Source organism: Bactrocera tryoni, chromosome 2 (assembly GCF_016617805.1).
Source record: "Bactrocera tryoni isolate S06 chromosome 2, CSIRO_BtryS06_freeze2, whole genome shotgun sequence".
Taxonomy (NCBI): Eukaryota; Metazoa; Arthropoda; class Insecta; order Diptera; family Tephritidae; genus Bactrocera; species Bactrocera tryoni.
Window position 1 is genome coordinate 74530500 of NC_052500.1, and position 257111 is coordinate 74787610.

The 257111-nt window shown below is 35.7% G+C and overlaps 5 protein-coding genes across 6 annotated transcripts; 2 read left to right on the forward strand and 3 right to left on the reverse strand.

Annotated features, from left to right (window-relative positions):
- Positions 1–2448: 2448 nt before the first annotated feature.
- LOC120769335 (transcription elongation factor S-II) lies at positions 2449–3755 on the reverse strand. Its single transcript, XM_040096292.1, has 2 exons — positions 3587–3755; positions 2449–3365 (listed from the first exon to the last, which is right to left on the reverse strand). The coding sequence occupies exons 1-2, from the start codon at positions 3653–3655 to the stop codon at positions 2451–2453; spliced, it is 984 nt and encodes a 327-aa protein (XP_039952226.1). The 5' UTR covers positions 3656–3755; the 3' UTR covers positions 2449–2450.
- A 539-nt stretch (positions 3756–4294) lies between these two features.
- Positions 4295–5560, forward strand: LOC120768184 (ATP synthase mitochondrial F1 complex assembly factor 2). The gene is made up of 4 exons (XM_040094752.1): positions 4295–4468; positions 4540–4847; positions 4907–5087; positions 5144–5560. Exons 1-4 carry the CDS (start codon positions 4387–4389, stop codon positions 5392–5394), a joined length of 822 nt encoding a protein of 273 aa, XP_039950686.1. The 5' UTR covers positions 4295–4386; the 3' UTR covers positions 5395–5560.
- A 9587-nt stretch (positions 5561–15147) lies between these two features.
- Positions 15148–49203, reverse strand: LOC120769424. The gene is made up of 6 exons (XM_040096406.1): positions 46876–49203; positions 30662–30911; positions 27330–27658; positions 26160–27234; positions 22012–22360; positions 15148–16784 (listed from the first exon to the last, which is right to left on the reverse strand). The coding sequence occupies exons 1-6, from the start codon at positions 47922–47924 to the stop codon at positions 16477–16479; spliced, it is 3360 nt and encodes a 1119-aa protein (XP_039952340.1). The 5' UTR covers positions 47925–49203; the 3' UTR covers positions 15148–16476.
- Positions 49204–62027: 12824 nt separating this feature from the next.
- LOC120769034 (zinc transporter 2) lies at positions 62028–215346 on the forward strand. 2 transcript variants are annotated; one of them, XM_040095879.1, is made up of 8 exons: positions 62028–62396; positions 84509–84678; positions 128797–128907; positions 141605–141725; positions 160945–161124; positions 187839–188475; positions 190711–190858; positions 214916–215346. In XM_040095879.1, the coding sequence occupies exons 1-8, from the start codon at positions 62365–62367 to the stop codon at positions 215059–215061; spliced, it is 1545 nt and encodes a 514-aa protein (XP_039951813.1). In that variant the 5' UTR covers positions 62028–62364; the 3' UTR covers positions 215062–215346. The 2 variants fall into 2 exon arrangements, with proteins under 2 accessions (XP_039951813.1, XP_039951814.1); XM_040095880.1 differs by lacking the exons at positions 62028–62396; positions 84509–84678 and adding an exon at positions 111130–111804.
- LOC120769035 lies at positions 197424–197971 on the reverse strand. The gene is made up of 2 exons (XM_040095881.1): positions 197812–197971; positions 197424–197749 (listed from the first exon to the last, which is right to left on the reverse strand). Exons 1-2 carry the CDS (start codon positions 197969–197971, stop codon positions 197424–197426), a joined length of 486 nt encoding a protein of 161 aa, XP_039951815.1.
- Positions 215347–257111: the final 41765 nt, after the last annotated feature.

A 257111-nucleotide genomic window follows, 5' to 3' on the forward strand; every position in this document is an offset into this window, starting at 1 on the left:
TTGTTAATACGTTTTTTTGTTTGAGAATTGTTGAGAACATCCAAAACGGGTAAGGAGAGAAACCGGCAAAAGCCGCTATGATGTTCCCAGCGGAACAATGGAGTAGCAGAGATGAATGAATATGCCAACGATTTGAGATTAGCGGTTTTATAGAAGTAACCGGATTTGATGGAGAAAATAACATTATTTTTTCGAGCTGCTTGTAGTCGCGTACGCTAAATGATGTAAAGTATAAAAGAATCGAAGGGCTTAGAGAAATACATACATATATCCACTTGCAAGTTCTAGCCGTTTCGAGGAAGTTTTCTTCACCGACTCTGAAAACATCGTTTTGAGAAAAACATGTTTAAAGTTATGGAAACCGATTACACTAAATAAAAAATAATTACAAATTCGCTCATATATCCCAAACTCCCACGACGTAATAAGGGAGTTTGGAGTAGGTTAGATTTAGCGGATTGAAGTTCCGCACCCCACCTTTTTATCCAAACTCCAAATTATAGTTTGGAAGGCAATAATGTATTTCTGAAGGAAACCTGCACCTGGAAACCCTTAAAAAACGTTAAAGAGCCTACATAGCCTAAACTAATGTTATTTTTGAAAAGAATGGAATATTTGTTAAGAAACACGCGTTAGAAGATATTGTCCGTATAAAGATCAACGGTCGAAAAAAAACTTTATATTTAAAAAATGGCGGCGTTTAAAAACAATTGAACATTACTCGAAATTTGGTTGATCAGATTAAAAAAAAACTGGAAAATCATTGTATGGAGAACTAAAATTAATAAAATTTTTATTTATCTCCCGGTAATCACTCAATCATATTTGGAAAAAGTAGTTTTGAGAAAAACGCGTTGAAAGATAAACTGATGGAACTGATTGAAATTAACCGTTACATTTAAGATTGCTGGAACTCAAAAACTGTTCGAGATCACGATTTAAAATTTTATTATGTTATTTTTAAAGGTTAGGTTAGCTTTATTGGGTGGTCTAGATATCGGACTTAGACATACAGTCCTTTTTAAAGGTATAACTATCGAAATACGAAAGAGAGAAAAAGAAAATTCTATTCTAATTCTATCAAAAGATTTTTAACTCATGTGTAAATGGTTAGTTGCTGATATACCAGACTTAAGCCGGATAAAATTCGGGTTGATTCACGTAATTTGCCTCGCGAATCTAGAGTGACTTTTCCGTAACCGACATAGCAAATATATGTATGTATGTTCCATCATCTCATCTCACACCCCTCTCCCGTTAGATAATCGTAATTGCAATTAGCTAACGACTTGACACCCAAACGGGGTTTTGATAATCAAGCTTCCAGTAACCGAAACGGTGTGAGAAAACCACCCAAAGGCACCAGTCCGACTTTTGCCTAACGAAGAGCTCAGTAGAAAGGAATATTAAAACTTATTACTTACTGATCCCAAAAGGGTTAGATCCTCGAAATAACTGCCCTTGCCCGGATAAGTTTGGGGTCGATTCCGTTCGCGTAGAACCGGCTGTTGTGGCAACTGCAATTGCTCTAGCGTTCTAGATATTGTAGCAGCTTAAACTCTTATGTACCTATCCATAAATTTCATACAAAATGTATACATACATATAAGTATGTCCTGCATGCAATGTGTCCTCGCATTACATTGTTCACCTCTTAGCATGCTCAATGAAATCAACAGACTTAACAGGCCTCTCCTCATGGTACGAACTCGTCGAAACTCAGTTAACTCATTGCTTTACCAAAGCAGGGTCTGTATAACCGTTACAACAACAACAGGATTTAAACAATATTCGGAAGTGAAACAACACCAACAACAGATAAGGCACATGTTTACCATACACCATTTTATTTTTTCTTCACTATTAAAAATAATAATGTTTATTGTCATGTCACTTTGTACTTACCCGTTTTTAATACAGCCGTAATACGTTTAAAATTTTTTTAAGTGCTTAAAAAATTCATTCGAAATTAGAACATGCCGTTTATATCTAAATTATTTAATCCTTTTGGATAGAAATAATTTTTTTTTTGTTTGCAGAAAAAAAAAAACCATTATAAATTTTAATCATAATTTAATTACTTAAAATTACATTTATTTACTATCTTTTCCTATTTGAAGTAATTGCGTAAAAATTTTTGTTTCGAAAATCATTCCATAAATTTCCTTTTTATCAATACCACAGACAGCTGATATCAACCGCAACACATGTAAAGAGTAAATAAAATGTGCCACCATTTTAAATTAATATTTTTATGCTTTAATTTTAATTGAAGCTTTATAATTAATTATATATATTAATAATAAAAAATAAAACAGTAATTTTCACAAAGTACGTAGATACTGCGTAGCATTTTTGTTGTTTGTAAATAAAATTTTAACTCATATATTAATAAGTAAATCTTTTTAAGAAGAAAATGACTGCCTTTTATTAAAAACCGAGTACTGCCTTCAGCAGAACTTCCAACGATTACCACACTCGTTGCACATGACAAATGTTGTCATAGGTTCATCGGAGGAACGTGTCTGTAATTGATTATATGTGCAGTTACGTTTCTTACATTTACCGCATTTAAGCAGATCGGTCTTTGTGCCCTGTACTGTAGCCAACTGAGCGTCATTAATAGCTTCTTTAACGAATTTCTCGCGTAATTTCTTCATTTCATCACTAGCCATTTCTTCCGGCGTCATACGCGCTAATTGTTGTGCCGTAACGGCACCGCACATATAATTACTACGTAAGGTGGGATTCTTGGCATCTTTCAAGTTTGCTACGCGCGAACGTACACGATTTTTGTATTTCATGTCAGTATTTTTAAATTCCATATAAATTGCCTCCTCCAATTCGGTGGCCATATCTTCCGGTTCTGGACAACCTTCCGGCACTTCACCAACCTTAAGCGCATTACAGAGCATTTCACGGCACTTTAGGCGTACAGCATCGGTTAAACCGCCAGTGCTAGGAAACGTTGATTGCACTGGTCGACGTTCGTCTTTTGCCGATGATGATGAACTCGAATTGGACTTTTTCTCGTCGTCACGCTTTTTATCTTTAGATGAACTTGACGAACTCTTCTCTTTATCCTTACTAGATGATGAAGAATTCGATTTGCTACTTGACGATGATTTAGACACATTATTGCTAGCAGACGACTCTTTGGTGCTACTGCCACTTGAACCACCCGGCGCGGCAAGAAATCTTTTCCAATTTTTAATTAATGTTTTAGCCAATGCAATCACTTCCTCATCTTTGCTACTCTTACGCAGCTCATTTACAGTCATACCAATGCGCGTTTTGGTTAAAATATCCAAATTGATATTGAGTGTTTGCAATGCCTTCAGCAAATCCAATGCTTGCTCTTGTCCCTGAAATATAATTAATCCAATTAGGACATTAATTTCACTTATGCTGAATTTAAAGTTTATATGTTTTTAAGTAAATTAATACAGCTACTGATAGGCATAACTACGTTAGCGCGCGCATTTTAGTAACAGCCCCTCAACACAACAGATATGTTTGTAACACATACTCCCGGGCGGTAAGAACCGCTTAGCCTAAACAGCACCACTGTACTTTATTTACTTACCGTGCCATCATTCGACGTAATCTTCTGCATTTTCTTCTGTATTTTGAATACTTCTTCCTCAACGCTCATTTTTGTAAATTATTTAATATGTTTTACGCAAAATCGTTAACTTTATATTTCTAGCACAAATTTTCGGTATATCCTCCACTAACCAAGCTGTATTTTTTCATTAAAATATCCTAGTAACATTGGTTGCGGTTCTATTGGGCAGAGGAAATTTCGGATGATAAAATAGCGTTGCCGGATCAAAAAGTTTATTAAAAACTTTATGAAACCTGCATACAAAAATATATATATACATATGTATATAGCATATATGCAAGAATGTTAAATACGTATATATTGATATAAAGATACTTATAAATTAAAATTACCTATGTGATAACCTTAACTGCAGATTAGTGACATAATAAAGGTACGTGTGTCCTAATGTGATTACATATATGTAATGATTGATTTCATATGTGAATTAAATTTTTGCTTTATTTTGTGACTTCGAAAATTTACTAAAAATCGTTTTAATGTTTTCTTTATATTATTTGAAATTGAAAATTTAATTTTACATCTAAAATATATTGCAAACTTAGAAGTTAACATAGGCGGTATACAAATATTATCCTTGAAAATTTCCCTACGATTTTCCAAACGCATTAATACAATGCAACCCTGTATGCAAAGTTAATTCAAACAGCTGTTCTTTATCATTTTCGTGTGTTTAGGCTTATTTTGACCGGTGCTTTGATTCTTTCGTAACTTTGTTTTCCTTAAAATATTCATCACATAAAATTGGAAATACCAATATGAATAATTTATACAAATTATTACGAAAGCCGGCCACAACACTTTTCGGTGTGGCACAGTCGATGCCGAAACGGTTTTACGGTAAATAAATTACTTTCAAAATGGCGTTTCCTGCATAGGTTGTTTTAATTTCCTCTATCCTCTAACTGTAGCCGCGCCGCCAAAACGTTTCTATAAGAAAACTTCAGTACTGTATAATGACGGCAAATATGAAGTTACGCTGGATAGTCGAAAGTTGAAGACACCAAATGGCACATTGTTCACAGTGAAAAGTGAGCCGCTAGCAATAGCTGTGGCCACCGAATTTGATGCACAAAAGGAGCATATTGAACGTTCCAAAATGCACTTGTCTGCATTGTGCTTCACCGCACTAGACAATCCCAATCGGCACACAAAAACGGATATGGTGAATTATATACTCAATTATATTGCGACGGACACTGTACTCTTCCAATACGATGTGAGTACTGCTCTGCTATTGTTTAAATCTCTATAATGTGGTGAATATTACAATTTTAGGATGAAAAAGAATTACATGATTTACAACGCGCCGAATGGGATCCCGTAATACAATGGTTCAATGAGCGCTACGGCACAAATTTAGAAAAAACTATGGTTATGTCGCCACCAAATGTGAGCGCTGACGATAAAGCGAAAGTTTCGAAATACTTGCTGTCGCACAGTGAAGACGTGCTATTTGGTGAGTGCAGCTACATACCTTTACTAATTAGTTATGCCTAACATTTTAACTTATAGGCTTCATCTACGCGGTGGACACCTTAAAATCCGTTTTACTAGCATTCGCTGCAATCGATCAGCGCTTAAGTGTTGATAAGGCTGCTGCTTTGTCCCGTCTCGAAGAAGAATATCAGGCGAAATTTTGGGGACGCGTTGAATGGGCGCATGATCTAAGTCAACAAGAGTTACAAGCGCGCCTAGCAGCCTCTGTGCTCTTTGTGCATCTCAATCGTTCTGAACATTTTGTTAAGGAAAAGTTAATTGTTTAAATAATTTGTGTTGAAGTATGAGAAAGTTGTATGTTAGCTTATGTAGCTGAGTGTGCCTGAAAAACTTATATTAATAAAATATAGACTTCGCGCAGCAATATCAAGAGTACATGTCAACAATATAATGAGTACTTCGTCAGTGTGCAGCAGTAAAGTATTCAAGTAATCAAAGATTTTTTGTCAAGAATATTAACAATATATAATTTATTGCAGTGTGGTGAGTTTTTTTTGAAGTTTCATTATTATTATTATTTTTTAATTTCGTGTCTACATAACTGAGTGAATAATTAAGAGTGAAACTGAAGATAAACTGTTTCCGCGGCAGTCGTGACTACGTAGGCAGAACAGAGAGGAATTTTTTCCGGCCAAGCATTGGCGACTCGACAGTATTCCTCCAAATTACTTCCGGGATTTTTTCTGCAACTGCAACAACACAAATAATAAGGGTGCAAAAGAGTTTGTTTATAAATTGAGTGCGACAAAAACAAAAATTAGCAAAAATTCGGGGTAGATTACAGTTTAAGATAGCGCTATAGTCTCAGAACAAATTGTTGAGTTCGGACAACTACTTTCTACCATGAAAACTGTTCGATGGGATATCAAGTTCTTGTATGAACAACTTCTTTATTTGTTATAATATCTTCACGATATTCAGCACAGGGTATTTTCTAAAGCAACGATTCAAACTCCAAACAAATTGTTCTGATCGGACCACTATAGCATATAGCTGCAATAAAAAGTGTACGATTAAACTCACCGTTCCACGGACAGTTGGGTCTAAGTAACCTAAAGGCACCTGGATTTTTATCCAGCGTAGAACTAACAACTCGGCACCATTCCTCGAAATTAATTTAATAATGTTTTCTGTCGCTACAACAACAAGAACAAGCAAACTCAAGGCTTTGCATGGAACTTTTTTTAAGTATTATTGCTTTGCTGCAGCCGAGGCTAACATTTTATTCTTGTTGTTTCCTGATTTTGCTCTAAAATCTAATCTCTTAAATTTTTCTACAAATAAAAAATAGAGTACAACAAACAATAATTTATATTTGCGTATGCTTTCGACTTTATTTAAAAATAATTGTAAACATAATTTTGCCAATTTATTTTATTTGTCTCATTCCGTGCTCCCCCTATATGTATTTCCCCCAAACTTCGCTTGTCATATTATTGTTTTTTAAATTGCTTATTGCAATATAGCTTTAAATTAATATTATTTTTTTATAATTTTTGTTGTTGTATTTGTCTTCAATAATATTTTCATACATTTATTCGGCCTATTGCAGTTGCGATTTGATTTATTTGCAAGAATTTTTTTTGTTTTAATATCTTTTGCTCAATAATTCTTTATTCGCTTAATTTAATTTAAATGTTTTTTGTTTTGATTCTCTTCATTAGTCACTTAAGTATGCTAATTATTGAAATTGTTCTTTTACATAAATAACAATGCGTTCGCTTTGGTCTTTTCTTCAATTTATAACTTTATTTAAACACTAATGTTGCGTATTATAAAAAAATCGTAATTGTTAATGTTTATTGTTTTGGTTATGCCATTTTTTAATTGCTGTTGCCGCATAATTTTGTTTTATTTATTTTATTTGTTGCAATAAATATAATTCACGCACGTGTGTATGTATGTATTTACTGTTTGCTAAACTGCATTTATTGCAAGGCGCTCAAAAAAATTTCAAATAATCATTTCATTTACATAATGTATATATTAAATATACATATATACTTGTAAATATACATATGTATATATATTGCATGTACATATTAAAAACAAGGCGAGGTTCTTAAATGATTTATATTTATATTCAAAAAATTTATTTATTTTGTAATTTCCTTAAGCAATTTGCAACGCGCTTGTTGTTTTTGTTTATTTTTCAATATATTTTTTGCACTTATTTTGCACGCTACTGTAATATAATGCTAATAAATTTTTGTTTAATAAAAAAACGTACGCATACAAGCGAATAACATGCATACCAATGCATTATTGCATTTCTTGTAATCTTGTGTGTTGTTGTTGGGTTTTTTTGTTCTTGCTTTGTTAAATTTTTTTTAACGTTTTGCGTTGCTTATTGCATATACCATTTATTTTTCATGAATCATGCTGTCTTTTTTATTAATGCTAGTTTTGCTTATTTAAATATGTATATATTTATATTTTTTCAATATTTTCCACTTCAATTTAATGTTTATATATTTTTTGTTTTATTAATAAGTAATTCTTTTGGCAGAGTTAAGCAATAAAAGCGAGTAGTAACCGGTTACGCGGTAACGAGTGTTTGTTGTATTGCTCTGTGTGTACTTTGCTTGTGTCTGTGTATGTGTGTGTGTGTTTAAGTGTTTATGTGTACGTGTTGGCAACTCTAAACAGCTTTCACTTCAAGACTTTTGCATTTCACTAATGTTACTAGAATGCTTGCATGTGGTATGTATGGAAATTTGGTAATGTGACTGCGCCTATGGGTTTATGCATGTGTTTATTAAATATTATTAACATTATCTTATGTACATATGTATGTATGTATGTATGTATGTATGCGTGTTTATAGCAGGAATTATAGCGCTTGACTTAGTATCGAATCCGTATTTCGTTAACTTCTTGCATTACATATTTTGCTTTTCACCTTAAGTTTTTATTTTCTATGTACACACATTTGCATGTACATACATACATATGTATCTACATATGTATGTATGTTTTTATATCACGCCGTTTTATTAATAATGAAAAATTATATATGTAAAAAACTGCAGAGCGTTTGGTTAAAGGTGTTATACTAAATACTTAATTATTCTTTTTCTAAAAAAAATTTAGTCCCGAAATTTCGGGATCCCGGAAAATAAATAAAAATTCAGTAAGCCCGTTATAAACATACAAATATTATTTTGGAGATAAATTTTCTAGTATCGAAACTTCGGGATCCCGCAAAAATAAACTAAAAGTTAAGTCAGTTTTGTTACAAGGTTTATAATACTTAATTTTTTTTCTAAAGAAAAGAAATTAGTCCCGAATTTTCGGGATCCCGAAAAATATATAAAAGGTTATTAAACGCGTTGTAGATAAATTTCCTAGTATCGAAATTTCGGGATCTCGGAAAATAAATATAACTTCAGTAAGCCCGTTATAAACATACGAATATTATTTTGGAGATAAATTTCCAAGTTCCGAAACTTCGTGATCCCGAAAAAATAAACTAAAAGTTAAGTCAGTTTTGTTAAAAGGTTTATAATACTTAAGTTTTTTTCTAAAGAAAATAAATTAGTCCCGAATTTTCGGGATCACGAAAAATATATAAAAGTTCAGTAAACGCATTATAAGCATTTAAATAATAGTTTGTAGATAAATTTCCTAGTCCCGAAATTTCGGGATTCCGAAAAAATAAAGTAAGAGTTCAACAAAGCAAGTTGTAGTTATAACTAACATTGAGAAATTGATCAAAATATGAAAAATAAATTCGGCATCCCGAAAAGATAAAAATATAAAATTTAACAAATATCATTCAAAAAAAAAAATGTAAATAAATAAATAAAAAAATGCATGTAATCCCAAAAAATCGTGGCCTCGAGAATATAATAATGTAAAATTTAACAATATCTTTAGTGACTTTAAAAGCAATGGAAATTTGTTTAAAGTGAAAACAAATTTGTCTGTCCTAGTCCCGAAAATTCGGGATCCCGACAATTAAATAAAAGTTTAGTAATTGTACATCAAATTAATTAACAATAAAGTATCGAAACTGTTTTTCGGTATTGTACATTTTTTTCTGGATTATACAATTAATTTCATGATTTCTTTGCGCAAATAATAAAAACTGCAAGAAATGGAATGGCCTACGCCGCCAGATTCCTTAGTTTCCTAGTCTGTCTGTAAATTTCTTTACAGGTAATACTTAAATAAATAAAAATACAATAGGTTTCCGAAATTATTATTCGGAATTGTAAAATTTTTTCGGGATTTCGTTCTAAATAACAAAATTTTAATTTCATGAAATACATACATAAATAAACGAAATTCCGAAATAATTTTTCGGGGTTGTAAAATTTTTTTCGGGATTATGAAGACAATTTCGGGATTTCGTTTCTTAAATAATAAAATTTTAATTTCATGAAATAAATTAACAATAAAGTTCCAAAACTATTTTTGGGGTTGTAAAATTTTTCCGGGATTATTATTTTTCAGAATTGTAAAATATTTTCGGGATTATGAAAATAATTTCGGGATTTCTTTTCTTAAATAATAAAATTTTTAATTTCATAAAATAAATTAACAATAAAGTTCCAAAACTATTTTTGGGGTTGAAATTTTTTTTCAGATTTAGAAAAACATTTCGGGATTTTGTTTCTTAAATAATAAAATTTTGTTTTTGTTTCTTAACTAATAAAATTTTTAATTTCATAAAATGAATTAACAATAAAGTTCCGAAACTATTTTTCGGAGTACTAAAATTTTTTCGGGATTATGAAAACCCTTTCAGGACTTCGTTTCTAAATAAGAAAATTTTATTTTCATGAAATAAATTAATATTAAAGTTCAGAAAATATTTTTCGGAGTTCTAAAATTTTTCGGGATTCCCTTTCGTAAGTTATGTATGTATAAGACATTCATGCAAAAAAAAAAAATTATGTGTTTATATGTACATACATACATACATAAGTGCAGAGTTTAAATAATTGTTGAATATTATTTTATATTATTTTTCGGGATTATGAACATTTTTCGGTATCATTGAAACAGATCCTGTTTGGTAAATGATAGAAATTTCACTTATACGTAAAAATTAAAGTTTATCACTTTGAATCTTAAATTATCACTCTGAATTTTAAAAAGGATTCCTAAAGCTTTACACAAATTTTAACTAAACGCTCTGCAATTCTCTCAAAAAAAGTATTGTACAATTATGACTGACGATCAACACTTCTTTAGGTACGTGGTTAAATATGAATATGAGTACTACATTAGGTAGTATGGTAGTGTAGGTGTATGAAAACTCAGGTTGGGGTTATGCGTAGGCTTCTGTCAAATCAGTCACCTACAAGGTTAGGCCCGCAAGGTACTACAGTTGAGTGGGTTATATAAATTACTAAAAATATTCAACAATTTTAAGTACAGTTATGCATGATTTTCAACAAAAAAATTACATTTAAAAATTCACTATAAAATTTGCTAGCTTAAATACAAATTACAGTAAGAATCTGAAATTCAAATGTCAGGGAATGTACGTGAGTTTAGCTTATTAAATATTTTTTTCTTACACACTTAATAATAAAGTATAATTAAATAATATTTTTGCTGTCATCAGTGCTCTATTAAGCGAACATAGTAGCAATTTTCTTTTATACCAACAAAGTATGATCGCTTAGTCTGAACACACATAAGACGCTTGTGTTTATGTTTGTAGTTATGTAACTAATTTTTGATATGCTATTCAATAAAGTACTAGTGACGAGTTCAACCAGAAATTTCCATTAAACATATGTATGTATGTTTGTGTACAATTTAGATATTCATAATATTAATTAAAATACTTTTAACATTTTTTTTTGTAATTTACAATTAATTTAATTTAATTTAAAATGATGTGCTCATAATATGTTCGCAGGCTTCTCGGAAGCTAAAATAATTTGTTTACTTTTATTCTATGTATATTAGAAGTAATTTATTCTATTCAGACGGGCAGATCCAATGTGTTTGAGGAATGAACAATAAAATTTAAGCAATAATTACTATTTTTAACAAAATTTCTTCAACTATAATGTTTTTAACAAAAATTAAATAAACCAAGCCGTAAAAGTGTAAGCCTTCATTGTAGTATTTTTATTTTATTTTTATGTATTTGAGATAATAGTTGGTCAGAAAAAACAAGCTGTCCCGAAATTTCGGAATTCCGTAAAAATGTAAGCGTTTTTATGAATATCTATAAATTTTATTACTTTTAACTATCTTTAAAGTTAAAAATTAGTTAAGCAGAATATGGAGTCCCGAAGTTTCGGGATCCAGTAAATTTATAAATGTTTATTTGAAAATCTCTACAAATGTTATTTATTTTTCACTGTATTTTAAAACAATAGATGATTAATCGAAATAAGTAGTCCCGAAATTTCGGGATAGAATAAATAAAACAATAAAACCAGCATTTTATAAAGTTCCAAATATTTTTTTTAACCCAGAATACATTTGTTTTGAGTTCATCTAGCAGTCTAATTCTTCACTTTCAGTTACTTTATTGTATTAACGGAATAAAATATTGGAAAAAGCTTGTTACGAATCAAGACTCGAATTATGCTCAAAAATCACGTGCTTTTCTTTAAATTTTATAAATGTTCCAAATTTAGTATCGCAACCCCGCAAATCGTGATGCCGTTTTTTTAACACAAATTTTTTTTTAATTAAATAAAATATTATAGTAAAATTTTCAGAAATCCCGAAATTTCGGAATTAAATCTTTTCGAATTTTTCGGGATTCGTTTTCGAAAATACAATAGAAATTTAAGTTTTTCTGGAACATTCTCAGAAATCCCGAAATTTTGGGTTTAACTCTTTATTAATATTTACTAATATCTTTATCTTTACTAATTTTTCGGGTTTCACTTTCAAAAATATAATAAAAATTTCAGAATCAGTTTTTTAATTTTTCAAAATTTTTAAATCAGTTATCTCAAATTTTCCATTAAAATAAAAAAATAAATACTTTTTTGTTTAGTTATATTTATTTTACAAATTCAATATGTAATACACAGGTTTTAAGTATTGAAAATTTTCTAAAATTCCGAAACTTCAAAAATTACTTTTTTTTTTAATTTTTCTTGATTTATTTTCGAAAATAAAATAAATATATCAATATCTCATTTCGGAATACTACCCGAATTACTTTCAAAGCTTTTGTAACTTTTAACATTTTGATCATTCCTTATTTGGTGCATATTAGATAATTTTTTTCGGGATCCCGTAAAGTATGTTTGTGTTCCTTTGTTTATTTATATTTTTAGCAGTTATCACGTAATAAAAATTTTGTATATTGTCAAATTTTCTGAAATCCAGAAATTTCGAGACTCACTTTTCCCGAATTTTCGGGATTCACTTTCGAAAAACTTCAGTATCTCTAAATAAAGGAGCTATATTCTGTAATTCAATTCGAAAAAAAATTTACTCGAATTCGAATTTCTATTTAAAAACTCGATTTTCGCATTTTCAATCTTATTTTCGAATCAAATAAGAGTTTTGGAATCAAAAATAGAAATGTAGAAATTATTCGGCACAGGGTGGTATAACTTTCGCATAATTATAAGATATATTCAAATTTCGAAAATAATACATTTTCGAAAAGATATACTATGACCTTTTTATGATACAAGGCCTAATGAAGGTAAAATTTTCTGAAATTCCGAAATATCGGGACTCACTTTTTCAGATTTTCGGGGTCTGTTTTCGAAAATATAATTGAAAAAATATCGGTATCTCTGAATCCAGAATTCTACCCTAATTATGTTAAATTTTTTACCTTTTTCCATGAATTTTTTAAATGTTTCATATTAGTTAACGCAAATTTTCGGGATCCCGTGATACTCATTATGACCTTTTAGTTTTTTAGACTTTAAATACATATGTGTTACATAGTCTAATTATGGTAAATTTTTTTGAAATCCCGCAATTTCGGGATTCATTTTTTTCGGCTTTTTCGGGATTTATTTTCGAAAATATAATTGAATTGTAAATTTCACCTGAATTATATTCAAAAGTATGCCATTTTTAACTTTTTCCTTGAAATTTTTAAATATTTCGAATTAGATGTCACAAATTTTCGAGATCCCAATTAAATTTAATAAAAAAATATATTTTAGAAATTTAATATCTAATTCAAAGCTTATTGTAAAAATTTCTGCAATACCGAAATTCGGGTTTTACCTTTTAAATTAGATATCGAAAAATTTCGGGACCCCGTGTAACTAACTATGACTTTTTTGTTTAGTTTTATTTTTTTAGACTTTAATTATGTGATACCAAGGCTAATTATGATATAATTTTGTGAAATCCCGAAATTTCGGTATTAAATTTTCCCGGATTTTTCGGGATTTATTTTCAAAAATATAATTGAAAAAATATATGTAAGTATCGAATTTTGGGATTTACCTTCCTCAAAATTTTCGAAACTTATTTTCGAAAATATAATTTAAAAAATATCAGTACCGAATTTTGGGATTTACTTTCTTCAAAATTGTCGAAATCGATTTTTGAAGATATAATAAAAAAATGTTGCTATCCCAAAATTTCGAGCTTAACTTTTTTGTGTTTTCCAGAATTCAATTTCGAAATTATAGTACAAAAAATTTTAATAACTTTAATTTCAGAATTACCCCTAATACAATTTTTTTGACATTATTTTGTATTATTTACATTATTAACAGCCGATACCTTTTTAGAACACCCCCCAATAATTTACTGCTATTTTACTAAAACTTAACAATCTCACACTTCTGTCCAAACAAATCATTAAAACTATTTTCTTAAATATTTTGCTCACTCCAATGATCCAACCCGCCCTGACGCTAATATTTTTATTTTTATAATTTTAATTAAAATTTTCACAACGCAAATTTCTCTTCGAATTATTTCCACCACATCTATTTTTTGTCTAATTATTTCATTCGATTTTAAATAAGCATACCTTTAGGAGCAATAAGCAGCAGACTTTTAATAGCATTTTTTTCATTTCTTGGGCTAAAATATTTTCGTTTAGTTAACTCCAGCAACGTAAATCGAATTGTGCTCGCGGGCTTGTGTTCGTTGAAATTTTTAGTAGTTTTCAACTTTATATGTATGTGTTTATGCCGAAAATGTCTTTTAGTTTGAGGCTCTTCTACTATATGCTTTCTTAAACAACGTCATTGCGCTAGCCTTTACCGCACAGTTAAGAGAGAATTTTTTGCAGGTCTACTTTTAGGCGCTTTGCATATACATATGTGGGTATATATTTAGAGCACAATACTTTTGCCTCTTTTTCGCGCCTTGAATTTGCTGCTTTTTCTGCTTCTAATATTATTTTCGTAATATTGCACATTTTTTTCAACAGTTTTGATAGTTTTCAGTTTTAGTTTATGTATTTCCTAAAGTTTCTCTTTTGTCTTTAATTATTTATACTATAACTAGTTTATTTCTTTAAATAGTTTATTGTACAACGAGTAAGTGAGAAGTATGTTTACGAGTACGAGTATTTGAAAATTCATTATGAGTATGAATCGAATTGGATCTTGCACCTTGAGTACATAATTTATATGGCGTTCTATTCGTTTAGGTTTTGACTTAACTACATGTATAACGGTTCATATCTTTGTATATATGTGTTTCGTATGTATGTATCTAAATTTGTGTGTTCGAAAAATTCACTGGAGGAATTTTGAAAATCTTTGGATTTAGTCGGCGTTGGCAGAAATATCTAAATTGGCTACAGGCTCAGCACTAAAACTTGTACTAGATAAATCAACAATTTATAAAATCCCGAAAATTAACTACCGAATCTTGCTTTACCAAAAAATTTAAATTAATTAATTAAATCCCGAAATTTAAAATTGTATATTCATTAAGTATTGCTACAAGGCCTAATATTTTTTATTATTTGTTGCAGAAACTGAAAAATTTCTAAAATCCCGAAAATTTATTTCGGGATCCCATTTGGAAAACAAATTTTTATAAATTTATGTTCTAAATTTAGTTATTGCAAAAATTTCTAAAATTATATTTAATTCGGGATCCCGAATAACTCAAACTATGAAAATTTGTCTAGGACCTAAAAATTTGGAGAATCCCGAAAAAATATTTTTAATAAATTTCGGGATCCCGTTTTGAAAACGTTGCTTTATTGCAAAATTAGTGCTTTTGATCAACAAACCGTTATAGAAAAACGTCAAAAAAAATTTATGTTCCCGTTGCAAAAATTTCAAATTTATAGAATCCCGTAAAATAATTTCTGGACCCCGAATAACTTTGAGATCACTCAAACTATGAAAATTTTTTTGTGCCTGAAAATTTATAGAATCCCGAAAAAATATTTTTAATAAATTTCGGGATCCCGTTACGAAAATTACGTTTTATTACAAAATGAATGCGAACAACTTTGAGATCACTCAAGATAAGAAAATTTGTTTGTGGCTGAAAATTTGGAAAATCCCGAAAAAAATTTTGTAATAAATTTCGGGATCTCGTTTTGAAAGCGATGCTTTATTGCAAAATTTATGTTTTTGACCAATATCCGTCATAAAACGATGTCAAAATAGTTTCACCTGCACTATGCGTCGAAATTTTTGCACTTTCATGGTCATACGCCTAAAAGTATGCAACACATAAATGTCAAATCTCACCTAAGCACCAACTAAAACCAATCCCAATATTCCACTTGTGTATTTACAATTTATATTTGCTATTCTATGCACTCCTCTACTGTTTTTTCTCAGCCCTATAGCATTTCAGGTCCATTTTATATATAGTAATCCCTCATTTATGCTCGCAACAATCTACGTCACTCAATAACCTTAGTGTATTTTAGTGTTTTACCTAATTTATTTATTTTTTTTTAATTTTATGAGTAATTTTAGTTAAGCTTATTAGTATTTTATTTTTCTAAAGAGTATTTCCGCGTAGAGACGACTTTATGAGAAAGAAAAAAAAAAATTGAGTATGGAAAGTAAGAGCGAAGAAAAAACATTAACTTGATTTTTATTTTGTTTTAGTTTCTTTCTTCATGATGCTACCTACAAGGTTGTGTCTCACTGTTTTTTCATTGTATTCAAGTATTTTTGTGTGGCCTGTGGGTGTCTGCTCTTGTTTTGCGCTCGAGTACCGGGTAACGAGCTTTGAGTTTAAATTACAACATTGCTCTTAAATTTCTTAAAGATATATAGTTTCTTAGTTTTTGTTTTGAGTTTAGTCCATGAACATGTTTTTGAAAGTGGTTTCTTGCTCTTTTACTTTTGTGTAATTGCTTAATTTTCTTAGTTTTCTTAGTTTGGGTTTCTCTTTTTTTGGGTTTTTTGCTTTCTGAAGTTCTATACTTTTTTTGTTTGCTGTGATGAATTCCACTAGACTTGCGTATCCATGAGGCTGGTATAGGTTTCCTCCGCGAATTTCGGTGTTATGAAGTCATCATAATAGTTGATGAAGATCTCTTTATACTCATCCGGTATGTATTCGAGCGCTTGCAACATCTGCATCAGTTCCTTATCGCCGCATTTGTAATTGCTAAGCGCCATGATGTCCCAAAAATAGGACATATGTTGTATATATTCTATGCTAAAGACACCACATTGTGCAGCTACAATATTGAGAGCGTTGCGCATAATCGAGCCCAGCTTATTGAATTCCCAATCGTCGAGCGGTTTGTGCCCCTCTGTTGCCGAGTATTTCGGTTTGTTTGTTAGTGAGATAGCGTGTCGTGTTGAGTGTAAGTCGTTTTTGGCAGCGCGTTATTAGCGAGAGCAATAGTTCAGGTACGAGTGCGGTAAAAATTACGTTTTCAAGAGAGAGCAGCAAGAGTTGTATAGAATTTAGTTTAAATTAGTTGGTTAAGTTCGTGCCCAGTTATGAATTTTGTAAATGTGAGAAAAAGAGAGAGAAGAAAATATGTGGTTTTCATTAGTAAAGTTCTGAAAATATACATACAACTCGGTTTTAAAAGGAATTTATTTAAATATATGCTTCGTTTATTGTTTTTCTTTTATGTTACTGTGTTTGGGTTGTGTTAAGTGCTTAATTTTACTCCATAAAAGTTTACCTTTTGAGTCTTATTATTAAGTTTTCAGTGTTTCTAGAGCAAGCTGAAAGTTCAATGCATTATTCTAATAATGTGCTTATCACATAATCTACTCTAGCAAAATCTTCCGAATTTCGTGATATTTACTTCAACAATTTACCATTCTGCATCAAGAATATCAAGTTTACCACGAGGTGTGTAACAACCAGACCTTGTAAAATCGCGGGATTTCTAAATAGGAATGCCACAAAAGTAGACCGATAGGGACAGCAAACGACGCCATATTTTTTCCCGCTCTTCGGACATTTCTCTTCAGTAAGGTTTGACATTTTAACAGAGAAGGATATACGATCCAATTACGAGTCGAAATTATTAAAATTTACCACCGAAATTCGGAGTCAGTGGCCTCAACTTTAAGAGCGCTACGTGCAATTTATGGTCAACATAATCGTCCTGTCAGATCAACAGTTGAGCGTCTAGTGGAAAAATTTGAGTCCACAAGCACAGTACAAAATGTTCCCGTGTCAGTGAGATAAAGAAGTGCCCGTAGTGTCGAGAATATTACTGCTGCTAGCGCATCAATTGATGAAGACCCAAATCAGTCTCTCACACGTCGTTCTCAAGTGTTTAACATCACTGTGTTATCGTTTTAGCGAATTTTGCCAAAATATCTTAGCCTCCATCCTTACAAGATCAAATTGACGCAAGAACAGAAGCCGCTTGACCACTAGAATCGTCGTATGTTCGCGAATTGTCCTAAGCAACAACTTGAAAATTATCCGGATTTAAATCGAAAAATCATCTTCAGCGAACTGGCTCATTTCTGGCTGAATGGCTTTGTCAATAAGCAAAATATGTGTTATTAATCAGGCAGCAATCCACACGTACTCCAAGAGCCACCATTGCAACCCGAAAACATTACATTTTGGTGCGATTCATTGGGCCGTACTTCTTCCGTGATGATCAAGACCGGCACGTTGCCATGAATGGGAATCGCTACCGCTCAATGATAACCGAATATTTTGGGCCCGAATTGGACGATATAGACTTAAGCAACAGGACGACGCCACAAGCGAATGTCACAATCGATTTATTGAAAACCAAGTTTGGTGAACGTGTTATCTTACGGCCTAGTCACTGATTTTCGATCTCGAAGAAAAGGAATAATAAATAGTAAATCCTGTTTCGTAGCGAGCCATAGAGATGAATATTGGATCAGCAAGTTGTGGAGATTAGCACGTGTAATCAAAAATCTAAATCTGCTTTCACACACCGAATCTTTTGTTGCACGTTATAGGGAAATTTTTCTTTTGATGGCGCTTATTGCGTTTAGACGAAGTAATTACTAAGTACATCGGTTCATCTCCTTCAATCGGCGTAGAAGACGAGCTTCTAAAATATATTTTTAGTAATTAATCGAAGATTTTTTCTCACTAATAAATATTTATTTAGTGGTCACCGCACTTACGAACACTAAGCCTTAAAATACACTTAAAAGACACCATAATAAATAATCAATTTAAAAGTTTTCGTAGAAAATATTCTGGAAAATTCGCCTTTTAACTGAATATAACCGCTTAAGGACTGAGTTCATGCAAAGGAAAGGTTCCTATTATATTTATTTATAATATCTGTTTTTGTTCTAAAAATTTCAATAATTTATTACAGCAAAAACTAATTTGTTTGTTTTTTTCTATAATTCGAGGCATCGTAATAATTATGGGAAATGTTATCTATAATATAAAACATTCTTACTACATTTTTTAAACTAAAATTATATTTAGTTTATTCTATCTTCTTCAAGAAAATTTTTTTTTGATAATTGCATTCATTTCTTGAGAAAACATATCATAAGAAATTATAAAAATAATATGTTTAGAAAATATTTTTAGTTTAAAATTTGTTGTTTATTGTTTTTTTGTTTTGGTTTGTGAAAGATCCATATCACTAAATAATATTATTAAAAAAAATTATGGAAACACATTATTTGTTCTATTTTAAATATAAAAATATTATAAAAAAATTGAACGAAATGTTTAAAATAATGTTGTTCTTAAAACTTTTTAATGAAAAATAAATTGATATACAATTTTTTGAAAAAAAAACACTATTTTATTCAAATAACATTTTGTTGAAAAAAAGTTGTTATATTATAATAAGTAAGAAAGGGCTAAGTTCGAGTGCATCCGAAAATTTTATACTCTTGAAACTTGCAAGAAGCAAAGACAGAGAAATATTTTATGGCTTAAAACGTCAACCTGAGGATCGAAATCCAAGCAATTTTATATATACATATACAAGATATAACTCCTATATATTCATAATAACTTTTTTTTCATTGAGTTATGAAATTAATAAAAAATAAAAAATTTTCCCAAAAATAATCAAACTTTAACTGTTAATATCTTTTAATCGTTTGGGTTTACGAAAAAATCATAATAGACCTTTTTTGTAGAGCATTCAATTTACTACAAAATCTAAGAAACAAGATATTTTTTCAAGTAGTTGGAAGCGAGATATAAATTTTTCTATCTGATAATAAGAAAAAATAGAAAACTGTATGTAGGAGGACCTTCCCGTTACAATTAAAAACTCATGTTTGGAGAGGCTTTCTTAGAGGTGTCTAGGAACCTGTTTTTCCGAGTACCAAACGAAAAAAAACAAAATTTTTTTTTTGAATCACTCTAATACATACATATGTATTTAGTATGGCAGGTGGAGTAGTATCGACCAGATGTTATCTATTTTTCTCAATACTATATAATATTAACATAAAAGTTATATGGGAGCTAGGTCAAATTTTAGTCCAATTATACCTATTTTAGGCATAAAGATTTACCGTTTTGAGTAAAACTAGTTGTGTAATTTTCACTGAGATAACTCAAATATTGGCCGTTACAAAGTCACCTGAAAGTTCGAAAATCTTTATATTAAGTGTATGGGGGCTCAGGGAAGTATTGCTCCAATTCAACCCATTTTTATACCTAGAAATATTATTGTCAGGAAAGGATTCTGTCTGAATTTCAATTAATATCTCGATATTTTCGATCAAAAGGCAAATGTAGGTATAGAGGTCCACATAGAATTCGGCCATTCCCACTTTTCAAAATTTTTTGACCACGCGGCCCCTGTGCTACTGCGATTCCCTGTGCCAAATTACAGTTTTATATCTCAATTTAGTGCTTTATAGGTTTACGGTTAATGACGTTTTGTGAGCGTGGCACTAGTCCTATTACTTTCATCTACGGACTCGTTTTGTTCCAAGTTTCATCGAGATATCTCAATTTTTACTTAAATTACAGCTTGCACCGACGGACGGACAGACATTCAACTGAATTTGAACTTTTCTCGTCACCCTCATCATTTATATATTACCATATATCTATCGCGATTAGTTTTAGGTGAAGCGTACAACCGTTAGATGAACAAAACTAGTATAATGCTCTGTACCGGCTGATTGCAAGAGTATAAAAATATTTCATTCTATCTCAAATAAAAAAATGTAATAAAAAAAAATTGAAAAAAATGTTTAAAAAATAAAAAAAAAAACTTTTCAATGAACTTATTGATATACAAATGTTGAAAAAAAAATTTTTTTAAAATAATTTTTAAATAATTTTTTTTTAATATTTATTTAATGAAAAGTTAATTTTAATGAAATTTAAGTTAAGCTAAGTTCTCAATTAAAATTGTGATAACAAAGCTTAAAAAGTTTTAATAAAATACTGCTTTCAAAAATCTTGTAATGAAAAATAAAGTGATGTAAAATTAAAAAAAAAATTGTTTTTTTATTTAAATAAAATTGTATTGAATAAAATTAAATAAAGTGATTTGTATAAAAAATTAAAATTTTTTTATGAGAAAATAAATTATATCAAAAACTTTGAATTTTTCTTTTAATTAGAAAAATGTATTAATTTTTTTATATATAAATACAATTTTGTTGAAAAAAATTAAAAAAACAAAAGTTTAATAAAAATAATGCTGGAAAAACTTTTTTAATGAAAAAAATATAACCGAGAATTTCAAAAAAAAAATATTTTATATTTTATTATATAAAAAATAAGACATCCATATATGGTATTTATTTAATGACAAATTAACTTTAATGATATTTAACGTTTTTTAAACTAAAATTTTGATTAAAAAAAACCTAAAAATATTTTCTGGGTAAATTGTATTGAAATTTTGTTATTAGTGTCTTTTATTTGGTTTCATACGTTTCTAATTGTTTTAATTATTAGTTTATGGCAACTTTTATTTTTTTATTTAATTAATAATTTTACAAAATTTTGTATGTTTTTACATATGTGTATTTTATTATATTTTATTTTATAATCTCTCTTTTATTTTATAAGGAAAAAATTGTATACAAAAAAACAAAAATTTTGTTTTATAAGTCTAGCATATTCAACATTTTGCGCAAATCTTTGCCGAAATTTTGGTTTTTACTCTTTTGAAGAATTTGCGCACTTGAAAATTTCTACATACTATGCTATGTACTCAACATCTATGTATTTACATATGTATGTATATAAACTAATTACGTAATGCATAAAACCACTTCCTAAAACTAATTAAAGACATTCGACTAGCTTTTAGACCTACTAAATTGATTGCTACAATGATTACAGTACTTAAAAATAATATTCGTACGAAAGTGTTTGTATGTCTGTATTTATATATATGTATACATATGTATATATGAAGTTGATACATATTTACTAGTAATGAACATATTCATTTAATGATAATGTTAATTTGTTATATTAATGCGCTGTAGGTGTGTGTGTCTGTGTGTTATGTAATATCGATATGACTATTGCTAGTATTTACTGTTAACTGATGTATATGTACAACGTACCTCGATGCATCAACAAGCACTGCTCGACTAGTTGGCGCGCCAAAGCGATTTTGCACTCGTTCATTTCAACGAGTTGCGTGTCGGCTCGCTCAACGGCCGCGTACAACTTACAGCGCATCTCAACCGAATCGCAGTCGCTCAGTGCCGCATTGAAGGTCCAAAACCACTCCAGCTTTTGCGTTTCGTCGCAGGCGCTGCACACCAACAGATCGGCGCCCTCGTTGTTCGGGTGTGTGTAATATGGACTGCGCCACCAGCGCAAGTTGCGCGTGTATTTCAAATCGCTGGCGTTCGGTGTGAATATTTGCATGCATTTGGGATTATCACAGCGATAGCGATGAAATTTATGCTGCAAAATTTTTTGTTGTTGTTTTTTTCGATCTTTCAAAATTTCATAACAATTCTTTCATAATACAGTTGTAGGAATACTTGTGGGCGTTAGTATGTTTGTATGTGTGTTGAGTAGGTGAAGTAAGGAAGAGGCGAAAATATTTTGGTGCAAGTGTTGTTGTTGTTTTTTTAAATTGAAATTTTCACTTTGAAGTATGCAGTGCAAAAGACAAGCAAGTCAGTGTGGCAAACGAAGTGACGTGTGTTAAAGCAAAGGACATGTACGAGTGTTTTGAGTTAAAAAAAATTCTTGAAAACATTTAGCAAAAATATTTTTTCAAGTTGAAAAAATGTTGAAAACAAAAATTTTTTTTTATGTTGAAAAAATGTTTAACTGTAAGTGACATTTCCTTTTGTCTAAAAAAAATTTCTTATGATTTCGTGTAGCAGACAGGCGAGTGACAATGACAGACAAGTGACAGTGACAGTCAATTCGTAATTGAAACGCTAGAAAAAGTCAGAAATGTGACACAGACAAATGACAAAACGCAGCACAGAAACTGAAAAAAAATTCTGCATATTGCATAAAAAGAAAATGCGTGTTTAGAAAGTATCTTGATATGTCTCATGCAGCAGTTAGTTCTTGATACATACGAGTACAGCTTTCTAATTCAGTGAAATTTACATATTCCAGTGTCTTTCTACACCGTTCCCACTATAAAAAGCCTGCCACATAAACTTTAACTTGATTTAACTTCTCTCAATGTGTTATGAAATCTAATTTTTGATCAGTCTTTCGCTTGATATTGCTTAACAGTCGAAAAAATTATTCAGTTTCATCTATCACCAGCAGTTAAACAATTTTTTTTCGGAAAGATCTTCCTTAGCCTACGCATGCAGGACGCTTTATTGATTTTTCTTGTAACATGGCTTTTCAAGAAACCAGTTCTATATACGCTTAGATAACTGAGTCAAAATTTGAGCCGAAATAGCGTCTAGAGAGGTCGAGTGCCAATGATCGTCACACCGATCACGCACTTCACTTTTCCACATTCGAATGTTCATAAGAGTTTTGACGCATAGGATGTCTGAGGTACTAGTCATTCCATAAACTGCATTGCCGCAGTGACAAATTCGTTTCATAGATTAGTGATTTCTGGTAGGATCTTTGAGTTTTACCCTAACTGAAGCAGCCTAAATCTAGACATTACTCGCAAGGCAGCGTTAAATATCTAGGTTTAGGCGAGAATAGAGTCATGTGTAGAAGTTCGCGCAAGTGAGGAAAGTTCTCTGAGCGCCATTCACTTGAAGTGCCCAGAAACGATTGTTTTACATATGGTTCAAGCAACTTAGACCAATTATCTTCTGGGTAGCCAAAACACATCCGGTTGAAAGCGAGCTAAAGTGAAAGAAGCTTCTTTTATGTTCCTATTAGTATCCTAAATTATTATCTTAAACTGAAAGCCAATAAATCTATTAACATAAACAGAAGATTATGGGATTTTGCTGCTTATGTGTCCGTATCGCCTACAGGATTTGTCCGGAAAGTAATAGGACTGAGTCAATTTAAAGAAATTTATTGAACCAATCGTAACAATTCCTCAATAACTTTCAAATTAGGCTTCTTCTGCGTCGATACAGTGCTGCCAGCGCGATTTCTAAGCATTGAAGGCGTCACGAAAGGCATTCTCCGGAATAGCCATGAGAGCCGAGGTGCATGCTGCTTGGATCCTCTTTCATTGGATTTTTCAGGCCAGGAAACAAACAAAAAGACCACTCCGTTACTTAACTTCCAGAGATCATGTTGTTAACTTAACGCGTTTTGTTGTTTATAATCTGAACAGGAAATATCAAGTTTGTCATGGAGTTTGTAACACTCAGTTGTTAACGTCGGAGACCCTATAAAGAGTCCTTGTATGGAAAACTTTTTGGTATGACATTGTTTGGAAATTTGGTGTGGATTATTGTTCAAAGCAATGCTACAATTCCTAAACAAATTTTTCAGATCAGTATTTTACAGCCTCTAAACAAACTAAAGATATTGATAAAGGACTTTTCTGTGGGCAAGTAATAGTATGACCTTTTAATTTAAATTACGTGCCACAACCTATTATTTAAAATATTTTTTTTCTGGGTTGTCAGCGAAGAAAATAAAGGAATTGGAGCTTGAAAATCGACGATTGAGAGTCAGAGATCTTACTTGCATCATATGAATTTTGGAAGGATCAGTGAAAACCATTTTGAAAGATCATTTAGACCTTAGAAAAGTGAAAGCACGATTGGTTCCAAAATCACTCAACCAGGATTTCATGAATCGTATTATTACTGACGATGAGGCTTGAATCTATGCTTACGACTCCCTATACGATCAATCTTCCGAATACCGTTGCAAAGGTAAGCCGAAGCCGAAGAAGGCATGTTGACAATTTTCTTCGATAGGTGTGGTGCACTTCGAATTCCTTCCGATCGGCCAAACTGTCAACAAGGAATACTATTTGATGTTATGCGTCGTTTGCGCAAAGCTATTCGTAAAAAGAAGCCGGAATTATGGGCCGATAACTCTTGGTCATTGCACCATGATAATGTACCGTATAATTTTCAACCAATATCGTGCCGTAACTACCGTATTCGCCTGATTTAGCTCCGTGTGACTTCTGGCTATTCAGGAAACTCAAACGACCGCTGCGAGGAAACAGTTTTGAGTCAATTGAAGACATAAACCTGAATCGCTAAGCGCTATTCCGGATATCGACTTTAACAACTGTTTAGAGAATTAGAAAAAACGTTGGCACAAGTTTTTTTGGGGCCAAGGCAGATTGCTTTGAGGGGACGACATAGATTTCGAAGATTAAATTAAGATTTTTAAAATTATGAACAAAGTCTTACTATTTTTTGCTCGTAGTAGTAGGTTCGGTGCAGATGAAGTTGAAGGTTTTACTTCTTTTACTTTTAATTTAGGGTAGGTGAAGTATTTTCCGCTCTCTTTCTTTTAAAATAAATTTAAAAAAATTTTGTTTTTTAAAAAAATGTTTTTTTGGGTGAAAAAACTATATAAATTTCGAACCTCATTAGACGGTTTAGAACAACCACGAATTAGATAAAAAAAAATGTATAATTTACAAAAACAACTGCGTGTTATGTACAATCAAGGCTTGAATGCCGTTAAGCGCCTAAAACCATGTAAACATTATGAACACTAGCACACATCTCTATAAGTATGGCTATATATAAGTATGTATATATGTAAGGGAAAAATCCGAAAACACGGAAGAAACTAGGCAAACATACACACACATACATATATACATATATAGTATAGTGAAGTAGACTAGGCAAACAAATGCACACAGCCACTGAGTATTAAACACAAACAACAAAACGAATGAAAACACGAAGAACAAAGAATTCAATAACAACATCAAGAGCAAACACACCCACATTGAGGCAATGAGGCAGTGGAAAGTGGAATTAACTATAATCGCTACTATTGCATACGCACATACAAACACAGAAACAAAAAACAACAACAACGCATACATATTTACACATACATGTCTGCTTGTATGTATGTATGTACAGGCTATGCACACTTATGCCACTACTTTGGCTGAAGAACGTAAACATTTAAGAATAACAACAACAACAACAACAATCAAAAAATTAGTATAATACAGTGGTACTACAATGTGGCATATATGGGTGTTTGTGTGTGTGTTCACGTGTGTAAGTTGACATATGAATTATGTGCATTTGTTGTTGTTGTCTCGAGCGAGTGTCATAATGTTGTATAAACAACAACGCTTAAGTTGCACACTTACAAAATCCTCATCCGGATATGGACGAAAGCACTTGTCGCACTTGCAGTCGATGCCGCGCGCCTTGAGGTCCTGCCTCCGTGTCTCGTACAACGATTGTCGATAATCACCAGCGTAAACGAAACAATTGCCAATGCAAGCGCCCAACAGAATGTCACATGTGGCATAAGCGGTCACCTGACGCCCCGAGTGTTTACGATACACTTGACCGGCGCACGACTGCCGACACAGGCTCAACGTTTGCGGATAGACGGCGTAGGCAACGCACGCCACATCGCCGGCCAGCAAATGCAATTGACCCTGTCGTATGTGTTTTACCGCCGACCAGAGGCTGAATTCGTGCAGCGGCGACAATATGTGCGGATCTGCGGGCAACACAAAGGACGGGCAGTGCGTGAGATGTTTGTGCCTCAGTTGGCCGATGTGACGCAACAGCAGCGCGGCCGAGAGCAGAATCCATTCGCTGCGCGTCAGCTTCGTTGTGGCGGGCATCATGAGATCGAGGTGCTCGAAAAAGTCCGTGCACTCAGCCAAATAGATGGCTAGTATGTGTGCGGCAATGGCGAGTGAAACGGTTGTCTCGGCGTCGATTTTATCGAGGTGCGCTTCGAGGCGCAACAGCGCCGAATATGGTATGTCCGTGCGTTCGGTGAGTATGCCATTGAAGGCGTTCCACATTTTGTTTACCGTCGGTCGTTTGCGACAATGCGGCATCACCTGCGGCAAGCCGGTGATGAGCATGCGAAAGGCGAGCTGCAGTAGACGCGGTTTGGCGAACGCATCGCCGAATTCTTCGAACAGCTCAATCTGGTGGGCGAAGCATTCGAGCACGTGTATGGATGAGTGTTGAGCGCGACATTTACGCGAACAATAAACGGATGTGCGATTCGAACAGTAGTCGCATGGAAATGGTATGAACTGTGTGATGGCGCAATTGTCGCAGATGCGCGCCTGACCGCTGGACACAAAGATGGCGGCCTCCTCGCTGAAGATCGGCATGTGGCGCACAATGTCTGTGGTGGCGCGCAAGTAGGCGCGACGTGTCGTTGTAATCGCGTTCGACGTGTCCGACCAGGCGCTGGATAGGCGTCAAGGTAGTAGTTTACAGGGATAAGAAAAGTAATATTAGTTTAAAAGTATTGCAGATACATAAGTAATCAGCTAAACACTTACACTTCGTACACCTTCAGTCGATTGCTGTTGCTCCCGTGTAGTATGTGTTGTGGCGCCATGGCGGCCGCTGCCACATAATGATCGTCGTCCGTTTGCACGCCCATATCGACCTTTTCCGATTTCAGCACCTCGCATTCGTGCCAAAGCTCGTGTGTGCGCGCCTCAAACGCCTCGGAGAGATCCATGTGCAGCAGCTCGTGCACATGCAGTTCGCAGAGCGCAAAGTTACGCAACTTTAAGGCACAAGCGGCTTGGCGTAGTTTGATCAACGCGTTATACTCTTCCGGATAGCCGAGCTCCAGCGCGCACAGGCAATCGTCATAGGCTTCCTGTAAAGATAGTTAAGCGTAGCGTACATAAAAACAGGGTGTTACATATGTTTATATTTTTTAGTTCGTTTTTAACTTCAAATTAAATAAATGGCTTGAAAAGCGCAATTACATGGCGGCAAGAGAGCGCTTGCGTGTGACTCCTGTGTTGTCGAGAAATTAATTAATTTCCAATGAAAAATAAAGCATGAATTTGTGCAAAGTAACCAAAACGAAAGATGAGAATGTGCGATAAAAACAGCAAAGTCACGAAAGCGCCGCGGCGCACGAAGCGCTCTTGGAAAGTGTGCTTAATGGTGGAGTTAGTTGGGCGCGTTGCCTGTGGTGTGGCAGTTTTTTGATATTTTGTAGTTGGGCGTGCGCTCAAGGCCAACGCGCCACCCTAACCACCAACAATGGTAACGCGCGAAATTGTGTGTGAAGAAAAATGCAAAGCGTAAATGATGTTTATCGAACTCTTCATCAAATTTATTACATTTGATGAGCTCGTTAGTTGAGCAGAAGTTATAGAAGACAATCATAAAACACAATCTCGGCATCCCGTAAACTTTTGTGATTTTTTGTTTATATTTGTTTAATGTATTTAAATATATTCTTTATATCAAGATATTTCGAAAGTTTCGATATTCGTCTGTTTAAAAATAACAATCTTGGGATCCCGAAAACTTGAGGGACTTCTTTTGAGCCTTCTAATATTCACTAAACACTTATTTAATTGATATATTTGCATTCTGTAATGCCAAAAATATTCGGGATTTCCTTTCAAATATAATAATAGGACTTATTCGATTTCGTGATCCCGAAATATTTCGGAAAGAACATTGAAAAATATACATTTATTTTTATCTTCGGGTCTAGAAATTTACAAATAGTGAGAAAGCAACTAGAAATTGGATTTATTCAATTTCGGTATCCCGAAATATTTCGGAAAGAATATAAAAAAAAATATATGTGACCTGGTCTACGGAAAGGGGGCTTAGGTGTCAAAAAAAAGGAGAACAATTAATGAGATAACCAGAAACTTAACAGCTTTTCCCAGAAAACTAGTTTTCGCACGTTAGCTCCCTTTTCGTAGACCAGGTCACATATATATACAGTGTTGTGCAAAACAAAAGCAACAAATTTAGTTCAATTATAATTTTTGTTATACTTTTTTCAAAATATATTTTAACAAAAATTTTATAAAAGAAAATAAAATACTTGTAAAAAGTGTAACTAAAATATTTTCCAATTAATTGCTCTTAGTAAATATTGCTGAGATAAATAACAAAATATACTTCACAATCAATTCGTAATTGTGCAAATCTAAAGCAACACATTAATATTTTGTATAACAACCCTTAGCTTTTATAACCTCAGCACATCTTCGGGGCATTGATGCTATCAAATTATCAATTGTGGTTTGTGGGATGTTTATCCACTCCATTTTTAACGTGTCAAAGAGTTCTTCTCGGTTGCCAAAACGCCGACCAGAAACTGCTCGCTTTAAAATGCCAAACAGGTTCTCGATTGGATTCAAGTCCGGGGATTGAGCAGGCCAATCAAGAACCTGAACACCACTGACCCTAAGATAGTCTTTTACCAGCTTAGATGTGTGTTTCGGGTCGTTGTCGTGTTGAAAGACTCAAGAAAGTGGCATATTCCACTCAGCATATGCTAGCATATTGGTTTCCAAAATACTTTTGTACAAAAACCTGTCCATTATTCCATCTATTTTTTTAAAAGGACCAACCCCGCTGCCGGAAAAATACGGCCACACCATAATGCTACCGCCACCATGCTTGAAACTCATCCTATAGTTCCTTGCACTATGGCGTTTACCTTTATGCCGGCGGACTGTACTCATTCCATCCGAATTAATCATATTAAACTTTGATTCGTCGCTAAATAAAACGGTTTTCCATTTAGCAACGGACCAATTACAATGTGCATTGGCGAAATTCAATCTAGTTTAGTTTTTTTTTAAAAAGCCTCAAGTTTTTTTACTTTTTAAAAAGCCTCAAGCGTTAAGTTCATGCTTTCTATTTTTATTAAACGTAATTCGTATTATTATATATTCCTTAGGAATCCATTTTGAATGGCAAATAATTCTTAAAATTCGATTTTCTGTGGACCTCGAGATCCTGAAATATTTCGGGATTTAATTTACAATAATAAAAAATCAATAATTTTGGGGTTCACTATCAAATTGCAAGAAATCCGTAGAAAACGTGTACTTTTTATTTCGGGATCCAGAAAGTTGACTAGTATTTCTTTGACTTCACTTCCATTATTGAATTTCAAATAATCGTTTGAAAATGGGTTCTTTGAATTTCGGGATCCCGAAATATTTCGGGATTTAGATTAGTATTTATTTTTACTTTGGTTTCTGTAACTAAATTTAAATACTCTTTTGAAAACGGGTTCTTTGAATTTCGGGATCAGGAAAAAAATTGGGATTTAATTTAGTATTTTTCTTACTTCATTTCCACTATTAAATTTTAAATAAATATTTTGTGATTTAGTTTAATACTTCTTTTACTTCAGTTCCATTATTGGATTTTAAATAATATCTGGAAATCGGCTGCTTTAAATTTCGGGATCCCGAAATATTACGGGATCTACTTTAGTATTTTTTTACTTCAGTTCCATTATTGTACTTTAAATAATCTTTTAAAATCAGGTTTCAGGAATTTCGAGATCCCGAAATATTTCGAAATATCATTTTTTATTTTTTTTCCTAACAAAAATGTCGAATTTTGTGTCGATGCTTTCAAACGATATGCACATGACAAGTTCTCATTGGGGACTTCCTAGCTATCCATGTGTAATGGATGACCTTCTGTGTTTACCTAAAATGCATATTTTATTTTTACAACAACACATGCACACACGTGTACTACATTATTTGCCAACATTGATTTAAATTGCATATACTTGTATACAATACAATTTGTAGCAAGTACAAATATAGCACATACATACATCCATATATAGTATGTATGTAAATGGGTTCATACATACCTCATACATGCCGTAATCATGCAACACAGTCGAACGATTCGCATGCGCCATTGCCGCCGTCGTATTGTCTGCATCCTCTTCGACGGGCGCTAAAAATATAGCCTCTGTATATAGATCGCATGCCTTGAGTGGATGATGTTCCTTGCGATAGCAATTATTGCCCGCCTCACGGACACGTTGTGACTCCTCGTCCGATCTGAACGATTCCGTTTGGACGTACAACTGTTGAAACCACTCGAGTACTTGGACTCTGCAAGCGAAGAAAGTCGAAAAACAAATGAGTTAACAACAATAAAAAACTACAAAAACAACAGCATAGTAGTGAAAGCAACGTAAGTGTGCTAAATATTATTTGAGCGTCGCTGGAAATTACAAAAACAAAAAATGCGAAAAAGTCTCCGTCAAGTGGGCAGCCTTTGCCTTTGCGCTACACTCATGCTGGGAATTTACATAATTATTAGTTTGGGAATACCACAAGCACATACACACATACGCACATACATTCGTCGGGGCAACGCAGTTGAGCAACAATGGCGACGTTGGCGCACTGGGTTAAACACGTCGCACGGTCGCAAAAGTGCGCGACAATGCGTCTATTTTTAAATGACTTTTCGCCACCTATTTGCTTTTGTTGTTGTCGTTGCTACCGTTGTTGCTGTTACTGCCTTCCAACACTTGATGTGTTATGCTTGTGGCTTATGAGCAATCGAAATGAAACCCTTAGCTGATGAAGTGGCGTTATAAATACATACATATGTATGTATATATAATGCATATATATTTTTTTGTATTCGTGAGTAATGTGTTGATTTTTTCTTGCTTTGTAACGCTGTATGACTTTATGCGCATATATGTATGTAAGTACAAGGGCTATTTAATAGGTCTAGATCTTTAGGAAATTCTTGTAAATAATGTTATATGCATTCTTGTAGAACTTTGAGAAAAGTCAGGCAACTATTTGGGAACCTTACAAAAAAGAAACTACAACGAAAGTAGCATAGGCCTCAAAATTGACATTGCCAAAATGACTATTCACATCATACATTATGATCACGCACAAATCAAATATGGCTTTAAGGTTAAATTCTGTAAAGTAAACTGAGCTAGTTCGAGTATGTTTTCAGATGAGATCCAGATATATGTAATCACAACCCACAAAGCAACCGACGGACCGACGTCTCTAAGCTGGAGAAGCAATTTGGACATCGAAAAATCAAGGGTCTAAAAAAGTTGGAACTAAATCAGGAGACTAACACAAGTTCGAAATCATCGCACTTTGTTTGCCAACGGAGTCATACGATACAATATATATTTTTACATATAAAAATTACGTGTCATGTTGCTTGTCCGCGATGGCCTCCTAAACTACTTAACCGATTTTAGTAAAATTTAGCACACTGTGTCCAGTTCGAACCAACTTAGAAGATAGGATAGTAAAAACTATTCATAAATAAAAAGTACAGTGAAAGCTCTATTAAATTGACGCTCTTTTAAGCGGACAACTCGATTAATTGGACAGAAAGGTTGGTGACCAGACATTGAGAAAGCAGCCTTAAATTCGTTATTTTTTCCAATGAAATTTATTTGTATGAACATATTCAAAATTAAACCTCAACTACAATCTCAAAAACGTTTCCGCCTTTATTCGTAAATAAAATGTTCACTGTCTTGAATAATTTATTATATGAATAATAGTATAAAATGTATTCGCGTAGCCGGATCCACTTTTGTATATGTAAAGCAAAAGTTTCGGAAATTTTTCCACAAATATTTGGTACCAAAAATAAAACAGTAAAGTCTTAAGAAATCTATGTAGCTTCTTCCGATTACCGATTTTGGTGGATAGAAAGTGAATTGGATTGGGAGGGATGAGTATATAATTACATAAATTTCAGATACACAAATCATCTCAGAAGAGAAGCTACATTACATTCCTACTTAAAGAGTATGTTGTGGAGTTGAATATCGGAAAAATAATGGCTTACCCACACTGGATTGTACAAACACCAGCCTGATACCTCAGGAGCCTGGAAATACCACGGGGTATTCGCACGAATTCCACTGAGCTTCGTTTCTGTTTGAAGCCTTGCAAGATTATAATAGTAAATGAGTGATGAACTAAAATCTGTACAGTGGATTTCATCCAATCAGAGAATTGGGGGTTAATATGCTTAATTATCATTTCTAAAGATTTCTCGAGATTATAGACATGGCTTCGGCTGTTTGCAGTCGCTATTAATGAACTCTGATAATTACGTTATATTAGTAACAGTAGATGTTGGACCCAATTTACAAACGCAAATAAAATCAGATCTTGTACCTAATAAGTTCAATGGTCACGGTATGTTGATTTATGCAAAATTGTGGAAAAATAATGGCTTAGTACCGAAGCAATAGATGTCGGATCCAATTTTCAAACAAGACTGACTCTTGTCCCAAGATAGTTCTGTGATTACGTGAATCGCAACCCTAGCAAAATTACGAAAGGAAATGGGTTTGTACCGAACCATTAGAGTAGGATCCAATTTTGCAATAAAAGCGACCCTTTTATCAAGATAGTTCTGTGATTACGGAATGTGAATCCCAATCCCAGCGAAGCTAAATATGGTATACTATATCAAAGTGATTTAAAAATTCTAAGCTTCAAAATATTTTATTTGTTCACACTTAAAGAGTACACTAAAATAAGAAGTAGGACTGAAGTAAACCGCCGTCAAACTCTACAATAAACGGTAACATAGAAAATCCAAGGTCGTTGGTAAGTAATGTGGAGCCAAAACAGAATTTGTCTTGAAAGACTTGCTTCAGAAATCATTAGCAGCATTGAAATCAATCATTGAACCTACTTGGACATTATTTTAAGAAAGCTGAAAGAGTTGACGCAAGAAATAAAATAACCTTACAAATAATGAACTTATCCAGCGGCCCTAGTATATTTCTAGTTATGTATATGTCTCCACGCATACGAGTATACAAATGTCTGTCTGTGCATGTCCTTCTTGCGTGTTTACACTCACAGCAGTCCGTCAGCACCATGTCGTGCATATGACATACCTTTCCTGTAAGGATTATGCGTTTTTTTCACATTTTCTTACTGCAGTAAAATTCAGCTCCTTTCGCTCCCGCCACTCTTCCGTTTTGATTCCATTACTTTGTGTTTTATAAATTACCGCTTTAATGCGTAAATTTGCTTTGGCCATTCAGTGCATTAATTGTGTAGTATGCCTGTAATCTGCATGCGACCTCAATATACTATATATTTAAAGAAACTGTTACAAAAAACCAATTATTCTCTTTAACAACGAAGTAATGCTGTGTGTGTATTTTGAGGAATGGAGTTCACAGAACCTTTCCGTCAAAAACTGATTGAAACTGCTGGAATGAGCTAAATCTACAAAAGTTAATCCTTATAATAGGTGATCCAAGTATAGGTACTTTTTCCAATAGCCTTTTTTGACAGATCATGCGTGAGTCGTGTCCAGCTGCCGTGTTATTTTTGGACAGTGAAGAAAATATAGCAGCCGTAGTTGAGAGTGTATAGGAAGACCGTGGAGAGTTGATTTGGCGCCGTTTGCATCAACTCGGACTGACGTATCGAGAGACTTGGCGCACTTTACGTCGAGATCATAAATTGGAAGCATATAAAATGCAGCTTGTGCCAGAACTGACCGCTTCGCTCTGTGGGTCTTTGAAAAGTTCCAAGAAGATTCGCCGTTTTCGAGACAAACTTTGTTAATCGATGTGGCCATTTCATGCAGAAAAAACAATGGTTTAGTGTGGTTTGTTGGCCATCGGTCCATATTTCTTCAAAAATGATGCCAGTGAGAACGTAACCGTCAATGGAAACCGCTATCGCTCCATTGTAACCGATTATTTGATATCTAAAATTGAAGCTCGTGATCTTGGCGATATTCGGTTTCAAGAAGACGGCGACACTTCCTCCACATCGCAACAATCAATGTATTTATTGAGAGAACACTTCGGTGATCATATAAAATTGAGTCATATCCGTTACAGTAGGGCTTTTTCCTGAGGGGATATGTAAAGTTTAAAGTCTATGCTGAAAATTTCGCTTCGAATCAGGCCTTGTTCGAACCTCAGTTACCAGTCGAAATGCTACAAGGAGTCATCGAAAACTGAACTCAACAGATAACTCATCTTAGAGAAAGCAGCGACCAAAATTTGAAAGATTCAAAAAATTAATGTAAAAAAATGTTCTTTCGAATTATAATAAACCCCATTCCCCATTAAATTTGAAGTTTCTGTGTTTTTTCTTTAAAAAAGTAGGGAACCTTGATTTGCATCACCCGTTTATGATATTTACTTTGGGTTCAGATTTTTATAATTCAAACTTAATTCTCGATCAGTGTTTCTTCAACATGTTTTTTAAGTTTAGTTCAAAAGACTGACTTGTCTAATCACGTTTCGACGGACTTGGCTGCTGGAGAAATCTATTATGGTTTGCTAAAGGACAAGTTCACTGACTTAGTTTTTATAATTTCAATATTTCCACTAATATCGTCCACAAAAGCATTATGCGTCTCATCAATATTTACAACACACTGCCCATAATTATTTCTCCGTATTCAAATTTCCATTTTAGTGCTATTTATGTGCGTCCGTTGTATACTCATTCCTATAGACATACTCGCATAAAAAATTTATGTTAGTGACTACAGGAAATTAGTGGGCGTACCATTAGATTACTCCGCTATTAGGCAACATAAACTTGAAAATAATTGCGGTCACTGTGGGTGGGCTTTGCGATTTCATAAACGTATTACGCTTGTCCTTAAAGGAATTTCGAATTATTAAAAGAAGATAAATAAAAACGAAAAAAAAAAAAAATGTTTTGACAGCAAAGAAATGTGCAATGCGAACATTAAGTCGTTGATTGGCGAGAAGGGAGGGCTAATAACGTTGCATATGTTGTCTTGTTTCCGATTTGAGATCAGGGCTTCTTAGTTCTACGTTTCACCCTATGAAAGGTGAGTCAGTCTGCCTTTTGTTAACAAGAGTGTATTCCTGTTTTAATTGACACAAGACATCTTCAAATAGCTTATTGTCCAAGAGAAAGTTACAATCTCCGAACATATTGTTAAAATTGGACTGTGGGGTGGGGTGTAATGGGATATATTCATGCTTCTGTGTAAGCAGTTACAGTCGTGGGACAATAGCCAACTTCTACTCTTTTGTCTTCGCCGCGCACCTCACGATACCCTTGTGTAAGATGTGGTAGCCTACCCGTGTGGAGCCTGGGGTCCCGGTCAAAGGAGCTGGAAGAGAAGCTTCAGCGGAGCCACTCCCACATATTTGGTTTAAGGGTTCGCTGTTCACCAGAGGTGCGGCTGCGAGCGAGTGTCCATCTTGAAACAAGCGACGCGCTATATAAATGTGTAAAAAACTTTATACTACTTGGCTAGTACGGTTGTGAGCTGAAATGAAAGGCGAATAACAACTTCGGATGAAATGCTCCACTTTTGTTGAGCTGGTTGATGTCCTAAAGTAAAGGCTGGCATAACCACTGCCTAACCAATGCGATGGACGGGACAAAGAAGGAGACGAGTAGGTCCTTGTGATTTTTACTACAGGTGCCATATTGAAATACTCAGTCGTTGAGTCCTGGCATTCAACCCGGTGGTTGCAGATTTGCACCCACGCCCCGACGGAAGAGAAGGACGATGCCCTCTATGATCTCTTGGAGCGCACCTATGTGAGCTGCCACGCCAATATGTAATAATTGTGCTTGGCGATTGTAACGGCATGTATCCAGTGTCCTTGACGAACGTACGCTCCGAGGAACGAACATGGGCTTAGACCACTATCTTATTGTAGCGAATATATCCGCCTGCTTCTGTATAGTAAAGCACGCCGGTCAGCAAACACATTGGTTTTCGCAAAAAGCGCAAGAACGGCTGGTACAATGGCGACTGTCGTGTCGCAATTGAGAGAAAACAGGCTGCTTACCTCGCAACGCAAAAATCGACCACAGCACCTACGGGATGGGATAGGTAGCTAGAGTTGATGACGGAAGCGAGACGCATATACAGACAAAAAAAGAAAAGGAGTATGAAGAGCTTGACAAGCCAGCGGCCAGAATAATGATCAAAAATTCTACGATAAGATGGGACGACTAAAAGACCGCAGCATACTCTTGTAGATCCCAAAGTGGTGATCTAGTGCTTGATTTTCAGAGCAAACCGAACTTCTTGCCTGCCGAACGCCAGTGAAAGTTTAACATCTGGAGATGGCGAACCCGATTTCCAAATCCATAACGATGGAATAAATGTTCCATTGTCCGACTATGAGGAGGTTCGAATAGCAATTACCCACCTGAAGTACAACAAAGCGGAAGGGGCCGATGGATTACTGGCAGAGCTATTCAAATACGTTGGCGAAGAGCTGACAAGATACATCCCTCATTTTCTTTACAAGATATGGTCGAATGAAAGCAGTTCCGATCATTGGAGCCCAAGAGTGCTTTGCCCAAGCCACAAAAAGTAACCTCATAATCTGCTCTAATTACAAACAAATTGATTGGACATTATCAGTGTGGTTTTAGACCTAGAAAATCAACTATCGACCGTATTTTACCATATGCCTACCTTGGAAAAAACCCATGAAAGGGAGATCGATACAGACCATCTCTTCGTCGATTTTAAAGCCGCCATCGAAACGACGAAAAGGAATTGCCCTATCGCCCGACTAACGACGTCGCCCAGGCAGAAAGGTCAATAATTTATCTATGAAAATATATTTGATGTAGAAAAAATGAGTGTGAAAGGGAGAAACGGAGATTTAGGTATATTTAAATGCATTCACCGGTGTCCTTATTTAATAAATAGAAACTGTGGAATGTGTAAGTTTTTTTGTTTGATGATTTTATAACGGACTCTTTGGTTTCAAAATCATTATTTCTGGATCTTTTATAATACAGAAAAGACTATAACATTTTAAAAATAATGAACTGAGTTCCGAATTTAGTTCTATGAGATCCCAAGAAGGGGCTGGGATGTAAAAGGCTTTGCCGAATAAAGAGGTTGTATAAGGATTACTCAAGGTTCTCAAAATAGATCATTATTTGAATGGCGACCGCTGCAATAGATCTAATACTTGTAAACTTTATCCACTTTCCCGGATTTGATTATAGAAAATAATTAGAATACTGAAAGGTTAAGGTTACAGTAAAAGTAAAATTTTTGGGGAGCTCTTTGAAGAACCAAATATAATAATAAAGACATAAGATATCGGTAAAGCAAATACATATGTTAACGCCCTGTATTGATTTTAAGGATGATTTAATACTCCTTAGAGCGATTAAAGTAATATACTCTTTAACAATCACTCATTTTAAAGTACTTTGGTGAGACCAAATATTAGGATTCATAAGAAATCAGTAAAGCAAAAGTTTCTGCGGCCACCCTGTGCTGATTTTGAGAGTTTCTAGAACGAATGCAGTGGTCTTCTCTAAATGCTTAAGGACCTTGACGACAATCAGTATAATGAAGACAAGAGAATTTGGTAAAGATAAAATTTGTGTGGACACCCTGTGCTGACTTCAAATGGCTTTCATATTTTTCGGAAATAATTTTGTGAAATGGTCAATATTCCTGCCGCTAGAAGAAGAGTTGAATTGCTCGACTCAATTTGTTTTTATAAATTTTATCCTTTAGTAGTCGATAATTATAATATTATTCAAATGAAGGCCGAAATTCGGCTTCACGCCAGCTGGTAGACGACCGCAAATTACAGTTATAATTAATGCAATAAACTGAAATTATAACTTTATATATATTGTTTTTGTTGTTGCACCAACAAATACTATGATTCAGCTACATGTTTGTTTTGTAATAAACCATAATCATAATAAATGACAATACTACCGGCTGTTGGCTGACGAAAAATAGGTTCTTATGTGCACATAATAAACCCGGATAAAACCAAGCACACACCTACACACGCACACTGACTTACACACACATATAGAAACAAATATGTAAATGCTTATAAAATAATGGAAATTAAACTTGGCATCAAACCGTGAGCACTCGAAACAAAAGTAAAGGGTGTGCAGAAAAACAACAAAAACAACAACACCTATACAAAAATAAAAAATAATAATAAATAATAGTGCCAACAAGGTAATATTTACATAGCTTGAACTCGCGTTTACGAGGTTGTGATTTCATTTGCCCGCGACCTGCAGCGACGTGGGTCGCCGGCGGAGGCGTGTGGGGTCATTGCGTTTTGCCACTGCTGCACGTGTGTGTGTAACGGTGTAAATGCGCTTGTAAATGTACATATAATGACAGAGAATAAATATTTCGTGCAGTGCCACGATAAAAAGTACAAAAAACAACAACAACATGAAATTAAAACAAAAAAACTGGTAATAATAAGTAAAAAATTCGTGTTCTCCAATTAATCGCGTTGGCAGGCCAACTGTGAAGGCTGAGCGGGTGCTGAGCGCGAGCTGAGTGGATAAAAACCATTTGTAGTGCTGTGGCAGATGGAGCAGGTGCAGCAAAGGTGCACAAACAACATGCCGAAAATGTCAAGCAAAGTCGAGAGGAAGAAAAAAAGGAAAACAAAAAGCACCTAAAAATAAGCACAAGTAAGGGAAGACAAGAATCAAGCACTGAAATAGACCTTATGAAAGCTATTTCCGGTACCTTAAAATAACCTTTGAGACTTAAATCTCTCAAACACACTTTTATTTTGTAGATTTTTCTTATTGATATAAGGTTTACTGTTCTGTTAGATAAATGGCAAAATTTTGAAAACAATTTCATAATGTCACTCACATAGGAACCGTAATTTCTATTGACTAAACTGCCCCAGTTTTTCATCGGTTTTCACAAGATTCGCTAGAGGCGATTTTTTCAAGCACAAAATCATCTACTAAAGACAAGAGCAGATAGTAACCACCTGGCTGTCGACTATAATCTGGCAGCATAAGAATCTTCTAACCAAGATACGGGAGCGTTTAGCAAATCACTCTCGTTGTGTATTGTCTAGCGTTATCCTCATGAAAACAAAAATTTCTCTTCTGTTGGTCGAAACTGAAGCTGGCGTTGTGATACTGATGAAACAAAGTTCTCCTCCAGTTCACCGAAGCTGAAACTGGCCGCTTCTGGTTGATTGCTTTCTTCAAGTGCTCCAACTTTTGACAGTACAGACCCAAATTTTTTGAGTTCGGTCGCAGGCCAGCAGCTAATAGGAAACGATTACCTGGCAACCCAACCAAACACATAGCACATTTTTTTAACCGCGAATCTTGGCTCGGCTTCCGTTTGCGCGAGCTCAACGGGATTCGACCATGGCTGTTTTCGCTTGCCGTTGCCGTAAGTGAGCCACTTTCAACAGCGATTTGCACATGAAAACTAGGACGATGAGGTTTTTTGCTGGTATGAAATCCATACATTGAGCTTCTTTTTCCATTCAGTCTTATTTCAATCGTTCCAAACGGGTATTTATGCAATGTTTAGCTCCTAGGTCACCGAAGCAGTACTCTCAGGAAGGTCCGACTCGATGATTTCCTTTATTTTAGCAATATTTTTTCCCAGCCTGTTGCAGCATTGACAACAAAATGATCGGAACGGCATTGAAGAGTCCAAAGTAGCGCGTTATGGGCTATATTTTTGGCCCCCGACAGGTTAACTAAATTTTGTTATTCGAGCTTTGATTCAAGAAAAAGAGAATCTGTAAGTAACTTCATACCTCTAAGACTACTAAGCTACTGAATGTTATAACACGTTTTTTCTTGTCCTCAGCCTACCATAGTAAAACACATTTATTGGCAAAATTCGTAGTACCTTTCAAGGTGATACACTGATTATAGCGATTCTATTACTTCTCTCTTCTGTCCTATAACGTTAGGTAATAGTCGCTGTTGCTGGTCCTTTCTTTTTACAGAGATTCACACAATATATCTATGCTCATTTCAAAATGTAGACGCCATAACCTTGCCAGTCGACTGCTGTATTTTAACGCTTTGGAACGGGTTCATCGTGTGCGGTCCACTGAAAAGGTTATCGATTGCACTTCTGAGTGAAGTGATGAAGCCACGTTTCATCCAGTTTCTCATATCGATGTAAAAACTTGGCTTAATTATACTTGAATATCTCCAAACACTGTTCCGAGTTAGCATGAACTCGTCGTTGAACAAAAGTGAGCTCGCTCGGCACCCACTTTTCTTAGGGCATTCTACTATCCAAATATTTCCTGTGTTTCCTTTTTATCAATTTTATTACAATAGCAAAAGTTGCTTCACTTAAAATGATATATGATACACGGCCTTTTGAAGGTTATGGCTAACTAAAAATCATATAGATATAATTCAAATAGCGCCATTTATCTGTCATGCCGAGGACTTGTTGTTGGTTTTGTTCTGACGGGTATCTAATCTCCGTTAGGATGGTAAAGATTAGATAAGTTGTCTTCGAAGTCATCCAACGGTAGGACCCGAAAACGTGCTGTTTCAACGGGATCGGACCATAGGAGGAGTAGTGTCAGATGATGGGGTTAGCAGGGTATGCAAAGAGGTGGTTAGTGTTATGTGGGGACACATTGCACACTGGACATTTGATATGCCAAAGTCGATTCTGGATAAGTAGGACTTTAACCTGCTACAGTATTTAGAACGAAACTGCGCGGGAGTCACTCCTGATTCTCGCTGCAACTCGAGCTCTTCGTCTGCAATGGATGGAGGTTTAACTCCAAGTACGCCATTCACTGAGAGGGAGTCGGTGAAGGTGTTAATGGCTCCACTGGGAATTGCGGTCAGTTTTTGTCTGAAGTTTGTTGCATCCGAACTTTGGTCGGTGTATTGTTTTATGTCGCCGACGTAGTTGAGGAAGAACCGCTTGATACTCCTAGAAGGCGGTTCTGCGAAAGCACCCCAGCAAAAACTGATTGGAGTAACTGAATTATTATGTTTTGGTAGGAAACACTAGCTATGTTGCTGATGGGCGGGATCTTCTTCTCTTCTTTATTGGAGGGTGGAGCCATGTGTTCACTCAAGTGAGGATTCACTTGGGAGTGTCCAGAAACCATTCTTTTATATACTATATGGTTCAAGCATCTCACGACTTCTTCTGGTCTTCGACCAAGCATCCTCTGGGTAGCCGAAAAACCGCAGTTTTAAGGCGAGGTAAAGTGATAAGGCGAATTATCCCTACCGAGGCCTGTGCACTGGGTTTGAGATCCGTTATTTTGATTATTTCACGCTTTTTCGAACAACCGTTACTATTGCAAACCTTCAACATATTTTACAAGCATATTCCGCTAGGGTATAAATAGCAAAACCAAAAATCTCAAGAAAGGATCACACCTTACACCGGCACAAGTAAGAGAAATAAACTCAAGCAGCTCGTCCGTGCGGAGTATGAGCGGCAAAACGAAAATCAATTTTAATTAATACGAAAACAATAATAAAAAATTCACGACACGTTATGCATGCCAATTCTGTCATATAGTAGGGCCATACGACAGGAGGTCACCGATATGCCTCGCAACAAACACACATTCTTGTAATTTATAAACACTTTCTTACATATACATATGTATATATAAATATATATATTCACACGCTTAGCTAGCAGCCTTTGGGTTTGAATCTCCATGTATGGCTGTGCGCGTGTCTGTGTCATTGCATGTCTTGTAAACTATGCCTGCGAGGCTCATACGAATGTGCATATGACAAATAAGACTCTTGCATGTCACAGACTATGGTATGCCCGCATGACGCGCACAGTGCAGCTAGAATGAGATAATTATGGATTTTTTCTCTCCATATTCAACAAAAAATTATGAAAAAAATAATATAATAATTAAGTGGCAAGAATTTTGTTGTTAAGTTGACTCGCGTCATTCTGCGAAGAGCAGCGCGTTACCAACTTTCTCATTTTTTTTGTTGTTTTTTTTTTTGATTTCGCTGTTTTTGGCTGAATTTCACAACATTTGCTGTAGTTTTTATTCATTTTCTTCGCTCTCTTTTAAATTGACATTCCAAAAACTTGATATATTCAGTGCAGTCGCTGCATCTTTTTTCACTGCATTGAGTTGTTGTCGTCAGCAAGCTCACATTTCCCTCGTTCATTTTCGCAGTATCTTTTTCTCAAGCAGCTATCTCATATTCTGCCGTCAGTTTATACAACAACTGACAGTCAAGTGTCGCCTCAAAGTCTAATGCTGGTTAGCTATGACTGCAGCCCTATCAAATAAATGGGAGTAACAACTTGACAAGGCCTTCTGGGCTTGAAGTAAAACACTTTCAGTTGCATTTTTTTTTTAGTTCGATAATGCCGCTTAATACAAATTAAATGAAATCGCTCCTTTACGCTCGATTTGTTGTACCCATATGAGCAGGTGATAGATTTTTAAGGCAATCTACCGAACAGCCCTTTGGACGTGAGGGATGGTATTATACGTAAAAGCTCAGACACAATGGCTACATTAAATTTCATTCAATTGACAAGGGTGCTTGTACCCACTAGTTGTAGTATTGGTTCAAGTCTCGGATGAGGTCGAATAAGAGGACGGGTTTTAAAAATTCAAATATTCTAAGAAAATTCTCTCCTATTCCAGTAATACCTCCACTCCGTTGGAAGGACCAAGTGGAGAAGGACCTGGCTTCGCTTGGAATATCCGATTGGCGCCACGTAGCGAAAAGAAGAAACGACTGGCGCGCTGTTGTTAACTCGGCTATAATCGCGTAAGCGGTGTCTACGCCAATTAAGAAGAAGGAGATTCCAGTAATAGTCCTTTCTTTGCGATGTAAGGTCCTCTCTTTGAAAAGTAAAGTTACCTCTCGAGACGAACAAAGACCAATCTACAAATCACTCATCATCCTCGCCCTGCTATATGGTGTATGGTGCTTTGCGCATTGCCAACGGCGAATATCGCATTCGATGGAACGAATTAAGAGACAGCTAGGTCATGTCTGAATGGACGAAAACACTTCTGAGAAGCTATCCGCCAGGGAAAGCAGAGGAAGAGGAAGACCTCCACTCTTTTGGAAAGGCCAAATGGCGAACGACCTGGTTACACTTGGAATCTTCAATTGGTGCCACTCTAGCTCTGAGAGTATTCGACGCAGTACTCGCCGGGGGAAGCAGAGGAAGAGGAAGACATCCACTACGTTGGAGAAGAACTTGGCTACACTTGAAATCTCCAATTGGCTACAAACAGCGGAAAGGAAGAATGAATGTCGCGCTCTTGTAAACTCAGCCATAACCGTGTAAGCGGTGTCTACGCTAATAAAAAAGAAGAAGAAGATCGGTTTTGGATAACCTTCGTCGTAGGTGTCGAGGCTTTTTCAGTTTCTAACAAAAAACTTACATGGAAGCTCAGGGATACTCGGCAGATAAAAGGTTATCATTTTAGTCTTTTTGTCTAGGCTTGAAAGAAATACATGTAATTCCCATACCATACAATACCCTTTACCAAATATTAAAGAACAGAAGTTGCGAATGATACTAGTACGTACTTGATTGCCGTAAACGCTTCCTAATTCAAAAAAAAAAAAAAACGAGTTAAAGCTAAGTCCTTAATTTCATCTATTCGAGATCCAAAAGGAACCAACATTCAGCAGATAGTATTTTATTTAATGCTTGTGAATTGGGCACTATGCAGCTATTCATTTGACAAGTTCGAGCCAGCTGATGCACTTCTTAGAACTTGCGGTATTGACCCTTGTTTGTGGTCTATTAACTTTAAGGAAATACACCAAAACCGTCTGAACTGAGGCTTAAAATAACAGTGTTGTGAACTTAAGATGAACGGAAATTGTTTTAAGCCCATTCCCCTTCATCTAACTGTTGCGCTTCAAAAAATCTATAACTTCTAAAGTCGGATTTTCGTCTAAGTAGCCTCGGTGGCCTTTTTCAGACTAATTTGTTTGTGTGATAAGAAGTCTCGTTTTGTGCCAAAAAGGCTTGTTTTATATTTTTATTATTGTATCTTAAAAGAAACTGCATTTATTTAGCCCAACTGAAGAGTTGAATCGAAGTATTTGTATTGTGGAGGCAATTAAATTCTGAAATGACACAATCAATGGACCTTCGAAGTATCATCAAGCATCGTTAAAAGAAAATATTGAGAGCAGATGGATTATCATGGATACTTTCTCAAGTCTAAACACTAAATTAACTCAACTGATTTTACAGAGAGTTGAAGTCCCTGTCCTCTAGCGTTCTGGCGTTGAACCTCACGTCAGCTCAGCAAGTGTTGGTCAGCAATCTCATATGTGCGGTTGGGCAATCTTTCTGGCCAATATACGTAAGAGTTCTATTGGATACTGGATCTTTCTAGCGAAGGCTGGAACGTAAGAGTTCCATGCCACTTTGAAATGATGGATGTTATCAGTGAACACTTCTTTTGGCACTCACGCGGCGAGGCTAAATATTTTATAGGACGCATCTTGTCAAAGTTACATGTAGAAAGATTAGGTGAAAATTTCTAAACACTGTCTCCTACACTATCCAGCATTCGCCAGTCTAAGATCAAAGCATCTCTGTTGCCATACCTTCACAAAACAGACGATTTGATCGGAATTAATATTATACTTATACTTCTTTATGACTTCTGGGCATAACAACGGACCGGCGTCTCTAGCTGTACAATTCTGATTATTTGAGGCTTCAGGGATATCAGCCTGCTTACCTAACATAATCTAGGGTTTTCAACTTTGGAGCAGTGAACCTACTAAAATTTCTCGAGTTGGAAATTCAAAGCCTTGAAGTCATCACCACTTCTCTTCAACGATTGATATGAAGCCTGTTCCGTATTTTTATATATGTAGAATACTCGTACCAAGCTTTTCAAGTCTATTATCGTTCATTCTTTCGAAAGTCGAAAACAATTTCTTAGGAAGCTTTGGGGCCTCACCTAAAAATTAAGATAGACTTCATACAACTAACAGAAGGTCTATGGATTCAGCAAGATCTTTAACAACTGTTCGTTTCAGAATGTGGCTAGAAACGGGATTTCTTTTATGGAACCATTATACGATTAAGTGCCCGGAAATGACGACAGAAAAAAAGTTCTTGGAAAGTTTTGAGACATGGCCTAAAAATAGAGATAAGGCTTCATACAAGTAGACAAAGGATTTATGGGTTCAGCAAGATCTTTAACAACTGTTTCCGTTATATGATTAAGGGAGCGGAAACGAATGAGCCTGTCGAATAATTTTGCATAATTTAAGGTTCTTTTAGTTCTCATTACATTTATGCCAAATTTCGTCTAAAGTACAACACTGTCTTTCAATGATTGCTACAGGCATGTCATTTTTACCGTAATTTTCCACATACACATCCAACATTTGTGAATGTTTGAGGTTATATGTTAGGGCTCACGTCACTTTTTCGCTCAATGCACTTGCATACAATCAGCTATATGTATGTATGTATGAGGGTTGAACTGTATTATAGCTGTTGTTTAGTGCGGGCCACTGTGCCACATCGGACACACGTGACCTTATTTTCGGCCTGCAATCAGTGGGCGCGTTTAGTGTCATAAGCCAAAACAACGGACGGAAAATGGGCGCCGAACTGAACTGCCGCAACAACAACAATAAAAATAGCAAAAGCAATAAAACCAAAAAGAAATCGAACATTGTGGAAAATTAAAAAATCGGCAAGAAAGTGATAAGCAGGCATAGCGACGCAAAGTATTGTATGTGTTTGTTTGGTTATGTGTATGTGTGTGTTTAGGCGCTCATTCCAATGGCAAAGCAAATTGCAAATTTTGCGCGTTGGAAAAAATGCGATTTTTTTGCTACTTTCACTTGTATATATATGTGTTTGTGGAGCGTTTTTTGTGCTGGGAAACTCCGTGTGATATATCTACATATGTATATATGTATATATATATATGTGTGTGTACTTCTGAAGCGTACTCACGGCACGGCCGTCATACACATGCACACATATATACATACGCTTGTGTGCATTTGCGTGATACTGCGGCAACTTTCGCCGCCACTTCGTTGCTTGCGCTGTATTTGTTGTTGTAACTTTATGTCTTGTCTGCAATGTTATACGTGATTTGGCACTCGAAAGTGTCGACATTTTTTTTGCTCACCCGTAAAATTTTTTTGGAAAACCATTTTTCTTGCGCTTTCTCTACACTAACACACACACACTTACGCATATACTTAAACACTTACAGAGTTGCGCGGAGCTTTTTGAGCAATGCGCGCACAAAGTACTCACTTGAAATCCTTGTGTAGGTCAGCATTGCTGCTGGCACTGGAGCCATCCTCACTGCCGCCAATGCCACCATTTGCCGCGTTGGCGCCGCCACCAACCGCGCCCACCAGCTCCTCATCTGCCAGCTCACCGCTACTGCCAAGCGCGCCAATACCGCCATTGCAGGCGGCGCCTGCATAGACGCCAGCACCACCTGGTGACGGCGTTTGCTGCTGCTGATGATGATTGTTGGCGCCAGCGGCGGCATTGTTGGACTCATCCGCCGTGACTGCGCCATCGCTATCTGACGGCGCGCCAACATGCAATTTGCTGCGATTCTGTGCCTGTTGTTGCTGTTGCTGTTGTTGTAAGTGTTGTTGTGAGCGCTTAGAGTTTTGCTGCTGAAAGCGGCGCTGTTTTTGCCGCTGCTTCTGACTCTGCGTGTAGTTGAGTTGATTTTGTTGCACCGGACTATAGCTGGGTGGATAGAGATTCTGTTGGCTCTGACTGTGACCGTGACTGTTGTGATGATTCGCGTTTTGATGCTGCTGGCTACTATTATTACACGACTGACCGTACGCCGCGCTGCTGAGCTGACATTGACTCTGACTTTGTGTTGGCGGTGGTGGATAGTGATTTTGCGGCAATGACTTTGGCTTGTATTGTGACGCGGGCGACGACGATGATGGTGGCGGCGGCAATGGTCCCAATGCATGTATGTACTGTTGTTGTGGTGGCGGCGCTGGTGGCTGCTGTTGTTGTTGATGTTGGTGATGCTGTGGCGCTTGCAGGCGCAAAGGTGTCTGCGTCTGCGTGTGCGCCGGCAACTGCGTTTGCACTTGCGCTTGTGTGGTCGGTGTGCACGCGGGTGGCGGCACCGCGCCCGCTTGCGGTGGCTGGTTATGCTCTTGACTACTGCCGTTCGAATGTAGCGCGTGCATCGGTTGTGGCATGTCGAGCGCCAACAGCTGGCGCAGCAGATGCAACTCATCCTTGTAGGTGAATTCATCTAGTTTGATGCGCTCCAATTGGAATCGTATTAAATCACTGAGGGCCAACAACGAAGAGGCCATAGCTTCCGCTTATTGGTTTTTAACATTAACACCGCCAGCGACAAGGCAAAATAAGCCGACACAACACCAAAACCGTAACGCGGCGCGTACCGCGCAGTGAGCGCGGCGTGTGTATGAATCGTAAGCGCAAACAGACACACACGTAGACACGCGCGCGCGCATACACATGCACATACACTAAAAAATATTAACTTTTATAACCACAACACGTTGCGCGCTAAGTGAATAAATAAAATTACTATAATTACAATGACTTGTCGTTCAACGGTAAAAGCAGTAGTTGCATGAATAGTCCACGAATCAGGGTGAGAGAGGCGTTGTAAAGGGCGAGTGCACGCGCGCGGTTTAGTGGGTAGCGGGTGTGTGTCGACTATTAACTGCACGGCATAACGCGACAATAACAGCGCGTCGTCCAGCGGCAGTGGAAATCAGGAGGGCAGCGCGCTGAGCGGTTGGGCTACGAGCTGTTTAGCGGAAATTTTGGCGCAGCTATAAGGACGGCCTTTGACTTGTGCGTTTTGTTGTTTTTGTTTTATTATTGTTATTGCTATTATTTTTTGGGTTTTTTTTGATTGCTGAAAGCGCCGAGGGGTTGCGCCGCTCGGCGTCCGAAGCGCTTATGGCTCAGCTCGTAAGTAGTACAAAAATCGAAGGCTCGCTTGCTGTTTACTGCTAAACAAACGAAAGTGAAAATCGAAGTAGCGTATTAATTTGTATATTTTTTTTACCCTTATTAATTGCTGCAGCGAAAAACTTTTTCGTGCCATTTTCGCGCTGTGGCATACATTATTATTCGGTTATGTTTCTTCCTTTTCGCTCGTTTGACTTTCACACTCACGCACTATCGTCACCGTCGCGTAGTACCGTCAATGCACGCGAAGTGATATACGCTCGTCTGTATAGTATAGAAATGTGGAAAAATACCGTTATCCGTGAAGGTAACGCGTTACCGTTTTATTTTTCACAAAGTTAGATTTTAGCTAGATTTTTGCACTTTTCTTGCCACCTCCGCTGCCGCCGTTGTTGCTGCTTTTCTGCTGCTGCTGCTGCGGCTTACGTTTTCAGCTGACTTTGGTGGCACCAACACGGACTGGTGCTTCGCTATTTTGCTTAATCGTTGCCACCATAAATGCATTAGTCACGCTTGCGTTCGTTTATAATTTTATAATCATTTTATATTTTTATTTTGGCGTTCAATTGCACGATTTGATGGCTTTTCTACGAAAACGTTGCGCTCATATTGATTTTTAACATTTCGCCAAATGAAGTACTCGACCACTCTGCGTTTTTTGTATTAGCGACGACGTTTTGCACTCGATGCCTGTGTAACTGTGAATGATATTGGTTGGCTGAGTGCCTGTGTGCGCGCTGTGCGAGCGCACGAGCGAGTAAGCAAACGACGAGTGAAATTGCCGAACATAATGAGGCAAGCACGACGGCACGACAATTGCCGATGCACAGTGGGCGGTGTATGCCACAAGCTTGATTTTTCTATTGTCGTGGGGGAGGTCATGGTATAGCTTTTACAGTTCTCTATGTTGCTACTTCAAGTAGTTTGTGATTACGATCTAGAGCGTCTGTTTTGAGACCTGTCAATGGTTGGTTAGGATTTGAAGTTTAGAGAGATATATTTTGAATCAACTAGGATGGTTAGTGATACCTGTAAACTCAAGACAATTCAGTTCCATTAACGGTTAATTTAAAAACATGATGGATTACACTTTTTGGCTAGGTGGTACTAAGGACATCGCTTTGCCAGAATACTTTGAGTTTAGTTTATGAAAATAATGTACCTACACAGGCTGAAGAGCTTGACTAATGACATGAGGATACTTGTCTAAAGGGAAAACTATGCTACTTTACTTCAAGTGATTCATTGTGTTCAAATCTGAATCTGATTGACTTCCAATGCTTCAAATCTAGAAAACACGGGAACATGTGTATGTTCGAAAATAATCGTGGATAATAATATTTTTTTAATTTTTTTGATACAAATTTCTCACTGATCTTTCCCAAGACTTCGCGCACGTTGAAAATCTGGTCGATAGTAGATTTTTTTTGTCTAAACCCACACTGATAAGGTTCAAGACCTTATAGGTTGTATTAAGGAGGCTTATCAAATGGTAATAGGCGCAGATTTTGGAGTCTCCCTTTTTGTAGATTGGGCGATTGGCAACTATATCGTCGCATGCTTACATTCAGTCATATCTTGCGAAGCAGCTGATGCATGCACCTTGTCAGTTCTTTGCCGCCGTATTTGAACAGCTCAGCCGGTAATCCATCGGCCCCGCCGCTTTGTTGTCCTTCAGGCGACTAATTTCTATTCGAGGCTTATCATAGTCCGTCCGTTCAGAAGGTTGGAGAAGTGTTCCCTCCATAACTTCAGTATGCTCTGAACATTAGCCAGTAGATCATCACTTTTGGTCCTACAAGAGTAAGTGAAGGCTGAGTAGATCCCTGTGACATTTACTATGGCGACGATATAAGAAGCACAAACTCTGTGTGGGATTTGTGGTGGGAGAAAAACTTAGTGGTCGGGTACTGTTGTGATAGATGGACGATAAATCTCCAGTGTCATTGACGTACGTACCCTCCGAGCGCCTAACATCGACTCTGTCTATTATCTTGTTTTAGTGAAAATACGCGCCCGCTAAAGCACTTCCGCCAGCAAATGCAAGGAAGGTACGACGAAGCTACTATCAAAACCAACAGCAAAACCGTTTTCTATTAGACTTGCACTTCTGCTCTCTGAGAGCAATCATCGTATAGATGCAAGCGAAACTATTGGTTTTCGTAAAGGTCAAAAGAAGTGCAGGTACGACGAGGACTGTCGAATCGTAGTGGAGAAAAAAAAAAGACTGCCTACATCGCAACGTTATAATCGACCAGTAAGTCCCTCGAAGTGGGAAATAAGACGCATATGCAGACAAGAAAAGAGAGAGGCCGAAATGCAAGAGTATGAAGAGTTGGACAAGATGGCCGATAGGGGTATTGCTCGAAAATTCTACGAAAACATGCGGTGATTAACAGAGGATTTCGAGACCGGAGCATACTCTTATAGGATCCAAAAGAAAAACTTAACTTTTAGATAATCAGGAGGAAAGGGATAAACATACATAGATACTCGTATATATCGAGAGAACAAGGTATAACCGAAAATTTAAACAAAAGTATTCAAAACGGGTTTTTAAAGACGGAATGAAAGAAAAATGTTGGGGTAAGATAATAAAATATATATAAATGTAAAGAGATGAGAAGTAAAATGAACAATTAAAAAAATAAAGAAACATAAATTAAGTAATGATGAACATAAAAATGTTTTGATTATGGAAGAAATCAGGAAGCACGATAAACCCTGTTGAACTATGGTGAGTCTGAGACTTAATGCCTCTATTTAATTATGTAGTAAGCTACTGAACTTTTGCAATAGTTTCCAACATAAACGTTATCTGGTAGATGGGCCGAGTATCGGCCAGTAGAGCCAATTGACATCCAGAGAGACGAATTCGCTCAAGAAGAGAGGAGAGAATCAAAGCCATCAAAAAAGGCCAGCAACGTGGCAAACTTCATGTAAAGGATAGTGGAACCACAGATTGATTCCGGACTTACATTTGCGGATATATGGACATGGGGACCTGGCTCTCCACTTAATAAAAATAATCAGTCGCCAGGGGTGCTTCAGAAGCTTCCTATACAAATATCGTCATGACTAGAGTCCATATTGTCCGACGTGTGCAGAGTGTATAGAAGACTCTGAACACACGTACTCTATCACTACCCTCAGTTTTCAAGTATAAGGAAAAGGCTGAAAACCACACTTGTAGTTAGCCTCTCTAACTAGTCAGTTAAGATGTTAGTCAGTCCGTATAGTCTTAATTGTATTCTTCTCTCCCATGAGTGGGCGTGGTTATCAACTAATTTCACCTATTCTCACACTATGTGAGAAGAAGCTGTAATGACTTGTTTTTAGCAAATTTGGTCGATAAAGTTTCGGTGGTTAGTAAGATATATATTTTTAGCCTTCTAAAGGTCGGGAAAATACAAAAACTTAAATACTAACTAAAATTAAGAAGTTTTAAGAAAACAAAATTAAAAAAGTAAGGTTGGAAGAACCACGAAGTTCAATCCAAAATTTCTCTCTTTCAACTTCACAAATGTACCACTGTGCGTCTCGTGTGCCGAATAAACGAACCAGCCTAAGTAAGTCAACGAAAATATTTACCAAACCTCAGCGAAAAGCTCAGTTTAACACTTTCCATATATATTTATGTGTGTGTATGTGTATAAGTGTATTGAGCACAAAGGCTACGTAGCCACAACTCGTTGCGCTGCGAGTGAATGAGCTAATGAAACTCGTTACTTTGTTCGACCACAACTCGTCACTTGTCTGCTGCTGCTTTGCTCACTGCTGCGCTGTCCTCATTGCTTTCGCCTTCATTGCCTACTACTTCCGCATGCCAATTCATCACACATTTCCTATGTTCGCACGCGCATTCGCATTTTCCACGTTGTGTTGTTGTGTTCGCTTTGCCACGCTGTTTTGATGAATTCGGCCAGAGGAATGAATGGCAGAGCGTGGCAAATGTCAACGGCGAAAAGAGTATGCAAAGCATGGCAAAAAGCAAAGTGTGCAAAATAAAGTGCATGAGGGAAAGCTACAAACACACACTCATACATATATGTATATAGCGCTCACGCATACACATACATACATGCTCAGCGGCTTTGTAACGCCTCGCTTGGCCGTTTCGGCATTCGCGTGTTTTTTTACACATAAATCAGTAATGTTCACTTGTTTTATGTGTATGTGTTGTTGTTGTTGTTTATACAAATATGTATGTGTGCATGTACAGTGAAAGTAATTCACATATGTATGTGTTTGATGGGCATATTTTCATTCTTGCATGCACTGGCACCTCGCTCCGTTGGCACAGTCGGTTTTGGCGCCGCAAAGTATGCAAACAATAGCCAAGAAAACAAAACGTAATAAAATTTTTTATTGTGCGCTTTGTTTTTGTATTGTGCATGCATGACTAGCGCTTGGCAGCCAGCATGTAGTGCTCACACATACATACTCTCGTCTTTTCTCTCACACAAACACACACACTCATACATAACAACAAGCCGCGAATGCATGTCAGCTGCTGGTGCTGAAGAAAGTGTTTCTATTCCATTGAAATGTATGTATGTGTGTTTTTATACACATATATGTGTTTGTGTCTGTATATGCATGCATGTATGTATGTGTGTCGATATCTACTTACACTTGTATAAAGTGAAATGGGATAATTCGCACGTGTGGTTTATAGCTGCTCATTTCTATGGAAACACTAAGCATTAGGGTGTTGTCATCTCTTACCATCTCGCAGTATGTGTGTGTTGTTGTTTCGTTGTTTTGGCAGTGGCTATTAATTTATGTACTAAATTATTTGCAAACCAGTTGGCACATAAGTGTTTGGTTGACATGCTCGCGTAAATCTATTTTTATTACATATATTATTATCCGCCATTTTGCTTTATGTAACAAACAACCGAGAATTTGTTGCAATAGCAGTTCAATGTGTTTTTTGGTTGTTGCTTATGATTGGCAATTATGCTTAAGGTCATTAAGAAGATGATTAGTCACAAATACTCATTGATTAAGGATTATTGAAATGGCCAGAACTCTATGTAATATTTCTATATACCAGTATATATGTATATGTAGATATTTTTCATTAAATCGAAAATTCTGTTTAATAAAATTAACAAAGACAGTTTTTCTTTCATGAAGTATTATGATTTAAAATATTTTACTAAAAATACATAGTAAAGCAGGATCCATTTCGAGGTTCCCTACTTTTTTACAGAATATAACACTTTCAGTTTATTATCATTCAAAAGAACATTCTTTGGCATTTAGTTTTTGAAGCTTATCTACAAATGTTGACCACGGCTATGTATCAGATGGCCAATTCGTTGAGTCCCATTTTCGAAGACTGGTCCGAGAATTTGGACTGGTAACTGCCGAATGACACGCGTGATGTTTTGCTTCAAGATCTGAATCGTCATAGACTTTAGCCATATCCCCACAGGAAAAATTCTAACGGTGAAATATCACATGATCTTGGTGACCAATCGACCGGCTAAAAATGTGAAACTATCAGCTCACCGAAGTGTTTTCTCAATAAGTCCATTGATTGATACGATGTGTGGGAAGTGGCACCGCCTTATTGAAACCAATTGTCGCCGAGATAACGAGCTTCAATTTCAAGCAACAAATAGTCGGTATATCATGGCGCAATGATGGTTGCTATTGATGGTTACGTTCTCACCGGCATCATTTTGGAATCGCTCTTGAATCGCTTTGGGTTGCTCTTCGTCCCAAATGCAGCAATTATGCTTGTTTACATGCCCACTGAGCCAGAAATGGGCTTCATTGCTGAAAACGTCCGATATTCTTGGAACTTTTAAAGAGCCCATAGAGCGATGCGATGGCGTTTGGGAAGTTCCAGTGGCTTTTGTTCTTGTACAAGCTGTATTTTTTACGCTTCTAATATAATATCTCTTCAATTCCGACAACTCTTAGTTTTTGCACCACGATAATGCACCGTCGCATACTGCAATGATTGTTCTTGATTTCTTCGCCAAATTTTCAATCAATATCGTTTCACCGTTCTCTTCTGATTTGGTTCCGTGTGAATTCTGGCTATTCAGCAAACTCAAACGGCCGCTCCGGGGAAACCGGAGTCAAGTGAAGTGACAAAAATAATATAGACCTTGGTCTCAACTTCATATCCCCATTCCGATTTGGTGTGCTTTTTCCTAATATTTTTTTATATAAAATTACGGTTTATTTATTAATTACTTTATTAAAATTTTAACTTTGAGTTTACATCGCAGATAATAATTTGAAATGTGACAAAAAAGTACCCGGTACTTGTAAATAAAACGCTAAATATTTATTTATTCATCAATATTTGTTTTGTCGCTTTCCCCACTAGATGTAATACACTTCTGCCAACGATTTCTAGTCCTCGAAACACTTTTCATAAGCACTTTTCGGATGGCCTTCAGCTCCTTCAGCGAATTTTGTTTTATCTCTTCGCTCGGCTGAAAATGGGTTCTCTTCCGATGATTGTTGACTTTGTTACATATCAAATTCATAAATTCATGCCTCATCGGCATTTTTAATGCACTCCTTGAAAGTGGGATCGGATTCACACGATCAAGCATGTCTAAAGATACCTGTTTACGGTACTATTTATTCCCTGAATAGGGTATATTAGTTTGCCACGAAGTTTGTAACACCCAGAAGGAAACGTCGGAGACCCTATAAAGTATATGTATATATAAATGATCAGATTGTTGGGCTGAGTCGATTTAGCCATGTCCGTCTGTCTGTCTGTCTGTTCGTCTGTCTGTATATACGAAATAGTTCCTCAGTTTTTAAGATATCGTTTTGAAATTTTGCAAACGTCATTTTCTCTTCAAGAACCTGCTCATTTGTCGGACGATCGGAATCAAGTTCTTGTATGGAAAACTTTCACATTTGACAATCTATCTTCACAAAAGTTGGAACAGGTTATTTTCTAAGGCAACAACGTAATCTCCGAAGAAATTGTTCAGATCAGCTCACTATAGCATATACCTAGCTGTCATACAAACCGAACGATCGGAATGAAGGGCTTGGAAAACTTTCACATTTGACGTGGTATCTTCTTTAGGTAATAATATAGGTAATAATATAATCTCCGAAAAAATTGTTCAGATCGGATTACTATAGTATATAGCTTCCATACAAACTGAACACATAGCTACTAAAAGATATGCACCTATGAAAGGTATAATAGCTTCGGTGCAGCCGAAGTTAACGTTTTTTCTTGTTTTGAACAAACATCAGTTTCATCGGACGAGTCGAGAAAGAGCGCGTTTCATACGCAAAATATCCACCAAATTCATTCAAACGGACTCACGAAAGATGTCGAGCTCTCTTATCATCTTAATACTTTCCTGACGATTTTCAAGTACCATATCCTTCACCGTTTTAAAGAATTCTTTATGCGATATTTGAATATGATGCATTGTAAATCGCAATGCACGGGGAATTTAATTATAATTTCCGGGAGCTTTTTTGTCACAATATATATTTATTAAAATTAAAGTTTATTTAAATATTATATTATTAAAAAGTGTAAATTAATTTTTGTTAAAAAATTATTGAATATTTTATTTTGTTTGAATTATGTTGAATACGTTTTTAGAGATTTCTCCTTTGTTTAAATATACCATATTCTTTTTTGAGTTTTACCAACAATTTCCATAATGACTGGCAACATCTAGATTGCGCAAAGTAATAAAATAAAGCGCAATAAAAATCTATATTTTATAGCAAAATCAGTATCAGAAACAACAGACAGAAACTACAACGTTTCTCCGTTTTGAGAAATTAAATTTTGAAAAAATATGTAAATGTATAACTCTTTAGCAAATAAAAATTTTGAGAAAAGCAACAAAATACTTTTAAATTATAAATATTAAAATATCATAAACTTCAGTTAAAATTCATTTTAAGCTACATACTTTTCTGTGCCAAAACAACAGCGTGGTTCGCTTATGTACTATTATTCAGAGTATAGGATAAAGATAAGGACAGAAATTCAAAACTTTTATTTGTTATTTAAAGCTTGTTAAAAGCTTCTCTGTGCCAATGCAACCACCATTTTTTTCACTGTGCTAAAAGTTATCAGAAAATATCCAACAGAGTTTTTAGTACTCATGCGAAAGCTCTTCGTGCTTTTCAAAGTTCATCACTTGAGTAACAGCCGATTATTAAATAGTGCAAGTGACATACATTTAAGTATGATTTGAAATGGTATTGGAAAACATTTGATTTAATTAAAAATTACGTTAATTATATTTTTAATCCATTTTAATTGATTTTACTTTACTCATTGTAAATTTTGTTTTTATTATATTTTAATACAGATTTATTTTAAATAATTATTGTATTTTATTCCATATTTTACTTTTTATCTTTGTTATTTTCCATCTATATATTAGGGTGTTACATTTTTAACTTTATCCAGTTCTTTTAGGACACATGAAAAACTAATTTTTCCCCGAGAACTTGAGCTTTTAATTTTCATCTTAACTACTTTTTTTTTATTTCTCATATTTTTGAAAAAATATTATGTTTGATGTGATTTTATCGAAAAAATTCCAAAGAATAAGTTTAGGAAATTAAAATTTGAAGTTTATTTTAATTTATTTTGTTCACCTAACGGTTGTATGTATCAGCTAAAACTATGCGAATATTTATAGGGCTATATTGTATATATAAATGATAATGATGATGTGAAAAGTTGAAATCCGGGTGACTGTCTGTCTGTCCGTCCACCCGTGCAAGCTGTAATTTGAGTAAAAATTGAGATATATTGAATTAACTTATTATGCGGCTTTCTTAACACAAAAAAATTACGAGTTCGTATATGACCGTAATCGGACCACAACATCCCACAAATCGCAAATAACCGAACCGAAGCACTAAATTAGAATATAAAACTGTAATTTGGTACAGATGATCGCAGTAGGAAGGGACATTTGTAGGCAAAAAATTTTGAAAAGGTGGGCGTGGCCCCGCCCTTTAATAAGTTTAATGTACATATCTACTAAATTACTAAAGCTGTTTAGTGCAAATATTATTGTAATACTGCTACCGAAAATGGATAAAATCGGAAGATGACCCAGCTCGCTTCCAATATAACGGTAATGTTAAAAACTACTAAAAGCGCAATAAATCAATAAGTAATTACGCATTACAATTAATTTTTACTGTCAAGATGGTGTGAGAAGGCTTTATGGGAGCCGATGGGCATGGCACTGCCCACTTTTTGGCGAAATCACATACCTCGGGATCCGACCAACCGATTTCGACTAAACTTAGTATGGGTAATTTTTTCATACTCCTATGTAACAGTGAGAAAATGAGCGAAATCAGACTACAACCACGCCTACTTCACATATAAAACAGGTTTAAACACCATTTGATTCTTTCACTTTCCAGTACACAAATAAGGAAACCATTGCTATAACAGGCTAAAATTTTGTGCTAATAATTCCTTTAAAATGTGCCACTTTTTCAAATCCAAACAAAACTGTTCAAGCCCCTTGGTACCGAAAATGTGGACCACAGTATCTATAGTTGACTTTTGAGCGAAAATATCAGGGCATGTTTGAAATACAGAAATGAAATTTAGACCGAAACGTTTCCTGACAATAGTATTTCTGTGTATCAAAAATCGAGTCAAAACTTTCCTGAGTCTACATATACCTAATAAAAAGATTTTCGAACTTCCAGGTAACTTTGTACTGGTTATATCGGCCAATATTTATTAATAATTACAGAATATGTTTCGCTCATAACAGTATACCTTTGTGCCTATATAATTAATATCAGTATTTTCGAACATCCCTGACTTTATTCTATATAATTGACTTGACCTGACTTTATCTATATACCTTAAAGTATTTCCCTGGCTTTGGTTTTTGTAAGTTGCAAGAGTATAAAATGTTCGGTTGCACTCGAACTTAGCCCTTCCTTACTTGTTTTTTATTTTATTTTGCCTCGTTGAATTAAATTTTTTTGATTTATCATATTTTACCTAATTTTATATTTTTTATTTTGTGTTTATTCGAGATTTTTAGTTTTTACTAAAAATACTATTTGATTAGTTTTTTAAATTTTATTATTATATAAAATGTATACTTTACATTTTTTACGTTGATTTAATTTATGTGTTTGTTTTATTAAAATTTTTTATTTAATTGTAATTTATTTAATATTATATTCTTCAATCCTCCTATAGTGACTCCTTGTAAAAAGGGTACTATCTATTAGAAAATAAAAAAACATAAAATAAACTTAAACTATTATTATAGCTCATAAACATTGTAAGAATATAAAAAAATACTAATTTATTATAACAGTTAAAATTTATACAGTTATAAAAGATACGTGATAAATTATATTTTAAATATGCATACATACATACATATGAATATATCATACTATATGATTTTATGGAATGCGGAGGCACGTTTTGTGCCTAATGAAAATGCCAAGGCTTTCGAAAGACTCGCTCCAGTACTTTATCTTTACAAATATTTATATACTAGACATATTTACATGCAGTATTTGCCAGCACCACTCATTATTGTCCAACAAGAACATACCTGTTTATCTACAAAAGTTATTTACTTTAATTAGATTTAGAAGTGCGCAAGTAGAAAAAATTGGTTTCGTGTGGAGCAGTGTTGAAGAGCATGTACATGTACTATATATGCATACAACCAGCTAAATAAATAATCATATCAAATTTTAGAGCTTTGTGTATTTGATAAGAAAATTTTCTCGAGATCTGTCTTTGAGATTAGTGTTATGTGAATAATTCTTCTGAAGATATTGTAGCTGTTTTTCCTCAAAGTATGACTAACGAAAAACATATTTCATTATGCGATAGAATATAAGCTTTGAAAGACATGCTCTAAAAGTAGAAGTTCTACAAGTTTTAATACTTTCTAGTTTTAGAAGAAACATTGAGCAAATGTACAAGTATATTTTTAAAAAAATCGATTAGAGCTTTTCTAAAATTCTTTGAGCTTCTCTGCCATAAGTATGAACCTTGCTCAAAGGGTTGTAACCTTTTGTGAATGAAAAAAAAATATATATTTATTTTGCATATACATATTATAGTAGATGATAAAAATATCTCCAAAACAGGCCGTACCGAAGACCGAACGGAGCTATGGTGGCCATTTGGTTCCTCAGTTTTTGAGATATCAAACTGAAATTTTGTACACGTCCTCTTCTCTCAAAAACGTTGCTTATATCTAGGAACCGTCGATATCGGATCCCTATAACATACAGCTGCCATACAAACTGACCGACCAAAATCAATTGCTTGTTTGGAAAACTTTCTTATTTGGTGAGATATCTTTACCAAATTTGACATAAATTATTTTCTGAAGCAGCTCTACAGTCTTTAAATAAATTTTTGAGATCGGACTAATATAACATATAGCTGCCATACAAACTGACCGGTCAAAATCAAATCCTTGTTTGGAAAACTTTTTTGTTTGATAAGATATCTTCTCAAAATTTCTCATGGATTGTTGCCCAGGTCAATGCTACAATATTTGTTAAAATTGAAATTGTTTGGACCACTGTAATAATAGATTGTCAAAAAAGTCTTGCGGTATTTTCGCTAGTTGGCGCTGAAAGCGCGTAGTTCTAGTTTTATTCGTCGCATCGGGTCATGCTATACCTTTTTGGAAATCTCATTTCACGCGCTAACACGTGTTTGATTGATTGTCGTTTCTTTTTAGTCGTTCGTGAGTTAAAGCGTCGCAAACATGAAGCAAAATAAAGAGAAAATACGGCATATTTTACAGTACTACTACGATAAAGGCACAAATGCATCTGAAGCCGCCAATAAAATTTGTGCAGTTTATGGACCCGATACAGTTTCCATTTCCACCGCGCAACGATCGCTGAATTGGTCGAAAGAGACCGGCATAGTAGCAGCCGTAGCATCGGTCAAGAGATGGGCATGAGTCATCAAAAATTCATTTCAAAATCAATAAAAAAAAAAATTCAATAAAAATACCGCAAGACTTTTTTGACAACCCATTATATAGCTGCCATGCAAATTGACCGATCAAAATCCGCTTGAAGCTCTTTTTTAACCCTTTCATGCTATAAGAAAAGCAGCTGTGAAGGGTATTCATGCTTTTTCTTGATTCAATAATAATTGTTTAATTTTAATAGCAACAACTGCAGTTTTTTCTGTGCCTCTTATTGAGGTTATGCACGAATGTGAGCATCAGCATATTACTCACCTCAAGATCGCAATTGTCTTTATATGTATATAATTACACATATAAATTATATTTACAACAACAACAAATTCTAAAATGAATATACAAATTATGTTTACAACAACTACAAATCACTAAAACTCCATTCATTACTAAACATGCATACATTTACCGCTTTTTGCACTCCACCCTCGCCGCAGCGCTTCTCTGAAATTCCTTATCTGCCATACAATAGTTTTCTTTAAAATCTCTATTTTTCCACTCTTAACTGTTTTACATGCTATAAAACTAAACGTCACTGTTTTTAATTTTTTGTTGTTGCTGCTTTTGTGGTATTTTTTGTGCTTCTTGTTTTGCTGAGTTTGCACATCTCACCACACAATGAAGTGACTGTAGCACGTCCGCATACATGCTTACCTACATTAAATAAATAATAATAAATATGTAGGAATACAAATGTAGTTTTGTATATAAACGCATCTATATATACATATAGTATATGCTTGTGATTTGTCTTATCACTTTAACGCCTTTCACTCAGCACCACAACTTGGCTGCTTTGCACGCCGCTCACAGACCCTTCGCTCGCTTGCTCACCTCCTTCGTCATTTCAACACTGTTTGCTAACAACTTGTTGCTATTGTTGTTGCTTAGACTTTTCATAAAAGTGATCAACATCATTCTTTATAGGTCTTTTAGTTACTGATAATTCTGTATTTGCATATGCATTTGTGCTGTTGCTCTTCCTTCTTGATCACATCTCTTCGGCTTAACACTCGGCTTGCGCCTCTTACCCGTTATTTATCCATTCAAAAGTCATTAACATCAAAATCAAGGCATTCAGTTTCTCAACAACGTTGGAAATAGTCACTTTGCTGTGTCCATTCCAAAGAAGCTTCAATAGAAAAACACGTGTAAATCGAATTGTGGTTCAAAAAGAAAAATTTTAGTTGTGAAATATTTGTGAAAAATGTGTGTGAGTGTTGGAATTGCAGTTTGTACTTAATTTATGACAAATTTGAAATCCCAAAAAAAACCAAAAACTTTCAAAATATATATTAAAAAAAGTCAAAAGTCATTAAAAAACTTTCAAAAAAATAAAAAAAAATTGTAAAAAATTGAAAAGTCATTAAAAATTTTCAAAAAAAAAGTAAAAAAATTCAAAATATACATAAACTTTCAAAAAAGTTTTCAAAACTTCTTTTTCATTTAATTTCGTAACAAATTCGTATGTCAAGTGCTAAGTTGAAAGTGTGTTTGTTGTAAAAAAATATAATATATACATATATAAATACAGTTACATCTCTAAAGTGTATTAATGCCAAGATTATTGACCTCTGCTGCATAAAAAATAAGTGTTCTAAGTGCTTTCGGTATTCTCTCAAAAATTACGTATTAAAATAGAAATTAATTAAAAACAAAAATTAAATAACCCAAAACGTTTATTGCTTGCTGCTTTAAAAATTTGCGATTTTCACATCGTCTTATTTGTCTAATTGCAAATAAAAACTAAAAACGAATTTAAAAAAGTTACTTTTTGCTCATTTTCAAAAGAAAATTCCATAATAAGTGCTAAAGCAGAATGTCGAAGAAGGAAGATACACCGTTTGTCATGTAAGTGAATGGGAAAGAGAATTTATAAGTATTGTACGTTAAGGTTGCCATTAAATTAAAAAAATACGTAATTAAGGTTTTATACCCACTTGTACAATTTTTTATATACATACATACATATGTATAACAAAAGTCCACATATTAAAAAATATTTCCCGAAAATTTAAAAATGATGCAGAAAATAGTCTCGAAGATATATGTATATGTAGATGTATTTGTTAGAATTTTCGAACTTCGTCTAAACGGCTAAACAATTTTAATTGCACTTTTCTCGAGTCACTGCTTTTAGAGCCGGTGCAGAAAATTTCTCCGAAACGACTTGACCGATCGGCTTGTCATTTTAAAACTTCTTAACAAGTATTTGTCAAGTAAATAAGATATTCGACAATAACTTCGAGTTTTTTAGCCAATCTGAAATGTACATTTTTTTCACGAAAACCCAGTTTTTTTCGGAAGCCGTCATTTTGTCTAAAATCCAATTATTAACTAGTCTTTTGCTCATTACTGGTATTTTTATTTGGAATTAATTTGCGATAATTCTAAGTAAGCAAACTGTCCAGACCGGAGGTCTTCTTAGAAATCGGTTATGTGATTAAGCAATCGAAAATTGTTCGAAATGAATCAATGCTTAGTAAAATACATTAAATTCTGGACATGAATCTATTTATTAAATATATTGTCTCTTCAAGAAAAGTCATCCTTTCTGACATGTAAGTCGATATTTTATATTAATATTTTAGAATTTTATTATAAAAATAATTGCAAAACACTCCAATATTAAATTTTGAGCGCTATTTTAAAATCAAATTTATTTTCTTACATTTTTTTAATAACAGTCAAAATTCCTGTAATATATTTAATATATTTTTAGTTCAAATGGACTTAAAGTTGCTTTAATGCAATTATTTTTTCCAACCAGATTCCAATGAATAAAATAAGTAAACAAAATACTTTAGATAGTAGAATATTTTAGATAAAAAGAATAAATAACAAAAATGATCGATAAAGTCGCCAAAACATAAGTCTAATTAGAATTTTAAGTTTTAACACATTTTTTTCAAGAAAATCCTTCGAACTATATATTCAGCTCTCAATTATCACAAAAGTCAAAGAGAAAGCATTGATATCGTTAAAAATTGAAGACTTATAACAATATAAAAATTATATTAGTAAAATTATGAATCAAAAATATGATTAATTTAAAAAAATTATTAATCGATAAAATTGAATTAAAACATTAATAAAGACTAGGCAGAAATATTAGAAAATTAAATGGAAAAAGCAGTTTAAATACAAACTAGAAAAAATTGATTAAAATACCGATAAATAATAGGTAAGATACTTTTAGAGTATTAAACGTAGAATACAGTAAATATTAAAGTATTTAAAAAACCGATAAATATCGGTAAAAGTGAATAAAAACATCAAAAAATATTGGGTTAGAAACATTAGAATATCGAATGAAAGTAATGATTAATATACAAACATGAAAAAACTAGTAATAACTTCGATAAAAATCGATAAAAAAGCATTAAAATATCTATAAATATTGAATAAAATGCTTTCAGAATAATTAATGAACATATTAACATTAAAAAATACAAATATTTATAAAATCGATAAAAGTGGTATGAAATAATTTTGATAAAAATAGCTAAAATAGGACTAAAATGTCAGAAAATATTGAATATAAATATTTTAAATATACATATATATATATATATATATATATTTTATATATAAAATATCTGATAAAATCGATAAAAATCTATAATCTATGATTAAAAGATAGGTAAATATCAGGTAAAATATTTTTAAAATGTTGAGTGTGGAATACAATAAGTATAAAAATATTTATAAAATCGATTAAAGTGAATAAAAACATTACTAAATACTGATAAAAAATATTGAAATATTGAATTTAAATTATGTTTGATATATAAAAGCAAGGAAAAATTAGTGATAATTTCGACAAATATTACATAAAATACTTTTTTAATATTGCTCAAAATCTATCTTATAAAAAGATAAAAAAAAAAATTATAAAATCGTTAAAAATCGAACAAATTAATTTGCATATCAATAAAAATTTGGTAAAAAAAATGTAGAATACTGAATAAGAAAGAAGACTGATATAAGATTGACATAAAAAAATCTTTATTAAATTGAAGTACTTGATATAACTGTTAGAACGTTGAATAAAAAATGTGATTAATATAAAAAAAATAGTTTTAAAATCAATATATCGATAAATATTTCTTTCAAAAAAAAAATCTGGAAATATTACTTCCAATGAAACGCAATACTCGTGTTAATAAATTTTAACTCAATATTTCTTCTTAATTGGCGTAGAAACCGCTTAAGCGATTATAGCCGATAACTCAATATTTACCATTGGAAAATATTATTCAATATAATATTGCAAAGCATACTTTAATATTAAAAAAAAAAGTAATGCTTGCAGAAATAAGGCCAGATAAGCTTTATGTAATATAAAAAGTAATAAATTAAATGTTGCCGCTATTTTTCAAAGAGTTTAGATTTCACAAATATAAAATAAGTAAATAATCGTATTTTCTCGCTGGAAATAGATCATAAACCGAGCACAGAGCTTTGCAACTGTTGTCATTCTTTTTCTTTTGCTTCATTCTGCTTTTCAAAACGCGTATATAAGATTAAGAAGGTCTAGTGTAAAATCATTTACTCATCTTTTGATAAATCCAACTTAGTATTTACCGACAAACGTATTAAAAGTTATAGGGTGTACCCTTAAAGCACCTCAACCCAATAATAAAATATTAAAGGTTAGGTTTTCGTCGGAAAATTGTTAAAGTTAGAACATTTCAACTAGAAGTTTAGAGAAAAGAACTCTAAAAACACTGGTTAAGTCTAAAAATTAATCTCAGCATTTCCTCTCAACTTACAACACACTTAGTGAGCTTTCCAGCCCTGCTACAGTGACACACCCGATTTAATTCCACCATTCTATGTTTATTATACATTATCGTCATTTCATCATCTATCTTAATATGCGATAAGGCAATGTAATTAATGTTGACCGTCGCTAACGTTTTATTTGATAAGAAATAATCTGATGATAGTTTATAATAATTACTGTTTAATTAGCTTATTTTAAGGTAATAAGTTGCATTTGTAAGGCGTATAAATTTGAGCTAGCAAATGCTAAGCTTTACATTTTTTCTTACGAAAATTTATTGTGGAAGAATGCTAAACGATTTTTTGAAAGATTTTTTTAACTTTTCACTTGTGCAATGCAAAAATTTGTACTGCCTTTAACTCACCCTGAAGGTTTGCTTTCTGTAAGTAGTTTTGAGCTTCATGAATCAACTGCTATCGGAATAGTTGAAACTGAATACGTTTTTTTTCACTGTTCCTACGAAAGTTGGAGCTACGTAACGTCCGTTCCGGAACGGATCCAGATGTTTTATCCGGTCAAGGACTGTCAACTCGGCAGAATTCTGCTGCTACAACAACAACAAAGGTTTTTTTTTAAATTATTTATCTTTCGATTCATTGAAACCCCTCGAAAATCCATATACAGGGTTTGTCCGGAAAGTAGTAGCACTGGTATCCAATTAAATTCTGTGTTAAACTCGGTAAATCTGCGACGGAGACGTTTGATATGATCAAGCAGGCTTATCCAGCAGTGGTGTGCTTTGTTGGCACCGCGCCTTTTTGGAGGGTCAGGAAGAGATCGCTGAAGAATGCGCAAATCCAAACTGAAAACTATGCTCATTGTCTTTTTTGACGTCAAAGACATCGTCCACCAAGAATTTGTTCCTCCTGTTCCTCCAATTTTACGTGGAAGGGGTCAATCGGTCTGACAAGACATAGCAATTGGAAGGTGCACCACGGCAACGCCCCAGCTCACACCGTTTTTCTTGTGAACAGCTACCTAACCAAAGCCGGCATCCCAATGCTTCCGCAGCCGCCCTACAGCCCATATGGTGCCCCTCGGACTTTTCTGTTTCCTTGCCTGAAAAGGCCGATAAAAGGCAAGCATTTTGAGACGACAGAGGGAATCCAATCAGCATGCACCTCGGCTCTCAAGGTTATTCCGGAGAATGGCTTCCGTGATGCCTTGAATGATTTGAAATCGCGCTGGCAGGTTTTTAAAGAATTGTAACGATTGGTTCAATAAATTTTTTTAAAACGACTAAGTCGTATTACTTTCCGGACGTTTATATTAAAGACCAAGGGCTTCCTACTATTTAAAACAAGGAAAAACGATATATAGGGTATATAACCTTATTCGTGCGTTTTTTATTTTCAAAATCGCATCAGCCTACAACATTATCATTTACAGTATTGCCGACCTGAAAACATAATATTTTCCCAGCTTTCTGACAATTTCTTGATTTCGTCCCAAAAGAACTGCGTCGATTTGCTCTTTGCTCTTAAGAATCAACCCAATTTTTGATATTCTAATTTGACGTGCTCCATATTCCAGTGAGGGCATTCTGCAAACCGCAAGGTAATGTCATCCACATTCTCCAATTTAGGCACGGAAATAGGGTAATCTTTTTTCAATTTTTGTTTTGTTTTTGTTCATCAAGCCTGGCTTCAATTTTGAAGAAATATGAAAAAATGTTTCACTGTGCTCATAAAGCCAAGTGACTTTTTGAGAACAACGTCTCAATAATGGGTTCTAGATTATTATCACTCCACGTGGTACAGTTTTGCTTATTAACGTGCCGATTCAAACAAAAGCGAGTTTCATCATCGCTGAACAAAATATTTTTGTGAAAAAGTGGCCATGTCGTTTTGGGCCCATTCTCTGAACGAGCGATGCCCTTGATGATCGTTCGGCTTCATTTCTTGCATGAGTTGGATTTTGTAAGCCCGCAAACCAAAATCCTTTCACAAACTCTTCCATGAAGAGGATGAGCACAGCTTAAATTATAGTGCGCGATCATTCGGACCTTCTTCGATACTCTGGGGATTATTTCCTAAAGTAAACGTGGTGCGAAACCATTCCGTGGTTGCTCGAATCACAGACTCGCATTGCAAACAACTAGTCTAATAAGCACCCGTTATGCTTCGGCAGTAACCTCAGATATTATAAGCTTAGGCCGGGTAGCATTATATCGTAAGGTACGGAAATCTCATTAAAGACTTGAATATGCTGGGTTGTAGAGTAATATTGCTCGATGATCGAATTTGTGAGCCTCTACTCTAGCAAAAATCATACAAGTCGTCCATGATAGAGTTGTGCAAGAAACCGCAGTTTCTTTTAGACCAACCAGACTTCGGCTGGGCTCCGATAGAAGTGTTAACGTTTGCGGTCAAGTAGGGAACACTACCTTTCCTACGTTCCTTTTTGTACCCTTTCCCTATGGCTGTTGACTATCAAAGTGCTGTGCGTAAGGTTACTCAAACCTAACACCATCCGCCTCAAGCAGTCATAATCGAACACGCAATCAAAGAGAGCAGCCACAATCAAAAGGATAAGAAATCCGAAGCAAAAACAACAACAAAAATTAACATAGGAGGCTAAACAGCGGTTGATTTTAAATGCAGGGAACCACTCATAACGCAGATCGGTTACAATATTAGCCATACTCAAGAGCAAGGGGCGAGCAAATAGTAGCTGTTGCAGTCATCGTTGATTGCATTAAGTGGCAGGCATGGACGATTTGATTACGTAAACGATTTGTATGATGCATTGGGTGTGTGTGTGGCACGACTGTTTAGCCAACTTGCCACACGATGACCCGCCGGCATTACCGCACCGCAAAACTGTCAGCGCTGAATTACCGGCAATAATTCACTGATTATCGAGAGGGAACACACTTATAAGCAAGCAAGCTGAGGCTGTGCTTTGCAAAACGATTGCAGTATAAAAAAACGGTGTTGAAGTTGCGGCATAATAGCGAGTAACGGGAAATGCTGAGTAGAAAAATACTGCCACATCATGCATGCCAGCTCAATAAGGCGACGCTCAAGGGAAGTGAGTGAGTGAGTGGACACGGTGGTGGTGTATGATTGTTGATTATTGCCTGATGACTTTATCGCGGTGAACCAGTGACGTGGGAAAGTCGCGCTCACTGCGCCTTCCGCAGCTTGTGGGCTGCCTGTACTGTGAGCTGTCGCCAACAAACTGCTTAGGACGCTGGCAGCAATGTTTGCAAACATCGCTGTTGTTGCTGTTGTTTGCAAATTGTTGCAACAAACTTGAGTGCGCGAAATTGGTACGGGTGACGTTGATGCCGTGACGGTCCAGCTCTTTAGCGCGCTAATGCTGACGTGGCTGAAGGTGTTAATGCAGTTGTTACTTTGTTGACGTGGCTGGCTGACAAGGCTTTTCCGCCAACAGTTGCTGGTCTCACTTGCTATGTGGTGTGAATAATAGGCTGTGCTGCACAAACTGTTGTGATGGCCTTCAGCTGCAGCAGTCGCGGTGTAAAAAATGGAGGGCTCCATTAGTCTTAAAAATCTTATAAAAAGGACGAGCTTCAGCTGCAGAGAATTTTAGATAACCTACGTCAAATTCATCGGCGTCAGTGAAATGCGGTAGGGTTGATTATTTCTCACTTTTGATTCTCTCCCCTGATTACAGTCAGAGACCTGTGCATACTCCGGGCGCATAAGATCGTAAAAGAACAGGAAGGACAGTAAAGCAGTGGACGAAGGTAGATTATTTTTCAGATTGGCAGAACCGGAAGAGGATATCCGTTCTGATCAAACTACCGTTTAATGTAAATGTCGGATTGGCTGCTCATATCTGGTTTCTGAGCTGAAAGTTGATATACCGTCCATATAAAACTGCCGTTTCCTGTAAATATCGAGTGGGTCTCCCATGTCTCCTATCTGAACTGGAAGTGGAAATACCGTTCTGGTAAAACTAGTGTCTTCTGTAAATATCGGATGATCCAAATCTTCTGTCTGAGCCTGAAGAGGATATACCGCAACAGACAGGGGTAGTTGATATGTCGTGAATCCTGGAATGAGATACAACTAAACTCTGAATCACTACGAATAAGCTCGAGTTTATGTGTCGTGGAGAGATTGGCTTATAAGAAAACTAAATCTGAACTTTGTTGCATTATATAATACACTAGAGTTCTCGAGAACCAGGTATGTAGAAATTTTGGAGTAAACATTGGACAAGGAACTTTGTACCCGGCAAACCACGTAGGTTTTCGAGCTTTTTTGCAATATAAAATATACTCGAGCACTCGAGAATAGGGATGCTATAATTTTAAAATATAAACTTGACAAAGACCTTGTGTTCCATCAAAGGACTGTGGTTTTTGCGGAAGCATTCATATAAAAACTGGACAAGAACATTGTAATCTGAGTCTCGGAAACGCAGATTTGAGTCCTGTCAGTTGGATGAGACATACTGAAAGTATTCGACGCAGTACCCGCCAGCGAAGCAGATGAATAGGAAGACCTTTACTCCGTTGGAAAGACCAAGTGGAGAAGGACCTGGCTTCGCTTGGCGCCAAACATCGAAAAAAAGAACGACTAGCGCGCTGTTCTAAACTTGGCTATAACCATGTGAGCGGTGCCAATAAAAAAGAAGATTAATGAAAAAACTGGACAAGGACCCTGTAATCCATCGAACCACGGATGGTTTTACAGAATTCAGAAGCTTGAGTCCTGTCAGTTGGATGAGATATAACCACAATAAGCAGTTTTTAAATATAGAGATATGGAAGTACTCAAAATTGAAGGAATAACATTTAATAAGTATGTTAATATGTATGTGAAGATACGTTAGGAAAGATACAATTTGCATTCTTTTCTTCAACGCAAAGTTTTCCGATTTCACTATTAATCTGTGAAATTTGTGGAGTGTTGTATACACCCTTAATCTGCCTCTTCTTTTTCGACTCTTCAGATATGAACAGCTTACAGCTGTTAATAATGTCCATATTAGCTGCTTGTCCATTCACACACGCTTTTCACAGTTTCTTCCGACACTTTTATTGCTTCCTGGCCGCAGAAGTAACCACAGTTGCTTTACCTTCTGTAATTACCTGGATCTCAGCATTACCATGAGAGTCTTTATCTACCTACACAAACCTCGACGTGTGAAAATTATAAATATATTATATTAAAATTAAATTGCAAACAAAAAACCTCTACTTATGGCCCTTAAATGCCATATGGTTCCCGCGCCACCCGCATTCGGTTGAATATTGTAATCGCTGTGGGTTGTGAACTTGCGGGACAGCAGCTGTTGCATGCACGGGGCAATTGACAGGCGTCGCCACACGCTGATTTAATACCGTTCGGCTGCGCGTTGCAAATCCGTTTGTGGTCGGATTATGCCAATCAGTGTGGCTTAAAAAGTCGCTCGCTTGCCCTGTCTGTCGGCTCATGGGCCATAAGTGAGTTCGTAGTGAAAGCGTTGAAGAAACGGAAACGAGTACAGGAGCTTGAGTATGTGCATACAAAGCGAGATATTTGCGAAAAGCACAAGAGATAATAGAGAATAGTTTGAGAAAATATATATTTTGCTAATAATATACTTGTAAAAGATGAGTGGAACCGAAAGAATAGAATCTTCTTATTATTGTCTCCTCAATGAAGTTGTTTTCTTGAAGGATTGAATTCAAGTTAATAAAGGCAGACTTGTACTTTCTTACACTGATACCCTATGACAAAGGAAAACGTCTGGTATTTTTTGAAAGCTTTGATTGAAGATATATATATCGATATATATTATATAGCTGAGATTGTACCTGTACGGCTATTAAAATTTAAGCAGGAAATGCTGTGCTCCGAAGAGCTTTCGAGCTAATCACATTACCAGTTTGGACACAACCTACTTAATCTAGGGAAAATTCTTCTAAACGAACAACATACTATTCCATTTGTTGCAATAATGACATAAATACCTAAAGACAAGTTTATGAGGTCGAAACCTTATTTGTAAACTACTGATGACCTACGGATATATGTATGTAGGTTGGGTTTTGTTAAGATGTTGATCTTAACAGGACAGCTTAGAACCTAAACCTTCTGTATAACAGCTCATATGACGTTTAGAAATTGATAAATCTCTTTGAGGTTATCAACAATTTGTTGAGGGGGCCAATGCCAGTTTCGGCAATGTTTTAGGGTTCGCCTAAGGTAAGACTTCTGAGATGTTTCATTCTCAGTTTTGAAAATGGTTGAAAATGAATACGAAAGTGCCTAGATGTTTCCAACAACCCAGCCTCATAATCGGCAGGAATGCCGATTTGAAAATGTCCAGTAAGAATTCGTTCTAAGGAGGAAATTTACTAAGGATAAGTAGTTCAGAATATCTCCTGCATTCTACTCTAGGCCAAAATGATTTCGCACAATATCAAGTCGTTGATCAGCGTTTGCTAAGCGCATGCGAGGTCCGTTGTCTAGTGCTAGAACCCAAAATGCCAATGGAGATCCAACTCGCTTCCGTCCCAATTTGAATAGGGCAACGGTGCCCACTCTGGCTAGTTTCGGCTGTCGACGTCCGATATAGATGTGTGGAGGGAAAAGTTTAAGGGAAGGGGTAATGGAACTCGATTATGATACAATAGAAGGCTTGCGGTTTAGTGGATTTCCTCATTAACGTTGTCTCCCAAATTTTGGAGTTTTGAAACTTCTTTGTATTTTTGGAACGCTAAATTATTCGTAAAATCTTAATAAGTAAAAGACGATCAGTTTCGAAGTTCCCTACTTTCTTAAAGATCATTCGAAAGAACATGGTTTGGCATTTATTGTTTGAAGATTATCTCTTTCAAATGTTGTCCGCGGCCACGTCTCAGATGGTTCAATAATTGAGTTCAATTTTCGATAACTCATACGAGCACTTAGACTGGTAACTGGCGAAAGCTACGCGTGATGTTTTGCTTCAAGGCCTGAATCGAAGCGGTATTGTCCGCATAGACTTTAGACTTTACATGTCCGAGGCGAAAAAAAGGCTAACGGAGTGATATCACACGGACTTGGTGGCCAATCGATCGGCCTAAAATGTCTGTTATCTGTCCAAAGTGTTCTCCCAATAAATTCATGATGCGATGTGTGTAAAGTGGCGCCATCTTGTTGAAACCAAATGTCGCCGAGATCCCGAACTTCAATTCTAGGCATCAAGTAGTTGGTTATCGTGGCACGAGACGTGACGGTTACGTTCTCACCAACATCATTTATGAGGAAACATGGACCGATGATTCCACGCGCCCCCAGTAACCATCCCAAATCGTTGTTTTTTGGTTGAAATAACAGTTCTTGAATCTCTTCATGTTGCTTTTCGCCCTCAGTTTTTGCAATAGCTGTAGATTGTATGCTTTCATTTTAAGATTTCGTCAGTCCGAGGTCCTGTGAACGGCGCCCATTAGACTCTCCTCGGTCTGCGTACTGGGCGCGGTCTATTTGGTCCAATATTGTCCAATAATGAAAGGGCTGTAAGATGGGTGACGGTGTTGCCAATAGTACACTCAGCAGGCCGATTAGTTGACCATAAGTTGAACGAACCACATTCTTTACAGACCGTGATTTTTTGTAATAAAATGGAACGATTTGTAAACGTTATTCAGGCGAAAGGCTTTGCATGATGAAATGTCAAACAATACTGAAAAAAATAACATGACAATTTGACACGATTCATGCGTGATCTTTCCAAAGAAGCCATTGAAAAAAGTACCTCTACTTAAATGAGCCGTTAATAGAAGGCTTGGAGTCTAGTGGCTTTCCACAGTGGTGTTTTATATCAAATTTGGGAGTTTCCAAACTCCTTTGTATGTTGGAAACGCCGAATTATTCGTTAAAGCTTAATAAGTACATAATAGTCGCGACGATTTTTAGAAAATATGTATAAATCGAATACATTCATAAAGCTAACAACAATCAACACTCCCTTCTCGATAATTTTAATGGTCCGTATGATTACTTAAACACTTACACAGCTGTCCTCACACAAACTGTCACAATTACAAAAATAAACCTTTATTAAAGATTTTTCAAAATAATTTAATCCGCTTTAAACAGCAACAAAAAGCGAAATAACTGATAAAAGCGAAGTGATGAAAAATGAATAATTAAACAATAATAACAAAAGTACTTGCGAAAAGTTCTGAGGGATTGCGCAAATCATTGACCGGAAAGTGGCGAAAATTCTAAAATAAAAACAACAAATAAGCTAACTTTGGGGGGAGAAAAAAGCTACTCGGAGCGGACGTGAGAGAGTGGAAGGGAGAGGCTGGGAGAAAAGATTTTAGCAGCAGCTCGTTGAGCAGCTTAGCGAGCATACTGTTCCGTTGTTGTTGCTCTGCACTGTTCCTTCGCATTCATTGACTGTTGATATTTTTGAATTTTAAGTTTTTATTATTTTATTATTGTTGTTTTAAGAGCTTATCACAAAATGCTAAAGGGAGGGTCATTGCATTTTAATTATTATTTTAGCGTGAATTTTTGCTATTTTTAGTTGGTGAGCAACGTTGGATGATTGTATTGTTGTTGCAGTTATTGTTAATGGTTTCTGTTGTTATTCTAGTATGGCTTTGGTGAAGAGTGACCTTATATGTTCGTGTGTTTTTTATACCCTGAACAGGGCTAATTAAGTTTGTTATGAAGTTTGTAATAGCCATATCTTTTTGTATGTTTGTATTTTGGCGAATAAGTTTTTAAGATATCTGCCTGAAACTGTGCACATGTCCTTTTCTCGTCAGTAAGTTACACTTTTGTCGAAAAAAATGTTATCGAACCACTATAGCATATAGCTGCTATGCAAACTGGCCGATCAAAATTGAACTCTTGTATGCAAAGCTATTTTATTTGAAGAGATATCTTCACGGAATTTGGCAGAAATTATTTTTTCTAGTAACGGTACAATTTCTGAAAAAAATATTCAGATCGGTTCACTCTAGCATACAGCTGCCGTACAAACTGATCGATAAAAATCAAGTTCTTGTATGAAAAACTTTTTTATTTTACGAGATACCTCCACGAAAATTGGCAAAAATTATCGCATAAAACAACGGTGAAAATTATAAAGAAATTGTTAAGATCGGTTTACTATAGCATATAGCTGCCATACAAACTCACCGAACAAAATCAAGTTCTTGTAGTAAAAACTTTTTATTTGACGAGGTATCTTCACGAAAGTCGGCACAAGCTATTGTCCAATACAACGATACTATCTTCGAAAGTTTTCTTCAGATCGAACCATTACAGCATATAGCTGTCATACAAAGTACGGTAAAAATGTAGATAAAGATAGTTTTATACCGGTTCATGTTATAAAAAACACACCTGTGAAGGGTATTATAACTTCGGTGCAGCTGAAGTTAACGTTTTTTGTTGTTCTGCTCTCATTTTTGTTGCTTACAGTCTACGCTGTTGAACTTGTTATCGCTTCAAAAGCCCTCACTGGTCCGCGCGCTGCCATCTTCGCGTCGCAAACTTCGAGTTGTTGTTAGTTGTTGTTGATTAATGCAAAGTTTAAATTAGTTTTTCGCCTTTTCGAGTGCGAAAATGCAAAAAGTTTTAGCGATTTTGAGTTTTAGCTGGCATTTTTTGTATCACTGCCACTTAAGCGCGCGCACATGTGTATGTGCCGCGTTGATGTGCATCGGTGTATATACGCACACCACTACAAAAACTTAAATAAGAACAACAAGTGCGCTGCTGACTTCGAAATTTTCACTCACCCTAATAAGCGCTATCGCATAACCAGCAAATTGTGGCAAACTGTTGCGCTTGCAGCGCTGGCAATCGCATTAAAGCGCACTGGCTGAGCGCTGAGTTGCAACAAAACTCAGGCAACTACGTTGCGCGACATTGTAAGATCGGCGCGAAAAGCTGGCAGCTGACAGCAGACGACAGCCGGCAGTGCGCGTTGCCACAAAGCAGCAGCTGCGAGCGCGCTGAAGCTGTAACGATACAGCGGCGAACAAAAAAATAGCAACAACCACAGTAACGTAATAAATGCACTGAGTGGCAGCGCGGTATTGTATGCGACCGCGCCAGTGTCACAAGCGCTGCCACTTACCACTCACATTTCCTCTGTCATGTCTTTCACGCCGTGAAGTATGCTAATTTAAAATGTAGCATGCAACTGTGGCGGCATTGCAATTTTCTTGACAGGATTAAGCGGCGTTCATGCGCTTGGCGGATATACAAGTCTGGAGAGATATATTCTTTATGTGGAGCGTAGGCATTGCGCGATGATAAAGGAGTTGCGCTGTGTCTAAATCAATTTTGAAACTTTCTTAATTCATTCCTTGAGGAATGAGAAGAGTACGAGCAATAATTTTACTTTATATAATTAGAATTTTTGGAAATTTTGTAATTATTTTTAGTTATTCATGTATCACTTTTTCTAAGATACATTTTCTTTTTCTTCTTTATTGGCTTAGCCACCGCTTACGCGATTATAGCCGAACCTTTTCTTTTTACATTTCCTAAAGCATGACCTGAGATTTCTTAACTCATCAGCTCAAAATTGAGTTATATACTTCAAAAGCGTCCTAGATTTGGTTTACTGGCACAAAATCCTGTAGAGATTGAGGATCTTAAGCAAAGAACCCCACAAGATACTTACTGAGTGAAAGTATTGTGTTTAGCTTCGGTCCGCTTTCACAAAATATGCTTGGTTCTCTCTTTAAAAACCACAACTTTGGAATTACAATTCGTTGTAGAGTGCCTCAACCACCCAACGGTAGATGTGTGTCCACTTAGGATACTCTTTGTGCCTTCATGGTTACTTCGGTCTAATCGGTTTACGTATATAATTATCAAAAATTTTACTTATTATTAAGGGCTTTACCTTCCGAAATCTCAATGCCGATACATATTGCGCTTAGAAGATGCAGTTCCTCCATGCTAACTAGTCCAGTGATGGTTTTGGAAGTCATAAAATTATAGGTAGGTAGGTAGGACTGCAGTCCTGTTGTATTTCGGGCTCAATTAGCCCTAGCTGTGCCTTTTAGACCTTTTTATTATTTTTGTCACGTTTCACTTCCTCGTTCAAATCATTTTGTGGTTTCAATGAAGCTACCAATGTCCGATATGTTTTTTGTAGACATCCATTCAAGGTTTGCTGCTTGATGAATTCCAAGTGTTCTGTGTCGGATCTGCGATAGGGCTGGGCATTTACAGAGAAAGTGGAAAATTGTTACCTTATTTCCTATTAGTTCACAGCTTCGGCTTGAACGCATATTCTTCATATGACCTATTTAATAAGTCGTTAGTTATTTTCTTTTCATATCTTGGCCATATCTGTTTAGTTGTTTTTTATATTTTTCCATCTGTTATTTGCTAATTGTTGAAATTGTATATTGTGCTATCTCCTGATCGATCCTAGCGGGCTTGGTATTAACTCTGCCTCGGACTCGTTTAGGAAAGCTCCGGCCTTTGCCAACAAGCCTGCTTTTTTGTTGCCAAAAATGTTTTTGTGGCCGGGAACTCAGATCAAGTCTAGGTGTAGCTTGTCTTCTAGTGAGCTCAGTGCCTTCTAGCAGTTAAGGACTATGCTGGAATTAGTCATGGGCGACGACAAGGCTAGGAGAGCCGCCTGTCTATCCGTGTATATTGTTGGTTTATATATCCTCTCATAGTTATTCAATAGAGCTTCGCAGACCTTCTCTATGACCAGTACTTCCGCTTGGTGGAGTTTGGTAGACGAATAGAGAGATAAATGTCCAGATCATCGGAATATACTCAATCGCTTACTCCAGTCCATTTTGGACCCGTCAGTATAGACTGAGATGCTATTTTCCTCCCTTATTATGCCCCTTCTCCATTCTCGTCCAGAGTTTATACCTGAAAGTATATATTGAAATCCAGCATTGGGATAATGTAGTCTGACTTATTGACGTTTTCACTGAGTTTGTTTTGGATATCCCTATGTCCATAGTTCTTCTGTTTCCAAGCACCCAATTTTTTTATTCTTATTGCAGAACATGCTGCTATTTTGTGAACATTAAGCTCGTCAGTCTGACATTACTTGTATTCCATTTAATTTTCTGGCCACCATACCAGTGCTCCATATGTACATAAGTAGAGGTCTAATGACAGACATTACAGTATACATCCACATGATTATACTAGGTTTGAGGCCATAGTTCCTGCCGACGATAGTAGGCCATATAGGCTTTTTTGTTATTCTTTTTTCTATATTTAAATATTTTCCAGTTAAGTTTTGTCTCAATCTCCACCCACAAGTATTTAGCTGTGGGGGACAGAGAGAATGTTGTACCGTTTAGTACGGGAAGTTGAAATTGGGGAATTTCGGTTTTGCTTGTGAATAGCATAAAATGGGCTTGATAATAAATGAAGATTGTCTACAGGGAATAACTCTACATTCTCAGCTTCAGAGAACTCATCTCTTGAATCCCGTATTAGTGACACTCAGAACCCTAAATTATATAGAGATATATGTATTGAAAATGTTGGGAAAATACAGGTACTTAGAAGAGCTTATTCTACACACTCCCTTTTGAAAACACATTACCTCAATGAACGTACTGGGTTGAACTTATCGCTGCTAGACATACTTTAGACTCTTTCTTTTAATTCTTTATTATTAAGGTAAGGTTGGCTTAAAAAGTCGATCAAAAAACGCATACCACTTAGTCAGCAGAGATTGTCGTCCAATGGGATACCAAAATGCTCCCATGTATTGATCGAAAAGTATCTTAAAAATCGGAAAAGAACTTTCAGCCTGCTACAAATTGTTAGGGCATTCGCCGTCTGCTATGACTACCGGGTTGTTTCAATCTGACTCTTGCAAAAGCTGGAAAATAGATAGAGAAGAAAGTTCCTGGATGTCTTAAAAGTTAGCGTCGTTTACCTCATCCATGTCTATTGTGCACTGACCAGTAAGAACTCCTAGGGCTGCAGCAAGATGAATCCTTCTGAGAACAAATACAGGGTTTTTCCGGAAAGAATTAAGACTGATTTTTTTCCGCATAGAGGGCATTTCTAGCTAACGAACGAGCGGCTGATCAGTTGTCTCCGAGCACCTCTAGAGTTAGGACCAATATTTCCAAGCAGCATGCACCTCGGCTCTCAAGGCTATTCCGGAGAATGCCTTTCGCGTAGTTTTCAATGCTTGGAAATCACGCTGGTAACGCTGAATCGACGCAGAAAGAGCCTATTTTGAAAGTTTTAGTTTTTAAAGAATTGTAACGATTGGTTAATTAAATTTTTTTAAATCGACTCAGTCCTATTACTCTTCGGAAAAACCCTGCAGATATATTTATACTTTTTGGAAAGTAGTTAGAAGAACGCACTCTTCACACTCTCGTTTGAAAACACATTACCTCAATGAACGATCCACGTTGAACTTTATAACTACTATATATGTATATTAGGGTGATTCAAAATTTTTTTTTTTTTTTCAATTGGTACTCGCAAAAATAGGTTACTAGACACCTCTAAGAAAGCCTCTCCAAATATGAGTTTTTAATTGTAACGGGAAGGTCCTCCGCCTAACGGTTTTCTATTTTTTCTTATTATCAGATAGAAAAATTTATATCTCGCTTCCAACTACTTGAAAAAATATCTTGTTAATTAGGTTTTGTAGGCAATTGAATGTGTTATGTGCATTCATAATTACTTCGGACCTTCAATATTCATCTAACTTTAAACGTATACATATTGGTTGCATTCTTTTACCTGATTTTTACTTATTTTTCAGCCAAATTACTTTTAAAAGTATGAAATAAGATTTGCCATTGTTTCGAAAAGAAGAGAAACTTTGATGAGAACTCAAAAAATATTTTCTTTCAAATACTTAAGACTTAACTAATTTAAAAAGTCTTTTGCAAGGCGAAAAAATAAATATAAAGTATTGCATATTTACAGGTGCTGTTGAGCACAGCGTTGTATTTCAACTTGCAACACATTGTGTGTATTGCATACTTTTAGGTGCTTGCCGCGCTTGCTGCAAGCAAATATGTATCACACAAGCTATAAATAACTGTACAATTGCGCCTCCGGTAAAAGGCGACCTCCGCACTTACCATTCATATTTGTTTTTGTTGCTTTTTTGTCGCACAAGGCTTATAACTGCTTGGCATTGTCTAACCGGCATTCATCATCAGACGCTTATTTGATATGCAAATCATTTATTTCTATTTGTTTTTCGTTTCGCTTTTTGTGCACATTCCATATCTTAAAGAAGCTATGAAATTATTGCTAGCAAACAGCCGGCAGCGACAATTCCCTGCCTGAGCTACACACAATAGCCCTGCAATTGGCGTCGAGCGTTCGGCGGCGTTGCGCCTCTGGTGATGCAACAATTTTATGTTTTATTGTTGTTTACTGGTATTTGCTGTTGCCGTTATTTTCCGTTTCCCGACATTTCGATTGTAGCCGCTAGGGGCTGCCCGGTGCAGCGTTGCCTTCCCAATCGCCTTTACTACCGTTCGTACCGTACAGTCCATGCTATGCGCCACTGCACTTCACTTTCCCTTACTGTGCTTTGTTGTTGTTGTTGTTTTTGTTGTTGCTTAAGACATTTGTTGCCTTTGGTTGTTTTCCTGTTTGACTTCTTTCCTTCCTCGCTTCCGTCGGCCGCTTGCTGCACGGTCTGCTTTGGCATTCATTCATGCAAATACATAATTCTTCATCTGCCACTGTTGTATTTACGTGCGTTCACACATACATTGATACATTTGGTGGTGGTTCCAACATTCGCTTTGTTTTGTATTTTTTCGCATTACTTCTTTTCTTGTGTTGGTTTTTTCCATCGGCATATCGCTCTGTGTAAACCAGTTGCAACAATCACAGTAAATCACAGCATACTTCAAGGCGCTCTTACTTGCTTCACATTGTTTTCCTTGTTATCATGCTTTTTAACTTCACATTTTTCTTCGTAAGATGGTTGGCGGTGCCTATTCTTCGAGTGTTGTGGTTTCTAACTGCAGTAGAGTTTTTTGTGGTCGCTTTACTTAGTTAGTCGAATTGAGAATTGTCATAATTAGTCCTAGCTGTTGGACTGAACTCACTGTCATTAGAATTTTATTCAGAAAAGCTAACTTCTGGGAGAAACTTTCTGTATCAGAAATCCTTTTTTGTAACCAAGATCTATCTTTCCATTTTTCAATGATTAATTTTTGTTGCCAGACTGAAATTTTTACTGCTGCATTCGGTTAATTGTATCCTGAATAGGATATATTAAGTTTACCACAGAGTTTGTAACACGACCGAAGAAAACGAAGGAGATTTTTGACAAAATATCTTCACGAAAAATACTAGTAATTATTGTTCAAGACACATAGACTTCATCCTTCAAAATTTGAATATATCTATCAAGGTCTCAATAAGATTTTTAATTTCTTTGGTTTTCAAAGCTTATGTATACTTTTCTGGAAGCAGCAAACTCAGTTGAAATACATCCAATACTTCTCTAGAAAAGCGCGTTTTCAAATCTTCGCCGATTTTATCCAACAGAGGAATCTATATTGAGACCCTGTAAAATTATTTGCAAGTTTTCACTCAGAAATTTTTGCGTTTTGTTTCTCGGCCGCAGATTCTTGGTTTTTTTCGTCAACTTTCAGTTCTGCCGCTATTTTCTTCGTGTCTGAATAAATGTATCGAAAATGTTTCTGAGCATTTTGTCTTCGATTCCGGAACGTTACAAACAGCGTAACTATTAAATTTGATATATTTGCTAGATCGATCGATTCTTTCTGAAGAATCACGCTGAGTGAATGAGTTAGAGGTAGAATATCATATAGGCGAAAAGTTCCAATTATAAATTGCAATTTGCACACGGCTGCGATTGCTTTTCCCGCTGTTTCCTTATTTTTCCAGTTACTAATTTTTGTCATAGCTTTGACGATCAACGACAATTTCGCGGCAAAATGGAGAACAGCATCTTGCGGTGAACCCATCTTGTTTCACATAACTGGATAAGTTCTTCGCAATTCAGGATTCAATTTTCCGTTTATTCAAGAACGATTTGTCCAAGGACAACTCCAGTGAGAGATAACTCTTCGTCAGTTTGGGTGCGTTCGCTGGGAGTCATAGGATACATAGTTACATCTTCTACTTCGGAGTCATCACAGCCATTATCTTCTACAGCATATTTTTTTGACAGCTCAGCAAGGCATCCAAAAATGTCATAAAATCTTCCCTTATGCAAGTTCAGCAGAAGTGAAATCGTTGTAACGAAGTATGAGGCTAACCTGCATTAGTCAAAACTTGTAAATGTCCCCCATTTACCCATGAGAAATCTGAATCTGCCACTGATCAGTAATGATTTTTGAAATAGCAAAAATTATTACATAAATTACTTAACCTATACCAACTGAAATTTTGTTTTTAAACAACTTATTGCGTATGATTTAGTTTTGATTTTTGAAAGTTTTTGAAAGTCGGAGTTATTTATTTTAAAAAGATATTTTTATCCAATTAAATTATATTCAATAACAAGTTTTAATTACTTTATATCCAATACGAAGTTATCATTACTATACGTAACATTAGTTAAGCATTTAATGGAATTACATACAATTCCTTAAGCGTTTAATTACAAAATCCTTAATTACATTAAAATACCATTACTATTACTTTGCAAGTACATAACATTACCATTACCTAGCAAATACATTACATTACTATGCTTTAGTTAGCGGTATAATTATGGTTTAGTATTAAACAGCATTAAATGCCACAAATTTTAAATTAATTTGTACTTAATTACATTACATTACCATTACTATTCATTACACTGGTGATAGAAATATTTAATTAAATTAAATTAAAATGCATGCATTAAATTAAAATACGTAATATCGTAATACGTAAATATATCAAGTACAATACCCTAAATTACATTACAATACCATTATTTTATATTATTCTACCAGTACCAACGCAATTTTGATTTAAATAGCTTATTATGAATGATTCAGTTTGAATTTTTGAAAAGTCGAAAGCAAAATTACTTACTATTACAATAATTATTTTTCTGGATTATTTTTTATATAGTATAAATAGTTTTTTAAAATTACATTTTATGCAATACAAATTTTAATTACTTTATATTCAAATGCATCATATTAACAATACTGTTCGTAATGTTGATGATTTAAGTATTTAATTGACATACCTACCATTCATTAAAGTATTAATTACAATACAGTTAATTACATTAAATTACCATTACCATTACTTTGAAGGTACACAACATTACTATGCATTACATTGGTGGTATACAAATTTAATAAAATTAAATTGAAATACATAACATTATTTTAAAATATCAATTACAGTACCCTAAATTAAATTACAAAACCATTATTTTATGTTACTTTAAAAGCACCAACGCATTTTCGATTTAAACAGCTTATTTTATATGATTCAGTTTGAATTTTTGTAAAGCCAAATTCAAAACAACTTAATACTACAAGCATTATTTTTTGGATTACAAAAGATTATTTCTAATTCATAAACTCACATATTCTTACGTTACAGTATTTGAGAGTATTGTAGAGATTTATTTTTATTAATAGATATTTTTATACTCTCGCAACAATGTTGCTAACGAGAGTATTATAGTTTTGTTCACATAACGGTTGTTTGTAAGTCCTAAAACTAAAAGAGTCAGATATAGGGTTAAATATACCAAAGTGATCAGGGTGACGAGTAGAGTTGAAATCCGGATGTCTGTCTGTCCGTCCATCCGCCTGTCCGTCCGTCTGTCCATCCGTCTGCCCGTCCGTCTGTCCGTCCGTGCAAGCTGTAACTTGAATAAAAATTGAGATGTCATGATGAAACTTGGTGGACGTATTTCCTGGCTCCATAAGAAGGTTAAGTTCGAAGATGGGCAAAATCGGCCCACTGGCACGCCCACAAAATGGCGGAAACCGAAAACCTATAAAGTGTCATAACTAAGCCATAAATAAAGATATAAAAGTGAAATTTGGCACAAAGGATCGCATTAGGGAGGGGCATATGTGGACGTAATTTTTTTGGAAAAGTGGGCGTGGCCCCGCCCCCTACTAAGTTTTTTGTACATATCTCGGAAACTACTATAGCTATGTCAACCAAAGTCTACAAAGTCGTTTTCTTCAGGCATTTCCATATACAGTTCAAAAATGGAAGAAATCGGATAATAACCACGCCCACCTCCCATACAAAGGTTATGTTCAAAATCACTAAAAGTGCGTTAACCGACTAACAAAAAACGTCAGAAACACTAAATTTTAAGGAAGAAGTGGCAGAAGGAAGCTGCACCCAGGCTTTTTTTAAAAATTGAAAATGGGCGTGGCGCCGCCCACTTCTGGACCAAGAACCATATCTCAGGAGCTACTAGACCGATTTCAATGAAATTCGGTATATAATATTTTCTTAACACCCAGATGACATGTACGAAATATGGGTGAAATCGGTTCACAACCACGCCTTCTTCCAATATAAAGCTATTTTGAATTCCATCTGATGCCTTCTCTGTATAATACGAGTATAAACATTAGGAACCAATGATGATAGCGGAATAAAACTTTACAAAAATACGGTATTTGAAAAATATGTAAATGACGTATTATGAAATCTCGATTATCACTTTACCATGCGAGAGTATAAAATGTTCGGTGACACCCGAACTTAGCCCTTCCTTACTTGTTTTCAATTACATTTTATGCAATTAAATTTTAATTACATTGTATTTAAATACATTTAATTACCAGTACAATGCATTACACTCTTGAAAATATTTAGTTAGCGTATATAACATTAATTAAAATATTTTTAATTACATTACGTTACCATTATTTCGCCAGTACGAATGCAATTTCCTTTCTAAACGGCTTATTGTGTATAGCTTCTGTTTTCATTTTTGAAATACCAAAAATAACTACTCCCATTACATTGCTTATAATCTTACGTTACGGTATTCGAGAGTATTGCAAAGATTTATTTATATTAATAGATATCTTTTTCAATTACATTTTATTTAATTACTAAGCATTACACTGTTGTTAGTACTCTTAATTACATTACCATTACTTAGCCAATACAAATATAATTTCTTTTCTAAACAGCTTTTTGCTTATGGTTTAGTTTTAATTTTTGAATTACCAAAAATAATTACTGCCATTACATAATTTAAATACCCGCCAATAATTACTAATTTATTGCTTACAATCTCATTCATAAACTTTCAGCGACTTCAAACCGAAAACCTCATCAAGGTATGGCGCCGCCGATACAGCTGCCAACACACCGACTGGTAGCGTCAACACGCCCACCACAGCCAGAGCTAGCAATATCAATAATAATGCAGAGCGTACACCGTCCACCATGTATGTGTTGCATGGACGTGAACACATTGAATGTGAGTAGAAAACACTTTTTAAAAATTGTTTTTTTGGTTTGAAAATGGAAAGCTTAACCTCCAAAAGAGATTTTTTTTTGCAAAATGGTAATCATAAACTCTAAAAAAGATCACAGGTTAAAAAATAAAATTGTTGTTGCTTTTTTAAGTCTCCACGGCACAACTAGAATTGCGAGTCAGGCGTTTTGCAAAACAAATTTCCGTTTGTAGTCGCAAATAAATCTTTCTGAATGGCATTTCAGGCAACAGCAACAAAAGCAAAAACAAGCAGCGGTCAAATGCGGCAGTGAGTTGTTCGAAGCGATTGCGCATTTTACTAACCTATTACTTTCTTAATCCGTTTGACTTAATATTTCTGATGCCCGTGTTTGCCGTAGTGCGCAGCGTTGTTGCAAAGCAACAATAACAACAATTAGTACGAATGCGATGCCAACTGTCAGTGGACTAAACTCGTTGATAGGATGAAACAACGTTTTAGTTGTTGTTGTTGTTGTTCATGATTTTTTTGATTTCTTTTGCAAGCATTCATACACTGGTTGCTTCAACGGCAGCAAAAATATGGTCCGGCGCAGCAGTGACACGGCTGCCGATCCGTAAATCCTAGCAATTTCGGTTGACGCGTGCAATATTTTCACAAGCTTTTATTTTATTTGAAAGTTTAGTACTTTTTTTTTATTTAATTTTTCTTTTTTGAATTTTTATTTTATTTTTGTTTTTAACTTTAGTTAACTTTTCTTTGGATTTTTTGTTTTGAAATTTGATTTTTATGTTTTTTTGCAAATTTTTTATTTATTGTTTTTTTTTTGTTTTTGAAATTTGATTTGCTGCCATTGTTTTTGCTTTGAAAAAGTTTAACCGCTCTCCATTTACGGACCGGACAGTGTCTGCTCATATGCATGGGTATGTGCATGTATGTGTTTGTGCGCGTGATATATTTAAATGGAAAATATGATGGCGTTGCTCAACTAATTTACCATTCGACTGCCGCGACTCGCTCTACATTGTTGTTGTTGCTCTTGCCTCTTCTATTTGTAGTTTCGTGGCACAGTCTGCACAGTCACTGCTGTTGTTGTGGATTAAAAACGTTTGCAAAAAACGGCGCGTTCTGAATGAAATAAAGCCAAATAGAGCCGTAAATCCACTAGTCGTTTTTAATTAAAATGAAAGCTTATAACATAAAACCGGCTACTTCATATTGCGCGCTATTTTTGTTGTGTTTTCTATTTGTAGTTTTTCCATTTAGTACAAACGAGTGGTAACATTGCGCTCGCCATTTTAAGCGAAATTTTGGAATGGCTGAATCAACTACGGAGCCATAGAGGCCATTAAGCGCCTAAAAGTGCGCTAACGAAGTGTGTTCTTGTCTGTGTGTGTGTTTGTGAGGTTGGAGGTGAAACTCACCTCAGTTTGTATTCGGGTAGTTAGTCACGTAAGAAATTAAGTTTTTCACTGACTTCAGGATCTTTTTTGTTTGTGGATATGTATGCGTGTTTGCTTTTTTGCTTGTAGGCGCGTCTAACTATATCTCATTTGTATTCGTACAGTCTCTTCTAGACTGCAGTTAGGATCCGAGTAATACAAAATAAAAAGCCAAAACAAATATAATTTTGTGATGTTATCCTTATTAGATTATTACAAGAGGCATTGCAGCGCGCCTTTAGGCCTATTGTGCCCTTACTCGGTCTCATCAGCATTAAACTAGTTTGGGTAATTCAGTTGAGGTTATTTCAGAACAATATTTGAAGTTATAAAATATTTATTTTCAATTGTTAGGCAGCCACATTGAAGTTTGAGGAATGCACTGCGGCCTGCGGTCTTTTGTGCGCTCTCCTGGTAGTACAACGTTTCGTTTATCGAATCAAAAAAGATCTTATTGGACTAAATACCATACCTTTTTTTGGCCAGGAGCTTGGCTAGCTCATTTCCATTGATGCTTCGATGACCCGAGTTCCAAGCTGGTAAGATGTTATTTTTAGTCGCAACCCTATTAAGCATTCTTAGGCAATCCGTCGCAATTGTTGATTTGATTTCAACGGACGAGGTTGCGTGAAGTGACCTTTGGCTATCTCTGGGAATGGCAAAACGTTCCCTGTTTTCTCTAAAATAATGAATGATGAGTCCCAAAATGGGTGATGATGTTGTGCATAGTATGAACAGTGATTGATTACTTGATTAGGTTGACCATATGTTGAGCGAAGTGCGCGAAACACAATTTGTTGCTTTTGTCCCAAAAGAACTGTGCCGGCTTGTCAACCAAGAATGAATTAAACGAATTTTTGTTACTCCGTTCTGAAGTGAATCATATTGCTTTTTCTGAGGGCGTTCTGCATCGACCGAAACAAATAGTAGTCACAAGGGCCAAGCTCTAGGCTATAAGCTCAGCCACTGTTTTCCAAATAAACCCTACTGCAACATGTGGCCCAGTGTTGTCAAGTTAAAAATATTGCTTTGTGTCTTTGAGTGACTTATACAGTAGGGTCTTTATTCGTCGAGAGAGGACGACGAAGCAGCCTGAAGGAGCACCTGTTGGCAAGAGTTATTTTGCGTGGTTCCTTGTTTGTATTAGTTCCCACACAGTGCCACATGATTAATGATAATTGATACATAAATATTATCGATAAATAAGCCAATGTCTAGTAGGAACGAGTTCATTTTTGTGTAACGCCGTATGCCGACTTTGAGCTCAATCTTCTTTCTGATCTTTGTGATTCCGTTTGGGGAGTGAAATATAACCACAAAACGAAACACTTAATTGTTGTACTTTTATCTTCTGAAGGCTTCCTCTTCGCCTTAACCATTTGCAATTAGCTCCTGAAAGAGAAAAGTGATACGCAAAGGGGAAACAACTTTTCTGCTTAATTAGAAGAAGAGTTTGGCGCAGAAAGAACTTATCTCTTCATCCTATCCATTTGACAGTTTTGCTTAAAGATACAGCGTACATTAGCAACTAGCGAAAATTTTAAAGCCCGCAAAAGTTCAAAATCTTTGCCATTCTATCATTTTCTGTTTCGAAGGTAAAGTGGTCAGTCAAAAACGGTTTTTGCTTTGACCAAATGTTTCCACTCACACGTTATCTAAAGTGTAACTGGTCATCATCATCATTATTGGCCATTAGTTGGACACCGAATTCGGTAGTGGCACGATGGTGGCAGTGAAGATTGAATGCGTTTCCTGGAATGTGAAAGGATATGTAGGTGGTTACATGAGCTCGGTAGAAAGTAGTAGCAACTTAAAATCAGGTAGGAGAATCAGTTTTATTTTAAACTAGTTGTGCAGATGAGAACTAGTTCGACTTTGAGTGATACAGTTTTTTTTCACAGACAATTATTCAAATGTAGCTAGCGTAATTGTTGTTTAGTTGTTGTTCATATTTTATTTTTATAATTCGCTTCATGAATTCATATAATTCATAAAATTAATTCTCTAAATACTTCATTTCTAAAATTAAAACTACTTAAGGTATGTGTCTTGGCTAACATAAGCCTAAATGTGGGCAGCGATTTTTCGTTTTACTATGAGGAAGCTATAGTATCCTTTATAGGAGCACTTCTTATAGCTTAGAAGGGTACGAAAAGATCTCTAGCTTGATTTTGATAGGTCTGTTTATATTGCAGTTATATGCCATATTGGTCCGATCTGAGCAATTTGCATAGATACCTTGAGCAATAGTCTATGCTACATTACATGAAGATAATTTGTCAAATGAAAAGTTTTCCATAAACGAGCTTGATTTTCATTGGTCTGTTTGTATGGAATCTATCACTTATAGAGTTTTGACTAAGCTGCTTCGAGAAATGAGCAATTTCTCGGGTAGGCAAGGACTTGTTTAAGAGTTCAGATCGAAATTGGAGTTCTAGTACGCGGTCAAACCTCAATTATATTTTTTACCTTTTATCTCACACTTACATTTTCTCATCTCACTTTGGCTCCAGTCGTTTTCGAATATCCGATACCAGTGATTTTAATTATTCTATATTTCGTATTCGCTGTACTCAGAGGGCACGAGAGAAGAAGTTAAAAACGCATGTTAAGAACAGCTTGAACTATTTTTGATTTTAAGCTTGTTTTCCTACATTTTGCAGATTAATTCTGAAAAACTACTCATTTTATTCTAAAGCTATTGCAAATCTGTAATAATATAACTTTAATTTGTTGCAGTTATTAAATTACCATAAACTTTTTTCGAAGGTTATTGTCTAAGCTATCGAAAACATGCCATACGTAAATGACAAAATATAGCAGATTTTCGAACCAACTTAGATTTGGGTTCTCTTCTTTTGGGTTGCTTTGCTCTAAAAAGCGACTAAGATATATAAAATGGATGCTTGAGAAAAATGTTGCTGCAGATATTCCACATCCAGTGCCTTAGTTTGGCATATCACTGACAATGTCGCCATCGACATCGAATCACTCTGCTTGTTCAGTGAACGCCTGTGTTCCCATTGGCTTAAATCGGCATAAGTCGTGTTGTTGCGGCCAATTTCCTGCCCTCAGATATACGTTTGATTTCCTTCTGCTGCTGCATGAAAACCTGGTGTTCTTCAGGTGGTGTATCTGTTTGTTTCACGCCTGGTTTTTTGCCACCGTTAGAGGACTGTTTCAAATTTGTTTTCGATGCTGTAGTTTTGCCTTTTCCCTTACTTTTGGCTTTATCCTTTGTAGAGTTATTGGATTTGAATGGATGTTTGCCCGAATCCATGCCACTAGCAATATCAACATCATCATCGTTTTCGTATTCACTTTCGCTAATATCATAACTGGTTGCTTTTCCAGCTTCAGTGAAGTACATGCAACGTTTGAGCCGCTACTTTTACAATGTTTCTTACTTTTCGACGAATGCCAGGCTTAATCGCTTGTCGTATCAGCGCTATCAACGCCTTCGAGATTTTCAGAAGCCTCTGAGTTCACCTCCGACTCAGAGTAGTCTCCATTGTCACTTTTTTTCTTTTTCGACTTCGAACGATCTTCCTCCTCTTTCTCTAAGTCACTGTCTTTTACAATGAAGCGACGATTTTTGCAACGCTAAGGAATCGCACGACGAGCGGCCTTACGTTGTTTTTTATTTTCTTGCTTTGTCGTCAAAATACCTCAAATCACGAATCTCTATTATTAGAAACGAAAATGGATGTTCTCTTACTTCTGCTTCATCATCGTCGAATGAAGAGGTTTTAGAATCATCGTTGGACGCTTTTTACTTCTTGGAGATAATATCGAATGTGGTCAATTTGCGTGACTTCGTTTTGATAGAACTCAATAGCTCCATTTGTTGCTATGAGTCTCAGAGAATCTGGGTTCTTAAGAGAACACGTATCTGAAAACTCGGATATGCTCACATATTTTGACTTCATACTGGAGTACTTGGATCGCCAAACCGAACTCAGGCGGCTCCTTCTCTATCCATATACCGGCGTTCAGTTGTGGGTGGGAAGAAGTCGTTGGAGGAGAGAGGCAATGAACTTTTTTACGGATGGGTCAATGCTTGGGGGGAAGGTTGATGGAGAGGTTCACTGCCAGGAGCGATAGAGAGCTTCAGACTTCCTGTCTATTGCAGAGTCTTCCAATTCGAGCTGGCAGTTTGGGAGTGCAGCATACTTCAGAGCAGTGACCATCCACTCAGATAGCAAAGCGGCGATACCTGCCTTGAACTCATTAACAGTGCATTTAGAATTGTTTGGGCACGCTAGCACTGCTATCGATAGAAAGGGAGGGGGTTGGGGCTCCCGTATCCTCTTGTGTTCTACTACTAGATAGCTGGGCTTCGTGGAAACTTGGCCAGAGCTGGGTCACCATCTGTACATGCGCTGTCGCAAAAGTCTTTTGGCCAAAGATCGATCGCTAGCCTAGCCTATCCTTAGTTGTGGGGCTTTTAACAGGCCATTGGCTTATTGGCGTCCAAACTGTAAGGTTGGGTATCTTACCATACGCCATCTGCAGAAGCTGTATGGGACACGCTTTACATTACATCGAAAAATTTTCCTTCTAGATTTGAGATCACCAAACTGGACTTCAAAAATGTGGCTGTGTTGGCTTTCGAGCTCCATATTGCGCCTTAAATGTTCACAGATAGCATTATCGTTCACTTCATCTGAAACCTTGTCGACTTTGGCATTGCTTCCCTACACGTTAGAAGCTAACTAGTCTATGACTTTATGGGTTTTTCATGCGGGGTTGCCACTATTATAGAACCTTGCTACTTATATTGCACTACATGCACACTTGCAAATAATCCCCACTTCTGAAGCGACATTCACCGACACCGAGTATCAGACAGTGATATAAATTTCAATTTTGAATGCCATCAATCTGTGATTTTTGCACTTTGCAGCAATTTGTGGCCATCCATTTATCTTTTCGGACTTGCTTGCTTGCAAGTAGCCACGTTGCTGTTGGGGAGCAATGCGTGCGAGAGCGTTTAATAGCAAGCACAGACACATTTTCGCACATACAACATACTCTCAAACACATTTTCTCTCACACACACAGTATCTCACACATTACTCCGGTGAATTGGCTGGCTAGCTGTCACATGTTGGCCTGACCACTGGTCCATTGGCAGAATTCTCCATTACATATAGTCATTTAATTTGGTGTGTACGATGATTATGCTTTTGTCATTGTTGTTGTTGTTGTTATTGTTGTTGTTGCTGGTATTGTTGCAGCATGTGTCTTCTACTCGCATGGAAACTAATCTGAATTTATGCGACAGCATAAATATGAAGTATCAGACGATGCGTTGCAATTTCTCATATTTAAAAATTGATGTGACGGCCCGCTGGTGGTGCGGGGCACTCCCTCATTTCCGACGTTTGGGGACCTGGTCAACTGCTCTGCATAAAAAAATCTAAAAAAAAGAAATGTTTGTGCTTGCAGCAAAAACTTCGCAGACAGACCAACTGACGACGTTCGAAGCTCGAACAGCCGGCTGTGTAGCTTTAAAAATATACACACTCACATATACAGTTACACATACAGACACATAGCGTTCTACATATTCGTGTGTCTGGCGTTTTAGCCTAACTTATGGCAAATACTTGTAGATATTGAACGATTTCGTTTCGCTTTAGACACGATTTTTTTTTGCTGTTCCTGCTTCCTATTGTTGTTGTTGTTGGTTTATGCTGCTTCTTTGGTTATAAATCGCAATGGAATGCTCATAATTTATGGTTAAATGGAATTTCGGGCGGAGTTGTTTGCGTGCGATATTGCGAAATGCGGTAGTTGTGCGCCAGAAATGGGTGTGGCAAGCACAAAATGTACCTACATACATTCGTACATATGTATGTCGATTGATGCTGTGGCATGCAACGTCTGATAAGATATTATAGCAGGCATGTAATGTGGATTTTTTACTTTTACTTGGCTAAAATTGCCACAAATATTTTTTATGTGCAATTCTTTGGTTCAATGTCTTCATGTACAAACATACATACATATATATCTAATATGTATATTCACAAATCCCCAACCAACAAATTCAACTGTCTGCACTTGTGGCCAGCGTCAATGCTGCTTTGGCTATAAATAATATGGCACAAATGATTTTTATCGTTTTCTACAATTTAATAATACTTTGGAGGTTAGCATGAAATGGCCAAATTTGCGGAAGTGTTTTAAGGCGCTTAATGGCTATATAATATTGTGAGCGATTTTCGTGGCGGATTGTAGACATTTTGTGGCAAAGTTCAAAGAGAAAATATTAATAAACTTTAAAAAGGGTATTCTGCTCTAGAAATTAAAAAAAAAATTTAGTTTTCTATTTTTCTATATGGATAGTTAGACTCTTCAAGAATTTCTCTCTAAAATAATTTTTGAAAACTCCAAAATATTTTAAAATTTTTAAATGAGCTTTTCTCCAAAGTAGCACGGTGCGGTCCTCCTCATACCTCCGATTCTAATGAGTTTCTGCTTTCTTACCGAATTGTAACGAAAGCTTCAAAGAATCCTAACTTTGAAATAAAGTGCGATCCATTTTGAGGTTTCCTACTTTTTTAAAGAAAAACACAGAAACTTCAATTTTAATGGGGAATGTTTATTATCATTCGAAAGAATATTCCTTGGCATTTACTTTTTGGAACTTATCTCTTTGAAATTTTGGCCGCGGCTCACAGTGGGCGATTGGGCCTCGTTAGCGGCATTTAATTAATAACTTCTAAACGAAAAAAGATATCTTCAGACGGTTTTTTTTCACAGCTCAGAAAAAAGTCATAGAATTTTTTAAGAAAAAAAAATTTTGTTTAAATTTATTTTTTTATTTTTAAATTTTTTAAAATTTTTTTTTATTTTTTTTTAATTTCAAAAATTTTTTTTTACCTTCAATAAACAAATTTTATAAATCACAATTATCTTCGGAATCTTCAGAATCAGAATCAGGCATATCTAGATGCTTCATTAAAAGCAAGCTCTTAACATCATCATCCATAATAATATTTTTTGCAGTCGAAATTGAAGACTCATTTGACAATGAAGATATCAAAGGGTCAGACGAGACTAATAAAGAATTTATGATATCTTTCACTGTATTTTTTCTGGAATTTTTTCTTGTATTGCTCTCGCGTATGTTTCGATAGTCCTTGTTCCTGGCTTCAAGAGCTTTTTCGGACATCATACCAATCGGAAGGGAAAAATGGTTTATTATATCTACTCCATGAATTATTTTATATTTTGGCCGTGGCTACGTCTCAGATAGTGTATCTGCTGAGTCCAATTTTCGATAACTCGTTCGAGCATTTCTGCAATGACACGCGTCAGGCCTGAATCGAAGCGGAATTGTCCACATAGACTTTAGGCTTTATACAAGTATATTCTCATAGGAAAAAGTCTAACAGCGTTATTAAACCATTTTGGTGACCAATCTTAAAGCCTTCAATGCTTGGAAATCGCGCTGGCAGCGCTGCATCGACGTAGAAGGAGCCTGTTTTGAAAGTTTTTAAAGAATTGTAACGTTAGGTTCAATAAATTTTTTTTTAAAACTATTTAGTCCTATTACTTTCCGAACAAGCTCTGTATTTCAATCTTCCAAATTTGAAGTATTGAAAGTGAGTAGGTACGAGGGATGATAATCTGGCAGATGTGATTTTGTTAAATATTTCTGCTATTAAGTTTCTTAACGTGGTCGAACTCGATTATTTCGTCTTATAAACTTGTATGCGGTGCATTTCAAACCACCTAGAAGAGCACGTTGCCTATAACGTACCTCAATAAATTGTTTAATGACATAATTTGTTCAAATGAACACATTAACCTCGTCTAGACGTGAGTAAATACAAATTTCGAAATCAAATCAATTTTACAAAATTCATATTAGAAATTAAATCGTGTGAAAAATACAATTGCACCTACAATTTCTTACTCCCCACAACTACCAAGAGGCGAGACAACAACAAAGCACACTTCGTTCTTCGAATATTTCATGTAATACATGCCGCTCATCAGTGTGCGCTGAGCGCGCGCCTCCATAAAAGGGCGGTTGGAGGTGGCATTTTCAATTGCCAATTAGGCGCTGGGTTCAATATTGGCAGCGGCAATGATAAAATAACAACAACAACGACAACAACTGGAGCGAAAATGTCCTTTCGGTTGAGGTTGAGGCATAAAGTTGTTTGAAGCGGCAGGAAATACAGAAAATGCCGAAAAAGACGAAAAAGGAAAAATGTTAAAAATTTCAATTAAATCTGACAGTGAAGAGTGAGAGAGGCGGACAAGCACACCGAGCGCGCTGAGCAATTGAAATTTGGTGCGGTAGTGGTGGTAGTAAAGGTGGACAAGATAAGAGTTTGTTGGATGGAAAAGGTTGAGATTATCCGTCACTTGAGTGCTGCTTTTATTCGATTAAAGCCCGCTTGCTTTTGTTGTTGTTCTTTTCAGGCACGCCTAAGTGATAATCAGGTTTTTCTTAGCAATTTAGTATTTATCGGCGTTGTTGTTGTTATTATTGGCGTTTTCAATTAGGCAGACGAAGCTTCTATTGATTGCCTGAAATTTTGTCGCATCGGCACGGCGTCGGTGTCTTTGAAGCTTTTGTGTTGTTTGTGTTCTTCGTTTGAATAATTGAAAGTGTAGAGTGAGCGATAGAGCATTAAAATATTATTGAACAATGCTTGTTAGGTTGGTTTGTTTTAAGTTAGGTTAGTTTACTTTAGTGCGGTTATAATTGTTTCGTAACAATCACAGAGGCGACGTTAAATCTTTGCTGGATGATTGTCAACTCTGAGCTGAGGTCTTCCTCTTGACTGCTTAGAGAACCGGTACAGTTTTAGAAACTTTAAATATATTTTTCACTAAAAATATTTGTCACTTCAACCGGATGACGGTCTTGGCCGCATCGGTGAGCTTTCGCCAGTCGTTTCTGCATTGCGTACCATAGTGCTAGGTACTTTAGTTTCGCCAAGTCGGGTCATTTGGGCCGTCCCTTTCTTCGTCAGCCACCGGAGAACACCGATTCGTATATTTTGAGAGTTGGAGAGTTTTATTCTTTTTCGCCCTTCGGTCATGCTTAGCGGACTAAAAATCTTTTGGAGAACCTTTCCCTAACTCTTCGAAAGAATGCTCAACTCTGTTCATAATGGTCCATAATTTCGCACCATATAAAAGGGCAAATGTTATGAGTCACTTATAGAGCATTACTTTGGTATTGCGAGAGAGGGTTTTACTTTTTAACTGCCAGCTGAGTCCATGTCAGGCTAGCAAAAGTATATCTTTGATTTATTTCGTTGTGCTGGATCTCTGATAGATGAAGTCTTTCACCTCCAGTCTCAAGTTTTTCTGAAGCCCAAATGAAGGAGATTTTACACCGTCCTCCTTCGACATCATATCTGAAAACTTGGACCACTGCATCTCAGAGTCTATTCCTCGTGGATTTTCCTCTGCTTCCATACCAAAAAGAAATAAGTGTCTGCGACGAAGTCACAGAGGCATAGTGAGCTTTTTCCAGGTAGGGTCGAACTTCCGTACTTCCATACCGAAATAGGAAGGAGGGTGAAGTCGCTCCGTATTGCTCCAAAAGGCTGATGAGCTCGCAAAAGTCCGCACTATCACTTTGCTTATATCGGAGTGAGAACGAGTTTGATCTCCATTGTTCTAAGCGTGAGCTTAACAAGTTTTCATCCATAACCATTTCCTGTGTGACTGAAAAATGCTTATGGCCTAGAAAATCATCTTGGCGCCGTCGTAAGTATTCTTACTGGACACTGAGGTTCAAACATTTCATTACTTTCGGCGAACCAGGAGAGATATCCGATATTAAGCATCTCAAGAAATTTGTGATATTCTCAAAGCGTTTTGTTGACTTATGGCGATCGTTATTTTCATTATATAGGAGTTTTAGCTATTACAATGGTCCGACGTTCTAAACTGTCCAAGTGAGAGCCATGATACCATATAAAATAACCTAAATCTAATCTTATATTCTAAATCTGCTGGAAACTATCTAGTCAGCTCTAATGCTGATGAGATTTGTAGAGAAAGGTCCAGAAATTGCGGACGTCGTAAAACTTCATGGAAAAGTATGGTAGAAGTCGACTTGAAAGACTATCATACTAATTGGAATATCGTAAAAAGACGGAACTACTTTAACGGTTCAATTTCGATGTTACGCTTCAACCGGAATCAAAGGAAATACTATATATCGGTATATGTCGGTCCTTGAAAGCCATCTTATCTACACAAGACCTAACATAATACTTCCTTCCTAAGTATTTTTATGATCAAATGCCTTTCCTTATTGGTTCTACTCTTTCTTCCTTCCATGTTCTACTCTTGAAAAGTGACATTTTATGGCTGAGTGACAATCCAATGTCTTTTAAAAATAACTGTCACTCACTTTGAAACCCAACTAAATATACAGTTATAACTAATAAAAAAATACATACATGCAAAAGTAAAAGCAATTAAGTGTTTGATGACAGTTCAGGGAAATTCGATTAAGGCAGCCATTGCCAATCCATTGCACGCTGCACAAAACTTTTCAAAGGCGAATTGCTTACCAACTTGCATTTTCCTTTACTTGATACCATTCTTTATTCACTCCTCTTTGGTCTACAAACTGCATGTGATTGTCATTTAAATAAGTATCACTGTCATTGAATGAAGTAATTGAATGACAAATAAATAAACGAAAAATCGAAACTTAATAAATAATAACAAAGGAAATTATTAAATGAAAAGCGACAGCCAAGCAAGAAAACCCACCAAAACGGAGATGGCGAAAGAATTTCGAGGAAAAAGTTGCTCTACGAGAGTATAAGCGAAAGCGGAAGAGAGTGCGATATGGAGGAGATAAGCGAAATATTAAATTTTTCAATTTTATTATTCAAGCGAACTTTAGAGGGGTACTTTTGTTAGTATGAATAAATGAAAAACACTATATTAATCTCTAGATATTATTTTCTTAAAATATAAATTTTTATATTTGTTTTTAATAAATTGTTAATTTTGAGAGATTTTAAGACCGATATTTTAAATAGAATTCCTTTAAAAAGTCATTTTGTACAAAATATTCCAATAAACCTGCTCTGGGGGCTTGTAATATCAATATTTCGTTCGAGCGGTACAAACATCGCTTGGAATTCTTAACTGATTTATGGGAAAAATTTTATAATATGATGAACACTAAATAAAAAACTCGTCTTTGGAAATAAAAAAAACTTTTCTATAAAAGAATTTGATTTTGATCGGTCAATAAGTACCGAATCAATATGCTTTTGTTGTCTGATCTGAATTTTTTTTCAGAAACTGTAGGTTTTCCTTGGTCCATTATTGATGCCTCATTTCGTAAAGTTATTTTGTCAAATAAAAAAGTTTTACATTCCAACACTTGATTTTGACCGATCAGTTTGTATAACAGCTATATCCAGGTCATCTTAAAAATATATACACTCCAGATTCTTTGGAAATCTGTGCTCATATCTTATACAAATTGAAAAAATTTGCTTCATTTTGATCCAATGACATCACACACGAACACACACTACAATCCTCAGCACACTTCTTAGTCTGAGGATAACCGCTAAGGCCGTTATAATAACACTGCAACTTCTTGCAAAACCGCAAAAAATTCATTTCTATTTGAAATGTTGCTAAATAAGTTGTCAACAACAGTGGCATTTTGTAAATAACAATAACCACTCAACAGGCAACAGTAGCCGGTGTAGTGTCAGCACTTTATTATGGCAATCAAATTCAATTCAGTGGCTTGTCAAATAGTCATCAATGACTATTGATGATGTTTGTCTACGAAAATAAAATTCAATTTTCCATACAATTGAATAATCCATTATCCATTTGATCAGAAACAGCAACCGAAAGCATTAAGTGTCGCTCAGAAACTTATGTATACGCGCACTCGGAGAAATATTAGCAAATAAATCAGGATGGAATACTACTTTTGTGTAACACGAAAGAAGAGCAGACTGGCAGCTGGCTAACCTAAAGGTATGCAAAGCGGAGCAGGAAAGGCAAGTAGTAAAGTACATACTCGTAAGTGTAGAAAAGAAACAGGGTTATAAAGCTTGGACATAATCATAAAAGTGGCACATAGGAGTGTTATTATCTTGCTAAGCTTGCCTTCCAAGATATAGACTTAACACGAAGATAATACTAGAAGCTGATCTATGTGATCTCATATGAACTTAAGTTCAATGGTGACTTGTTGGTGTTGTAAACTATTCAAATTGTCAACCAGTATTTCCGAGCTTTCCAGTATATTGCCTAAATTAATGCGGTTGTATAATGGGTCTAAATACTACCCAGAGGTTACAGAAGGTTAAGGGTATTAATAAAATTGTTCAAGAGTGTCTAAGCTTAAAAGTTCTAGAAGAGAAGTACATAGTTCGAATTTGTTAATTTTTTACAACCCCCAAGATAATAGAATGAATATAATGACGAGAAAAGTTAAGCCACCAACATGTTAGGACCCAAACCTTTCATTGCGGTTGGTCCCCATACCTTAAAGGAGCTGCTCCGCAAGCATGAAGGAGTAAGCACGAAGAAGTATTAGCTAGAATTCCAAGGCATGCACCATGCAAAGTTGCTAATGGGTGGTTACAACCTTAAAAGGTTTAAATATGTAATGAACCTTCCAAGGGACAAACTCAGGCTGCTTGTCCCTGTCTTCACTGGCCATTGGAAGCTCAGAAGCACTGAAACTCAGGAACATTTGCCAATTTACTGCACAATAGTCTGTAGGCGCAGGATAAAAGCCCTTGGTTCCATGTTTACATATTAGAATCACATCGCCTTAATAGCACCTAACAGTATATTGCAATTTTTCAATATGCTGGGGCTAGGTGAGTCGTTGTGACTTAGGAGAGGGCACAATATACCTTAGGTAGCGGTGGAATCCTTATTTATTTATCTAATCTAGATCCAAGCTGCCCCTATTGCATCACTAAATTAAAAAAAATTGAAAAATCTGTTCTGGTTGTTAAGCACAAACTTATTCCAAAGCTGACCTAGATTCATCTAAAGATAGCCCTAAATTCAACGACAGTCCAAAGACTTTGTAGTTTGAAAGGCTGTCAGACCTGTTTAAAGATTTGTTTTTGGTTCAAGTATTTCGATTTATCTTAAAGGTAACATGATGAGTAGAACTTCAGTACCTGGATTTCCACATAATTTGGTTCTAAATACTTGACCAGGTTCGGTATTCTGTAAATATAAGCTCCGGTGCTTTGATAATCCATATTATTTCAGACATATACTATTAACCAGGATTCCAGTAACTGACTATTCTAGTTTAGCTAGTTTCTAATATTTACTACTTTTTGTTGCTATTAAAGAAAATACCGGCGAGTCGGTGACTTCAAAATTTTCAAAATTCCCCAAGTATCTGATTATGTTTTAGAACTTCAAACAGACGTTCTAGAAATTCACTTTTCATAAAAGAACAAGAGGCGATGGCTTGCAGTTTGCCTAAGTTCCGGGAAAGGATATAGTTGATAGAATTTATTAGATTATCGTAGGACGTAAGCACTACTTAATAAATAGGGTTTCTTTAGAAGGTTATACAGCTGTTATTAATTCGAGTTGGTACTTCTCGAAAAGTATCGATTGTCCGAACTAGAAAATTGATTTCACATAGAGTCAATAGACTAATGGACTTGATTTTTGCGTTCGAAGATGAGTAGGAGTTATACTCAAGGTTGCTATTAAACATAGCACATTATGTAGATCTAAACTGGTTCCAAATTAACCACAAACTTGTCTTAAAAACGTTTGAAACTAGTACGGAACTAGTTATACAATCGAACTTCTTCCAAAGTGGGCTAGTTCTAGTCACTAGTTCACTAGTTCTAAATTATTCGTAGACTGGTTCCAAACTGGTTTAAAAGTCAAACTAGTCACATACTAGCACATCATCTAGTTCCAAACTGGTTCCAAAATAACCATAGACTAGTTTCAAATAAGTTTTAGACTAGTTCCAACCTAGTTATACAGTCGAACTTGTTTCAAAGTGGGCTCAAACTAATTTTGAATTATTCATAGACTATTTTCTAAATGGTGTCAAAGTCAAACTAGTCATAGACTAGTCCTAAACTAGATCTAAATTTTTTCTAAATTAGGTTCAAACTAGTTTTAAAGTCATAATAGCTCCAAAGCATTCTTAAAATTATTCTAAATCAGTTCTGGACGGGTTCCAGACTAGTTCTAAAGTCTAATACTGCCAAATCAGCCTTAAACTAGTTCTAAATGAGTTCTAGACTAGGTCCAAACTAGTTCCAAAGCCAAACTAGTACCAAATCATACTAAAACTTGTTCTAAATTAGTTGTAGACTAGTTACAAATCATTTATGAAGTTGAACTAGTTTCAAGTTAGTTTTAAACTAATTCTAAACTAAGTAGTTCCAAACTCTTTCTAAATTCAAACTCATTCTGAGATCTGCTCCAGCATGGTATGGAAAATATATATCTAGCTCCAAACAATCCTCAAACTAGTCTTCCAACCTACACTAAAACTAATTCCAGACTAGTTAAAAAAAGTATAGTTAGAAATTAAGTAGGTCAACGAGTTCTAAGAAAAGCGCGCTACCGATCATGAACGTCTGTATTTGTTTTTAAACTCCATACTGAGAGGCTCAAGTGCTCCCATAAATTCATTCATTACGAATACCGCTATTTGTAAAAACTTACGGTTTATCAGCATTAGTGCGTCAGGGGTGAGGGCAAACGACGTAAATAACGGTGTAGAGTGCGATAGCAGAAAACAAACAATAATTGCCGCGCGAACACGCATACCTACGCATGAGCACGGGACTTATACGCACATACCTACATGGAAACACATGTGACGCATAGACAATCGGACTACAACAATACTACTCGTAACAACAACAATGCGAGATAAAAACAGAAAAAGCAGAACAAATGAGCAGCAATTTCACGCGCTGAATTAACCAAGCAAAGCAAAGCTAATGCTAAGCATGCAGTGGGGCCGTGTGGGGGCAATTCATGGCAGTTCAAATGCTATCAAGGAGTTGGATGTGGCGTGGGTGGCGGAGCGCATTTCGATTGAACGCATTTGCGCTTTTTGCTGCCGCCGCTAATACCTCCCCAACAATACTACAAATGTACATTATTGCGCCGTGCTTTTGCTGTTGTTGTTATAGCACTTTTTTGCTTTTGCTGGAAGCAATTTATTGCCATTGAAGGATAGCGGAGCGCTTGTGGCATGCATGACGGTCGTGGACGCTTGCAGGCGACGGAAGTGTTAGCAGCAAGACAATGTCAGCATTTGCTATTGTTGCCTTTTTGTCGTTGCTGTTGTTGTTGTTGTTTTTGTTGTGGCTTTTGCCGTTGTTTACATTCACGTCTTTTAGTGTGCGCGATTTAGCATTCGCATTTGCCGTGGCTGCACTTCAAATCGCTGCATTTAACCGCACGCGATGCGACCCACAATAATGTTGATATTACCGTTGCTATTTGTTGCTTGTTGCTGTTGTTGCCATTTATTATTTGCCAAAGGCTGCAGCGATTAACACTGCTGCACTGTTGATATGGCGGTTGAAGGTTTTGCAAAGCGGAACGTGCGCAAAAGCCAATGCTTACAATGGAATGCAAGGTGGCTGACAAAGGCACATACTGCGGAACTGTTGCCAGTGATGGCAGTCCCGTGAAAAACAATATTGTCATAGAATTAAATAATAAGGCAAAATTTTAATAGTTTTAAGCTTTTTTTGGTATTGGCAAATGAAAATATTATGAATGTTTAAAAACTGAATACCTAATTTCGGGACTGTTTCGGTATTTTCGGGATTATTGAGTTTTCTGAGCTCTTTTCTACTAGCAATTTGTCTGAAAATATTATGAATGTTTAAAAAATGAATATTTAATTTCGGGACTGTTTCGGTATTTTCGGGATTATAGAGTTTTCTGAGCTCTTTTCTACTAGCGATTTGTCTGAAAATATTAAGAATGTTTAAAAACTAAATATATCTAATTTTGAGACTGTTTCGGGATTATCGGGATTATCGATTTTTCGCGATTTTTATAATTTCCTGCTTTGAATTGATTAATATAACTTTTTTGCAGCGTTGAAAAAATAAATTTTTGCTTCGCACTTCTTAAGATATATTTCGGGATCTAAAATATTACTATATTATGTACTATATACATATGTATGTATGTATGTATGTACGCCAATGTCTCAACAGCATATTATGTGATTCTTACAGATAATATTTTTCGTAATATTTTGTGTCGTTGATGTTGCAAAAACTTTCCGAATTTCGAGATTAAGATTTAAAAATTTTTCGGGATGCCTTAAATTTTAAAAATTTAGTACATACATACATATGTTTGTAGGTATTTTTGAAAAGAAATCGTAGAAAATAATTTTTGAGTATTTATAGTAATTGACATATCATTTATTAATTAATAATTACTCCGAAAAGTTTATGAAATATTCGGAATTATCTGTATTTACCCTTTTATATATTTGTTTACATTTCATACTTTTGAGAAAGAATTTTTTATATGCTTTTTTCCGAATTTTCGGAGTTTTTAAAAGTGGTAATTTCGAAATTTAAATATGAAAAATTTGCGGTATTATAAAAGAGTTCTGAATATCTCTGATTGCGCTATAAAAAAATTAACTTTTCCGAAATTTCGGAGTTACTTTCGTAGTTTACCAAATTACCGAAATTGTGATTTTAAAAAAGTTTCGGTATTCCTTAGTATATTCAATTGTTTTATATTATTTTTTTATTTCTTAAGACGGAGTATATGGAATAGTTTCTAACTAATTGTAGTTTTTGGCATGATTGAAATAAAAAATATTCATTGCGAAAATTCGATTAAAAATTCAGCTCATGTATCAGTACTTATACCAGAGAATGACTCATCATATGATTTTCAGAATTACTACTATTATCAGAGAACATATGCTACTCCTACTATCAGAGAACATATGCACATATGTATGTACAGTTGCGAGCATTGAAATAGTAGTGACTATTGACAAAAATAGTTTCGCTTTAAATTTTGTTTCTTTTATGGTATTGAAGTTGATTATTATTCTAGTTATATTCTCTGTAGTGTAACGGTCCTGTTATACACAACAATAAGTGCGAAATACCTACCGTTACTTTTTTACAGCTAATTATATTGTGATACCTGTTTTTATGAGCGAGCATTAAAATAGTAGTGAACGGTGAGCTGATTGGACACAGATTATTTTTACTAAAAAATATTTAATTTTATTAATCAAAAAGTAAGATTTTTTATTATTTTTTTTTTATTATCCAATGAAAAAAGCTAAAAAATATGACTGTGCATATTTTAGTGGGCCGCGGGAAGCACTGCAGTGAAGAGAAACGAAAATGGATTCAATCTCTCATAAACAGTGGTAAAACATACAAAGAAGTAGAAAGTCTGGTAGGGTGTTCAGCCACAATGATTCGCAACGCAATTATTTATAAAAAAAAAGATGAACAAAGGGGCGCAAGGCGGATTCTTTCTGCGAATTCTGTACGTAAAGTTGTAAGATGTGTTAAGACTCGGCCTACAATGTCGGCTGTGGAGGTTCGGAACGAACTGAACTTGCCCTGCGGTGTTCATACAGTCAGAAGACTTTTGCGTGTACATAATTTATATGCCCGCAGTCCTCGAAAAGTACCGCTACTAAAAAAAATCATGTAGCTCGACGTCTGAAATTCGCCAAAGAACACTTACCTTGGCCGATTGAGAAGTGGCGCAACATATTGTGGACTGACGAGTCGAAAGTGGTTTTATACGGCGGTAAAGGGTCCCGTCAGTATGTAAGACGCCCCCCTAATACAGAGTACGACCCCAGGTTTACCACAAAAACTTTGAAGCATGGCGGTTCGAGTATCATGGTTTGGGGCTGTTTTTCTTATAGAGGTGTAGGCCCAATTTACAAAATTACTAACATAATGGACCGATACGCATACGTGAATATATTGCAGAATATTATGATGCCATTTGCGGAAGAGGACATGCCGCTGAAATGGATATTTCAGCAGGATAATGACCCGAAACATACCAGTAGGGTGGCAAAGGAATGGTTTCGGGTCAATGGAATTGAGGTCATGGATTGGCCAGCTCAATCCCCTGACCTCAATCCCATTGAAAACCTTTGGGCAGACCTTAAGAAAGCCGTATGGAATGACAAACCCAAAAACAACAATGAGTTGTGGACCGTAGTGCAGCAAGCATGGCAGAACATACCACTTAAAAGATGCCAGAGTCTCGTAGATTCTATGAAGAGGCGTTGTATTGCAGTTATTAAAAATCATGGCCATGCTACCAAGTACTAATATCTCGTATAGACGGAACTTCCAAAAATCGTTCAGTTAAAAAAAAACCAAAATTTATTACTTTACTACTATTTGACTGCTCCCTTCAAATTTCATATATAAACACAACTTTGTGAATAAATATATCTTACACCCATTCAAATTAAAATATTTTTATTAATAATCGTAGCCAAGGAAATATGATAAACTTTTCCATTTCAATTGATGTTAAAATTGTTTGGAATTTTGCATAACTCACAGTTATGTAAAACTCTAACACCCACTACTATTTCACTGCTCGCAGCTATATGTATATCATATGACTAAGTTCATTCCGAAACGTTTACCGATATTTCGAAATTTGTACCGAATTTTCGGTATGTGATACTCGTATATGTATGTTTTCTGGTAACAGGAGTAATTCCGAAAATTCGTCTCGGAATAAAATTAAGTAATAAATTTTGCCAAATTTCAATGAATATTTCCAAATTAGGTTAACATTTCGGGATCCCGAAATTAAATTGACGCAATAACGAAACTTTTTTAAAGCGAATTGGATATGAAAAAGAGATGAAATTTTATCGAGGTAAATTTGTAGAAATTAAGCGCAACTATATTTCGGGATTCCGAAATAAAATTCTGCTTAATAACTATTTTTGTTTATAATAAATTTAGCATATTCGATTTTAGTAATTAATATCAAAAACTAGTTAAATATTTCTGGATCCCGAAATAAAATTCTACTCAGTAATTATTTTTGTATGTAATAAGTTTAGTATTTTCGATTTTGGTAATTGATATAAAAAATTTGTTCAACATTTCGGGATCCCGAAAAAAATTATACTTAATGATTTTATACTTTTTTTTGTTTATAATAAATTTAACATATTCAATTTTATTAATTATTATAGAAAATTAGGTCAACATTTCGGGGTCCCGAAAAGATAATTACGCAAAGTCGCCACTTAGTCAAAGCGAATTGGCGCGAAGGTTACTCTCCAATAAGAAAGTATTTTCTGACATCACTAATACGCACACTTTACTTACCAGATATGCTATAATATATATGTATATGTACATATGTACATACATACATATGAATGTACATACATCTAATGTGTTTATTTACACGCATACTATAAATGCGTGTGCGTGTGTGTATGCAAGTGCCACTGTTGTTAACTGCACTCAATTGCCACAACGATTTTAATTAATTATTTATTTGTGTTATTACAGAGTGTTACAATTGTGCGGCGCATTGAATTATTGATGAGCTGCAAAAGTGTGCAAAGTGATTGATGAAATGACACACACGCACACAAACAGACACATACAAGCCAATGACATGCCGATAAACCAACAGTGTAACACTTAAGCAGCCCCACATTCGGTTAAATCGGTAGACAGGGTGATTGAGTGCTAGATAGGCATGACGAGCGATAGATAGACAAACGGACGCACAGACAGGCAGCTAGACCTCACAGTGCACTATTGGGTGCAAAAATGTCGATGGCTGGGGTGTGGAACATAAATCCGTAATTTCGACACACATATATGCACATATGTACAACAAACGTGTGCCGCCACCTACACTTATCCCTAACGGGTTGTGCAGTCAATCGGCGTTGCATCAACAAGTGCATATATCTTCATATGTCTGTGTGTACGAGTATGTGTGTTTGTTTGATGATACAATCTGTGCATGTTTATTGTGACAACAAAAGGTAGCTGACGACATCAGTCGCTTTGATTGCTTTTTAATATTTTAATAAGATAATTTTTTCCACGGCATTCCATATTGGTTTTCAGCAAATTTTTTCTCGCAACTTTTTTTTCCGTTTTGAGCGCTGAAATGTATTGAAAAGTAAATTAACTGACAATTGAGGCAGTTTTTCACAAATGAAAATGGGTGTGTATGGCGAGGGTGTGAATACAAATGAAAAGAAATTATAGAAGAGTTGAAAAAGAATTTAAAAATGTAGCAAAAGAAAATAAAAGTAATAAAATAAAAAATGCTAATATCGGCTGCAATGAGGCTTCAATACCCTTCACAAATAAAAAGTTTTTGCACAAAAACATGAATTTTATCGATCAGTTTGTATGGCAGCTATATGCTATAGTCAATCGATCCGAACGTTTTCTTGGCAGATTTCACCCTTGACTTAGGCAATAATTCTTGACAAATTTCGTGATAAAATCTTTTGAAATAAAAGGGTTCTTCATACAAGATCTTGATTTTCATCGTTCAGTTTGTATGACAGCTATATCATATAGCTGTCCGATCTGAACAGTTTTTTCGCAGATTGTACCACTGACTAAAGTAATATCACATGCCGAATTTCTTGAAGATATCTCGTCGAATGAAAAAGTTTTCCATGCAAGCACTTGATGCCGATCGTTCGGTTTGTATGACAGCTATAAGCTATAGTGCAGCGATTTAGAAAATTTTTCTAGAGATAATTTCGTTTTTAGAAGTAATAATATGTGTCAAATTTGATGAAGATATCTTGTCAAATGAAAAAGTTTTCCATACAAGCACTTGATACCGATCGTTCAGTTTGTATGGCAGCTGTATGCTATATTGGTTCAATTTCAATAGTTCGTACAAGTGATCAACTTCTTGAAGAGAAAAGAACATGTTCCAAATTTGTGAGCGATATCTCAAAAACTGAGGGCTTAATTCGTACTTACAAAGTTGGTGGCAACCTTTATATACTTTATCTAGGGTATAAAAATATGAAAAAGTAAAATAAGCAAAAAACTACAATAAATATAAAACAATAAACAAAAGCGATAAAATAAAATACATTTCTGTCAACACATTGCCGCTGATGGGTTGATGGATAACATTTTTACTGATTTATCTCTTTGATTTGCATGTGATTTGCATGAAAGTGGGTTCATTGAAAAAATCAGCAATGTCAGCAAGTCAAACAATAATTTTTTTATGGAAGATGGATGCGAATTGCAATTAATGTTTTATACGTGGCGTTAAACTTGGCATTATTTTGTAATTAAGAATTAATATAAATTCAGCGTAATTAAAATAGTATTTTCTAGAGCTCTCACCAGTTCGTTAGCTGGTTTTGAAGTACACTTAGCTAAGACTCGAACCGATGGGATCCTTAATAGATCAATTAAAAAAATATCGTTTAAAATATTTTGGTTGACAGCATGAGGAGCTGCTTTTTAAAGCTTGCAATTGATCTCTAATAATGACAAGCCGGAGAGGATTGATAAATCACTGTACAGAAGAAAAAGCGCGTCTGAAATCAATAGTTGCATAGCAGGCAGTAGATATTCAGAAGGTTTAAGTTTGAAAATCATTTTAGACACAAATTCTTTTCCATTTGATTTCTTATTATTTAGCTGAGACAAGCACCACATGAAATAATAGAGGGATAAATGCAAATTATTGAAAACAAAGGCACTAAAACAAGATCATATAGTTAGATAGATGGAAAGATAGAAAATAATTCAGGTTTTGCACTGCGACCAATGTTCTATTTTGCCTTCTCCTGTATCATATGTGGTCATAAAGATCTAGCACTCTGAATAATTCAATTGATGTGATTCCTGTCCACGTAGTTGGATCCTAGTACGTGGAGCCTGCTTTTACAAATTGCTGGCTAATCTAGAATCAGGTGTTCTGGAGTTTCCAGTTCCATGCCGCAAACCCGGCAGCTTGCGCAAGATATTATACCCATATTGGACAAGTGTTTCTTGAGCCTGCTGTGCCCAGCATAGGCACGACATGGAGATGGAATTTGTCTTAGGATAGGTTGATCATATCTCTAAATCTTGCTAGTTTGTAAATTCCCAATAGTAACTTGGCGTGGCACATTCCTGTTATATGCTACCAGTGCCGTTCTCTCACCACTCTATCCTCCGTGCGGAGCATCTCCTTTACTCCACCGCAATTCATGGTTCTGATCTCATCAACCTGGAAGCCGCCGCAAAGAGGGCTAGTTCGTCGACCAGCTCATTGCCGGCTACCCAGTTTTGCCCCGATGTGTACACGGTGGCAAACAGATAGGCGGTTGAGCTTTCCTATATCTTCTTCTTCTTAATTGGCGTAGACACCGCTTATGCGATTATAGCCGAGTTAACAACAGCGCGCCAGTCGTTTCTTCTTTTCGCTACGTGGCGCCAATTGGATATTCCAAGCGAAGCCAGGTTCTTCTTCACTTGGTCCTTCCAACGGAGTGGAGGTCTTCCCCTTCCTCTGCTTCCCCCGGCGGGTACTGCGTCGAATACTTTCAGAGCTGGAGTGTTTTCGTCCATCCGGACAACATGACCTAGCCAGCGTAGCCGCTGTCTTTTAATTCGCTGAACTATGTCAATGTCGTCATATATCTCGTACAGCTCATCGTTCCATCGAATGCGATATTCGCCGTGGCCAATGCGCAAAGGACCATAAATCTTTCGCAGAATTTTTCTCTCGAAAACTCGTAACGTCGACTCATCGGTTGCTGTCATCGTCCAAGCCTCTGCACCATATAGCAGGCCGGGAATTATGAGCGACTCATAGAGTTTGGCTTTTGTTCGTCGAGAGAGTACTTTACTTTTCAATTGCTTACTCAGTCCAAAGTAGCACCTATTGGCAAGAGCAATCCTGCGTTGGCTTTCCTGGCTATATATTCCTCCATTAATAGCGATTTTAATTCAAAAGCTGAGATCGCTTTTAGTGCAGCTTGACTATCGCGATACGCTGGTTGCGATAATTGCGTTGGAGATTGATTTCGTCACTCTGACTTATAGCAAGGACTGCTGTTTGAAAGATGCTCGGAAAACATCCCATTAGTAGGGATAGTTTGATATTCCGGTATTTTCGAGCCGTCAGTGTGGATCACCCATTAAAATGAGCTGATTTGTTATGAGATATGAACTCTGATAACAAATTTTGATGGAGAAAAAAGGACTTTTAACATTTCATTAGAAAATATCAGCCCTAAGGAGCATTATCTAATTACTTCAATAGAAGCAAGATTAGTAATTTTTCAATGACTGGGTTTGATGGATGGTGAGAAAATATAGTTAATTCAATCACAACTCCAACAATTGATTTTTAAAAACAAGTATTTCAGAGGTTCCCTTGCGTTCCAGTCTTGAACTTGCCGCCAAAAAAGTTCTAATTGTGCTTGCCAAGCTCACGAAAGGTCCATAGATCTAATGCTAAAGCGAACGAGTAACGCCGAATACCGACTGGATCGCAATCTGATGAAATTGGGTGCCGTATCCAGTAAACTCATTGGCTTTTAAAATTCTAGCGATTCTGCTGGGACCAGGCATATAAACATGAAAAATAACGAAGTAGCTTGATGCTGCTGAAATAAAATCCAAAGCTCCTTGATTATTCAGCGCATTGAGACTCAAGCCACCCTGATGGTTAGGGATATAATCGAATAAAGAAGGAACCATAAGGTGTAGGTTCAGCGATGTAGTAGTCCAGACGGTTAGGGATATAATCGAACAAAAGGAGGATTACAAAATATCCCTGCTTAGAACGTCCCACGTACCCAGTTTCCCTGAGTCTAATAGCAGCCTTCGACGAAATGAAGATGCCAACTACAGCTAGGTACTACAAAAAGTATATATTTTAGGAAGAACTTTTGACGTCTTCTCTAGCTTTGTTCCATAATATAATTATATGCATTAACCAAGCAAATTTAGTACTAAAAAGCATGGACGAACTTTTACTAATTCGTAAATGCCTTTTAGGTATTCCGGTTGCGGTATTTAGCTTTAATTAGAACGGTGACTTTAGTCTGAAGTATGATCAGTTGACATAAATAATGAAGAGAGTGATTAAGAAAACTGAAGCAAGAAAGTAGAGAGAGAGAAAAATATTCTGATCAAGAGAGAGAGAGAGAGAATGAGAGGGATCGATAAAGAGATGGAATTATAAGTAGATACGAGTCTAGAATTGCCCACAACGTAGATTCGTATAAAATTTAGTATAACACCTATTATAAAGAGGGAGAAATAGAGAGCTATATCCCTGTATCTAATAAATATCGCTGTTAGTTGATTTCAATCATGTTGAACCTCATGAGGTCAAAATTATATAGCTTGGAACTATGAAAGGCTGGCCATGCCATCCTTTGATTAAAACATCAACGGACCAAGCGTTTAGTGATTATGAATTTTGCCCATTTTATTATTTGTAACTGGCTCTCACTCTCCAAAACCTTTAACGAAATCAGCTGCTATATATTAATTAGCCTTCAACTTTGGGCCCACTTAAGGACCGAAACTACTGAACTTTTGTAGTTGATAAGATAATGAAATTCCACTCGAAAAGGTTCGCTCAATTCTCTCGAATAAAATATGATGATCTTATGCAACAGGCAAGTCCAAGATCATCCAGCTGAGAAAGTAATTCATTTAATCAACTGGAATCATTCGCTGAACTTTTATATGCGTAAATACTATAAGGATGGGCAAAAAACGCACACAACCCTTGTCCACACGATTAAACACACGCGTAGAAGTTAGCAATGACTTGGTACGTCAACAGATCACAATCAGTCGTTGCTGCCTACAACAGCAACAACACTAACAATTCGATCGCGATCAACACAAATTTGTTAGCACAATACAAACAACAATGACAACAAACAACTTAAAAGCGTATTATTTGCACTCGCTTATACATTTTATTGCCACTTGTGCCTGTGTTCGATGGGCTATTGACCGGCGACAGCGCTTAGCCCATCCTCAGTTGCAGCTCGCGCTTCGTTGTTGGCGCATTCTAAGGCAAATATTCGGCAGTGTTTACAGTATTTACCTTTTTTTGTTGTTGTACTGATTGTTTCGGTTGTTGGAGCGCTTTGTGCGGGCGCGCACGCGCGTTCGTCAAACAAATTAAATTAATTATAGATTTGTATTTCACTGAGAATTACTGATTTATTTACACCAACAAACACGTGTTGAAAATTAAAAAATGAAAACTTGAAGTCAGTTTCAAAGTGCTCACAAAATAAAAACGTATAGCTTGCAATAAAAATGCCAGTGGCCAAATGTTCCGCGTCAGCGCGTTGTGTAGTTGTGGCGGTAGTGCGTGTTGTTGCTGTTGTTACAGCAGTTACAGCAGTTAAGTTCATAAATAATTTAGTTAATAACAAAATTGTCTAACTAATTGCTTCGGTAATATCTTTACTGTTCTTTTTTGTAGTGTGCTACAACAATAGTTATTGCTTTTGTGTAAAAATATTGGAAATAATTAAAAAAAAATATAAAATACTTTCTTTCATAGAAAATTGTGTGCCACCTATTTTTTTGTTAATTTAGTGCTGTTTTACATATATTTAACTAAATTACTGGATATAAACTATGGAAATTCGCATTGATTTGAACGGCCATGTGGCGAAAGCAGGTAAATAGCCGAATAAAATTTTAATACATTTTTTTTATTTAAAATTTCATAAAAAAAATTTTATATCAATACAATTTAAATACAAATATGTCATTTAAAAAAACAAAATTATGGCAACTCTATTAAAAATTTTCTAAGGGTACGGATAGATAATAATTTAAAGTTGGCAACTCTATGTAGAAAATATTCCAACGATATTTATTTTTAGATATTTGCCTCACAAATATTCAAGATCATTCTTATAGGTGGCAACCTTATATACTCAGTTGTCTCCACTATAGTGTTAATCGGCAAACCTATTAAAAAATATTTCAGCGGTAATTATTCTTGGTTATTTTCCTCTTACAAATTGTAAAACAAGGCATTCTAATAAGTGGCAACTTTAATAAAAAATATATCAGCGGTATTTATTTTTGGTTATTTTTCTTTTATAAATTGTAAAAAACTAATTATCAATCTTACAGGCGGTAATCTAAATAAAAAAATAGTCAGTTGAAAGGTTCAAGAATCCACTAAGGTTTCACTTGGCAACTCTATTAAAAATTATTCTAATGTTACAGATTCGAGCAATATGTTTTTCTCGAAGCTTCTGCTATGCAAATTCAAAAATATAAAAAATTTAATTTATAAATAGGTGGCAACCCTATTTAAATCTTTATAGGAAATAAGTTTCTTCGTAACTTTCCTTTTCTAAATTGTAAAATTGCGAAGAATCAAAATCCTTTAAGATGGTAAACTTATTAATAATATCTTCTAACGGTGTATAGCTTGTTTATAGATACAATGTTCTTTAATTTTTAAATTGAACAAGACCAAGAATCCAGCATATTTGTAAATTAAAATACTCAACATTAAAAAAATTCTAACGATATTGATCGCTCAATGTGCTTTTTTCGGAGCTTCCACTTTGTAAATTGAAAAAGTTTAGAACTCACAAATTTGTACAAGTGCAAAAAACCAAGGAATCTCCACAGATGACGTCCTCATTAAACGAAAGTCTTAACTTTGTAAATGAATAATGATCAGAAATTCACCATCTACTTCTAAAAATAGAAATATAAGACCAATGTGTTTTTTCGAATATTTCCCTTTGTAAAGTAATAACGATCAAGAATCCAGCAATACTTGTAAAGAAGGCAACCCTATGAAAAATATTCTTTCAAAAGAAATATTAGAGATTATATTATTCTAAGAATAGAAATATTAGAGCAATCTGTTTATCCAAACTTTCGCTTTGTAAATTAATAATGATCAAGCAACCACCATATTTGTAAAGGTGGCAACTGTTCAAAAAAAAAAATGAAAATACGTGCTATAAAGTGTCTACAAATGTATTTTCTTCGAAGCTTTCACTTTGTAAATTTAAAAGAATCTTCTACATTCTTAAAGATTTTTGTCCAAAAACTATTAGTTTGTTATCCATAGCCTAGTTTCCGTGCTCCCAAGCTTTTTCCTGTTAAAGTTGAAAAGTTATTTTAATTCGTAGTTTGGATTGCACGTTTATGTTAAATGAGTGTATCTAGTATATACTGAGAGTGTACCATATGTACATACATACTCTCAGCTCACTAACTAAAAAACACACATTGATATTTTCGAACAAGCATTCCTTTGTCAGCGGATACTTATGGGATGTGAAGGAGTGTCCTCAGCTCTGAGCATATTCGACACAGTACCCATCGAGGGAAGCAGAAGAAGATCTCCACTCTGTTGGAAAGTTTTGGATATTTCGTGAATATATTGGAGGGGTTTACAACATAAATTTTTACGAATAATAAGAGAACAAAGTGTACTATAAACTTGAATTCGGATATAATTTTTTTCAAAGATTGGAACAATTCCTAAAATACAACTTTTCTGAATATTTTCCATATTAGATGATTGCGTGGTTGGGTCATAGCTTCTATACAAAAGTTTCATCTCATCTCGGTATTGCTTTCATACACCAATTCGTATCTGCATTAGATGCATCTGCCGAAGTGATTGGTTCACCAATAACTGCTGAATAAGATGTAACTTACCCTGATTTGGTGTTTTGAGTTTATTGATTGAAAGTTCTGCCAATAAACCTCTTCGAGCAACTATTGCAAGGAAGAGTAGCTATTGTATATACAAGTGTGTATATATATAAAGGGTGTTCCAAAATTAACGCAACTAACGCAATTTACCGGCATTTCAAAATATAATGACGAAGTAAAAACACTATTTCGACCATATTTTGTATGAAATGTGTGAACAGCGGCTATCGAACGTTGTTTTATCGTGTAACGCTCCATCTTTACTAAGCCTAAATTGTCCTCTGTCGATTCGGATTTTTTTTTATCAACATTTCACTACATAAATGGCGGCAAATTTAAGTCTTGCGATAATTTTGGCACTCTCTGACTTAATTCCGCTCTTGCATTAATTTTGGAGCACCCTTTAGTAGTCCAAAAATAATATTATTCACGGAAATAACTTTTCGCCTCTTTCGCCTTTTTCTAACTTGGATCAAAATTATTTTTAAATCTCGCTTCTGATCATTTTTTGAGAATTGAGAGATGATGAAGAAAAAGCAGGTTGAAAGAGGGAACGAGTGTGATAGAGTAAAATCGAGAGAAAGAAAGAAAGAAAAGGAGAGATATACTATTGAGGGACAGAGAGAAAGAGAGATTTATAGAGGGAGAGAAAAATAAACTAGTCGTATATATTGGGGATGGGTAATAGTTGAAAGATCATGGAGAAAATGCAAGTAAAATCAGAGGTAGAGAGTGTAAAAGAGAGAATAGTAGAGTGAGAGAAGGAAAGAAAACAGGTAGAGATATATTGAGAGCTAGAGTTATAGAGCGGCAGAGAGATAAAATAAGAGTTAAAGCGATAAAGTGGCAGAAGGAAAGAAAGATAAAGATTTATTAGATCAAATTATCGATAACTGAAAGATGAAGAAAATATCACAGACAGAAATGAGGAGAAGATAGAGAATGGTATAGTGAAAAGGAGAAAAAAAGGTATGCAAAGACTTAGTAAAAGAGAGAGGGCGAAAAAAGAGAGAAGCGATAATGTTAAGGGAGTAATGTTAAGGGGTGTATAACTTTAAGATTTTCAAGAAAACAGAGGAACAATAAGAGAAATACAAGATAGAAAGTTATCCAGTGAAATAGAGAGAGAAATAAAGGGTGACGGAGTGATAAAGAGTATTGCAACTGAAAGTGAATAGAGCTGTACAAAGGAAATGAAATGGCTATAGAGAAAAATTTCCGATTAGCACCATACTCCATCATTTGGTACATTAGCTTGCGAACAAAGCAACAGATTATCTCAGCTGCAAAAATGTGATCTAATTAGCTAGAAAAAAAGGAGTTAAGCAATTAAAATAATAACAATGTGATAATATTTAAATTGCTCAAAACAAGGCTGCGCCTATGGGCCACTTTATTAACACTGTTGCATTTATGCAGCACATTTTATTTTTGTTTTTTGGTTTCGGTTGCCACCACTCTTGGCATGCATACTTGCAGCTGTGGAACCTGGTTGTATGCGTCGTACATGAAATTTTACTTTGAACATGCCAAAAAACAAGCGACATTTTCCCTGCCACTGCCGATGTCGCCACGGCGGAACGCTTCCGGTGCTGTCATATATGGGTCTACATATGTATGTGTGAGAGTGTGCTGTTACCTCGCTTGTGGCCGCGTGTTGCATTGTCAAGTGTTAAGCCGTGTTGCTTTTGTTGTTGTTTGTGGATTTAGTGTTGTTTCTACTGGTGGCTCGTGGCTGCTGCCTGGCGGCTGTCGGTTGGCGGCTGTCGGTTGGCGGCTACTGAGTGTCGTTGTTCTTGTTAATGCTGTTGATTCATCTCACCGTTGCATTTTTTCCACACGACCACAGTACATAATTTTTTCTGAGGTGGCCCTAAGTATAGTGTTGCGAAGAATATGGACAATGCTTATCTTGATTTTTACGATTAATTTGTTTGAACGACAAAGCTTTGATAGCGCCAATTCTGCAGTGCTATCAAGCCATAATTGTGATATCCATTATCAGTCATAACTTAGAACTGGAAGCTGTTCCAAAAGTTCATTACACTTCTACATAAAGCAAGAAACCCCTTCTGGTAGGAAGTCCTCAACCTCAATTTGGCTTTGAAATCGATTGCTCCTCTGCAGCCGGATGCGAGGTAGAATACGTTTCGGGATCTGTTTTGCAGGTTCATAAACTGAAGCAATCGGCTTATATCTATATGAAGAAGATCTAAGTTTGTTTCGCGATTCTAGACGGTTACTTACGAAAAAGCCATTTGTTCGAGGTCATGTTTTCAGGAAGATTTGGTGGAACGACGATTCTTTTGTTTCGTCCAGGCAATTTCTATCCCAAAATTTCATAAACCTTACTTCTATGGATTCCCCTCTATACTTTGGAAACCTCTCGGCCTGATTTGGTCTGTTTTTACGGTTTGATTATTAGAGTTAGGTTAAAAGATCACTCCTAACACGAACATTGTGGAAACGACCAATCGCCTGGGTCCATCAAAAATTTATTGAGGCGTCTAATGTTAGTTTTGGCAAGAAGTTACCAAACTTAGTTTTGCAAAAACTGGACAACCGAGAAGAAAGTGATTGGATGCTTACAGCTCACCTTCTTTCATACTATTTTGATACTTCGCATCCGTCTGAATTTTAAGCCATACAGCATGAATGCCTATTGCACAATGTCCAGTAAGAAAAGGTTCCATTGCGGCAATATGAACTTTGCTAGGGACAAATAATTCAGTATATCACCTACGTTTTAACCTATGCTAGAATGATCTCGCAGTTGCACAGAGGCTGGTCGTTAATCAATGCCTACTAAGGGTGTGAGAGGCACATAGGTTTAGTGCTAGAATGCAAAATGATAATGGCGATCCAACTCGTTTTCATTTCTTTAGATACCTCATCGGGCATCCAGTTTCTAGCCATTCCGCTTTGATCACACTCCCAAATGAGTCTGATAATGAAGTAGTTTGATCTAATATCTAATTGGCTGGACACTCCTTGACGAGCCTTGAATGCACAGTTTGAGAGCTTAAGGTTAGTATTGCAGCGCTAATGTTGGAGTGAATGCTGGTTTGCTTGAAAGAAGTTTCAGTAGGTCTACAGCTACTGTAATAGCAACGACTTCATGAAAGACATCACAGTGATGCGGTAGCATAAAACCAAGCTTGACGAAGAGTCCTTTAAAAAACGTCCCCTCCCAACTGCGACCTATCTGTGAAAAAACTCCCTGCGCCTCTTTTCCAGCGACTTCTCCCCATACACATCTGCCGCGTCGTTGTGTAAGCGTAAAACCAGCACCCAGGAAAGCAGTGGTCCAAGTTTTTAGGAATACAATTGAATGTGGAGAGAATCTCAGGCTGACGCTTTTAGACCTCTTCTTTTCTGAGCTTCTCTTCCCGATACTCTGCACCTCAGAGAGACTTTTGCAGCAATGCACCTGCATCAATTAGAGTACAGTTGCTATATTCTCACACACGAGTGTTTGCATGTTATTATAAATATTTTCGGTTGCCGCTGATTCGCTGCACAGTGCTTATTCGCTTTTTTGTTTTGCATTTCGCTGTTTGTATTCATAAATTTTACTTGCAGCATTGAAATTGTTTTCATGTTGCACTGACTCTGCTGCACTATAAATTAATTTCGTTGTAACATTGCTGTTTGTTGTTGCTGTTGCTACTTTTTTGGTGCAACATGGTTTTTTGCAGACGCACATTTTTTGTGAAGTTTTCTCTTAAGCAATAACGGTAAAAAATTAACAACTCGTGTTTAAATGCGCTCGCCACAGAGTAACGCTTGTTAAGCGTGTTAAATGTGACCCCGAAGGCTGGCAACGGGTTAACAGCACAGCTGTGCCCCGCTTAATTAGTTCGGCTCAACAGTGTTGATATGAAAAAAAGTAGTAAAACAGCAACAACAGCGCATGTAATTGTTACTTTGAGCAATTGTTATGATTTTTTTCATTAATTGCCTACACATGTGAAAATTATATTGGCAAATAATGATTTACTTTGAATTCATTCATTTGATTATATGGTACTTCGATTTTTAATTAGATGTTTTTAATGCGTTGAAAACTATGAGTTGCTGACTCCATATACTACATATATATGCATATACTCCATATATGTGATAATTTTTAATCTGATATCCCGTCTCAGTTGACTGAAAGCTTCGCATTGACAGCAGAAATATTCTAGCGTCTCATGAGCCTTCCCGCATGCTCTGCAATCCGCCGACTCTACTTTACCAGTTCTCTCAAGATGGAATTGTACAGGTAGATGCCCTGCGATGATTATGGCGGTCATTGCTGAATTCCATCTTCTCCAAAGCAGAAGCATTTTGGTTCACCATCAAAACTAGTCCAAAATACTTATGGGTATACCCTGTGTTGATTGTGTTCCAAGACATGAGGTCTTCTTCAAGAGTCAACTATTTGATGAAGCATATCATTGATGGCGGAATGTCTCTCGAAATAAAAACATTCCAAGGCCTACACACTCTGCTTGTGTCATTAGAATTATGTTGAGGCATAATTTTATTTATCTAATCAGAAGTTCTATTTTTTGTATTTTTCTTCTGAGCATTTTTCCACAGAAGTCTATCTTAAGCTATTGACTAGGAGAATTGTAGCCATTTTGCTTTCTGCTTCATTGCTACAAGGAAGACTGCTCCTGTTCCTGCTTCACCCTTTGAGTGATCGGAAGAAGTACAGAGAAGAAAAAAGGAACCATTGAGCTGTGATCGATAGTGGAGGAAGAAAAATATTGTTTTTAACTCTCCGTGGATCTCTTTTTTCTTTTAATGTGACCAATCTAGCCCGAGTTCTGTAACAAGAGCAAATTATTAAAGCCCACAGTGTCGCAGAGATTGATTCCAATGGCCTCGAACATAAAACCGGCTGACCGTAAGCACTGCATATATTTGACTTAGAAATGGTTTAGTCGGATATCGAGGATTAGAATTACCTTAAGGACTTTACACAGTTTGGGAGATATTGCGTTTAGGGTTGTCCTTATAAAGAATGAGTGCCGATTAAAATATGTGACCTGGTCTACGGAAGGGGGGCTTAGGTGTCAAAAAAAGGAGTACAATTAATGAGATAACAAGAAACTGACGATTATTTTTAACAGCTTTTCCCAGAAAACTAGTTTTCGCACGTTAGCTTCCTTTTCGTAGACCAGGTCACATATATAAATATTTAACTATAGGTAATTATACTAATTAAATTGTCAAATAAAGTTAACAGATATGAAATAATTTTTTTTTACTCAAAATTGGCGTATATAGTTGCCACATATTCGAAAACGTGAAATTCTGTATCTGAATCACTAACATCTACAAATTAATTCATTAAAAACTATTTCATAAGTCGACGCTTGGTTGACAGTAGTTTGTTATATTCACTTTAAGACTAGAGTTGCTACATGTACATAATTGACTTTGAAAAGTAACTGAACATTAACGTTAAATGTTGTTTTCGGAGTAAAAATAAAATACCTAAATTTTGCTTATATATGTAAAACAATCCTCCTGACACCAGGGTTGCCTCATATTCTTTTAATAATTTAAATTAAAGAAAATGCTTTATCTTAGGTAACAATTGAAGGGGCATAAAAAATTTGAATGTGAACAAAAAAATTTGTTTGTTAAAATTTGTATATTTAAAATAAAAAACGAAATATAAACTTTTGGGCAATACTAAAATTTAATGTAGAATTTTTTTGAGCAGTTTTGCCACCTTCAAAAAAATTTAATTCTTTTTATTTATAAAAATGTGTATACTTTAAATAAGAGATTTTTCAACAATTCTAAAAAATAAGGCGGTAAAATTTTTGAGCAGTGTTGCTACCTATAAAAATTAGTTTTGTTTAAAGTTTTGGAAATTTGTACATTTTAAATAACAAATGAAATATAAATTTGTGAACAGTACTAAAAATTGATGCAGAAGTTCTTTGAACAGAGTTGCCATCTTCAAAAACTTTAGTTTAGTTTTAAGTTGTAGAAATTTGTATATTCTAAATAAAAAGTGGAATATAAATTTTTGAACAATACTAAAAATTGATGTAAAAAATTTTGAACAGTGTTGCCACCTTCAAAATTTTTTTGGTGTTTTAAGTTATAGAAATTTGTATATTACAGATTATACATGAAATATAAATGTATGAAAAGTTCTAAACATTAATTTAGAAGATTTTTTTGAGTAGTGTTGCCACCTTAAAAAGGATTTGCTTTATTGTATGTTGTAGAAATTTGTATATTGTAAAAACCAAATGAAATATAAATGTGTGAAATGTTCTAAACATTAGTTTAGAAAATTTTTTTTGAGTAGTGTTGCCACCTTTAAATTTTTTAATAATACCTAAACTAAATGAAGAAAGTGGCAGTGTTGCCACCTACAAAAAAATTAATTTCTTTTATAAAAATTCAAAAAAGGTAACAGAAGAATACGTAAAATTTTTTTACAATATTACAAATAAATTTAGGTAGGTTTACTCAACAGTTCTCATTACTGTGACATTAAATGTTTACATGTTAACTAGTTTGTAATACATATATGTACATATATGTATGTATGTATGTACATATGTACTATATGTCTAACAAACATACCTCACAGATTTAAGTAGCTGATTATGCATGCCCACTTTGTTTTTGTTGCACTGCGTAGGCGTAAAAAATTACAGGTGTGTAGTTATCGCGCAGTAATTTAAACCAATTTAATTATTATAATTAAATATGTACGTAGATGTCGCCTATAAATATCTACCATATGCATGTACATATGTGTAACGTACTTCGGCACGTGAATCGGCTTATGAACATTTTTGCCGTCACAATTTGTTGTGATCTGCTTTATCACACTTATTTATGTGCTTGAGATAAATTTCCGGGTTTTTCTGGAATTTGTAATTTATTTTAAGTAGCGCAATTACATGTTGTCACACATCATTTACATAAATTAATTATAATGATAAGAGATTATTAATTCCGCTGATAAAATTAACATTATTAATCAAGATAATTGGTTCGATATGCAAAATTAATTAGATCTAAATAAAAAATAATGAAATTGGCGGATGCTTGAAAGCCTGATTAAATTTTTTAGATGCTTTTCTTAGAAAAATATATTTGTAAGTTTGTCATCGGTTGTTGAAGTAGTCTTGATATGTTCCAAGCATTTTTGGATAGGACACCAACTCAAAATTTCTTTTCGGAAACCCAGAAAGAGGCCTTTTCTGCCTTAAGGCAAGTTAAAAATATTCTGGATTTTTAGTTACCATCTGATTGGATGTTTTAACAATGTCCGAAAAGTTTGATCTATACATTTAGAAACTTCTTTGTTTATAGTCCTCCTATGCCTCCTCCGGCTTATAGGCTTTTCGAATAGATATTCGCATAACGATCAGCTGTTATGCTTGTTTGTGTTCTTAATTTTCTATTTTTTGTAATGCTTAAATTCATCAGCTGATTGCTCTTTTATCAATCCGCAGATTTTCCTTTCTATTTGAATTCGATTAAGAATTATTATTTTTTAAATTTGCTTGAGTGATTACTCGTAGAGAATAACTATTAAATTTTTTGGAAGGTCAAGGTCTTCTTTGGCAATTTCGCTTAAAATTCGAGTGCGACCATTCTGGTCTTTAAAATTATATATGTACTTTAGCTTTATTACCTTCGGTAGCAGGTATAAGAAAGCCAAGATCGCGTCATTCAATGTTCCGACCTTTCAACAGTTTTAATGTCGAATGAATTGGACCTATCGTCCAAACGTAATTTGTGCTGAATGTCTTTTTGTTCTTGCTTCTGTTTCTTTGCATATCATGAGATATATGTATTTCCAGTCTTGTGGGGCTACTTCTGAGCTTGGCTGAACTTGAAAGACCATTTAATAGACTGATTATTCGTGACATTCATATTCGACACGCTTGTTACACAAGTGTTGCTGCGCAAAAAAGTCTTTGCTTATTTCTTCTCCTCTGAATATTTTTCGGTCGCAACCCTTTAGTTTTTTCTGTAAAAGTTATTGAATTTAATATTCAATGAGTTTACATAGAAATGCGTTCTGTTTTATTGGCGTAGACACCGCTTACCCGATTATAGCCGAGTTAACAACAGCGCCCCAGTCGTTCCTTCTTTTCGCAATGCGGCGCCAATTCGAAATTCCAAGCGAAGCCAGGTTCTTCTCCACCTGGTCTTTCCAACGGAGTGGAGTTCTTACTCTTCCTGTGCTTCCCCCGGCGGGTATTGCGTCGAATACTTTCAGAGCTGGAGTGTTTTCGTCTATTCGGACAACATGACCTTGCCAGCGTAACCGCTGTCTCTTAATTCGCTGAACTATGTTAATGCCGCCGTATATCTCGTACAGCTCATCGTTCCATCGATTGCTGTATTCGCCGTTGCCAATGCGCGAAGGAACATAAATCTTTCGCAGAACTTTTCTCTCGAAAATACCGTAATGCTGACTCTGCAGATTTTGTGATCGTCTATGCTTCTGCACTACATAGCAAGATAAGGAAGATGAGTGACTTGTAAAATTTGGTCTTTGCTCGTCAGGAAAGGACTTTACTTCTCAATTGCCTACTCAGTCCGAAGTAGTATTTGTTTGTAAGAGTTATTCTGCGTTGAATTTGCTCGGAGAGGTCCTACCCGTTCCTGACGGAACTTTTGGTGTTTCTCAAAGTCAGCTAACGCAGCTGTATTTGCTTTGCGAGGATACCATGGTGAACATCTGGTCGATTGTAGATTTTCCAGGCATGAAGCCACACTGATAAGGTCCAATATGCTCGTTGGAACTATCAGCGTACTATATATGCGATGTTGAGGAGGGTGATCTCACGGTAGTTGCAGCAGATTGTGGGGTCTCCCTTTTTGTGGATTGGACAGATCACTCTTAAGTTCCAATCGTCGGACATGCTTTCGTCCGACTATATTCCTTATCATTTCTTCGCCGCAAGCGGTTAATTGCTATTCGAATTTCTTCTTGATTGGACAACGGATCGTCTAGTCTATCTACATCGATTGGGGAATCGGGCTTACCATCTCCTGGTGTTATGCTTTCGTTACATTTAGAAGGCTGAAGAAGTTTTCCCTCTATAATTTCAGTATGCTGTGGTCATCAGTCACTGGATCACCTCTGGGGATTCTACGAGAGTAGGCTCCGGTCTTGAAACCACTCTATTAGAGCATCTACTTGGTTATCAGTATCTACTTATATAACAAGACTCTGCCAACTTGAGTTATTTCATATATGGATTGATTCTTGAAGTGAGTTAAATTGCTAAAGGCTCTTTCCTCCAAAAAGCTCATGAGTTTATAATTTTTCTATTCACTTAGTTAAACTCTTCTTTTGCGGAAAAATTTCTTTAAACTCAACCTCAGGTAACATTTTATCAACTAACACACATACAAGCCGAATTCAAAAAACGAGTACACGACTCATGCTACATTACAGCCACAACAATTACTCATGCAGCGAGCAGTCTTCGGTGGCGCAGCACAGTACTGATTACCCAAAAATTTAGTAATGAAAAAAATAAGAGAGTTGGAAATGAAATTTAATAAAAGGGATCGAGGAGTTAAACTGATAGCTTCAATTGTTACAGCCCGGTCGCTTACACATGACTGCTCGCTCGCGTGTCCCTCGTCTGCCAAAAAAATACAAAAACGAAAGAATTCTGCGAACTGCGAACGAAATTGATTTAATTTTACCTTTTCATGCGTCACCTTTTACCCCGCGCTCTCCAAAGTCCCTCCACGTTGGGGAGCGCGAGTGTGATACTGTCCTTAAATGCCAGCTTTTGGTAGTTGTTCGTACGTGGTGCACCTGTAGCCGAGCTAGCAACAGTTTTAAACCGTTAATTTCTTATTTATTTTATTTGTTGAATATATTTTTGCTATTGCTGTTGTTGTGTAGATATATCTTTTCAAGTGTAGCAAAGTGGAAGCGAACTAGTTAAAAGGGAGAATCAATTAAAATTTGCGCTGTAACCCAAAAATTGACTGAATGGAAATTCTTCTGGGTGCAACGGACAGGCCGATCAAGCTATGTGCAGAAATGTATGTGTGTAGGCGTGTGCTAAGACAGAATATTTGAGTGTTTGCGGATTTAACTGTGCACGAGTGGGGAGGCTGAGGTTGAGGTAGAATTTAAGCGAATAACGGGCACTTTGGCGACCGCGAGTGCAGAGCAAACAGTGTTGAAGTCGACTAGAAGAACGATTATTAAAGAAAGTTTGGGTGAAGTAAGAAAAATTTTTGAAATAAACAGTTCCGAGAATCTTAAAATTTAAGTACTCCAGCTCAAGACAATAAACTTTTTGAACGTGTATATTAGGGTGAGCTTATTTATATGAGATGCTAAAATGAGTTGATAGCACCAGATTTTTGTTTTCAATATTTTTGATTTTTCTTTACTAGATGACAAAAAAATAAATAACGGGTGATCCAAGGAGAGGTACTTTTTCAATAGCCGATCTTTTGACAGATCAGTTATATGGTAGCTGTTTGCATTTTTTAACCGATCAAAACCATTTCTTGGTATGTTTATTAGTAGACAAAATTACTCGACGGTACCGAGTTTCAGCTTCCAAGCCTAATTTGTAGGTTGCTTTTTCTATTGCGGGATTTGGCAACACTAATGTAGCAATCTGGCAACTCACAACCTTATCTTAAAATTTGATAATTCTGATGTTATTCATACGCAGAAAGTTTTGTAGTACGAGCGTTATATATATTGTTTACAGTAACTTAAAATATTCTTGTTCAAAAAACTGAATTAAATTTCGAACATTTTCGTGCTATTACTTTTTAAACTAATTTTTTTTTAATTTAAAAACTTACCACGTTGATTAACTCATCGAAAGTGCATAGAAAAACTTAATTCAAATTTTTTATCATGAAGCTCTGTCAAGCACCAATGATAATCGATGGTATGGTGGTTCAATCGAGTTCGTAAATCACACCAAGACGAATTTCGTGCAGGTCATTTAAAATCAATTGTTGTTCGGGGAACTATTGATGATGTACGCAAACTGATATTGCAAGATCGTCAGGTGATCTACCGTAAGATTGAGAAAACTCATTAGTGGGAGTAGCATATATTCAATATTGCATGAACATTTGACAGTTGGATCCCACACAATTTATCAATAGCTCGAAAAAAGGTTCGTGTCGATTGGTCGAGAGAAATCTTAACAAAGTACGACAGCGGTGCTTTGAAGCACGTCTTTGTTGCTAAGTTTTTGCTCTCATCAAACCAAACAGAACAAATTTTATCTATATGAGCTGGGTATAACTTTGATCTGAATGCACTGATTTTAGAAGACAACCAAGCCATGACGAAATTAGTCGACAGATATGAATTTCAACTCGATACCTACGAATTTGAATCTACTCGCTCATAAATAATTAATTTTATCTATGACAGCTCGGTCTAATTTTCATCCGAATGCCTTCGTTTTTGAACACGTGAATGTGATAGGCAAATGAGTCGACAGTTATGAAGTTTAACTCAATACTTACGAATTTGTCCGTTGTAGCTCACTAAAAAATAAATTGATCTATGACAGATAGGTCTAATTTTCATGGCAATACGTTCATTTCTGGACACGTGATTATGAAGACAAAAATATTCGACAGTTATGTATTTCAACTCAATCCTTTTATATAAACTCCTACCAGACCACAAACAAATAAATTTTACTACGGTAGCAGTGTGTAATTTTCAACTGAATGGGTTCTTTTTTGTACACAATAAAGTCAAGTACAAATTAGTCGACGAAAATTATTTTCAACTTCCTAGCTGTTTATTTGCTTCATTTTTGGGAAGATGTTTGTAGGTCGATAAATTTAAGCGTTTTCATTAATTCATCACTAAATGAGTCAAGCTAGTTAAATGGATGAATATGCGAACTTATTTTCTCAAATAAAACAAATATACACCACTTTCATGATGCGTGGGGTATAAGAAACGCGAAAAAAGACTTGTGTTGCAAATAAAAAGTCGTCGAATATTTGAAAGAAAGCAACTTGAGAAAGAAAGTAGCGAAATGAAGTTGAAAGGAATTTAATTTTGTTGCCACTTGTGTTGTTGCATGAGCGTTGGTCGCCTCCGAAAGCGCACGGCTTCTCGGCTTCTTGGTTGAGTTACGCGCGACGCACACATATACTAACACAACTTTAGCATGCAAATGTCGCACAAAACTACGAGGACCCGAAAAAACTGTTTGTATTGCGTGGCGAAATTGAAAAAGTATGCGAAAGACGCACGCCCACACACATACATACATGTATATATATTTATATAGGTGATGCTTATGTGTGTGTGTGGTGAAAAATTTTACAAAAAAGTACAATAAGCCAAATGAAGGAAGGAATACAATTTCAAAAGTAAAATTCGAAAAGACAAATAAAAGTTGGCGAATTAATTTTTTTCATTTATTTTATTCTGCCTTTTGATTTTTTTTTTGAAATTTCTTTAAACTATTTTTTGAAAAAATTTTGCTTCACTCAAAAAGCAGTTGGCACATTGTCAGCACTGGAAAATGGGTGTCGCGTGGCAGTCGTGTTGTTGGATCAGTTTGCACCGGCGTACGGGAGAGCGCTTCAGAGGGCCAGAAAGATGGCTGAGGGTGACTGTGTGTGAGGGGAAGCAACTGCAGCAAATGCAATAAAGAATTTAATCGACTTTCAGACAGCAACAAAGTGGCAATCAGTCAGCTGGTACTGGTAGTTCGAGCCATATATCTCTCTATTTATATATATGTATATGTATATTTATAACTATATACATGTATGTATGTATGTATATATGTATATAGGTAAACGTTTATGTACTCTCCAATGCACCTCTGTGCGCCGTTAACGTTCGATTGCGCTTTCCGCTACTTTGTCGGGTTATTATTTGCATATGGTGTACGCGCTGCCGCCATCGCTGCGTTTGCCATTGTAGCCGAGAGTGCAGCTCGCTTCAGGTTGCTTGACTATAATTCATTTTGAATTGAAAAGTCGTTATGGCGAATGGTTTTAAGCGCTGTGCGTTGTTTGAACTTTTTAGCAAAATTTATACGCTTCAGAAGGAAAATTGTTCAATGAATTTGTAGTCTTGAGCTATATTTGCTACATTAAAATTAGATTTTTTCGGTTATGAAATAGAATGTCTGCGGAGAAGCACTTTGGAGAACCAACACTGACAGATTAAATACATAATAGATACATTCAAAAATGCCAGAGGGTGTAGTGACTCTTAAAATTCGTTAAAGATTACCACATAGCTATGAACAGCAAAAACATTTTAGCGAAACGAACTTTAATTTTAATAGTTAGCTCAATAAAACCTTGTGATTATTTCTAAGCATTTCTTTTTCTTCTTTACTGGCTTAGACTCGCTTATAGGCAAGTGAACGAAAGCGCACCAGTCGTTTTTTCTTTACGTCATTTGGCGCCAATTCGAGATACCAAGTGTAGCCGAGCCCTTCTCTGTCTCATCTCTCCAACGAAGTGGAAGTCTTCCTCTTCCTCTGGTTCTACCGGTGATTACTGAATAGAAAACCTTCAAAGCTGCAGTGTTTTCTTCCATAGCCAGAGCAACCTCTGTATCTAGATTCGCGACTTCAAAGTTGTGACTGTTAACAGCGACGAGCGAGGCAAGTCGCGTATACGATAACTGTTTGTTTGATGACAGGAGATATTTCGTCTTGTAATTGTTCACAACAAAACCCTGCAATTAGACTTCTATGAACTCTTAAACTGAATATGTTGGGGTGACTACAGGCTAATTTACTGGCAATCTTAAGTTAAAAATTGTTTATAGTGGTTTTCGGCTTATATCTATCAGACTTATACAAAAAAGTCATGTGGAAATGTTGTAGGTAATGAAATGATGCATAACTTTAGCATACAGGCTTTTTTCACATAACCTCAAAATTTATGTGAAAAACTCACTTATCTCAGTTTTGGGGTCTTTTAGGGAAGGTAATCGCCGCGTTGGATTCAGAAAGATAGCAGAGGATCTTAACATCTCTTACGGATCGACTCAAAATATTATGTTTTGGGTATAAAGCGTGTTATTGATAGATTCGTATCAAAAGACCTGAATATTTTACAGAAAAAACGTCAGGTAGGGATCAAAAATTATACATATGCTTGACAAAGTTGCTGAGATCCCTAGATTCTTTAAGCGCATCATTAGGGATGGCTGTGGGGTTTATGAATACGATGTCGAAACTGTCCAACAATCTAGCGAATGGCGCTTCAAATATCAGTTGAAACTGAAATATCGCAGACGATGCTTTTAACAAGTCTATGTAAAATCGGATTAGTCATGCTCGTATTGGCTCAAAAGTCTCATAAGGCGATGCTATATATTTTTATTATAATACGCGAACCACCTGGTTAAACTTTTGCCTGAACTATGGCCGAACAACTAACTCTCCTATTCATAATGCATTGATTCTTCGCGAATGTTTTGTCAAAAACACGACTCAAGTCTTTGTTTAATATGGCTTCGTGCAACTTCTGCCTATTCAGATCAATGCGACGACGCCATTTTGACTTGATTAAGGAGATAAAAACCGAATAGAAGAAGATCTTAAAGGCTGTACCGGATTTGTTCCAAATGTTTTGAGTAATCTAAAACAGTGTTTGAAAAAGTGCATTCAATTGGATGGATTGAAGAGAATGAAATTGATTTGAAAAATAAAAAAAATAATTTTTATTTTATAAAAACATTAAATTTTTTGCTCTAATTTTGAGTGATTCAACCGCTAATATTTCAAGATCCTTTTAATAGCCTTTACAAAAGGCATCTTTAGCAATGTTATCTTATATTTTGTAACAAAAAAAATTACTCATTAAGGATTATTTAACAGTTCTAAAGTACTTACTTTACCTTCTGTTAATTTTCTTCCTATTATATTTTAATGCAATATATTTTTATTTGTGATTCATTTCCACATTCCTTCTCTTTCTTATTTTCTTTTAGTGCGCGACCATTGCCATCGGCAGCGAACCGAAGGCGTGGATTTGAAGGCTCGTAAAAAACTGATCATCGCTAGTATCTTGTGTTTGGTCTTTATGGTCTGTGAGATTATTGGTGAGTAAAAAGATTTAAATATCTCTTTAGTAGTTTTTTAATATCCTGATTAGGGACTATTAAGTTCGTCAAGTAGTACGCATATATATTTGTGTAATCTGAAAATTTGCTCCGAACAGGACATCCGAGTTTAAGTTTTAATTTTTTTATAATAAATTCAAAGCGGGCTGTATGATTTTTGTAATGGAACTTGCAGATTATTGAATTGTTCGAACTCCAAAAGGTCGTATGGAGAGGCCGAATCTCCAGATTTAAGTCCTGATTATTAAATATCCTCTCTTTTATCTCGCCTTCCAGTACTGTTGCTTTTGTATTAATAGCCTAAAAGAAACCCGAAATTGTTCTGGGAATACTTATATGACAGCCCTCGACAATAAAACCGCTTATTTCTAGAATAACCTCGCTTCTGTTTTTCTCTTAATATACATAGTTCCATATTTTTTCTTTCGTTTCTCTTATTCTTTAATTCTTAATGCCACGAAATTTACTGTTTGCCCTGACAAGGTCACCCGAATTTATTTCTAAATAATTTACTCACAACTTCTTCAGTGTGGTTTTTAAAGTAAACTGTTTAATTGAAAGTTGGTCCTTAATGAAGTTTCAAGATCTTTCGTCTAAAAGAATTATGTTTGTATTTATTTCATCACTTTTATGCACGAAATATTAATATTTTCATCTGAATTTTTAACTTTCCCTTCACTGGCCATTGGCAGGTATGTTTGTTCTTTGTATGTATGAGTATTTATCAACTGAGACTTTTCCAATTATTTGTTCTACGCATAAACTAGTAGATTTGTTCTACATGAAATAAAGGGGTAAAAACTTTAATAAATTTTGCAAAATGCCAATTAGTGCTGACTGTGTACATAGATGTCTTTATATAAAAGTTTTATGGTTGTATATGTAAGAATATTAGAAAAGTTGCAAAATATGATTGTGTGGTAGCACCCATCTAGGAAATTGAGGCAGTATCTGATAGTATAAATTTTTCGTTCAATGAAATTTTGTATTCTTGTCAAAGTACAAGTACATTTGATGCTATTATGTATGGAACTCGAACTTCTTTTGCTTTTGATCGAGGCAATCGACTGTGACATTCGTTATGTGGCTTGTAGAGCCGTCCTATTGGAACCACAAGTCCAAGTCCGAAAAATATTCGGTTATCATTGAGCGGTAACAATTTCCATTCACAGTAACGTGTCAGTCTCGATCATTACGGAAGAGGTGCAGTGCAATGATGCTGCCGATCCATAAATCGCACTAAACCGTAATTTTTACGGAATGCAATGGTGACTCATGGAGTACGTGCAAATGTACTTTCACAGGAATGAAGAAGTTCATTGATATCCCAAACCGTTTTCGTTTTATTTAAAAAATAACTTTAGTGGCGCTCTTATTGAAAACCCGCTATTTAAGTCGAGGCCACTGACTTCAAATTTCGGTAGTAAATCTCTATAATTTCGACTCGTTGTTGGATTTTACTATATACCTCTGCATGATAAAATTCAAACCTTACTGAAGAGAAATGTCAAAAGAGAGAGATAAAATAAGACGTCGCTTGCTGTCCCAATCGGTCTATTTTTGTAGCGTCTTTATTGAATACCCCGTTACAACTAGTATTAAGGCACTAGATTGATCCGATATTTAATTCCTTTCTTCATACCAAAAGTAGTAGCGACAGCTTTTTTTTGTGGGGCTTTTTGAAGTCGCTGGTTTATGTCAACAAGCCTCAGACTCTTGCAGCTCTTTAAGACAATATCCGTCGAGAATGTGAGGACCTATCGCCGCAAGTTCTGGCCAAAGTGATGGAAAATGCTATAAAAAGGGCTCAAATGACAATCAACTGTGGCGGCGGCCATTTACACGATATCATATTCTTGACTTGATGTAAAAAAATTTAAAAGACCAAATAAAAATAGTCCACAAGCAGAATCAAAGTTTTTCGTATTTTTCCAAAAAACATCGGAAGGTAATTCTCGCGCTACCTATTATATCTTTATCTTCATACTGTCAATCATAAATTAATGTTTACTTTCCATCTCGGGGATCCAGTTGATCTTAAAAAACAAATAATCCTTTTAAGTGGATATTTAGAAAAGTAAGATTCAAGTTTTGTTTTTTTTTTTATTACAGAGAGAACAAAATAATTCAAAAATCACTCCATAGGCCGGCTTTTCTGGTTCACAATTGAGTTGACCTTGTATATAATGTGAACACTTTAACTGAAGGCGAATAGAGGGACCTAGAACTTGGCTTTTCATATAATATTTAGCTTGCCCTTAAATGATAAAAATTTAAAGTTTCATATTTGTCAGTCTCAATCAAAAGCTCTTTTTACTGTCAGTGGTGTCATATGACCTTCAGCTACTTCATCGAACTTTGTTTTATCTCTTCGATCGTCTGAAAACCGTTTCCATGGAGCGAAAATTTCAGTTTGGGGAACAAGAAAAAATCACACGGAGCCAAATCTGGTGAATACGTTAATTGATTGATAATGTTCATTGCATTTTTGGCTTCAAAATTTGGTCACAATCGTGGATCGATGCGATGATGCATTATCACGCGTAAAATCGCTGAATCCTCCGGAACAAATTTATGATTCTTCAAACCACGAATATCAACAAAGACAATGAGCATCACCTTGACTTTTGAGAGGCTTTCGTGTGCTTTTTTGGTTTCGCCATTCCGATGATTATTGACTTGTTTGCATGTCCAACTCATAAGCCCATACCTCATTGGGAGTTATAAAGCTCTTCATGAATGTGCGGTGGGAATTCGCACGATCGAGCATGTCCAAAGAGACCTGCTTACGGTACTCTTTTTGAGAAAAATTCAGCTTTATCGGGACGAGTTGAGCAAGAACGCGTTTCATACCCAAAATATCTATCAAAATCATTCGAACGGCCTGCCGCGCTCTCTTCTTCTTTCTAACATATGCCTCACGATTTTCAACCACCATATCTTCCACTTTTTTAATATTTTCATCAGTTGAAGAGGTCGCCCAGAACAAGACATTTCGTGAACGATCTCTTGACCATCTTTGAAAACTTTGTTTCACTCCTAGGCTTGTGTGGTTAATAACACTGAATCACTGTAAGCCCTTTCCAACCTTTGCATCGATTCCACACACGATATTTGATTAGAAATACATAATTTGAGGCAAATTCTTTGTCTGATATATTTTTCTATTGTAAAAATCGCAACGCACTACTGAGCTGTACCGACTTAAGCAGCTGCTGTAAACAAACTGGTTGACAAATCGCGCTCATATTTGCCATAGTAATGAAATGAAAATAATGTTTTTTGAAACATAATTTACCCGGATATTTCCGGGTGTTTTTTGCCACAATTGAAGCTAGGGGAACTGGTCTGGACTCTTTCGCAAACAGTGGAAGAGAAGTCTTTTTATGGTCCTGTAGCTATTTTTTCTCCAAAAATTAAAGAAATATTATAATTTAATAATATTTAATATTTGCACTCTGTTCAAGTTCAGATTTTACGACTTCAATTGAGATTGAATAATTGCCTTTCAAAAGAATACGTAGCTGTTGTCAACTCTTTACGCAAACGGGTACATCGTGCTAACTTTGCAAATTTCTTTATATATTAAGGCGTAGAAATATGGTTTAAATACGGAACTATAGACTTGTATAAAGTTATGAAATATATAAGGGAGCGAAGTCACTTATTTTCAAAAGTTAATGGATAGTAAGTTTGTCCAAGGCAAGTTGTTTTTCGAATCTCCTTAGTGACTCCATTTACGTGAGTTGCTGCAGTCTGAGATCTTGAAAAATTGCGCTCTATAAAGTAAAGCTCTATAAATCGTTCCTAACCTCCGTATATGTCACTTGTAGAAGAGTCTTCGAATCTTCTTCGAATCTCCATTGAATTGAGTTGCGGTAGACTGAGATTTTAGAAACTTGGGCTCTATAAAGTAAGGCACCGGCAATACATCCTATTGTTCTTATATGTCGCTTGTTGCAGACTAGTAAGTCTTTGAATCTTTTTTGTGCCTCCAACGAAATGAGCTTGGGTAGGCTAAGATCTTGAAAAATTGGACTATATTAAGCAATGATTTATAACTGCGTCCTAGTAGCCATATATGTCGCTTGTAAAAGTAGTAAGTCTTCGATCTTTCTTGCGACTCCGTTGGAGTGAGCTGCGTTAATTAATTTCAGATCTTGAAAATTTGTGTTGTATGAGGTATATATACCTAGCAAAAGAAGAAGAGGACTTCGAATCTACTCTGCGACTCCTTCTAATTAAGCTGTGCTCCATATTTTTTATATATAGTACTTCTTAGTCTTGGACTTCATATACTTCGCTTGTAAACACCAAGCAAGCCTCTGCTACTTCATTGAAGTGAACTACAGTAAGTGAGATCTGGCACTCTTGGACTCTTTAGAATAAGCTTATTAAACGACTTAGTTTCACGACTCCAAATAAATTTACCACTTTTTGGGAACTAAGTATTCCTATAGGCCGCATTCCCCACAAATACTATTAAAAAGGTTGACCAAACTTTCAATTTCAACTAAGACTCTACTTTTTCGTAATGAAAAACTTTTACCGCAACAACAGCAATACTACGAACATTTGAATGGTTGAAGAAACTTGCTCAACTCAAAACATCACAGCACAGAACTGGACACATACCGACATACAGCTTTGGTATTGAGACATGCAACCGTGTGGCAATTAAACAAAATTTTTAAGGTTATACAAAATTCCATTAAAAATGCAGCGAAGCATAAATGAAAATAGAAAACAGTTTGGACAAAGTGCACAAGAAGTGACGAGTGGCGAGTTGGCAAGTAACGAGCAACAGGCAGAAGCTGTGCAGCAAGAGAGGGGATTTGAAAAATTTGAAATTTAAATGTCAATAGAAAGAGGAGAAAAAAAAATGGCATGAAAAGCTAACAGAGAAGAGCATAAGTATGCAGTGATGGCTGGCGGAGAGCAAGCGGAGTGACGCCTGCTGATTGACAAACTGACTGATGGGCCGCACTGCTGCTGGACATTTGTGTTTTGGAAAACCAAATAAAAATCTGGCAAAACTTTTCAATAAAATGCAAAGTGGACACATGCCACACGTAGCGGCAGGAAAAAGGTTGCTTGCATGGTGAGTGTATTTGCCACAGCATTGTGTGTGTTGCATGTGAAGCACTTGTGTTGCACACTTGCTTTAGCCATGCAAAATGCCGGCTTAGAATTGTCAATTGTTGCTTGGACGGCTTTGGGCTTACGGGCGGCGACGTTGTGGCAGCTCATAGCTGAGGCGGGGCGCTGTCAGTCGGTCGATTTGGACTATACGGTTAGTTGGTGGGACGGTGCATTGATAGTTTGGTCGTCGAATGGTTGTTGGTGGTTCACTGCGACGTTTAGTTTGAAGTATATTCTCATTGATATGTGCCAAGTATGTTGCAACATGGCGACACATGCATACAAATATATATGTATACATACATACACTCCACAAATGGCACTTGCAACAAAGCAACTAACAATTGTTTGCACTTGCTGTGCTTTTGTGCCTCTACTTCCTAGGCAACTACCTGCGTATGTCTGTATGGCATGTGACAACAAGAGATTTGCCAACAATGTGGCAGCAATGCCACAGCAACCGAAAAAATGCAAATACACATAAATATCGATAGGCGGCACATAGTCTATAAACCTCTCTAGCACCCCACTCCCCCATATACACAACTTTGTTCCTCACATCCATAGCCCTCCTCTCTACATTCTTCCTCAACTCCCCTCTCTGTAATAAGTGCCCACTATTAAATACATGACGCTTGAAACTATAAATATTTTTAAGCGTGTGCGCGTTTGTGTGTGGCAACTGCACAACAATCAATATGACTTGCAACCGGTGGAGAGTTAAACCAATAAACGGGACGTGCAGGCTGGAAAAGCCACTGTGTTGCAGCAGTTGCATCAATATTTGACTTGCAACTAAAAATGTTCGGATTTTTGGATTTTTTGGTTAGTACTACTCCTGTTGTTGCTATAGTGTTTGTAGTTGTTTGTGTTGCCACTGAAGTTGTTTTTGTTATCTCTGTAGTTATTGCTGTTGTTTACCGGCATTTTATACAGTAGTCTAAAATCTAAATTTTATAGTGGTCTCATGGCTTTCTGCAACTTCGAGCTGCCTGTCAAGCGTGCCACAGCCGCAGTTGCATATTTGATATGGCTCTTTAGGTAGTCGAAAGTTGGACCAATAAAGGTAACGGCAGAGCAAAAAAAAAGTAGCTGGCTTGCTGTGTAAATGCTGCAGTTGGCTTAAATGATTGTTGTGTGTGTAGGTAAATATGAGGGTGTGTTGAGAATTACTCGAATGTTTTGCAATATTTAAATATATTTATATGGAAATGTATTTCTCTTTGAAATTTATTGATTGGCTTAAATTGGCTGCAATTTGAGCTTACAATAAAATAAATAAGGCTTAACGTTAAAATTGTAGATTCTTATATCTAGCTTACCTGCTGCTACAGCAGACAAATCTTCGCTCAATGGGAAAAGCTTACTATAACGTTAAGAAAGAAATTTTTACATTAAATTGAAGGCTTTTGACAATGGAAAGGGTTCAGAGGCTCGCTGCGCTGTGCATAACGGGAACTTTTGAACTGGTACTAAACCTGCCACCTATAAACCTCTTTGCCTCTGGCTGCAGGAGAATTTACATATAGAACCTTCGGGCTTAGCTCGGTGGGTAATGGCAGTTTGGTAGATATCGACTTGATCCCAATTTTTAACTGAGAAAGAAAGTTCAAAGTACACATTCTCAAAATTTATACGGAAGGCTCGAAAATGGACGATGGAGTTGTTACAACGATATACTGACCAGAGTTAGGTATAAGGTATCCTTTTAAGTCGCCGGAACACTGCAGTATATTTCAATTTAAGGTCTTTGCTATTGCGAAAGGCGTAGCTGGCCGTTAATACACCTGCAGGCAATTCCGGAGTCAACATCTACGTAGACAATCAGCAATCAAGACAGTAATCTCGTAGCGCATATCGGTCTCAATTGTGTTGGAAGTAGGGCAGCAGTGGAAAGGATTGCTAGAAGAAAGCAACTTAACTTCTACTGGGTGCCAGGTCACAAACGCACCGAGGGCAATGCTATAGAGGGCGAGATTGCCAAGAATGGTTTACGGCTAACACCAGAAAACGTGATCAACATTGGGAAACTCATGCATTGTCTATACTATGATCTTGACAGAAGCATGCTAAAGAAAGCGAAACCCCATGGAACGAGCTACCTGGATGCAAAACTGCAAAAGTCATGTGCAAAACGGTATATCGGAAATACACGAAATTGCTATTGGCACTCGTTAGAAGGGACTATAGAAAAATGATCAAAATACTAACTGGTCACTGTCTGGTGGAGACACACGGCCGCAGGACGGGGCTGACAGGTCGAGAAGACTGCAAGAAATCACTAGAGTAAGGCACCAGAGAAACAATGGAGCTTCGCTTGTGCACTTGTCATGCATTGGCAAGACTAGGCTGTAAGCATCTGGGGTCCTCACTGTATGATACGCTGGAGGAGGTATCGATAGTGAGGCCGCAGAGTCTGTTAAATTTGCATTAATCTCAGGCTTCCTAAAGGATGTCTACCCTCCACGAACCTAATAATGAGACTCCATCTTTTATCGCAAAGGACCAAAACTGGTCTATGCGTGGTTCATTGGCCTACCAGATTAAACTATACTAAGTGTAGCCAGTGCCTTCTCCACCTGGTCTTTCTAACAGAGTGGAACTTTTTCACTTCCTCTGCTTCCTGGAGTGTTTTCATCCATTCGGATGGCATGACCTAGCCAGTTGCAGTTCCTTTTCGGGCAGTCAAAATCAGCTTCGAAGAAGAAGCAGTGGTGTCGATCCTCTTATCATGGGCCGTTTCCAAAGTTTGACGCATGGTACATATCTGGTCAGTTGTTGATTTCCAGGCCTAAAGACGCACTTATAAGGCCCAATCAGTTTGTGACGGTAGACCTTAATCGCTCACCCACTATGCACGATAAGACCTTATATGCGATATTGAGGAGGCCTATCCTACGCTAGTTGGCGAAGATTGTGTGGTCCCCCTTTTTTGTGGATTAGACAGCGCATGCTTAGATTCCAATCGTCGAGCATGCTTTCTTCCGACCATATTCTACAAAGAAACTGATGCATGCCCCTTATCAGTTCTTCGTCGACGTATTTGAATAGCTCGGACGGTAATCCATCGGCCCTATTCCCTTTTTTGTTCCCATCCCGCACGTGTTGTGGTCGATCGTAACGTTGCGAGGTAGGCAGTCTGTCTACTCTCCGCTGCGACACGGCACTCCTCGGCGTACCTGCTGTTCTTTTGCATTTTCCGAAAACCAATGGTTCCGGTTGCAGCTGTACGTAAGGAGCTTTAAATGCCGTCCCATAGTTCCTTTATAGCGAGTTGCTGATGAATGCTCTCAGAGAGCAGGAGTGCAAGCTGAGTAGAAAATCGTTCGGCAACTTCTTGCCATCGAACTTTCCTTGTGTTTTGTTGACATGTGTTTGTTGTTACACACAGGCGTGTGCGTATCTTCCTTGCAACAAGGTAGTGGTCCGAATCAATGCTAGGACGTCGGTGCCTAAAAGTCTGGAAACATGTCTCCAATTAGCTTGATGAATGCTGGAATTTTGTACTACAGATAATCATAATACGAAGCTCGGCGAGGTTGATCACCCTTAACCCATTTGGTGTGTTTCATAATGGATGCTGAATTTGTGCCAAATGGCGTTGAAGTCGCTAAGCGCTAGAGGCAGCGGCAGAGGCAGCTCTCATAGGTGCGCTTATGTATATAAGAAGATTTCACAGAAAACATTGTGTTACTTTTTTTTCTTAGTCCAGATCCAAGATCTTCATTTAAGGAAATGATTTGACATTTTGATACTAAGTTATTATTCTCGTACCTTCTTCTAATACTTCTGCAATATATTTAAGGATGCATTCCAAAAGAATATTATCTGATAATTTGACTACCAACGACTGTTAGGGTGAACTTTTAGAAATATCCTACGGATTTATTAACATAACAGGACGTATATTTCGAACTGCGTAACGGTATTGCTGTACATTTCTCTTTGGGAATGTATGACTATAATAGTTTGGTTAACTCGTAGGTTTTTCAAGGGGATCCCGAATATAATAACGATTATAAGAGGTTTTCTCACTCCCTGTCTCAAGCTTCGGCGTACTTTTTATAGCTTGGTTGCGATAAAGAGTCCCAGCTATCAATGCAGCAGCTTTCTTGTGCTCCTTCTTGCTTAATATTTGTCTGAATATCAATTAGCATCCGACTACTTCTCCTTACTTACTTCCAATTCACTCCTCTCCATAAGCTTCTTACCATTTTAATTTACTCAAACTCAGCACTGCTTAATGGTGATGAGCTCAGCTCGTTTCGCTACTTGTCAATGCTAGAAAAAAGGGCGAGATTATCAATATATTGTACGTACGAGTATTTCCTTAAACCGACGGCCACAACCCTTTGCATGTAGCTTGTCGAATGAAACGTCAAATCTCTCTACACAGCGACCGCTTTTGGCTGCAAGCAATTTGGCATACTTTCGGCAAGCAAGCGAAGCCGCATGTGATGACGTGGACTGTGTGAGAATGTCCGAATAGTAGCAATTTCGGCTGGCGTCATTATCAACAATTTTGCCAACTCCACCTTTTCGTTGTAGCACTAAAAAACCGACTAGTATGTACGACGTGAAATGGTGAAATTCAATAACTTTGAAGAAAATAGAAAACAACAAAAACTATATAATATATGAAAAAAGAACACAAGTAACTGCAGTAACTAAAGATGCAACTAACCAAGCAGATAAGTGACTTGTTAACTAAAAATTGTGGTAAAAAAAGAAAAGTCACTTTGTGAAATGCTCGGTTGGGCTGTGTAAGTCTATAGTCAACAAAATGGCTGATCAACGTAATGACCGCCTGACAATTGACAGGGCAGCTCGTAAGTACCTTTATGGTTATCGATAGCAGTATAGCGAGGTAGCCTCGTCAACCTAGCAGCTGTGCCATCAGCTCGTTCGTTTGTTTTCGGTTAAAAGCTTTGATGTTTTGGTAAATACTTGCAGGGTGTGTCAGGAGGGACTGATTGATAGTTGACATGAAGAGTTTGATGAAATATATTATTAATATAAGGTTATTGAGGAAAAAATATTGGTTAGCGGAAGCTTTGAAAATAATAGAATTTCACGGGTGTTAGGATCAACCGCTTGACCAACTTGAGGATCGTGGATGCCGACTGATTGTATGTGCAGATAATGTACTTATGGTCAAAGGAATGTTCATGAGTACCGTGTACGAGTTCACGCAGGGGTATCTTAGCGTCGTAACGAATTGGGCAGTCGGAAGTGGTCTCGCCATCAACCCAAATAAAACCTAGCTGGTTTTATTTACTAGAAGATTAAAGATCCCGATGGCATCACCGCCGCAAATAGGATAGATCCGTCTGCAATCGTAGGATACCGTGAATTATCTGGGGTTCATTCTGGATAGGAAGCTTTCATGGAAGCCGAATATCAAATAGAGAACAAAAACGGCATAGAATATATATATACTGCTGTAGAGGAGACATTGGCAAAAGGTGGGCTCTCTCACCGAAAGTGGTTTTCTGGCTCTACGACACCATAGTCAAGTTCATTATGTTCGATGGTCTTTATGTGGTGGATCGCTCCAGAAAAGACCACGCTTGCAAAGAAACTCGAGAGTGTTCAACGGGTGGCGCTCATCAGCATTAAAGCAGACCGGTTAGTCCACTACAACCATGGCACTTAACACTATCTTCCACATAGTGCCCGCAGACATCGTCGAAAGGTGGACGGCTGCTTAAGTTGCTATCAGACTAAAAGATCTGGGTTCTTAAAGGAACACATATCTATACACTCGGATGTTCCCACACACTTTAAATTCATACCGGAGCACTTGGATCATGGAGTTGCCAAACCGAATTCTGGTGGCTCCTTCTCTGCCCATACACCGGGGAGAGAGTTGTTGGAGGGTAAATCCCCTTATAGGAGAGGGTCAGTGAGCTTCTTTACGGATAAGTCAAAGCTTGGTGGGAAGGTCGGTGGAAGTGTTTACTGTCAGGAGCTCTCTATCAACTTCAGCTACAGACTTCCTGACTATTTCAGTGCCACCCAAGCCGAGGTTGCAGGTATTAAGGTAGCAATAGACTTAATGCTCCGGAGTGCAGCCTTCTTCAGAGAAGTGACCATCCACTTGGATAGCAGAGCGGCGATACGAGCAACATTAACAGTACGTTTAGGGTTGGTCAAGGAGTGCCTAACCACGATATTAATACTATCGAGTGGCTTAAGACGGGTATGTGTGCCAGGCCACAGCGGAATCGCAGGGAATTGTAAAACTATAAGCTTGTAAGGAAAGGCACTCTAGAACCGCTCTTTGTAGAATGGGATCGTTTCGGTGCTCCCATATCCTCTTGTGCTGAAGCTGCTGTTCGCGAAAACTTGACCAGCGCTGGGCTAAGATCGATATACAGTCCACGTGCGATCCCTCTCGATCAGCCATCTAACCTATGTCCAACGACTTTCTAAAAAGTAATCAACATTCGTATTTCAGTAAAATATAAGGAAGTCATCCTCGATATCGTCCAAGTTAACCTGAGTAAATTGACTAGCACAAGAATTCATATTCTCGAAAGCTTACACCTTAATTTCCGCGCGAACTCTTCATCACGATTCACTGCTACAATAACTTTAATGAGCCCTGATATAGCTAACTGAGACCCCGAGTAAATTTAGAAATGAGTGGAACGCAACTTCAACATAAGCCTCATTAGAAATGAGAAACTCATTTTTGACGCAACTGTTCCGACCGACTAAAAAATAATGTGCTTGTTAAGGTCTTGAGTCTGAGGAAAATCCAAATCCGGACTGCATATAGATTTGTAACCCAAGTGAATTAGGATTTAATTGACTTTTAGATGGCCTTTGGGGTAGATGAAAATGATCTCATTGAGAATCTCTAATAGGTTGTATTGAGATTGGGAGCTGAGAGGTTTTCAGTTCCAGTTGTGTTGGAATTAATTCAGTACAATGGTACGCCTCGCATCCAGTAAATTATGAAAAGCAGTCTGACTGGCTGAGATTATCATAAAAGTATTTTGATGAGACCGTAAGGATTCAATTTGTCAGACCTAGTAAATATCCATAAGTTATGAGGAACAAATGATATATATTAAAAAGACGCCACTTAGGCTTATTCGATGGAGTTCTTAAGACGATTGACTATTAGCCTCGTCGGACTTTGATCAGTGAAACCCTCAAGAAGTCGCGTTGGATTTCTGAAACTGGTTATATTTGTATTTTTTTCATAATGCCATGTGGTCCAAAGCGAGTTCATTTTGATCCTTTGATCCAAAATAGTATCTCGTAAGACCCATACTAAGTAGTTTTAATAGATCGATCGTCCATTTTGCAGCACCCTTTAAATTTTTATATTTATTTTCACTTTTTAGTTTTTCTTTTCTTTCTTTCATGTCTCCCATCGATTGATTTGTCCAACGATGCGTCGCCTTTACGCTGCGGCTGTGTCTTCAACTATGCTGCTGATGTGGCGTGACGCCCCAAATTTAACGTTGTTGTTGTTGTCGTTTCCTGGTTTCACACTGGATTGCCATACAAAAACAACCAGGTGGCATTTTATCGAACAGTTTGGCGATTGCAACAGATGCCGCTCACTTACTAACAGATTTTGCCAGTTTTATGATATCATTGTTTGCCATCTGGATAGCTGGGCGACCATCAACACAGCGGTAAGTTGTAACAAGTACACATAGTATATACTATGTAGGTATTACATTACTTCTATACACATATATGTATGTACATGCGTAAATTTGTTTGTGTTTGTGGTGCACCGGGTTTGTTTTTTTTTGACTATTAATCGTCGGGATTTTAGCTTACTCCATTTTGGAATATATACGAACAATTTATTTTAGCAGACTTTGTTGTTGCTTTTGTTTGAGGTGGCAAACTAATTTAGGGTGAACTGCATATTGCATGTTGAAACCCAGTGAAGTATTGTGGCAGATTACATCTTATTCTTGATCGAAATTTTCTAATGATCTAAAGTATTGAGTAATTCACGCTTCGAAAAATTCATATATAATATTTAGTATTGATTTTTAATTGGGAAACCAGTCAGTGATGCTATAGAATCTTACGGGTTTGGTTGTTCATTAGAAAATATCGGAAGTCCAATTTCATTCACTTTTGATAGTAAGTCGAAGAGAACGTTTTAAAAGCAGTCTCTATCCCAAAAGCAGAGTTATGCCGCTTGAAATCAGGAATTAATTCAGCCCACTGAGTTTCTAAATGGTAACCAATTAAGTTTTATTAAGTTCTGTAGATTTCATAAAATATCTAATTATTTTTCACCACGGCTATTCAATGTCTTTTAAGTTGGAACATTGGGTGCCGTGAAAGATATTCCGTCTCAAGCTGTTGTAGATTGGGAATTCTCAAAAGTTGGGTTCCAACATCTCATCATCCTACGCGCTTACTTTGCATTCTGCCTACTTCACTTAATAAGGTTTGCGAAGGTGATAGGCTAAAGGTATATAGATGTCCTTTGATGACCTCTGCGATATTACTTAGTTTTTTCTTACCCGAAAGCATCAGCTTTCTGGTATGTCTTTCATCAACCCTTGCGCGAAGTAACTTTGTGGTATGCCCTGTGTTTGTAGTGTTCCAAAAATGTACATAGTGTTCCTCTAGCTTTCAATGCTTCAAGCAAACCCTCCTGGAGTTGAATGGCCAGGGTGGATTGATGTGGGATTTGGAAATATCTGAGGCTTACTTTGTTCTGAACGGAAATCGTAGAACTCGTCATCTTGAAAAGAACATCAGATGAAGCCCGAGCGCGTTTATGTGCAGTACCGTGACATGAATAAACAAGTTTAGTGCCTTTGAAAGCAGTTCCAGCTTATATTTTCCGACATCTCGGTGGAATGGTGGTAGTAGAAACAAATGCCTAAGCGGCTTCCTATTGACTTTAAAGCGCTTTATCGAACTACTATATGAGTTGTGATTTCAGAAGTTGTATTTTTTGACTTCAAAAGGGACTGAAAATAGTAGTACAAGCGCAATACCTATCTTGACGATCAGTTACAGAACTTAATCCTTGCTTCTCCTTTTTATACCCATTCAACACACAAATGTTAGACTTTGACTCAAGAGAGAAAAGCTTTTCTTCTAGAATTCAATACTTTAATACTAATAATACCTAAACCCATGTCTCATCCAAGCCTCAAAGTCATGTGTTCCACTCACACGCCCGTAGCGATTGTTTGGCGAAGTAACCATCGAGATTAATTTTAACTTTAACTTAAACATTAACTTATACTTAAACTTTAACTTTAACTTTAACTTTAATTTTAACTTTAACTTCGACTTTGACTTTGGCTTTAACTTTAACTTTAACTTTAACTTTAACTTTAACTTTAACTTTAACTTTAATTTTAACTTTAACTTAAACATTAACTTATACTTAAACTTTAACTTTAACTTTAATTTTAACTTTAACTTTAACTTTAACTTTAACTTTAACTTTAACTTTAACTTTAACTTTAACTTTAACTTTAACTTTAACTTTAACTTTAACTTTAACTTTGACTTTGACTTTAACTTTAACTTTAACTTTCCAACAAAAAGAAAATTGCAATACGAGCTTCTATAGACTTTTGGTAAAATAGGTTAACTCGAAACATTTGTTATGGTACACTTTAGAGGATAAATGTATATTAATATACGAGTATATATATATGTATGTGTAATCATCACTGCCATAGTGAAACCAATAGTAACACAGTCCATAAGTCATTGAACCAGCTCAACTGTCATTTTCACCCTTCAGCGTTGCATTCAAAATTGCCTACTTTGGAGTTACTCTTTTTTATTCGAAATATTCATGTGACTTCTTGTTTTTGGGAAAAAAAAATTTTTATCACCCAAAAACTGCTGTTAGTTTTGGTTTTTGATGAAAACACATTCGCTCGACGCTTTACAAAACGGCAGCTAAGTCTAAGTATTGCGCTAGTTTCGGCTCGTTGGAAAAATCGTTTTCAATTATTTTCATTTTTGTATTTTCTATTTGCTGTTTTCCATTTGCAGTTTTCATTTTGGTTTTTAGACGGCAACTAAACAAATGTTCACTTTAATTGCCATTTAGTTTTGCCGAAATTGCTGCACATTTAGCAACTTGCAACTCGTGTGCACACAAGTGGGTGGACGACAAAACGACAAATGGGAGAGAATTTATAGATGTATATATCTGTATATATATATATACATATATATATGTATATATATGAGTGTGTGCATAATTTTGTGCAAATCTAGTTGTGTGTGTTTGGTAGTCAAAAAACGACGGCAAGTTGAAGAGTAATAATAATAAAATGCAGTTATATGTGTGTGTAGGCGGCTATGAACATGTAAATGTTCGTTATGCTAGGGTGCCAATTGTTTCCTAAGTTATTTTTTTTAGAAAATATGCCTCCTAAAATTTCAGTTTTTGCATTCAAAAAATTATGCAAAGTAAACAAGTTTTTTATTTTCATTTACGACTTCAGAGGAAGTATATTCTAATACAAAATTTAGCTCTCTGCAAAAAAGGTCTTAATGATTTTTTCTCTAGAGCCACTTCTTTAAAAGTTATATGCAGTTAAAATTATATATAAAGTGACCTGAGTCTTCATACAATTGCTTCATACCTTTTGTGTTACTCATACGGCATGGTGTACTATATGAAAATATGTAGTACTACATGTAGCTATAGCTGCATGATTTTGACTGTGTATAACTTTTAAAGATTTGTTTTTATGAAAAAAATATTTTGACGGTTTTTGCAGCGCAGTAAATTTTGTAGTAGAATATAATCTCTTCAAGTAGATTAATTTGCTTTGGGGTTAAAAAACTTATTGCAAAAGATCAAAAAATCCCATATAAAATATATGGGAAAAGTAATAATGTTTAGGCGCGGTATGAGCTGAAAATAAAAAGCATCTCTTTTTAAGTTAAAACCTTAAATTTCAAATCTGTGAAATAACACCCTAATTTATATACACCTAATATACATGGTACATCTATGTACATATAAACACTCATTTGCAGCGCTAAACTATTGAATCCGTCGACATATGTATCAATAAACTAGTCACCACTTGAGCGCATTCATGCATGCGCACATAAACGAGACTGTGTGTGTTGTGTGTGGTGGGTTGTACATGACGTATGAGCAATATTCAATTCAATGCTTGCAATTTGCCGTATTTAATGGCTTTTTTACAGTTAATTAGTGGGTCACTGTGTGCATTTGTGTGTCTGCAAATGATTTGAGTGGGCAAAAATAAAATTGCCTTTAATTTGAATTGCCGTTATTCACTTCAAGTACTGTTACATATGATATAAATAAGAAAGTTACATGGTGCATAGTTAAAGGTACAAGTTTTGTAATGAATTGTAACGGTAAATATGCAAACATAAAAAGATATATATGTATGCAAATACATGAAAATAAATTTATTGAGCTTGAAAGGTTTTGCGAGTGCCTTTATACTGTCACATTAGTTGAAATGGAGGTAATTAACATGAAGTGAGGTTAGTTTATGTAGGGTTGCATTTGAGTAACGGTAAAGTAAATATGTAATATAAAAAATGACAATTGAGAAAGTAGACCATATATCTGTACGAGAAATATTTAATTTTTGTAAGATATTATTTACGGTTTAGCTTCGAGTAACATATAAGAGTGTCTGGGTAAGAGTTTTTCACGGTTGAGTGGGAGGCGTTCGGATGTCTAAGACACCAATATATGCTTACTAAAACTCAAACATTAAAATTAAGCTATTCTGAATCAAACCAAGTAAGGTTAACTTAGGTTAGATGGTTGATCAAAGATCGCACGTGGATAGCTATATCTAGTCTTTTGTGAAGCAATAGAAAAGAAGAACTCCTGTGTTCGAACTTATAAGCTGCAAAACATTTGGTAGCCAATCAAAATTTGTTTGGTGGGATGTCTGTAGGTATGCGCTCCCAAGAGTTTAAGTTTTGCAATCGATGCCAAATAATAAAGAAAGAACTCCTGAGTTGTTTCCACCTCATCTTCTTTCTATTTTACCGATGGCGGTTCTAAGGTGCACTTTTTTGCAAGCTCATCAGATTTACAGTTCCCTGCGATTCCGCTGAGGCCTGGCATCAATACCAGTCTTATCACGAAGACATTCGAATCTATTGAAAGTTACTGGTTAGGTACTCCTTGCATGTAATGTTAATGAGTTCAAGGTTAGTATCGCCGCTCTGCTATCTGAGTGGATGATCGCTTCTCTGTAGGAAGCTGCACTCCGAAGCAGTAATTCTACTGCTACGAAATGGCGGAAACTTGGCCTGGGAAACTCTGCATAGTCAGGAAGTCTAAAGCTGGTGTTGATAGAGAGCTTCTGACAGAAACCTTCCCCAAGCCTTGACTCATCCGTAAAAAAGCTCACTGCCCTTTCCCCCCCAATTCCCACCCACAGCCGGTATATGGTTAGAGAAAGAGTTGTCAGAGTTCGGTTTGACAACTCCATGATCCAAGTCATTCATCCGTTCTTTTAGGAACCCAGATTCTCTGAATCTTAAAGTAACTTTCGCAGCCATAAACCTACCGTCGATGTCTACGGGCAATACTGGATTGGACCTTAGTGCACACACATGCTGATGAGTGCCACATAAGGACTCCATAGAACATAATAGCTTGACTATGGTGTCGTAGAGCCAGAGAACCACTTGCGGTGAGAAACCCCACCTTAAGCCAATGGCTTGTCCACAGCAGTACAATGCAATCGATGCCTACTAGTAAGGTTTTTGAAATTTATCTTGAGAAAATGTATATTGTTTCTCATCAAGGGAAGGTGTGTAGTGATGAGGGTCCATACACATCCATTTTGCAGTCTACAAGAAATATTTCTTTAAAAACAATATTATAATAAGATCGCTAATCACAGGTTTAGGCAGATCAGTAATTAAATTATTTTAAAGAAAGTTCCATTTAGTTTCCTCATTCTTGGGACCAGTTTCGGATATATTCGATTACTTAAAGGCTTCCGAAATAGATACGGAATTCCAAATATACTTAGACCACAATGTGGACTTCTTCGGATTAAAGTGGATTAAAGTTTTAGACCATACGATCTTTTTTGTAAAAAAGAAATTCTAAATCAGCTTTTGCTTCGGTGCTAATATAAAGAGGGTCTCTCGTATCTTACCAATTTGAAACGAATAATCTATATTCTGGTTTCTGGTTTAATATTGGTATTCTAAACGCCCAGGGGATATGTTATGTATCTCCTGCTATTAGAAAATTCATATGTTTTTTTAAAAACTTAACAACAGGTGTAAAATTTCGACTACAGAAAGCTCTTAGCTCCAATCGAATAACAATAATTATAACTTCACGTCTTCTGAAATTTCAATGATATCGTTCATGTAAAACTTTCGGATATGCGAGAGCTTTTGCAGCTTCTGAAGCTTTCGGCCATTTATTTCATTGGGCTTTTGCAGCTTATGAAGCTTTCGGCCGTTTCTTTCATTGAGCTTTTGCAGCTTATGAAGCTTTTGGTCATTTCCCTCTGAAATACATGAGAAAAACTAGATCATATTTGTAGAAATCTCGGAGACCAATACTGTTACTGGTTGGCTTATAGTAGGCTCCATCACTGTGAATTTCGGAGTAAAAATCAGTAATTTTTAAAAGATCGAAGATCGATGCTCCTAACCGGAAAAATGACTATTTCAGATATTTGTAAGCTTACTTAGGTTTAATATTTTTCATAATAAAACTAGAGATAAAATTAGACTTCGAGACCTGATTTGTATGTTATGTATTTCCTACTATACTTGTAAGATACGATCTTTGGATAATACTTCGAAGTCTGCTAAATTTATACTTGGTAAACACTTTTATAACGCAAATTAAGATTTGTAAGTTTTAGTAGTATCCTTGATATTTCCAAAACATTCTACCAAGCATACATTTAGGGTTTATCAAACAGAGTTATTAAACTAAAAACATTATGCTAATATAAGTCAGACTAATTAGACAAGCTCGGAAAAAAAATTGAAATGAAACAGTCAACACAATTTGTGAAGCGTCGCTTTTAACTTCGAAAAAGAAAGACATTTACATTATATTAACTCCTAAAAGTATGCAATAAAAAAGTGTAAAATGAGAACACTGCATTTGCCGACAAAGTATAAAATAAACATAAGCCGGCGCAATAACAATAAAAATCATAATAATAAATGCAAGCATCAACAAAAAAAAAAACAATATGAAAGCCAACAATAACAGTGTCAACATAACTGGCTACAAAGTGAGCTCAACTAGCGACAAAACGTTTGAGACTACCGGAAAAGGTAATTGCGTTGAAAATGGCAATGTTGCTGCCTACATATAGGCAAGGCGGGTTAATGCAGCGTACTTTTAGGGTGGGTGTGTGTGGTATATTCTACAAATTCTTTTGTTGTTTTTGTACGTGCTGTATTATTTTTTGTTCGCTGTGTGCTGCTCGGCCTTATGCACTTATTACTTCCATATGGCGTGAATAACAAAGCAAATGCGAAAGAAGTGAGAAACAGGTAATAAAATCATAATAACATGAAAAAAACAAAAACTAAATAAAAACGGTTGAGTGTAAAGAAAATGTAATAGAAATGCTGGCGGAGTAAGCATGCATGAATTAATAGACGCCTTTGTGCGGGCGAGTTTGCATATGCGGGGGCGGAAATGTGGTTGGGTGGGATTGTAAGTTGGGTGTGTGTGCAAATTATGCAATTTAACTTTTATTGGGGTGCTTAAGTTTTTTCAGCGACTGTATGAGAAGCAGAAGAAAAATAAGAAAAATAAATAAAATACATAATAAAAATTAGATAAAAAAATTAAAAACAAAATTAAAAAAAGGATAAGACGAAAATTTAAAATAAAAAATAAAATCCAAAAACCAGAAAAAGTAAATAAAGAACTAAAAATATTAAAGTAAAGCTAAAACCAGAAACTTGAAAAATCGAAAAATTAAGAAAAACATTAAAGAAAACATTAAAAAATTAACAGAAAAAAGTTATTGTTAAATGCCAAAAAAATTAAAATGTAAAATTATTAAATCCAAAAATTAAAAAAAAAATGTATAAAATGTTAAGAAAAATTAAATTCAAAAAGTAGAAAAAATTTAAATAAAATTAAAACCTAAGACTAGAAAAAAATCTTAATCCAAAACTTTTGAGAAATTAAAAAAAAAAATTAGAGAAAAAATAAAATAAACAAAAAAATAAAAATGGAAACAAAACTTTAATTTAAAAAAAATAAAAAATAGCAGAAAGTTTAAAAAATTATAGTACGATAATTAAATTATTTAAAAAAGGATCAAATTTTAAAGTTATTAAATCCAAATATTAGAAAAAATTAATTAAATTAAACAAATTGAAATAAAATTAAAACCAGAAATTTGAAAAATTAAAAAATAAATTAAATAAATATTTAAAAAAAAAATAAAAAAATATTAATTAAAAAAATTACATTAAACTAAAAAGAAAGAAATTGTAAAATTATTAAATCCAAAAATTAAAACAAATTTATATAAATACTCGTATAAAACCACAAATTTAAAAAAAAAATTAATAAAAAGTTTAAAAAAAGTTAAATTCCGATCTTAAGAAAAATAAATTTTTAAACATATTAAAAAATTGAAAAATTAACAGAAAATTAAAAAAAATTTATTAAAATGACAACAAAATTTAAAAATATGAGCAATTTGAAAAATTATTGAATCTTAAAAAAATTATAAAAAAATTAAATAAAATTAAAATCAGAAACTTCAAACATTAAAAAAAATTAATAAAAATTAAAAATTATTCTGAAAACTAAAAAAAATAAAAGAAAATATACTAAATTAACAAAAAAGTTATATTAAGATTAAAAAAAAGAAATCCGAAAACTTTTCTAAACATCAAAAATGGCACCCTCCCACTCACGCTTTCATTTAGGCTCCCACCACACTTCCTCACATCACAGCCATGCAAATTGCCTGCTCTCTAACTGCAAAAACGTTGCATACTTCGCGGCGCATTGCCTGCATTTCGGCGCAAATTTGTTTGCAAAGTAAAATCGCAATAAAAGAAAGTAGCAAATTGACGCGCGAGTTAAGTCTCAAACAAATGTTGATGGCGTGAATAGTTTTCATTTACATACATATGTGTAAGTGTGTGTATGCCTACGCTTGCTTAAAATTCTGCGAAAATTGTGCCATTTCAATTTTCGTCTCATTTGAAGTCGCGCAATTTCGCGTTTTTTTAACGAAAATATGTTTTGCAGTCATTTGGAGGCGCCAAGGACTGTAAGCCACCCGCGACTGAGGACTGGCGTTTGATAGGGGCGCCTAAGTGAGCGCGCGCCTAAGTGAGCGCGCGCCTAAATGTATGCAAAGCTACATATGCAAATTTCACTTATTTTCTTTCAAACTTATCAACTTTTGCAAGCAGTCATTCCGTTACACATATACACCCACACACTTATACCGCACATCAGCGTTGATTACTTTCGCAAATACTTATTATTTGTGACGGCTGCTGAATGGCCATAAAGCGCTGCGACTGCCACTTTTCGAAATTTTTTTGGTGTTTAGAAAATTTTGTCTCACAAGTAATGTTAGTAAGTGTGTTTGCATGTATGTGTGAGTGTCTATGCAGATTAAAAGTTTTTGCCCGTTAATGCGCTGTGAGCTGATGATACAGTTTTGACAGCGGAAATGTGGTTTTTGTAAGCGTTGTTGCCTAACTCAACTGTCTAACTGTATTTTTAAGTGTGCATATGTGTATGTACATACATATGTATGTGTTTGCATGTCAAATTACGCAATTTGCGGTAAATAAAATGGTTTTGGAATTGCTTTTGGAATATTATAAAATCTTTTGTATTGTCTGACAGAGACAATTACATAATTATTTTGAAGATGAACAGTGAAAAAGTGGTGGAATGGCGGAGTAGCAAATAAGGGCATTGAACTTTTGAAAATTTAACGTTAGCTACACTTATGTCTGTATATACAAAATTAAGCATCCAAATACGGGTACACATACACAAATATATTTGAACAGTTCGAAAATTTGCCTGCGACCTTTTTACTTCTTAGGTATTAAAATCTAAAAAAAAAGTTATAAAAGGTTGCCACCTTTTTTGTTGATAAATTTTTCCATGAATTAGATTAAAGAAATACATTCTATTGACTTAAGTCATATGGAAAGTTTAAAGGTAGAGTTGTTATGTAACAGCGCTGCCACTTATTAAAAACAAGGTTGCCACTTGCTTTGATAATAAATTTTACTCTAAATTAGGTTTACAAAATCCATTCTTTCACTTAGTTCTTTTATAAAGTTTTACCTCAGATTTGTTATCAAACAGCGTTGCCACCTATTTCTTAAATATTTACGTTTTTGAGTTTTGATTATAAATTTTTGTATAAAATATGTTTAAAAAATGCAGTATATCAATGAAATTATATCAGCTCGTTTGGTAAGTTTTATTTTATGCTATCATATAATGGTGCTACCACCTACTTAAAAACATATTTAACTATCAAGTTCTTTTACTTTTAATTTGTTCTATAAAATATTAAAAAAAATTAAATTATATTGATATAATGATGAAAACCAATAGAAACATTTTATGGCGCTGCCACAAATTTGAAAACAATTTACCTATTTAAAACTCTTGATTAATCATTTTGTATAAAAAGATTAAGAAAATTGATGAAACCTCTTTCTGAACGTTTTAAAACGGCACAATTATTATTTGGCGTTGCCACCTATTTGAAAAATATTTACCTATTTACAAGCACACATTTTGATTAAAGATTAAAACAAATTGAAGAAAGCTCTCTTGGAACGTTTTATAACAAAACAATTATTTGATAGCGCTGCCAGCTATTTAAAAAAAAATTACCTTCTAAAAGCATTTGATTACAAAATTTCTATAAACAGATTAAAAAAAAATGTTATTGATGGAAGCGCATTTACAAACATTTTATGGTGCTGCCACCTTTTTAAAAAAATATTTACCTGCTAAAAACTTTTGATCCTTTTTTCTCTATAAAAAGATTATAAATATTGATGAAAGCTCTTTTGGTTGTATAACATTAAAATTAAATTACGGCGTTGCCACCTATTTAAAAAATGTTTTCCTACTAAAAACTTTTGAATAAAAATTTTCTATAAAAAGATTACAAAAAAATCTAGTAATGGGGGCTCATTTTTAATGTTATATAAATGGCTGGCGCTGCCAGCTATTAAAAAAATCATCATTTACCCATTTACAATTTTCGATTCTAAATTTTTCTATTAAATAAAAAATTTCAAAAAACCCATTATACTGACATGAGCATATTTCTAAAGTTATAAAACAGGACCAATTTTTTTTGGTGTTGCCGCCTATTTTAAAAATATTTTTTCTATTTAATAATTTTATTTTATTTTTTAACAGTAAACATATTGTATCGTATTTTTCAAAAATTTAAATGTTTTATTTGAACTTAAAATATTTAAATGGAGTTGCCACATTTACTAATTTTCTAAAAATTATTTTAGTATTTAAGTCTAAAATTTCAAATATATTACATTCAATAGATTAAGTGATTTTTCTTAATTAAAAACAGTTGAAAGAGGTTGCCACATATTTGTTTATAAGTTTTTTTTTATAAAAAAGTTCATTACATTGATCAAAACTCTTTTCGAAAGTGTCTTTAGTAGTGGAATTAGTAATTTTTTTTTAGTCGCCACCTATTTAAAAATAGGTTTTCTGTTTAAAAATTTTATAAACTTCGATACGTTAGTTTGTTTTTAAAAATTTAAATGTTTTCTTTGAACCAAAAATAACTAAATTTGGTTTATTTAGAGTTGCCACAGTTTCTTACTCTGTAAAAAATATTTTACCATTCGAAATTCAAATAAAATACAATTATCAATTATAGTTAGTGATTTTGTTACTAATATTCTGTCTTCCAAAAAACAAAAACCGATGAAATTGACACGTCTTTTTATTATACATTTTTCGACAGTTTTCTTACATTTTTTATACCCTAAATAGGGTATATTAAGTTTTTCACGAAGTTTGTAACACCCAGAAAGAAGCGCCGGAGACCCTATAAAGTATATATATAAATGATCAGTAAGTCGAGTCGATTTAGCGATGTCCGTCTGTCTGTCCGTCTGTCCGTCTCTCTGTCTGTCTGTATATATACGAACTAGTCCCTCAGTTTTTAAGATATCGTTTTGAAATTTTGCAAACGTCATTTGCTCTTCAAGAAGCTGCTCATTTGTCAGATCGGCCGATATCGGACCACTTTAACATATAGCTGCCATACAAACTGAACGATCGGAATCAAATACTTGTATGGAAAACTTTCACATTTGACAAGATATATTCACGAAATTTGGTACATATTATTTTCTAAAGCAATATGTAATCTCCGAAGAAATTGTTCAGATCGGTTGACTATAGCATATAGCTGCCATACAAATTGAACGATCGGAATCAAATGCTTGTATGGACAACTTTCACATTTGACAAAATATATTCACGAAATTTGGTATATATTATTTTTTAAAGCAACAATGTTATCTCCAAAGAAATGGTTCAGAACGTATTACTATAGCATATAGCTTCCATACAAACTGAACACATAGTTACTAACAGAAATGCACCTGTGAAGGGTATTTAGCGTCGGTGCAAACGAAGTTAACGTTTTTTCTTGTTTAAATTATTTTTTTTATTACTGCTTGGCTGTTCACTAGAAAGTTAATGAGCTTACTGGTTAGAACGAACTCTCATTTGACGCCTTCTGTTATTCCAAAAATTTTGGTCTTAAAGACTGTATTGTAGTTATTTGGTTTCTTGTTGCCTTTTGTGTATATTGGTAGAGAAGAACTCTATCTTTGTTTCATCTTTTGATCCATAAGGGAGTGAGCAGACAAAATTGGATTGGAGAGTAAAAATGAGGGCAAATTATTGAAAATTCTATAAAAATTCAAGCTAAATCCCGCTTAAGAGATATCATAGATAAAATAATTTTATAAAAATTTGTTTTTTGTTTTGGCTGAAATAAGCACTTCAGCTACACTTTACATTGTTGAAGCTCACAGTTTACTTAATCTAGTACTAATAAGAAGCCCCAGACTCAACTTAACCTATGGTTATTTTCAAGCCATCAACCTTTATTAATATGTTCCTGTAGTACAATTCATGATACCTTATAATACACCATTTTCTTTCATACAACTGTTGGCTCTGCTGCTCAACCTGCGCTCACTTCAACTCACGCTCGGTCTCCACCGCTTTATTCATGTCTTAATTTGCTAATTTTAATGCAAACATGTCTGCTCATATGTTCTCAGTTTAGAAAAAATTACTTCGCGCCATTCTGCCAGCAAAAGCAACTTATTTGCGCCGAAAAGTGTGCACAAGTTCGTAAGCTACTTGTTTACGAAAAATTGCTGCAACTCCGTGCAATGTGGCAGCGCGAATTCCTCTCAACTCATGGCAATGTGGTTGCGAAATTGTAAAGAAAACACAAAACAACAAAAAAATAAAAATATGCGAGACGTCCAAAAGAAATTTGCATTTGAAGCTAGCACGCCGCAAAGTATGCCATGCCGCTACTTAAATGTACGAAAAAATTGTGGGAAGAACATGCCAAATGGGCTGGGCGAACATTTCAGTGGCATTATTCAAAACGTCAACAGCCAACAAAGCTTTAGCATTTGGATACTCGGAGAACGGGCAGCTGACACCTGAAAGTTGGACAGACAGGGGTGGCAGGTATAAGGACGGCTGAATTTACTGGAATTTTTGGTGGTTTGGATATCAACTTTGAATATTTGACTGGCTGTCATTTGCCTTTTTGCACGTTTAAAAACAATTATTTTTTCTTTTTTGTTGCCATATTTTATGCTTTGCATTTATCAATTTTTATACCCTGAAGACGGTTTACTTTTAAGATTGATTAGAATATATACATACATATGTGCGAATTAGTCCTCCAATTTTTGTGATATCGTTATAAAATTTCTCATACGTTATTTTTTCCTCAGATGGCAGCTCTCTTGTCGGAACCGCCGATATAGGACAACTATAGCGTATAGCTGCCATGTAAACTGATCGATCAAAGTGAGGTTCTTGTTTGAAAAACTTTTTCATTTGTGAAGACATCTTCGTGAAATTTAGCATGAATTATTGCCCAAAACAGCGTTATATTATATGAAGAAATCTCTTAGATTGGACTATTATAGCATATAGCTGTCATGCAAACTGATCGATCCTAATCAAGTGCTTGTATGGAAAAATTGTTTATTTGTCAAGATACGTTCATCAAATTAGGCACAAATTGTTGTCAAAGGCAATACTATAATTACCGAAAAAATTGTACAGATCGGAACACCATAACTATAACTCGCATACAAATTCATCGATCCAAATCTAGGAAAAGATCTTTTCATACCGTTTAATGATATAAGAAATGCACCTGTGAAGCTATTACAACTTTTTCACAGTCGAAGTTACTGTTTTTCTTGTTTTTATATTACTTTGCACCTTAAAAAAAATATTATTGCCTACTTTTAGGCGCTTTGGTAATGAATTATTTCATTGACTGGTAAACAAGTGCATGCCTGTGGGCGTCAAGCATTCTTCACCAAGTTTTTCGCCTGTTTATGCATATACAATTTTTCATTGCACACTTTTAGGCGTTTTAGTAAAAAACTACTTTACAGCAAAGACAGCCAAAACTCAAATATAAAATTGTAGCAATTTAAATAAAATATGCTCAACAAAGCCAATATTTCAAGCGTCCGAGCACCTCAGTGGCATTATCGTCTCCACACCCCCAAACGGCGCTCCTTACCTGCAACAACACAGCATCACTTCATTATTCGGTTTCTCTCTGTTTACTGTGTATTTGCTTATTTGATTGCGTCAAATCACCAGAGAAATTACAGTTGCGAAATGTACAACCGTTTTATGACGATTCGGCTGCTCATTGTAGAGTGAGAGAGAGAGAGATAAGGGTGTGAGTCGGAGAAGGGAAAAGTGGCGAATATTGGTCTGGGGCCTGACTGGCAGACACAGTGAAAGCGTGTAATAAAACAAAGCGCGACCAAAATTACTCAACTCAACTGCAGGCTGTCTGCTGCTCTGACTACTCGGCGGCTGGAAAACCACAGAAAAACAACAAAAAAATAAACCAAAAAATGCTAACTTCAGCAAAATGTAACAACAAACATGCACATTACAACAACAAAGAGCAAAACAGTGTAAGCTGCAAAATCAGCATTGCTACAACATTAATTTCTGTCTATATGTGTGTGCGCGTGTAAGTGTGAGTCGTATTGGTTCTTGTTGCTGTTGTTGTGCGCCTGCAATGCCGGCTGTAGCCTAAAAACCAATCTCATTTTCATAAAATATTCAAAGGCACTTTGCGCTGAATTTCAGCCCGACTGCTGACTTTCCCTCTCACTCTCCAATCGCTGGACCAACCCAAACCAACCCAAAAAAAGTAGAAAAACCAACTTGAGTAGCTGCAGCAGTGTGTGAGCTAAAGAGAATAAGCCAAAAAAGAAATTAAGTCAATATTATGTTTTCTTTAATAGTTTGCTTGTGCGGAGTTTTTGTTGTTACTGTTTCACTTGCAGTGCCTTTTTGCCTTATACATACATATATGTACAGATGTATACTTCCTTGCTTGGCTGTAATTAATCGCTTAAAGTGGAGGAGATGCCTTAAGATTTTCGTTTTTCAAGTAAAAATTAATTTTTATGTGCAGAATATTTTTTCTACGTTCACTTTTTCTTAGTATTGAAACATTCCTAAACTAAAATCAGTTGCCGGTAGTACTCGTACTAAGCAGTACATTTTTAATTAAAAGTCGGTTTAAAATGACCTGAAACGTGAGTGCGATCTGTCAACCAGTTCGTTTACAGTAGCTGCTAAGTGGGTACACCTCAGAAGTGCGTTGCGATTTTTACAATGGATGAACGAACCAAGAATTTGACTAAAATTTGGTTTTTCTAACTAAATATCATGTGCGTAATCATTGCGAATGTTGGAAAAGGTTTATGGTGATTCAGTTTTATCAAACACCACAAGTATACGAGTAGTACAAAGCCTTCGAAGACGGTCGAGAGATCGTTAAAGACATTCCTCGTTCTAGACGGACTTCGAGCTCTGATCAACTGCTGAAAATCTTAAAACGTGAAGGATATGGTACTTGAAAATCGTAAGGCAAGTGTGAGAGATATGACATCTCTCGCGAGTCCGTTGGAATGATTTTGGGGGATATTTTGGGTATGAAACGCGTTGTTGCTCGACTCGTCTCGATAAAGCTGCTTCTTTTTTCAAAAAGATTACGTTTGTGACCGGATTTGAAGCCAAAAACGCAATGAATATCATCTCTCGAATCAGATTTGGCTTCGCGGGATGCTTTCTTATTCTCCAAGCTTAAATTGGGAACCCGTTCTGAGTCGATCGAAAAGATAAAACAAAAATCGCTGAAGGAGCTGAAGGCCATCCCAAAAAGTGCTTATGAAAAGTGTTTCGAGAACTGATGTTTCTGAACTGTTGTATTGATGAATAATTGAATTGCATCTTAGTTAAAATTTCCGGGTATATTTTGTCTCAATGTCGGCTTCTCAATTGCCCACTTAGCTCAAAGTAGCACCTGTTGGCCAAAGTGATTCTGCTTTGGATTTCATTGCTGATATGTTGTTGATGCTTGTTCCAGAAAGATGAAATTATCTACAACTTCGAAGTTATGACTTTCAGCAGTGACGTTAGAGCCTAATCGCGAGTGCGACGACTGTTTGTTTGATGACAGGAGATATTTCGTTTTGTCCTCGTTCATAACAAGACCCAAATGATTTGATTCTTTATCCAGTATGGAGAAAGCGGAACTTACCGCGCGGTTATTGAGGACAATAATATTAACATCATCAACGTACGTCAGCAGCTGTGTACTCTAATAGAAGATTGTACCTACTCTATTCTGCTATGCAGCTCGAATTATTTTCTCCAGGAGTAGATTGAAAAAATCACACGACAGGAAGTCGCCTTCGGAGAGGTCCTTCCTGATCCTGTTGGAGATCTTAATGTTGCTCAACGTCAACTTAGAAATACATATTAGCTTTTCGGATATACCGAACACAGGCATAGGGGCATAGAGACAGTCGCGCTGTCGAGGCTTTAAAATCAAGGAGGAGACTGTGTGCGTCGATTTTGATTTCACAGGCCTTTTCCAAGATATGGGCATGCAAAAATCTGGTCGATAGTAGATTCTTCAGTTCTAAAGCCACACTGATAAGGTTCACACAGTTTGTTGACGGTGGGCTTTAGTTTTCACACACTACGCTCGATAAGATCTTATCTGCGATATTAAGGCAATAGAAACTGGCTTGAATAAACTTTATTATTAGTGAGTACTGTAGATTTGAAATCGTTACAGAAATTATTAAGTTGAAAATATAGAATTTAATGTTTATTTATTATGTGTTGCCAATCTTTATAAAATAAAACAAGCCTAAGAAAGATTTTCAACTCTTAACTTTCCCAAATCTCTCTCTAATAATTTTTAGTTTGATGATTACGTGTTTTCTAAAATTTACTGCATTATTGAATATTTATCAACAGATGGTTGGGTTAGGTTCAAGAGAAGATGACACTTGGACTGATTCTGATCAGTTCATTGAGAAGACATAAAAATACTATAGTCATTAGAATTTACATGTCGGAAAAGAGTTTTGCTTCATTTAAAATCTACTAAGGCGTTTGATTTTTATCCTCCTCAGCTCAGCTGGATGTCACCAATACGACAATTTTTATTATAACCCATACAATTAGGGAATGGTTAACCTTGCTTAGCGTGAAGATTTCACTGAATCTCTTGTGATTGACTGTGATCTTTAAATCGCACAGAAACCGATAGCTTCACAGCGTTCTCGTCTTGACCAGAAAAAGCCAGATGCTGTTAATAGCGAGGTATGTACTCCTTGACCAGCCTCAAACGCACGTTTACTGAATTCAACACTGGTATTTTCGTTCTATTATCGATATGATGAGTCACTCCGCTAAAAGAAGTAGCGCTCTGGAACGGTATACCCTTTGATAGTTGCAACCTTGGCTTGAAAAACACTACAATAATCAGGAAGTCTGCAGGAGATTTTGATCATCAATCATCAAATCCCGTCAATACATACCTCCAACCTTCCTTCCAAGCCTTAAATAATCTGCTGTGAGCGCGTGCTCCACCTAATTGCGCAGCGATATTCTGTCGCAGAGAAGTCTGCTAAATCTGTCTGAAGCTGTTACTTATTCCTTTGGAAAATTGTTATTGAACGCTCTCTCGATATCTTTGATATCTGGGAGGGTTCTCTTGTATTCTTTTCTTGATGGTTTCCTTCAGCCAGGTCTTAACAGAGTCCAGGTCAGTTTCCTACCACCCTTACGATTAGTGTGCTGTACTCATGAGGAACGATTACTCAGTATATAACCCCATATTTGCCAGTCAATTAGCTTCTCGATAAAAAAGGGAAGCAACTTATTGGCCTAAAGACCTTTCAGTGATCGATAGATGACAACCGCCAAAAAATTTAATACCCTTTCTCTTAGTTTTATCATGCATTTTTTTGCAACTCTGGATTCTTAAAACATATCTCACCTTGCAGACATCTTAAATTTAAACTAAATTAAATAAAGTAAAGTAAAATAAAATAAAAATAAAATAAAATAAAATAAAATAAAATAAAATAAAATAAAATAAAATAAAATAAAATAAAATAAAATAAAATAAAATAAAATAAAATAAAATAAAATAAATTAAATTAAATTAAATTAAATTAAATTAAATTAAATTAATTAATAAGGTTTAAACTCAGAAGTGAGCTTATCTAATGAGTTTTGTTGAACTTTCAAAACTTCAACTCGAAGCTTTATAGAATATCTTCAGTGATATAATTTCTGGTATAAAGTTTTAGTCGGGTGGCAACGCTACTCATCAAGTCTCGTTTAACTTTAAGCTTTATTGAGCCTCTATAGATCAGATCTCTCTTTAGTGCGTTATTTATTTATACTAAAAAAATAAACCGGTGGCAACCCTATTTAAAATTTTAGTCGCAACTCTAAGCTATTCTGTACCCATTCAATTTGGGTATTTTTTTAATGCAGATAAATTTATATTTTTTAATAGAAATTTCTCAAACAAGTGGCAACCTTCTTAGTTCATTATTTTGAGCTTTCGCATATATCTCCGTATAATATGACACAAAATTTTTTTAACTTAAAGTTTGTAAACTGGTGGCAACCCTCTATTTTTTCTGTTCGCTTTTCACACAAAATTTTTTTAACTGAAGAGTTCAAACAGGGGGCAACCCCACAATTTCTCTATTTTGAAGCATATTATTCCGAATATTACAAAAGTATGTAACTTCCTTCGAACCTCAGTTTTGTGACATTAATTTTTTTCAACTGAAACTTTTCAAAGAGGTGGCAACCCTCAATTTTCTCTGCTTTGATTACACTGAAGAATTCAAAATGTATAAATTCAAAATGTATAAATTCAAAATTTCAACCTTCATTTTTGTGACACTTGGCATACTACCAGGGTGACGGAATTTCGTTACGTAACGCAATTTCGTTGCGGCCGCCCGATTTAGCGACCGCATTTTCAAAAGTATCATTTGAACATTTTTCTCGAAATATCACAAAAATAAGTAATTTACTCATGCATTATATGCCATTAGGCGCTGCGATCTCGATGTGTGTTAACCACAGCGTAATTACCTTAACGAATCTAATTTCCTCTGCTAATATACTTTTTCGCATTTCTCCATCCGCAACACGTTTCACTTACCTTTTCATATTTATTTGCACTGAATAAATATTTTTTCTTCTTCTCTCTCTTACAGCATGTCCTTCGGCTGGTATCGCGCCGAGGTTATCGGCGCCATGGCCTCGGTCGTGATGATTTGGGTCATTACCGCCATACTCGTTTGGTTGGCCGTGCAGCGTTTGATTAATCGCGATTTTGAAGTGAACGCCAAGATTATGCTGATTACATCTGGTTTAGCGATTTTGGTTAATTTGATGTAAGTACCCAATGCTACTCATGCACAACAACAACAACAACAACATGAATAAATTAATAAGCGCGCGTATAACTAACTAATATGATTATGTGTGCTTGAGTGGTTGTTGTTGTTGTTTTTTGTTGCGATTGTTGTTACGGTGGTTGTCGTTGTTATGGTTGTTATTGTTATTGTACGCATATTGTTGCGGTGGCATTGGCCATGAATTATTTAATTGTATGTTAAGTAGTTAAGTAGTTAAGCATCGTGTATTAAGTGTTAAGTGTAGCCGGAAATTAATTGTACATTTACGCAAGCACTTAATTATGTCGGGGATAAGTCTAATTACAGTTCTATTGGCGAGACGAAGCAACAGTTCTTCTTGCTGCCTTTTATTAAATAATTTATTGCGTTTGTTCGCCTGTAAGTAGATAGCGCATTAGAGTTATAGCCGCTGCGCGCCTAAAACTGCGACGTAGAATTTTTCTGTGGCAACCCTGGCATGTCTATCAATGACGGCCGTTAAATCGCTTGATTTGTGTTTCTACTCTTTGCTGACTTCGGTTTCGCCACTTTCCAGCTTTTCCTTTCCTTCAATTGCTGACATATCGCGCTTCTTGACGGCCTACTTTCTAGCCGCTGTATGTTTGATCTCGCTTGGTCGTTGGTCTTTGTCAACAGCGGTAGTTTCGCGCACATATTTTCTTCACTTTTAAGCCGCGTTGATTCTCAGCTGTGCCATTAACGGAAATTGTTGCCTACATTTTGGCGTGTGTAATCTCAAGGCTGAAAGTTTGAATGAAGGCTGTTGCTGTTTTGTTCAAATAGGAACATAAATATAGTATACAATGGTAGTTTGAAGAAATTATATAGCATTCTTCGTCGAAGAAGTGTTTCTTGGAAAGGTTTGTCATAGAACTTTAAACCATTAGTCATAGTGGCACTAACTATTCTAAGCCTTCAGTTTCTCAAAGTACTACTGACGGAAAAAAATGCGAGATCTTTGAGTCTCTTGGTCTAACAGTGCTTAAATTTAACTGGTTTCTTCGCAGACAAAGTCAATGACATCGCTTTCTTCCAGAGTCTTTTTTACCTTCGCATTAACACAAAGTCATTCCAAATACTTTTATACCTAAACCATCAATACAACTTCAATATATAACAAAAATATGTTTGGCTATGAAGAGCATAAGCGGAAGCTTAGTTTAGATATCTTGGAAGTAAACCATAAACGTTTAAATATTTGGTAGTCGAAGAGTATTTTCGTAATTCGTATTTCGTTTTTTTTTTGTTAAATAGTTCAAACCCTTTTGATGATGAATGTTAAGTTCCTGAGCGATGTCATGGCTGCTCATGTGACAGTCCTGGGCAATCGTTTCCATAATTTTGAAACACTGTTGTAGCGGCTGAAAAAAGTTCTCTAACAACGCTTAGAAACGCTTGTCCCCATTAACAAAAAACTGGGACAGTCGATTTTAACAAGCTTATCTTCAGCTGATTTTTTTCACCAGTGACGAGTGGAAGTCATTTAGTCCGAGATCTGATCTACAAGGAAAATACATAAGAACCTCCTAACTAAGCTCAAAGAGCTTCGGTTAAGTGACTAACGATGTGTATGGTCTGACCTTGCCCTGATGGAACACTGTTCCTTCATTATTGGCCAAAGGTGACCTCTCCTGGCTGATAGCTTACTTCAGAAGGTATAATTGCTGACAGTTCAGGTCCGTATTAAAAACTTGGCCGTAAGGGAGAACATAAAATGTTTAAGATTATAGACTCTTGGATATCGCTTTCTTTGCATAAGAATATCCCACCCAAGTTCCCAGAGCTTCTGGTGGATCACTATCGATGTAAATGGTCTGGCGTTGTCCAGTCGAAAACAATTTTCTCCATTATTGGCCAAAGCTGGCGGCTTTTGAGTGATTTCTTACTTCAGAAGACATAATTACTGACAGTTCAGATCCGTATTAAGAGCTCGGCCGAAGTAGAGCAGCGCTTAGTGGATGAATCCTTGCCAAACCTATTGAGTACATAGAAAACGTTTTCAGATCTTTAGTCTTGGCTCAGTCTTCGTCAGTACTGTTCCGCCGTCATCCTACTATGATCATATTTGCTCGACGTTGTCGTAAGCAAAATGGCTTGATTTGCGATTCAGCACCGATGCGAGGAAGAAAATTCGTAACAGAGGATTTCGCGAGGACTCGTGTGGGATCCTTTTGCATCATACTTACTTCCTGGAGAGTCGAGACAGCGATTACATGTCTGTTGGACTCCACCATTTCTCTTCGCAGATGAAGTCCATAAAACGTTTGTGATTATTGACTCTTGATTTCTATTAGCGATATTTCGCCTTCTAGTGCCGGGTGTATCTCTGACATCAAAATTCTCCGAATTGGACGAAACCAAATTACTCCTGATTGAGTTCTACAGTCTGACCGACAGCCTTATTTTCAGCCACTTAATTCACATTTTCATTTTCCATTTTTGAAGCCTGCTCAAAGAATACTCAGCCAAGGCATCACCAAGTTGTCTGAGACGATTTTATAAGTACAAAATTTTGCCTCTTTAACGAAACGATCGCACTTGTACAGCTCGATGTGCAGACTACTAAAAATCTTTATATCTAAAACTTGCACAGTGTACACTCCTCAAGGTATGCTAAAAGATTTCTAGATTCTGATCTTGCCTGTGAAAAATAGTATGACATGGTGATAATTAAAGCAGATCCCACTTCTTATAATAATTTGAATAAAATCGTTTCAGGTCTTTCTCTAGCTCACATTTGACGCTTACTAAGTCCTAATATATACCAATTCTGACTTCCTCAAATATGAAACTTATAGTTTTAAAGTTATGTATGCAAAGTTTATATTATATATTTATAGTCCACCATTAGATTTAACTTAAAAGCACAAGCAGTTTTGTTGCCAAAACTTTCAAGAACAATTTGCGCCTAAGAGTATGCATCATATAAAATTATGAAATGCCAAGCTGCCGGTGAAAAATATGTTTTGGCATCACAAAAGATTAAAAATATTTTCCTTTTTCTGGAAAAATTAGAATTATTCGCCTAAAAGTATGCAGTAAATGTAACAAAATGACCTCAATTGTGCTGTTACAATTTGCAGCTCACATTAGAAGTGCCAAAAAATCAGTTAAATCACTGTCAGCTTGCGAAAACATTTAGTTTGTCATTAGCATTATTCACTACGCCTAAAAGTAGGCAACGTAACTGTCGAAAGCATGCTGAAAAGTACATAAAACACATCACAATCACTCAGCACCATTTCCACCGCATTATTGTATATGCCAAACAAACAAACAAGAGTTAAAACAACAACAAACACGCTGAATGCTATAAGAGGTGACAATGCGTCTAATGAGCAGCATATCGGCCAAATCTAGCCAAACCAAAGCTGGCAAGGAAATGCGAGGCAAACAAGTGAATCGACAGTGAAAATATTGCCGCCGCAATAACGGTACAGGATGTGCAAAGATGTTGGCAGATCGGCAAGAGCACACACACACATACACAAATATGACTATACATGTCAACACAAACCAACAACCACAAGAGTAAACAATTGCGGTGAGCAAACAAGCAGCAAAAAAGGAAATAACAGCAAACTTACAAGCAATTTGGCAAAAAAAATTGAGTGTGTGTGTTTTCATGTTTGTGTGCGAGTCTGTGAGTTAGATTTGGCATGGCATCAGCGGAGGCAGACAATACACAATTTCCGTTTCCGTTTTTCATTATGTGGCAACAACGTCAGAGTTGACAGCGCCTGCCAAACCGTTTAACTGACCCCTCCACCCCTCGCCACTTGGCAGTGTTTTCGCTTTTGCTCAGCCACCTGCACACCTGTGTATGTGTATGTGTGTATAGCGTTGTCGCTGGAGCTTCGCTAGCCAATTTTTACACTTTTCCAACAACAATAACTGCTGAACCATTTTTCATTTGTTTACCTGCCTTTGTTCCTTTTAAACGTTTATGTGTGAGTGTGTGTATTAAATTCCCCATTGACGCCTCAGTGAGCTGGTTAGTGCCAGGCAGCAATCAGTCGTGCCACTCGCCGGTTGAGATGCTGTCATAGCAATGGTGTTGCCACGAAATTACGCAAACAATCCAATTTGGCTTTCTTCTGGTTCCAAACATATAGAAATTTTGCAGTTACTTTACAGACTTATTATAGATATGAACTGGAGGGCTTCATTTTGGAGCTGTGCATTCTTACATAACTTGAATATGGAATATGATTTTTCTTACCGCAGCTGCATGTATTTTCTTTGGAAAGATTTTAAGTCTTATGTCAATAAATATTGCTGAGGTTGGCACACAGATCTCACTTACCGACCCTGACTTTCCCTGTGGGTCGGTTGAAATATGAAAAAAAAGTTATCTGGCAGATCTAGCTTTCAAAGCCTTGCTGCTCATAGTACCCGTGAACATTTTCGGAAGATATATGACATATATATATATCGCATTCGATGGAACGATGAGACAGCGGCTACGCTGGCTAGGTCATATTGTCCGAATGGACGAAAACACTCCAGTTCTGAAAGTATTCGACGCAGTACCCGCCGGGGGAAGCAGAGGAAGAGGAGAACTTCCACTCCGTTGGAAGGACCGGGTGGAGAAAGGCCTGGATACGCTTGGAATATTCAATTGGCGCCACGTAGCGAAAAGAAGAAACGACTGGCGCGCTGTTGTTAACTCGGCTATAATCGCATAAGCGGTGTCTACGTGTCAATTAAGAAGAAGAAGAAGATATGACCGCGAAAATTGTTTTCACAATCTGAGAAATTGGGCACATAGCTAGCTAAGAGCCCGAATTCCGCACTCTGGAATGGTTTTGATTTCTTTCCAAAATATTTTGATCAACATGGTACCTTCTGTTGAGGTGTGAGTGCTATTCTGCTCTAAGCAGAAGCAAGAACATAAACTTTCTAGTGGATTGCCAGGTGACAATTAAGGCCATCCGTAGTGCCAATACAAAGTCTCATTGCATTAGGTTATGCAAGAGAGCAACTAATAGACTTTGAGCAGGAGACACAGTTAATATTACCAGGGAGCCTGGGCATATAAGAACAGAACGAAATGAAAACGCAGACGAGCTGGCCCGCCCAGGTCAGCTGGATACACAACCTCCACAAGCTTTCCCAGGCCTTTCAACTCCTTCAAGGGTTGTTTGAAGCAGTAGACCCTTGAGGAACACCGCAGGTCTTGGAACACAAGCAAATACAAGGCATAAAAAAGTTACTTTAGAAAAGGGAATCTCAGGGGTTATCACCGGGAACCTACCTTAAGTTTTAAGATTCCAATTAGAGAATCCCAAAAGGGAAGAATCGATTCGGCGGAATGGAGGGTAGACGCATGTGGTCCGGAGTCTGCGTATCCTTTTTTTAATTAACCATCCAACAGGACCCCGAGTCAGTATTTTCTTAGCTGACTTATCTTCGCTGGCTCCAGGCGAGCTCGGTAAGCGCTGGTCAGATAAGTACTAGCAACTGTGCAATTGTAAGGTTCTACTGTCCCAGGTTGAATCTTATGAAGTCTAGGGAGTTTCTCACTGTCAGAAAAGTTTACCGGTCAATAGCACTAGGAGTTTTAACTGGCTACTGTCCGATCGCGATTGATTCTGCTTTAAAAATTTTACCGAATCTCAGTTGCATAAGCCGCTTGGATAAGGAAACAAAGCATCTCAACACTTCCTTTTTGAATCTCCCACTTTTGCCAGGTTTTGCCAGATCAAGTAAGAAAGAACACATACTTTTAGGTGAAATAGCGGAATCAGAAATAAAGTACTTAAACAGATTATAAGACCGTCTTATAATTTTTTACATACAAAACCTGTTATCTTTCAGTTTGCTTGTGGTACATTTTTTGAACTCCGCATTGTTTTCACTAAAAATACCAAGACATTTTCCACATCAACTCTCAGAAGATTTTTTTTTTGCGAAACTTTTGCGCTTCTGACAAACAGTACGGTAAAAAAGTGGTAAAAGAAGCGATTTCATATCTCACTATAAAAGCAGAAATCTCTTACTCTACTTTTATAAATTATACTACCACTTCGGTTCTGCCGATATTGGATGGGAATGACCAGAATATGTGAGGAGACATAAATATTTTTGACTTAAGAATCTAGTCAGAATTTCTAACCAAAATTAAAGTTTGGCGAAATATTTAAAAAAGTTTTGCTTTACCTCCTCTCTTATCACTATGCCGATTGACGAAGCTTACTTGAGCGAATAAATGCGAAGCAAAAACTCACTCTAATTGCTTTTGTCGTTTACTGTATCGCATTGTTTAGCACTTGTTTTATGTACATATGTATAATATATAGCACGGTTCAGAGAAATGAGTTTTCTGAAAAACTTTAAATTGAAGAAGTTTGTTTGTGGCAAATTCAATTTGAGCGAATCTTTTCGAAAGTAAATTATTTTTTTTTTTGGAGAAGAGGGAAATAATATTTCCTGACATAGCATTATTTTCTGATCTCTAGTAAAAACTATGAACTATTTTCTAATCTTGCTAACCATGCTCATATTTACTACTCACGTCGTTTCTTTCTGGTCCATGAATCTCATTTCTCTTACGTTACTTTTGTCAGTTATTTGTGTTTATTTTCATATTATACTGTTCAGCTTTGTTCTATTTTTATCCCTTAGGTGATAAGTTGTATAACATATGTTTTTGTTTGCAATTTTTTTAATAATTTAGCTCGTTCTGTTTCCGATCATTCCGTTTATATTTAGGTTCCTTTAACAGCTAAAGTTTAGCTTGTTTGGTGTGATCGATATAGCTTGCGAGACTTATCCATTCTTAGAGTTAATTTTAATGTTTATGTAGTTCCCTATGTACCATACCGTTCCGTATTATTTCGTTTCATAGATCGCATAGTTGCGTCAGTTTCCTATAACCCATGCGCTATCTAGTGATTTTTGACACCTTGCAGACCATAGTATTCATTTCAAGACTCTCCTTTGTAATTTATTTTCAAGAGCAATTTGTTAGCTACAAAGTTATAGCGCTTTGTTCCCTTAACATATTTTAACAATTTTGAAAAATATCGTTTTTATTCCGTTATTAATGTGCTAATATACACTTATTCTAATATTCAAGGTCTTAACTCGAAAGCAATTTTGTCTTTCTACCAGCCTCTTTTATCGCTTTAATTTTAAATTAGGTTGCTTTAGTATTTTTAGTATGTAAATACTTATTATTTTCATTATTTTTTAGCGTTGTGATTCCAAACGTTATGTTCTATTCCATTTCGTTTCTACAAAATAAATTAATTTCAGTTCAGTAACCATTCCACTGCATTTAATACCAATCTGATTCCAATCGTTCCATTCCATTCCAATTTGTTTCTACAAAATAAATTAATTTCAGTTCAGTAACCATTCCACTGCATTTAATACCAATCTGATTCCAATCGTTCCATTCCATTCCATTTCGTTTCTTATATTAATTTTATATAAGTAACCATGACATTCCATTGTATACCATTCTGATTCCAAACGTTTTGTTCCACTCCATTATGTTTCTACAAAATATATAAGTTTTGCCATTCCGTACCAGTTTTGGGCGTTCTAGTTCGAAACGTTCGGTTCCATTCCATGTCGTTTTAACAAAATATATAATTTCAGTTAAGTAACCATTCCATTATACATCGTTCTTATTCTAATCGTTCCGTTCTATTTCATATCTTTTCTACAAAATATATTAATTTCAGTAAAGTAAGCATTTCATTCCATATTACATCGTTCTGGTTGCAAACGTTCAGTTCAAATCCATTTCGTGATTCCAAACGTTATGTTTCATTCCATTTCATTTCAATAAAAGGTATGAATTTCAGTTAAGTTACCATTCCATACCATTTTATAAAGTTCTGGTTCCAAACATTTCCCTCTATTCCATTCCTTTTTACACAATCCTCAGCTTATGGCGTTCTTATTCCAAACGTTCCGTTCCATTCTATTTCGTTTCTAAGCAAATTTTGACTTTCACGTCTCTAAATATTGTTTGACTCAAACGAATTTTTTGATGATTATTATTTTTCTTCGTTTAATTCCGTTCCGGTTTAGTTAATTGCTCTCATTTTCATAACATTCTCCGTATCTGCGGTGTCTACCTAATCTATGTATCTTTCAATGCGAGCGTGACTCCTTTAAATTTCCCAAAAATTTTGCAAACGCGCGTGTCAAACACGAAACACGTGCCACATCAGTCATTAGTTGGCTGAAAATCGCCGCCAACACGTTCTTAAGCTAACAATTTCTCAAAGTCAGCATTTGCTATTTTTGGTGCTCCTCATATTTCGTTTGTGGCAAAAAGTTGGCGTTTTTTCGCGGCCGTCGACTTTGAGTTGTGTGTGTGAAATAAGTGGACGTGAGGAACACTTGTTTTTTATGCCCTGAACAGGGTGTATTAAGTTCGACAAGTGAAGTTTGTAACACCCAGAAGCAAACGTCGAAGACCATATGTGATATATGTTTATGTATGTGTAAAAATTATCAGCGTCACGAACTGAGTCGACTTAATTAGATCTGTATATATGCAAATTAGTCCCTCAGTTTTTGAGGATACAATCTCCCAAAAAATTGTTCAGATCGGACTACTATAGCATATAGCTGCCATACAAACTGATCGATAAAAATCGTGATAAATTCCTTTTTATACACTTTATGCAATAAGAAATGAAGTGTGAAGGGTATAATAGGGTAAACAAGTTTGGCTTTTTTGGTTTATTTTTTAGTATACCGTTATGCGCTTTTAGTTCTAAGTGTGTATTTCAAAGCCGTCAGCAATTAAGCTGCAAAAGTGAAGCACGAGCGATTTCCGCCATTTCCTTTTCCACCTTCCGTCTGGCTAACGGCAAGTCAGCGCGCTACGTTCGTTTACTCACTTACACAAACGCCGTTAGCCGTTGAAGAGCTGCTGTCACTCGCCGTAGCTGACCGATTGTTTGCTTTTTATATATTAATTTTTTTTTATTTACAATTTGTAGTTCTTTCTACGTTTTTCCGCGCCGTTCATTGCCACATCTCGACTTACGTTTTAATGGCCGCACACATACACACACACACATTAGTGGATGCATTTTCACACATCGTGCGGCAGGCAATGAAGCCTTAAAGTATTTTTCTTCTTGCCAACCATAGCGATCGTTGCTCTTTGACTCACACACAGACACACATACATAGAGACGCGCTTGATTGCGAAAGCTTTTCATCGATTTCCTCTGCATATGTGTGTGTGTGCTGCCGCGCCGCCATATCCTCTTTCGCTGTAAACTATTTACGCTCAATATAAATGACTGTTGACCGCCGCCGCCACGTTCAGACCGTAAGATGACCAATATGCCATTTGTTGTTGTTGTTGTTGTTGTTGTGTGCTTCATTGAGTCCATTGCCGGTTACAAGTTGCAGGTTACTTGGTGGTTACACGCTTCGTTGACGCTATTTGTTGGCGTTTCGTAATGACTATGACTGTCGGCGGCGCGCACACATGCACATACTTATACACAGATACACGCACACACTCAGACCAAACACGTATATAAGCAAACATAAAAAATGTTTCGTAATTTTTAATGCGCGCAACGTGTTGGCCTTCGCTGTCGTCACGAGTTGCAGGCACACCACACTTATTGTTGTTGTAATGTTTATTGTTATTGTTGGCGTATTTTATATGCTCATCAGCGCATATTGGCCGGTGTTGTCGCAGGAAATCGGAGCGCAATGAAGCGGTTATTTACAGTTCCGTCCAACTAGTGTCGGCTCGTTAGTGTTGGCGACTTGTCTCACACATACACCTACATCAAAGAGAAAAAATGTTGACGTCGACTGCACTGAAGCTATAATACCCTTTACAGGTGTATGTATTTAGCCTAAATGGTTATAAAAAAAATTTATATCGCTTTGTATCGATCAGTTTGTATAGCAGCTATATGCTATAGTGATCCGATCTGAACAATTTGCCTGAAAATTGTAGTGCTGCTTCAAGGAATAACTCATGTAAAATTTGGTAAAGATATCTCTCCAAATAAAAACGTTTTCCATACAAGAACTTGAGTTTGATCGGTCAGTTTGTATGGCAGCTATATGCTATAGTTGTCCGATCTGAACAATTTGCTTGGAAAATGTTTTGATGCATTGGAATATAATTTGTATGAGATTTCGTGAAAATATCTGCTCAAATAAAAAAGTTTTCCCTACAAAGACTTAAGCTTGATCGTTCAGTTTGTATGGTAGCTTTATTTTATAGTGGTCCGATACTGGCGATTCCGACAAATGAGTAGCTTATTAGGGAAAAAAGAGCATGTAAAAAATTTGGAATCGATATCTTAGAAACTGTGGGAGTTGTTCGTGTATATACCCGGTGAGAGGGACTTGGTTAAATCGACTCAGCTCGTCATACTGATCATTTATATATGTATAGACCTTATAAAGTATCTGGAGTTTCTTACTGGGCGTAACAAATGTAATTGAAGTCGTAATATAAACTGTTAAGGGTATAAAAAATTACTCTCAGATCTACACATATACATAACACTCTATCTGTATGTACATATAAAAGATATAAATACACACTCACACATATAGTTCTTCCAGTCGTTTTATGTACTCTTATTTCACTATATTTTACACAATTTCTAGCCATTACAATATTCTTGTTGTTTTTGTTATTGCCGCTGTCATTGTCATTTACCGTCCGCCAGAATAAGAAGTTCCGTGCGCATGTCTCTGTGATTTAATTGACAGGAACATAAATATTAGCGCAGGTCAGCGTACAAACGAGTTGAGCAAATGATTTTGTTTGCGCGCATCCCTTTCAGGAGCTTTCTTGCCCCAGAGGAGAGAATCGTTCGACTGTCTGTTGTGATTGCAGCTTCTCGGCCTCTGTCCTTCGTTGTGGTTGTTGATGTTTGCTTTTTGCACAGAGGCAGGCGCGTATTCTGGCTGCAACAAGATAGTGGTCCAATTCAATGTTAGGATTTCGGAGCGTGCGCACGTCTGGAGACGTGACTTTCGTCTATCACAACATAATCGATCCAGAGAGTGCAAAGTAGCTTGATGAATTTTCTTGTGCTGGAATCTAATACTATGGACAACCATATTTCGGGCCCCGTCGAAATCGATCAGCCTCAACCCATTTGGGGAAGTTTCATCATGGAGGCGAATTTACGGACCGTTGTGTCAAAGATATATTTTTTGACCACCCTAACGTTAAAGTCACCAAGCACAATTTTGACATCGTCGTGAGAGCAGCTCTCGTCGGTTCGCTCCAAGAGCTCATAGAAGACATTCTTGGTCACATCGTCCTTCTCTTCCGTCGTGGCGTGGGCGCAAATCAGCGATATGGTAAAAAACTTCGCTTTGATGCGGATTATGGCTAGACATTTATTCGCCGTGGTGAATTCTGGGACTCGACCGTAGAGTCCCTCTTTCAACATGAATCACACTCCGAGTTTGCGCTCTTTAATATGGCCACTGTAGTAAATGTCACAAGGATCCATTTGACTAGGTCCTTGTCCCGTCCATCGTAAATCTTGGACGACGGTGATGTCGGACTTTACTCTCACGAGGACATTAACGGGCTGAGCAGCAGCACCTGTACTTTCCCAATTAAGGGATGCCCTTAAATCAAAAGGGGTCTCTCAAGGAACTCTTTTCATTGCAGGAGTTTTTTACGTGGTGGGTGCCAAACTCAGCACACAACCTTGGAAAGGAGTACATTGCCTTCTCACTTTAGCTTACCTTCAAACGACTGTTTTTTGTATAACCAGAAAAATATTTGGTCTAAGACTGAAAGTCGTGAGCTGCTTAAGCCATATATAAAAGAATCGTTTCTGTCCACTACTAAGTGAAAGGCGCTCAGAGAACTTTCCTCACCTCCGTGAACTTGTACACATGGCTCTATTCTCTTGCATCGGGAATTGCTAGAATTAATTAAACAGACTTATTTTTTTATATTTTTCTAAACGCATTTGGATCAACATTGGCTCGGACTGGACCACTTTCTTGCGCGCGCAAACAGAATCAATAAAAAATATTTTTCTGTTATGGTAAAGTTTTTTCTAATTTCGTCGTGTCTTCCCCTTACAGTTTATTTCAATATTTTGTAGCTCCCGAAAACATCGAATGTAATTTCCATGACCTCATACGCTCATGATTGTGAGGTATTGACGATAGACATTGAAGTTGATGACGTGTGTTCAAAACTAAACAAAATTTTCACCGAACTGTCCTGTTTCTTCTCTGTAAGGAGTCTGACACTCTCCCCTCACTAAAACCATAGCGACCAATTTTAAAAACTGAAAAATACCAACTGGATCTTAATATCAGAGTCGATGGCACAATAATATGAAAGTTGACTGCATTAAAATTTATATTGTCAACGAGCCAAATATTTCAGGCGTTACTTTTGATAGCCTGTGATTATTATCAAAGTCAGTGTCAGGGCATTGTTATCCGTGCGACTATTGGATGCTTTCTATCGAACATCTATGTAGTGAGGTTAAAGTATGAAATGCACTTATCTTCAAGCAGCTTAACTTGTGATGTTGTCGTGGATATTTATGTATGATCAACAAAATATTGAAGTTCATTGATAATTATTTGATTTTCTTGACTCTCACAATAATTGTTGAGATTAGATGCTAACTTCGTCGTCTGTATATGTACATATATATGCAATCTCCTTCTCTATTTTACTCACTCATACTTCTTACCACCCACGATCACTAGTTTGACTATATACCTATGCAAGTCGAACTCCCCCCAATATCGACCCCATACCTCTTTTCTATCGCCTCCTGTACAAGTTTGCTGTTTTAACTATCTCTTTACTCTCTTTAGATTTGCTTAAGTCCTTATCTATTACTCTATTTATAACCTCATTTTACTCAGATTCGATTAGGAAAGGTTCTGAAATTAAATAACGTAGTACTCTTCGAAGGTCGATTCTACATACTTAAGGATTCCCTAGTTAGTTATTGAGTAATTCATTAAAAATGTTCCTGTTTGCAACTCTTATTCTCTCATCATTACTATTAATTTCTCTTTTATAAATAGTAGTGTAAATTGAGTACATATATTTTTAAAACAATTTATTTGTAGAAAATCAGTTTCTGAAACTATCTGCAGAAAGCGATCGGGATCTGTGTTCAGTGCTTAAGGCCAAAAAGCTCATGGATAATTTTTTACTTTTTTCTTCTTCTTCAAAAATAATGAAACTTTCTGCCTCTCTAAAGAGAAACCAAGTTCATACCCCTCTGTCAACTCCTCAATAAGCATGTTGCATATGCTCGTACGTCACCTCGTTGTCCAACTCGTTTACTCTTCGCACAACAAAAAAAAATTTATTGTTCAAGTGCCTCATTTGCCACTGTTCACTCATACGTGTTTTGTGTGAACTATGTGTTGTTGTGTTATTGTTGCAATGGCAATATTTCCTTTGTGGCACGTGAATGAAGTAAGAAGTTTTATTTTTTGTTTTTTGTTTTTCTGTTTCGCCTCAACGACCTGCACTTAAGCGAAAACACAAGCAACGTAGCGTAATGCAATGTAATGAAGTGAAGGAGCGTGCAAGGAGCGAAGACCCGCTAAAAGTGCAAAGGTTGGTGAGTAGAGAGCGTGAGCGAGAGAGAATGAGGCGACGTCCAAGTGAAGGGTAAAGGTTGCAGCGTAATTAACTGACAACTTTGAATTACCCAACTATTTACGAGAGGACATTGAAATGCGCTCGAAAATGCGTTTCTTTCGAAAAATCAAAAGAATGAGGATGAAGAATGGAACGAAGTGCACGGAGGTAGGAAGAAAAAGTACTTTACGTTTTAATAGAACTTGCGACTCCACTGAGCTATTAAGCGTGTAATGAGATGGATGTTTTTTTCCTGACGGACTTAAGTGGGTATTTCTATGAAAAGGAAAAGAGGAGAAAGAATATGCGGTGATCTGAAAGATGCTTAAGCATTATGTGAGATCTTTTTGGCATTTTCAACAGCAAATTCGGCTTTCGACTGTTTGGTAGGCAATTGGAGGGAATATATTTTAAAATTTTGCGGTCAAGAAGCTTTTGTAGGAAGTTATAGAGTAGTTTTTTAGAAAGATATGGAATCGATATTTGTGCTGGTGTAGGTACTGATATGATATTGGTAGTGGTAGTGGTATTGGTATTGGTATTGATATTGATATTGGTATTGGTATTGGTATTGGTATTGGTATTGGTATTGGTGTTGGTATTGTTATTGGTGTTAGTATTGGTATTGCTATTGGTATTGGTGTTAGTGTTGGTATTGATATTGTGATTGGTATTAATATTAATATTGGTAATGGTATTGGTCTTGGAATTCGTTCGGTATTGGTATTAGTATTGGTATTGGTATTGTGATTGGTTTTGATATTAATATTGGTAATGGTATTGGTATTCGAATTGGTATTATTTCTGGTATTGGTATTGGTATTGGTATTGGTATTGGTACTGGTACTGGTAATGGTTTTGATTTTGGCTTTGGTATTGGTATTGTTATTGGTACTTATATTAATATCGCCATTGACCTTGGTATTGTATTGGTATTTGTATAAGTATTGGTATTGGTACTGGTACTGGTAGTGGTATTGATATTGATATCGATACTGTTATTAGTAATGGTATTGGCATTAGATTGAGTTAATAGTAGAAATTCTAACTGATCTGTAAAAAGTGAAATTAAAAACCAAAGTAAATAAAAACGAAGTAGAAAAATATATCGACTTTACTCTAAATTTTTTTGTAATCAAATACTCTGACAACCTTAAAAAGAGACCTACCGGAAATCTTCTAACTCAAGTCAGTAGTCGTGGTGCACACTCAATAATTTATGAACCCAAGTATGCTACTAACTTTGCAACACTTGCCACATCCGCTTGAAACTATGTAAATGCTTGAAAAATATCCGCTCTGAGCAGCCTAAAACCAGCTGAGCTGCACTCAACAAGCAAGTGTGCGGTACAGAGCAATTTTCTAGTTGTTTATTGTATACAGTTATGCGCTTCCGCTTACCAGATTTCAATTCCTGTTGCTGATTAACATTTTGAAGCGATTTTACATTTTTGTTTGATATTTTATTTACAAAAAAAAAAAAAAAATAGCGATAAAAAAATCGAGAGAATTTCCGAAAAATGCTCGATCTTGTAAATAAGGGAAGAAAGCGACGCAAAATGAAAGGTCCAGCATTTTATTTTTTGCTATTTGAGTACTCAAAGCTGCTTGCGGCAAGCAAAGCCGATGAGAAAAATGCTAAGCATGTACGAAATTCACACTTTAGTCGCCTAAATATTTATATGCCAATAAGAAAAGCTGCAAATGTCAAGAGAAGTGCACAACTGCTTGCAACATTGGCAACACAGAGCGGCAGCATGGTTGCCTTATGCCAAAAAAAGCAGTATAAACACACACACACACACATATACACATGATCGTTGCACGCTTGGCCGTCCACAGTTGAGGCCATAAATTGCCAAACCAAACGAGCGTCCAGCGTCAAGTGGCTACAAATGACTGCGAAGGCAAAGGAAAACACAAAAAATACAAATCGAAAATGCTGCTGCCAGCAAGGAAGTGAAATGCCAACGAAAACTCTAAACAAGCAACAACAACAACAGCAAAATCGCATGAAATGCAACGTAAATTGAGAAACTGCAAACGAGTGGCTTAAAATATTGCAAAGCAACAGCCACAGCAGCACTGCTAACAACTGCAGGCGGTGTGTGTGTGCGCCTCAATGTATGCAATAATAATTTTCAAAGCTCTTTTACTGCAAATACACGCTGTGCGGCACAACTTGTCAGCTGTGAATATGCTTGTAGCTAAGAGGATTCGCTTTTTGGTAACATATTTATATGTGTATATGTGTGTTTTCGTGTTGGTGTGTGGCTGCCAAAAAGCTAAGAGTCCGACAGAATGACCACAAGCCGGCTGATCAGTGCAATGAAGGAGCACAACAACAACAATAATAATAAAAGAACAACAAAAGTATTTGTAATAACAACAAAAACAATGGAAATTTTGAAAAAGAACAACAAAAATTAAAAAGAAAACAACAAAAATAATAGAAACAAGAACATTGCTGAAGATCTCTAAGGATTTTACGAAGCAAAGTCAATGCGAATATGACAAAAAAATAAAAACAATATAAAGAACACCGAAAACCAGAAAAGTAAAAAAAAACAAAAAAAAAAAATTGAAAAGTCAGTTAAAATTTGTTTTTTACTAAAAAGCTTAAACGGTCCAGCGGAAAAGTAGCAAAATTCGATTACTACTGCCAAAAGAAACTGTTAGCCTCTCATTTCCCCCAACTTCCCTGCTCTCTTTTTGCTTGGTATCGTTACCAATGCTCATACTTCCACTCCATCTCTCTTCATCTCTTAACTTTTCAACCTCTTGTCCATTTTTGCTGCTATCTACTCCTAAATTCTACCAAAGCAAATAGGGAAAACCATTAAATTCGAAAATCTTGTTGCATTTCTTTCGTTGAACCCTTGTCTACTAAAAAGTAGTAGTAATAGCTCAAATAGGCTAAGGAAGCAGCAAACCGCAGTACTTGCATGTAAATATATGTATAGTCAGGTTGGGCTATAGACTAATATATTAAGTGCTCATATTGCCGACAGTCAGCGGTTGGAGAGCAGCCGCTTGAGCTGTTGGGTGTGGAAGAGTCTGCAGGAGTCGAACGAAAGTGTTAGACGCATTGAGTACTTCAGCAGTCAAAAGAAGTTAATAAGAGTACAGTATACTGATAGGAAGCTGGTTAACTGATAGATTGTGAAAGCAGCTGACGCGGGTCTTAGTTTATAGAAATGTGATAAAGAGATGATGTTGGATTTATTTCTTGAAACAATAGCGAAGAATTTGAATTATGATGCCAGAGAGGAAATAAAAGTGAAGGTTAAACTTAAGATGGAGCCATCTCTAACCGAAATTTATACGCGAGAGGGAGTTACAGTCTCTTGCAAGCTGAGAGAGGAGAAAGAGAAAATTGTAACAGATAATAATAAAAAAGGACCAAATGTGTAAGAAAATACTACGGACTAAGTGAGATGAGTTGAGGCAGTCCTCTCCGATATTTTTTACCTTTTATATCCATCTTTACGAAACCAGAGAAGAAACTAAAAACTAAATCTGACGAGCGGTACAAGTCATCTTATTAGGCTCACAAGTTTTCTATACTATTTTTGGCGCTAGTGGAAAATAATTTGGTGTGATCTTCAGTTAGTAGATCTTATTACCTCCGATCATGTTTGGGGAACTTTTTACCTTCCAGTGAATTTTTGAACATTTCAGATATAATTTACTCTTATGTTAACAGGTTCACGTTCGACTGTGATAATCCCATTTTATTATAAATGTGTCTCTTCAAATTTTTATATCGGTCTATTGGAAGTTATAGGCCGGTATGATCTTTATGATCTTAGAATAGTGGATTTTATAACCTTCGATCACATTTAGCTTGAGCCTTCGTTTAGAAGATATGTTAGGTTAGGTTAGTTCGGTAGGCCGACCAACCACGCATAGACTAGTTTTAGCGCTTTGCGATACCAGATTGAGTTCAGTTACTAGGTCCATGAAAAGAAGTCATCATTTAGGATGCCTTTGCTTTGCACGAATTTCAACAGAATCTGTAGTCTTACTATCGATACATGTTCCAGTATATCATACCGTGGGTACGCCAGATACTTACAGCGTAGTCTTGCCAATACGGGACAGGTGCACAAGTGATGCTCCATTGTTTCCCTGGTGCCTTGCTCTAGACTTTTCAAGCAGTCTTCTCGATCTTTCAACCTCATTCTGCGGGCGTGTGTCGCTACTAGACGGTTATTATTCCCGTCATGTTCATACATTCTTTTCACGATAGAAATTTTTTTTCTTTCAATCTACCGTTTTGCACACGACTTTTGCAGTTTTGCACCTAGATAGCTCGTTTCATCGGGCTTTGATTTTCTTTACCGTGCTTCTCTCCAAATCGTTGTGTTTGCAATGCATGGGTTTCCCAATGTTGATCACGTTTTTGGGTGTTAGCCGTACACAATTCTAGGCAATCTCATCAACTATTTCATTGCCCTCGATTCCGTTGTGACTTGGCATCCAGTAGAACTGAAGTTGCTTGCTTCTGATAATCCTTTCCATTGCTGTCCTGTTTCCCAAGACACTTTTGCCGGATATGCGATACGAGGTTACTGCTTTGATTGCTGTTTGACTGATCTGGAATTGCCTGCAGGTGCATTAGAGGCCATCTCCGCGGCTTTCACAATAGCAAAGACCTAAGCTTGATATACTGTAGTGTTCTGGCAACTTAAAAATGCTGCCTTATGCTTAACCCTGGAGAGTATGTCCCACACCAACTCCGTCGTCCATTTTGAGCCAACAGTATTCATGTTTAGAGGGTTGCGCGTGGCTAACATACCTTGACGCCAGCCATCTTTTTCTATGTTTAGTTTGAACCTCCCATCCCATTTGCAAAGTGGGGTCAAATAGACGGTGTTTGCTCAACCGACCTTACCCACCGAAATATGTCCGAAGGTTCTATATGTAAATTCTCTTGCAGCCAGTAGTCATACTGTATATTTTGATGCACAGTTTTCAGTAAAGAAGACTATAGCTTTCCATTGGCTTCCGGAAGTACTTTCACGTACACATACTAAGGCGGAGGTAGCACTCCACCTTGCATAGTACCTCTACAGACTTCCTTTGTCATTCTATCGTCGTTCGATTCTGCTCTTATCTTTCCAGAGATCAAGTGGCTTGTGATCCAGCTTCGTATAGCATTACGAACTGACTGGATACTATTCAGCATAGATTCCGTAAAGACATTTTTGAACGCTTCAGAAATGTCCAGGAATGCTCCAAGAGCGTATTCTCTGTATTCAAGAGCCCGGTCGATATTAAATACCAATGTATTGAGTACAGTCTCTACAAATCTGCCTTCCACATTTGCGTGATGCGCCTTCGACAAGCTTCTAGAAGGCATTGCGGTCCTAATGTGAATACGTTTATAGGATAAGTCAAACACAGATTATTGTGGAAATTTTACAATAGAACTTTTTATCTTCTGGCGATTTTTGAACATTTCGGAAAGTACCTTATTTAATTTAAATGTGAAAATAAAGAAAAATATGTCTGCGATTCGTCCTTGTGAATTCCAAAAAGTTTGTTGCAAAACCAATGTTCCCACTTTATTCCGCATTCTACATGAAAACATCCAGGTCAAACTCTGATGAGATACTTATACTCACTTATAAAGTTGTTGAGAATTGAATGCTTATGGAATGTCAAACGAAATGTTTGCTCTGTACTCAAGCGCGCCTAAAAGTAAACTACGAAATCATGTATTGTTTGCTGCTTATAACAAAGCGAAAAACACGTAACTCAATAGCATTCACAAGCTTTTGAACTCACACACGCATACACATGCAGAGAAAGTTTCTAACTGTAAACTGTGTGAAGAGTTACAGTTTTTCAAATTGACCACTACTTGACTTTTTGGTTTACCCACGCGTGCCACACATATGCACACACTAAACACCACTTACATTGAAATGCGCACTTTGATATATGATATGGCGCACAAAAGTATGCAACAATGGCGAAAGTAAAAGTGAACGGAAGGTAGAGAAGGAAGACTTCAGAAAAAAGTCAAGTGAAGTGAAGAAGTTGAAAGGAAAGGGTATGAGTTAGTAAAATATAGAGCAAAATTGTTGACAACAAATACATGCAAACGCACATATACACGTATACACGTATGTGTATTTGTGTACTTATCACAATATATCTGCTAGTATAACACATATTTGGAGCGTTATAGCTTGTGTATATGTGTGTGCGTGTTGCGCAAATAACAAGCATGTCAACAATGGCAACAACAATAATAAGAACAATAGACGAGTCAGCAAAAAAAAGCGGCACAAATAACGGTGACGACCAACTTTTGCACAAGCGTTTATTGTTGCTTTCGCTCGGCTGTTTCGTTCAATAACAGCCGGAAGTGGGTGATAAACCAGATGCAAACAGGAAAACAATAACAACAACAACAACAAAGTGATAAAAGTAATACGAAAAAATGGACGAACACAAAAGTGCGTGTGTGTGTTTGTGTAGGAGCGTGTGCGTGGCGGCAGGATTATGACAAAAGTGAAAATATTACCCCAAGCACGAATAAATAATAAAACTGTTATACAATAACAATAAAAAACGAGAAAAGATATTAAGTTTGGATGCAGCGAAACTATAATACCCCTCACAAGTGCATTTCTTATGGCATAGAAATGTATAAACACTTCGAGTTTAAGATTTTGAACGGTCAATTTGTATGGCAGCTATATGCTATAATTGTTCGATCTGAACAGTATGTGCGAACATTGTAGCGTTCACTTGAATAATGATTCATGCTGAATTTCGTTAAGATATCTCGTCAAATAAAAAAGTTTTTCATACAAAGACGTTATTCTGATCGGTCAGTTTGTATGGCCGCTATATGCTATAGTTGTCTGATCTCAACAATTTCTACGAATATGGTGGAATTGCTTTGAACATTGATCCATGCCAAATTTCGTGAATATATTCTCACAATTAAGGAAGTTTTCCATACAAAAACTTTATTTTGATCGGACAGCTTATATGGCAGCTATATGCTACAGTTTTCCGATCTGAACAATTTGGTCACACTTTATTATGTTTTTCTTGGAAATTGATTCGTGCCAATTTCATGAAGATGTCCTTGCAAGTAAAAATGTTTTCCATACAATAACTTGATTTGGATCGACCAATTTGTATGACAGCTATATGCCATAGTGGTCCGATATTGGCGATTCCGAAAAATACTTTATGCATAATTTGACATCGATATCTCAAAAACTTGATGTTATAAACTACGTGACCACCCTAATTTATTCCGTTCAGGGTATAAAGATGGGGAAACGCCAGTTTGGAGCCACTTGAAAAGCGATACCAAGCGACGGGAAGCGGAAACTAGTGGTTTTTGAGTGTATACTAAAATTTCAGCTAAGCAAAAATCTTGAAATAACAACAACAACAGCACTAAGTAATAGTCACAACAAGAAAAGGCGTCAATAGCACAGACAGCGCTGAAGAGACTGTAACCAAACAATGAAAGTGTCAAACTGGCGCAAGAAAAAATCAGAAACACACACGCACAAATCTCGCAGAAAGCCACCAACTGAAACTGCCAACCAACCGAAACTGATACGCTTCCGTTCGAAAATTTCTTGCGCCAAAGTTTTTTTCCCCACAGCCTATTTTGTTTGTTTTTGTTGATGTGCTGCGCGCTTGTTTTTCTTCCGACGCATATCTGCACGGCAATTGTCCCTGAAATTTGCTGCAAAACTGCAATAAATCTTGGCTAAACTCGCAACAAATAATACACGCCGCCAATGGGTGTCGCTCTGTCGTTTGGGTCGCCTACGCTTTGGGAGCTGCTTGCCCGTTAACTGCGTGTCTCATTCTCTTTCGTTTTCGTTGTTGGATTGGTTTCCCTCTTCTTTTGTGTTGTCCAAAAGTTTTTGACTTTCCCAAACAAAGAAGAATTGGTTTGCGATTATTTTTGAATTGCAGCGAAGCGATAGCAAATCTGGCTAAGCGCAGCTGGCGCTCGGCAGAAAAGTCCTTTGAAAGGCGTAAGCTGGAGTGGGCAGCAAAAAAATATACAAAAATCAAATAAATTACGTTTGTCAGCAAAAAATTTAACAAAAGTTAAACTCTATACTCGAATGCTGCCGATAAATGCAAGTGTAGACACTGGAGGACTTTGAAAGTTGCAGCTTTGTGGAACCCTGAAGGTGTGCGGCGATTAGGGCAATCATTTGTTAAAGCGTTTTTGTTGTGACAAAATGCACATTTGGGAGTTGGCGCTGCTTTGATGGCAGGGAAGTGCGAGTGGAAAAATGGGAGATAAGAAAAATAAATTTTTTTGGAAGGCTTGATGTTTTTTTTACTGAGCGCAAGTCGATTATAAGTTGCTTTAATTGAACTTGTTTTAAAGTTTTAATATTGAGATTATCGGAAAAGCACATACGTTTTTCTCTGAAAACCTTCTTCTATATCTTCTGTGTATTATTACCAAACAAACGTAGCACGAAGTTTCAAAACCTTTCGTTGAGCCAAAGCCAACTCGTCTGGGGTATATACATATAATTTTCTCTCTTATTAAACAGCTTAAGAAACTGAACTCAAGTAGTTATAAGTACCATTTTATCAAAATGGACTCACATTGGTTCTGCGCGCAATTCAAATCGATCAATTTTTTTCTTGTCTTGGTACAGTGTGAAGCTTGATGTTGATATGTCAACTAATGTTTGTTTGGTACCTGTTTACGGAAATTCCGCTTGGCGATGTTAACCTTGTGAAAACATTTTTTACTTGAAAACGGACTTGAAAATGTTGCAGAAGTCCTACGGGCTCTCTGATTTATGACGAACACAAATATTTGTAAAAGTATTCAGTGAAGATCGTGAGATCATCAAAAACTTGTCTGCTATAAGTCGTCCATTGGCCTCAGTTAATAATGACAACATCGAACATCGAAACAGTTAACAGTTAAAGCAACAGTGCTTGAAAACATCGTATAGGCATCGTGATTGCAGAGGATCACAACACCTCTTACGGATCAAGCTAACACATTTTGGTTAATGTTTTGGGCATGAAGCGTGTCAATCCCAGACTCGTATGAAATAAAATAAATTTTTTGCAAAAATTACATCGAGTCGGGATCGTAAAAGAGATATTTGACAGTGTAACTGAGGACCCCATATTCATGAAGCGTATCATTACCGTTAAGCAATTGTAGGTTGAAGGTTGTCCCTGCTGGTTTTAAGATCGCTATGTATAACTCAATTTTATTATCAAGACTGAGTTCAGACTTCGTATTAAGGAGCCAAATCGTTTTGTGTGCCTTGATTAACTTCTTCCTCATCTGTATTACTGGTAAGGCGATTTAAAAATCTCTTTAAGGTATTCATAAAACGCTTCGGTTTTACTTGTGTCAGACTTACACCATGAACCATTAGAGTTTCTTATTGCAATATTTGTTTATTTTTGACGTTTTGAGTAGTTTGTGGTTTTCTATGAGCTGTTCGTTGCTTTTATCAACATCGCTTAAAGCTACTTTCAGAACGAAGTCCAAGAGACAAGGCACTTTTCTTCGATCAAAAGGTTATTAGGCACACCTGTAGATAAAACAGACACATGATCTTTTGTTGTACTTTTATATAATTCCTTTCATTTTGATTAGTCTTGAGCCACACTAAGAATATTTAGCATAAATGTCTCCGCTTACAAGGAAGATAGGACCTAGTTCGTCGAAAAAGTTGTGAAATTATAATTATTTTATAGTAAATCGTGACGAAAAATATATTTAATAAAGAACTATAATGTACGAACCGCATTTAACTTTGATGTACATGTGTATATTGCTTGAAGTTGGGGACTTAATATTCCTTTTTCAATTTTATATTTTAACGTCTTTATTAAGAAGGCTATTCCTCTATGAGCTTTGTAATTAGAATGATCATAGTCTCTAGTTTTGAAATAAGATCGTGATGTAAAATCATTACTGAGATTAGTCTAGCGTCAAATGTTGATGAATACGACGTCGAAGATGTTCAGCTGTCTAACGAATGGTGCTCCAAAACTGAGTCGAAACGGAAAATGCGACTTAAAAGTTGATTAAACATCATGGTGATGCTCATCGTTTTCTTTGAATAATACGGTGTGGTTCATTATGAATTCGTTTCATAAGGTCAAAGGACGAGAAGGTTTACTATTTGGACTTTTTAAGGCCTCTATGGAAAGCAATTCCATTGCAAAAAATTCCTGGATTTTTGAAAAATCTTCCTCAAGGAATGTGCCAATGAAGTCATTGGTAAAAGGCACTGAAGGCCATCACTGTCCAGGCTTATAACAATTCATGGAAAATTGGATTAAGCATTATGAGTCTCAGTCTTCTTTAGTCCGATAGGTAGTTATGGAAACTCAGAAGGTTCAATCAGCATTTGTGGAAATAAGCAATATACCACTTATATACTTATCTGCAACCTCTATTATGTTCTTAAGTACTCGATTGATAGTCAGTAGTCTGTCTTGTTACTTTCTTTTAGTTTGAAAAGCTGCACTTTCAGGTATGCTACTAAATTCAAATTACTAATTGTGGGGCAAAGTCTCCTTACTATATTAGTGAGACATATAAAGGTGGTACCCTGATTTACGCGGGATTTCAGCTAATATTTTGTCGTGACAGGCCAAATTTTTTCAGTCCAATCAAATTTTGTCAATTTAATTTCCGTGTACTTTACGTTCCCAATATTTTAAGCATAGGTCCTTGCAGAATGGTATAGTATATATATATTTTCTATATATTTTTCAAAGATTTAAGTAGTTTAAGATAGCCTGACTTCTGAGCTGTAAGCTTTTTTAAATTAGAAATAGGCAATACTAGCCATACTATCGTCTACTGGTTGGCTGAGAAACTCGAAGCTTTTCTTAGTGTAGAGTTTTAAAGGATTTATTATTACTTCCACAAAGCTTTGCAGTGGAAATCTAAAAACTCTGCAGATTTTCGTCATTAAAAACATCATCCTCTAAATAAAACTTCAGTTCAAGCCTATAAAGTGAGCTTAAATCCAGACCTTTAACCTCATCAACGTCTAACTAAATATTGCACTTAAAAACTATTTTTAGAATTTCAGATCGGGACAGTGTCGAAATTATTACTGGCTTATCGTCCCGACTCTCAAGTTGTGAACTTTTTCAAGCGCTAGTCATCAAACTACTGAACCCAATGATAAATTTATAATGATACCAAGCCTTTCTGCTCTGCCTCTTGTTATTTTTCAAATTGTGAATACTTCCGACAGAAGATTCGCTAATAGTCAAACCTTTTTCCAAACCATTTGACAGACTGCATTAAATTTTTTTTTATTTGGCAATAAGTCCACTGTGGCCCCGTTTTCGAATCACCGACTTCATTAGGGTTGAGTTTTTTGATCTTTTATGAGCCGCGTGAATTTAATTTAAGGCAAGATTAATCCACAATGTTCAATAAGTCGAAATATTGTTCTTATGCGTGCCATATAGAGAGCATGTTATCTCTCTTTCCACACTGATGGCACGAAAGGAAAATATAAACCAATTCGAATGCGAAAAACCGAGTAAGCAAGGTCGTGACTTCAATCGCATAACCGAACTAAGTTAAAATTGCAACTCGCTTGATACGCCTTAGAGATTCTTCCTCTCTATTGTCGTAGACACCGCGTACGCAGTTATAGCCATCGAATGCGATATTCGCCGTTGCCAATGCGCCAAGGACGATAAATCTCCCGCAGAACCATTCCGTCGAAAACTCGTCGACATATCAGATGTTTTCATCGTCCATCCCTCTGGACCATACAAAAATGTATAGCAGGATGGGAATCATGCGTGACTTATAGTTAGTTGGGCTTTGTTCGTAGAGAGAGGACTTTACTTCTCAATTGCCTACTCAGCCTGAAGTTGCACCGGTTGGCAAGATTTATTCTGCGTTAGATTTCAAGGCTGACATAGTTGTTGTAATTAATGCAGGTTCCAAGATAGATGTAATTATCTACGATTTCGAAGTTATGAATGTCAACAGTGCGACGGCTGTTATTGATGACAGGAGATATTTCGTCTTCCCTCGTTCAATACCAAACCCATTTGCTTCGCTTCCTTATCCATTCTGGAGAAAACAGAACTAACGGCGCGGATGTTCTAAGAGGGTTACAGTGTTAATAAAGACAAAGTAATAAAGATTTTGAATTCTTAGTACTTTTAGACATCCGTTGAATACAATAAAACTTCGACTCACTGCCAGAATTGCATTACTTTTATGAACCCAATTCCTTTCATTCAATTCCAGAATATTGCATATATTTTCATTTGCTATTCTTACAATAAAATAATAAAATTTCTTCACAACGCGATAAAGAAATACGAAATAACATTTTGTACTATGCTCGGCTGCACACACTGAAATTCAGGCTGCAGTGCGGTGGTACAAGGGTGTACGCAACGAGTTGAGACGAACGGCAAGGAATTGAAGCGGAACTGCGAGCCATTTCTTAGCATTTATTTATAACGCTACGAGCGCCCGAAAGCGGCAAGTGTTACGCGGTCGCAGACGTTTACAGAAATATGCGAGGAAGCATGAAAAAAACAGCAGAAGCAACGCTTTGTGGTTTAAGCGCTGGAGGAGTAAGGGTGCGCGCACAAAAGCACGCAACAAAAGTGTTGGAGTGGCGTAGCAAAGTCTTTACTTCTACTTTGAATGAAAATATTAGCAAAAGACAAGGCTAGTCAAGTTGCCGAGCAACAACTCAGCTGTAGTTTCGATATATGTTGTAAGAAATGTGTGTAGGCGGAAAGTTATTAGACCCAGAAGGCGTTAAGGCGCAACGTTGCCTTGCAACGAGCATAGTAATTGTACGAAATTAACCAGTGAAAGCGCAAAAACTTGGCGCGCCAAGTGGAGTGAAGTGAAAAGAATGTAATTAGTGTTGATTTGAAACAGCAGCTAGTCGCTGGAAGCTTCCGGAATTGTGCAAAAATTCGCAAAAAACTCTTGCTTTGCCTTAAACTTTAATTGCGCTGCCATTTTTATTACTTTTAATTTTATTTTTATTATTTTTAGTTTTAATCTTTCACGATACTCTCTTCGTTTCAGCATGGGCATACAGCTGCAGCATGGTCACTCGCATGGCGGCATGTCCAGCTCGCATGGCCACAGTCACGGCGGCAAGTCAGAGAAGCAGAAGAAGGGTAAAAAAGCCGCTAATTTGCAAGTGGTTGCCAGTGAAGAGAGCAGCAGTAACGTAGCGCTCTCCACCGCCGCCATTAAACCGGCTGCTAGGAGCGAAAAACGTTTTGTGGCAGGGCCGACGTGTACACCCACAGGCCATTGCTCGCTGCCACCAACGCAGCGTCCGCTCGAAGATGGCGCTGCCGAACTTGAGTTGGACGCCAATGATGCCGCTATGCCCGTCTCAGGTTTGTCCACGTTCTCTTACCAGAATTCGACTTCGGCGCAAGAGCTGCGCGCCGAGATTGCCGCCGTTATGGCGGAGACAGCGCCGGGTGCACATCATCATGGCGGTGCGGCCTCACGTGAGGCAGAAAATTTGAATGTACGCGCCGCTTTCATACACGTTGTCGGCGATATGATACAGAGTGCGGGCGTATTTGTAGCCGCGTTGGTGATATTCTTCCGCCCAGATTGGGCGATAGTTGATCCGATTTGCACGTTTATTTTCTCGATCATTGTGCTCTTCACGACATTTACGATCATGAAGGATGCGCTCTTGGTGAGTATATTATAGAGAGTTATAGAGAAAAATATATAGATAATGTATATTCATTAGAGAAATGAGAGGAAAATAAAGAGAGGGAGAAAGAGAGAGAGAGATAGAGCAGGAATTAAATATTGGAAACTGATTTGAACTTTTTATAGCTTTTTGAATTCTGTTAAAGTTTCTTTTACCACCTTCAAACTTTCATGGCTTAGTTTGAGTGAATTGGATGAATTAGTATTTGAACTCTCCATTAGGAAGGTATTTTTTAGAAACTGTCTTCCTGAATTGCGGTTATGTACATCTGAAGTCCTGCCTTAACCGACAGCGTGGGACCCTCATTAGACTGCTTCATGCCGATGAACTAAATAAGGTTTAACTGCAGTTTTCCACAGAAGAATCTTCAAGATTTTGATTTTTAGTAACCTGCTTCAAAAAAAGATATACATAGATATGCTAAGTTCTTTTCCTTATATAGTTTTGAGGTATGATCCGACTAATTAGTTACTAAAAGGTTTTTTAATTCATCGGTTTTCGTTTCACGAAATAAATTTATTTTTATGGAATTTTGAAACAATCTGGCACCTTATGTTCTAAAATTTCCATTTCGAAAGATCATTTATGCTAAAGAAAAGTGAAAGCACGACTGGTTCCAAAACGACTAAATCTTTTCGAGAAACAACGTCGCTTTAATGTCTGTGAAACAGTGCTTTCCGGGACTATTACCGGGATGTCATGCAACGTATTGTGACTGGCGTTGAGTCTTTGATGTATGCTTACGACCTGAAAACAGGTGATCAATTGGCCGAATATCGTGGCAAAGGTGAGCCGAAGCGGAAAAAAAATCGAAGCCAGTAAAAAATTAAGATTATGTTAACAGTTACTGCGATTGTCGAGGTGTGATGCGCTCCGAATTCCTTCCGATCGGCCAAACTGTCAACAGGAATACTATTTGAGTGTTATGCGTCATTTTCTTCGAAGTTATTTGTAGAAAAAGGTCGGAATTATGGGCCGACAACTCTTGTTTCTTGCACCACGATAATGCACCGTCGCATACTGTATTGATTCTTCGTGAAATTTCCAACTAATAAAGTGCTGCAACGACCGCATTCGCCTGATTTCCGTGTGACTTATGCATGCTCAGCAAACTCAAACGATCGCTCAAGGGAAACCATTTTGAGTCAGGCGATTTCTGAAATTGACTGTTTCGAGGATTGGAAGAAATGGTGACACAAGTGTATTGGGGCCAAGGGGGATTACTTGGAAAAAGAATTTTCAAATTATGAACAAAGTATTACTATGTTTGTTTTAAGTCTTGTCATATTTATATTTAATTTATTTGACGCGGTTGTTGTTTTATTTTGTAGCTTATTATTTTCTAAAGCTTTTATCTTTATTCCAATGTCTTTCTCTTATGCTCTCTGACTCTCCTTTTCTCTTTCCTGTCATTTTTATACTTGTACCATGAAGAGGATACGCTATCTAGTTCTGCAGTTTTTGGCATGTCGATCAGCAATTTCTACATGCGCTTTACTCCCCAATAAGCTGCTCACTTGTCGGATCCACCGATATCGAACTACTATTAAATATATATGGATATCATTTGAATTGATCGAACACAATAAAGACCTAGTATGGAAAACTTTCTATTTCTATATTTTAGCATAGGTTATTGTATATTTATACCATTTACCCTTTGATGCTATAAGAAATGCGCCTATGATGGTTATTATTTCTGCAGTGCACCGAAGTTAACAGCTTTTCTTCTTTGTTTTTCTTTTCTTTTCTCCCTGATCGCCCTTCACAACTCCACACCAACTATTGTCAACAGATTGTTTACACATTTCGCTTTGTATTCGCTTTATTTGCTTGCCCCACTTTCTAATCTTTTAGGCCGTTTAAATTTGATTATCCTGTTAACGGTTTTGATTACTCGAACAACAACAATTATAGTTAAACACCACTAATATTTGCTTTATTCACTTTAATTTTTCCTTTCTTTCACTTTTTTTTTTGTTTTTGTTTCCTGCTGCTGCACTACCAACAACATGGCAATCAAACTGTAACACGCCCACGCACTCACCCACATAACGGTATATATGCGTGTGAATTAATGACGACCGCCTACCGATGTGTACCGGGTCCTGGCTCTTGCTTTGTGCGGCGTTCTTCTTGGCTCTGTGGCTTTGCGTGCAACTGTCATTCGGCTGCCTGGCTGCTTACTTGCTTTGCCGGCAAAATGATAAATAGGTTTTAATGGAGGGTACACCCAGTTATATGCACTACGCCGAGGTCCTTGAAGTCTTCGAGCATATTGAGGGTGTGAGACGTGTGCATAATTTGCGTATTTGGGCGTTGAGCATTAATAAAGTCGCCCTCTCCGTACATTTGGCAATTGGTGAGTAGACATGCTTTATGTGTTATGCTATGCTATGGTATACAAGTAGATATTATGTATTTTTGTGTTATTCTACACTACATTATTTTTATTTCACAACACAATTTTTATTTCATGCTGTACAATGTTATGTATGTATCTTTGGGCTATGTTATGTTATGTTATGTTATGTTATGTTATGTTATGTTATGTTATGTTATGTTATGTTATGTTATGTTATGTTATGTTATGTTATGTTATGTTATGTTATGTTATGTTATGCTATGATATGTTATGTTACGTTATGTTATGTTATGCTATGTAATGTTACTTTATCCTTTGTCTATCATGATACGTTAATAATAAACAAACACTCGAGATAACTTTTCCTATATACATACATATGTATGTACCTACATACCGAAAATTCATCTATTACATTAACAACATTAATCGTACTACCACAAATACAAACATAACCAAAGATGAATGCATTTTTACACCTCGGTGTGAAATAATGACCGCTTACTTACGACAATAATAGACTATAATGACACACTGGTGTCGACACTGAAAACAACAATAGAAACATAAATCAAAAAATTTACACAAATTTATCCTTATGCATGCCTGATTGTATACCCTGAAAAGGGCATATTAAGTTTGCCACGATGTTTGCTATACCCAGGAGCAGACGTCGGATTCCCTATAGGTATAGGTATACCCGCACAGTTAAGCTGCAGTTTATATCTCAGGATTTTACAACCCTAGTGTTGTCATCTGGCAACTTACAACTTTATCGTAAAATTTGACATTTTTGGTGTTATACATACTCAGCAGGTTTTAACATACGTGCGCTATTTATATTGCTTACAGTAACTTCAAATATTCATCTCAGCCACAAAACAGAATTATATCAAGAACACTTTCGTGTAATTACTTGTCGCAACTATCACCGTGGATTAACTCAGCAACAGTTCACCGATAAACTTATTTTATTTTTGGCGCCGAACCTCCATCAAGAACCAGAGTTTATCGATGGTTGGGTGTAATTGGTAAAAAAAAAATGTGAGTTCGTAGATGGACATAATCGGACCGTATCGGTAACTAAATATGTCAGAGACATTAAGTTTTGCCCCAAAGATGGTATGAGAGAGCTTTATGGGAGCCGGTGTGAAAATTGGACGATGGGCGTGGCACAGCTCACTTTTAGGTGAAATCATCATATATGTACCTCGGGCCAGGCCCCGCCGATTTTAACCAGATTTGATATGTGACATTCTTCTCACATTCATATGTCACAGTGTGAAAATCGGTGAAATCGGAAAATAACCCGGCTTCCTCCCCATATAACGGAACGGTTAAAAAACTACTAATAGCGCAATAAGTCAATAATTAATACGCTAGTGACATTAAAATTTACCACCGAGATGGTATGAGAGAGCATAACGGGAGCCCGTGTAAAAATTTGGTGATGGGCGTGGCACCGCCCACTTTTTGGTGAAATTCCATATCTCGGGACCTGACCAAACCGATTTGGACAAAATTTTGTTGGTGGCGTTACATTCTTATGTCACAGTGTGCATATAGACAAAAAACACGCCTACTTCCCATATACATAGTACAAGTTTGAATTCCATTTGAGTCTTTCACTTTCAAGTACACAAATCAAAAAGTAATTAATATAATGAGATGCAATTTCGCCCTAACAATTCCTTTAAACCTTTTGACCAAAAATTTCCCAAATTCAACCAAAACTGTTCATGTTACTAGGTAAAAAATATATGGACCCTAGTATCCATAATTGACTTTTGACCAAAAAATCGGTAAATTTTTGGGATATAGAAGGGTCAAACCACGTCAAGTGGTCCATGAAAATTTCGCAAAATCACCGATTTTGAAAATTAGCAGTTCATTAGGAAGGGGATCAGACGCACACCCCGTGATAAAAATATTTTGTAAAAATTCTTTTTTTTTTGTTAAAGTTATTGAAGTTTGAAATTTAGAGCACGAAAAAATTGTACAATTATTTTCTTATAAACTACTGGAGATAAATAGATGAAATTTCGTGAAGTCAAAGAAAAATGTTCGTGCTATATTATAAATATTTTTTCATGATACTTTTGTTTAAATAATTTGTTTAAATAATAATATTTTACATAAGTTTTTGTTAAACAATTCAACATATTGAAGTTTTTGTCTCCCTACCGCTCTTAAAACGTTTGGCACATCGATCGTTGCGCAGTGCCCTCGTCAGCTCCCGACATATTTGTCGCAAGAAAAGCATTAGCGCATTGCGCAACGTTTGCGCAATTTGACCCAGAATTGAAATTCAGAGTTCTTTCATGACTATAGTGAAATGGATTAAATCGGGTAAATACTTCTCTGAGGCTCCATATACCTGATATAAAGATTTTCGAACATCCGGCTGACTTTACTCTATATGATTGCTAAAACATGTTAACAATATGTGGTATTGGGGAAAAAAGATAAAATCGGCTCGATATTACCTCAACTATCATATGCTATTTATAATGGTTTTCGATTTTTTAACAGAATTTCCGTTAGTGTATAAGTTATACACCAGCGGACCGGTACGTGCTTCGTTACGTCTAAGTGAAATAATAAACTTTTTTTAACATGAAATTCATTTATTCAAACAAAAAAATATTTTATTGTTTGCTAGCTATTTTAACACTTATTTGTAATGGCATATCATTTGGAATCATAGGGATACGCGACATCAAACAATTAAATTTGGCAACAATTTTTTCACATCCAAAGCAACAGGTTGCAAGAGTATAATAATATTCGAAGCTGAATATGTGATGGTTATTTTTGAGAAACGAATATTAATTGGTGAAATTTTAGTTTGAATCAAAAAACGAAAATTCCTATGTTAAATGAATGGGAACCCAAAAAAAAAAAAAAAAAAAAAAAAACATAGCAGCCCCTTAGAGTTAAGCTGCAGCGCCTGGTTTGAGGAAGGATTTTTGGTTTGTCAATCACTAACATTTGAGGGGGTAAGAGTTGAAAAAAAAAATTCAACATTTTTTTGGAGCAGGCTAGTATATATATATATGTGTATGTATATATATTTATATGTATATATTATGTGTATATATTATGTATATATTACATGTATACATATATATTATACTATACCAAGGGGGTTCTGCAAATAAATTTAATTCTTTTTAGAGAGTTGCGTATTCGTTCCACCATGCTTAATTACATCTTTGCTTGTAAATCAACATGTTGTCTTATTCTTTACATTTCTAACTGATAACTATCACTACGATTTTGTCTTATTGTTGTTGTTTTCGCGGCTGCCCTACTACTCGTACCATGGAGGTTGTGGTTTTTACTTTTAATAGTTTGCAATTAGTTTAATCGTTTATTTGTTTGTTTATATAAACATTTATATGTACGTTTATATGTATATATGGTCAATGGTCTAGAAAGAGTTAAGTGCTGTGCTTGATATCTGTTTATAGGGGTATGTTTGTGTCAGTGATGTGTTATGCTGCGGTTCCCGTGGTTTCAATGGTATTTTAAGTGTTTGCATAAAAAATGTATACCTACCGTTATGCGATTTATATATGTCTACTATGTGTAAAGTACATGATAACTGCCTATATACATATATGTATGCATATATCGACGTACAGGTAGGAATTTAAGTTAATAAGGATGAATTTCAGAAAAGTGGAATAAAATTACAAATAAGTCAAATAGTTATATCTAAAGATAAGTTTTATTTTATATACATACAAATGTAAACTTTTCTTTAAATTTAGGTACATACATTTGTAAGTATATATAAAACTAAAAAAATTTAGAAAAACTACAGAACACAACTACAAAATTTCTGATCGAAATCTGATAAACTGGAAGAGACGATCAGATTGACAGATAGACGGTCATGAATAAATTCTCTTCTTCTATCTCCGACGTAGCCAGTGGCTCTCTAACGAAGCACGTTTTATTTTAACTATTCAAAGTAACTATAGTTAGCTTAGTATTTCATAATTCTGATATATAATTTAGTTCATTTTTTGTAGATTTCCTGCTTATTTCCTTTATTTTAATTGAGTTCATTTTTATTTAAGACATGTTTCATTCAGCTACCTTTTTGAACTTGTCATTTTCGATTCAGTTTCTGGGAAACCGAACTAGACAGTTTTTTATTTTGTAATTAGTGAAGACATGTTCCATATATTAGCCAATTCAACTACCTTTTTGAACTTGTATTTAGGTTATGTTTGATTTTGTTTCTGGAAAGCCGATGCGAAATATATGTACATTCATTTAAGCTTATCAATTAAGCATTTATTCTCTTACTCAACAGAATCACCGGAAATACAGGATTAAGCTTTGATATATATATACGTTTTTTAAGTTAATTTTAAACCTACAGTTTTTCTCTGGAATAACTCATTTAGCAATATCTATATATCCATATCTCTATGGAAACACGTTCGTGTGGATTCACCTATATATATTACTCACATATATATGTCTGTGTGCTGAAGTGTGAGCAAATGATAAAGCTAATTGAGGTGAATGTGCAAATAAAGAGTGCTAATATTGCTGACCTCACTGAAAACGAAAGTGGTTTGAAAATTCAAAATTCTACAAATATTTAATATTTCATAATTTAAAATATTATTTGTTGTTTTACAATTTTTAATTTAGACACTAATTGTTAAATTTACAAAATTTAAAAGCTTTGCTTAAAAATTATACGAAATTGCGATTTCTTAACATCATAATTTTGAATGTGAAAAATTTACTCTTAATGTGACATTAAATAATAAAATAAGTTAACTAAATTGAATCATTAGCACAGAAAGCTTCTTAGTTTCAGTAAATTAGCAAACTTTTCTCCGTTATAACATAGCAATATATTATAAACTCACTAAATTACCCTCTCTCTACTCTTTGTAAGATATATAAACGCAACTTAATTATTAAAGATAAGTTTATCAAGCAATTGCGTTATAGTCTGGCTTAATAGTCTCTCATTCGAGGCTGCTCTCGTTTGTTCTTTGGAGCATTTTTTACGAGGCGGGTCCTAAACACAGCGCCCAGCGCCCAGCGCCCAACCGTGTTGAGGAGATGTTTCGCCTTCTCACTTTAGCTCGCCTTCAAAACTGGCTACCCAGAGGATACTTGGTCAAAGACCGGAAGTCGTGAGCTGCTTGAGCCATGTGCAATTAGTAATTTGTTTATACCTTTTCCACAATTTACAAATTATCTACACTAAAGTTCGGTTTGAAACTTGCCAAAATTAGTTGAACATATATTTTTCTAACAATTTATTCATATTTTGGAAAATTATAAATATTTCCTTTGAAATGTAAATAAATCACTAGTTGGCTCAATTAAATTTCTGTCTGAAACGTCTTCAAGGCAGCTCAATATAAAAATTTTCATATAGTCTCTGAACATTTTCGCAACTTAAGTAGTTAATTCTTCGACTTAATGCATATACCCAATTTATTAATTGACTACATTAGGGTGCTGCCTGTATTTTCTGCGTAAACTGTTTAAACCTACATTTTTCTATCTATTAATTTCAAAGTAAGTTTTTCAGTTAGAAAGTAGGCAATATGCTAATTGAATTAATTAAGTTTCAGTTTGATACTTCCTCAAGGCAGCTCAAAATAAAATTTTCTATATAGTCTTTTAACACTTTCGTAATTAAGTACTTAAAACATTTTTTCCATAATTCTTTTTCATAATCCCTATGGAAAATTTTCCAATTGACAACATTAGAGTTCTGTCTGAATTATCTAGGCAAAGTGGTTCAACATTAATATTTCATTGTTTCAAATTAAATCTTGCAAAAAAGGGTAGGCAATTGCTAATTAACTAAATTAAGGATCCGTCTGTAATGTCCTCAAACTTTTGAATATAATTATTTATGGTTTTTTTAACGAATTCGTAAGTTGGTGTTTGCTCTTATAAAGAATAGACAATTTAGCAGTTTACTGATTCAAGGTTCAGCCTGAAGCATCCTTAAATAATCATAAAAAAATTGAAAATTAGTTAAACATACAATTTTTTGTAATAATTTATTGTTAGTTTAGTGTTAATTAAAATTTTATCAAACGTAATATAAACAATTTACTAATTAACTAAATTAAGGTACTATCAGAAACGTTCTCAAATCAGTTGTAAATTTTATTATATTTCTAATAGGTAAATAAATTCGTTAGATACTATTTTTTCATTTAAAGGATAGACAATTTGCTAATTGACTGAATTAGGTGTCGGTCTGAATCATTTTTATTATATTATTTTTCTATATATTTTTTGTATAATTATTTTCCGTTGTTAAGTTAACTAACAATTTTCTCGTATATAGTGCAGATAATAAACTAATTGACTAAATTAGTATTATCTTAGAAACGGTCTTAAATCAATTTAATTATTTTGTTTGTAAATAAAAGTTGTTCAAAAAATTCATAATTATTGAATAATTTAGTCTTGAACTTTTTCTGATTAATAATAACTGAATGGAGCTAATTTAAACTATATTAATATTCACCTAACTCAATTTTGAATTAAACTTAACATTTTAATAACCCATATCGATCAATAAATCCTCAATGGCACGTGGCATTAGAAAATAATGCTCAGCAAAATAACCGCAAAGTTTGGGATATTTATACATTTTGATATTGAAGATTTTCAAATACGCGGAGAAGCACCATTCCACGGCGCGATTTTTGAAAATAATCGTGAATGAGGTCTGACAAACGTAGACACGCGAGCGCATTAGTATACAGACTTCAGCATCATGTATGCATGGACCCGAACGATAGACTGTGCAAACAGGGAAATCATCTAGTAGAATAGAGTAGCGATGCGGATTACCCATGGTTGTGTCCTCAACTAGACAGACTGAAGAGTGGAAAATTAGTACAGTATACTTTAAATTGTCTTTCATTGAGCACTTGACTCACCCGTGTTATCTAAGAAGGGTACTATTTTGCTGGCGTCCACGCAGCAACGGGGCGCAATGCCATTTAAGTCGCATTTGTAGGCATGCTGCCAGCTTGAGGTGTACAGTGGTGTTGCCAATGTAATGGAAGTAATGATGATAAGTGGGGTTAAGTAATGCATGTTGTTTGAATTTAGTACGCAACTATTTAATTTTAGTTCCAGTAAGTGCTGAAAAGGTGCAGAAAGAAGATACTAAGAGCCATTAGTGCGCAATTAGATACTATAAGATAATATACATACATATATAGGTTATTTTTTAAGAGGTTTCGCAAATTCTACTGCTAATAATAAGTTTCCTGGAAATGATGCCGACAAATATGAAACATATTGATTACAACAATCTCTTATTTTAAAAACATCTAAAAATTATCGGAAAAATAATTATAATAAAATCGTAAATTTAACGACATATAATGACTCTCAAAAAATGAGCCAAAAAATCCTGAAAATATCGAATTTAAAAATCGCTTATTTAGAAAAATATTAATATTTTATTGCCGGAAAATCTGAAATATATCTATTACCAAAATCTTTTAATTGAAAATAATCGAAAATTTTTAGAAATATCGATACATTATCGAAATAATAAATTTGCAAAACTTGTAAATTCATCAACTTATAATGGTCTCTTAAAAATTAAGCCAAAAAATTCTAAAAATATCGACTGTAAAAATCGATAATTTTCAAAACCTAAAAAATAATCGATAGCTAAAAAAATGTCTATATTTTATCAAAAAAATAAGTATTGAGAATATTGATTTCTTTGATTATAACCAAAAATTTCGATTTATAAGCAATTGATTATTATAAAATCATGTATTTATAAATATATGGAAAGGTTAAAAGTACAACTTTTTAATTTATTACTTATTTTTCAATCGGATTATGTAGATTCATATGCAGTTAAATTATTTATATAAATGATGTTCCGTAACTTCAAAAACTTATAGTGATCATCCCGGGTACGAAACCAATAAATCTGATTAAAATACAAGTAGCATGAAAATTAAATCCTTGATTTGAAAGAAATCGATAAATATAAAATTTCGATTTTTTTCGAAAAAATAAACATGCAGAAATCGATTTAATCCGATTAAATATACTCCACTTTATATAGTATTCTGGAAAAGAAGCCAATACAACTTAATTTTATGGATCACAATGACAATTTTTATATTTTATCGAAAAAAAAATTATTTGTAATTTCGATATTTTATCAGGAAAATAAATATGTATAAATCGATTTTATTAGACTAAAAATAGCCAAAAAATAATTTAAAATGACCTTCTCGGAAAATAAGCCAATACATCTTAATTTTATCGATTACAATCACAATTTAGATATGTTATCGAAAAAATAAATTTGCATAAATCTTTTTAATTCGAAACGATCTCTCAACAATCGATTACCATAAAATCATCAGTTAAATACTAAATTAATCAAATGTGAGGACAAATTAATTTTTCGATAATTTTTAATTATAGAAATTAGAAGAAATTTACGAAGCATAAAAAAGCGTTAATTTCTTACGACCTGAACATTTGTCGCCGAAAGCAGATAAGAAAACCTTAGCAAAACTTCATCGGATTAAATTTATTTAAAGTTATCGATAAGACATAGTTGGAAAACTACAACACGTATAAATATTTGTTATCCTTTGGGTCTGTAAATTTTCTTTAATACCTACTCATTCCCATACAATATTTAAATTGGTGGCAACTCTCTTAAAAAAAATTTAGGTACACAATTTCCTAAAGCTCTTCACTTTACTGTATTGCTTTGAAAATGGCAAGTATAAGGAACGTTCCAAAGTAAACAGGACCTTTTGAGTCTAGCGCCCCTGGTGGCACCATCTATATGCTGACCGGTGCGTTAGAATCTGCTATCTTTATCGATTGTTCAGTGAGAATTTCATGACATTTCCTCAATTGGAAGTGAAATTATTGCGTTTTAAGTGTCAGTATGTTTGTGTTATCGGTGCGAAAATGAGCTTCGAACAAAGAGCCAACATTAGATTTTGTTTTAAAATTGGTACAACTTTTACCGAAACGTTTCAATTGATAAAACAAGTTTATAGCGATGATTGCCTTTCCCGTAGCAGAGACACGAGTGGTTTCAACGTTTTCAAGGTAGTTGTGAGGACATAAGTAAATGACGATCAACATATGGGCTAATCAAAATCCGTGATCACAGGAAAATCCATCGAAATTTTGCGTGAATTCATCAAAAACCAGCCGAAGTCATCATTGTAATTCAAGGATATGGAATTGAACATCTCCAAAACAACGATTTATCACATTTTGACCGAACATTTCGGCTTTCGAAAGGTGTGCGCACGGTTTGTTCCACACAAATTGACTGACGACCAAAAATTGCTCGGAATTCAATATTCGATCGACGCTTGTGACCGATTATTTGACCAAAAATCACATTTTAACCATTAACCACTGCCCGTATTCCCCTGATATGGCACCGTGCGACTTCTTTCTTTTCGGAAAATGCATTTGCCCATGAAAGGAAAGCGTTATGCAGACGTAGAAGCCATTCAATAGGCTTGCACCGGCATACTGGCGGCGATACCGGCCAACGAGCTAAAACACTCGTTCGACGGTTTGACATCTTTTGGACCGTGCAAAAAGGTGTATTGAAGCAGAAGGAGACTATTTTGAATAAAATGAATTGATTTTGCTGAAATAATTATTTGTTCTGTTTTTTTTAAGTCCTGTTGACTTTGGAACGCACCTTGTATTTTCACTTCAAATTTGCAAAAGGGTGGCAACCTTCTAACTTATTCGAAAACGGTTTACTCGTTAGACGCAAGCTAAGTTTAATTGCTAGTTGCCATGAGCGAGCACATTAAAACAAGCTAAACTTTGACTTAATAAGGTAAGAGCGCATAAAAATTGCAGAGAAGCCGAAATGAAACGGTGTGTGTGTGTGTGCGTGTATGTGTGTGCAGAAGTGGCTACCACCACAAGAACACGGTCGTTTGTGTTTAACTTTGATTGCTTTGCGTAGTGTTGACATTTAAACTTTTTGCCAACTGCGCTCAGGGGCATTAAGCGAAATGTGCTGTAAGTGTGGTGGATATACAAGTATGTGCGTGTTTGGTGAGTTTGAAGTAAGCTGCATGCCGTTAAACCTCAGTCTATAAATGGAGCTTAATTTTTTAGTGTTATTAAAATCTAATTTTATTGGTTTCCTCATTGCGGACATTTTTGATGTGAAGATGCAAATTGCTTTCAACTTAATTTTTTACTTTTCACTATTTCACCACCGCTCACCACATAGTTGGCGGTGTGCTTAGTACATTCTTGCATTTTTATCACCAGGTAGCACATTTCTTTATGAACAGATAGGTATGAGAATGTCTGTTTTCTTATTTGAAGTTTGACTTTTTTTCTCTACAAGCCACGAAGATTTATGTAGAAAAGGGTTGTCGATTGACATCGCCTAAATGAATGGAACAGTAAAGGCTTTTAACTTCTACAAGTTTACTCTCCAATTGACAGATGGTAAGTGACAAGTGATATTAGCTCGGATAAAATTTGTTCGGTTTTTTTAGATTTGAAAGTTTATTTAAGGAAAACATGTCCAAGCCCTTGCGCTTCTGAAGCTATAAGCTTATAACTTTAACTTTAACTTTAACTTTAACTTTAACTTTAACTTTAACTTTAACTTTAACTTTAACTTTAACTTTAACTTTAACTTTAACTTTAACTTTAACTTTAACTTTAACTTTAACTTTAACTTTAACTTTAACTTTAACTTTAACTTTAACTTTAACTTTAACTTTAACTTTAACTTTAACTTTAACTTTAACTTTATGTTTATCTTTAACTTTAATGAATAATCAAATTGAATGAAATAACACCCGTTTTACCGTTACTGTAATTTTTTTTAAGTTGAGCTAATTCTATTTAAATTTTCGTTTAAAATCTGTACTGTAAACTTTACGTAACGTAACTTAACGTACCGCAGCATAACTTAACGTAACGTAACTTAGCATAACTTAAGTTAGCATAACTTAACTTAACGTAACATAGCTTAACGCAACGTAGTTCACCATAACGTAACTTAACTTAACATAGCTTAAAGTAACTTAAAATATGTAGAAAAATTAACGAAAATTAGAAAATTATTACTAGTTAGAATTTTCTTAGGCTAGAAATGTAGGTTATCCCAAATAGAAGGTAATTGAAGGAATTGCAAGTTCTGATTCACCCGATTTACCGTCCATTCCAATTTCATTTAAACTTTCGTTTAAAATCTGAGCTCTTCACTTTACGTAACGTAACTTAAAGTTGCATAACATGACTTAAGATAAAGTAGTTTAGCTTAACGTAACTTAACGCAACGTACCACAATTTCGCTTAACGAACCTAACGTAACGTAACTTAACATACACATGAAATGATCGAATTTTACAAAATTATTACACAAATATATTTTTCAATATTTTCCATTTTTTTAACCGAAACCATTTTCTGGTATTGTTAAAAACTAAAGGTGAACCTAAATCAGCGCTTATGGAAGAATTTCAAATTTCCGGCTCACCCGATTTACCGCTACAGTGATTTGCTTAATTTTTATTCGAACTAATGAAATTTAAATGTTCAATAATTTGATTCTTTATGCACAAAAATCGAGTAAATAACTACTAAAGCGCAGCATACTTAAGCGGCATACACACTTCAAAAGCGGTGAGTGATAGTAACTTGAGTAATGTGGGAATAAAAATGGTGCTTTGGGAACAGAGTGAGAGTGTGTGAGGAACCTAAGTGAAGAGGTGCGGGTAAGATGTTTAAAAGCGCGTGCACTTTACGAGCGGAAAATCTTAACTCTTTGAATAGAAGCAAATCTGCATATATTATATTATACAGCATACATATATGTATGTATGTAGGTGCATATATATGCAGACAGTTACGCACAAAGAATATGTATAATACATATATATGTACACATATGCACATACATTCATTCGTTGATACTTACCTCCGCATATCAAAAAACACTTCCGCAATAAATTCCTAAATGCGCTGCCACAAAACTTTTACTTTCCACTTGACTTCAGCTGCTGAACATCTAATGCCTGCCTTACGGTAATTTATCATTTTACCGCGGCATGCATGAAAGAAACCGAAGTTAAGGCACGGTAACACGGTATTAGTGTTAGTAGGTAGTGCTCGTAATGTACTAAAAATAAAGTAAAGTAAATTGTAGCGCTTGAATATTTGTTTTTACTGCTGATATTAGGGTTGTTCAAGGACTTAGAAAGTGTGGTAGAAAATGAAGCAGAATTTTTTGTTGCAGAATTGAAAAAAATTGTTTAAAGACTTAGACTAGCTTGTTGAATAAATTAAAATAAAATTTTTTATATGGAAACTCTGTTGTTTTCAGTCTATGTTGTTGTTTGTATTTTCACACCTGGCAATTCTGGCCTAGTCAGTAGCATAATAATTTAATGTTGGCAACCCTTGTCATCTACCTCTAAAGTCTATTGATTACGTCCAGAAGTTTTTCATTTAGAAATATTTGCATAAAGTTTTATATGATGTGTTAAAAATACATTTATTTTTTCTGAACTTAACATTATTATATGGCAACACTGTTGGCGATAGTATTTTTATATACGTACACGAGTCTTTGACATAGTTTTCATTTACCCTTAAAGTGATACTGACTACAACATTTTATTTTAATATAAATTAAGATTGTGTTTTTAACACAGTGTAAGGGTTGCCGCCTTATCGAAAAATTCATTGTATTAAAGTATTTTTTTCAGAGTTTAGATATAATTTGTTAAATTTTTTTATTAATGTGCAAAGTAGAATGCCGTTAATATTATTTATATTTGGCAACCCTGTGTGAAAACTCATTAAAACTATATATTAATCATATTCTTATTCTTCTTCTTAATTGGCGTAGACACCGCTTACGCGATTATAGCCGAATTAACAACAGCGCGCCAGTCGTTTCTTTTCGCTATGTGGCGCCAATTGGATATTCCAAGCGTAGCCAGGTTCTTCTCCACCTGGTCCTTCCAACGGAGTGGAGGTCTTCCTCTTCCTCTGCTTAATATAGTGCTCGTTTAATACTACGAAAGTTACCAATTTTAAATAAAGGTTTTAGAAATATATGTCTATTTACGTATTGTGGAATTACTTGGCAACTCTAACCAAATATACATTTTTATTTATATTATTTTGTACACCACAAAGATTGGTAGGCAACCTTGCCGTCAAAGTTGTATTATTTTCTGGATAAAACTTAAAACTAATGCCTGCTTTATAGTAGTTACTGTTTTACCAGTTTTAAATTCAACTTTTTCTATCTAAAAAATAGTGGTAACCCTGTTTAATTTTTTTGTTTCAAAAGTTTTTGATACAACTTGCTTGCTAAGTATTAGTTTTAGTTTCGAGATATTTTTTACGAAATATTGTCTTTTTGGAAGAAAGGTTTTGCTTTAAAAAAGAGATGCCAGCCCTGTAATTTTTTTCAACAAAATATTATAGTAGTGTTTTGATGGTCAAGGCTGACAAGAACTGTTTTATTTTGACAACTCGTTATCACTTAAAAAATTATTTCTTAGTTATTTGGCAAACTTATACTAAAAAAATTGTGGTCATATGCAAGTAATGTTTAATTTTGACGTACAGTTCTGAGTCAAACAATCATTTTATTTTGTGGAAGCCTTAGATCTAAGAAATTTTAAAACTCTACTTGGCAACCCTGCCATTAAATATTTTATTATAAAGTCCTTGAGATAGTACATACATTTTTTACAAGATTCTTAGTTGAAATTGTGACTAGACCATCTATTTAAAATGAATTTTGTATATTTGTTTGCCGTAATAAATTGTGGTAACCCTGTTTCACTCTTTAAAATATTTCTAAACGTCAGTTGTGTGCTTAATAATCATTTAAATTATTTATTTTTGCTTATTTATTTTAATTTCAAAATATTTTGTGATGACTAGAAATTAAACAAAAATTTGGAAACTTTACTAAATTTGATTAACATCAGTTCCTGGGGTTTTTTTGGGGTATGTGCGAAAAGAAATAATTTATTTTTACGGTTCTTGTCAAGAAAAGTAGTATTTTCTAAATAAATGGCAACTCTACTGAAGAATAAATTTCAAAATTAATGGCAACCCTAAAACAGAAAAAAAATAAAACTGTTGGTCAGTTATGAAATAAATTTGGTTTGCGATATCAGTCAAACAAATATTTAGTTTAGAAGCTATTGGTGGCAAAAATGTCGAAATAATATTATTAGTTTAATTTGGCAACCCTAATTTCAAATTTCATATTGTATAGTTCGTCAGATATCTTAAACAATATACTCACTGCTCTATCTTTACTGGATGAACTGATGAATTTTACTATCAATTCTGTTTTCCAGAAAAAATAGTGGTAACCCTGTTTTATTATTTTGCTTAAAAAAATAAAATGTTATATATCATCAAAATAACTTTTAATAAAATTTTTATTAATTTTTTTGTTTTTTTAAGATATTGTTTAAAGAAAAGTTGGCAACCCTATTACAGTTTTTTTAAAAAATATAGTATTTTTGAAATGTTTATACATATATGACAAGAAATATTATATTTTAACGTCTGGTTGTCAGTCAAATTCTATTAAAATTTCTATTAATTTTTTTGTTTTTTTAAGATATTGTTTAAAGAAAAGTTGGCAAGCCTATTATAGTTTTTTGAAAAAATATAGTATTTTTGAAATGTTTATACATATATGACAAGAAATATTATATTTTAACGTCTGGTTGTCAGTCAAACAATTATTTTTTATTTGCATATATGGCAACCCGATAATATGTACACATGTATGTATGTACACTTAAGTTTCAAAAACTGAAGTTAAAAGTCAGGCGTCATCGGCTGTAGCAAAAATTTTCAAAATTTTTTCTCTAATCATTTATTCAAAGAAAAAAAAGAGAAATATGGTTGGCAACCCTACTTTTTTTCTTAAATAAAATATTTTAGAATTATTATGAGGGCGATTTATATGAATAATTTTACATATTGTTGTCATTAAAAGTTATTTTATATTTTTATTATATACATATGTACATACATATATGGCAACCCTATAACAGCAGAAATTTCAAAACGGTTTGGTAATAGACCTATCTACAGAGGTGTACAAAAAAGTCTGCAAACAGCAATTTCAAAAAACTGTAGCTCAACTTCCAGTAATCTAAGTGCATAGCCCATATTTAGGCGGTCGTTCACTCATTCTAACCTTATCATCTTAAAAATTCATTTGTAACTTTTAATTCCGATTTCCCATTATTTTTTAATTTTCCAGAATGCGTAGTGCAGCAAATAAATTTACAAAAAATTCTAAAATTTACATTTAATTTGAATTTCGCTGGAATGTTTCGGTTTCGCAAAGAAATAAAATGCTAAGATGTGCTGTAAAAATATGCAGTTGTTGTTATTGTAAGTTACTTTATACTTACTTAAAGATATTGCGCACTTAACAGTTCACACAGAATTGTCTGACTGGCGCCGAGTAGTTTTAGCAGCCCTCAAGGCAACTTTTAATTTCACTCTGCTGCCTCTGGTCCGCTTATGTCACACAGCGCTCACACGGCTCGTCGCCTCCGCCGTGCCAGCCAAGCAAAGCCGCTGGGCTTGTACTTGTATTTGTGTATGTGCCCGCTGCCGCTGTGACCAGTGAAGCGTGCGCTTCCAATAAATCTCATTCACTTGCTGCGCCCTCTGCTGCCTAGTGCAGCGCCATGAAAGTGTGTTCATGGTTGTACTACGTGTGTGTGTGTTGGCGTGCTTTACTGCTTCTCGTTACGTTTCAGTTTTGTGTCACCATACCTTTTGAGACCCACTTTCCAGCTCGCACATTTCGCCCCTCCTGTCCTCTACAGGCCTTTGTCTATACTCCCTCTTCGTCGCCCCTCGCTGCTTGTCTGCCAAGAATGTCTGCTCACCGTTTGTGAAGAAAAATGCATTGAGTGCAACAGCTTCCCCAATGAATGTCATGCCAACGTTGAATACTTCAATGACTATCTCATACTACTCTATATCTGCTCGCTTGCATGTGTGTGTGCGTTTGTGTGTCTCTGGGGGGCGCGTGCAGCTATGAATGGCTGAATGCCTTGTCTGTGTGAGTGCATTGAATTTGCGCCGTAGCATGCATTCAGGCGCAAAACGTCTCAAAATGCGGCAGGTGTGTGCAACAGCAGTGCCAACGAGGGGAGGATGAAATGTGTGAAAAAAGAAAAAAAAAAGGAAATCGAAGTCAATTGCCGTTTTGCAAGCACACACATATATATACATACACACATACATTTATATAAATATGTATTTATACACATATATTTTCACCCATATATACATTTAGTTGGCAGTCTATGTATTTTTTTTCTCAGCTCAAATTTGATTGAAGTGTGTGCGGCAATAAGCATTCGAACTGTGTGTGAAATGCAAATTATCATAATCAAGTTGTCGAATGCTTTTCACTCGTATTGGTTGGAAATATGCGTGTGCAGTAAAGTGAATTTCACTTACGACTCACTGACCAAGAATGAGCGGAAATATTGCTGATTTTTATATACTCTCCATTATCTATATTATTGAGTAACTGTTATTGAATTGTATATGTGCTTCCGCTTTATTTTTAGCTCATGAGTGTTTCATGAGAAAGCTTCCACTTTCCTACTTCAGTTTATAAGGCATAACTTTCAGCTGCGTAGTATTTATAGGTGAGAGCCAAGCACTTTTTACTTAAAGTATTCCTTGACTACATGGACTGTTAACACTTTCATTTAAACGACAGTAAGCTGAGGCCTGCATGACTGCTTTTAAAGAAACTGAGTCGCCATGGTTACGTTTTGAAATTCTGAAGGATTTTTGTTCAGGTATTCGGTATAAATGGCTGAGTTTATAGCAAACCTCAGAAAGCTCTCCAACATAGCTTTCTACACTCGTTGTCAGACAAGCACCTCGGTAAAACTATAAGAAAGAGGGATGGGGGTATAGCCAAACATTTCTCTATGGACTCGATGTCAGCGAAGGCCCCCAGTAAAACCGTAAGCAAGAAGGAAGAAAGTTAAAAGCTTTTGGTTTCCTGAGTGTATAGTTTGTTGTCAATTTCAGTGAAAACTTGGAAAGCTTTCTGAGGCCTGTTGCAGTACTTTTCTTAAAAATCATAGTTTCCTACTTTCAAAAATGTGAAACATTTTTTTACGTATGAAATCCATTGGAAGTGGATACCTATCTCCTGCTCATGGTTTTCCAGATCTCCTTGGACAGCTCAGTCAGCACCAGAGAAACACTGGAAAGTGTTCTGAGGCCAGCTGTGCTCCCTTTCTACAAAGTCTGAAGTCTCCTCTCGGACTCTGCAAATATGCAATTTGTTGATATTGAAATTGATATTGATATTGATATTGATACTGATATTGATATTGATATTGATATTGATATTGATATTGATATTGATATTGATATTGATATTGATATTGATATTGATATTGATATTGATATTGATATTGATATTGATATTGATATTGATATTGATATTGATATTGATATTGATATTGATATTGATATTGATATTGATATTGATATTGATATTAAAATTGATATTGAAGTTGAGGTTGGGGTTGAATGGCAGGTTAAGTTTGTGGTTTTGGTTGAGGTTGACATTGAGGTTGAGGTTAAGGTTGAGGTTGAAGTTGAAGTTGATGTTGCGGTTGCGATTGAGGTCGAGGTCGAAGTTGAGGTCAGGGTCGAAGTTGAGGTTGATGTTGAGGTTGAGGTTGAGGTTAAGGTTGAGTTTGAAGTTGAGGTTGAGGTTGAGGTTGAGGTTGAGGTTGAGGTTGAGGTTGAGGTTGAGGTTGAGGTTGAGGTTGAGTTTGAGTTTGAGGTTGAGGTTAACAATGAGGTTGAGATCGATGTTATTATGGAATCTTTTAAGGTTATTGTTGATGTTAACTAAAATTAGAACCCATCTCATATAAAAAGATCAAATAATCTGACTTAAAGATTGTGTCGAATCCTTTGTCTCCTTCCCGACTCAACAATCGTTATATTGCTCACAACTATATGCTTAACTGACGAACAGGTTGCAACACCAATCATTCCCATTTATCTCCATTCTCCACTCACCCGCGCACAAAAATTAAGGTCAACTCATAAAAACTCAAGTTAACGTCTCCAGCACGCATTCCTTTTTGCCTTCGAGGTCTATTTTTAATTCGCAAATTTCTTTGCGCACATAAAAAATTTACAAATTTCCCATTCGCCGTGAAATGTCAACGTACACTTTATCATTACGACTGCAGCTGACCGTAACTGCAGCACATTTTTATGATGCACGTGATAAAAGTAATGTAACGAAATGCTGTAAGCGAGCAAGCAAAATAAAAAGTGTAAAATATAAATAAAGTAAAAAGTAAAAAGCTTTGTGCCACGTTAAATGCCACATGCAGCACGCATCCTTCCGCATTGCGTAAACGGTAAATTTGTTGGCGCATAAAAAACAGTTTAATGCGTTAGAGAGGCGTAAAGCGGTGCAGCGGTATAAATCGGCAGAGGTCGTAAAAGCAAGTGGAATGTTTTTATGTAAGATGGAGTTGGAGGTGGAAATGTTGGTTGTAAGAGTCTCAAAAGAGGTGGCAGGTGCTTTGAAAGGGGTAATAAAGAGTCTGCAGTTGAAGCATGTATCCAAACTGCGATTTCCGTTGCGACTAATACTCGCCACACACACTCCGACACACACTCGCCTTGCCATGCCTTTTTTGCGAAACTGTTGCATACCTTAAGGCGGCTGCATTAATTATTGCTTTATTTGAGCACTTAATTAATATTTGTCGTAAAACTCATAAACAAACTACACAGCTTAAATTTTGTCAATACGCATTTGCAACATCAACGACAATGACAATGCTGCCGGTTTGCCTGATTGCTGGCATAGCTTGGTGAGCGCGCATTGCCATTGCTGCCAAAAAGTATGCAAACATTTTGCGAAATTACGTGCTGGCAGGATGCACAGGCGTAATACCAAGCAGCAGACAGACAGATAGCTAAGACGAGCAGACAAACTGACAGGCAACGCAAACAAAAACAGCATGCAAACTACGAAATGCGGAAAGTATAACAGCGGAGGGGGCGGTCGAGCGGGCGTGACAGACAGTTGAGTAAACACGGCAACAATCGGGAGCTGGCTGTGGAGTAGCGGAAGGCGTGTAGTTAGTAGCTGTAGTTTATTCGTTAACTTTACTGTACTTTTGATTTGTTTGTTGCCGACTTTTGGGAGGTGTGTGTGTAGAGTTGGGCTCTGCAGTAGTGTAGCGCAAAATTGAGGAAGTTGCAAGTTAAAGTTTTTGGCAATTGTATTACACGCTGCAAGCCAACAATTCGCTTTTGTTTACACATTTCACATGCATACACACACAGAAACACAAGCTCAACTTTGCTGCATTACGCCTCACGTTATGCCTCAAGTTATGTAGCACCTTGCTTTGCGGCTGCCAGTCGCTTTGTTATCTTCGTGCGAAGTTGTCGAGTTGTCATAGCCACTTGGCTGCTGCTGTGCTGTGGTTATTTCGTGTTTAACTGTGGTCACGTTTTTGCACGTGTGAAAATCTAATTTGCATCGAGACATAAGGAAGATGTCCGCAATAGGGCTGAGATTGAAAAATGTAATTTGTGTCTGCCGAAGAGTTTTTCGTATGACTGCTGTGGTTACTGGTGCTGCATATGGATTTCCGTATATTGGCAGCGCTTTAATTGGAGGATTTGAAAAGATGTTTTTGAAAGCTTAGCGCCAAAAAGTATGACTTTTCCTTAAAAGTTATGCGAAATTGTTAAATGCTACGTTAAGTGAATACTTAGGGATGTTATGATTTTTAAGAGCCGTTTCGGTCATTTTTTTATATGTCGTGATTAAGGTGTACCTTAAATGGGAGAAAATTAAATTTTTTTCTATATCGAAATGCAGACCTCCTATTTTTTTTAAAGCTAGCCAGACTTACCTAAATATAAAATTTCATCTTCCTACGTCAGCGTTAACTCGTGCCGACAGAACTCTGAAGATCTTGAAAACGACTGGTGATATGTAATATTTTTTTTATTGCATTCAATAATATTTACAATGTCATCATGGAAAGATAAACGAAGATTTCGAATAACTCGCCACATATATCCCTTTTACGGCTTTCACTTTCCGATTAATAAAATTTGCCACATCAAAACATAACTTTTCAAGTACTCGAAATCCAAAATGTGGACCTCCGTATCTTTATGGAAATAATATGTCTCAATGAATAACATTGGTTCAAAAACTATCTACATGATCAAATAGGTAGTACCTCTATTAGTGACTCTATTAGACCAGGTTAGATAGTAGAATCCCGATTATCCGAACATCGATTATCCGAATATCCGATTATCCGGACTCATTCGTCTCAGCTCTAATTGTCAATTTAAAAATGTTTTGACATGTTACGACAAGTTTATTTTCGCGTCCGATAATAAATAACGAGAGAGAAGATGAAGAAGAGACTGAAACTGGGTATGTATGTCAAGTACCATCTCACGCAGAAGCTTTTGAAGCTCTTGATATTGCTTTTAAGTGGTTTGAAAGACAGGATGTATCGGATCCCATACAGTTGTTACAACTGAAACGCATCAGGGACTTGGCCGCAATGAAACGATGTGATTCTTTATGTCAAAGACCAATAAAAAGTTATTTCCAACCAAAATTTTAAATTACATAGGCATTATGTAATACATTATTTATCGTTATAGCTCGGTTTTTATTTATCGTACATATTATCTAAACTACACTTGTAAAACTTATAACATAATAAAACTTTATTATAATTTAAACACTGTTTGATTTGCTTTGAAATCGATTATCCGGATTTTCGATTATTCGGAATACCCCTGGTTTTATTTGATCCGGATAATCGGGATTCTACTGTATTTGAAAACATAAAGAATCATAGTAATAACAAATATTCAGGGAAATTTTGATTTAAGGGCGATCTGTGATTGGGAAAAGGAAGGGTAGGCGCGTGGTTAAATTTTTATGCATTACGAAAGGTTTATCTCTTTTCCTGGCAAAACTTGTGTCCTATAAAAAAATGTTTATGGAAATGTTGTAGGTAAGGAAAAGGCTTATAACTTTGGCATATAGACTTTTTCACAAAACCTCAAATTTAATGTGAAATATTCAAATAATCAAGTTTTTGGGTTTTTATACTCCCGCAACAAAGTTGCTAAGGAGAGTATTATAGTTTTGTTCACATAACGGTTGTTTGTAAGTCCTAAAACTAAAAGAGTCAGATATAGAGTTATATATACCAAAGTGATCAGGGTGACGAGTAGAGTTGAAATCCGGATGTCTGTCTGTCCGTCCGTCCGTGCAAGCTGTATCTTGAGTAAAAATTGAGATATCATGATGAAACTTGGTACAATTATTTCCTGGCTCCATAAGAAGGTTAAGTTCGAAGATGGGCAAAATCGGCTCACTGCCACGCCCACAAAATGGCGGAAACCGAAAACCTATAAAGTGTCATAACTAAGCCATAAACAAAGATATTAAAGTGAAATTTGGCACAAAGGATCGCATTAGGGAGGGGCATATTTGGACGTAATTTTTTTTTGGAAAAGTGGGCGTGGCCCCGCCCCCTACTAACTTTTTTGTACATATCTTGGAAACTACTATAGCTATGTCAACCAAACTCTATAGAGTCGTTTTCTTCAGGCATTTCCATATACAGTTCAAAAACGAAAGAAATCGGGTAATAAACACGCCCACCTCCCATACAAGAGTTATGTTGAAAATCACTCAAAGTGCGTTAACCGACTAACAAAAAATGTCAGAAACACTAAATTTAACGGAAGAAATGGCAGAAGGAAGCTGCACCCAGGTTTTTTTTTTTAAATTGAAAATGGGCGTGGCGTCGCACACTTATGGACCAAAAACCATATCTCAGGAACTACTTGACCGCTTTCAATGAAATTCGGTACATAATATTTTCTTAACACCCTGATGACATGTACGAAATGTAGGTGAAATCGGTTTTCAACCACGCCTTCTTCCAATATAAAGCTATTTTGAATTCCATCTGATGCCTTTTCTGTATAATGCGAGTATATACATTAGGAACCAATGATGATAGCGAAATAAAACTTTACAAAAATATGGTATTTGAAAAATATGTAAATGACGTATAATGAAATCTCGATTATCACTTTATCATGCGAGAGTATAAAATTTTCGGTGACACCCGAACTTAGCCGTTTCTTACTTGTTTTATTATCATCTTGTCCAAAACTTGTATTTCTTTTACGAAATTTGATGAAAACTTTCCGTCTTATGTCTCAAATTTACCGCACTTTTATGTTTAAATATTTATTTTTCTGCTCTGTTGACCTATTTCGAACAAAAACTGTAAATTTCAATCAAAAAATCGAAAATCAATCAAAATCAAATAATGAAATTTAAGAAAAAATCGGTAGGCATTATGCCCGAAGTCTCTACCTTTTGATGGTATAAAATATTTGTATATACCTTACTATGTTTCTTAGTTTATAATTTAGTTTGCGATATTCTATTGAACTTATTGGGATTTGATATTGAAATTCGTCTAGGCTTTGGTATTCATATCCTTAAAACAGTTATATATTTTAGCACCCATTTACTATACTCTCCGGTCAATAGGCGAGGAAGTAAAAATTGCGGAAAAAAGATCGAATGCAAAAAAGACACGGAGGGGTTCGTCTGCGAAGTCGTATCGAAACAAAAATAAGAAAGTACGCCATCCATTGAACCCTTGTACTTGTGTGCGCGTGATGTCGAATGTAAGATGTGGTGTGTGTGATGTCTGTGGTGTGGTGTGGCAGGGTGTGGTCGGTCTGAGACTCATTTAGCCAATAGTGACTTCTGATTATTTTTCCTGGCTCTTTCCGCATATATCATGTTGTATGTATACATATATATTCTAATGAAAAATATACAACGAAGCCTAGGAAAGAGCTGACAAGCGGGACAGGGCTTTAAGTACATGCAGGATCGCCAAGATCAAGAGACCCTTAGGGAAACTCACGAAAACTCTTACTCACAAGGTCTCGAAAGGAATACTGGACGGCTGTTGGCCTCTTGACAGGTCACAATTGACATCAAGGTGAGCCGGATGGGCGATAACGATACATGCAGAAAGTGCAGAGAAGTTAAAATGAGAGAGACACTGGAACACCTCCTATGCCTTTTTCTAGCACTATCTAGAACTCCGCTTAAGTATCTAGGAGCTTCGCAATTCAAAGAACTATACGAATTATTAAATATAAACATAGAGTAGCTCTTAAAGTTCGCAAAAATCGTTGACGTTCTCTGTGACGAGTTCTCCAGCTCAAATTAAACAGAACCTCCATCTGGCAATTCTAAGGACCAGTAGATCCTTTGTATTACGTGATAGTTTGCCAGTATAATTTTACCTAACCTTAAATGAATCTACGAACCATATAATACGTTAGTAATATACCAATTATGATTATACACCCACCACAATTTCTTAGAATAATGAGGTGAGAAAATCTTAAGTAACATTTTCTAATAAAAGGGTTACCTTTGATCCCGGCTTTGATACTTGGGGAATTTGCGAGAGCAGAAAATGATCGACTACACTTACACTTAGTTATTTTATTCTTAGTTTTTATTTTTGATACGCCCAAATCTATATTAAACATAAGTAGTTTATGTATTTCTTGGTACACATAATCTAACAGATTATTTCGAAATATAAGGCCTACCAACAAAAACGACAGGATGTTAAAATGAAATAAAACACTCAAATTTGTTCGAAATCATTTCTGATTTTTCGTTATGAAGAAAATTATGTGCCATTCAACGTAAACGTTATTGTTTTTAACAAATTTTATTGTTTGTAAATGAAACTAAACACTAAACACTACCAACTTACATCTCCTCATAAATGCAATGCTTTTTAAGCATAATTTTTTACAAAATCGAAATCGAAATTTTAAACAAACAATTTCTTTTATTTCTTTCAGCACCCGAAGCGAATGCCAAACGCATTTTGGAGGAGGCCAGCACCGCCGTTCATCGGCGCTATAATTTCTTTGAGACGACCATACAAATCGAAGAGTTCACACCGGCAATGGAGAACTGTCAGCAGTGTTGTGTGCCAGTCACGTAAACGCGGGTACCAACAGCAATGCTGTAGAGAGGGTGGAAGCCACGGCGCTGAGTCGTGAAGCTCAATTTTTGTAATGCCATTTAATATATACGCGCCTACATATATGTTTGTAATCTGTATTTAGTTATAAATGGGAGGAAAAAAGTTTTTGTTTTGTAACTTTTGTTTGTAAGGACTTTTTCGTCCTCTGTGTCTGTCGTTGCGTAACCAATTTTTGTGGTTTTCAATTAAGTTTCACATTCTTTATTTAATGTGCGCTTTGACGCGGTATTTCGACACAACGAATTTGAATTATTTTCTTCCAGTTTCGAGTTTGTCTTGTTTCCTCATATTTAGTTCTAATATTATAATATAGAGTGAAAGCCATTTAAGTGCAAACATTTTCAAATTTATATTAAAATTTTATTGTAATAAATAAATTAAATAAATTATAATTAGTTTCTTTTTGAAAACTGTATTTTTGTTTCTAGTGAATTTTATAATATATTGATATTTTAAAAATTAAAATAATTATAATTATATGTTTGACTTTAGATTTAATTTTTACTATAATTTCGACATAAAGTTCGGTTTAAAATTCAAATTTTTAAATTTTCAAATTTAAGATTTAAATTTAGTTTTAATTTTAATTTTACTTTTAATTTTAATTTCAATTTTAATTTTTCAATTTTAATTTTAATTTTATTTTTTAATTTTTAAATTTTTTAATTTTAATTTTAATTTTAATTTTATTATTTTTAATTTCAATTTTAATTTTAATTTTAATAATTTAATTTCAATTTTAATTTTAATTTAATTTAATTTTAATTTTCTTCCGATCTTTAATTTTAATATTAATCTCAATTTTAATTTTAATATTAATTTCAATTTTAATTTTAATTCTAGTTTTAATTTTAATTACCCTTCTTCCACCGTAGAACCTCTCTGAAATTTACTTAGCGTGGCGTTCCATATTTCATGCCTGAAGACTTACATCTCATTATTTGAGTCCAGGACCCATTTTTTACCGAAGTACGTTTTCTATTTAATGCTCGGTTCTTGCGGTTTTTCTCGTTTTTAACCTTGACAGTATTCCAAATTCAGAGGGCCGACCAAAATGTATAGTCTATTTCGCTCTATTTCTAGCGTATGTTTATGAAAAAATGGTGTTCGGCGTCTTCCCCGATCGAATCGTTGTATATACAAGACGATTTTTCACTTCACACATTTAATACAGATATTTTCTAAAATAACCTTGCCCGGCTAATATCTATGCAGTACAAAATTTCCCCTTCTTTACGCTTCCTGTTGGACTACTCTTTAATATTTTTTGACTAGCCGTCCATCTACTGTGACGTCCCTGTTCCCGACAAGATTGTGTTGTTTCAAGTTATCATTCTCCATTTCTCTTTGTGGAGATATTTGTTCCCGGGAACTTATATGTCCACATTTTTTTCTTCCAAATACTGGTAAGTCGACGGTAGTGCTTCCGCTAATTACCTCAACATATTCGGCTACACCTTATCGTAACTTTTTTAAAAGCTTCCGTTCTTCTTCTATCGTTGTAGTCGGAATATTTTTCTTTGCTAGTTATACCAGCTCGGCTTTTTCAGCGGCAACCTTAAGATCATCAGCTGGCTTAACGTCCCACATGCATCTTTAGTGTCCCTCACCGTGGTTATCCCGACAAAGTCAGCAGCGTTGCAAACTATATAATTGGCGTCGCGCATTTCGAGGGTCAATTTACCGTCGTAACATTGCAGAAATCTGGGCCGATAATTGATACTTGCGCAGCTCCTGATTTGACCTTTAAGTTTCAACGTTTTTCAGCGATTTTTTACAGTTAGACTCTGCCTTCCAAATAGTTAGCTGCCTTTTCGTTTCTTACGAAAATTATGTTGATTATTATCTCCTCACTCAATAATCAACATCATCACTAGCTCTGCCACTTCATTGTCACTTTTAAAATGTACCTCTTTTACTCCTTTTTATTTTCACTAACACACTGCCGCTTTAATCTACTTATGATTATTTAGTCTCTATTGTCATTTCCACTTTTTTTCTCGCTCATGAAAAATATGCATTACCTTTTGGTGTTTAATTTCACTGAACGAGCATGGAAATAATAACGGTTTAACACCTACCAATTACTATTGCTTGACCCAACCGCTCCTTGGCATGCGACGTTGCCTTTCGTTAGCTTCCGTTTTCAGTTCTATTATCATCATCTTCCATTTCTATGCGCTAATGCAACTCTACTGATTTTTATTTCTAATTTTACTTTTAGATATTTCTTCCTTTATTTTATGCCACATCCACTATTCCTCTACTACTACTACTACTATTTTTCTTCCCTTATTATTTTCTACCTTATCTTGCCCTCCTTTTCTTTTGCTCTGACTTGCACTACTCCGCTCCACTCTTAAACGCCATTTTCGTTCGCAGTTCGAGCATTTAATTTCAAGACATTGCCTGCCTGGCCACTGTCTATCTGTTCTCTTTGTAATTTCTGATTTATTACGGCATTTCGTTACGTTGACGTCTCACTCCAGTGCGTCCGATTATGTCGTAAGAAACCCGTTTGGGGAGAAAAAGTGTTGAATTTAATGTGACGTTGATAGTGGAGGTGGCGCAGAGAATGTTTTGGTGTTGTTTTAGTGAAAAAAACGTTACCAAGAAATTAAGCGATTGCTCATTATGTGTTCTTGCAGATAAATAGAATAAGTGGCAGGTAGTTCCAGTCTGTCTCACGTAAGATCATAGAGAGAGAGGGGAAAAGGGATACAGGTGTAGACGCTAAGCAGCGAGAACCTTCAAATTAGAGTTTTTCCACCGTCTTTTTCACATATGCAAACCGGGGCGTGGTATTGAACGAAATGAGAGGGGGTTATTAATGAATTTTGTTGCCACAACAGTCGGGAAACTGGAATAGACCCATGTTTGTTATGAGTCTATGTAACTAAAATAGTTTCGTCTTTTATATGGTCCAGAACAGTCAATGAAATCATAACAGGAATCTTTTCTGTCGGTAAAATAGACTGGCAGACTGGCGGACAGAAGACGATTAAGCTCATACAACTGCAGAGATTTCGAAAGGTACCGCAAACTGAGGGGTCTTATACAGACAGGGAATTATGGTTTCTGTACTCTTGCCAGGATGCCGCGTACTCAAGCTGCTAGAAGATGAAGTGATGGTAAGATGAAATTACGTATCATTTGTCCTCAACGGACTCCATTACCAAAAACATACATTTCTGACAGATTACTTTCGATAACACTGGACTTAATAACCGCCCTCTTTGTTTTGACTTTTTCGCGACTGGCTAAGAAAGCAGAGCGAACAGTCATATTTTGTTCTACTTCGTTGACAGTAATAACTTTGAAATCGTGAATAATTTCGTTTATATTGGAACGAGCACCATTAGGCTGAGAAGGTTCTCTCTCGACGTATAAAAACCAAACTCTACACTCATGCCCTAATTTTTGATGCGAGGGAATGTAAAAGGACAAAATCTGATTAGTCGTTCTTTGGAATATCGAGAAAAGGTTTTGTGAAGGATTTATGCTCCTATGCGTATTAGCAAAGACAAATACCGTAGTCGAAAGGTTTGTCCATAAAGTAATAGGACTGAGTCGGTCTCAAAAAATTTAATGAACCAATAGTTCAATTCTTCAAAAACTCCTTCTGTGTCGATACAGCGCTGCCAGTGCGATTTCCAAGCATTAAAGGCGTAACGGTAGGCATTCTCCGGAATAGCCTTGAGAGCCGAGGTGTATTGCTTGGATTCCCACTGTCATCTCAAAATGCTTGCCTTTCATCGGCCTTTTCAGGGAAGAAACCAAAAAAGTCCGGGGGCCACATCTGGAATGTAGGTCGGCTGCGGAAGCTGTTCACAAGAAAGGCGGTGTGAGTCGAGGCGTTGTCGTGGTGCAACTTCCAATCGGCTCCGATGTCTTGTCGGAACCGATTGACCCTTTGCTTGAATTTCTTAAGGAGTTCCACGTAAAACTTGACGTTGACGGTTTGTCCAGGAGGAACAAATTCATGGTGGACGATGCCTTTGATGTTAAAAAAAAACAATGACTTCATTTTCACTTTGGATTTGCCAATTTTTGCGGTCTTCATCAGCGACCTCTTCCCGGCCTTCAAAAAAGGCTTGGTGCCACCGAAACACACCACTTCTTGCTAAAGCAACATCTGGGTAAGTCTGCTAGATCATATCAAACGTCTCTCTCGCAGATTTACTGAGTTTCACCCTAAATTTAATCACGTACCTCTGCTCTAACGAACGTTGCATTTGCGGCTCGCACCACTCACAGAAACACGTTGCGCGAAAATGTTTGTCCTGACTCTAGAGGTGCTCGGAGATAACTGACCAGCCGCTCCAGTCAGTGCGCGCACTCTCCGAAGTACAGTCGTGGCGGAAGAAAATCAGTCCTATTACTTTCCGAAGTAATTCAACGAATCAAAAGACAGTGGCTATTCTGGTTAGGTTATATTGGCCGAATGGATGAGAACACCACAGATCTGAAAGATTTCCACGCAGTAGCCGCCGGTAGAAGCGGAGGAAAAAAAAGATCTCCACTCCATTAGAAAGATAAGATGCACAAGGATACTACTGCACTTGGTATCTCCAATTGGCGCCAAAAGCGAAAAGAAAACACGACTTGCCCGCTGTTAATTCGGCTATAAATGCATAAGCGGTGTCTACGCCAATAAAAGGAGGAAGTTTAGATAAATATTTATTGATAAGAGTTTCATATTTCGTCAGAATGACACATTTTAATGACTACAACCTTTTGTTTCAGCCAAAATCTGCTTAGCCAAACCGTTCTTAGAGCAGCGCCATTCTTCATAGATGAGCTCAGCTTGCTCTCGCTCAGCAGTTAACTTTATTCCTGGGTTAAGGATACCGTACTCTGATACAAAAAATAACTGAAAACGCTTCGCATTCTTCACTTTAACTATGAAAACTGGGTTGGGTTTAATTAAGCTTACATGGCGTGTGCATATTTTGTGGTCGCGTTTTAGGCGCACTAGTTATTTCGTTATATATTTGGAGGTACTGCCATTCTTAATATATACATACATATATCCAGCTCCTGGAAGCAGTATGGAAAAAGTTCTATACATTTCTTTGCCATCAAAGCAACTGTGCCTAAAATTATGCAATGTGATTTTTTTCATACAAACTACCGCAAAGCAAAAGTTTTACGAAACCACACACGTGCAGACAAGCATTTATAATAAATAGCTGGCGCTAGTCCCTTAATGGCAGGTGAAATATCACACGAATCGCGTGTGCACATAAATCAGAGCCTGAAATTATGCAATAATTCAATAAATCGAATTATCAATGTGATTTTATGTTACATAAGTGGATACAACAAAGTGGCGTTGAAACGTTTGGCTACAATTTGTGGCAAAGCTACATGCCACATGCAACATTTGTGCACAACAAAAGGCGCACATACAGTGCCGCGTCGCTCTTGCACGGCACACAACTAGGCGCTGACGTCAAAGTCAATACAACAACAAACAGCTAAACACGGACAGAACCGCCTAGCAACTGAAATTGAAGGCAAAATTGCTGCAGCGCGCTTTGACACGCGTGTGAGCAACGAGTGCACGTGCATTGCTATGAAATTAACTAAACACACAAATATAAAGCGGTGTATGTAAGTCTTCATAAGCATAGACACACACATCCACCTGCTAGCTAAATCAGTTTCGCGCGCCTGTCAATATGCAAACATAAAATTATTAACGCACCAGCTCAACGCTCGTAAAATTTTACACGTCTAATGGGAGCTGTACGCGCGGCGCCTATATGTATGCAATTACTTGTACGTTGCACAGATATAAGTGGACACCAACATTCAGGCAGATATAGTTTGTAGCAAATCGCGGTCCACTGTAGTTTACTGTCGGCGTGTGCCACCACAAATGATGCGTATGTGGGCGCGCTTGTGCACGTAAATGACGCCTAAAATTATGCTTCGCGGTGCGTGGCAAAATGCGAAGCAAATGTGTTAGAAAATTTGTTGATGGCAGTTGAGTCTAATATTTAGTGGGCGTTCACGCGCTACCGTTGGTGGTAAGAGCACTTTATTATTTCATAGTTTTAGGCGTGAAGCTTGGAGGTAACGAAAGCTGCTCATTTATTAATAATTTTCATTCTATTGTGGGTGTATTAAACGCTTTTATAATATATATAAATTTTATTTAAATAAAACAATTACAATTTTCGTTTTCGTCTCACAGCTGTCTAAAGTAGGTTATTGAAAACTCTAAAAGATCGAACCAACTTGTTGTTAAAGTTCGTTATATTTCGTCAATATTGCCACGTCAACCTTCTTTTAATTATGCTAGTTTCCTGGTGGATAGGAAGTTGTCAAAAGGGGTTCTGAAAGTGGGGTATGAGAACTAACGGGGTTTTCAATAAAAGCATTACAAAATCAATGAAATTTTTTATTCCTGTGAGAGAACATTCAACGCCATTATGTATGGAACTTGATTTCTTTTGCATGGTCACCAAGGGCACCCAATTTTCGCCGGTTTTCAAGCACAAATCGGCCGAAACTGCTGCAATTTCACGTTCGATATTCGAACGAAGTCGCTACCTTGTTGGCATAGACCACAGACTTAACGTATCCCCACAGAAAATAGTCTAACAGCGTCAAATCGCACGCACGAGTAGCCAACTGACTCGGGTCTTCGGGTCATTTTGTGAGATAACACATTCACTAAACTTAGTTAACAATAAATCGATTTTGTGGCACCGTCCTTTTAGAACCAAATATTGTCCAATTCCATATCATCCAATTCGGGCCAAAAATATTCGGTTATTATTGAGCGGTAGCGATTCCCATTCACAGTATCGTGCCGGCCTTAATCATCACGGAAGAAGTATGACCCATTGACGCCCATAAGCCGCACGAAATCGGTAATGGAGTACATGTGGATTACTGCCTAACCAATAACACATATGTATTTTGCTTATTGACGCCGCAATTCAGCCAGAAATGAGCCTCATCGTCGAAGATGATTTTTCGATGAAAATCCCGATCATTTTCAAGTTGTTGCTCAGCCCAATTCAGGCACATGCGACGATTCTGTTGGTCAAACGTCTTCAGTTCTTGCGTCAATTTGATTTCGAAAGGAAGTAGGTCAATATATTTTCGCAAAATTCGCCATAACGACATCATAGAGATGCTCAACGCTGGAGGACAACGTGGAAGGGACTGATTTGGATCTTCCTTAATAGATGCGGCAGCAATATTTTCGACATTACAGGCACTTCTTTGTCTCATTGGCACGGGATCATTTTGTACTGTGCCTGTGGATTAAAATTTTTCCCCGAAACGCTCAATTATTATTATATCTGACAGGACGATTATGATGACCATAAATTGGACGTAGCGCTCTTAAAGTTGAGGCCACGGACTTCGGATTTCGGTAGTAAATTTTAATAATTACGATTCATTGTTGGATCGTGTTAATTGGGAAACCTACTGAATAGAAACGTCAAAAGACGGGGAAAAATGTGAGTTTTTTGCTATCCCTATTAGTCTACTTTTGTAGCGTTCCTATTAAAAAACCCAGATGGTTTGTTACTATTATAGTCTGCCAGTAGAATGACTACATAGTTGACTTTCAATGCACATTTGTATTTTAAATTAAATTTAATTCAACGGCATGCCATAAATCGAATATAATATACAACTGATTGGGAAGAACATGCCAAAGTGACAATCGAAGCTTTTGCTACGTTAGATGGATGGTTAGATGGACGGTTAGATGGAGGATTTCGGTCAAAAGAAGGAGTGGAATTCAAGGCGCAGTTGAAGTCAGCTCAATAGCTCTATAAATCTATCTAAACGAAACATATAGTAATCACTTGGAGCCTTTACAAACTGTGAGATACAAGAGGAGCTTTTAGCTAAGCTATCGATGCTACTGGCGAATCTTAACGATTTTTGTGGGTCATCGTTATCCTGTTGAAACAGTCCTTCTTTTATTAGTCAAACCTATTCTCTTCTATCAAATCAATTCCTGTCCGAGCTAACAATTTTAGCGTAGTGCTACCCTACTCATAGTAAATGAAATTGATTTCCTATCAATCCCAGCAAATACAAGGCAAAACTGTCAATTCTGGTTTTCACGACCATCTTCCGTAGACGTTCTCAAAGCTTGGTGAGTTTTTGACATCAAAATTACAGAGACGGAATCAACGAAATAAAAATTGCGCATAATTGCCTCTGACAGTATTAGAACCACAATTAATATTCACAATTCGAGCAGCCTGGCTTTCGCTTTGATCGAAGAAAATCTAAACAATATGGCTTAATTGCTCTTTTCTTATGTCAATAGTTGACACATGCTCAAACTTTATCAAGAGAAACATTAACGAAACTGATTCTGAATTCTGAGAAGATTTTAAATACGAAATCTTATTTTTCAACGACCCGCAGCGTAATCTGAACATTATTACGCAACGCGATATAATACGGATTTTTAAGGCTATCTAAAGAAAAAATAATCAATTTCTGTTTGCCAGACAATATATGTGACCTGGTCTACGGAAAGGGGGATTAGGTATCAAAAAAAAAGGAGAACAATTAATGAGATAACGAAAATATCTTTTTTCCAAATTTAATTAAGTTATTTTATATTAATTGAGTTAATTTCTGCCAGAACTCGGTAAATGTATCGCCAAGCTAAAAATATATCCTTCTCAGCTGTGCAATTTCATTTTCGTTTACCGTTATTGCATGCAAGTATTAAATTGTTATTACATATATCTCTTTCTATATACTTAGTTAGAAATTCATCATTCTAACTTTGCAGCAAATGAAATATTTACAAATTATATATTTTCACTAAAGCAACAAAACAGTATGCAGCAACAACAACAACAAGCACACAATTATACAAACGAGCAGTTAACAGTGAGTGAGTACAACTGACAACAACAGCGACGATTCCCTAAGTCCAAACATATGTCTGCATATTTAATAGACATTAAAATTTAAATTGATGCGCACACATACACACACCTTCCAATATAACAATGTTGTTGTGAAAGGGCGTGCACGCCTACCATTTGTTACCCATTCGTCTACGCGTTGACACATTCTTTTTGGACTAAAATATTATTCTCATAATGTTGTTGTTGCTTTATTTTTGTTGTGTTCACGTTTTGTAGTTATCGTTTTTGTTGTTGTACTTAGTGCTTGTAGTTGTTGTTGTTGTTTTTGGTTCTTGTGGTAGTAGTTATTGTTGTTTCTTCTGATTTCTGTTGTTGTTGGCGGCATTCTTGTTGTTTGTTTTTGTTTCTGTTGTTGCTTTCCATCGTTATTGTTGTTGTTGTTGTCCAATATTTTCATAGTTTCCGCTCAGCCTTTGCATACGCACATATACACACTTTCAAAGTCACACATATGCACTGCAGCTAGTTTGGCAGAGTGCTGGACCGGAGGTGGTTCGGGGTGGCATAACGAAATAAATACTTCACATCATGAGCAACACCGCACAACAATTCCGAATTCAACTAAAGCTCATAAATAATAAATTATGCGCCACAATTTATACTGCAAAACACACTTGCATATTTTTCTTTGTATGCGTGCATGTATGTGTGTGTGCTTGTAAGTGGTTGTCGATGCGGTGACGGTGATGACAATACTCAACATATTTTCTGTTATTTTATTTGTATTATATATACAGTTATCACATCCTCATAATATGTCTGTGTGTGTGCCGAATATTTGCCGTCGTTGTGGTGGCGCTTCAGGTAACGGTTTCGGTTTGATGATGTTTTGCGGCAGGTGAAATGAGAGTATTTTAGTTGTATGCGGCAGGAAATGTTGGCGTGCACAATAAAGACACGTGCAAGGAGAGCTGTTGGAGAGAGTAGTGTGAAGGCAGCTGGAGAGCATGTGACTGGTGAGCTGCGAGCAGCTAAACATACTGTTTTTGATGGCAAGCATACGAAGCATTGCATTGAGCACAAAGAGCAAACAATTTTCGAAATCTTCGCAGTTTTTCATTTTCGAAATAAGTTTCGCACTGCCTTTTTGGTACTAAAATGTTTTCGAAAACTCTCCCGATATTCTAAAACATGCTTCTAAGAGTAAATACTTTAAGAGCGCGCGTTTAAGAGCGTTATTTGTGGAGACCCTCTTCATCTCGGTAACCTCGTCTTTTAGTACATTCCTTCAGCCGAATAATTTTCGAATTTGAGAACTTATAAGTGTAAACAAAAAGGCATTTGGTTGCAAGCAATGAATATCTGAATTCTGAAAAATCTTAAAACCATACAGGTTTGGTAGAATTACCTTTTTATACTATGAAAAGGGTATATTAAGTTTACCACGAAGTTAGCAACACCCTGAAGAAATCGTCGGAGACCCTATAGAGTGCTTACTTATACATATATGTATATAAAAGATCAGCATGACGGGATGAGCCGATTCCGCCAAGTCCACTTAACCGCCCGACCATATATCTGTATATAATTGAAATAGTCAATAGGTTTTTGAGATATTGATCTGAAATATTGGACACGTCTGTTTTTTCTCACTCGACTGCTGATATCAGATCACTATATGATATAGCTGATTTACTTTCAGATTGGCCTTTATGCTATCAGAAATAAATCTGTGAAGGATATTTTTTTGTAGATGATGATATTGTAGTTGAGGAATCTGATGGGAATACTAACTCGTCACTGTTTGGTGGCGACACATGACCGCAGGATGGGGCTCACAGAACGAGAAGAGTGCAGGAAATGTCTAGAGCAAGGCACCAGGAAAATAATAGTAAATCACTTCTGCACTTGTCCCGTATTGGCAATACTACGCTCTAAGTATCTGGGACCCCTACGGTATGATTTTCAAGAGGAGGTTGCGATAGTGAGAGTCTTTTAAAATTCGTGTCAAGCGCAGGCATCTTAAAGGATGACTACTCCTCTTGGACTTAGCAACTGAGCACCATCTGGAATCGCAAAGGACCAAAACTGTTATGGCTTATTGGCCTACCGATTAACTTAACTTAAAATGCAGCCAAATTCACCCTTCTTTATTGCTTTGTATACCCTTCAGTGACCTTACACGATTCTGGGAACAAAAATTAATGTCTTTTTAATATTTTAAATGAGAAAACCTAAACCCGTTTTCTTACTTTCGTCAAGGCTAGTAAAGTATAGAGAGTATTGCAATAGCTGCTTAGAACCAGTGCTCAAAGGTAGCCTCCGGATTATTCTTAACTCCAATCAAGATGAGTCGCCACACTAATACCTTAAACTAGCAGTAAAAAAATAGTGAATATGATTCCTTTGGTTGTTCTGCGAGTTTTCAATACTTTTATTATTGAGCACAGATGGTGAGCTAATGACAGTGAAGTTATTACCCAAAAATTGACGTTCTACCGTAAGTTTTGCAAATTTTATCGTATACCATTTGAACGTACTTTAATACAAATCTTAAATATTGCCTTCGAAGCCAACGATTAATCTAATTTTCCATAGACTTCCTATAAGCCTTAGTTTCGAAGGCCTTCACAGCCTCCCGCTTCACTGAACCTATGGCGCGTTTTTGAAGCGGATTATTCAGTTTCGAAAATAAAATCATAAGGAGCCACATCTGGCTAAAACGGGGGTTGAGCGATGACGCTCTTTTCATGTTTGGCCAAAAAGTAAATCAGAATCATGCCAGAATCTAACAATCCATTATTGTGTTGGCTTTTGAACTTTTTTTGCGCAAATCCGGTTCTTTACGACGAACTGCTTAACATAGATGGTTCAAAATGGCCACGTAGTATTCTTCATTGACCGTTTGACATTGTGAAATGAATTCATAGTGAACCAAATTATGGTAACCAATGTAAAGGACATACAACCTTGATCCGACTTTAAAGTGTTTTATGGTTGCGGCGATATTTGGAACGCCATCCCCAAGGCTGATGGACAATTTCGACAGCATATTCTTACTGTTGCTATCAGTAAGCATGCGTTTGCTGAATGTAGACTTCTCAGCTACGTGGTTAAGCACCTCCTTTGCTACTTGAATTTGTCACCATTTTTACAACAAACTCTGGCCTTTTAGTACGAATGTAGCAAATAACACGCTTCGTGCCCAAAACATTAATTAAAATGTGTAACCAAAAAAGTAACCGAAACGATAATCAAAAGTGCTACCGAAGCAGTAACCAAAACAGTATTCAACACAGTAACCAAATCATCAACCAAACTGAGTAAAGTCGAGTCATAAGAGATGTTGGGATCCTCAGGAATTTTTATGATCCCCGGACGATTTTTATGTATTGAATCTGTGGTTTTTTCGATGCCATTGTCTTTAACAGAAGTGAATGGTCAATTCGTATAATGTATGTTTTCAAAGACTTCATGACCTTCACTGCATACATTGTGCCCTCAAGTACTAGTGATCAAGTAGACTCTCCAAACATTTCTTAAGCATTTTCAATGATCCTGTAGCAGTGATTCAGTTGCAAATCCATGTACATATTGATACTACATGTATGATATATCAGCCATCTACGTATACCTAAACTTCATGCTCCGTCTTGAGGCATTTAGCAGGTATTTTGAATAGGACATTTACTGTGCTTGTCTTTCCGACAAGTATTCCTAAGATGAAGAGCTGACCAAAGATCTGAGAATCTGATACAATAATGCTTGAGGAGCTGATTTGGTCACTATGAGCTTTGTAATGATGAGCCATATGATCATTCTGATCACAGATGGGATATTTTAAAGATCTTATGAGTCAAACTTAACACAAAGCAATTTCTTACTAAAGAAGTTTTCTGTAGTGACAGGAGATTGTCAACATGTGGCTTGCCTTAAATAAACTTTCGGAAGCTTTAATGCAGGTTACCACCCTCCACCGTTGAATATATTTGCAACAGAACCGGCAAATTAATTAATAAACATTTTTCGAGTAAGATTTCGAAACATTCGCACTGCTCTCTAAGTGCTTTAACTTTAATAAAGTAACTCTTTCGTTCCTTCATTCATACCTTCCTCTCAGTAGTTTTTAGCACTTTAGTACTTATTTGCAGCTCTCAAGCTCTTACTCATTATTACATACGCTCTTTCCTCTCACTCTATTTTTCCGTCTCTATCTCTCTCTCTCTCTCTCTCTCCCATTTTCGAACACCGAAGCACTCTTTTCGAATTTCATTAATTTGGCCCATTTAGCCTGAAAACAGGAAGCACACAGCTCAGACCCGCATTGACCCAAAACATTGCGAAAAAACAAGCAGTCGGCGGAAATAAGAAATAAAAATGTAAACAAAGCGAAAATGGTAATGAATTGAGTAGGCGCTGTGTTAATCAAATTTAAAATGCTTTGAGTAAAAATTGCAACGAAAGGGAGGTGCAGAAAAAATAACGGTACAGCAAAAGGAGAAAATCGGAAAAAAACTTGCTGGCGCCGCCACTTTCAGTGAGAGCACGCGTTAGGGGGCGTGTAAATGAGGTTAAGTGCCCGAAAACGGGCGGCAGAGCGGCACTCGGCGGATCGTCAAAAAATTTCGTGGCACGCAATTTTCACGCATGCGAATGTGTGAGTGTGTGGGGGTGTACATATGTTGTTTTTCTTTTTGCGCCGCGTCAACTTGACCTCTAGCGGGAGTGCTGTCGTTGGTCAGCCCCTGAACAAATGCCGTCCTGCGTTCATGAATTTTTGTTTTATTTTTACAACAACAGGGGCCGAGGAAATTGCTTTGACTTTATGAGTTTTATGAGCTGTCCTCTTTATTTGAACTGAAACATACAAATTCTTGGATAGTGAGCAGTAGGTGTTTGAAATATTTGGTTCTTCTACACACGTAATGCTTTTAGAGAAAGGGGGCAAAGAACCTTATTTGACTTTGCTAATATAAAGTATCTCGGAAAGTGTCATACGAGCTTTGAGTTTAACGAAGCAACCATTGGCAAGTTTTTAGCAACTTTCTTTAAATACCTTATCAGTCCGGTAAGAACTCGGCCTGGTGGAGGCGGTCGAAGTTTGCTTGGTCCTGAGAGCAATCATGACAAGTAAAATGTCTGATCGAGACTCTGAGTGGAATCAATTAACATCAAAAACAGTTTCACGAACTCCAATGTGACTGTCGAAAAAATCGACAGTCCCCACAGTGCAGTGCATTTGAATTCAAAGCCTGAAAAGCTTTAGGCTTCATTTGTAAGCTTTAGACTTCAATTATAATGATGTGAGGATAGCTTGAATTGGTCGTCGACCCAACCGCTGCACTACAAGTAATTCTAGACCTCACTAACATCCATCTTGTGGTGAAGATGACAGTAAAAAGATTATCTTACGGCTACTAAGCTATCAAGACAAGGTAAATACTGGGTAATAAAAGCTCAGATACAGAGAACCAATGCAGCTATTCTTCTGTTTGCACTACTCGTATTTCCTAGATACGAAATTACACAGAATGTTTATTTTTAAACGGGATTCAAAGTCTCACTAAGCAGTAAACGGGAATGAAAAGACCCTATCCTTGACGAAGACCTTTGTAGGAGCACAATGCTATGGCATTCTGACAGCTCGATTTCAATGAGTTTTTAAGCTGAAGTCTATGCCACTAGCAGATGTACAGTTATAATTTGAGAGAAAAACGGTCACGGTCAAGCGGCACTTTAGGCATTCTGGCTCGTGGAATCAACAAACTTATGGTACTGGAGTAAGTAAAAATGTTTTACAGAATTGCCGCTAAAAATATGTAGCATCTTACTAAGTACCATCGATATATGGTTAGAGAGAAATCAACAGGTAAGAGCTAGCTGATCTAATGGTGAAAGAAACTGCGGTAACCAGTCTGATAGGACTGAAACAGTACTTTATTCCGGGCCTCTACACTTTACGAGAGGAGGTTTGGAAAGCAGAAAGGGTCAGTAGAAAACGCCTTCGGCAACAAGTGCTTATATTCCGACAGGTGAGGCTGTTTCTGTGTAAGTTTGACGCAAAACGATTTGAGAAACTAATCGCCCTACCCAGAAATATATTAAGACAACTTATGGAATTCGATGACAAGAAGACACAAAATACTTCGTTAGTTGCTGTAATATTTCAAAATATTTAATAAAGAAAATTGGTAATTGGTAAATGATAATTACTTCGTGACAAAAAAAAAAATTGTATGATTTTTGCTTAACATTTTACATGGGTACACACATAATTAAGTGGATTTCATCAGTCTTCATTAATTAGTACAATTTGAAAGGTATAGGTACTATAATTCAGCTTTTTGTTTGTTTCCTAAACATTCCAAATAAATGGTCAGTTGGGTTGTAAATTCATTTTGTTGTATGTCTAGGACGATTTGTAATGCCTTTAATTATGGTCATCTAACCAAATGCCAATTTTGTGTCAATAATAATGGGAAGAAGTCAAGGTTTAAATATTTTGCATCCAAATTTCTTTTTGATAAGAGATTCTTTAAATAATTGCCATTGAAATTCTTCTTCTTCTTAATTGGCGTAGACACCGCTTAAGCGATTATAGCCGAGTTAACAACAGCGCGCCAGTCGTTTCTTCTTTTCGCTGCGTGGCGCCAATTGGATATTCCAAGCGAAGCCAGGTCCTTCTCCACTTGGTCCTTCCAACGGAGTGGAGGTCTTCCTCTTCCTCTGCTTCCCCCGGCGGGTACTGCGTCGAATATTTTCAGAGCTGGAGTGTTTTCGTCCATCCGGACAACATGACCTAGCCAGCGTAGCCGCTGTCTTTTAATTCGCTGAAATATGTCGATGTCGTCGTATATCTCGTACAGCTCATCGTTCCATCGAATGCGATATTCGCCGTGGACAATGAGCAAAGGACCATAAATCTTTCGCAGAATTTTTCTCTCGAAAACTCGTAACGTCGACTCATCGGTTGTTGTCATCGCCCAAGCCACTGCACCATACAGCGGGACGGGAATTATGAGCGACTTATAAAGTTTAGCTTTTGTTCGTCGAGAGAGGACTTTACTTTTCAATTGCCTACTCAGTCCGAATTAGCACCTGTTGCCAAGAGCAATCCTGCGTTGGATTTCCAGGCTGACATTGTTGCTGGTGTTAATGCTGGTTCCTAAATAGACGAAATTATCTACAACTTCAAAGTTATGACTGTCAACAGTGACGTGAGAGCCAAGTCGGGAGTGCGACGACTGTTTGTTTGATGACAGGAGATATTTTGTTTTGCCCTATCCAAGCAGATCTCATATAATTGTCGCACTCACTGATTTCCGTTATTATAGTGATATGTTTGGCAATTTGCCTGACTGATCATAGTGCTTCTTTATCATAAGAGTTACGGCAAACGGAATCGCTCAAATCAAAATTGGCATGATTTACGGTTGGAGTATCAGAACCGTTTTTGTCTTTGCCTCAGAAAAACTGGAAAATATTTCATATTTTCTCTTTACTTGTGTCTAACTTTGACAGATGTTAAAAAAATTTATCGAGCAATTGTAAAGTTATCCAAGCGGACTTTTAGTATATAATTTTACCTTTCTGGACCCATATAGCGTAACCAGATCACTCGATCACTTACCATCTATTAGAAAAATAATATATTTCCTTTTACGAGACTTATCTTTTGAAATTGTAGTATAGACACTACAGGTATGAGCACCCTAAGCAAACCACCTTCAGGAAGTTAATGGAAAGGGTTCAGAGGCTCGCTGCGCTGTGCATAACGGGAGCTTTAAGAACAACGCCAACAGCAGCTCATGAACCTGCCACTTATAGACCTTTTCACCGAAAACTGCGCAGCAAAATTGGAAAATGCCGTCTGCATGACTCCACTTTTCAACTGGGAAATATAATATTATAAGGTTCAAAGTAAACATAGAAAAAGATGGCTGGCGTAAAGGTATGTTAGTTATGCGCAACACTCTAGACATTTATACGGATTACTCGAAAATGGAGTATGGAGTTGATGCGTGTATATACTCACCAGGTTGTGCCATAAGGCAACCTTTTAAGTTGCTGGAACACTCCAGTATAATTCAAGCTGAGATCTTTGCTATTGCGAAAGCAGCAGAGTTGGCCTCTACTGAATCTGCCGGCAATTCCGGAGTCAACATCTACTTAAACAGCCAAGCCGCAATGTCTGTTTAATGTCTTCAATTGAGTCTAAGTGGTAGTTTGAGTTTACTGAATAGCCAGAATTCACACGATTGACCTCTGCTTCTGGGTCGTAAGCATAGATCCGTTTCCGGCAAATGCACTTTATGTACTTCGGAAAGACAAGCAGAAATAATTATTTTGATAAGACACTTGGCACTAGATGATAAAGAGGAGATGGTGATGGACCTCAAATTGCCTTAGCTTGGTAGTTAATGACTTGGCGTATGTGCAGTTTGATTTACGATTGTCGAGGGGCTACTGTAGTTGTACTTCAATCCTGACATAATAATGATGTTAGCCCCGAATGAATACTAAATTACCGTTAAAAAGACACAAAAGACAGCCTTTTCAGAGATTTATGATTCTTCCCATGAATATTAAATTTCAATAAATTTTACTTGTTTTGGCATAGTTTGTAACGAAAATTCATTATTATATTTTGTTTCTGTTTCATGCCATCACTCCAGGTCATAAACATATTACACTCACTTCAGTCTTCACGGTGGCATATTTTCAGCAAGTGACAGCTTCTATGCGCAAATCTCACACTATTGCAGTGATTTAACGTCAAATGCACCTTAACCGGTTCATGACTACAACAGCTTAAGCGTTGACAAGCAAAGAGAGCAACTGGAAAAAGCAAAAACACAACAACAACAATAAAAGGCATGTCGTCATAAAAAAGAGCGAACGACACGGCAGGAATCTGCAAAAGTAAACAGGAACCACAAAAAAAAAAAAAAAAATCCAAAAACAATAACAAACAACACCAAAAGGGAAAACCAACTTGTTAAAGGAAGTGTACAACAACAGAGGTCGCCGCAAGTCAGCTAACAAGCAGAGTGAAAAACACGCATGCGGCACTCACAGGCCGCACAAACACACAAACACATGCTTACATACACACACATATGCAGCTGCGTGTGGTACGCGTAAGCGGTCGTGCCTGCGACTTACGTGCATATTGGAGGTATGACTATGTCGGCTTTACCGTTATGCATGCAAAGTAAGTGAGTTTAACTGTACGCTGTTGCATGCACCATGCTTCTATGGACGTAAGTATATATGCGCGTATTTGTGCGTTTCGCAGCACCTTTTCTACGTGACTGTTATAAGCCCGGCTTTAGGCCTTCTCACTTCAATACATCAACACATTCGCATATATAGCACATCCATACGCGGCGTAACTTCAACTTTCCGGATGCGACGATGTGTAATGGGATATTTTACAAGCGAAGTCCATATTGCTATTCAGCCATGAGGCATGTGTTGCAGCATGTATGTGTGTGTGTTAACAGCGGGCTTCCTTTGTGAAAATGCCTAGATTGCCTGTAGGAAATGTTGTTTTTGGGACTTATACTTTTCTAATAATGTCTGAGGTTGCGAAAAGTATAGGACTAGGACTTCAAAAAAACTACTTGCAACATATTTTCAGATCCAACTTTTTTTAGACGCTATTAACAGGTTAAATACATTTCATTACATGACTCTGGTCTTGCTGTCTTTCTTTCGATCAGTCAGTTTATATATCAGCTATATGCCTTAGTGGTTCGATCTGAGATATTTTTGAAAATTGTAGCACTGTCTGAGACGAGAATTGGTCATCTGCAAAAATTGATAGATATCTCAAATACTGAGGAACTAGCTTGCGGATTGGCAGAAGGCTTGTCAGTTGGACATGGCTAATCGACTCAGCTCGTCATATCATCGTCATTCTGATCAGTTATATATACTTTGTATGCCTTGCGACTTCTTTTTTCTTTAAAATTTCGGACTATTTTAAGCAGTGTAAAAATTCTTATTACTTATGTAATAAATAGCGGGTACTCGATTTTAAAAACATTAAGTATTAGTGGAGTATGAGTATGTTTAATCATAGTATTATAGAAAAATTTTTGGAAATTTAAAACAAATTCTTAGTCAGTTTTTGTTGTTTTGTTGTTTTTCATGTTAATATTCTAATTATTATTTGTCGAAATCCCGAATCCCATAACTATATCACATATCTCCCACCCAACCGTTTATTCAGATATTTTATTTTGCGGCTCCTGCCTTCCATGACAATTAAATGAAATGTACAATGAAAGTGAAAACGAAGAAAATCGGACAACTCTAGCATATACTTGTGGATCCCATACGAGCGATTATTCAACTTTTTTCAGGTATAAAGTCTTCAATTAAATGGGGAGCCTGCTTTAGCGGCTTCAACAAATTTATTATTTTGAAAATTTTTTCGGGAGGGAAAGAAATAAGTGATTAATACGAAATTTCTAGAGTTTATAGTTATATATTTTAATATCATTCACATATTTTTTGAATACGAAATCTTTGATATTCTGCCTTTAGGAAGCAATTGCCCGATGCATCTCGCCTGTGCATTTGTCGGACGGCGGTCAGGATGCAGGTCGCAATTTCTATCGGATAAAAAAATCAAAGATATCCATATTTTTTAATAATTTATCTTCTAGCTAAACTAAACAAATTCCAAAAAAAGGTGCACATTTTTATAAATTTTTTAGAAATTAAAAAAAGTGGGTTTTGACCAAGTTTAACCAAAAAGTAGGGTTAAGCATCTCCAAATGGTACAGGTTTATGGATGTTTCTCTGAGATTGTATAAACATGTTTTATTGAAGTCAGTTGAAATGCTTTACAGCAAAAATAATCAAAATTGGATACTGCAAGGAGAGATTGATCCGAAACATAGCAGCAGACTTTACTATATACTCAATTAGATTGACCATCATTACCACCAGATACCTTTAATGCAAGCCAATATATTACGATAATATTTAACGTCAACAAAAAATTTCATTCGGCTACTCCAACATATATGGTGATCTGAGCAATAATCCGAAAATTTGGTTGCAAGTTGCCGTCAAAGATGTCAAGCGATGATAGACAATGCGGCAGACTGCGACATGATTTGCATAAACGTCAGCTATAATAAAGAAATGTATTTTCTATAATTAAAGAATTTCCCCAATAGAAAAACATCGAGGCTAACTTCATATACTCTGTTTAACCAATAAAAACATACAAAAAGTCTTGTTCTTTAATAAGTGGTAAGAATATACTTTTTATGAAAATGTTTGAGAAGAGTTAACAATTGGAAAATATGAAAATGGACTTTATGCTTTTATTTAAGTTTTTCCATTGTAAAAAAATACTGTTACAAGGAGGCACTAAATGGCTTGTAAACAAAGAATTGACAGATTGAAATGAAACTTCACACACGTTCATATGAAGAGTAAAGCAACAAAAAAAAAAAGAAAAAAAATGGTCCAGTAGCAACGCCTTCTCTTCTCGAATGACAAAACTTATTGAGCAAGCTGGTATACTCTTTGTAAGCAATGAATTTTCCCGCAGGGTTTGATTTTGTAGTAATAAAATGCCATTTATTGAGATAACTATTGAATATGATTAATATTGCAGCATTTTTACTTTCCCCTACATATGTATGTACACTTTCAGCTGTAATTTGTATAACTATTTATTTTGTGTATATACAAAATGATTTACGTGGAAATAAATAAAGGACACTTTTTTAATTATAATGGATTATTGTACAGAGTAGTCTTCAACATTGTTTTTTTGGGATACAAATAGTTTTCTATATTTAAATTAATTTTTTTAGTTTTTCCCTAATTCCTCTCAAGTCTGTATTCTTTGAAGGATACTTTCTTCCGGTTATGCTCTGCTTCTATAAAAGTTTCGTAGGTTTATTGCTTCTTTTGCATTACTTTCTTCTGCTTCGGAAATAATTTTGAATTGGAGAATGTGTTAAAGATTATTTTAGTATTACTTTTTATTTTAGGAAAGCCGCTTTGTCATATTAATCAAAATATTAATTGATAGAATACTTATTTCGTCCAATTTTAAGCTCAAGAAACCTTAAGGTGTTTCTGCCCTTAAAAAGTTTTCTGTCCCAGCTTTGTTTCCATTGAAAAATTGATCGCGTGGAGTTGTTACCTCGCTCTATGCGATAATCTATTCAAATTACTCTTCGATATAGCCAATCGGATAAATTTTATATTTTTTAGCGTAAATTCATCACTGTTTCGTTAGCCAAAGATCAAAACTAAGGTAACTTTTTCTATATTAAGCGGTAATAACTTTAAAGTCAGGAAAAACGAAAATGCAATTTATTCAATTAGGGCACAAAAAACTTCTGATAACTTTGTTATAACTTTATGAGACTATATGAAACCTCTTAATAAATAATTGAAAAATGTGTAGTAGTAGAGTTTCGTTCGATTCATTTTGGAAAATTCTGGATTCTATTTTTTGTGAAAGAATTTCAACTTCAGAGAGGCTCAACAGTACAATTAACTATCCTTATTTGATAAATATATCTAAAAGGGTTCTTTGAAAATCTCAAGTCAATAGTTACGTTAGGTTAGGATGGCCGACTGTCACGTCATATAAGGCCAATTGGTGTTTAATAATGTGAGATGGATGTTTAATTTAAGCTGAAGTATTCGTCATGCAGGACGTCAACGCTTTTTGCGACCTTTAAGAGCGACTTGATATCTAAGTTTGATACTTCTCCTAGTCCTTTGAATGGAAAAGGAACTAGATATCTAAGACGAGTTGTATCTAGTGCTGAACATCGACATAGAAAGTGTTCCAGCGTGTCTCTCATGCCTACTTCTGTGCACTTTCTGCAAATATTGTCTTTACTTATACCAATCCTGCTTGTATGTGATGGAATTGTTAGCCGTTTTGGAGAAATTGATGTCACTCACACTAAAAGAGAGTATGAAGAGAGAAAAGCGCGTTTAAACATAAAATTTCATAATGTCAATTGAACCTATTTTGATATAATAGGGCAATTAAACAGTTCTCGGCCTGACACAAAGCTGCCATCGCTAGAATAAAATCCTTATAGTTTTAAGTTAGCCTTTAGCTTCAAAAGGCGCATGTACACATACCACAGCTTTCAAATCATTAGTTTATGAATTATATCATTTTGAGTGAAACAACTTTTGTTATTGTGTAAAAGACCACAAAATAATTTTGGTTGACAATAAAGTAAAGTTGTTCGCATTGTAAGGATACATACATATATTTCACTAATATAGTATGCTAATTCGCGAACTAATTTTGTGTCGATATGTGACAATGTATGAAACATGGCTCCATAATTCCACTCCCAGATCAAAACGCTTGTCATCCGAGTGGGCTGCATAGATGAATCCGTGCAAGAATCGACTGAGAAGTTAATGGCGTCTGCAGTTTGGGATGTGCATGGAATAATTTTATTGACTAACTTAAAAAAGTAAGCATCATCAACAGTGGTATGTACGGTATGTAGAAGCCGTTGGACAGTTGAATGGCCAGATTTGAAGAAATAGCTGCTTTTTCACTAAGTCAATGTAACTTGTCACAAGTCAGTGCAAGCGTTGGCAAAAATTCCTGATATGGATTTCGAATTGCCTCCGTATTAACCGTATTCTCTATATCTGGCCTTCAGCGACTAATTCCTTTTCTTAGATCTCGAAACAATGCCCACTGGGAAAAAATTTGTGTGAAATGAAGAGGTGACCACCGATACTGAGGCTTATTTTGAAGCAAAGGCTTTAATTGAACAAAAGTCGTAGAATTTTTAACTTAAAGATGAAATCCTGTGTCAGAAAGAGAAATCGTAAATAAAAAAGGGAAAAGATAAAATGATAAAATTTCACAATAAATCATTTGGAAATTGAAGTTTAAAAGTTTTTATTAAAAAATTAGTAACCAGTTAAAAAAATATCTCTACATATATACATACATGTACCTCATATCGCAAAAAAGAAATATGAAGTCGTCTAAAATTTTACCTTTTACTCGTTACTCTTACTTCCTTCTCATCACAAATTCCCAGCAAGCGTCAGTCACAGTCAGAGTTACTAAATGGAATTGTTGTTTGTAGCGCCATGACAGGTGGTCGGTCCACAGAGATGCAACGGTCCACTCTGTTAACTATAGCATAGTTGTATGTACATACATGTCGCAGGGCGGTTAACAAAGTCAGCCTGCGGACAAAAAGCTTGTGAATGAGGCTTGCGGTATGGCAAGTGGCAGTGAAAAGCACAACTAACAAACTCGTTCGGAAAATATAACAAAATGGGGCTCATATTTGACAAAGCAACCGGCACGCATGTTTATTATTTGTGTGTGAGCATGAGCCTCTTCTCCATCGCATGTGTGTTTGTGTGCTTGTGTGTTGGTTGAGGTCTCCAAACAATTTGTTTGTACTTTAAACAAACGACATCAAACGCTCTGGAGTTGTGAACTTCAAAGGCTGACAAGGCAAGTTGGGATCGCAGTCAAGTGTAAGGTGGGTGGAATAGTGGGCGCAATGTGTGAGGGTTCCCACATTGGAGGTCAAATGTGGAAAGATTATGTTTGACGGGAGTAAACTTGTGGGACCGATTAATTTGTGTCAGACATTTTTAATTGTTCTCTTAGCATGTTTGTTTATGTTGGTTATACAAGTAATATTCTTCAGAAAATAGCATCTAAAGTAGCATCTGCCGGTTTTAACACTAATTGGCGTCGCATCATATTAAAAATGGAAATTGTGGGAAAACCTTCGAAGTGGCATAGAAATCGAAAAATTCGAAAAATTCATAAAAAGAACAACTACCGTTTTGTCTTTTATAAGGAGTCAGACTGCATTACATTTTTCATCTGGAAACTGCATCGGTCAGTTTATGTGAGAACAATATACTATAATGGTCCTGGTCCGATCTGAACAATATGTTTGTAGATTGAAGTGTTGCCTTGAACAATCACCAAAGCAAATTTCCTTAAGATATCTGGTATATTAAAAAAGTTTTTTTACCAGAACATGATTGTGTTTGATCAGCTTGTTTGACAGCTATGTCTTATGGTGGTCCGATATCGATGAAGACTACAAATTAGCAACTCCTTGTGGAGAAAATTATGTGTGTACTGTTTCAGATCTATACCTCAAACACTAAGGAACTAGTTCGCTTATATACTGACAGACATGGCCTTTTTTTTCTACCGGTAACTCAACAGGAAAATTGTACCAGCACTGAAGGCCAATCTAAGGCCTTTTGGAGAAATTAGTGTGTATGCTGTCAAATGAAATGTCGACATAGCTTTATGTATTGAGTTTTCAAGAGCGACAACAGTTGTATTTCTAAGAAGTTATCATATATCACCTTATCTTACCGCAATGGTCAAAACTCCTGAAAATATATATCCAAAATATGAATACTTTGTGATAAGCTTACATTTCTATATTTGTCGATTAATTCTTACCTCTTTTTACAAATTGCTTCGCACAGACGACGCATAATACTCAAATGTTATTCCTTGTTAACAGTTTGGCTGGGCGGAAGGTATTCGGAGTGCACCACAACTCGATAAGTTACGATAACTGTCAATTTATTTTTAACCGGCTTTGACATGGTTTTTTCGGCTTTGTCTCACTTTCACCACGATATTCGGCTGATTTATCTTTCGTTTTCGCGTTTTCGGGTCGCAAGCATAGATCCAAGACTCATCGCCGTGTTCGAGCTCATACTTGTAAGTCAACAAAGCGCCTAGCCGCCATTACTAATTTGCTCAGGTGTTTAATTTCTATTCCCACCTGTTCGGTGGAATAAGGAAAGGTGTAAGCTCCGAAATGTTTAAAAGTACGACAATTAAAAGCAAGGGTTTAGATGCTTCCATCTCGTCTTCAGCATTTGTATCTTGCACCCAGTAAGATTTCTGGTAAGAACTTATACAGCATGTACGCTATTAATTCAATGACCTCCACCGCTATTTGTTCAAGAACCTCCCCCACTAGAGAGAGGCTAGCATTACTGATGGTAACGAAATCACTGAATCTGTATGGAATGATCTTGTTCGAAAGATTATTGTAACAGTGCATGAACCATTGGTAGCCTTGAGCTGGATAAGCTCCCGCGAAGTCCAGCTACCCAGCAGCAGAACACACGAGGAGAGTGAAGCACCAGCTCGTTCTCATTCTATGGTTTTATGAGGTACCTTTCCTTACCAGCTCATTAGCCTTACACTTACCTGAGATTCCGCTGTGGCCTGGCTACAAACTGATGCGATGTTATTGATAGTTTGTTAGTTTAATCAACCCTGTATTCACAGTTAGTGAGCTCAAGGCTAGCATTGTCGCCCGGCTATGAGAGTGAATAGTCACTTTTCTAACGGAGACACTCCGGAGTAGCTACTGCTATCTTAGTGATGGGATATAAGTACTCGCCTGCTAATTCCTATTAATTGATTTAATAATTATTTCATGGAGTTTCTAACAAAAAATGATAACCTTTTAAATGTTTAGTTTTTTCATAATTCTAGTACTAGAGCGTCACCTGGTGGCAAATTGAGGTAAGAATGCTCGAAAACCATTTCAAAAAATATTTAAACTTAGCTAAAGTAAAACAAGTTAAGTATTCAACTTGACCTTAAACAAACCCCCGAGCAGAAATAACTTCATTTCTTAGTTGGCAACTCATATCCCCAACCAGTCACCAGCTCAAATGATAGTTATCGAATAATAGCAACTCGATTATTGAGTTATCAAATGAAAATTAAACCGTTAAGCCGTAAATGCATAATTTACTCCACAAATCGGGTTAAATTTGAAAGTGTTTACCAAAAACAACAACAACAAAAACACCAACGGGCGTAGACACGCTAAACTGTTCTAAACAGAACCGCTGTGTCCAACACGAAAATCAAAAAGTTTTCGCCGAAACTGCACAAAATCGCCAGTATGGCATGTTAAAACGGACAAAAACTAACAGAAATGAAAAAAGTATACAAGAAGAAAATAAAAAATATTAAATGAAATTGCACGAAAATGAAAACTAAGCGCCAACTTCGGCACAAAATTTGGACATATCGTCGAAATCGGCGCAAAGTGCATGAAAATTACTATTCGGCGAGAAAATTTTGCAGATTATTTTGATACACGGGTTTTGGATTTTGTTCGGGTTTTTGCTTTGTTGTCAAATGCAGCGTGTGCAAAGTAAAAAGAATAAAACGCAAAAGGGCCACCAAAAAATTACGAATAAATAGCTATAAGCGCCCATAAGTATGCTAATTCGCTGACAATTTTATGCTTGTGTCTGTGCGTGGCTGACAGCGCTTACAGACTTTTTGCCGCAAAACATGTAAAATTATTAAAATATGTTAAAATAGTAAAAAGGAAACTTTGAAAACTGTGTGTCGCAGACAAGATGTCAGCGTTTAGGTGATAACATAAAGAAGCTTCCGCTTTTCAGTGCTTTTTAGGTGAAAGTTAAGCAGGTTAAGGTTGGATTTGGCAGGTGACACAGGAACAAAGTGGAAATGAGTTTTGATGTTAAAAGGTATGAAGGGAATGTGGTTCGCTTTAGTGTTAGAATACTGTTGAGCACAGATCTAAGCGGAAGTGTTATGCTAAATGTTTTCTGAAATTGTCAGGAATTGCACTAACCTCAATTTCGTGTAGATTAAATAACTTGGATTAAATCAAAGTAGATTGTAAATATTTTCTGAAAGAATTTCTCGATTTCACTACCCTTACGCTTACTTTTCCTTACAAAAAACTTTTCAAAAATAAGATATTTGATTCTAGCTGTGTCTGCGTTAGTAGATTTCAGCGTGAAAATTTATGAGATTTGTACGTTTTATATGAAAAACATTTCGCAATGAAAATAAATGCGTTTTGAACACTTACCTTCTACATAAGAGTTTGTTCAAAAACAACACTTAGTGCTATAACTTTCATGTATATGTAGTATACCAAATTTGGTGTATTAATTAATTTTTATATATGGACAAAGAATATTGAAAATCAGCAAAATCGGATTACTATAAGAAATACCTCCCATACAATTTATTGTTCAAAAATGGTATTTCTGATAATAACTCTGACATCTACATGGATAAGAACATGAAAGTTGGTGTGATAATATGATTTTATATATGAACAAAGAATACCGAAAATCAGCAAAATCGGTTTACTATAACGAATACCTCCCATACAATTTATTATTCAAAAATGGTATATCGGTTAATAACTCTAACATTTGCGTAGGTAAGAACACGAAATTTGGTGTGATAATTTAGTTTTATATATAAACAGAGAGTACCGAAATTCAGTAAAATCGATTTACTATAACATATATCTCTCATACAATTTATTGTTCAAAAATGGTATATCGGTTAATAACTTTAACACTTGCGTAGTTAAGATCACGAAATTCCGTGTAGTGATTAGGTTTTGTATAAAAGTATTGACAACTATGTAAACAACAACAAGATTGGGTTAATAAATCACTTACCACCCATACAAGCCATTGGCACTAAATACGCTTTAGGGTTATAACTTTCATATTTATGGAGCTAAAAACACCAAATTTGGCAAGATTTTTTCATTTTATATAGACATTTTATATACAGAAAGCCAACAACAACGGATTACAATAACACGCACCTCCCATACAAGTTATCATTCAAAAATGGTATTTACGGTTATAACCGTCACATTTACGTAGATATGAGCACCAAATTTGGTCAGATATTTGGTTACTATATAAGAAATGTGTATATTGAAAATCAATAATATTGGATTACAGTAACGAGTACCGCCCATACAAACTATTGTTCAAAAATGCTATTTCGGGTAATAACTTTCGCATTTATAAAGATGAGATCACCAAATTCTGTTAGCTATTTCACTTTGATATAAGAGTAATGTATACTGAAAATCTAAAAAATCGCATTATTAGAACACCTAGCTCCCATACAAATTATCTTTGAAAAATTTCAAAAATGCTATAAACATGTAAATCTAAAATATTTTGGTTTAATAAATTTCAGTACAAATGAAATGGCTGTACAATCATGCACAACATTTCCTTCATATGTGAATATTTTTTTTGGACAAAAATATTTGACCAGTACGTACAAAAACAAAAAGTACTAAAGGTAACCTAGTGCTGTTACGAAACTTTTCCAACGTAAACAAAATAACGCAAAGAAGTCGAAATATAGAAAATGCGCTGCAAGCATACAAAAAAATCAAAAAGCCATAACTTTAGCCAAAACCGAACTAACTCAAGTAGTCGTGTTGAACGTAAGGGCTTGCAACTACTACTGCCTGCTATGAGTGCTCGAACTCAATGTAAATTTCATTTTCAATTTGTTTGCTCAAAGTTTTGCATGTGTGTGAGACCCTTAGATTGTGTGTGTTGTTTTTTCTACGCTGTATGACTTGAGAATTTTTGTAAATATTTTTTTGTCCTAGCAATTATTTGCCAGCCTTCTACTATCTACCTTTTGCTACAATATTTGACTCTTTAGCGCAATGCAACAGTTCATTCATGCATGCAACATAGACGAGCAGTCTCGTTTTCGGCTTAGTCCCCTTACATTTGGGTGCTGGTTTTTGTTGGGTTTTCGCTATTGTTTTTGTTGTGGTTGTGAACTTCCTGCTGTTGCATACCGTATGGTGCGGCTAACTCGAATTTCCATATATGCAACGAAAAAAAAATAAATAAAAAGTTATGACTTATAGACATTATTTCAAATTTCTTTGCCTTTTGACTCATACAACTAACTGTATGCGTGCGTGTGTGTGTGATAAAATTGTATATTTTTTTATAATTCGTTGTTTTTATTGTTGTCATATGGTATGTGTAGGTCCTTCCGCTTTACAAAGCCGTAAGCTCAAGTGTGCATAATGTATAAGGGGTTTGTGCGCCCTCAAGTATGCAAAGCAAATAGGTAACTTGGCAATGCAGCAGCGGTGGCAGTTGCAACTGCGCTGTAGGGGCGTGGTATGCAGCTGGCGAACGAGTTAAAGTAACATACAGCTCGAGTTGACCAAAAGTAAGAAAAAAATAAAATTCCAAAAAAAAATTTATATGAAAAAAAAAATTAAAAAAAAATATTATATGAAATTTCAAAAAAATAAAATAAAATTGCAAAAAAAAAATATTTATATGAAATTTCAGAAAAGAAAATGACAAAAAAAATATAAATATATGAAATTTTAAAAATTCAGTGGCACTACAACACACCCGTTGCGATTGTTACTTTTGAAGAATTTTTCCGCTCTCTGTTTTTGCATTTTTCGCCAGTTTCTTACTCCCTGCACTTTTATCCTGTTACATTTTTATATTATTCACCGCTTGACCGGCTGTATGCCAGCGTTTGTTGCATGCAACAGCGAGCATGCTGCAGATGGCCTATTTGTGCATGTGTTTGCTCTTGTTATTCAAATTTGTTGTTGTCGTTGTAACTGTTATTTTTTATTCTTTGCTGGTTTCTATGGTCACTAGAATATTTTGTTGCACATAAATTATTGCCACTCGTTATATTTACAGTTGCAGCTTGACGCGTTGCCAACTTCTACGTTTCGGTACTTTAAAATAATTTCCATTTTTCAGCTCCCTTTCTACTTTTGATTGTTTTCGTGCGAGTTCTTCTCCAATTTGCGCAGCTAAAATTATTAAAATGAAATTTGTTGCAAAGAAATGTTGCACATACTTGAAATATTTACCAGAAAAATTTTTGTTTTTCTTTTGATTTAATTGCTTTGTGGAAGAGTTGGCTCCACTGTTAAAAAAAAACTATTAAGTAATAAAAGGGGCTTAGGACAACTGTCGAGGCATGTACAATTCGCTTCATACTTGCAAAATATGCTTCAACCGCCGTTATGACCTCTTCATTTGATGAAAAACGCTTGCCACGCATAAATTTTTTGAATTCTGGAAACAACTGTAAGTCGCTGTGGGGCAAATCTGGTTCGAACTTTAATTCATGAATTTTACACATTATCAAAATGCTCTTGTAACACGGTGCATTGTTCTGATGAAAAAGTATTTTTTCTTCTTCAAGTCGAGTATTTTTTTCCTTCAACTGGTCCAAAAGGTTGCAATCATATTCAGAATTAATTGTTTTACTAGTTTGCAAGTAATCCACAAACAAAATTCTTCTCGCATTCCAAAAAACTGATGCCATATCCTTCTTGTCCGACTTCCGGACAACTCGTTTCGAAGCCGATCAACCAGGTTTACACCACTCTGGAGCCTCTTTTTTCGGTTCAGGATTATGGTGATAGAGCCAAGTCTCATCCATAATTATACATAGACGCACAGAATCTCCTTTATTCTTTTTAAAATGGTCCAAATGTTGCTAAGAAAGTCGCATGCGAATGTGTTTTTGTCCATTGTTAGCAAATGCGGCATCCATCGTGCACACAATCACCCAAAATTCCACTTAATACATAACAACCACTGCCTGAGAGATGTATAGAGTTTCTCTAAAAAGCTCAGTAATCGACGATCTTTCAAAACCATATCCTGTATTTTGGCCATAATTTGCGGTGTTGATGTGATTTTTGTACGTTCTTCACGAGGATCGTCTTCAAGACTTGTACGACCACGTTTAAATTCAGCAACCCATCTTCGCCCGTATCGGGGCGTTTGCGCGAGAACAACCAATGAAAGTGGCCGGAATTGTGAAAAAAACAACTCATGGATTTTACACGACGATAATATGCACCATCGCATCGATCCGCGATTATGACCGAATTTAAAGCCAAAATCGCAATGAATACCATCAAGCAAACACCGTTTTCACCAGATTTGCCTCCGTGTGGTTTTTCCTTATGCCCTAAACTGAAAATTCCGCTCTTTGGAACCCGTTTTCAGTCGACCGAAGATATAAAACAAAATTCGCCAAAGGAGCTGAAGGCCATCGCAAAAAGTGCTTCTTATTATTCCCCGCAAAAAAATTTTTAATAAGCCTCGCATATCATTTATAAAAACTTTGAAGTTATGTGCATATAGGCAAAACATTGTAAGCAATAAACACCAACAAGTTGTTCATTAAAAAATTCGTATTCGTAAAAACTTTATGAAGTATTAAAATACCGACACAAACCATTATCAAAAGAATTTCAGTATTGAAAATCGCAAACTAATAATTGCAGTAAAGGCATTATGATAAAATAATAAAAAGCAAAAAATATATATTTAATGGATTTACACAAAAACGCAAAACAATAAGTTCTTTTATTCGCTTAATAACGGATTTCGGTTACTTTTGATAGGTTATTCATTTTTTTTATGAGTATACATACACAATTTATTCTGAAATTATTTCAGTTTTAAGCTTTTTATCTGCAATTATTGAACTACAAATTGCGCCACAATAAAGAATGGTATTAAGAGTAAAATAAATTGATATAGATTATAATTCTGTCAGATTTTTTACGAGACACTGTTGAAGTAATACTGACGCCTAACGTTTGCCCAAATCCATCTGAACTTATTTCACGTTATCTGTTTGCAAAATGGGGGTTTCAGTGTGGCTTTTAATCCAACTAAGGCTGTTAAGCTCAGAAGAAAAAGAGATACTAAAGCAATTTTATAAAGATTTGATTGTGAACTTATCAACAAACTAACAATTTTAACCTAGACAAACTCCTAGTTGACTTAATTAAGTGGTATATTTATGTTAGGCAAGATTCCTACCACACTGTGAAGTAACTCCTTTCGAATAAGTTGTTTACTACAATAAAGACATTCTATGTTCGTATAATACATATTTCTTAAAATATAATTTGTTTAAAAAATTATCTAACTTTAATAGTTAATTTGCTACAATAGCAGCTTTTGATAATTTATTTTAATACATTAATATTTCAAAAAAGCTTATTTCGCCTCTAAGAGCTTCGAACATTTTCACCAAACGTCGGTGAATAAAATCATTTACCTCACTGATGATATTTGATTGTTTACTATCAAAAGTTATAATATTTTTTATTTAAATATAACTGTTATAACTACTTTTCATTGAGTTTTGAACTCTTCCACCACGGTATGTTGAGTTTATTTATTTACCATATTGATGGAATTGTATGCCTTACTTTCAAAATTGTAATACTTCTAAAAATAAAGTTTTTGCACAAAGAGTTTCGAACTTTTTCACCTCATTTTGGTGAACTAATGCACTAATAATATATTATTTGTTACAATAGCGGCTTCAGATAGTTTATTGTCAAAATTCTAATATTTCTCAAGAGATAATTTGTCTCAAAAAGTTTTGAACCTTTTTATCACATTGTGGTGAATTAATAATAATTTATATACTACAATAAAGATATTTGACAATTTGTTGTCAAAATCATAATATTTCTGAAAAGGGAATTTTGCCTCTAAGATTTTCGAACCTTTTCACCACAGTATGGTGATTTAAATTACTTACCACACTGATTATATTTGACGATTTACTATGAAAGGTATAATGTTTTTTCAAATATATTTTACTTTAATTCTTCTCAAAGAGTTTCGTACTTTTTCACCAAGGTGTGGTGAAATAATTTATTCGTAAAATAAAATCATAAGGTGTGTTGTGTGTGATAAAATTTCTTAAAACAAGACTTTTTCACAGATATTTTTAACTTTTTCACCACTGCGTGGTAAGTTAATATTCATTTATTTTGCACAAAAGCGTCAATTTTTAAATCTTAATATTCTGCAAACATTATTTCATCTCAGAAAGTTTTGAACCTTTTCACCACATGGTGAATTACGACTAATAATATCCCATTAAATGACCAATGTTACTACCGAAATTATGTATGTTGGAAATACATATGTATATATGTACACCCTACCAACCGCCCATTGACAACAATTTATCACAAACAACTTTCAATAACCCAATAAAAGCAACAACAGCAACGAAAGTGTGCCAAAAACACGCACAACTACCACTTTAACGCCTCAACTCAATTCATTTTCAATAAAAGTCTGCCTGTCTGCTTATAAAGTAAATAAATAAAACATTGATTGCGTACGCACAACTGTACATACATCAAGCCTGCTACTGTGGCAGCAACCAGCCAACCAAACAACAGCAACTGCGGCACAACAACCTCAACTGATGCAAAAATGCAATGAAACGAGACGAAATTGTTTTTACCCGCTGCGTCAAATTTTTAAGTGAAAAACTTTTAGTGCACACGAATTGCTAGTTAAAAATTACTTTTCATTTGCCCAACAACAGCAACACAAATAAAATGACGAAAGAAAGGGAAAAAATAAATAAACGGTAGCACAAAAAATTGCTTATAAAAAACCGGCAAAGAGTGGAAGCGCGGAATTGGGTAAATAACAGTGCTGTATGCCGAGCTCTTGAGCGTAGAAGCGTTGGAATTCTTGGTGGCTGAGAGACAATGAGGCGCTGAAGTTGTTGGTTGGCTGATTGAAACACTTTCGTTGCGGTGCATTGAGTTCGGAGTGGCGATAAATACTTGTAGTACGTACTATGGAGCTCTTAATGGGTTAGAGATGACTGTGGTGAAGGCAATTTATTGTTTTTTTTTTTTTAATATCTTTTCTATTTCTTATTTTTTTTGCTTAAAATTCTCGTATTACTTTTAAAAAATATTCAAAATTCTTTATTAACTATTTTAAATAATTCTAAGTTTTTCGAAAGTTCCCGCAGCTAATTTTAATTCTTCTAAATAATCTCTGATATAATATTACTCCTTTTTCCAATTCCACCTTACATGATTTATGTATCAGTCGGAAATACAAAACTGAACTTTTATAAAGTTCTAGAAAGTAGAAAAAATATCCAAAATCAACATCTTTGATTGCTGACATCGAAAAGGTACCCACATAATGCGTATAAATACATATAAATGTATACATAAATAAGTGAAACTCTAAAAAACACATTTTAGTTTTGCCAAAATCCCAGCGGCATATAGCACATACACTTATTTGGAATCTGAGCATGGCCTTGTAAAAAGTGTCATTCCTTTTGTTTTTTGGCTGCAAATCGAAAAGCCATGTCACTCAATGCGCCCACACCACGCCTTAAAAGCGCAAACACGCTTAATAAAATAACAAAAAAGTTTGAGGTTAGTATTTTTTTGACACAAAAGTGGCAACAGCACAATATACTATTACATATTAGTATAAGCATTAGGGTGATTTTTAAGCTTTTGGCTTGTACATGGAAGTAATATTCTGGAAAGTCCAAAACTTGGGCATAAAGATTTTTGAACTTTTTCACCACGGTGTGGTGAATTACTTAACTTACCTTTATTGTGTTATATGGTAATTTATTTTCAAAATTATAATATTTCCTTAAATGTAATCTGTCTCAAAACCTTTTTTTCTTATTTTTTCACCTCATCAAAGTGTGTTAATAACAATTAATATACTACAATAGCGGCTTATGGTAATTTTTTTCAAAATCATATAGTCTAGTCAATATAGTAAGTTACCACACCCTACCATAAGTAGGTTTTGAGACAACTTTAAGTTGTCAATATACAAGTGTTTACAGACATATAAATGGGTATATCGAATTCCGAGAATCTTACCTAATTTAAGCTTAAATGACTGGACTACATAATGTTTCTGAGAAGATAATTTTGCTTTTAAGAGTTTCGAACTTTTTCACCACAGTATGGCGAATTAAACAATTTACCACATTGGTGATATTTGGTAACTTACCTTAAAAATTATAATATTTTTTAAAGCATAACTTAGATAACTTCTTCTCAGAGAGTTTCGAACAATTTCACCACAAAATTTATTTACGGTAATGATGTAATTTGATTATTTATTTCAATACTACAATATTTCCGGAAACAAAATTTTTTCTTAGATAGTATAAAACTTTCTCACCACAGCATGGTGAATTAATAATGTTGTATTTACTACAAAAGCGTTTTGACAACAAATTTTAAAAATCATAATATTCTATGAAAATTTTTGAGTTTCAGTGCCCTGAACCTTTTTACCACAGTATGGTGAATTGTTAAAATTTGTTTATTCATTTTTTCTAATTCAATTTCAGAAAAGTTGACGAAGTAAAGCAATTTTTGCGCTAAGAGGTATGTCCGCTGTGCTCTTGAGCGCTGTGTGATAAAGCTGTTGTCAACAGGTATCCAAATTAAACACAGCGGACATTGTCCAAGTGGAGATTCCCTTTTCAGGATCGAACATTTAAGCCAACCTTACTTAACCTAGACTTTCATGCTTGATTTCCGTTTTTTTATTATAAAAAAATGTGAAAGAAAATGTGATTTTGATTTTATTGCTTAGGACTCACTTTAAGCTTTACAATTTACCAATCAATTTCTCTAAAAATTGGACCACCCTAATATTTGCTTCATCACTGATATCTCTACCACTTTCCTTACCACTCTCACATATACTTCCTCCAACTCATTGCAATTGCTTTCATAGTTTTTCAACATGTTTATTTCACCTTCGGTTTTTAGTGTTGTTGTATATCTGTATGTCATATTTCACCTTCCCATGCCAGAGCAGCTGGCTTTTATTGCAAATGTTGCCAACATTTATTGATAAATTGCAAGTGTCGCCTTTGGCATTGCAATTGTCGTACACGTTTTAACAGTTAAATGATAAACAAGGCGGTGCAAAAAATGTGAAGTTGAAAATTTAAAAAAAGCAAAAAAGGTGGGTTAAAAAATGCACGAAAAAGTAGTAGAAAAAAGTTTATATAAAAAATTAAAAAAAAGCACTTGAAAAATTATTAAAAAAATTAAAAAACAAATGTAGGTATTTCTTTAAAAATAAACTGAAACAAAACGGCATATTTTATATACTGCATTCGTCTATATATAAACATATGTAAGCCAAATAAATACGCTACAACTTCACTTCCGCTTCCAGCACCGAAAGTTGGCAATATCACTGTTTTGTTCGCCGTTATCCAGTCTTCCTTTTTCTCATTTTTGTAATTGTTGCAAAAATTTTTTTCAATTTCAAGTGAGAGAAATATGCATTGTGAAATTAACGATTATATTTGTATGCTTTTGTATTTTCCATTTTACGCCGGTAAGTAGGCTGCATATTTTGCATGTATTCACTAAAACAGGTTTAAATGCATTTTTTGGTCTTTTTCGTAAATCACATGACATTTTGTATCAAATGATATTTTTCATTTCTTTCACTCACTAGAGTTGCCAGCGTTCTTTGTTTTTATATTCTGGCGCTCGGTTAACATTCTTGGTTTAATAGTTCAGTATTCTCAATATTTTCCCTGATATTGATAGCTTTCGCTTGAATATTTTCATGCTATATTTAGATCTCATTAGTTTTTCGTATAACGTTCGGGATTTTCTAGTCTTTATGTTGTCTTCATTATTTCTTTTCATCCCAAATTAATATCAAATTCTCCTTTTGACATCAAAAAAATTGAAGCTATCATTTCATAAAAGCTTTAACTAAAGTGTGTATAAGTTTTAAAAAATAAAGCGTGAATTTTTTAAGAGATAGTTATCAAGCGAACTAACAAACTACACCGTCACGGGTGACAACGGAATTTTCATTGTGTTTTTCTTACTCGAAACTACAATAATTTTTTTAAACTTTATCAATCGTTTAGGTACCGAAAGCTTCCAGTAGGATCGGTTAGCAAGACAGAGATCACTAAATGCCATATGTCCACTTGCAAATCAGAGTTTCATAATTTTTTTCGAAGTGAGATTGATCTTGCCTACTCCACAACATTAATTAACTTGGTCGGTCCTCATACCATAAAGGAACTGCTCCGCAAGGAAGAAGCAACAGAGAGAGAGAGGTATTGGCAACAAATTCAAGACATGTACCAAGCCAAGTTGCTAAACATAGGCCTAGCTTCTTGTACGAATTGTCGGTTCTGCGATAGGGAGCACGAAACCCCAGAACACCTAGTAATTGACTGCATAACAGTTCTCAGACGCAAAATAAAGGCCCTTTGATCTATGTTTCCACATATGGATCACAACGTCTCACTAGCACTAGGAAGTACGAGTATATTGGAAGTTATCAATATGCTGATGTAAGATGAGACGTTATAATTTAGGAGAGGGCACAATAAAGCTAAGGTCGCGGTACAATTCTCATCTAATATCTTATTTTACTTTTTCACATGAAAATTTATACCAAATTTTAAATGTGCGAAGGCTGGCGATACGAGAGAGAGAAAAATTTATATTCAGGTTCTCAAGTGACATAAAACATGTATCTTCTTAAAAAGGCCAAACACCATATTTAGAGGAATTGTTGGTTAATTCAGAAAAAATACTAAAAAATTAATTTCCAGGCTTGTTTTTCCTGAATCCTTTATCACTTGCCATATTTGTGCACCCACAAATATTTCCTCTTTATTTTTTGTCTCGCTGAATTTGGGAAATTTCTCTTTCATTTATACAAATAAACTATCATCTCTAAGCATTGCTTTTTCCTCTTTTCTGTGTAGGTTGAGTCAGTTGACTGAAAACAATGTAATATGTTTGATATTGGTTGTAATTGTCCATTCTTAAATCAGTCACGATTTATTATGTTGATTTCTCACAAGAAATCCGAAGTAGGATGAATAGCTTTCTTCAATTAATTATGTGAAATTGAGATGCTGGGATTTAAAAGTTAAAAACTTGTGGCGTCATTGCAACACTTTCGTGGCATATTTACGATTTAACAAATGGGTATGTGATGTAAGTTAGTCGAATTAAATAATCCTACTGTCATATTGAAAAAGGCACATTTATGAGGTAAGAAATAATTATAAGCTGTCACAAAAAGGAGACTCTATTGTAGCAAAATTATTATATATTGTTAACTATTATTGTAAAAAATTGCTTCTGATATCACATCATTCAATTATAAAGTTAAACAATGGATAATTTACAGCATGACATGTGAGATAAATCATGTTTAGACCACTTTAACTACATCACATCGGCTTTCGTGGCCTTAGCTGTATTTCAAATCATAAGACTAAAACTCTATCCCGATCAGAAACAAATTTTACCCATAACACGGCAGAAATTTACAGCAATTCATATCAGATCAGTTAGTCGCGTTTCGTATTGCGTCACTGGAATTTACTTCGAAATATCTCACAGCACTTGGTGCGAAGCAAAGCAAAATTTTACATCAGAAGGCTATAAATCACATCCCGTAACATAAGTTTACAACTTTGCTGCACATCACATCATGTCAAATCGACTTGACTATGATTTGAAATCACATTGGACTACTTTAGATTTCTTGCTTTGAGATAGTTTCCATTTATAGAGTACAATTTCACATTACGTGACTATAAATCTCATCAACTAAGACAACTTAACATCACGTTGCTGTATATTCTCATCACCAATATCAAAAAAAAAAAAATGTACAATAAATTACACTCCTCGACATGTTATCACATAACATCTAAAATATGAATTTATAAATGAACTTTTGTAGTTACTTACTTACTTAAGAAATAATCCTAATAAAAACCTTTTCTAAATTTCACTCCCTTCATCGTGTAGCCAATTTCCAGGGGAATCATCGAAAAACATATCTGCACTACAATCCCCCTGCTGTTAATATTGTCATAAATGTAAACCATAACAAGTAAGAATAGGATTAGTTCGGATGTAACCGAATATTTTATGTTCTTGCAACTTGTGTGTATCAACGCCTTACATATACTCTATATAACTCATACACTGACCGACAAATTCGGCATACTATTTATCAGAAAAACAAAAATCACTATGTGTAGTATATGGGAGTTGGAGTATTATCGAACCGATTTTATCTCCTAAAAATTATCATGCCCCATACTAAATCAGCTCTGGGTTTCATTATAGTAGTAAATTCAGCTAGTTGTTCGAATATCCCGATATCAGTTATAAAAGTCACCCTGAAGTTCGAAAATCTTTATATTAAATATACATATGTACATATATTACAATGTTGTAAGAAAAGGACTATCCCTTAATTTCAGTTAAATATATCACACATTGACCGACATTTTCGACCAAAAGTCAACTATAGGTACCGGGGTCTACATATTCGGTACCGAAGGTGTTGAACAGTTTTGTTAAAATTTGGACAATTTTTGGTCATTTGGTGGCACATTTTAAAGGTATTATTAGTGCAAAGCTTCAGCACATTATATCATGAATTGTGAACTGGAAAGATTCAAGAGCAGCCACTTCATCTAGAAAAACAGCGGTCTCTTCAAAAATGATGCCGGTGAGAACGTAACCGTCAAGGGTGATCATTATCGTCTCATGATGACCGACTATTTGATGCCAGAAATTAAAGCTTGTGATGGCGAAACTTCCTACACATCGATTGGCCACCAAGGTGACATTTGAAAGATGTAATCTTCAAAAAGTAAATGCAAAAGAATCTTCTTTCGAATAATAATAAACTTTTCCTAGTAAATTTGAATTTTCTGTGTCGAAATGGATTTCTTGAAATCGATCACCCGTTTGTATGAATACTTCCAAAAGGACAATTTTTTTTGCGAAAAAATGTTCAGTTCATAGTGATTAAAAAATCAAAATTATTTTCAAAAATGTATCTTAATATATATGTATATAACCTGTTTGAAGCAAACACTAATAGAAAGAATAATTAATTCAATATTTTTGCATTACCCATTGAAATTTATTTTAGATCTTTGAGTGATTTACCCTTATAAATGAAACAAAATATTGAAAAAATCAATTCCGAGAAATCACTGGAATTTGCAGCATGCATTTGAACTATAAATATTTTTGCCTACTGTACGGCGACATGCCAACAGTAGAAAACACTGCACTCAACAAATATTTTTGTGGCATTCATATAATGCCAGTTGGACCAAAGATATATGGCATTGAAAGAAATGTGAATTCTGAGAAAAATGGAAAATCAAAAAAATGCTGTACGAGCTGAGTATGCGCCTAAAAATATGCAACATCAAGGACTTAGTGTGAGTTTGCCGCCACAAGGGAAATATGTGAGGGCCACAAATATAAAAGAAATTTATGAAAATTCTACTAGCAATGCAACCACTGAAGCTTATAGTGGAAAATTAGTTGGCAAATGCATGTTGAAAATTTTTATTACTTACCGGAATTTGTCTGGTGGTGCGTACATATTACATATGTATATCTACTCTTATATCTGCATGTGTGTGTATCTATACACACATATGATGAAAATGCAATTTTATTTATTTCAAAAGCTACGAAATTCAAATATTAGTTGGAGTGAAGGTGAAAAAATTTTGGCTCTAGGACACCTGAGTAGCTACGTGCAGTTTATCCTTAAGCACATGGATGCATCCAACTCGGCTACAGTAGTGCAAAAAACACCGTCAGGCATAAGATTCGACAAATAGAAAATGAAAACCGAATTTATTTATGACTTCGAATGGACAATTTGACAATTGGACTAATGTGCTGGCCGCACAGAAGTGTGCTATCAGAGGCATGCATGAATAATACGCACATATGTATACACTGACATACATTCAAATAAATGCACACACACATAAATAGTTATACATATAGCTATCAGAAGTAGCTTTTAACTCTTGTGGCCATAAAATTTTTAAGTTTTTTCTTATCTAATAGCAAACTGATAGTCAAATAGAACTTTTAACCTACTTTACGTTGTGCGACATGTCCATGCGCCTGCAGATATGCAACGTTTGCGCATACAATGCAATGCGAAAGTAGACAAAAACGGTAACCTTAGAAATGCCCCGGAACTTTTCTCAGTTCGATATGTGCTTTTAACACAAACACATATAAATTTTCACTGCCCAGCCCGTTGGTATTTGCCGGTTGTGGCCAAAAAGCCGGTAACTCACGCTTTTATGATTTCCTGATTTCATTTCAACTAACCAATTCATAGCTAAATTTGCAAAAAGAAAAAAAAAATGTACCTACGTCTTTCATTGAGCTTCAGCGAAGCGCATAAAATGCAGATATTTCATTTCATGTCTTTCGCTTCCATGGCGATAGCAGCAAAAGTTTCGTCCGTAATACTTTTTGTGCCTACTTTCGGGCGCACCTCGCTTGTTTTTCGTTAATTTCGGCAGTTGCAACATTTTGCTCTGCTCGTTTTGTGGCAGCGTGTCTTATTTAAATTTATGTTGCTTGCGTATCTACGCTTGTCTGCTTGCGGCTGGCACTTGAGGTCAACGTGAGCGCATAAAAGTAGGCTGCGCAAAGTGATATTTGCTTTAATTTGCTGTTTGACCAGATATTTGCAGAGCTTAAGAAGCATCTGCTATCGAATTTATTTAAAAACTTATGTGATTTCGTATGGCTGCGTGCTTAAATGTATGCTATAATTTTTGCAATTGCAGCAGGTAGCTTGTAGTAACGGTATTTGTGGGTGTTTCGAGAGAAGAAAATCGACGTTGACATACAAGTTGCATCAAATTGACTTTGAAAATCGTATGGGACTTCAGTTTGCTTGTATTCGGTAGTCTTATTTAATCATTTTACGATCTAAGCTGCTTACAGAAAGCCTAACCTGGAATCACAGGTTACCATAAAGCAGATGAGCTGACAAGAAAGGGCACCTCAGCCTTCGATATACTCTGGGACACTATTCGACAGCTGGGACTGGCGACAGCGATCATAAGATCCTTCTAGCCCAATGTCAATCAGAAGAGAACCAGCGAGCTCTTCGGTCTCACAAAGGCTAATCTTTCCCTAATCGTAAAGATTATGATCAGGTATTGTCCAATTGGTGACCATGTGATAAAGTTAACCCATCAAGTACCTGGAGGAACCGCCAGGCGTTTAAGGGTTAAAAACTACAGGATGCCAATTGGTGAGTGAGAAGCTGAGTTAGCCCCGACCAATGCTGAAAAAGGAAACTTGGAAAATCTTTTTTTCCGACGAAATAGGATTATTTTAATATTTTGACTAAATTTAGAATAAAAAGGTTCTAGAAGACTTCAATTCCGGTTCCGTAATTTTGGCACCTTGAAAAAAACAAGATAAGGTACTCTGGTTTTCAGTTATTCAGTCGTCTATAATCCCGAAATTTCGGGACTTTCTCTCTATTAAGTTGTACGAAAGGCTTTCTGAAACGTTTCTGAAAAATTTTATAATAATATTAATTTGCTTCGGGATGGATCCC

What these genes read in the sequence shown, in the direction of transcription:
- LOC120769335 (XM_040096292.1), bottom strand. Translation starts at nt 3,655, where the DNA reads ATGAGCGTTGAGGAAGAAGTATTCAAAATACAGAAGAAAATGCAGAAG. An exon ending in TTACGTCGAATGATGGCACG is followed by an intron (nt 3,366 to 3,586) that starts GTAAGTAAATAA and finishes ATTATATTTCAG; the next exon opens with GGACAAGAGCAAGCATTGGA.
- LOC120768184 (XM_040094752.1), top strand. Translation starts at nt 4,387, where the DNA reads ATGAATAATTTATACAAATTATTACGAAAGCCGGCCACAACACTTTTC. An exon ending in GATGCCGAAACGGTTTTACG is followed by an intron (nt 4,469 to 4,539) that starts GTAAATAAATTA and finishes CTCTAACTGTAG; the next exon opens with CCGCGCCGCCAAAACGTTTC. An exon ending in CTGTACTCTTCCAATACGAT is followed by an intron (nt 4,848 to 4,906) that starts GTGAGTACTGCT and finishes TTACAATTTTAG; the next exon opens with GATGAAAAAGAATTACATGA.
- LOC120769424 (XM_040096406.1), bottom strand. Translation starts at nt 47,924, where the DNA reads ATGGCCTCTTCGTTGTTGGCCCTCAGTGATTTAATACGATTCCAATTG. An exon ending in GACCTACACAAGGATTTCAA is followed by an intron (nt 30,912 to 46,875) that starts GTGAGTACTTTG and finishes CTTCGCTTGCAG; the next exon opens with AGTCCAAGTACTCGAGTGGT. An exon ending in CGACTGAAGGTGTACGAAGT is followed by an intron (nt 27,235 to 27,329) that starts GTAAGTGTTTAG and finishes ACGCCTATCCAG; the next exon opens with CGCCTGGTCGGACACGTCGA.
- LOC120769034 (XM_040095879.1), top strand. Translation starts at nt 62,365, where the DNA reads ATGTCGAAGAAGGAAGATACACCGTTTGTCAT. An exon ending in TGGACGTGAACACATTGAAT is followed by an intron (nt 84,679 to 128,796) that starts GTGAGTAGAAAA and finishes ATTTTCTTTTAG; the next exon opens with TGCGCGACCATTGCCATCGG. An exon ending in GCGATTTTGGTTAATTTGAT is followed by an intron (nt 161,125 to 187,838) that starts GTAAGTACCCAA and finishes TCTTCGTTTCAG; the next exon opens with CATGGGCATACAGCTGCAGC.
- LOC120769035 (XM_040095881.1), bottom strand. Translation starts at nt 197,971, where the DNA reads ATGCATTACTTAACCCCACTTATCATCATTACTTCCATTACATTGGCA. An exon ending in ACCCTTCTTAGATAACACGG is followed by an intron (nt 197,750 to 197,811) that starts GTGAGTCAAGTG and finishes TCCACTCTTCAG; the next exon opens with TCTGTCTAGTTGAGGACACA.